Here is a 243,580-nt window from a genome sequence, read left to right as displayed (position 1 = left end):
CAAAACTCTCTGTCTTGTAAATACAAAGTCCTTTTTGTTTTCAAATGGCTTCAGAATCTTCCAGGAAGTGCAACTACCACAAAAAATGAGGAAAGCTCGTATCATGTTTTGTTCAAAACTTGGCCAAAGGTTGTCCACCATGTGAAAAAAATCACATTGCACATGGCTGTTGGTAATTGGACACCAGTCCACATGCTTTCAATGTGTTAGAACTGTCTATAGTATAGGTGTAAACATCTGGTTACCTCCTTGGGTTCTGGGGTGCTGGCTCCATACATCTGCATAATGAAATGCATATTGTAAGTTTAGTATGTTCTTATTTCTTCTTTTTATTACATTTAGGGCAATCAAGGGTTGTTTTTCTTGCTGCTGTTGCTGTTGTTGTTGTTTCTGAGACAGGGTCTCACTCTCTCACCCAGGCTGGAGTGCAGTGGCACAGTCTTGACTCACTGGAGCCTCAACTTCCCAGGCTCAGGTGATTCTCCTACCTCAGCCTCCCAAGTAGCTGGGGCTGCAGATATGTACTACCACACCCAGCTTTTATATATATATATTACATCTCTACTAAAAATACAAAAATTAGCTAGGTGTGGTGGCTCATGTCTGTAATGCCAGCAGTTTGGGAGGCCAAAGCGGGTGAATTACTTGAGGTCAGGAGTTCAAGACCAGCCTGGCCAACATGGTAAAACCCCATCTCTACTAAAAATACATATATATATATATATATATATATATATATATATATATTTTTTTTTTTTTTTTTTTTTTTAGGTAGAGATGGGGTTTCACCATGTTGCTCAGACTAGTCTCAAACTCCTGGGCTCAAACAATCTGCCCACCTTGGCCTCCCAAAGTAGGATTTTCTTCAATCATGTTAAATCATGTGCCAGCGGGTTATACTATCTATGACTATCTATGAACTTCATTTCAGGAGAACAGAGAGAACTTTCCCAGAACTGACCTTCAAGCCAGCACATGCCCTGGGATGGTCATGCCAGTGGTTTAAACCCCAAAACACTAAATTATGGATTATTTATCCATTCATATCACTGCCATGAACCCCCTGACTATTAGTATCCTCCTAGCTCTCCCTGGGGATCCCCTGGGCTGCCCTCTGGCCCAGCAGTCCAGGGGTTAAACTGGGTATAGTGGGAGGTAAGGGGGACCCATATCCCGGATGTTGGATGGACCAATGACTTTGCCAAGCAGTAAATATTTTGTGTATCAGCCCTACGTGTTACAAAATATTTGCTATGAACAACGGTGGCATGTAAAGACCTGTCTACATTAGCCAGCTGTGGTGGCTTATGCCTGTAATCCCAGAGCTTTGGAAGACCAAGGCTGGAGAATTGCATGAGCCCAGGAGGTGGAGGCCACCCCGGGTAATATGTTGAGACCCTGTCTCTACAAAAAAATTTTAGGCCGGGCGCAGTGGCTCATGCCTGTAATCCCAGCACTTTGGGAGGCTGAGGCAGGCAGATCACTTGAGGTCAGGAGTTTGAGACCAGCCCGGTCAACATGGTGAAACCACGTCTCTACTAAAAATACAAAAATTAGCCAGGTGCGGTGGCTCACACCTGTAATCCCAGCACTTTGGGAGGCCAAGGCAGGTGGATTACTTGAGGTCAGGAGTTCAAGACCAGCCTGGCCAACATGGTGAAACCCTATCCCTACTAAAAATACAAAAATTAGCTGGGCGTGATGGTGGGCGCCTGTAATCCCAGCTACTCAGGAAGCTGAGGCAGGAGAATCGCTTGAACCTGAGAGGCAGAGGTTGCAGTGAGCCGAGATTGCACCACTGCACTCCAACCTGGATGACAGAGCAAGACTGTCTCAAAAATAAAATAAAATAAATGAAAAATAAAAAACCTGTCTACAAATGCACCTTTATGCACAATAGCCCCAACCTGGAAACCATCAGATGTAAATCAACAAGTGGGTGGATAAGCAAACTGTGGTACACCCAGACAACATAATACTCCTTAGCAAGTTTTTCAAAAATGGAAAGAACTGGGCCGGCCCTTGTGACTCACGCCTGTAATCCCAGCACTTTGGGAGGTCGAGGCGGGCAGATCACCTGAGGTCAGGAGTTCGAGACCAGCCTGACCAACATGGAGAAACCCCATCTCTACTAAAAACACCAAATTAGCTGGGCCTGGTGGCACATGCCTGTAATCCCAACCACTTGGGAGGCTAAGGCAGGACAATCGCTTAAACCCCGGAGGCGGAGGTTGTGGTGAGCCGAGATTGTGCCATTGCACTCCAGCCTGGGCAACAAGAGTGAAACTCCATCTCCAAAAAAAAAAAAAAAGGCTGGGCGCAGGCACAGTGGCTCAAGCCTGTAATCCCAGCACTTTGGGAGGCCAAGACGGGCGGATCACGAGGTCAGGAGATCAAGACCATCCTGGCTAACCTGGTGAAACCCCGTCTCTACTAAAAAATACAAAAAACCCCGTCTCTAAAAAAAAATAAAAGATACGGAGAAACCCCATCTCAAATCACTAATAAAAAAAAAAAGGCCGGGCGAGGTGGCGGGCGCCTGTAGTCCCAGCTACTTGGGAGGCTGAGGCAGGAGAATGGCGTAAACCCAGGAGGCAGAGCTTGCAGTGAGCCGAGATCCGGCCACTGCACTCCAGCCTGGGCGACAGAGCGAGACTCCCTCTCAAAAAAAAAAAAACCAAAAACTACTGCCATGTGCAAAAATGAATAAATCCCAAAAGCATTATGTCATGTAAAAAAAGTCAGATGCAAGAAGCTACATAGTATATGATTCCACCAATGTAAAATTCTAGAAGAGGTAAAACTAATTCATAGTGACCAAAAGCAGATCAGGGGTTACCTGGGCCTGGAGCTGGAGAGAGGGGCAGACTGCAAAGAAGCATGAGGAAATTTGAGGATAAGAATATCATGTATCTTGATTATGGGAGTGGTTTTTCTTTTTTTCTTTTTTTTTTTTTTGAGATGGCGTCTCGCTCTGTCGCCCGGGCTGGAGTGCAGTGGCGCGATCTCGGCTCACTGCAAGCTTCGCCTCCCGGGTTTACGCCATTCTCCTGCCTCAGCCTCCCAAGTAGCTGGGACTACAGGCGCCCGCCACCTCGCCCGGCTAGTTTTTTTTTGTATTTTTTAGTAGAGACGGGGTTTCACCGTGTTAGCCAGGATGGTCTTGATCTCCTGACCTCGTGATCCGCCCGTCTCGGCCTCCCAAAGTGCTGGGATTATAGGCTTGAGCCACCGCGCCCGGCCGGGAGTGGTTTTTCACAGTACATTCATCTGTCAAAACTCATTTAACTGTATTTTATTTATTTATTTATATATTTTTGTTTATTTATTTTTTTGAGACACGGTCTCTAGTGTTGCCCAGGCTGGTCTCAAACTCCTGGGCTCAAGCGATCCTTCTGCCTCGGCCTCTCAAAGTGCTGGAATTACAGGCATGAGCCTGACCTAATTGACCTTAATGGGTGCAATTTATAATATGAAAAAAAAATTTTTTTTTTTTTTTGAGACGGAGTCTTGCTCTGTTGCCCAGGCTGGAGTGCAGTGGCGCAATCTCGGTTCACTGCAAGCTCTACCTTCCGGGTTCATGCCATTCTCCTGCCTCAGCCTCCCAAGTAGCTGGGACTACAGGCGCCCACCACCACACCCGGCTAATTTTTTTGTATTTTTAGTAGAGACGGGGTTTCACCATGTTAGCCAGGATGGTCTCAATCTCCTGACCTCATGATCTGCCTGCCTTGGCCTCCCAAAATGCTGGGATTACAGACATGAGCCACGACGCCCAGCCGAAAAGTTTTTTTTTGAGCCAGCCTTGCTCTGTTGCCCAGGCTGGAGTGCAGTAGTGCCATCTTGGTTCACCGCAACCCCTGCCTGCTGGATTCAAGTGATTCTCATCAGCCACCTGAGTAACTGGGATTACAGGCGTGCACAATCGCACCTGGTTACTATTTGTATTTTTAGTGGAGATGGAGTTTCACCGTGTTAGCCAGGCTGGTCTTGAACTCCTGGCCTCAAATTAGCTGCCTTGGCTTCCCAAAGTGCTAGGATTACAGGTGTGAGCTACCTTGCCTGGCCTATTGTATGTAAATTATACCTCAATTTATGTAAATTATACCTCAATAAGGTTGACCTCAAAAAGAGCAGATGGGGGCAGAATCCAACATGCCTAAGAACACTGACCTTTCTCTAAGACAAAACTGAGTCACTGCCCTCTGCCTTTCTGTCCCCATACTGCCACTCTGAGCCTAGAACCCAGGACCAACCCCAATCCAGGGCCAGCCTGGGTGGGTGGGGCGATGGAGAAAGGGAGAGAAAGGTGGGAGCTGGGAACTGGGACTCAGGGAGTGGCCATCAAAGTGCTTTTTCTCCTGCTTTTACGTAACCCGCACCAGCAGCCTGTGGGTGAGGCATAACAGAGCCATTGTCACCAGCGGGTGAGACCTGGCAATGCTCACCCAAGGTCACATAGTTACCAGGCAGCAGAGTCGGGACTGAACCAGCCTCTTCCACCATTCCACCAGTGTTTATTGAGTACTTGCTGTGCTCGTGCACCGGACCCTAAGCTAGGCTCTGAGCATACAGCAGTGAACAATTCAAAGACAGGCAGGAAACAATAAACATCATAAAGCAGTGAGTTCTACAGCCTGTTGGGAGGGGACTATTGCTATTTAAAAAAGAGAACAGGGCAGGGTACGGTGGTTCACACCAGTAATCCCAGCACTTTGGGAGACATAGGTGGGAGGATCCCTTCAGCCCAGGAGTTCAAAACCAGCCTGAACAGCATGCAGACACTGTGTCACTACAAAAAAAATAAATAAATAAGAAAAAAAAAAATAGCTGGGCATGGGAGCATGGGTCTATAGTCCCAGCTACTTAGGAGGCTGAGGTAGGAGGATCACTTGAGCCTGGAAGGTGAAAGCTGAAATGAGCTGTGATTATAAAACTGCATTCCAGCCTGGGCAACAGAGTAAGACCCTGTCTTAAAAAAATGTTTTTTTTTTGAGACAGGGTCTCTCTCTGTCACCCAGGCTGATATAATGCAGTCCCAGCTACTCGGGAGGCTGAGGCAGGAAAATGGCATGAACCCGGGAGGCAGAGCTTGCAATGAGCCAAGATCACGCCATTGCAGTCCAGCCTGGGTGATAGAGCGAGACTCCGTCTCAAAAAAAAAAAAAAAAGGGTAGAACAGGGTATGGGTTGGGTGGGTGAGGGTGGGGGCAGGAAGCAGGGGTGGTAGAATTAAATAAAGTGGTCAGAGAAGGCTCACTGAGGTGACATTGCGGCTAAGTCAAGAGGGAGGTATGGAAAGAGCCAAGTGGAAATCTAGGGGCAGAGCAGCCAGGAGAGGAACAGCCTGTGCAAAGGCCCTGAGGCACCAGCAGGCCTGGCATGTTCAAGGAATGGCAGAGGCTGGAGTGAAAGAGAGAGGAGGAGAGTGGGAAGAGGTGAGGTCGGTGAAGTAAGGCACATCCTACAGAGGCTATGGGGAGCATCTTGGATTTTTCTCTGGGTTCTGAGCTGCCGAGGGCCACGAGTGCCATGATGGAAACAGGCGCCCTCTGGAGGCCATATGGGGAACAGACGGAAGAGGCTGGGGCTCAGGAGTCCCGCGTGAAGGCAATTGCAATACTTCAGGTGGGAGATGATGGCAGCTGGCCAGGGTGGTACCCAGTGTGGAAGGTGTAGAGGGGCCAGATTTGGGGTTTGAGGGCAGAGAAACTGAGATTTCTGGTAGCTTGAATGTGGGGTATGACGGGCAGAAGGAGGGCATAGCAGGGGAAGGAAATAAAGTGGCTTGTCCTGTACGTGACTGGAGCCCAGCTCCTTGCACCAACCCAGGCTCCTGCACCCCTCAGCAGGCCTGGGGCTCCCCAACGCCAGGCCAGAGCCAACCCCATGGAACCCAAAGTGCCCAAGCTCTCCAGTGAATGAGGCTCTTAATGTATCACCGCCCATCAGGCCTGGCCTGGCATCCGGGTTTCTCCACCTGCAGAGTGCAGGGGCCTCATTGGTAGGTTCCAGATTCCAAGTTCCAGTACTTGGAGGAGGTGGCAGAGGACGGCCCCCACCCCACCGTTTTCATCTTTCACCCAAGATTTGCACAGATTTCATTTTAATGACAGTCCGTTGTCTGTTTGTTTTGAGATAGAGTCTCACTCTGTTGCTCAGGCTGGAGCGTGGTGGCAAGATCTCAGCTCACTGCAACCTCCGCCTCCTGGGCTCAAGCGATTCTCCCACCTCAGGCTCCTGAGTAGCTAGAACTACAAATGCCCAGATAATTTTTTACATTTTTAGTAGAGATGGGGTTCCACTATGTTAGCCAAGCTGGTCTCAAACTACTAACCTGAGATGATCCACCTGCCTCGGCCTCCCAACGTGCTGGGATTACAGGCATGAGCCACCGCATCCGGACACCCAGCCACTGGTTTTAAAAAATGTTTGACACTGGGCACAGTGGCTCACACCTGTAATCCCAACACTTTGGGAGGCTGAGGTGGGCGGATCACCTGAGGTCAGGAGTTGGAGACCATCCTGGCCAACATGGTGAAACCCCATCTCTACTAAAAAAAATACAAAAATTAGCTGGATTTGGTGGCGGGCGCCTGTAGTCCCAGCTCTTCAGGAGGCTGAGGCAGGAGAATCGCTTGAACCCGGGAGGTGGAGGTTGCAGTGAGCCGAGGTTGCACCATTGCACTCCAGCCTGGGGGACGAGAGCAAGATTTCATCTCAAAAACAAAACAAAACTAAACTAAACTAAACAAAAAACAGTAGCTGGGTGCAGTGGCTCATGCCTGTAATCCCAGCACTTTGGCCTGGGAGTTCCAGACCAGCCTGGGCAACATAGTGAGATCCCTTGTTTACAAAACAAAACAAAAAACCTTTTCTAATTAAAAATAGCTGGGTATGGCCAGGCACAGTGGTGGCTCACTCCTGTAATCCCAGCACTTTGGGAGGCTGAGGCAAATCACCTGAGGTCAGGATTTTGGGACCAGCCTGGCCAACATAATGAAACCCAGTTTCTACAAAAAATTAGCCAGGCCTGGTGGCAGGTGCCAGTGTGGGGAAAAGAAAGAGAGATCAGATTGTTACTGTGTCTATGGAGAAAAGCAAGATACAAGAAACTCCATTTTGATCTGTACTAACAAAAAAATGTTTCTGCTTTGAGATGCTGTTAACCTGTACCTTTAGCCCCAACCCTGCGCTCACAGAAACATGTGCTGTAATGAATCAAAGTTTAATGGATTTAGGGCTGTGCAGGATGTGGCTTGTTAACAATATGTTTGCAGGCAGTATGCTTGGTAAAAGTCATCGCCATTCTCCGTTCTCGATTAACCAGGAACACCATGCACTGTGGAAAGCCGCAGGGACCTCTGCCCAAGAAAGCCTGGGTATTGTCCAAGGTTTCCCCGCACTGAGACAGCCTGAGATACAGCCTCGTTGGAAAGGAAAGACCTTACCATCCCCCAGCCCGACACCCCTAAAGGGTCTGTGCGGAGGAGGAGGAGTGAAAGAGGGAGGCCTCTTTGCAGTTGAGATGAGAGGAAGGCTTCGGTCTCTTGCTCCTCCCTGGGAATGGAATGTCGGTCTCTTGCTCCTCCCTGGGAATGGAATGTCTCGATGTAAAGCCAACCATTCCCATTCGTTCTATTCTGAGATAGGAGAAAACCGCCCTGTGGCTGGAGGTGAGACACGCTGGCAGCAATACTGCTCTGTTGCTCTTTGCTACACTGAGATGTTTGTGTAAAGTGAAACGTAAATCTAGCCTACGTGCACATCCGGGCACAGCACCTTTCCTTGAACTTATTCATGATACAGATTCCTTTGCTCGAATGTTTCCCTGCTGACCTTCTCCCCACCTGTTGCCCTGCTACACTCCCCTCTCTAAGATAGTACAAATAATGATCAATAAATACTGAGGGAACTCAGAGGCTGGCGCCGGTGCGGGTCCTCCGTATGCTGAGTGCCAGTCCCTGGGCCCACTGTTCTTTCTCTATATTTTGTCTCGGTGTCTTATTTCTTTTCTCAGTCTCTCATCCCACCTGATGAGAAATACCCACAGGTGTGGAGGGGCTGGTCCCCTTCATGCCTGTAATCCCAGCTACCCAGGAGGCTGAGGCAGGAGGATTGCTTGAACCTGGGAGGCAGAGATTGCAGTGAGGTGAGATCATGCCACTGCACTCCAATCGGGCGACAGAGTAAGATTCTGTCTTAAAAAAAAAAAAAAAATAGCTGGGCATGGTGGTGCACGCCTGTGGTCCTAGCTACTTAGGAGGCTGAGGTGGGAGGGTCGATTGAGCTCAGGAGTCGGAGGCTACAGTGAGATAAAATCACACCACTACATTCCAGCCTGCAAGACACAGCAAAGTCCCAAATCTTTAAAAAAAAAAAAAAAAAAAAAATTAAAAACAGTTTGAGCTGGGCGCAGCTGAGCCGGGTGCAGATTACAAATTCACGCTTGTAATCCCAGCACTTTGGGAGGCTGAGGCGGGTGAATCGCCTGAGGTCAGGAGTTCAAGGCCAGGCTGACCAACATAGTGAAACCCCATCTCTACTAAAAATACAAAAAATTAGCCCGGCATGGTGGCACACACCTGTAATCCCAGCTACTTGGGAGGCTGAGACAGGAGAATTTCTTGAACTTGGGAGGTGGAGGTTGCAGTGAGCTGAGATCATGCCATTGCACTCCAGCCTGGGCAATAGAGCAAGACTCTGTCACACACACACACACACACAAATTAGAATAGAAAAAAAATAAGTAACGTTTGGTAAAGCTTGTTTCATGAACATATTTTTCTATATACACATAGGTTGTTTATGAAATACTATGTAGGTAGGTTTATAGCTCCATAAATAGGCATCCCTCAGACTATAAAACTAATCTATTCCCAAAAAAGTATTATATAGAAAATTTGGGGATACACCATTATTTATTTATTTATTATTATTTTTTTGAGACGAAGTTTCGCTCCTGTTGCCCAGGCTGGAGTACAATGGCACAACCTCTGCCTCCCGGATTCAAGCGATTCTCATGCCTCAGCCTACCAAGTAGCTGGGATTACAGGTGCATGCCACTAACCCAGCCAATTTTTGTATTTTTAGTAGAAACAGAGTTTCACCATGTTGGCCAGGCTCGAACTCGTGACTTCAGGTGATCCATCCACTTCGCCTCCCAGAGTGCTGGGATTACAGGCATGAGCCACCTGCCCAGCTTTTATTTATTTATTTATTTATTTGAGATGAAGTCTTGCTCTGTTGCCAGGCTGGAGTGCAGTGGCGTGATATCGGCTCACTGCAACCTCTGCTTCCCAGGTTCAATTGATTCTGCTGCCTCCACCTCCCGAGTAGCTGGGACTACAGGCGCCTGCCACCATGCCCAGGTAATTTTTGTATTTTTACATCCATGTTGGCCAGGGTGGTCTCCATCTCTTGACCTTGTGATCCGCCCACCTCAGCCTCCCAAAGTGCTGGGATTACAGGCGTGAGCCACTGCACCCGGCCTTGGCTTTTATTTTAAGCAGAGAAAGTAATGCACTCCCAGCTTCATCCAAAAACGCTAAAAAATTTCCCAGAATATCAATAAAAGACTCTTTAAACACCTATATAACAACCCACCATGGTTTATGGCATAGTAGAAAGCATTTAAAATACCAATTACCTAATTATTCAACACTTAAACTCATGAATGATTATGTGTGTGTACAATACAAAACTATTCTGCACAGAATCAGATGTAAATTATATTTTCCTTCCACAGGAAGGAAACAAACTAAACAAACAAGCAAAAAGATACTAAAGATACCATCTCTAATTGGACCCAGGTCAGTAGTGCCTCCAGGCACCTGGCCAAAGTCAACACAGGGGGTTTGGAAGAGGCAGATAATATCAACGATGGCTAACAAATTCAATGCACAAAACAGAATCCTGTTAGAACAGGTGAGAAGTAGGGCCGGGTGCAGTGGCTCATGACTGTAATCCTAGCACTTTGGGAAGCCGAAGTGGGAGGATCACTTGAGTCCAGGAGTATGAGACCAGTCTGGGCAACATAGTGAGACCCCATCTCTACAAATGAAAATTAGCAGTCAGGCGTGGTGGCTCATGCCTGTAATCCCAGCACTTGGGGAGGCCAAGGCAGGCAGATCACCTGAGGTCGGGAGTTTGAGGCCAGCCTGACCAACATGGAGAAATCCTGTCTCTACTAAAAATACAAAATTAGCCGGGTATGGTGGCGCATGCCTGTAATCCCAGTTACCCAGGAGGCTGAGGCAGGAGAATCACTTGAACCCGGGAGGCAGAGGTTGCAGTGAGCCGAGATCATGCCATTGCACTCCAGCCTGGGCAACAAGAGCAAAACTCTGTCTCAAAATAACAATAATAATAATAATAATAATTAGCTGGGTGTGGTGGTGTGCACCTGTAGTTCCAGCCACTCAGGATGCTGAGGCAGGAGAACTGCTTGAGCCCAGGAAGTCGAGGTTGCAGTAAGCCATGATAGCACCACTGCACTCAGCTTGAGAAACAGAGACCCTGTCTCAAAAGAACAGGTGAGATACAATAGCAGCCTAGTCCTTTTTTTTGGGGGGGGGGGGGGGGGGGAGGGTGAGACAGAGTCTTGCTCTGTTGCCCAGGCTGGAGTGCAGTGGTGCGATTTCCAGTCACTGAAACCTCTGCCTCCTGGGTTCAAGAGATTCTCTTGCCTCAGCCTCCCGAGTAGCTACGATTACAGGTGCCTGCCACCACACCCAGCTAATTTTTGTATTTTCAGTAGAGAGGAGGTTTCACCATGTTGGTCAGGCTGGTCTCGAACCCCTGACCTCAGGTGAGTCACCCACCTCAGTCTCCCAAAGTGCTAGGATTACAGGTGTGAGCCACTGCGCCCAGCCAGCATAGTCCATATTCTGAACTTACACAGGATGTAAAACAGTTGCAAAGTGGGTTTTTATCCAAATAGCTATTTTGGGGTTTCAAGGAAATAAAATAATTACTGGGACAATTTGGATAGTGAGAGTTGGGATATGAAGGGATGCTGCATTCCTATGTAGGTGGTCACAAAGGAAAAAAAAATTGTTACCATAAGTTGTGTAGATTTTTGTTGTTGTTGCTTTTGAGACAGAGTCTTGCTCTGTTGCCCAGGTTTGAGTGCACTGGCGCAATCTTGGCTCACTGCAACCTCCACCTCTTGGGTTCAAGCAATTCTCCTTGGGCAGATTCTTTTAAGAGACAGAGTCTCGATCTGTTGCCCAGGCTGGAGTGCAGTCACATAATCATAGCTCACTGCAGCCTTGAATCCTTGGGCTCAAGTGATCCTCTCGCCTCAGCCTCTTGAGTAGTGGAAACTCCGGGCACGTACCACCACACCCAGATTGTAGAAAAAATTTAACTGGAATGCACATAGGGCAAAATGCACATGATTTTTGTACAGGTTCATTAACTTTTCCAAATGCATACATCTGTGGAATCATCACCCAAATCAAGGTGAGACATTTGCTTTATCATAGAAGGTTCTTTTGTGCTCCCTTCTGATCAATACGCTTTTTTTTTTTTTTGAGACAGGGTTTTACGCCTTCGCTCAGGCTTGGGTGCAGAGGCATGATCATGGTCCACTGCAGCCTCAATCTCATTGGCTCAATCAATCCTCCCGCCTCAGACTCCTGATTAGCTGGGACTACAAGAGCACCACCATGCCCAGCTAATTTTTGTATTTTTTGTAGAGACAGGGGTTTCATCATGTTGCCCAGGCTAGTCTCAATCTGCCTGCTTCAAGCAGACTCAAGCAATCTGCCCACCTCGATCTCCCAAAGTGCTGGGATTACAGGCATGAAACCACCGTGCCTGGCTCCACATGCATTCCCATAGGTCACCACTGTTCTGATTTCCCACCATAGACCAGTTGAGCATGTTCTAGCCCTCCTCTAAATGGAACTATACAGTATTTACCGTCTCTGGTTTCTTTCTCTCAATAAATTATCTGAAATGCATTTCTGTTGCAGTGTAGGTCGATATCACTGTTATTTATTGCTGAGTAATCTTCCATTATGGTACATATGAATGTACCAGTGTATTGTACCAATGTAAATGGATTTGTTCCCAAATTTTTGCAACAATGGGTATAGCAGCTAAACATTTGTGGACACATTTTTGTATAAAAAAGTTTTCATTTCTCTTGGGAGAAATGCAACTCCTAAGCTGCATGGTAAATATATATATATATATATATATATATACACACACACACACACACACACACACACACACACACACATACACACTTTTTTTTTTTTTTTTTTTTTTTTTTTTTTTTGAGACGGAGTCTCACGCTGTCGCCCAGGCTGGAGTGCAGTGGCCAGATCTCAGCTCACTGCAAGCTCCGCCTCCCGGGTTCATGCCATTCTCCGGCCTCAGCCTCCCGAGTAGCTGGGACTACAGGCGCTGCCACCTCGCCCGGCTATTTTTTGTATTTCTTAGTAGAGACGGGGTTTCACCGTGTTAGCCAGGATGGTCTCGATCTCCTGACCTCGTGATCCGCCCATCTCGGCCTCCCAAAGTGCTGGGATTACAGGCTTGAGCCACCGCGCCCGGCCCACACTTTTTTTTTTTGAGACAGAGTTTTGCTTTTGTCACCCAGACTGGAGTGCAATGGTGTGATCTTGGCTCACTACAATATTCTGCCTCCCAGGTTCAAGCAATTCTCCTGCGTCAGCCTCCCAAGTAGCTGGGACTACAGGCATGCACCACCACGCCCGGCTAATTTTTGTATTTTCAGTGGAGACGGGGGTTTCACCATGTTGGCCAGGCTAGTCTCGAACTCCTGACCTCAGGTGATCCATCCACCTCGGCCTCCAAAGTGCTGGGATTACAGGCATGAGCCACTGTGCCCAGCCTGTATTTTTTAACTTTATTAAGAAACTGCCCAGTTATTTTCCAAAACAACTCAGCCATCTACCAAGGGAGCACCAACCAAGAGATGAGGAGTCCTGTTGCTCCCCATCCTCCCTTGGTCTTGTGTTCAGCCATTCTAGTATGTATAGTGGTGTCTCACTGTGGTTTCCCGTGGTGTTTAAGAGACAGGGTCTGGCTGGGTGTGGTGGCTCATGCCTGTAATCTCAGCACTTTAGGAGGCCAAGGAGGGGGCATCACTTGAGGCCAGGAGTTGGAGACCAGCCTGGCCAACGTGGTGAAACCCGTCTCTACTAAAAATACAAAAATTAGCAAGGCATGGTGGTGGGTGCCTGTAGTCCCAGCTACTTGGGAGGCTGAGGCAGGAGAATCGCTTGAACCTGGGAGGTGGAGGTTGCAGTAAGCCAAGATCGTGCCACTGCACTGCACTCCAGCCCAGACAACAGAGCCAGACTTTGTTTCAAAAAAAAAAAAAAAAAAGCAACAGGGTGTCCCTCTGTTTGTTGCCCAGGCTGGAGTGCAGTGGCATGATCATCGGTCACTGCATCCTTGAACTCCTGGGCTCAAGGGATCCGCCCCACCACAGCCTTCTGAGTAGCTGGGACTACAGGTGCACCACTGCACCTGCCTAATTTTTTGTTGTTGTTTTTGAGGTGGCAGTTTTGTTCTTTCGCCCAGGCTGGAGTGCAGTGGTGCGATCTCGGCTCACAGCAACCTCTGCCTCCCAGGTTCAAGCAATTCTCCTGCCTCAGCCTCCTGAGTAGCTGGGATTACAGGCACCCGCCACCACGCCCGGCTAATTTTTGTATTTTTAGTAGAGATGGGGTTTCACCATGTTGGCCAGGCTGATCTTGAACTCCTGACCTCGTGATTCGCCCACCTCAGCCTCCCAAAGTGCTGAGATTACAGGTGTGAGCCACTGTGCTCGGCCTTAATTTTTATATATTTTTTTGTAGAGACGACGTCTCACTATGTTGCCCAGGCTTGTCTTGAACTCCTAGCCTGGAGCGATCTCAAAGTGCTGGGATTAGAGGTGTGAGCCCCCACGCCCAGCCCAGTGGTGTTTGATGAGCAGATACTGTCATTGTAGTGGCTGGTGCTTTAAGTCAAATTCTCAACAACACCTGATTAAATAGTTGACACTCAATTTTATTGCTAAAAAAGTGTCCTCTGGAGTGACAGCAGGTATTTGCCCTCAGCCTCTCCCCAGAGTCCCTGGGAGTATTTCTATTATTGTGGAGGGAATAGGGGATCTGGGGACATGGTGGGACGTACTGTGGAGACAGGAGGTCACAGAACACATATACACACGTGCACACACACATATTCCCCCCAACAACTACAGCCGCCAAAATAACCAGCATGGTGTTGAAACATCCCCCCAATGGGGCTAGAATTCCCCATGGTGACCTGTGACCTGCTCCCTGACACAGGTAAGGCCAGGCAGGTCATGGTGGGTAGGCAGCAGGACATTATTTCCCCATCTTGCTGTTTTCTAGCCTTGAGTTGGGGACATGAGTGAGAATTGGGGGTTTTGAGGAGTAACCCTCATGAACACATGTACTCCAGCAGCCAGGCACCCCAGATCTCCTGTCCAGGAGGGGGCTGGGGCCCCTGGCTCCCCAGAGTGTGCAGGCAGACCCCCAGAGCCCTAGTTCATTCATCTATCCATTCCTCATAATCCAGTGTCCAATGAGCACCTCCAGCAGGGCAGGGAAGGTCCCCTCCTGGGGTTTACATGACTGATTCCTTCTCAGAGGCGACCGTGGCATCCCCCGCAGGCCCCCGATAGTGTCTGAGGAGGGGGTTCCCTTCCTCAGTGGGGGCTGGCAGCGGATCCAGGGGCAGCTCACTCTTCACTTGTATCAACTCGGGCTCTGTGCTTCTCACCTCCGTACGGTCCACGTAATTTTGGAGGAGTCCTGCCCCCAGAGCGTCACCTTCTACATTGAGGACGGTACAGGACCGGTCACTAAAGGGGTAGAAATGACAGCAAAGTAAGTGGGATGGGAGAGGGTGACAGGGAAGGAAAGGGCCAAGGCTTAAGCCTCCTGCCTCTCTCCCCTTGGAATCTAAAAAGTAAAAATTAAGAGTTGGGCCGGGCGCGGTGGCTCAAGCCTGTAATCCCAGCACTTTGGGAGGCCGAGACGGGCGGATCACGAGGTCAGGAAATCGAGACCATCCTGGCTAACACGGTGAAACCCCGTCTCTATTAAGAAATACAAAAAACTAGCCGGGCGAGGTGGTGGGCGCCTGTAGTCCCAGCTACTCGGGAGGCTGAGGCCGGAGAATGGCGTGAACCCGGGAGGCGGAGCTTGCAGTGAGCTGAGATCTGGCCACTGCACTCCAGCCTGGGTGACAGAGCGAGACTCCGTCTCAGTCAACTACAAAAAAAAAAAAATTAAGAGTTGGAGTCAGCCTGGGCAATAGAGTAAGATCCCATCTCCATATAGATAGAAAAAAAAAAAAAATTAGCCAGGGATGGTACTGCACACCTATAGTACCAGCTACTCAGCAGGCTGAGGCAGGAGGATTGCTTGAGCCTGGGAGGTAGAGGAAAAAAATTGGTCAGGCATGGTAGTGCATACCTATAGTCCCAGCTACTCAGGAGGATCACTTGAGCCTGGGAGGTGGAGGCTGCAGTGATTACAACCATGATCACATCACTACACTCCAGCCTGGGCGACAGAGTGAGACTGTGTCTCAAAAAAAATTAAAGTATAATTCACCTACCATAAAATTAACCTTTTAAAAGTATACATCTTGGTATTTTTTGGTATATTCAGACTTGTGTAACCATTGCCAATAATTAATTCCAGAATTTTTTTTTGAGACACGATCTCACTCTGTTGCCCAGACAGGAGTGCAGTGGCACAATCTTGGCTCACTGCAACCTGCACCTGCTGGGTTCAAACGATTCTCCTGCCTTAGCCTCCTGAGTAGCTGAGATCACAGGCATATGCCACCATACCGGCTAATTTTTTTGTATTTTTAGTGGAGACGGGGTTTCACCATGTTTGTTGGGCTGGTCTCCAACTCCTAACCTCAAATGATCCACCTGCCTGGGCCTCCCAAAATGTTGAGATTACAGGCGTGAGCCGCCGTGCCTGGCTGCTTTCCAGTCTTTATACTCTTAATAGCTTAATCGTGATAGCAAATAATTATGTAGCAATTACTGCTTACTGGGGGCTGCTCTAAGGCAGGTGTGTCTATTATCTAATCCTTAGGGAGAGACTGTTCTTCTCCCCATTTTACAGATGGAGAAACTGAGACACAGGGAGATTAAGCACTTCCCGAGGGCATAACAGCGAATGTTGGAGCTGGGATGTGACCCTGAGCAGTCTGGCCGAAGAGTCTGCTGTATTCACCACACAGATGCCCTACTTTTCTGATGTTCCTCTTAGAGCTGCAAAGATGCCATTCCTTGCCCTCAGGAATGCTCACGTTTCCCCCCCTTTTCTCCAGAATTCCTTCCTTCTTCTCCTCGTCTTCTGTCCAGAGGCTCTAAGGACTCTCACTCACTCATCCTCTTTTCCCGGCCCCTGCCCCAGTCTCTAGACCCACACTCACACTAGCCAGTCCACAGCCAGGATCAAGGAGATATGGTCGACCGGGAGGTTGACTGCTTCGAGGATGATGGCCAGAGTGAGGACACCTCCAGCAGGGATGCCCGCCGCCCCCACGCTGGACGCTGTGGCCGTGACCCTGAGGGAGAAGGTAGGAGGTTAGGCAGACGCCTCTGTTATGGGAGAAGATGAAGGTCAACTGGGGTCCGGGGGTCCCATCCATAGCCCCCTGACACTCACAGGATGGTGATGATCTTTACGAAGTCCAAGGACTGCTCGCTGAGCTGTGCAATGAACACTGCAGCCACGCACTGGAAGAGCGCGGCACCGTCCATGTTGACGGTGGCACCGATGGGCAGGATGAAACGGCTGATGTGCTTGGCCACGCCATTATTCTCCTCCACGCACTTCATCATCAGCGGCAGCGTGGCGGAACTACAAGGGATGGGGGAGCTGAGTTAGGTCAACCTGCTGACGGGGCTCCGCCCACCCTCCAGGTCCGGCCCAGGCGACTCCCCGAGTACCCCATCCCAACCAGCCAAAGCCCCACTCACCCCACCTAGTGGATCCCCACTAAAGCCTGCCTAAGCAAAGCCCTGTCACCCAATCAGCCAAAGGCTGCTCACCCTCCAGGTCTGACCCGCACCACCAACCCAGCTGAAGCCCCGCCCACCCAGAGCCCACCCACACCACTTGCCCAGCCAAAGCCCCGCCCACCAGATCCTGCCCATACCACCTGTCCAGCCGAAGTCCCGCCCACCTCCCCAGCCTGTCCCTTGGTCCAAGGCCCTCCCATCTAATCTAGATCCCCTTCTCTCCTACCATGTCCAGACTCCACCCCCAGCCCTCACCTGCTATATCTAAGCTCTTTTCCCACAAGCAGGCAGCACTAGGGAACTCAATACCAGGATTACAAAATCTACGAGTCCTGGAACCTCTGGGAGAGTATAGACTACTACCTCCCCAAATACCCACACAATTCACACCTAAATTCTAATGTTTGGGTCCTGCTGACTCTCACCAATAATACACTAATAATTACTATTATCTTGGAAGGGGACAGGGCTAGCAGGGACAAATGAAATGCCCAGGAGAGAGGGTGGAAGGAGTTCTGAGGTTGAATCAGAGCAGAATTTAAGAGCCCCCCAGGGGCTGGGCATGGCGGCTGTAATCCCAGCACTTTTGGAGGCCGAAGTGAGTGAATCACTTGAGGCCAGGAGTTTGAGACCAGCCTGGCCAACATGGTGAAACCCCGTCTCTACTAAAAACACAAAAATTAGCTGGGTGTGATGGTGGATACTTGTAGTCCCAGCTACTCGGGAGGCTAAGGCAGAGAATCACTTGAACCCAGGAGGCAGAGGTTGCAGTGAGCCGGGATCACACCACTACACGCCAGCCTGGGCAACAGAGCGAGACACCATCATTTAAAAAAAAAAAAAATAGAGTGCCCCCAGTGCCATGGGGAGGCAGTATAAGAAAGGGGGGAATAAATCTCTAAGGCAATCGTTTCCTATTTTTTTAAGGGTGGGGACAAATCCAGGACCTTATGAGGATCTCCTAAAGTATGGCCCCTGTACCCAGATCCAATGTCCCCGGCACAGAAAATTTCATCCACTCCATGCCGCTTAGCTTAAACATCTCACCCTAGCCCACCCCAAAGCCGTACCTGGAGGAGGTCCCAAAGGCAGTGGCCAGCGGTGTCACGATGCCCCACAGAAAGCGGTAGGGGTTTTTGCGGGTGAAGAGGAAGTAGATGAGGGGCAGTACCAGGAGCCCGTGGATGGCATGGCCCAGCAGGCAGCACAGAATGTACTTGCCAAGGCGGGCAAAGAGTAAACCCACGTCCTCCATCTCCACGATCTTGCCGGCCACCAGGAACATGATGCCCACAGGGGCGTACCTGATCGGTAACACAGGCGACAGCTTGTTGCCTCTTCCACGGGCCCAGTGGCCAGGCGAGAGGCTCAGCACCCTGCCCATATCTTCCTGCCTTCTCCTGAGGTCAGGAGAAGCCCCAGCAATGTGTGCTTCAGCGTGGGCACCACTCCCAGGCCTGGGCCCTGAAGCTCCCGTGCCAACCTCACACTCTCTTTTCCCCTCAAAGGTAGAGCAGCCCGGAAATAAAAGTCTCTGTGCAGGCTGGGCACGGTGGCTCATGCCTGTAATCCCAGCACTTTGGGAGGCTGAGGCGGGCGGATCACCTGAGGTCGGGAGTTCAAGATTAGCCTGACCAACGTGGAGAAACCCCGTCTCTGCTAAAAATACATAATTAGCCAGGCATGGTGGCATGTGCCTGTAAGCCCAACTACTCGGGAGGCTGAGGCAGGAGAATTGCTTGAACAGGGGAGACGGAGGTTGCTGTGAGCCGAGATTGCACCATTGCACTCCAGCCTGGGCAACAAGAGTGAAACTCCGTCTCAAAAAAAAAAAAAAAAAAAAGTCTCAGTGCTTCCATCAGCACATGAAGCAGTCACCAGATTTGGACTTCACATGTGAGCCACAAAGAAATGTCCATCAGTGTGTGCCATTCACACTTCTGGGTTGCTTTGCTATGGCAGCTAGCATGACTTGAACCAATACGCTCTCCGCAGATGATGAAAGATAAAGAGGACGGGCACAGTGGCTCATGCCTATAATCCCAGCACTTTAGAAGGCCAAAGCAGGAGGATTACTTGAGGCTAGGAGTTCTCGAGACCAGCTTGGGCAACACAGTGAGACCCAGTCTCTACAAAAAATAAAAATAGGCCAGGCACGGTGGCTCATGCCTGTAATCCCAGGATGTAGGGAAGGCGGAGGCAGACAGATCGCTTGAGCCCAGGAGTTCAAGACCAGCCTGGGCAACATGTCTGTCTCTCTTTTTTTTAAATTTTATTTTCTGCCAATATGTATTTTTTTTAATTTTCATTTCTTTTTTTTTTTTTTTTTTTTTTTGAGACGGAATCTCGCTCTGTCGCCCAGGATGGAGTGCCGTGGCCAGATCTTAGCTCACTGCAAGCTCTGCCTCCTGGGTTCACGTCATTCTCCTGCCTCAGCCTCCCGAGTAGCTGGGACTACAGGCGCCCGCCACCTCGCCCGGCTAGTTTTTTGTATTTTTTAGTAGAGACGGGGTTTCACCGTGTTAGCCAGGATGGTCTCGATCTCCTGACCTCGTGATCCGCCCGCCTCGGCCTCCCAAAGTGCTGGAATTACAGGCTTGAGCCACCGCGCCCGGCTTAAATTTTATTTTCTGCCAATATCTTGATCTTGGAAAAACCCAGTTTCTTTTTTTTTTTAAAAAAAAAAACAGAGACTTGCTCTGTCACCCAATGCAGTGGCGTGATCTCGGTTCACTATACCCTCCACCTCCCAGGTTCAAGCAATTCTCCTGCCTCAGCCTCCCAAGTAGCTGGGATTGCAGGCGCGTGCCATCATGCCCAGCTAATTTTTTGTATTTTTAGTAGGGACAGGATTTTATCATGTTAGCCAGGATGGTCTCGATCTCCCGACCTGGTGATCTGCCTGCCTTGGCCTCCCAAAGTGCTGGGATTATAGGCGTGAACCACTGAGCCGGCCACCCAGTTTCTTTAAAAAAAAAAAAAAAAAAATTAGCTAGGCTTTGTAGCTGGGGTCTGTAGTCCCAGCTACGTAGGAGGCTGAGGTGGGAGGATCACCTGAACCCAGGAGGTCAGGGCTACAGTGAGCTGTGATCATGCCACACTGCACTCCAGCCTAGGTGACAGAGCGAGATCCTAGCTCAAAAAACATTTTTTAAAATTACTATTATTATTATTATTTAGACAGAGTCTTGCTCTGTTGCCCAGGCTGGAGTGTAGTGGTGCAATCTTGGCTCACCGCAAGCTTTGCCTCCCAGTTTCAAGCGATTTTCATCCATCAGCCTCCCGGGTAGTAGCTAGGATTAAAGGTGTACACCACCATTCCCAGCTAATATTTATATTTTTTTGTAGAGAAGAGTTTTCGCCATGTTGGCCAGGCTGGTCTCTAACTCCTGGCCTCAAGCAATCCTCCCACCTCAGCTTCCCAAAATGCTGGGATTACAGGTGTGAGGTGCCACAACCAGCCAAAAAACACATTTTTAAAATAAAAATTTGAAGGCCAGGAGCCGTGGCTCATGCCTGTAATCCCAGCACTTTGGGAGGCCGGGGAGGGTAGATCGCTTGAGGTCAGGAGTTTGACACCAGCCTGGCCAACATGGCAAAACCCTGTCTCTACTAAAAATACAAAAATTAGCTGGGCATGGTAGTGTGTTCCTGTGGTCCCAGCTGCTCAGGAGGCTGAGGCAGGAGAATCACCTGACCATGGGAGGCAGACGTTGCAGTGAGCTGAGACTGTGCCACTGCACCTTCAGCCTGGGCGACAGAGCAAGACTCCGTCTCTAAATAAATAAATAAAATAAAATACAAATTGTAGAAAGGCCATGGCCCGGGTCTTAATAACAACTCCCAGGTATGAAGCATTTTTGATGTGCTGTGCCCTTGAACATGATATTGAATCTTCCCAACACCCACCAGAGGGAGGTTCTATGAGTCAGATTACAGATTGCACAACACCCAACAGATTCCTCACAGGAATGCTGGGAGGATGCAGTGAGATGCCAGTTGAAAGGAGCTAAAGCTGCCAGGCGCGGTGGCTCATGCCTGTAATCCCAGCACTTTGGGAGGCCAAGGCGGGCAGATCACAAGGTCAGGAGATTGAGACTCACGGTGAAACCCCGTCTCTACTAAAAATACAAAAAATTAGCCGGGCGAGGTGGTGGGCGCCTGTAGTCCCAGCTACTTGGGGGGCTGAGGTAGGAGAATGGCGTGAACCTGGGAGGCGGAGCTTGCAGTGAGCCAAGATTGCGCCACAGGACTCCAGTCTGGGGGACAGAGCGAGACTCCGTCTCAAAGAAAAAAAAAGAAAGAAAGAAAGGAGCTAAAGCTTTTTACAGACAATAAGCGATCTATAAACTTCAGGTGGGGTTATTATCACCCTCCCCTGCCGTGAAGATCCCAGGGATGGCTCCAAGCCAAGAGGACTCCCAAGGCTGGGCATGGTGGCTCACGCCTATAATCCCAGCACTTTGGGAGGCCGAGGTGGGCAGATCACCTGAGGTCGGGAGTTCGAGACCAGCCTGACCAACATGGAGAAACCTGTCTCTACTAAAAATACAAAATTAGCCGGGCATGGTGGCGCATACCTGTAATCCCAGCTACTCGGGAGGCTGAGGCAGGAGAATCGCTTGAACCTACTAGGCACAGTTTGCAATGAGCCCAGATCGCGTCACTGCACTCCAGCCTGGGCAACAAAAGCGAAACTCCGTCTCAAAAAAAAAAAAAAAAAAGCCTCCCAACATCACTTCCCTAGATTACTCAATCATGGATCGCCCATCAATCATCGCTGACTAGTTACTTCCCCAGCTCCTTCTTGTAAGTCACAGAAGAAAGGCATATTTTCCCAGCCACTTGAGCAGAGAGGGGAGGCTAGATACCCAAGTTCTGGCCAGTGGGAAGTGTCCGGAAGTTATACAAGCAAAATGCCCAATAAATATTAGCTATTAGGATTTACTGTAGGCACGCAATAAGCCAGGCACTGTCCTAAGACCTTCCGTGTACCATATTAACTTTCTTTTTTTTTTTCTTCTTGAGACAGAGTTTCCCTCTGTCGCCCAGGCAGTGGCACGATCTCCACTTACTGCAACCTCCGCCTCCCAGGCTTAAGTGATTCTTGTACCTCAGGCCCCCGAGTAACTGGGATTACAGGCGCATGTCCCCACGCCTGGCTAATTTTTTTGTATTTTTAGTAGAGACGGGGTTTCACCATGTTGTCCAGGCTGGTTTTGAACTCCTGATCTCAAGTGATCCACCCACCTCGGCCTCCCAAAGTGCCGTTCCCATTTTATAGATGAGGAAACTGAAACAGAGGGAAAATCACTTGCCTAAAATCACATAGCCAGGGCATGGTCAATGCTGGATTTAAATGCAGGCCATCTGGCTCCAACGAGTGACAGAGGGTGCCTCACCCCACACAGAATGCCCCACACCTGCCTCTGGCAGCAGACCCACCCTCCAACCCCACCCACTCCAGCCTCCTCTCCCACCACCTACCACATGATCCAGGAGACCAGAACCATGGTGGCCTCATTGAAGGAGTTGAAGAAGCGGATAAGCAGCTCCCCCTCAGGCCCCAGCTTCCGCAGTGCCACACCAAAGACAATGGCAAACACTACTAAGCCCAGGATGTTCATGCCCTCCACCTCCTGCCCCACGGGCACCTGTAGGCAAGGAACAGATCGGGGTGGAAGGGACACTCAGTCTACCTGCACAGTCACTGAGGGCCAGTCCTAGGCACCACTGCGACCCAGCAGAGACATGGCAGCCCTCGGACCCCTTCCTCCCAAGGCTTCCAGTCCAGGTCCAGGGGAAATATATTAGTCGTCAGGGATGGCCCAGAGTAGGTGGGGCTGGAATAAGGGAGCCCAGGGGAGTGTGGGAACCGAGAGAAGGCAGTGCCAGCTTGGGGAGTAGGGGGCAGTCAGGGGGGACTTCCTGGAGGAAGGGGCATCTGAGCTGAGACCTGGAGGACAGGAGGAGTGAACCAGGTAAAGAAGGGTGGTAAAAGGATCTAGAGAGAGGAAGCAGAATGTGCAACAGCCTAGAAGTGAGTACAACTTGGGCATTCAAAGAAGAGCCATAATCTACTGTAGCTAGAGTAGAATGACCTGCGCAGGGTCACTAGCTGAGGCTGGGCAGCCAGGCGGGCTGGCAGGGGTTTGACCTCACAGGGACCCCTTGGTCATAGACTGTAGCAAGGAGACTGGACTTTCTCCTGAGGGCACTGGAGCACATGGCAGGGCTCTGGGTACTGCAGAGATAGGGTCACATTTGTGTTTTGAAAAGATCCTCTGGCCGAACGTGGTGGCTCACACCTGTAATCACAACACTTTGGGAGGCTGAGGTGGGTGGATCACTTGAGGTGGGGAGTTCGAGAAACCACCCTATCCAACATGGAGAAATCCCATCTCTACTAAAAATACAAAATTAGCCAGACGTGGTGGCACACGCCTGTCAGCTACTCAGGAGGCTGAGGCAGGAGAATCACTTGAACCCAGGAGGTGGAGGTTGCAGTGAGCAGAGATCGTGCCATTGCATTCCAGCCTGGACAACAAGTACAAAATTCCGTCTTAAAAAAAAAAAAGAAGGCCGGGCGCGGTGGCTCAAGCCTGTAATCCCAGCACTTTGGGAGGCCGAGGCGGGTGGATCACGAGGTCAGGAGATCGAGACCATCCGGGCTAACATGGTGAAACCCCGTCTCTACTAAAAATACAAAAAAAACTAGCCGGGCGTGGTGGCGGGCGCCTGTAGTCCCAGCTACTCGGAGGCTGAGGCAGGAGAATGGCGTGAACCTGGGAGGCGGAGCTTGCAGTGAGCCGAGATCGCGCCACTGCACTCCAGCCTGGGTGACACAGCGCGAGACTCCGTCTCAAAAAAAGAAAAAGAAAAGATTCTCAGGGCCAGGAGCAGTGCCTCACGCCTGTAATCCCAGCACTTTGCGAGGCCAAGGTGAGCAGATCACTTGAGCCCAATAGTTCAAGACCAGCCTGGGCAACATGGCAAAACTCAGTCTCTATAAAAGATACAAAAATTAGGCCGGGCGCGGTGGCTCAAGCCTGTAATCCCAGCACTTTGGGAGGCCGAGACGGGCGGATCACAAGGTCAGGAGATCGAGACCATCCTGGCTAACATGGTGAAACCCCGTCTCTACTAAACACATAAAAAAAAAAAAAAAAAAAAATTAGCCGGATGTGGTGGCAGGCGCCTGTAGTCCCAGCTACTCGGGAGGCTGAGGCAGAAGAATGGCGTGAACCCGGGAGGTGGAGCTTCCAATGAGCTGAGATCCGGCCACGGCACTCCAGCCTGGGCGACAGAGCGAGACTCCGTCTCAAAAAAAAAAAAAAAAAAAAAAAAAAAGATACAAAAATTAGCTGGGTGTGTTATAGTCCCAGCTACTGGGAAGGTTGAGGTGGGAAGGATCACTTGAGCCCAGGAGATCGAGACTGCAGTGAGCTGTGCTCGTGCCACCGTACTCCAGCCTGAATGATGGACAGAGATCCTGTTTCAGAAAAACAACAACAATAACAGCAACAACAAAAACCTCTGGCTGCTTGCCAGGTTGAGCAGGTTGAGGGTGGATGGAACAGGGCAGGGAGGGGGCAGCATGGAATGGGGTTGGGGGGTGAGGGATAAAGGGAGAAAGGAAGAGCCTGGACCAGGAATGGAAGACCAGCCTGGGGCAGGAAAAGAGGGGACAAAGTAGAGACCTATCCAGAAGGCAGAAAAGACAGAAACTGGGGAAGGAGAGCAGAATGTCAATCAAATTCCACAGTAAAGACCGAGGCAGAAATAAAACCAAAACATTACAGCAATGAGCAAAGAGGTAGAGCCCCCACTGCCTCCCACTGCTCTCACCTTCACCCTGGTTCCAGTGATATTCCTCTCTTCATAGGAGGTAGAGTACTGTAGGTGGGGTTGGGAAGAGTCAGTGTCCATTGTCACCAGGGCCCCCCAACCCCATGCCAAGTTAACAATGCTCAAAGCCTGCCCTTCCATATCCTTTCAATGTGATCTCATTTCGTCTGCTGGCAACCCCACTGAGGCAGGATGATCAATACCCCCATTTTCCAGAGGTGAAAAACTGAGGCTCAGGGAGGTAAACACATTCGCCCAGAGTCACACAGCTAGAATTAAAACTCACAGGAGGCTCTGAGCCTGTGTTCTCATTGCACATGCATTTTTCCAGGCACTCACCAAAATCAGGTAGCAAGGGCTCCCCCTGGCTGGCATCCCTCCCTGTCCACCCCCCACCCCTCAGGACACCCCTGAGGACTCACTGAGCGAAAGGCTGCGGACACCAGGTTGGAAGGGAAGATATTTCTGCAGAGACAGAGACACAGAGGGTTATTAGATACCATAGGGGGAGGGCAGCATTGTCTGAGAGGCTGGGTTGGCGTTTTAAGGCAGTGAGTGGAAGCTTTGGGGCCCCATCTGCACCCAAACGCAGTCCCTACTCATGCCTCAGCCCGGCAGGTTTGGAACTAGACTTGCACCCCTTTGCAGGATGTGGGGAGTCAGCCTCCTTCAGCCCCAAGAGGCTGGCGTGCTAGCCCTGAGACATTGTGCGTTCAGGGTGAGGAATGCTGGTCTCCCACGGCAGGCCGGGGGAGGTAGGGAAGTAGGGAGGTAGGGAGGTAGGGAGGTCGCCCCGGGCCTCAGCTCCACCCCATGCAGCAAACTTAATACCCCGGACGGCTTGCATCATCCACTTCCTCCTGGAGGGCCGGCCAGCGCCTCTGAGAGCATGGGGGAGGATCTGGGTGTGTTGGGAGGCGGTGGCAGGAAGGGAGACAAGGGACGGCTTCATATCTCATGAATATGCATCTGTGTTTACAAGGCTACTCTTACTCTTGTTTGACAGTGTCTGCCTTGAGATGAAAACAGTAGCTAAGGCCAAGGCGCTTGCCTGGAATCCCAGCACTTTTGGGAGGCCAAGGCAGGCAGATCGCTTGAGCCAGGAGTTGAAGACCAGCCTGGGCAACATGACGAAATCGTGTCTCTACAAAAAATACAAAAATTAGCCAGGCGTGGTGGCGTGTGCCTGTAGTTCTAGCTACTCTGGAGGCTGAGGTGGGAGGATCACTTGAGCCCGAGGAGGTTGAGGCTGCAGTGAGCCAAGATCACGCCACTTCGTTCCTGCCTGGGACAGAGTGAGACTCCCAAAAAATATATATAGCAGCTAAGCCATCTACAGCACCTACTGTGTGGCAGGCGAGCATTTTGGCCTGTGCTTTACACAAATTAACCCATTTCATCCTTATGACAGCCTTAGGAATAAGCACTATTACCCCATTTTATAGAAAAGGAAGCTGAGGCCCAAAAGGGTAAAGAAAATTGCCCAGCTGGGAAATGGCAGAGCTGGGATCTGAACCCAGCCAGCTGGCTTCATAGCCCCAACCACTCCACATGCTCCCTCTCACCAATGACCGGTGTACAGCCAATGCCATATGTCCATATACAATCTGTCAAATGTTATCAGTTTGGGTGCGGGTTAAGACTCAGCAGTATGGGACAATGCCCACGGATGGCCAGCCACGCGTCATGATAGAGTAAAATAACATCATGGTAGAGTAATGAATTTGGCCGGGTGTGGTGGCTCACGCCATTAATTCCAGCCCTTTGGGAGGCTGAGGTGGGCAGATTATTTGATGTCAGGGGTTCAAGACCAGCCTGGCCAACATGGTGAAACCCCATCTCTACTAAAAACACAAACATTATCCAGGCGTGATGGCGCACCCCTTTAATCCCAGCTACTCGGAAGGCTGAGGTATGAGAATCACTTGAACCCAGGAGGTGGAGGTTGCAATGAGCCAAGATCGTGCCACTGCACTCCAGCCTGAGTGATAGAGACTGTCTCAAAAAAAAAAAAAAAAAAGCATGAGTTTATTGGTGTGTGACCACAGAGGTGTGTATGTGAGTGTGTATTGTGTGCTCTTGAGCCTGTGTTTAGATGTTGGCGTGGCTGGCAGCATCACTGAACAGCTGTGCTACAGGGCTGTGTATGACCCAGTGGGCGTGTGTATGAGTGCTGGTATCTGGCCATGGGTTTTTGTCGAGATGTTACAGCCTCAGCTGAGTGTCTGTGTGCCTGTGTCCAGCTGTGTGTCATTTGGTTGTAAGCCTGTGTGGCCGGCCAAGTGTGAGCCACAGCTGTGTTTAACACGCAGGGGAGGCCTGTGCTCATAAACAGCCTTGGAGTGGGTGTGTCTACCTGAAGGTAGGCCTGTATCACCCAGGCCCGGAGGCTGGGGCAGGACCCAGCTAATCTCCCCCGGCCAGAAGGTGCTCCCAGGCTGCAACTTGGGACACCAAGCCTGTCCCAGTCTCCCATCTCAGCCTGCACTGACACCCCAAAAGCTGGGGAAACCCTGTTCCATGACTCATCACTTCCTCCCCTCAACTTCCAGGAAGTCCCCAACCTGGAGACACTGAATCAGCAAGCCCTAAAGGCAAGGGCATCGGGGCCTCTGCCCCCGCCCTCCTCAAAGTCGGGCAGGCCATTCTTGGGGGTGCGGGGCAGAGGCCAGGAGAAGGAAAAGAATCTGCTCCCTTTTCTAACTGGTCCTCTTCTGGGCTGCCTGCTAGGGGGTGGCCCAGACAGAGGAGGAAACGGGAGGGAAAGGCAGGGGAGGCAGGGCTGAACTAAAAGATAAAGGGGAAGCGGCCAGGCCCCAGCTGAAATGGGTGGGAAGCGGAGCCCGAAAACAGAACCTGGTTATATCGGAGCGACACGTGGTGTGGGGGTGCCCCAGGGCTGGGAAGAGGGCCTGGTGGGAGTTACTCAGATCAGATCCTCCAGGAGCTCCTTACCCAGGGATCCCAAACTCTCCCACCCTGGCCCCAAATTATATCTAGAAGCCCCATCTTGGGGCCCTTGACGACGCAAAGATTCCCTCCCCGAAATTTCCTCCTGGGGTCCCCTCCCCTCACAGTATCTTTCTCCCCTAGGCAGACCCTCCTGTGTCTCCCCACATCACTTTCTTCTCCCTCTAAGACCCCACTTATGTACCCAGGCCCCCAAATTTAGAAACCCCCTTCCCCAGGACACGAGACTTGCACTCCCGAGGGCTGGAGCTCGCCGCAATACCCTGTCGAGTTTTCCTAAGACTCTAGAGGGAAGTCTCGGCTCTAGCTGCCCCAAAGCCCCGTCTTGCCCACGTGGCCACTCCCGCCATCCCTAACACTCTTCCCCACCTCCCAAGGGAGCAGGGTCTGACCTCGCAAGATCCAGGAACGAATCGAGCACCTCCTTGTTGGGGGCATTTTCGGCACTGCCAGCGGCTCCCACCGAGGCGTTGATGGCGGCGGAGGCGGCGCCCGGCTGCAGCGCCAGGGCCAAGGCCACTCCGAGCGCCGACGCCAGCAGCGTAGTGACCAGGAAAAACAGCAGCGCCCAGGCGCCCAGGCGGCCGAGCGCGCCGGGGTCCAGGCTGGCGGCGCCGCCGATCAAGCTGCACACCACCAGCGGCAAGATGATCATCCGCAGCAGGCGCAGCAGCAGCTCGCCCGGGAAGACGAAGGCGCTCAAGCGCTCCGGGCCCAACGCCAGCGCACCTCCGGCCCCCGATACCCCCAGCCCCAGCGCCACGCCGACCACCACGGCCACCACCGTCAGCAGCACAAGCAGGTTGGCTCGAAGGCAGCGTCGCACCCGGTCCCGGGAACCGCAGCAGCCGCCTGCTGCGGTGCCTTGGTCCTCGATGGAGGCCAGCGCCAGACCCCCGTTGGCGGTGGGCTCCGCCGCTGCGAGCCCCTTGGAGTCTCCACGAGGAGGATCGGCCACCATGATGGGACGCACCGCGGTTTCTTAGCGCCTGGAAGCTGGCTGGGAGCGCTTGGGCTCCTTCCCAGGACCCGACGTTCCTAGGACTGAGTTGAGTAACAGCACCTGGAGACTGGAACTTTGGAGGGCTCCTTAGACTTGTGAGTTCACAGCACTGAAGTTCCTTGACTCTTGGAAGCTGGAGTGTTTAAATTTCCCAGGCTGGGCGCTGGGGCTTCTCTGCTCTGCCCCGTGTGCCAGATGCTCGAAAACTGGGAGTTCAGAGCGCCTGGGTTCCTTGGCTCTAGGAGCTGGGAATACGAGAGTTTCTCTGGGTGGGGCGTGGGGCCCTTGGCTCCAGGAGGTTGAGTGCGCCCAGATGGCGGAGGTCTGCAGGAGGCTAGGTTCTGGTGGCGCAGATCCGGGACGCCTGGATCCGGGAGGCTGGGACCCCGGGTGCCTGGGTCTTGGACACGGAGGGCTGGGGCGCCAGAATCTGGGGCCGGGAAGCGGAGCTCCGGGACCAGGGGACCCAGGCTCTTAGGTCTAGGAGGGTGGGATGCGGGCGCCTGTGTACGGAAGGCGGTGGTCTGATGCCCAGGAGTAGCGGTTACCAGCCCAGAGAAAATCTCCGCGCGTGCCGCGTAGCTCTGAGCCGGTTTAGCGGAAGCTGCCAGGAGTAAGTGTAGCGGGGCGGGGTTTGAGAAGGCGGGGACCGACCCGTGGGCGCCGATTGGCTGCAGAGCGTTCGGAGCCTGGGCGAGTAGGGGTGGGGCTGATACCCGAGATGGGCCAGGTCGCCCATAGAAGGCCGAATAATAATACCCATCTCCAGGGGCGGGGCCCGGAGAGGACGGGGCGGGGCCAGGACGGGGCGGGGCCTTGGGAGGGTGCTGTTTCCCGCCAAAGGAATTGGGTTGTGGGTTGGAGCTCTTAAACCACAGGGGTTCGTTCCCTGGTGCGAGGGTCGCTAGAAAGCTCAGGTGGTCCTCGGATGATTCATTTGCAAATCAACTCAGCTTTGGAACTCCTCGGCCCTGAGTTTGGTTTTTAGTTGCCTTTGAGAACTTTAATTCCTCGAATATAAAGTGCAGGTGATAAAAGCTTTTGTCTCATATGATTACTGTAAGATTTAAATAAAATTGATGTATTTATTTAGGGAGCCGTGGCTCACGCCTGTAATCCCACCACTTTGGGAGGTGAAGCGGGCGGATTATTTGAGGTCAGGAGGTCGAGACCAGCCCAGCCAACATGGTGAAACCCCGTCTCTACTAAAAATACAAAAATTACCCGGTGTGGTGGCACGTGCCTGTAATCCTAGCTACTGGAAGCCTGAGGCAGGAGAATCGCTTGAATCCCAGAGGCAGAGAAAGTCATTCGCCTTGAGGCCACACTTAGAGAGGATGCCACTTGCATGTCCACGTCCCAAGCCTCTAACCGCACCCACTCTGCTGCCTCCTCCCCAAATTCTCTGTTAGTGGCCGTTTGGGAGGTTAACAATGAATCATGATTCCTTACTCCATCTGACAGTGTTGAAATCCTCATTCTTTTCCCATCTCTAGCCTGTTCTGTGACATTTCAGGCTTTCACACTTGCTCAAAGATTGTAGTGGTAATGCCAGAAGCTTCCTGAGGCTGTGAGGCCGCAGGTAATTTACAACCTCTGTGAGACTCAGTCCTCGTATGTGTAAATGGGAATAATAATAAGTCATACCACCTTGAGTGTTGCAAGGGTTCAAATGAGATAGCATGGCCGGGCACAGTGGCTCACGCCTGTAATCCCACCACTTTGGGAGGTGAAGCAGGCAGATCACTTGAAGTCAGGAGTTCAAGACCAGCCTGGCCAACATGGCGAAACCCTGTTCCTACTGAAAATACAAAACCTAGGTGGGTGTGGCAGCACATGCCTATAATCCCAGCTACTCAGGAAGCTGAGGCAGAAGAATTGCTTGAACCCAGGAGACAGAGGTTGTGGAGAGCCGAGATCTCACCACTGCACTCCAGCCTGAGTAACAGAGCGAGACTCCATCTCAAAAAAAAAAAAAAAGTTATTTCTTTGTGCTTTAAAAATTTTTGTTCTTTCTCTCTTCTTTTGTTTCTAACAAAAATGTCTTTCAGAAGAAAGTCAAATACTACTACTACGATTGCTGTTATTGTTATTATTATTGAAGAACAAGCTGGATGCAGTGGCATGCACCTGTAGTCCCAGGTACTTGGGAGGCTAAAGCAGGAGGATGCCTTGAGACCAGGAGTTCAAGGCTGCAGTGAGCTATGCTCGTGCCCAAGATTAGCCACTGGACTCCGTCTGGGGCAACATAGTGAGAACTTGTCTTTAAAAACATGAAAATAGGCCAGACATGGCGGCTCACGCCTGTAATCCCAGCACTTTGAGAGGCCAAAATGGGCAGATCACAAGGTCAGGAGATGGAGACCATCCTGGCCAATATGGTGAAACCCCGTCTCTACCAAAAATACAAAAATTAGTTGGGCATGGTGGCGGGCGGCTGTAGTCCCAGCTACTTGGGAGGCTCAGGCAGGAGAATCGCTTGAACCTGGGAGTCAGAGGTTGCAGTGAGCCCAGATCGCACCACTGCACTCCAGCCTGGGCAACAGAGCGAGACTATGTATCAAAAACAAAAACAAAAACAAAAAAACAAAAAATTCCTTGGTTGCTAGAGTGGAGAGACAAGACAATAAACCTGGGCTTGGCCAGGTGCAGTGGCTCATGTCTGTAATCCCAGCAATTTGGGAGGCCGAGGCGGGCAGATCACTTGAGGTCAGGAGTTCAAAACCAGCCTGGCCAACATGGTAAAAGCCATCTCTACTAAAAATACTAAAATTAGCCGGGTGTGGTGGTGCATGCCTGTAATCCCAGATACTCGGGAGGCTGAGGCGGGAGAATCACTTGAACCTGGGAGGCAGAAGTTGCAGTGAGCTGAGATCACATCATTGCACTCCAGCCTGGGCAACAGAGCTAGACTCTGTATCACAAACAAACAAACAAAAAACCCCACAAAATTCCTTGGCTGCTAGAGCTTGCATTCTAGTGCTGAGAGACAAGACAATAAACTTGGGCTGTCAGCTGGAACTAAGTGTTGGGAGACAGCAAAAGCATCCTGTGAGTGACAGAGTGGACAGTACAGCCACTGGAAGGAAGGGACATCTGCACTGAGATCTGAAAGATAAGAAGGAGCCCAGGACACAATGTGGAAACATTCAAAGGAGGCGTGCAAAGCCCTGAGGCAACAGACAGAGAGGCTGCCTTCTCTGTTAGCTGTGCTCGCAGACACGGTTTTATCCCCACCAATCCAGGAGACCAGCTCACACTCCCATTTTCCTGATTTGGAAGCAGATAAGGGTAATGAGGTTTGCTGTGGTCCAAACCCCAGGCCTAAGCAAGAAATCTGAACTCAGATGTTTCTGATCCTGGTCTCCATCTCCTATCAGACACCATGGCTACTCCTGCACTCGGCTCTCTCCAACTAGACATTTCCTTCAAGGGGCAGTCATTTATTCTGAGCCTAGTGTTGGGCCCTGTGACGGGTGATACCAGGGACCCAGCGGCGACCAAGACAGTTCTGGCCCCGTTCTGCTGGGACTCAAAGTTCAGTGGGGAAGACAGATAGTGATGATACAGAGTGGGCAGGGCTGGGATGGGGAAGCTCGGAAGGGATGCTTGACCAGGCTTGGGGGACAGGGAGAGCTTCCTGGAGGAGGAGGCATCGGAGCTGGGATATGAAGGAGTTGGACCAATCCCAGGGAAAGAATATTCCAAACAAAGAGAATAGCACATGCAAAATCCCAGACTTCTGGCCGGGCGTGGTGGCTCATGCCTGTAATCCCAACACTTTGGGAGACTAAGGCAGGTGGATCGCTGGAGACCAGGAATTCCAGACCAGCCTGGCCAACATGGCAAAACCCTGTCTCTTCTAAAAAAAAAAAAAAAAAAAAAAATCCCAGACTTCAGAAGAGTCTGGAATATTTCAAAGCACAGATCGAACTGGGCCACCCCTACTCTCTGAACAGCCCCAGTGGCTTCTCTCAGGATAAAATCCAGTCTTCAGTTGGGCATTTGTCCACTTGGTGATTCATTTCTTCAGTCATTCAACAAACCACATCCACAGAACAGAAGGTTGAGAGACATCAAATAGAAGGAGACGGATGCTCGTGAGCCGACATGGGATCGTTGTGTTGACTCATCTGACGAATATTTATCAAACACTGAGAAAAACAGTTGAGGAGCCGGGCACAGTGGCTCACTCCTGGAATCCCAGCACTTTGGAAGGCTGAAGTGGGTGGATCTCTCAAGGCCAGGAATTCGAAACCAGCCTGGTCAACATGGTGAAACCTCATCTCAACTAAAAATACAAAAATTAGTGGGGCATGGTGGTACATACCGGTAATCCCAGCTACTTGAATGGCTGAGACAGGAGAATTGCTTGAACCTAAGAGGCAGAGGTTGCAGTGAACCAAGATCGCGCCACTGCACTCCAGCCTGGGCGACAAAGCATAAAAAGAAAAAAAGACAAAGAAAAACAGATGAGAAAAACATGAGCAAAACAGATGAAAATCCCTTCTCTGCTGGCACTGATATTCTAGCAGGGGGACACGGTCAATAAATACTAAACATAATATACAAGTAGGCTAAGTGGGTTATCTGGCTTGTAACTTATTGTCACAAAGCAGAAAGTGCTGTGGAGGGAAATATATGTGTATGTATGCATGCATTAGGAAAAGTGAGGAGTTAGATGAAAGAAAGATAAATTGCAATAATAAATCAGGCTGAGCTCAGTGGCTCACAATTGTAATTCGAACACTTTTGGAGGCCAAGACAGGAGGATCACTTGAGCTCTGGAGTTTGAGATTATAGTGAGCTGTGATCGTGCCACTGCCACACTCCAGCCTAGGGAACAGAGTGAGATCTTTTATCTAAAACAATAAAAATTAGGTGGTCACAAAAGTATAGAGGGAGGCCAGGCACAGTGGCGCACACACCTGTAATCCCAGCACTCTGGGAGGCTGAGACAGGAGGATTGCTTAAGCTCAAGAGTTCGAGGCTAGGCGCAGTGGCTCATGCCTGTAATCCCAGCACTTTGGGAAGCCAAAGTGGGTGGATCATTTGAGGTTAGGAGTTCGAGACCAGCCCAGTCAACATGGTGAAACCCCACCTCCACTAAAAACACAAAAATTAGTTGGGTGTGGTGGAGGGCACCTGTAATCCCAGCTACTCGGGAGGCTGAGGCAGGAGAATCGCTTGAACCCGGAGGACGGAGGTTGCAGTGAGCCGATATCGCACCACTACACCCCAGCCTGGATGACAGAGTGAGACTCCATCTCAAAAAAAACAAACAAAAAAAAAGTTCGAGACCAGCCTGGGCAACATTTCGAAAGCTCATCTCTACAAAAGAATACAAAATTAACCAGGCATGCTGACACACGTCTGTGGTCCTGGCTACTTAGGAGGATGAGGTGGGAAGATCACTTGAGACTGGAAAGTTGAGGCTGCAGTGAGCAGAGATCGCACCACTGCACTCTAGCCTGGGCGACAGAGGGACATCCTGTCTCCAAAAAAAAAAAAAAAAAAAATAGAGAGAGGGAAAGCAAGGTGCAAGAAAGTGTGTAGAATGGGGAAAAGCAAATGAGCATATAATAGCATCTGTTTTATTTGTTAATCTTTTTAATTTTTATTTTTTATTTTATTGTATTTATCGTATTTATTTATTTATTTATTTATTTATTTATTTTTGAGACACGGTCTTGCCCTGTCACCCAGGCTGGAGTACAATGGTGTGATCTCAGCTCACTGCAACCTCTGCCTCCTGGGTTCAAGTGATTCTCCTGCCTCAGCCTCCCGCATAGGTGGAACTACAGGCGTGCACCACCACATCCGGCTAATTTTTGTATTTTTAGTAGAGACGGGCTTTCACTATGTTGGCCAGGATGGTCTCGATCTCCTGACCTTGTGATCTGCCCAACTTGGCCTCCCAAAGTGCTGGGATTACAGGCGCGAGCCACCGCACCCGGCACATTTTTTATTTCTATTTATTTATTTTTTTGAAACTGAGTCTCGCTCTGTCTCCCAGGCTGGAGTGTAATGGCACGATCTCACCTCACTGCAACCTCCACTTCCTGGGTTCAAGTGATTTTTCCTGCCTCAGCCTCAAGAGTAGCTGGGATTACAGGCACCCGCCACCATGCCCAGCTAATTTTTTTGTATTTTTAGTAGAGATGGGGTTTCATCATGTTGGTCAGGCTGGTCACAAACTCCTAACCTCAGGTGATCCACCCGCCTCAGCCTCCCAAGTGCTGGGATTACAGGTGTGAGCCACCGCGCCCAGCCAGCAGCATCTCTTTTAAATGCATTGACTATTCAAGAATTTGCAGAAACTGCTAAAAAGGATTTGCTTTCAGGAAGGAAAGCTGTGACTTTCTGGTTCGGTGCCAGGACCCTGAAATCTGTCATCTTGAACTTGTATCTCACTTAGCAGCTGAATGGTTTGGGCAAGTCATTCAACTCTCCCGTCTCAGTTTGCTGGGCTGTACAGTGGGGATCACTGTAGCTTCTGCCTTGGAGATCATGGAGGGGTGAGCAGAGTTCACGTGTATGAAGTGCTTTGGTTGGTGCCCGACAAATCACAACCCCATGGTATTTTAAGTTATGATGACCGTTTGCAGATAAAGATTATAAAGAAAGGAAAAGAAATATTTATTCTAGGCTGGGTGCGGTAGCTCACACCTGTAATCCCACCACTTTGGGAGGTCAAGGCAGGTGCATAGTTTAAGTCCAGGAGTTTGAGACCAGCATGGGCAATATGACAAAACCCTGTCTCTACCCACCAGAATATAAAAACTAGCCAGGCGTGGTGACACAGCCCTGTAGTCCCAGCTATTCTGGAGCCTGAAGTGAGAAGATCGCCTGAGCCTAGGAGGTGGAGGTTGCGGTGAGCTGAGATCGTGCCACTGCACTCCAGCCTGGGAGACAGAGTCAGACCCCATCTCCAAAAAAATAAAAGAGAACGGATCTCTTCCAGTGCTTACCCCGGAGCACAGATTCACAAGCTGGGAGCTTTTCCCCTGAGGACCCAGGGACCACTGGGTAAAGGGAGGCCTGAGAGGCCCCTGAGGGCCCCAGCAGCTGGTGACGTGGCTGGGGTGTGGAAGCTCTGGCAGCCCTCCAGGTCATCAGTACCCTGGGGTTTGGAGAAGTGGCCCAGGCCAGTTGGGCAACTTGAGCACAGGCCAGGCTCAGCCTAGTCACTGACCACCCACTCTAGGGCTAGAGGTGCCAGACAGGGGGAAGCTGGAGGGAGGAGGCTCCAGGACTCAGGAGACCCCAGAATCCTAGACCCTTCAGGGAATGTGGGGTGGGTCCAAGCCAAGAGGGCAGGGTTTGAGGGTTTGGACGATGTTGTCTGGAGCGCCTCACCCCCTGCCCTCCCCTTCTTAGAGAGGAAAATATACCAGCTGGTGTCAGTGGGCTTTGCTCCCACTAAGCCAAACCTCCTACCCAGATTCCGATTTCATCATTGGAAAAAAAAAAAAAAAAAAAAGACCTGGGGCTCCAGGAAGGGGGTGAGAGAGGCCAGGAGGAGGCTGGATGGAGCAGTGGGGAATCTGGACCCCACAGAGCAGAGAGGCCCTTTCTGGCCTCAGTTTACCACCTAGGAAATGGCTTTGGGTCTTGTCTTGTATTGTCTTGTCTTTTTTCTCTTTTCTTTTCTTTTTCCCTTCCCTTCCCTTCCCTTCCCCTCCCTCTCCCTCCCCCTCCCTCCCCCTCCCTCTCCCTCCCCTCCCCTCCCCTCCCTTCCTTGAAACAGAGCTTTGCTCTCTTGCCCAGCCAGGAGTTCAGTGGTGCAATCATAGCTCATTGCAGCCTCAAACTCCTGGGTTCTGGCTATCCTCCTGCTTCAGCCTCCTGAGTAGCTAGGACTATAGGCACACGCAACCATGCCTGGCTAATTTCTTAAATTTTTTTGTAGACCTGGGATTTTGTTATGTTGCACAGGCTTGTCTGGAATGCCTGGCCTCAATAGATCCTCCCACCCTGAACTCCCGAAATGCTGGAATTACAGGAGTGAGCCTCCGCACCTGGCAAGGTGCTGTTTTGAATGGTATGCCCCTGGGAAGCCTGGTGTTGAATAACTCCACACCTTCAGCCTCATCCTCAAAAAAACAGGACCTGGGTAAAGTCCTCCCAGAGCTGAAGAGCCCCGGCATTTTGGGGGCGGGAGGGGGAGGGCAAAGGGGCTCCAGTGAGGAACCCACCTGAGGCTCCAGTGAGGCCTAGGCCCATGAAACCGAGGAGGCCAATCCCGTCCTGATAGAGACAAGGCAACCAAGTCTCCAAGTCCCACAGCCAATGAATGGAACAGCCCCCGTCCTGATAGAGACAAGGCAACCAAGTCTCCAAGTCCCACAGCCAATGAATGGAACAGCCAGGGGAGAAGCCAGGACCTGGGAAGGCTTTATGCTTCCAACCACCAAAGCCCTGCGGTGGGGCCCTCACACGGCCTGAGAAAATCAGCAACACACATTCCACACAACTGCTTTTTTCCAAGGGCCAATTTATGGTGATGATTATTATTTTGAGATGGATTCTCACTCTGTCACCCAGGCTGGAGTGCAGTGGCGCAATCTCGGCTCACTGCAACCTCTGCCTCCCAGGTTCAAGCAATTCTTGTGTCTCAGCCTCCCAAGTAACTGGGATTACAGGCATACACCAATCATGCCTGGCTAGTTTTTGTGTATATATGTGTGTGTGTGTGTATATATATATATTTTTTAATATGGAATGCTTCATGAATTTGCGTGTCATCCTTGTGCAGGGGTCATGCTACTCTTCTCTGTGTCATTCCAATTTTAGTATATGTGCTGCCGAAGTGCGCACGATTTTTGTATTTTTTGTAGAGATAGGGTCTCTCCATGTTGGCCAAGCTGGTCTCAAGCTCCTGACCTCAAATGGTCCACCCGCCTCAGCCTCCCAAAGTGCTGGGATTGCAGGTATGAGCCACCGCCCCCGGCCCAAGTGCCAATTAAAAAACAAAAAACTTTACTATTATTTTTATTTAAGGAACAAGGTCTCACTCTGTCGCCCAGACTGGAGTGTGGTGGTGAGATCATAGCTCACTGCAGCCTCTAACTCCTGAGCTCTAGTCATCCTCCCATCTCAGCGTCCTGAGTAGCTGGGAGTACAGGTGTGCACCACCAATACATATAGATAGATGATAGGTAGGTAGATAGATGGATAGATAGATAGATAGATAGATAGATAGATAGGTAGATAGATAGATAAATAGATTTGTTTGTTTGTGATGGAGTCTTGCTCTGTCACCCAGGCTGGAGTGCAGTGGTGCCATCTCGGCTCACGGCAACCTCCACTTCCCAGGTTCAAGCGATTCTCCTGCCTCAGCCTCTTGAGCAGCTGGGACTACAGGCACATGCCACCACACCCGGCTAATTTTTGTATTTTTAGTAGAGACAGGGCTTCACCAGAAAAAAAAAAAAACTTCTTTTTTTTTTTTTTTTCTTTTTTGAGACGGAGTCTCTCTCTGTCGCCCAGGCTGGAGTGCAGTGGCACGATCTCAGCTCACTGCAAGCTCCACCTCCTGGGTTCACACCATTCTCCTGCCTCAGCCTCCCAAGTAGCTGGGACTACAGGCGCCCGCCACCATGCTTGGCTACTTTTTTGCCTTTTTAGTAGAGACGGGGTTTCACCGTGTTAGCCAGGGTGGTCTTGATCTCCTGACCTCGTGATCCGCCCGCCTCAGTTTCTCAAAGTGCTGGGACTAGAGGTGTGAGCCATAGCGCCCGGACAAAACTTATTTGCTTTATATTTTCGCTTTCCCCTGGACCTGCCAGCCTGATTCCTTTTCCCTAATTAGGAGTCCACAACTAATGCTTATTGAACATTTACTATAGCCCAGAGGTACAGCTTCTCAGCAAACCAATGGGTCCTATTAGTATCCTCATTTTATAGCTGAGTAAACAGAGGTACAGACAAGTGGTGTGACTTGGCCAAGGTCTCACAGCTTAATTGATAGAGCCACATATTTTGCTTTCTCTTTTTTATTATTATTTAAAATTTTTATTTTATTTTATTTTTTTAGAGACAAGATCTTGTTCTGCCGCCCAGGCTGGGATGAAGTGGCATGATCACAGTTCACTGCAACCTTGAACTCCTGGGCTCAAGCAATTCTCCCGCCTCGGCCTCCTGAGTAGCTGTAATCCCAGCACTTTGGGAGGCTAAAGAGGGTGGATTGCTTGAGCCCAGCATTTTGAGAACAGCCGGGGCAACATGACGAAACCCCATCTCTACAAAAAATATAGTAACTGTATACCAGCTACTCGGGAGGCTGAGCCTGGGAGGTCAATGCTGTAGTGAGCTGTGATCGCAACACTATACTTCAGCCTAGGTGCAGGAGTGAGACCCTGTCTCAAAACACACACACACACACACACACACACAGCCTGACAGAGGCATGCACTATTGAAGGTGCTAACATGGAAGAGAACAACAGTGAAAGGCCAGGCGCTGGGCCTCATGGTAGCACTCAAACTCCGGGAGCCAGCCATGCCTGAAGCCAGCCCATCGATTCCTGATGTCGCTGAAGAGTTACAATCAGGTTTTCAGCCACTCGAAACAGAAAGAGACCAAACTTACCCAGGGGAGGGACGAATGGATTCAGCCTGCTGATATGGCAGTGGGAAGTAGGGTTCATGGAAAGGGGAAAGGTGGGACCGTGCAAGAGTGAGTAGGAACACGACCCATTCCAGGGGACAGACAGCCGATCATCGGGGTGGCTGTCATGCAAAATTTATAAGGGGTCATGGTGAGGTCATGGTGCCACCTTTCAGTTGCAAGAGAAAGGGAGAAGCCGTGACTATTGTGAAAGAAAAATAGAATCTCAGGACCCCAAATTCACTAGGCCAAAGGGAAAGTTAAGCTGGGAAACTGAGGCATCAGTCCTGTCTTCCTTTTGTTCCCAGATTGCTGTAATTTTCCAACCCCGTATCATAGCTTAATTAATTAATTATTTTTTTTTTTGAGACAGAGTCTTGCTCTGTTGCCCAGGCTAGAGTGCAGTGGCACGATCTTGGCTCACTGCAACCTCCGCCTCTCGGATTCAAGCGATTCTCCTGCCTCAGCCTCCCAAGTAGCTGGGACTACAGGCACGTGCCACCACACCCCGCTAATTTTTTGTATTTTTAGTAGAGACGGAGTTTCACTGTGTTAGCCACGATGGTCTCAATCTCCTGACCTTGTAATTCACCCACCTCGGCCTCCCAAAGTGCTAAGATTACAGGCGTGAGCCACCACGCCTGCCCATTTAAAAATTTAATTTACTTTATTATTTTTTTTAGATGGAGTCTCATTCTGTTGCCCAGGCTGGAGTACAGTGGTGAGATCTCAGCTCACCACAATCTCCACCTCCTGAGTTCATGAGATTCTTGAGCCTCAGCCTCCCTAGTAGCTGAGATTACAGGTGCCTGCCACCACACCCAGTTAATTTTTATATTTTTAGTAGAGATGGGATTTCGCCATGTTGGTCAGGCTGTTCTTGAACTCCTGACCTCAGGTGATCCACCCGCCTCTGCCTCCCAAAGTGCTGGGATTACAGGTGTGAGCCACCGCGCCCAGCCAACACCGGATTATATCATGAAGGGAGAATCCAAAGGCTTCACGAAGGATCGGTGAGGACCACTGAAGGGTCTAAGCAGCAGAGTGACACAATCAAGTTTGTGTTGTTAGAAGCTTCTGCACTCTGACACATTTGCTGGTGGGTGTGGAAGTTGGTACAGCCTCCCTGGAAAGTCATTAGGCAAAAGGCCTTAATCTTAGATCCTCCCACACCCTTTGACACAGCAGTTCTTCTCTGAGGGATTTATTCCACGGCTATTGTCTTGCATGCGAAAAATCACCACAGCCCTGCTTGCAGTAGCAAAAGACTAGAAGCAAACTAAGTACATATCAGGAAGAAACTAGCAAAATATGTTATGGCCCATTCATGTTATGGAACACTAGGCAGCTGTAGAAAAGAGTGAGCCACATCTACAGGCATCGTACTGGCATGCCAGTAAATATTTGACCAGGCCGGGCATGATGTACTTGCAGCATTTTGGGGGGCCGAGGTGGGAGGATGGCTTGAGCCCAGGAGTTTGAGACCAGCCTGGGCAACATAGCAAGACTCCTGTCTCTACAAAAAATACAAAAATTTGGCTGGGTGTGGTGGCTCACGCCTGTCATCCCAACACTTTGGGAGGCCGAGGTGGGCAGATCACCTGAGGCCAGGAGTTCAAGACCAGCCTGGCCAATGTGGCAAAACGCTGTCTCTAGTAAAAATATAAAACTTAGCCAGGTGTGGTGGTACGTGCCTGTAATCTGAGCTGTTTGGGAGGCTGCAGCATGAAAATCGCTTGCATCCAAGAGGTGAAGGTTGCAGTGAGCCGAGATCACACCATTGCACTTCAACCTGGGTGACAGAGCTAGACTCTGTCTCAAAGAAAATACAAAAATTAGCTGGGTGTGGTGGCACATGCCTATAGTCTCAGCTACTCAGGAGGCTGAAGTGAGAGGATCGCTTGAGCCCAGGAGGTCAAGGTTGCAGTAAACTCTGATTGCACCACTGCACTCCAGCCTGAGTAACAGAGCAAAACCATCCATATATATATATGATATACATATAATATATATAGCTTGTAATATACACTATAATATATATATTATATTATATGTAATAACTACTATATTATATATAATATATTATATATAATACTACCTATATATATATAATATATTATATATACTCATAATACCTATAATATATATAGCTTCTGTATATATAATATACAATATATAACATATATTATATATAATATACCTATAATATATATAACATATTATATATAATATAATATATAACATATTATATATAATATACCTATAATATATACATATTATATTATATAATATACCTATAATATATAAAATATATTATATATAATATACCTATAATATATAAAATATATTATATATAATATACCTATAATATATAAAATATATATTTTATATATATCATATATAATTTTTGAGAGGTGGAGTCTTGCTCTGTTGCCCAGGCTCTACATTGCCCAGGCAGTGCAGTGGCACAATCACCGACTCACTTTGTGGCTCTGCACCTCCGGGTTCCACTTGGATTCTCCTGCCTCAGCCTCCTGAGTAGCCGGGACCAGTGCATACCCTTCCCGGCTAATTTTTGTATTTTTAGTAGAGATGGGGTTTCACCATGTTAGCCAGGATGGTCTCAATCTCCTGACCTTGTGATCTGCCCACTTTGGCCTCCCGAAGGGCTGAGATTACAGGCATGAGCCACTGAGCCCAGCCAATTTACTCTTAAGGAAAAAGGTGCATCAGCCTAGGCAATATAATGCGATACTGTCTGCAAAAAAAAATTTTTTTTTTTCTTGAGACAGAGTCTCATTCTGTCTCCAGGCTGGAGTGCAGTGGTGCAATGTTGGCTCACTGAAACCTCCGCCTGCTCGGTTCAAGCTATTCTTCTGCCTCAACCTCCGGAGTAGCTGGGATTACAGGCATGCACCACCACGCCCAGCTAATTTTTGTATTTTTTTTTTTAGTAGAAATGGGGTTTCACCAAGTTGGCCAGCATGGTCTCGATCTCTTGACCTTGTGATCCGCCCACCTCTGCCTCCCAAAGTGCTGGGATTACAGGCGTGAGCCACCGCACCGGCAAAAGTTTTTAATAAATTATCCAGGTGTCATGGACTTTAGCCTCAAGTGCATGGCCGCTGCCATTGACTGTGTGGGCCAGACCATGGAGCATATGCGCTCAAGCGTGGAGCACATTCACCCTGCCATTGAACGCATGGGCCTGAACATAGAGCATATGGTGCTTGCAGGCATGGAGGCTGGCTTGGGGCACATGGGCCCCATGACGGATCACATGGTCACTGGCCTAGAGCACATGGGCGCCAAGAGCCTCGCGTGCATGGGTCTGGCCATGGGTGGTAGTGGCAATGCCAGCTTTGACTGTGCCATCAATATGGAGTGTAACAACTTTGGAAGCTTTGCAGGTTCCTTTGGCAGAGCAGGAGACCATGCTCCTGGGAGTGGCCAGGAAGGCATACCAGATATTTGTAAGAAATCTCCCATTCAGTTTTACATGGAAGATGCTGAAGGACAAATTCAACGAGTGTGGCCACGTGCTTCACACTGACATCAAAATGGAGAACCGGAAGTCCAAGGGGTGCAGTGTGGTTAAGTTCGGATAGCCAGAGGTGGCTGAGAGAGTCCGCCAGATGATGAACGGCATGAAGCTGAGTGGCCAAGATTGATGTTCGAATAAATAGAAATGCTTAAGCAGTTGCCTTTTTAAAACATCAATACCAGACCTCTGAATTTGTATTGTTTTTTTTTTTTGAGACAGGATTTCGCTCTTGTTGCCCAGGCTGGACTGCAATGGTGCAATCTCAGCGCTCCGCAACCTCCGCCTCCCGGGTTCAAGCGCTACTCCTGCCTCAGCCTCCTGAGTAGCTGGGATTACAGGTATGCTACCATGCCTGGCTAATTTTGTATTTTTAGTAGAGACAGAGTTTCTCCGTGTTGGTCAGGCTGGTCTTGAACTCCTGACCTCAGGTGATCCGCCCGCCTCGGTCTCCCAAAATGCTGGGATTACAGGAATGAGCCACTGCACCCGGCCCTCTTGCTAACCATTTTATTTTTTCCTTCTTTTTGTTCAGACACGGTCTCACTCTGTTGCCCAGGCTGGAGTATAGTGGTGCAATCTCAGCTTATTGCAACCTCTGCCTCCTAGGTTCAAGCAATTCTTGTGCCTCAGCCTCCCAAGTAGCTGGGACCACAGGCATGTGCCCCCACACCTGGCTAATTTTTGCATTTTTAGTAGAGATGGGGTTTCACCATGTTGACCAAGCTGGTCTCAAACTCCCACATTTCAGTGAATCCACCACCTGGCCTCCCAAGTGCTGGATTACAGGCGTGAGCACACACCAGCTTTTTTTTTTTTTTTTTGGAAACAGGAGTCTTTGCTCTGCAATGGCCCAGGCCTGGAGTGCAGTGGTAGCGATCTCAATTCACTGCAAGCTCTGCCTCTCCCGGGTTCACGCATGCATTCTCCTGCCTGTCCAGTAGCTGGGACTGAAACCCATACACCACACACCGGCTAATTTTTTGTATTTTTAGTAGAGACGGGGGTTTCACCGTGTTAGCCAGGATGATCTTGATCTCCTGACCTTGTGATCCGCTCACCTCGGCCTCCCAAAGTGCTGGAATTACAGGTATGAGCCACCACACCTGGCCTTTCTTTTTCCTTTTTTTTTTTTTATGAGACGGAGTCTCGCTCTGTAGCCCAGGATCGAGTGCAGTGGTGCGATGTAGGATGTAGGCTCACTGCAAGCTCCGCCTCCCAGGTTCATGCCCTTCTCCTGCTTCAGCCTCCAGAGTAGCTGGGACTACAGGTGCCTGCCACCACGCCCAGTCAATTTTTTTTTTTTTTGTATTTTTAGTAGAGACAGAGTTTCACTGTGTTAACCAGGATGGTCTCGATCTCCTTACCTTGTGATCTGCCTGCCTCAGCCTCCCAAAGTGTTGGAATTATAGGCATGAGCCACCATGCCTGGCAGCATTTTTTTTTTAATTTAGCATTTTAATTTTTTTTTTTTTTTGAGACTCTGTTGCCAGGCTGGAGTGCAGTGGCACGATCTCGGCTCACTGCAACCTCCAACTCCCTGGTTCAAGTGATTTTCCTGCCTCAGCCTCCCATGTAGCTGGGTTTATAGACACATGTCACCACATCCAGCTCATTTTTTTTTTATTTTTTATTTTTTTATTTTTAGTAGAGACGGGGTTTCACCATGTTGGCCAGGATGGTCTTGAACTCCTGGCTTCATGATCCACCCGCTTCAGCCTCCCAAAGTGCTGGGATTACAGGTGTGAGCCACCACACCTGGCCAATCATTTTATTATTTATTTATTTATTTATTTTTGAGACAGTCTCACTCTGTTGCCTAGGCTGGAGTGCAGTGGTGCAATCTCAACTCACTGCAAACTCCATCTCTTGGGTTCAAGCAATTCTCCTGACTCAGCCTCCCAAGTAGCTGTACTATAGGCACCCACCGCCGCACCGGGCTAATTTTTTTGTATTTTTAGTTTCACCATGTTGGTCAGGCTGGTCTCAAACTCCTGACATCAGATGATCCACCCACCTCGGCCTCTCAAAGTGCTAGGATTACAGGTGTGAGCCACCACAGCGGACCACTTGTTAACCATTTTAATTTGTTGGCTGGATATATAAATATGTTCAAAAAGCTTGAACCCAGGGAGGCAGAGGTTGCAGTGAGCCAGAGGTGGTGCCATTGTGCTCCAGCTGGGCGACAAGAGCGAAACTCCATCTCAAAAAAAAAAAAAAGTTAAAAAAAAATCAGTTGCTCTTCAGGCTAATTTAATTACTTGTTTAATGACTGGGGTTCCATCTGACTGTTTGCATTGAGATTGCACTGTGTGCAATTTTTTTTTTTTGTAGTTATGGCGTCTTCTTGATATTGAATATGATTTTGATAATAAATACTGGTTCCTAAAAAAAAAAAATTAGCCAGGTGTGCTGGGGCACACCTATAGTCCTAGCTACTTAGGAGGCTGAGATGGGAGGATGGCTTGAGCCCAGGAGTTGGAGGAAGCAGGTGAGCCCGAATTGTGCCACTGCACCGCCGCCTGGGTGACAGAGAGAAAGAGAGAGAGAGAGACAGACAGACAGACAGAGATAGAGAGACCCTGTCTCAAATATAAATAAATGAGGTTGGGCAAGGTGGCTCACACCTGTAATCCCAGCACTTTAGCAGAGAACCCCGTCTCTACTAAAAATACAAAAATTAGCTGCACGTGGTTGTGTGAGCCTGTAGTCCCAGCTACATGGGAGGCTGAGGCAGAAGAATTGCTTGAACCCGGGAGGCAGAGGTTGCAGTGAGCTGAGATCGCCCCACTGCACTCCAGCATGAGTGACAGAGCAAGACTCCGTCTCAAAAAAAAAAAAAAAAAAATTTAGCCGGGCGTTGTGGCACGCACCTGTAATCCCAGCTACTTGGGAGGCTGAGGCAGGAGAATCGCTTGAACCCGGGAGGTGGAGGTTGCAGGGAGCCGAGATCGTGCCATTGCACTCCAGCCTGACTGACAAGAGCGAAACTCTGTCTCAAATAAACAAGTAAATAAAATAAATGAAAGTTGCAGACACATGTGAATGGCCTGGGCAGCATTTCTCCACCTGTGCTTGCATTTGGTAGACAGTCTGGGACTCTCTGCCGGAGAAAACACGAGAAACCGGCCCCTCTGCTGGTTCCCCACCTGGCCTGGCTCTCCTATTCTCCACCCTGCACGCTCATGCCTGGAAACCTGCTTCTCCTCTGAGCGTCCCTCATGGCAGCCCGGCCCACGTGGCATTTGATCTGCCCACTTCAGAGCCTCCACCTCCGGCCTACAGCCCATCAGAGGCAGCTGGAGCCGGGCATCCTCCCCACGTGGGCCTTTGAGGATGGGATGAAGGAAGCTGAGCGGAGGTCCTGGTGCCTCCCAGGAGGGGCCTGGAGGGGAGGGAACAGGGGAGAGGAGAAGGTTTTTCCACTGTGTCCCCTCCTGTGACTGTAGAAATGAGCCTTGTGACTTCAATTACCTATGAATTTTTTTTGAAGTGTTCTATAAAAAGTGCCTGCCTCGGGCTACCGTGGGGGGCAGGGAAGGAGCAGGGTGAGTCCAGGCATGAGGAGGCCTGGGCGGTGACCCGGGAGTGGGGACGGCCGAGGCTGCCAAGCAGTCACGGCCTGTTCCAGAAGGCTCCGTGGTGGAACGCTGTGCAGAAAGTCCTTAGAAGGCTCTGGACGGGGAGGCCTGTCCCTCAGCACCCTCCTCTGAAAGCCAACTTGAGGGTTTCCCAGAGAGGCATCTCCTCCACCACTGCTGCCCCTACCCAAAAAGATCCCCAAATGTCCGGTGCAGAAAAACTCTCCATCTTTCCTTCATGCTAGGTCTGTGAGTGTGGGAGCTGACTCACATCTGGCCCTCCACCTCCACCCTTCTCCTCTCTCCTCCCCTCTTCCTCCTCTCTCACTTCTGTCCTCTCTCTTCCTCTCCCTCCTCTCCATCCTCCCCTCTTATCCTTCCTCCTCGCTCCAACCCCTCCTCCTCCCACTGCCTCTCCTGCCCTCCCTCCTTCCAGCGATACACAACCTCCTCCAGGCCCCCAAACACCAACCCTCTCTCTGCTCCATACCTTTGCCCATGCTGTTCCCTGATAGATTTCATTTGAATTTCTCTGATGATTTGTGACGTTGAGCATCTTTTCGTGTGCATTGTGGGTCATTTGTATGTCTTTGCAGAAATGTCTATTCAAGTCCTTTGCTCATTTCTGAATTGGGGTGCCTGAAACTCTCTGCGCCCCCCCCGCCCCCTGCCTCTTCACCAAACCCTGTTTTCTTCTGGAGATCTTGGATCCTTCCTTCATCTAACAAATATTTGCCAGATGTCAACTCTGCGTCAGGCACCCTGCCAGGGATTGGGGAACATAGGGTGAGGAGAGGCTACATTGCAGCAGAGAAGGCAGGAAATAAAGGAGTCAACAGAGACTGCAAACAAGGGAATGTTTTCTCTTCTTCTTTTTTCTTTTTCTACAGCGTTCATGGGCTTGCTTTAAAAGCTTCCTTGCTTATTTATTATTCATTTATTTATTTTTGAGACAGGATCTCATTCTGTCGCCCAGGCTGGAGTGCAGTGGCGTGATATGCACCCACTGCCACCTCTGCCTCTAATTCTTTTTTTTTTTTTCTTTTTTGAGATGGAGTCTTGCCCTGTCGACCAGGCTGGAGTGCAGTGGCCGGATCTCGGCTCACTGCAAGATCCGCCTCCCGGGTTTATGCCATTCTCCTGCCTCAGCCTCCTGAGTAGCTGGGACTACAGGCGCCCGCCACCTCACCCGGCTAGTATTTGTGTATTTTTTAGTAGAGGCGGGGTTTCACCATGTTAGCCAGGATGGTCTCGATCTCGGCCTCGTGATCCGCCCGTCTCGACTCCCAAAGTGCTGGGATTACAGGCTTGAGCCACCGCCCGGCCAAATTCTTTAAAAAATTTTTTTTAATTTAAAAATTTTTGACCGAATTCGAGGGCTCGTCTCAATCCAGCAGAAGAGCAAGGCAGGTGGATCACTTGGGGTTGGGAGTTTGAGACTAGTCTGGCCAACATGGTGAAACCCCATCTCTACTAAAATACAAAATTAGCCGAGGCATGGTAGCACGCCTGTAATCCCTAGCTACTTGGGAGGCTGAGGCAGGAGAAATCGCGAACCCTAGAGGCAAAGGTTGCGAGTATGAACCAAGATCAACGCCATTGCACTTTCCAGCCTGGAGCAGAGTGAAACTCTGTCTCAAAAAGTAAAATAAAACCCTATTTCATTTTACTTTTTTTTTTTTTTTGAGGCGGAGTCACCAAGCTCTATCGCTTTGAGAGCTGGAGTGCAGTGGCGGATCTCAGCTCTGCAAGCTCCGTACCTCGGAGTTCACATATTCTCAGCCTCAGCCTCGAGTAGCTGGGACTACAGGCATGCGCCACCTGCGCCCGGCTAGTTTTGTATTTCTTAGTAGAAACTGACATTTTACTTTTATATTTTATTGTATGCATTTATGTATGTGTGTATGTGCGTATCGATTTAGTTTTTGAGATGGAGTCGCTCACAGTAAGCCCAGGCGGGATTGCAGTGGCGTCTTGGCTCACTGCAAACTCTGCCTCCAGTTTCACACCATTCTCCTGCCTCAGCCTCTGAGCAGCTGGGACCAGGTGCCCGCCTGCAGCCAGCTAATTTTTTGTATTTTTAGTACAGATGCGGTTTCACCGTGTTAGCCAGGATGGTCTTGATCTCCTGATCTCGTGATCCGCCCACCTCGGCCTCCCAAAGTGTTGAGATTACAGGTGTGAGTCACTGCGCACGGCCATATTTATTTATGAGACAGAGTCTTACTCTGTTACCCAGGCTGGAGTGCAGTGGTGTGATCTCAGCTCACTGCAACCTCTGCCTCCCGGGTTCAAGCGATTCTCCTGCCTCAGCCTCCTGAGTAGCTTGGATTACAGGCGTGTGCCACCACACCCAGTTTTTTTTTTGTATTTTTAGTAGAGATGGGGTTTCACCATGTTGGCCAGGCTGGTCTGGAACTCCTGATCTTGGGTGGTCCGCCTGTCTCGGCCTCCCAATACAGGCATGAGCCACAGTGCCTGGCCCACTTTTATATTTTTTAATTTAAATCTAATAGAGACAGGGGTTTCCTTATGCTGTCTATGCTGGTTTCAAACTCTTGGCCTTAAGTGATCCACCTGTCTTGGCCTCCCAAAGTGCTGGGATTACAGGTGTCAGCCATGGCACCTGGTCTCCATCTGATTCCTGAACACTTCAGTTCATTCTCATGTCGGATTCATTGCACTTGCTGTTTCTTCTGCCAGCTTCTCTCTTCTCAGTCCCTCACCAGGGAGGTTCCTTGTCCTCCTTCAGATTGCGGATGAATTCTTCTTGCAGCACTGAGCTCTTTTAAAAAAATTTCTTGGCCAGGTACTGTGGCTCAGGCCTGTAATCCCAACATGTTGGGAGGCCGAGATGGGCGGATCACGAGGTCAGGAGTTCGAGACCAACGTGGCCAACATGGTGAAACCCCATCTCTACTAAAAATGCAAAAACTAGCTGGGTGTGGTGGTCGCGTGCCTGTAATCCCAGCTTTTCGGGAGGCTGAGGCAGGAGAATCGCTTGAATCCGGGAGGCAGAGGTTGCAGTGAGCCGAGATTGCACCACTGCACTCCAGCCTGGGCAACAGAACAAGACTCCATCTCAAAAAGAAAAAAAAAAATTTTTCTTGGCCAGGTGCAGTGGCTCAAGCCCATAATCTCAGCACTGTGGGAGGCTGAAGCAGGAGGATCACTTGAGCCCAGGAGTTTAAGATCAGTCTGGGCAACCTACTGAGACCTCATCTCTACAAAAAAATCAAAAAATTAACTAGGCATGGTGGCGGGCGCCTGTAATCCCAACTACTCGGGAGGCTGAGGCAAAAGAATTGCTTGAACCCAGGAGGTGGAGGTTGTAGTGAACCGAGATCATGCCACTACACTGCAGCCTGGGCGACAGAGTGAGATTCCATCTCAAAATAAATGAATAAATAAATAAATAAGAATGAAAAGAATTAGAAGGAACAGTGTGGCTGGATTCAAGGGATTGCAGGGAAGTGTCATCAGATGTTGCTGAAGAGGTAGGTCAAGATGGGCATCATAGACTCTGTGAAGAACTTAAGAACCTCCTCTTCCAGGAAGCCCTTCTTGGCTGCGTCAGCTAGGTTTTCTCATCCCAGCCCTGTGCCCACTAGGTTGTTGCTCTTGGGGCACTGGCCTATCTGCTCCACTGGCCTGTAAGCCCTGTGAGGGCCAGGCCAGTCACCACTATGTCCTCAGCATCACCTAACACAGGCCTGAGCACACAGGAGGTGATCAGTAAATGCCCAGGTCATTCTGGCACTGCCAGCTAACCCCAAGAAGCATCCCTTGCTCTGCCTCCCCGCCACCCACCCCTATTCCTGGGCGTAGCACCAGGGATTCCTGAGTTCCCCGTTTGGCCACTCATGTTGGTTTCAGCCTAGCCTCTTTCATCCCATCCTCAAAGGCCCATGTGGGGAGGAGGCCTGGCTCCAGCTGCCTCTGATGGGCTGCAGGCCGGAGGTGAAGGCTCTGAAGTGGGCAGATCAAACGCCATGTGGATCGGGCCATCGTCGGGGCGGCTGAGAGGAGACGCAGGTTCCCAGGCATGAGTGTGCAGTCTGGAGAACAGGAGAACCAGGCCAGGTGGGGACCAGCAAAGGGGCCCATATGTTCACCCGTCTTATAAACACAAATTCCAATTGTTGATTCATTACGGCCAGGTGCAGAGTAAATTTTTTGTTTTGTTTTGTTTTGTTTTTGTTTTTTTTTGAGACAGGGTCTCACTCTGTCACCCAGGTTGGAGTGCTGTGGTGACATCATGGCTCACTACAGGCGTGTGCTACCATGCCTGGTTTATTATTTTTAAAAATGTTTTGTAGGCTGGGCACGGTGGCTCACACCTGTAATCCCAGCACTTTGGGATGCCGAGGCGTATGGATCACCTGAGGTCAGGAGTTCAAGACCAGCATGGCCAACATGGTGAAACCCGTGTCTACTAAAAATACAATAATTAGCCTGGTGTGGTGGCGGGCACCTGGAGTCTCAGCTACTCAGGAGGCTGAGGCAGAAGAATTGCTTTTACCCAGGAGGCGGAGGCTGCAGTGAGCCAAGATCGCGCCACTGCACTCCAGCCTGGGTGACATCACAAGACTCTGTCTCAAAAAAGAAAAAAATGTTTTGTAGAAACAGGATCTCACTATGTCACCCAGGCTGGAGTGGAGGCACAGTTGTAGCTCAATCCAGCCTCGAACTGCTGGGCTCAAGTGATCCTCCCACTTCAGCCTCAGAGTGCTGAGATTATAGGAATGAGCCACCACGCCCAGCTAAAAGTCAATTCTTTTGATAGAAAGGTCAGAAGAGCAGGGAAGCTCAAACAGCAGGTTCACGTGCTGATGGGAATGATCTGGATTTCTAGATGCTAGAAGAGAAGCAAGAGGGGAAAGTGGCTGGATTGTTGTTGCTGAGTAGGCAAGAGGGGAACCATCCCCAGGCTCAAGAGGAGGAGAGGTCTTGAGAAAGAGTGTAAGGTGGCCAGGCGCAGGGGCTCACACCTGTAATCCCAGCACTTTGGGAGGCCGAGATGGGCGGATCACGAGGTCAGGAGATCGAGACCATCCTGGCTAACACGGTGAAACCCCGTCTCTACTAAAAAAAAATGCAAAATAGCCAGGCATGGTGGCGGGCGCCTGTAATCCCAGCAACTCAGGAGGCTGAGGCAGGAGAATTGCTTGAACCTGGAAGGCAGAGGTTGCAGTGAGTGGAGATCGTGCCATTGCACTTTAGCCTGGGTTACAAGAGTGAGACTCCCTCTCAAGAAAAAGAAAAGGAAGGAAGGAAGGGAGGGAGGGAGGGAGGGAGGGAGGGTATAAGGCCTTCTGAGAGGCTGAGGCGGGCGGATCACTTGAGGCCAGGAGTTTGAGACTAGCCTGGCCATCATGGCGAAACCCCCTCTCAACTAAAAATACAAAAGTTAGCTGCTTGTAGTGGTGCGTCCCTGTAGTCCCAGCTACTCTGAGACACGAGAATCACTTGAACCCAGGAGGCAGAGGTTGCTGTGAGTAGAGATCACACCACTCCACTCCAGCCTGGGTGACAGAAAAAAAAAAAAAGAGAGTATAAGTCTAGGCACAGTGGCTCATGCCTCCAATCCCAGCATTTTGGGAGGCGGAGGCTTTCAAATCACTTGAGGCCAGGTGTTTGAGACAAGCCTGGCCAACATAGTGAGACCTCATGTCCACTTAAAAAAATATACAAAAAATTAGCTGGACGTGGTGTCACACACCTGTAATCCCAGCTACTTGGGAGACCAAGGCATGAGAATCACTTGAAACAGGGAGGCGGAGTTTGCAGTGAGTTGAGATCGCACTGTTGTACCCCAACCTGGGTGACAGACTGAGACTCTTTCTCAAAAAAAAAAAAAAAAAAAGAAAGAAAGAAAGAGTATAGTTCAGCCGGGCACAGTGGCTCACGCCTGTAATCCCAGCATTTTGAGAGGCTGAAGTGGGAGGATGCCTTGAGCCCAGGAGTTTGAGACCAGCCTGGGAAACATGGCAAATCCCCGTGATATGATTTGGGTGTGTGTCCTAACCCAAATCTCATGTAGAATTGCAATACTCAGCCGGGCGTGGTGGCTCACACTTGTAATCCCAGCACTTTGGGAGGCCAAGGCAGGAGGATCGTTGGAGACCAGGAGTTGGAGACCAGCCTGGGCAACATATGAAGAGTCTCTACAAAAAATTTTTAAAAATTAGCCGGGCATGGTGGCACACACCTGTAGTCTCAGCTACTCGAGAGGCTGAGACAGGAGAACTGCTTGAACCCAGGAGGCTGAGGTTGCAGTGAGCCATGATCAGGCCACAGCACTCCAGCCTGCACCACAGAGCCAGATCCTGTAGGAAAAAAAAAAAAAAAAAAAAGGAAACCTCCAGAACAGTAAGGTAATAAATAAATCTGTCTCCTATGGAGCCACTAAGTATATGGTCATTTGTTACAGGAGCAATAAGAAACCAATACCCTTGGCCGGGCGCGGTGGCTCACCCTTGTAATCCCAGCACTTTGGGAGGCCGAGGCAGGCGGATCATCTGAGGTCAGGAGTTCGAGACCAGCCTGGCCAACACGGAGAAACCCCATCTCTACTCAAATACAAAAAAAATTAGCCGATTTTAGTGGCGGGTGCCTGTAACTCCAGATTCGAGAGGCTGAGGCAGGAGACTCATTTGAACCCAGGAGGCAGAGGTTGCAGTGAGCCGAGATCACACCACTGCACTCCACCCTGGGGGACAAGAGCAAGACTTTGTCTCAAAAAAAAGAAACAAAAAACAAAACCCAGTCACAGTGTGCATGGAATAGAGGAAGAGCGGGTGGAAGATGAGGTCAGACAGGGAACAGGGAGCTTGTAAGTTGTGGTAAAGACGTCTTTTAGTGAGTGTGGCAGGAGCCGCAGGAGGCATTTGAGGAAGGGAGTGACATCACGTCACTTCCGTCAAAGGATTCTGCTGCCATATGGGGACCTTTCTGTTGGGGACAAGGCCAGAAGCAGCGAGGAGGTGACTGTAATTGTCTAGGTGAGAGAGATCGTGGCTAGAGTAGCTGTGGGGGGTCAGACTTTCTTTTTGTTTTTGTTGGGGTGCAGTCTCACTGTGTCTTGCCCAGGCTGGAGTGTAATGGTGCGATCACGACTCACTGCAGCCTCCGTCTCCTGGGTTCAAGTGATTCTCCTATCTCAGCCTCCCGAGTAGCTGGGATTACAGGCGTGTGCCACCATACCCGGCCAATTTTGTATTTTTTAGTAGAGACAGGGTTTCACCATGTCGGCCAGGCTGATGTTGAACTCCTGACCTCAGATGATCCACCTGTCTTGCCTTGGCCTCCTAAAGTACTGGGATTACAGGTGAGAGCCATGGCGCCTGGCCTTTGGGGCTCCGACTTTGGGTGCATTTTGAAGGTCAACAGGATTTCCCACTGGATGGGATGTGGGGTGTGAAAGCAGAGAGGAGTCATGAGCCCTTTCTAAGTTTCCAGACGGCATGCTTGAACAGACGATGGTTTCTCTGCCGCTCAAGGAAATTAGGCTACTCACGGCCCTAAGGGTGTAACTGTACACATGAAGTGTACTACTGTGCTATGTTAATTAAAGCGGATGTTGTCAGCCAAGTGGGAGACATCCTGGGGGAGGAAAGGTCGGGCTGACCCTGGTTAACTTCAGGCAGGTGTCAGGCATGCAGCCAATGTCATCTTCCGCCTCTCGTTCTCCCTCTGGGCTGGGCCTGCCTCTTCCTTCCCCAGCTGGCAAATAAATCATCTCTCCCATTTCCGCCTCGAATTCATTCTCACTCAGGTTTAATGAGGCATCCCACACCCTCCTGCCAGGCGTGTCTTCACCCAGGTCGCTGATAACTACAAATAGGTTATATTTCAACTCTTTTGAGTATGCTGAGGTAGAGATCCAATTTCCTGCTGCATGTGCAGAACAGAAAGACTGTCTCACAAACAAAAAGAAAAACCAAAACAAGTATTTTAGGCCGGGCGCAGTGGCTCACACCTGTCATTCCAGCACTTTGGGAGGCTGAGGCAGGAGGCCGAGCTGGAGCTCAGTAGTTCAGACCAGCCTCAGAAACATAGGGAGACCCCTGTCTCTGCTAAAAATTTTAAAAATCAGCCTAGCGTGGTGGCACACGCTGTAGTCCCAGCTACTAGTGAGACTGAGGCAGGGGTGATGGCAGTGGCTGCTGTCATTATGCCGGCTGCAGCAGGGAGGTGCGGCTGGGGCTACACACTCCATGGAACCGGTGGAAGCTCTGCCCCTTCTGAGCTGTGGCGGGAGTTCCCCAGGTGCCACTGTAGCTGCCCAAACCGCCACTGTGGATTGACTGTGCTCTTGCGGGGGCCAGGAGTAGACAGGGTCTGCCCTCCCGGGTGCAGCTGCAGCGGGCCACCCATGGCTGCCAACCTGGGCCTCCTGCTCCACAGAGTGGGCAGGAGCCAGAGACAAGTGGGAGCCCCGCCCCTTCCCATTGGCAAGGCAGGAGCTCCCCGATGCAGTTCTGGCCGCCCTCCGAGGCTCAGGACCTGGGCCTCTCTGTAGCCTACACTCTCAGGGGCCGGGAAGGCTCCCCCAATCTCTGTAGGCTCCCGGGTGTCTGCTCTTGCTGCCTGGCCTCTCTTCTCTCCCAGCACCAGCTCTGATCTGGGATCGGGGTTGGGGTCCAGTCCTGGGGCCATGAATGGCAGCGGGAGGCAGACAGATTCTTGGGCGGAAGTTGGGGGTAGGGGTCCCCTGGTAAGGCCCCACCTTCTTGCCAGGGATGGCCTGAAGGTTGGGGGCCAGGCTGCCAATCCCACAGACAAGAGTGGGGACTTGTGCCTCCTCGGGGCCCACCCATGGCGGCCCATGGACCAACCAGCACGTACTTCCTCCTCTCTGAGGTCCATAAAAGCCCCGGGCTCCACCAGAGCAGGGCAGAGGGCAGAGGACAGAGGGCAGAGGACAGAGGGCAGAGGGCAGAGGACAGAGGGCAGAGGACAGAGGACAGAGGGACAACGGGATGATCAGCTGCACAGAGGAGCTACATTCTCTGCTGAGAGCTTCAGAGACCTGCAGAGACGCCTAAATGACCTGCCTGCGGAGAGGAGCCACCCTCTCCAGGGACTCATCTCTGCTGAGAGCTGAACACTCGATGGGGTGACCTGCCTACTGAGAGGAGCTACCCACCATCGGTCTCCTCTGAGCTGTTCTAAGACTAAATAAAGCTCCTCTTCGCCTTCTTCACCCTTTACTTGTCTGCATACCTCATTCTTCCTGGACGCAGGACAAGAACTTGGGGAAAGGCACTGCAGCCACAGAGGTTTATGGGAAGAAAATCTACACCCCAAAGATCCCGTAACAGGAGGATCACTTGAGCCCGGGAGGCGGAGGCTACAGTGAGCTGAGATTGCACCACTGCACTCCATCCTGAGTGAGAGCAAGGCCCCATCTCAAAACAAAACAAAACAAAACAAAACAAAATAGCCCAAATATTTTATAATAAAAAATACTTATGACTGGCCACAGTGGCTCACACTTGTAATCCCAGCACTTTGGGAGGCCAAAGTGGGCAGATCACTTGAAGTCAGGAGTTCAAGACCAGCCTGACCAACATGGTGAAACCCTGTCTCTACTAAAAATACAAAAATTAGCTGGGTGTAGTGGTGTGTGCCTGTAATGCCAGCTACTGAGGAGGCTGAAGCATGAGAATCGCTTGAACTCAGGAGGCGGAGGTTGCAGTGAGCCAAGATCACACCATTGCACTCCAACCTGGGCAAGTGAAGCTGTGTCTCAAAAAAAAAAAAAAAAATCGTGACCAGCCTGGCCAACATGGTGAAACCTCATTTCTACTAAAAATAACAAAAACTTAGCCCAGCGTGGTGCTGTGCACCTGTAATCCCAGCTACTTGGGAGGGTGAGGCGAGAGAATCACTTGAACCAGGAGGCGGAGGTTGCAGTGAGCCAAGATTGTGCCACTGCACTCCAGCTTGGACAACAAAGTGAGACTCTGTCTCCAAAAATAAATAAATAAATAAATAAATAAATAAATAAATAAAATAAAATTTATTGAGCCTTGCTCCATCGCCCAGGCAGGAGTGCAGTGGTGTAATCACAGCTCACTGTAGCCTCTATCTCCTGGCCTCCAGTGATCCTCCTGCCTCAGCCTCCCAAGTAGCTGCACCTAGCCCTCTGCGTTTTTTTTTTTCTGTTAATGTGCTTATCTAATCTTTATTCTATTATTTTTCTTAATCCCCAATGGGATAGTATGCTTTGTCTAACCTTATGTAAATGCCATGCTTTCCTCTTTGCTAAGGCTGAATAATGAGCTGGATTTCTGGTTGGGCAAGCCTCTCTCATGTTTGTCTTCAAAATTATTTTGCCTTTTCTCAGAGCTTCGTTTTCCTACATATATTAGTTTTCAAGGACTGCTATAAACAAGTACCACACTGGATTGATTAAACAACAGAAGCTTATTGTCTCACAGTTCTGGAGGCTAGACGTCCAAAACAAGGTGTCGGTAGGGTTTGTTCCTTCTGGGGCTGTGAGGGAGAATCTGTTCCTGGCTGCTTCTTTGGCTTGTAGCCACCTTCTCCCTGTGTCTCTTCACTTTGTCTTCTCTCTGTCCATGCCTGTCTGTGTCCAGATTTCTCCTACATTTTTATTTTGAGATGGGATCTCACTCTGTCACCCAGGCTGGAGTTCAGTGGTGTGATCTCGGCTCACTGCAACCTCTGCCTCCCAGGCTCAAGTGATTCTCCTGCCTCAGCCTCCTGAGTAGCTGGGATTACAGGCGCACGCCACCATGCCTGGCTAATTTTTGTATTTTTAGTAGAGGTGGGTGTCACCATATTGGCCAGGCTGGTCTCTAACTCCCGACCTCAGGTGATCTGCCCGCCTTGGCCTCCCAAAGTGCTGGGATTGCAGGTGTGAACCACCATGCCCAGCCTAACATATCTTTTTTTTTTAAGTGGGACACAATTCAACACATAACATTACGTAAACTTGGAAATCAGCTTAAATGTAGAAAGACTTTTCGTGAGGGGAAGGGGTAGATATTGATCAGAATTGCCTAAAATAGATAAATCTCCTGAAGTCAGGAGTTTGAGACCAGGCTGGCCAACATGGCAAAACCCCGTCTCTACTAAAAATACAAAAATTAGCTGGGTATGGTGGCACACACCTGTAATCATAGCTACTCGGGTGGCTGAGGCAGGAGAATCACTTGAACGCAGGAGGCGGAGGTTATAGTGAGCGGAGATCTCGCTACTGTACTCCACACTGGGTAACAGAATAAGATTTCATCTCAAAAAAACAAAAAAGAAAAGAAAAAAGATAAATCTCAGTCCATTTCCTGAAATTATTTCCTGCTTCTTTTTCTGTTTTTTTAATTATTATTTTTAAAAAAATTGTAGAGACTGGATCTTGGTGTGTTGCCAGGCTAGTCTTGACCTCCTGGCTGGGACTACAGGCACTTTGTCCTCAAAGTTCCCTCCCCTCACCGGGCGCGGTGGCTCACGCCTGTAATCCCTCCTGCTTTGGTCTCCAAAAGTGCTGGAATTACAGGCATGAGCCTCCGTGCCCAGTGTTTTTCTTACCTTTTAGAGACAGATCTCTCTTAAACATCTGTGCCCCTTAAAGTAAATGGGGGTCAGGCGTGGTGGCTGACATCTGTAATCCCAGGATTTTGGGAGGCCAAGGCAGGTGGATCACTTGAGACCAGCAGTTGTCACATAGGTATATGTGTGCCATGGTGGTTTGCTGCACCTATTGACCTGTCCTCAAAGTTCCCTCTCCTCGCTGGGCGCGGTGGCTCACGCCTGCAATCCCAGCACTTTGGGAGGCCGAGGCGGACGGATCACGAGGTCAGGAGATCGAGACCATCCTGGCTGGCAGGAACAGGCCGATCTCTACTAAAATACTAAAAATTTAGCACAGAGGGGTGGTGTAGTCCCAGCAGCTACTCGGGAAAGGCTAGAGACAGGAGAGGATGGCAGACAGGAAGTGAGGGCTGCAGAGTGACAGGATAGATTGCTGCCACTCCAGCCTGGTGACGGAAGACTCCAAGATCTCAAAAAGGCCGGTAGCAGCGGTGGCTCCAGCCTGTAATCCCTATGCACTGGGAGGCTGAGGCAGGGTGGATCAAGGGTCAGAGGTCCAGAGACCATCCTGGCTAACTTCTGGGGTGAAACCCGTCTCTACTAAAAAATACAAAAAAAACTAGCAGGAGACAGGAATTTGGTGACAGCCTATAGTCCCAGCCTGGGAGGCTAGAGGCAGGAGAATGGTAGACCCAGGGCCCGAGGCTTGCAGTGAGCTGGGAATCATTACACTCCAGCCTGAAATGACAGAGCCAGACTCAAATCTCAAAAAAAAAAAAAAAAAAAAAGTTCCCTACCCTCACCCAATTCTTTATTTTTATTTATTTTGGGAATGAGATTACGCTCTGTCTCCAGGCTGGAGTGCAAAATAATCCATTCTGCTTTCACTCACAGCCACTACCTCCAACTCTTGAGCTCAAATGATCCTCCCACCTCAGCCTGTGGCTGGGAGACCCTGGCTAGAGCCACGTGTGGCTAATTTAATTATTTTATTTATTTATTTATTTCAGAGAGACAGGGCCTTGCTATTTAACTCATGCTGGTCTCAAAACCACCAGCTCAAATGATCCTCCTGCCTCCCAGCCTCCCAAAGCTGGGATTAGGCGTGAACCACTATGCCCAGCCCAGAACATGTTTATCACCCAAAATGAAACTCCACAAACGTGGCGAGCGTTTCCTGCTCTCCCCTCTTCCCCTACGGCGCCGGCAACCCAGTAATCTACTGTCTGTCTCTGTGCAGTTCATCATAGATGGAATCCTATGCTAGATGGCAGCCTCTTGTGTCCTGGTTTCTTTTACTTTCAGAGCATCCGTCTTCCAGTTTACTCATGTTGTAGCATGTGTCAGTAGCAGGGTTGCTTTATTTTTTTTTTTTAGAGACAGTCTCGGCTCCATGGCCAGGCAGGCCCGGCAGCTGCGAAGCTCCCGCCTCCAGGCCCCACCATTCTCCTGCCTCAGCCCCACTCAGCTCTTCAGGACTACGAAATGTCCATCCACCAACTAGACCCACCAGGCACCCCAGTGAGGCGGGGAGAAACTCACCCGTGTTAGCCAGGATAGTCTCGTCTCTGACCTTGTGTTGTCTCCCGGCCTCCCAAAGTGCTGAGATGTCAAACGAGCTGATGCTCCAGCTTTTGGGATGGGGTCTCTGTATCACCAGGCTGGAGTGCAGTGGCGCGTCTCAGCTCCTGCACAGCCCTCTACCTCCCGAGGTTCCTTGATTCTCCTGCCTCAATCCTCCTGTGGCTGGGACCCTGGCGTGTGTGCCCTGCCTTGACTAATTTTGTATTTTTTTTTTTTTTGGGGCGGTCCACAAGCTGTGTCGCCAGGCTGGAGTGCAGTGGTGGGAATCACAGAAGCTCACCTGCAAGCTCCGCCTCCTGGGTTCACGCTATTCTCCGCCTGGCTCCCGAGTGGCTGGGACTAGAGCCCGCCACCTCGCCCGGCCCCTATTTGTTGCACCCCCAGTAGAGGCGGGGTTTCACCATGTTAGCCAGGATGGTCGATCTCCTGACCTCGTGATCCCACCCGCCTGGCTCCCAAAGTGCGCGGATTACGGGAAAAAGCGGGCACAGCGCCCGGTTGTTTTTGTATTTTTAGTAGAGATGCGGTTTCACCATATTGTCCAGGCTGGCCCCGAACTCCTGACCTCATGATCCGCCTGACCTGGCCTCCCAAGGTGCTGGGATTACAGATGTGAGCCCTACATCGCGCGGCTGCGTTCTGTAGCACTGGCTTTTTCTCTTGACGTAAAATTCCAGACGCAGAGTACAGTTTCCATGCAGTGAGACACACAAACGCGCTGCTGTGAATCCCCCATTTCGCACATGGGAACAGACCTTGTACCCATTTTCAGGCAATTAAATACCGGGACTTCCCGCGGGACACTGAGTGTCCAGGCCACGGGGTTTGTGCTTCAGTGGCTGTGACCACCCACACCCCCGGGTATCCAGGAAGGTGCCCGATGCCCTGGTGGCCAGCTCTGGGCATTAATAGCTTCCTCCCCATTTCCAGCAGTTTCCTTCAGTTACTGAGTGGAGAGTTACTGAGTCAGAGGCTGGGGAGTTGAGGTTCCTTGGCAGATGGCTTTCATTTTTACCTCTCCCTACTGCCCTGTCATCCACACAGTCCCAACACACACACACACACACACACACACACACACAGAGACCTGTTTTCTTATCTACTAAACCTCTCTTTTTATTTAATATGGGAGGGAGAAGAACAGTAGAAATAGCTCCTTAAAGCCCCGTTCTACAGGATGTAGTGGGGAAGAGGGAAGCGCTGACATTAGTCTCTCCCTTCATCCATTTATTTTATAAACTGCCTGCTCTGTTTTTATAAACATTTTGTCCTGGATAAACCTTCCCAAAGGCCATAATATACAATGAAGAAAGGCTAACAGAAAGCAAAACACTAAACCCTTCTTCCTGAAAAAAGATACCACATACAAAGTCAAAAGACAAAAGCAGCCTTGGGGGAATGTTTGTGACATGTAAGACAGACTGTGGATCCACAATAAATAAAGAGCTACTACAAGTAAACAAGAAAATGACAAACAGCACAGGAGGAAAATGGTCAAAAGGTTTGTACCAACACAGAAGAGGAATATGAATGGCCAGTTTTGAAAATGGTCAGAAGGTTTGTACCAACACAGAAGAGGAATATGAATGGCTAGTAATGTTCAACCTCATTGGTAACCAGGCACAATAAAATAAAAATAGTGAGATCACACAGTAGCAAAGCTACACGGAAACAGGGGAGCTCCTCCTATGCTACCGGAGAGTAAAAATCAGCACAGCCCGTTTGGAGAGCGATTGGGTTGAACCTATCAAATGACCTGTTACAGAACATGTACCCTTCAGCCCAGAGATTCATTTCCAGGTACTTAGCCTCCACAGGTATGTGAAAACACGCGTGGACAAAGACATTCTTTCAGCTTCATTAGGAGGAGCCGCACAGGCCTGGTTAAGTAACATATGGTGCACCCACATAATGAGATTCCACACAGACTATACACAGAATCACCTCCAAGATGCACTGATAGCAAGCTGCAGAACCACGTACGGTGTGATCCTAAGACATCAGAAAAACCAGTTCTATCCTCACAAGTACGTGCATGAAATTTATTTATGTATTTATTGATTTATTTTCCGATGTGGAGCTTCGCTCTGTCGCCTAGGCTGGAGTGCAATAGTGCAATCTTGGCTCACTGCAACCTCCGCCTCCAGGGTTCAAGCAATTCTCCTGCCTCAGCCTCCCAAGTAGCTGGGATTACAGGCATGCGCCACCACATCGGTTAATTTTTTATATGTAGTAGAGACGGGGTTTCACATGTTGGCCAGGCTGGTCTCGAACTCCTGACTTTAGGTGATCCACGCACCTCAGCCTCCCAAAGTGCGGGGATTACAGATGCGAGCCACTGTGCCCGCCCTTATTTCTTTATTTTGAGATAGGGTTTGCTCTGTTGACCAAGCTGGAGTGCAGTAGCTCGATCTTGGCTCACTGTAGCCTCAATGCCTTGGGCTCAAGCAATCCTCCCATCTCAGCCTCCCAAGTAGCTCGGATCATAAGCATGATACCTACCACGTCCAGGTAATTTTTTTTTTTTTTGGTGGAGATAGGGGGGGGTCTCACTGTGTTGCTCAAGCTGGACTCGAACTCCTGGCCTCAAGCAATCCTCCTGCCCTGGCCTCCCAAAGTGCTGGGATTACAGGTATGAGCAACCGCACCCGGCCAGGTTTATTCCTTTTCAATGTTGAGGAGTGCTCCGTTGTCTGGATGGGAAAGAGTTTGTTTTTCTATTCATTTTTGAAGAATGTTTGGGTTGTTTCCAGTTTTTGCTGAATAAAGCCACTGTAAACATTTGTGTGCATTTTGGTTGTTTTTCTGTTTACATCTACAAGGTAAATGTCATTCATTCATTTGTTTTGTAACATCTTTGTTGAGATATATTTACATTCCATTCAATTCACTTATTTGGAATGTATACTTTGGGCCAGCGCGGTGGCTCACGCCTCTAATCCCAGCACTTTGGGAGGCTGCGGCTGGCGGATCACAAGGTCAAGAGATCGAGACCATCCTGGCCAACAAGATGAAACCCTGTCTCTACTAAAAATACAAAAATTAGCTGGGCGTGGTGGTGTGCGCCTGTAGTCCCAGCTACTTGGGAGGCTGAGGCAGGAGAATCCCTTGAACTCGGGAGGTGGAGGTTGAAGTGAGCCTAGATTGCGTCACTGCACTCCAGCCTAGTGACAGAGTGAGACTCCGTCAAAAAAAAAAAAAAAAGTATACTTCTTTCAACTGCTTGGGAGTTGAAAAATAAATTAAATAAATAAATAAAGCATATACTTCAATGATTTTTAACATATCCACAGAGTTGTGCAACCACCACCACAGTCAATATCACATTTTCATCACTCAAAAAGAAACCCAAGGGCAGGCGCAGTGGCTCACACCTGTAATCCCAGCACTGGGCGAGGCTGAGGCGGGAGGATCACCTGAGGTCAGGAGTTCGAGACCAGCCTGCCAATATGGTGAAACCCTGCCTCCTACTAAAAAATACAAACAAAGGCCCAAATGGTGGCGGGCGCCAGCCCAGCCCCGCCGGGAGGCTGAGGCTGGAGAATGGCCTGAACCCGGGAGGCGGAGCTGTAGGGACCCAGAACAGTGAGGACTCTGTTTGGAAGGAAGGAAGGAAGGAGGGAGGGGAGGGAGGAAGGAAGGGAAGGAGGGAAGGGAAGGAAGGAGGAGTGGAGGAGGGAGGAGAGAGGAAGGAAGGGAAGGGAAGGAAGGAAGGAAGAAAGGGAAGGGAAGGAAGGAGGGGAGAGAGAGAGAAGGAAAGGAGAGGAAAGAAATCAGACAGGGTCTGAAGCAGTGGTGCAGGGGTATAGGTGGCCAGTGAAAGCCCTATTATTTGTGGGTAATGAATTTTAGAAATACCAGGGGAATAATGGCCAGAAGGCCACTTCTGGCACTTGGTCGGTGGGTCAAAAGTCCAGCCACTCCTGGGGCAGCCTCACAATGAGGGATTGTCCTGGCGCAAATGCCAGCAGTGCTGTTGCCTAGAAACACAAGTCACGAAGCCCAGTGCCTACATTTCCAACAACCACCAGGGAGAGCGGATAAAAATGAGGGTTCTGGAGCTGCCCGCCTGGCTTCAAAACCGGCTCAAAACAAACCTGGCTTGGTCACTGACTAGCTACAGACCTTGGTCAAGTCTTTTTTTTTTTGAGATGGAGTCTTGCTCTGTTGCCCAGGCTGGAATGCAGTCACTGCAACCTTCACCTCCCAGGTTCAAGTGATTCTCCTGCCTCAGCCTCCCAAGTAGCTGGGTCTACAAGTGCATGCCACCACGCCCAGCTAATTTTTGTGTGTTTTTTTTTGAGACGGAGTCCCACTCTGTCGTCCTGGCTGGAGTGCAGTAGCGCAACTTCAGCTCACTGCAAGCTCTGCCTCCGGGTTCACACCATTCTCCTGCCTCAGCCTCCCGAGTAGCTGGGACTACAGGTGCCTGCCACCACGACCGGCTAATTTTTTGTATTTTTAGTAGAGATAGAGTTTCACCGTGGTCTCTCTCCCCTGACCTCATGATCTGCCTGCCTCGGCCTCCCGAAGTGCTGGGATTACAGGCGTGAGCCACAGTGCCCAGCCTAATTTTTATATTTTTAGTAGAGACAGGATTTCACCATGTTGGCCAGGATGATCTCAATCTCCTGACCTCGTGATTCGCCCGCCTCGGCCTCCCAAAGTGTTGGGATTACAGATGTGAGCCACAGCGCCCGGCCCAATTTTTGTATTTTTAGTAGAGACAGGGTTTCACCATGTTGGCCAGGATGGTCTCGATCTCCTGACCTCGTGATCCACCCGCCTCAGCCTCCCAAAGTGCTGGGATTACAGGCGTGAGCCACAGCGCCAGGCCTGGTCATCTTTTAATGTTCTTGGGCTTGATGATCTCACTTGGAAAATGGAGATAATAACAGTCCTGTCCTTGGCTGGATGGGATGGCTCATGCTTGTAATCCCAACACTTTGGGAGGCCAAGGCAGGAAGATCGCTTGAGCCAGGAGTTCCAGACTAGCCTGGGCAACAGGGAGAGCCCTCGTCTCAGGACGAGGCAGGCTGATCACCTGAGGTCAGGAGTTTGAGACCAGCCTGGCCAACATGGTGAAACCTTATCTCTACTAAAAATACAAAAAATTATCTGGGCATGGTGGCACACGCCTGTAATCTCAGCTACTTGGGAGGCTGAGGCGGGAGAATCACTTGAAACTGGGAGGCAGAGGTTACAGTGAGCCAAGCTAGCGCCGTTGCACTCCAGCCTGGGCAAAAAGAGTGAAACTCCGTCTCAAAAAAGAAAAATTAACCAGGCGTGGTGGTACACATCTGTAGTCCCAGCTACTTGGGAGGCTGAGGTGGGAGGATCAACTGCGCCCAGGAGGTCAAAGTTGTAGTGACCCACGGTCCTGCCACTGCACTCCAGCCTGAGCAATAGAGTGAGACCATGTCTCAAAAAAAAAAAAAAAAAAAGTCCCATGCTCATCATCTAGTGAGCTTTAAGGTAAGACACGTCAATTATTAGAAGAATGCCTGGGAGAGGGTGAGTGCCATTCAGCACTAGCTGAGGATTGTTATTTTAGTCACAAGTGCCTGGAATCTAAACCTATCACCCCTTCCAGCCTGGGGGCCCTTGGTGGGCAGGAGCAGGTCTGAAGAGCACCCGGGTGTCTCACCTTGCTCAGCACAATGAGGGGTGTTTGTTGACTGACTGACTGATGGACTGAAGGCAGGGCATCCTGGGTATCTGGTTCCCAGGGGAGACAGGCAAGGGCTCCAAGACGGCAAGGCCAGGCAGGACCACAGGTTTATTGGGGGCTCCACGCACACACGCTCATGGCATCACACGACAGCAGCACGGTTACTCGGGACACACACAGTGGCCTCTGCCCACAGCCAGGGCCCAGAGGCAGTGGGGTGCAGTCTCCTCCCTTGCGGCCCAGACCCAGCTGGGTCCCTTCCTCCTGGGCGGCTGAGGGAGGGACTGCTGGGTTGGCGACGGGCCTGGAAAGGGGAAGCGAGCAGGTGAGTCCAGGAGGGGCCGGGGCCGGGGCCGGGGTGGGGCTCGTCTGCCCTCACTCCAGGGACTGTAGCATCAGCAGCTGTTTCAGCACCTTCGTCTGGCTGGTCTCTCGGATTTCGCCGGCCAGGAACATCTCGTCCACGACCGTGTAAACCTGTGTGAGGGGAGACCCTGGGGTGAGAGGAGGCCCTCTGGGATGCTGGCCCGGACCCTGGAAGCTGGGGCTCTGATGCCCCTCGAGCTGGGACACAGACCTCAGCAGAGGCTCTGGGTGGCTAGTGCACCACGGGTCCCCCTCTGTCCCCCTCTGTCCCCCTCCTCCGGGTCCTTCAGCCTCCTCTTCACCAGGAGCCTACCTTGTAGAAATTGAACACCAGGTCCAGTTCACAGACATTGTGGAAATATTCATTTAAGACCTGGGAGAGGAAGGCAGAGATGGTAAGAGATGGGCAGGGAGAGAGCCACACATGCACAGGGATGAGAACAAGGTCATCAGAAAGAGACAGCGAAAAAAAGAGACCAAGGGGGAGGCAGGGGAGAGAGAGAGACAGTGATAGGGAGAGAGGCAAGGACACACACAGAGAGAAACAAAAGCCAAGATCGATGCAAAGAGATGGTAAAAGGTCAGGTGCGGTGGCTCACACCTGTAATCCTAGCACTTTGGGAGGCTAAGGCAGAAGGATCACTTGAGGTTAGGAGTACAAGAGCAGCCTGGTCAACATGGTGAAACCCCATCTCTACTAAAAATACAAAAATTAGCTGGGTATAGTGGCACGCGACTGTAATCCCAGCTACTTAGGAGGCTGAGGCAGGAGAATCACTTTAACCTGGGAGGTGGAGGCTACAATGAGTTAAGATTGCACCACTGCCCTCCAGCCTGGGTGACAGAGCAAGACTCCGTCTCAAAAAAAAAAGAAAGAAAAGAAATGGAGAGAGTCCCAGCCACCGCAGAGGGGAGGACTCAGGAGGGACCAGGGCGGGTTCCCAATCCTCGGGGGTCACTCCAGGACTGCCCGCCTGCCTCCCCACCTCACCTCCCCCTCCTGCCATACCTCCACGAAGTTGTGAATGGCCTCCAGGTAAGCCAGGTTGTTGTCATTGACGTCCACACAGATGCAGAAGTAGAGGCCAGCATAGCGGCGGTAGATGATCTTAAAGTTCCGGAACTGCAGAACAGAGAGGCTGTCAGCAACGCAGCTTGCCGGGACCCAACGTGCCAGATATGGTGGGGCCAAAACATTCAGTCCTTCACTCCACACGTGGTCCCAAGGCCCAGCTCTGCGCCTGGCCCTGTGCTGGGGTCACAGCAGTGACCGAGACAGCCCTAACCCTGCTCGTGGTACAGTGGGGGCAGGCATCCCCAGAGTGGACAGGACTGGGCTGTGAGAACCCAAAGAGGGGGCCTAACTCCCTCTGATCCTGGGGAGTCAGGGGGGGCTTCCTGGAGGAGCAGGTATCGGAGCTGAGACCTGGAGGATAGGCAGGAATGTTCCAAGCAGATAGCAAAAGCCCAGGGCTGGGCGGGAGCCTGACATGTTCAACAGCATCCATGCAACCTTGCCACTCCTTTCTGTGACTTCCTGCTACCTCTGGAGACAGTCACGTTCCTTAGCCTGGAATTAATTAACTCAATTATTTAACAAATACTTCCTGAGCAGCTACTCTATGCCAGGCCTGTGATAGGCAGTGCGGGGAGGAGGGTCACCACTGTCACCAAGACGATCCTGGGTCCTTGTCCTGCCCTCACTGAAATGTGATATATATGGTTAGCATAGTAACACAGATACACACCGTGAACAAATATGCCAGGATCAGGGACACGGATTCTAATTTTATGCATGTGTTAAGTAGATAGAGACAGATACATATATATGCATACTGGGTTGCAAAGTACAATGTCTTTGGCCAAAACCTGAAAATCCCAGTTCAGTTCTATATGTTCTCAATGTGAGGTCCATTACCAAAAAAAAAAAAAAAAATCTCAGCACTCCAGGAGGCCAAGCGAGAGGATCACTTGAGCCCAGGAGTTTCAGGCCAGCTTGGGCGACATGGTGAAACCCCATCTATACAAAAATATAAAAAGTAGCTGGGTATGGTGGCCTGTACCTGTGGTCCCAGCTACTCGGGAGGCTGAGGTGGGAGGATGACCTGAGCCTGGGAGGTCAAGGCTGCTGTGAGCCATGTTCACATCACTGCGATCCAGCCTGGGAGGCAGATACCCTGTCTCAAAAAACTCACAAAAACAGCAGCTGTAGGTCTGGGGTGTGTGTGTGGCGCCACCTGCTGGCAGCTATGAGTGCCAGCATCAGTCCTCGGCTTTTTTTTTGAGTCTTGCTCCGACGCCAGGCTGGAGTGCAGTGGTGGGATCTCGGCACACTGCAATCTCCGCCTCCTGGGTTCAAGCGATTCTCCTACCTCAGTCTCCTAAGTAGCTGGGATTACAGGTGTGCCACCACACCCAGCTAATAGCTTTTTACTCATTTTTTCAGCTCAATCTCTTGTTCATTGCTATATTCCAAGCATGTTTACAGGGATTTTTTGGTTTTTTTTGAGACGGAGTCTCACTCTGTTGCCCAAACCGGAGTGCAGTGGCACGATCTCAGCCCACTGCAACCTCCGCCTCCCAGGTTCAAGTGATTCTCCGATCTCAGCCTCCTGAGTAGCTAGGAATACAGGTGTGCACCACCATGCCTGGCTAATTTTTGTATTTTCAGTAGAGATGAGGTTTCACCATGTTGGCCAGACTGGTCTCCAACTCCTGACCTCAGATGATCCACATGCCTCTGCCTCCCAAAGGGCTGGGATTACAGGCATGAGCCACTGCGCCTGGCCTGAGTCTGTTCTTCTGGTGTGATTACAGAAAGGCCTACATATAACCCACAGGTAAATGACCTGACACTGATCAGCAGTGCTCCTCTCTTCTTGCAATCCAGCTTTTCTGACTCTCACCCTCCTCCGCCTCCAGCTACTGCTCCATCTTTCCAGCCTCCCCTTCCTGTTTTAAATTTCGAGGCTTCTCAGGGATCTGCTGCAGACCCCCGTATCTCCTCCAGCTATATTCTCTCACAGAAGCACATTCTCTCATCCTGCAGGCTGGGGCAGGTGTCCCCTCTGAACACCCCACGTCACTGCCCCACCCCTGCCCTGCCCCGCCCCAGCCTGACCACTGCCAGTCGTCACTGTATGGGGATGGGTCTGTCTCCCCATTGGACTGTGAGGGAAGCTGGAGCTGTCACACTGTGTCCTCCGTGCCGCCCTGCAAAGGGCTGACACAGGATAATGGCCCCCAAAGACGTCCACATCCTAATCCCAGTCCCTGTGAATATGGGACCTTATATGGCAAAAGGGACTCTGCAGTCCCTTAACTTATGATGAAGTTAAGAAGCATGAGATGGGGCGATAATCCCAGATGGTTCAGGCAGGAGCAATGTCATCACAGGGCTGCTAATAAGGGAAAGTGAGAGGCGGGACAGTGCGAGTGAGAGAGAGATTGGAAGATGGCCAGGTGCCCGGCCTCACGCCTATCATCCCAGCACTTTTGGAGGCCAAGGCTTGAGCTCAGGAGTTCAAGGGCAGTCTAGGCAACATATCAGGACCCCATCTCCACAAAACATACAAAAAATTAGTTGGGCGTGGTGGAAGGTACCTGTAGTCCCAGCTACTCAGGAGTCTGAGGTGGGAGGATCCCTTGAGCCTGGGAGGCGGAGGCGGCAGTGAGCTTTGATTGCACCACTGCACTCCAGCCTGGGATACAGAGTGAGACTCTGTCTCAAATAATAATAATAATAACAAGAGGGATAGCCCGCATCTTCCAGCTGCCTACTCCTCCCTTTGATCTTCACTCACAAGTCCCCTCCAGGAAGCCCTCCAGACCCCCAGGCTGGGTCAGGTGCCCTCCCCCAACCAGGCTCCTGGATCCCAGCCCAGGCCACTCTGGTTGTCACTGTCTACGGACACGCTTGTGTTCCCTCCTGGGCTGTGAGTCCCAAGAAGGCAGCACAAGGCTGTCTCAGTGGCCGCTGTGAACCCAGTACTGGGCTGATCACGAGGAGGCATGCAGAAACATTGGGTGAACACATGCACAAAGGAACAGTGGAATGAATGGGCAGGCCTGGATCCTGGAGGCACGGAGGAACTCAAGAGCTGAGCGTCAGCCTCCTCTGTCACATTCTCATCTGCCCAGCCCGCCTTTCTGGCTGCTCCTGTATCACTGGGCCTCACTGACCCTTCCTGGGCCCCAGCCCTCAGCACAGGACCGGCCACTACCCCAGCAGCAAGGCGCCCACACAGCCAGAGCACCCGACACCCAGTTCCTCTCCCCCTTCCCACCTGCTGCTCTTGTGAGAACACCAGTGACCTCCTCCTGGAGAGGCAGATCCAACCCTTTCCCCCTCCGGGCTTCTGGGACACCCAGTCTCTTGGTTCTCCTCTCCCTCCTCGTCTCCCTGACTGCAGATGTGGCCCTCTGGTGCTCTCCTCAGTCTATCCTCACTTCCCTGGTGAGTTCCTTGGCCTCGGTGTCCCTCTTCGTGCAGAAATGCTGTTTCCATATCCTACTCAGCTCTCTCCAAGAACCCTGACTCGTCACTTCTTCCTGGACATCTCTGCTGGGATGTGGACGATACTCGGGGCCTGACCCCCAACACCTCCCTCCTGATCTTCACCTCCACCTGCCCTTCCCATCTGCCCATCTCAGATAATGACAGCTCCATCCTACCCAGGGGCTCAAGTGGGAAACCTAACTGTCGCCCTGGCTCTGCCTTCTCTCACATTCCATGTCCGGGTTCTTGGCCATTCAGCTGGGTCCACCTCCAAAACGCTCCTGGCCACCCCGACGGCTTCCATGCTGGTCCAGTCACCAGCATCCCCCACCTGGACGACTGTAGCCACCTCTCTCCGAGCAGTCTCCTGCTCTGCTCTTGCCCTATAGGGCAGCCTCAAGTTGGCCCATGGCCCTGCTCTGCTCAAAAACCTCCGTGGTTCAAGACCAGCCTGGACAACATAGCAAGACTGCATCTCTACAAAAAATTTAAAAATTAGCCAGGCATGGTTGCTCATGGTTGCAATCCTAGCACTTTGGAAAGCCACAGTGGGCGGACTGCTTGAGCTCAGGAGTTCGAGACCAGCCTGGGCAACATGGAGAAACCCCGTCTTTACCAAAAGTATAAAAACTAGCAGGGCGTTGGTGGCACATGCCAATGGTCCCAGCTACTCAGGAGGCTGAGGTGGGAGAATTGCTTGAGCCCGAGAGGCGGAGGTTGCAGTGAGCTGAGATCGCGCCACTGCACTCCAGCCTAGGTGACAGAGTGAGAACCCATCTCAAAAGAAAAAAAAAAATTTAAAATTAGATGGGCATGGAGGTGCATGCCTGTAGTCCCAGCCACTTGGAAAGCTGAGGCAGGAGGCTTGCTTGAGCCTGGGAGGGTAGAGTGAGCTGTAATTGTACCACTGTACTCCAGCCTGGGAGACAGAGCAAGATCGTGTCACTAAAAAACACCAAAAAACAAAATCAACCTTTCTACGGCTCCCATCTGACTCAGAGTAAGAGCCCAAGTCTTCCCTGCAACCCTGCACCAACAGATTACCCTGTTATCTTCTCTCTTTCATCTCTTCCCCTTCCTCGCTGGCATTCCTGCTATCCCTGGAACGCCCTAAGCATTCTCCTGCCTCGGGGACTTTGTACTTGCTGTTCCCTTGGCTTGAAATGTTCCTCTCAGACGCTGGTTCCTTCCTCCCTCTTAAGTCCTTCAGGTCTTGGCCCAGTGTCACCTTTTCAGCAATGCCATCCTGACCAAACCATTGAAATCTGCACCCGGGCTGGGCGCAGTGGCTCATGCCTGTAATCCCAGCACTTTGGGAGGCCGAGGCAGGCAGGTCACTTGAGCTCAAGAGTTTGAGACCAGCCTGGGCAACATGGTGAGACCCTGTTGCTACCAAAAATACCAATATTAGCTGGGCTTGGTAGAGCACAAGCCTGTAGTCCCAGCTACTCAAGAGGCTGAGGTGGGAGGACGGCTTAAACCCAGGAAGTTAAGGCCGCTGTGAGCCATGTTCGTGCCACTGCACTGCCGCCTGGGTGATAGAATGAGTTCCTGTTTCAAAAAAATTTTTTTTAAAGAGGGCTGGGCGCAGTGGCTCACACCTGTAATCCCAGCACTTTGGGAGGCCAAGGTGGGTGGATCACTTGAGATCAGGAGTTCAAGACCTGCCTGGCCAACATGGTGAAACTCCATCTCTACTAAAAATACAAAAATTAGCAGGGCGTGGTGGCGAGCACCTGTAATCCCAGCTACTAGGGAGGCTGAGGCAGAGAATAGCTTGAACCCTAGAGGAGATTGCAGTGAGCCAAGATTGCCTCCATTGCACTCTCCAGCCTGGGTGACTGAGACAGACTCCGTCTCAAAAAAAAAAAAAAGGCCAGGCACAGTGGCTCATGCCTGTAATCCCGGCACTTTGGGAGGCCGAGGAGGGTGGATCACGAGGTCAGGAATTCGAGACCAGCCTGGCCAATATGGTGAAACCCCGTCTCTACTAAAAATACAAAATTAGCCGGGTGTGATGGCGTGCACCTGTAATTCCAGCTACTTGGAAGTAGGCAGAAGAATTGCTTGAACCTGGGAGGTGGAGGTTGCAGTGAGCTGAGATCACACCACTGTATTCCAGCCTGGACAACAGTGTGAGACTCTGTCTCAAAAAAAAATTAATTAATTAATAAATAAAATAACATGAAATAAAAAATAAAGATGAGGTCTTGCTACATTGCCCAGGCTGGTCTTGAACACCTGGGCTCAAGCGATCCTCCCACCTCAGCTTCCCAAAGTGCTGGAATTACAGGCATGAGCCACTGCACCTGGCCTATTCTCTCTACTTTTCTGTGTTTGAACATTCTATAGGAAGTCTGAAAAAAAGGCACCAGCAAAAAAAAAAAATTATTTGGCACAAAAAAAAAAATTCTTTTTTAATCTTAGGTAAAAAAAATTAATAATAATAGTGCAAAACAAAAAGGCAAAATATTAATACTGATTAAATTTGGGTAGTAGGTATATGAATCTCCAATACACTTTTCTTTCATTGTACTAATCTATATGTTTATGATTTTTCACAATGAAGAGTACAAAGGAAGGGAAGAAGCAAGCAAGCTCAAAGCAGGTTGAGTGAATGAATATAGGATGGATAGAGGGTCCAAGGGGTTCTTGCAACTAGAGGCTGGGCAGGGAGTGGGGAAGTAGGGCATGAGGAAGCAGCGGGGTGCAGGAGGCATGAAACAGGCATCACCTCCACAAAGTTGGTGTGTTTGGCGTCTCGGACGGTGACCACGGCGTGCACCTCCTCAATCAGCTTCTGTTTCTCATCATCATCAAACTGCATGTACCACTTGGCCAGGCGCGTCTTGCCTGCCCGGTTCTGGATGAGGATAAAGCGGATCTGGGGAGAGCAGGAGGAGAAGGAGGAAGTGAGAGAGGCAGGGAGGGCAGGTGGGCGCTGCCCAACGACCCCACCCGTCCACCCGGAGGAGAGATAGGGCTCAGGGCCTCCCTGCTGCCTGACTTCCAGGAGTCTCGGCTGCTCCCCAGACCCAAGCCAGGCCAGCCTGGCCACATGCTCCATCCCTGGTCCCTCCAGCACCCCTGTGAAGTGACTTCCCTTCCACAAGTCAACTCTGGAGTCAGCTCCAGGGCCCCGAGTCCCAGGCTCCACCACCTCTTGTCTCTCTCCCTCTTTTTTTTTGTAGAGATGGAGTCTTGCTATGTTGCCCTGGCTGGTCTCAAACTCCTGGGCTCAAGCAATTCTCCCACGTCAGCCTCCCAAAGTGCTAGGATTACAGGCATGAGCCACCGTGCCCAGCCTTGTCTGCCTCTCTAGGCCTCAGTTTCCTCACCAGCAAAACAAGTCTCCCAAGAAGATTCATCTCGCCAGGGTGGTTTTTCATTATTGTTTTTTGTTATTTTTAAATGTTTAGTGTTTCGTTCTGTCAGCCAGGCTGGAGTGCAATGGTGCAATCTTGGCTCACTGTAACCTCCACCTCCTGGGTTGAAGCAATTCTCCTGCCTCAGTGTCCTGAGTAGCTGGGATTACCGGCACCTGCCACCACACCTGGCTAATTTTTGTATTTTTGGTAGAGACGGGGTTTCACCATGTTGGCCAGGCTAGTCTCGAACTCCTGACCTCAGGTGATCCACCCGCCTCTGCCTCCCGAAGTGTGGGGTTATAGGCATGGGCCACCATGCCCAGCCAACCAGGGTTTTTTTAAAGGTTAAAAAAAAGTTTATAAACTTAGTCCAGTGGCTAGGAGGTGGTAGATACTCAAATGTTTGAGGTTCAGACTCCTTTGGGCTAAGTCTCAGCTCTGCCACTTCTTTTTTCCTCTTTGCTTACTAACTTTTTATAAAATTGAAATGTAATTCACACATTATAAAATCCATCCACTTAAAATGTAGACAGTTAAAATGGGTTTTGGTATATTCTCTTAGTATATATTCACAGTTGTGTAAAAATCACCACTATCTTTTTTTTTTTTTTTTTTTTTTGAGACAGAGTCTCACTGTCGCCCAGGCTGGAGTGCAGTGGTGTGATCCTGCCTCACTGCAACCTCCACCTCCTGGGTTCAGGCGACTCTCCTGCCTCAGCCTCCCAAGTAGCTGGGACTGCAGGTGCCCACCACCACGCCCAGCTAATTTTTTGCATTTTCAGTAGAGACGGGGTTTCACCACGTTGTCCAGGCTGGTCTTGAACTCCTGGCTTCAAGTGATCCACCACCTCAGCTTCCCAAAGTGCTGGGTCAGGTGTGAGCCACCGCACCCCACCTAATATTACCACTATCTAATTTATTATCTAATTCCAGAACATTTTCATCATCTCCCCCGAAAACCTCCCCACCCATCAGCAGTCACTGTCCGTCCCCCCAGCGCCTGGCAGCCACGAGTCTCCTTTTGTCTCTGTGGATGTGTCTGTTCTGGACATTGCATGTGAGTGGAATCGTGCACTCTGTGGCTTTCGTGTCTGGCTTCCTTCACTCAGCGTGACGTTTTCCAGGCTCATCTGTGGGGTGGCAAATGGCAGAGCTGCGTTCCTTTCCATGACTGAGTGTTCCTCTGTTGGATGGATAAGGCCGCACTTCGGACATCTGGGTTGTTTCTGCTTTGGGGCTATTATGAATAATATTGCTATGAACTTTCGTGTGTGAGTGTTTGTGTGGATGTATCATTTCTCTTGGGTATCTACCTAGGCGTGAGATTGCTGGGTCATAGGCTAACGCTATGTTTAACTTTCTCAGGAATTGCTAAACTGTTTTCCAAAGCGTCTGTCACTTTCATGACTTGACTTTGGTGCCACTTTGGTGCCTGACTTTACTGTGAGGAGTAGAGGATATTCCTGGCTGGCCACGGTGGCTCACGCCTGTAATCCCAGCACTTTGGGAGGCCGAGGCGGGCAGATTACTTGAGGTCAGGAGTTCGAGACCAGCCTGGCCAACATGGAGAAACCCATCTGTACTAAAAATACAAAAATTAGCCAGGTGTGATGCGGGGGGGTGGCTGCAATCCCAGCTACTCAGGAGGCTGAGGCATGAGAATCGCTTGAAACCAGGAGGCAGAGGTTGCAGTAAGCTGAGATTGCGCCATTGCACTCCAGCCTGGGCGACAGAGCGAGACGCTGTCTCAAAAAAACAAAAACGTAGAAGTGTAGTACAGTGACTGGTACGTACTAAATGTTATATAAGTACCAGCTCTTAACAGCATTATATTTTCCATTATGTGATTTTCAGAAAATCATGGCCCAAGCTTAATCCGCTAGAAGCTCTGGGTCCACTTCTGTCTGAGACAGGCATGCTTATGCCCATTTTATAGATGAGGAAACTGAGATTCAAGGAAAAGAAGTCTCACAGCCAGAAAGCAGAGGTGGGAGTCCAAAGGCTTTGCTCTGAACCCTCTGACCCCAACTTGTGGTAGCCTTCTGTCTTAGGAAAGAGAGCCCTCTAGTCCTGTCTTTTTCTTTCTTTCTTTTTTTTTTTTTTTGAGACAGAGTCTCACTCTGTCGCCTAGGCTAGAGTGCAATGGCACTGTCTCAGCTCACTGCAACCTCAGCCTCCCAGGTTCAAGCGATTCTCCTGCCTCAGCCTCCTAAGTACCTGGGATTACAGGCGCATGCCACCATGCCCGGCTAATTTTTGTATTTTTAGTAGAGATGGGGTTTCACTATGTTGGTCAGGCTGGTCTCGAACTCCTGACTTTGTGATCTGCCCACCTCAGCCTCCTAAAATGCTGGGATTACAGGCATGAGCCACTGTGCCCGGCCTTTTCTCTTTTCTTTCTTTCTTTTTTTTTTTTTGAGACAGAGTCTCACTCTGTTGCCTAGGCAGTGGCACAGTCTTGGCTCACTGCAGCCTCTGCCTCCCGGGTTCAAGCGATCCTCCTGCCTCAGCCTCCCAAGTAGCTGGGATTACAGGCGTCCACTACCATGCCTGGCTAATTTTTGTATTTCTAGTAGAGACGGAGGTCTCACCATGTTGACCAGGCTGGTCTCAAACTCTTGACCTCATGTGACCAGCCTGCCTCAGCCTCCCAAAGTGCTGGGATTACAGGCATGAGTCACTGCCCCAGCCTGAGAGTCTTCTCTTAGGAAACAGTCCACTCTCTTTCCTAAGCCTCATTCTCCACACACTCTATCCTCCCTCCCCCAACCAACCAAACTGGACTGCAACAGGATGTTACACTCTCCTTCCAAGAACTCCTTCTGCTGAGCCAGGGAAAACCACTTCCTAGCAGGGGAGGGGTCCCGGGCAGGAAGGGATGTTGGGGGACCTACACCAGGCAGCCACAGCCTGGGAGCCAAGCCCGAGACATATGCACAGAGTTAGGAGAACTAGAAGCAAACCCACAGAGTTGACAAAACGCTCTGCCTCTTGCTCCCAAATTCCCTTGTATACCTCTCCCTGTTTTCTTCCCAATCGGAATCTCAAGTCCCCTCCGTCCTGAATCCCTGCATCCTCACGCCTCTGCCGTCCCTCCTAGATGCCCCCCAACCTTCCCTGTCTCCAATCCCCCTTATCTGGAGTTGTTCCCTTTTGACCTCCACTTTCTCGGTCTTAGTTCCCCTCCTTGGGGCCTCAATGGGCTTTTTATTGGTGACATCCCTTGTCCCACTCCCAGGTTTTCTCCCTTCTTCAAAAGGTCACATTTTGCCTCCAAGGACCCTGTTCCTGGAGGAGACTCCGCCCCGACTCTGACACCCTTTCCCATTCGTTTTCTTTCCCAACTTCCAGCCCGAGGAACCCTTTCCTAGATCCAAAGCCCCAACCTGGGGGATAGGGGCACTCCTAAATCCAATGTTCAGTCTTTGCCCCAACAAAGATTCCTCCCCAGATCTCACACTTTCAAGCCTACTCCCCACCCCACAAGATCTCTCTTTTTGGAAAGACCTATTCAATTGCTATTCAATTGCTCCCCATTCATTCCGAGTGTCTATCTTACCTCCAGGCCCTCTCTCCTTTTACAGAGCTCTCCCAGACGCTTAAGTCTCATTCCCTACAGTTGCCTCCTTTTGGTTTCCTGTGCCAGGTCTCTTCTCCTTGAGATGATCCCTCTCTCATAGGCAGTCTCCTGCCCCTGTTTCAACATCCCCTCTCCACCTGCAATCAGATCCTTGTCTCTAGAGACTCCACCCACCAAGAAAACCTCCCTCCCCTTTTCCAAGGTCTCGCGTTCTTGTCCCAGCGCTCCCGCCACACTTCCAGAGCGCCTTCCTCTTTGGGACGCCCCCTCCCCACCTCCAATGCCTTCTCGCTACCCCCAAGATTGTGTCTCACGAGTTTCCTCCCGTTTCAAAGCTTCCAACTATCTACAATGTCTCCCACCTGCACGGCCCTTTCCCCTTGGAACACCACCCCAATGCCCGTCGCCGCGAGACCCCTGGTAACCCCCGCGCGCAGAATCACCGCCCTGTGCCCTCCTTCCCGGCCCTGGCCCCAATCCCCGGAGCCCGCGCCCGACCCAGACCATCCGCAGCAGAGAAGGGGCTTGTCAGCGCCCGATCGAGCCTCGGCTATTTACGCGTGGACCCCCCTCCGCCAGTCCCAGGCGTAGCGAGCCCCCGTTACCATGGCGACCCCCTTCCGGACCCCAGCGGCCCCGGTCCCGCGGCGACTGGGCAGCTCCGGCTCAGGGTGCAGTTGTAGGGCCCAGAGCTAGAGCGGACTTCCGGTAGAAAAACCCGCCTTCCCTCTCGCGCACAGACCCCTGGGAGTTGTAGTTTCACCAATGGGGCCAGCCTGGGTGAAGATGGGTGAAGAGTCACAGCCAGTCCTTTTCCTACCAAACGAGTCAGATTCCAAGTGCATGCTGGGATTTGTGGACAAACATCTTTACAGAGGACTACAGTTCCCAAGATGCTGAAGAACCAGCGGTGCAGGCGTTGCATTCAGGGAAATGTAGTTCTCTTAGGCACCCCCCCCCCCCCCCGCCCCAACCCCAGAGAGAAGGGCATGCTGGGAATAGTAGTTTTAGATTTTGAAAAACTGTCCTGGGGAGCTAGAAAATGTCTTTCCATTCCTCATTCAGTGATTTCTTCAATTTTTTTTTTAAATAGAGACGGGTCTAGATATATTGCCTAGGTTGATCTCGAACTCAGTTCAAGCGACCCTCAGCCTCCCAAATCACCAAGATTACAGGCATGAGCCACCACCACACCAAGCCAGTGCTTTGCTTAAAACATGTTGCATGTGTCTCTCGGGAGACAACAGTTTAAGAGCATGCATTTGAACCGGCCGGGCGCGGTGGCTCACCCCTGTAATCCCAGCAGTTTGGGAGTCCGAGGCGGGCGGATCACTTGGTCGGGAGTTCGAGAGACCAACCTGACCAGCATGGTGAAACCCCCATCTCTATTAAAAATACAAAAAATTAGCCGGGCATGGTGGTGCGCACCTACAATCCCAGCTACTCAGGAGGCTGAGGCAGGAGAATCACTTGAATTCAGGAGGCAGAGGTTGCAGTGAGCCCAGATCTCACCACTGCACCCCAGCTTGGGCAATAAAGACTCCAAAAAAAAAAAAAAAAAAATCTCTAGGTTGGCCGGGGTGTGGTGGCTCACGCCTGTAATCTCAGCACTTTGAGAGGCTAAGGTGGGTGGATCACCTGAGGTCAGGAGTTCGAGACCAGTGTGGCCAAAATGGTGAAACCCTGTTTCCACTAAAAATACAAAAATTAGCTGGGTGTGATGGAAGGTGCCTGTAATCCCAGCTACTCAGGAAACTGAGGCAGGAGAATTGCTTGAACCCGGGAGGCAAAGGTTGCAGTGAGCCAAGATCATACCATTACACTCTAGCTGGAGTGACAAGAGCAAAACTCTGTCAAAAAAAAAAAAAGCAAAAACTCCAGGTCAGCAGTTAGTTTAGTTTTTTTGGTGTGTTTTGCTTTTGTCTTTGTTTTTTTCCTGAAAGAGGGTCTCCCTTGGTCACCCAGGCTGTAGTACAGCGGCATGATCTCAGCTCACTGCAGCCTCAACCTGCTGGGCCCAAGCGATCCCCCGGCTTCAGCCTCCCGAGTTGCTGAGACTACATACACATGCCGTCACACCTGGCTATTTTTTGGTACCTTTTGTAGAGACAGGTTCTTGCTATGTTGCCTAGGCTGCTCTTGAACTCCTGAGTTCAAGCGATCCTTCCTCTTCCACCTCTCAAAGTATTGAGATTACAGGCATGAGTCACCATGCCCAACCTAGTTTGGTTTTTTAAAATGGCCTTTATTACATTTTAAAAATTATTTCATTTGTCCTATGAGTATGTAGTGTATGTTTGTCTAGATCTCTCATTAGGTAGTGAGTTGTTGAGGGCAGGGACCCTGTCTGATAAACTGTATCTTCATTACCTAGAACATGATGACAGATGGTAAGCAGTCAATAAAGTTATTACTATTAGTACTGAGGGGAGATTGGCCCTAATAAGAACAAAGCAGGCCAGGCGTGGTGGCTCACTCCAGTAATCCCAGCACTTTGGGAGGCCAAGACGGGCAGATAACCTGAGGTCAGGAGTTCGAGACCAGCCTGTCCAACATGGCGAAACAGCATCTCTACTAAAAATACAAAAATTGGCCAGGCTTGGTAGCACATGCCTGTAGTACCAGCTACTCGGGAGGCTGAGGCAAGAGAAGTGCTTGAACCCTGGAGGTGGAGGTTGTGGTGAGCCGAGATTTTGCCACTGCACTCCAGCCTGGGGGACAGAGAGAGACTCTGTTTCAAAAAAAAAAAAAAAAATTAATTAAATAAATAAAATAGAGTGTATTATGGAATTATGTAAATTTAAGGTATAGTACTGGCAGAATTACCAACACATTGTTGTTGAATATTACAGGGGCAAAAAGAGGCCAGAGATCATTTCTGTCTTATGTACTTTTTTGTCTCCAACAGGGTTGATACTAGGATGACATAAGCAAAGTGTCCAGCTTGCAAAATTTTAAAAGGACCTCACTCTTACATGCCAATTCCTCTCTTACACAGGACTGAGAACATGTGCCTCATTCAATTTTGTGCCCTCGCCTCCCCTTAGTCCCAGTCCTGATCTCCAGTGCTCAACTTCATACTTGGCACAAGTCTGGTGTTCAATAAACATTTGTTGAATGAATGAATGCATTTGCAGCAAGAAAACAGACACAGCCCCCACCCTCACAGCATTCACAGTATAACAGGAAAAATGGACTTAAATGACATAACACAAATAAATGTTAAGGCCAGGCGCAGTGGTCATCCCTGTAATCCCAGCACTTTGGGAGGCTGAGGTGGGTGGATCACCTGAGGTTGGGAGTTCAAGAGCAGTCTGGCCAACATGGTGAAACCCCATCTCTACTAAAAGTACAAAAATTAGCTGGGCATGGTAGCTTGTGACTGTACTCCCAGCTACTTGGGAGGCTGAGGCACGAGAATCACTTGAACCCGGGAGGTAGAAGTTGTTGTGAGCTGAGAGTGTGCCACTTCACTCCAGCCTGGGCAACAGAGTGAAATTCTGTCTCAAAAGAAAATAAAAAAAGGCCGGGCACGGTGGCTCATGCCTGTAATCCCAGCACTTTTGGAGGCCAAGGTGGTCAAATCACCAAAGGTCAGGAGTTTAAGACCAGCCTGGCCAACATGATGAAACCCTGTCTCTACTAAAAATACTTTTTAAAAAATTAGCCGGGTATGGTGGCAGGTGCCTGTAATTCCAGCTACTCGGGAGACTGAGGCAGGAGAATCACTTGAACCCAGGAGGCGGAGGTTGCAGTGAACCGAGATCATGCCATCGCTCTCCAGTCGGGGGCGACAAGAGCAAGACTTTGTCTCCAAAAAATTAAAAAAATAAATAAATAAATAAAAGAAGGCCAGGGGCGGTGGCTCACACCCATAATCCCAGCACTTTGAAAGGCAGAGACGGGTGGATCACCTGAGGTGAGGAGTTCGAGACCAGCTTGATCAATATGGTAAAACTCCATCTCTACTAAAAATACAAAAATTAGCCAGGCATAGTGGTGTGCAACTGTAGTCCCAGCTACTAGGAAGGCAGAACAGGAGAACTGCTTGAACCCAGGAGGCAGAGGTTGCAGTGAGCCAAGACCGCACCATGGCACTCCAGCCTGGGCTATGAAGCGAGACTCCATCTAAAAAAAAAAAAAAAAAAGAGAGATATTAGCCAGTGCTACAGTCACGAGAACACTATCTTTTTTTTCTTTTTTTCTGTTCTGAGACAGTGTCTTGCACTATAAGCCATACTGGCATGCAGTGGTGCAATCACAGCTCACTGCAGCTTCAACCTCCAGGGCTTAAACAATCCTCCCACCTCAGCCTTCTGAGTAGTGGGAACTACAGGCACGCACCACCATGCCCAGCTAATTTTTAAATTTTTTGGAAAGAAGTCTTGCTACATTTTCCAGGCTGGCATGTAAACGCTTGACTGGAGCTGAAGCACCTGTGTTCCAGGTGGCTCGCTCCTGCGGTTGGTAAACGAATGCTGGCTATTGGCCAGAGGTCTCAGTTGCTCTCCACGTGGATCTGTCCACAAGGACATATGAATGTCCTCACATGGCAGCTGTTTTCCCAAAGAATGAGTGATCTAAGAAAGAGCATGGTGGAAGCTGCTATGTCTTTTATGACCTTGCCTCAGATCTTTTATGACACTGTCATTTCCACAACGTTCTATTGGTACCTAATCAGCCCTGTCCAATGCAGGAGGCAATGCAAATACCAGGTGAGACTCACTGGGGTCCATCGTGGAGGCTGGCTGCCACAGCTGCTCATAATGGGTAGCTAGCCAAGTTGAAGAGTTAGTGACAGCTTCCTAGACAGGGTGACATTTGAGCTGAGATCACAAGGACGAGTGGAGCCGGGCATGGTGGTGCATGCCTGTAATCCCAGCTACTCAGGAGGCAGGAGAATCACTTGAACCTGGGAGATGGAGGTTGCAGTGAGCCAAGATCGTGCCACTGCACTCCAGCCTGGGCAACGGAGTAAGACTCTGTCTCGGAAAAAAAACCCAAAAAAAAAAAAAAAAAAAAACAAGCGCAGCGGCTCATGCCTCTAATCCCAGCACTTTGAGAGGCCAAGGTGGGCGGATCACTTGAGGTCAGGAGTTTGACACCAGCCTGGACAACATGGTGAAAGCCCATCTCTACTAAAAATACAAAAATTAGCTGGGCGTGGTGGTGTGCGCCTGTAATCCCAGTTACTTGGGAGGCTGAGGCAGGAGAATCGCTTGAACCTAGGAAGCAGAGGTTGCCGACAGCCGAGATGGCGCCACTGCACTCCAGCCTCTGTGACAGAGTAAGCTTCCTTTTCAAAAAAAAAAAAAAAAGGAGTGGAAATTAACCAAGCAAGGATTACGGATTAGTGTCCAGGATGGGGCAGAGTGCTGGACAGAAGAACACAGGTAGGGAGAAGATCAAAACAACTTTGTCTCTACCCTGAGGAGTCTCATGGCTTGAGTGGTTTCGAGTCTGTTTGGGGCTACGTGGCACAGACATAGAAAAGATAAGTCCTGAAAGAACAATTATTTATTTATTTATTTTGCTAGACAGGGTCTGGAACTCCTCCTGGCCTCAAGTGATCCTCCTCCGTTAGCCTCCTAATGTGCTGGAATTACAGTGGCGAGTCAGCGCGCCCGGCCTCAACTTTAAACGTTTATTAAAATAGAGAGGTTGTGGCGGGGCGTGGTGGCTCACGCCCGTCATCCTAGCACTTTGGGAGGCCGGGGCAGGTGGATTGCCTGAGCTCAAGAGTTTGAGACCACCCTAGGCAATATGACAAAACCCCGTCTCTAATAAACATACAAAAAATCAGCCAGGCGTGGTGGCGCGCGCCTGTAGTCCCAGCTGTTTGGGAGGCTGAGGCACGAGAATCGCTTGAATCCGGGAGGCAGAGGTTGCAGTGAGCGGAGATCACACTACTGCACTACAGTCTGGGTGACAGAGAGAGACTGTCTCAAGAAAAAAACAAAAACAAAAAACAGAGAGGTTGGCTGGTCGCGGTGGCTCACTCCTGTAATCCCAGCACTTTGGGAGGCCGAGGTGAGCGGATTACTTCAGTCCAGGAGTTCGAGACCAGCCGGGGCAACATGGCGAGGCCCTGTCTCTACAAAAAATATAAAAATTAGCCGGGTGCACTGGCACACGCCTATAGTCCCAGATACTGTGCAGGCTGAGGTGGGAGGATCCCTTCAGCCGGGAAGGAGGAGCTTGCAGTAAGCTGTGATTGCAGCACTGCGCTCCAGCCTGGGCGACGGAGCTTGTCTCACATTTTTTTTTTTTAAATATAGATGTTTATTATGCATTCATGCAGTAGATATTTAGTGCGTATCTACTAAGCAAGGGGCCCAGGCACTGCGATTCCGCGGTGAATCCGAGCATCCCCGCCTCCTGTTCCTGCCTCGTGATTGGCTGCTCTTGAACCAATGGCTGAAGAGTCCACCGCTCCGCCAGCCCCGCGGCGTTCTCCGGCTGCAGCTCCCCCGGTTCGGTTTGCAGGCGGCGCTGTGGACCCACTGACTCCTCCGTCACACGCAGACCTGGTCCCCACCCTCTCTGTTTCTTCAGACTCTCAGAAATGAAGACAGTGTATACCCCAGCGTCCCACCCTCTTTACAAAATCCTTTTGTGCATTTTTCTGCCTGTGCAGGTTTCCAATGCAGGTCCGGAATCCCACGCCCGCCTCTTATCAACCAACCCCGACGGCTCTCCCGTTGATGTGACCTCCAGACATTCGGGCCCCTAGGGCGATGCTTGGGAAATCTTGACAGCTACCCAAGCCGGCAGTCGGCACTTCTCTGTGTCGGTTAATTGTTTACTCGTTTGTTTATTTATCCTGGAGTGGAGGCTAGCCGGGTGCGCGGAGGCGGCTGCCCCCAGGGAAGCCCGCTTCCTGTGGTTGACTTGCTCAACTACCGTCCGCCCTCTTGCGCACTGGAAAAAATTGCAGAGCTGGGAATGCACCCCTTGATGGTTCCGTTCATGCAGTAAAACAATGCCTGGGCCCCTGCCTTGTGCCTGGATCCGTGCTAGAGATGTCTACGATGACTGAGACAGCCCTGGCCCTGCCCTCAGGGGCCTCGCAGTCCGATGGGAAAGACCTATCACCAGATATGGACCACCCAAGGTGGCCAGGGCTTGGCCGGGAGACCTAAAGGGACTGTGGGAGCCTGGAAGAAGCAGCTGACCCAGCCTGTGGCATCAGAGAAGGCCTCCTGGAAGAGGGGACATCTGAGCTAGCATCTCAAAGAAGGCTAGAAGGACAACGACTTTGTCTCTGGCTACCATGTCCCCAGTGCCTACCACCCCCTTGTTTAGCATTGGATTCTTTTTTTTTTTTTTTTTGAGACGGAGTCTCCTCCTTTCATCCAGGCTGGAGTGCAGTGGTGCGATCTTGGCTCTTCCGGGTTCAAGTGATTCTCCTGCTTCAGCCTTCCAAGTAGTTGGGATTACAGGCGTGCACCACTATGCCTGGATGATTTTTGTATTTTTTTGTAGAGACAGGGTTTCGCCATGTTGTCCAGGCTGGTTTCAAACTCCTGGTCTCAAGCAATCCACCCACCTCAGCCTTCCAAAGTGCTGGGATTACAGGCCTGAGCTACTGCGCCTGGCTGACTCGTTCATTTTTATTTATTAACAAGTTTTAATTGTGGGCCATTTGCCAGACTTTGGAACTAGCCAGAGTCCCCTGCCATCAGAGGGCTCACACACAAAATGGTGATATCAACACAGAACTTCATTTAATCTTTTTAGAGACAGGGTCTGGCCCTGTGGCCCAGGCTGGAGTGCAGTGGCACAATCATAGCTCACTGAAGGCTTGAACTCCTGGACTCAAGTGATCTTTCTTCCTCAGTCTCCCAAAGTGCTGGGATCCAACACAGAACTGCAAACCCTGAACCCTGAAGAAATGTTATGTGTAGTAACGTGACCCAGCTGTCTGGGTTTATATCTCAAACCTGCTACTTACTAGCTGTGTAACCTTTCTGTACCTTATAACTTACTCATAAGGTTGTGAGGATTCAGTGAGTTAATGGGTCTAAAGTGCTTTTAAACTGCTGCCTGGCATGTCCAGGTATGGTGGCTCATGCCTGTAAACTCAGCGTTTTGGGAGGCTGAGGCAGGAGGCTTGCTTGAGGTCAGGAGTTTGAGACCACCCTGGGCAACACAGCAAGATTCCATCTCCACCAAAAGATAAAAAAAAACTGACCAAGTGTCATGGTGAGGTCATGTAGTTCCAGTTGCTCAGGAGGATTGCTTGAGTCCAGGAAGTTGAGGCTGCAGTGAGCCCTGATTGTTCCACTGCACTCCAGCCTGGGCAACAGAGCAAGACCCTGTCTCAAAAAAAAAAAAAAATCCACAAAAAAAACAAATAAAAAGAATGTTGACTAGCCTGGCCAACATAGTGAAACCCCATCTCTATTAAAAATACAAAAATTTGCCAGGTGTGGTGGCAGGCAACTGTAGTCCTAGCTACTTGGGAGGCTGAGGCAGGAGAATCGCTTGAACCTGTGAGGTGCAGGTTGCAGTGAGCCGAGACCACGGCATTGCACTCCAGCCTGGATGCCAGAGTGAGACTCCATCTCAAAAAAAAAAAAAAAAAAAAAAAGTTGTGGCCAGGCTTTGGGAGGCTGAGATGGGTGACAGCTTGAGGCCAGGAGTTCCAGACCAGCCTCGTCCGAACAGGTGAAACCCTGTCTCTACTAAAAATACAAAAATTAGCCAGGTGTGGCGCCTGTAGTCCCAGCTACTCAGGAGGCTGAGGTAGAAGAATCGGTTGAACCCGGGAGGTGGAGGTTGTAGTGAGCTGAGATTGCACCACTGCACTCCAGCCTGGGTAACAGAACAAGACTCTGTCTTGAAGAAAAAAAAAAAAAAATGAGTGGGGCATGGCGGCACAAGCTTGTAATCCCAGCTGTAATCCCAGACTCTGTCTCAAAATAAAAAATTTTTAAAAGACTGTTGCTTGGTACAAAGTACTCATTTTTATTATTAAAGAACGAGGTATTAGGCCAAATCTGGGAGACTACCCTGAGAAGGTGACTTCAAGCTGAGAGTCGAAGGGTAAATCAGAGCTGATGGGTTCCCAAGGGGTTTGGGGGATCCAGCGTGAGCCCAACTGTCCTTGTTCTCCAGGTGCCGCCAGTTCACAAATTTAAGATTGAAAAGACCTGGAACACTGCATAGGTGTTAAAGACATTAATTTGAAGTACGGGTATCAGGAATTCACTGCCCCCCACCTTGTCTTTCCTGTGTCTCCTCAAGTAATATCAAAAGTCCCTTACACACCACGGTTTATAATGACAGCCCATGCACTCGATTTGGCAGCCCCACAGTGCTTAAAGAAAAGTTGTTGCTGTTGTTTCAAGCCACTAACATCTAAAAATCAGATTGAATGCATTAAAAGTACTTTTTTTTTTTTTTTTTTTTGAGACGGAGTCTCCCTCTGTTGCCCAGGCTGGAGTCCAGTGCGATCTCGGCTCACTGCAACCTCTCCTTCCCGAGTTCAAGCCATTCTCCTGTCTCAGCCTCCCGAGTAGCTGGGATTACAGGCGCCCGCCACGACGCCCACCTAATTTTTGTATTTTTAGTAGAGACAGGGTTTCATGTTGGCCAGGCTGGTCTCGACCTCCTGACCTCAAGTGATCCGCCCGCCTCGGCCTCCCAAAGTACTGGGATTACAGGCGTGAGCCACCATGTCCGGCCCTAAAAGTGCTACATTTAAAAAAAAAAAAAAAAAGGAAAATCCTTTAATATAAAAAGCTTTATTAATGGAATAAACAAGCCCATGTAATTTTATTTATCAACGCTTACAGAGCGCTTACTATATGCAAGGCCTGATTTCCAGAGCTTTACAAAATATAATCTATTTAATTTTCACAGCAGCCCTACGAGAGAGGTATGATTATCATCCCATTTTATAGATGAAGAGACTTATGGCAGAAATGCCAAATGTAATAGGAAATAGCCTTTCTTCATGCATTCCACAAATATTGGCTCGGCGCCCGGGAAGCTCATCTTCCACGATCTGTACTTCCGGAGGAGTCCCAGAGGAACACCTCCTCAGTTCAGAGGAGTCAAGGGTTACAGCGGTGCCCTCTCCCATCACTACTCTTTTCCTTTCAGGCTCCCTAATTGACATTTGATTTGTAGTCATTTGCACAATGCTAAGTGACAGGCTTGGGCTGCACACAGTACTAGGCCGTCTTCCCTCTCCTGGGGATCAGGCGATCACAGAACTAAAAACAAGTTGCAAGGACGCGCGCGTTGGCTGCGGATTTTCTTCACAGCCAGGAGAAAGAGCACGCGCTCTCCATCCCCGCCTCTTCTTCCGGGACGACGAATTGCGAAGCTCGGATTGGGCTGAGGCGGGCCACGCCTCCTCATATCCTCCAATCAACTCCCTCTCTGGTGGGCTCCCTCCTTCTCAGCCCCGCCCCACCGCCCCACGTTACGTCGCTCCTTCTGGCCTCCTCCGTTATCCCGGGGGCTGCGGCTCGCGCGGCAAACCCACCTCCCGTTGCTTCCCATTGGCTGCTCAGGTCCCGCGCGAGCGGGATCGCGCCCTTCGCCCCCCACCCCCAAAACCGGGCCATGCCTCTCTCCTTCGGCTTTCTCCAGAAGCCAGCGCGAGGTGGCAGATCGGCTGCTTGAGGCGCGCGCGGAGACGCGCGCTCCTCCTGCGGGCCACTCCCTCTGCCCTGCGCCAACAGCTGCGCCGGCTGGCAGCCCCCCGCGCACGCGCGCTCCCCCACCCCGCTCCCTCTGCTCGTTTGCAGCTCGCCTAGAGCTCAGTCACGACGGCGGCCGCCGCAGTAGCTGCATTTTTGGGGGCGCACGCGCACTGCACCGTCCGCGGCGGTTCCTAACCTCAGGCAGCGGCGGTGGCAGTGAGACCCTCGGGTGCGCACGCGCTCTGACCTCTCCCCACTGCCTCGCTGGTTGTCCCTTCGCGGCGCGCGCCCAGGGGCCGTTATCCCCCTGCAACGGTCCACGCGCCGCGCACGCGCAGTAGCGAGGGGGCGCGCGCGCGGGAGCGGCCGTCGCAGGAAGGAGGTGCAGCCGCTGCCGCCATTGCGAGTGAGGGAGGGAGGGAGGGAGTGAGCGAGGCTGGTCCGCCCTCCCCCTGGTTCCCGCCCCTCCCCCCTTCCCCTCCCCGCCCCCGCCCCGAGGGAGAGCCGCGGCGCGGCGGCAGGAGGAGGTGGAGGAGGCGGAGGAGGGAACCCGCGAGGGAGGGTCCGCCCGGCCCCCCGCCGCCCGAGCCGCCGCCGCCGCCGCCGCCTCAGCCGCCGCTGGACTAGGAGCAGGGGAACATGGCGCCGGGGCCCCCGTCGTTGCTGCCGGGATCCTGGAGGCCGGGGCCGCGCTGAGGGCGCCCAGCTGGTGAGTGCGCGAGCTCACGGGCCCCGGGCGGCGAGGCCGGGCGCCGCCCCGCTGAGGGGTCCAGGGGGAGGCGGGGACGGCGGGGCCCGGAGCCCGCGAACAATGGAGGAGCTGGAGGGGGAGGGGAGGAGCGGCCCCCCAGCTCCCCGGGCCCCGCCGTCCCCGTCGCTTCGCGCGTCGGCCCGGCCCGTGGGGCCTTTCTGCCCTTTGGACCTACCCCTGCCCGCCGCAGCCCTGCTGTCCCCGCCGCCGCCCCCACCCCCGATCAGTTGGGATCTCGGTGTCTGCCTCAGAGCCTCCCCGACTTCAGCCATCCGGCTCCCAATTCTGCGACCCCCTTCCCTCTTCCACCCCTCCATAATGCCCTTCGCTCTTCCCGGGCTCTGCAGTGCTTCTGGGACCCACCTTTTTCTCATTGACCATTTTGCATCCCTTAATTGTGGCTCCCACTTTTGAGATCCGTGACCCTTCTGCCTCTTCTCGATTCTGCTCTCACCACCCTTCAGATCTGTCCTCGGCCGCTTCTTTGACCTACCTGCTGTGCTATTATTCTTGTCTCAGAATATGTTGCACCCTGGGAGCTGTCCCTTTAGGACCTGCGGTTCCAAACCCTTGGAGATCCATCTGAGACCCCTGTTCAACCAGGCACTGCTGCCCCAGGTCTTCCCCTTGGACTTAATCCGGTTCCCTCGTGGGCCCTACTATCTGCATTTCTGTCTGCCCTCTCACAGAGCCTGCTGCACCCCGGGATGCCCCTCGGCTGGCCTTCTGACCCTTCCGTGCCCCAGTTCATTCCCCTGATCCCCTCGGACTTGGCTGCACCGTGCTTGCCTCTTCCCCTTCTCAGCTCTTGTTACCGTTTGCCATTCAGACCCTTTCCTCTCTTCCATACCTTTCTGCCTCTCAGCTCTGCCCCTTGCCCGACCTCAGATCTTGCTGCGCTCCCCTCACCTGCTTGCTTCTGACTCTTGCCTTCCCGGGAAGCAGCCTCCTCCCGCTTCTCTGACTCTGCAGGTCTCCCATTTCTGCTGTTCACTCAACTGATCTCTCCCTAACTCAGACTGCCTTCAGTTTCAGCCCCAGTGTTCTCTTGGAGGTTTCCTGTTTCCCCCACCTCCTTTTTGGCACTTCTCTGAGCTACTGCATGCATTTGCTACTCCTTTCTTTGGCCTGTCTCTCCTTCAGTTCTCTGCCTAAAAACTGCTTCCTGTCCCCTTTGCTCCAACTCCTCTGCTCCCCGTTTTAGCCCTTAGACATGCCCTTTAACGTCACTATACCTCTGATACCTCCCGGGCTGGTCACCCATCCCCTTCCCGTTGTGCATCTCACAGACCTGCCCCTAGATCCATTTTGTACCTGCACTTTCTCCTCGTTTTTTTCAATTCTGCCCCATCCTCTATTTAGTGTTTCCCTCCCCAGCTCGGCTGCTTCGGAGCTGTCCACTTGCCCGCATGTTTTTAGACCGGTTTTTAACTTCTGTATTGCCGTCCGCGCTTGGAGCGGTCCTTTAACACTGGGGTTCTTGTCACTGTGTCCCCTCTCTGTTCCCTCCCGAGTCTTAAGTTTTCCACATGACATTCTCTTCCCTCCACGATTTTGATTCAGCCTTCACCCTTCACTCTGCTTTATTTGCCCACCCTCCACTGCCCTGCCTCTTGTCTTCTTTTGGAGTTCTCACTCCCTCCAATTGTGACATTAAGATGTCTTCTTAATCATTCTTTCCTATGTATCCCCCCCACCTTCCTCTTGGAGCTGCCTCAGTGCTGTGATAGATTCTCACTCCCCTTACTCACCTTTGATATCCCTCTCCCAATTCTGTTCATCTTGGACTTGTTTCCTTCCTCACCTTTTTTTTTTTTTCCCCCTTCCCCTTGTATCTTGGCAGGCTCCTTCTCTTCCCATTTAGTTCCTATCAGACCTGCTCATCGCAGCTCACCACCCGTGGCCCACCCATTCCCCACTGAGCACTTCCCCTTTCAGGCATGTCTTTCTCTGTTTTCCATCCCTCTGCTGCAGAGGCAAAGGGGCTGGATTGGGCCTTAGGCTCTCAGGCTCTGAGACTGCAGATTCTCTCTCTGCACCCTAACCCTGAGGGTTCTATCCCCAGGGATCCTGAGAGATCTGGGTAAATAGGTGGGAGTTGGTTGATTGTTACTGCTCTGTGGAGTCTGGGAGTGTCTCCCCCATTTCTCCCACTTCCACTAGGTTAGTAGTGTGGAGGGAGGTAGATCTCTTTCCGTTGCCCCATTTTCTTTTCTCTGCTGTTTGCTCTCCCCCTTCCGATCTCTGGGCTCTGCAGCTTTGTGTCCTTTGGAAAAGGGGATTGCAGCTGCTCACAGATCTTTATTCTCTTTCTCACTTTCCCTCTTTCCTTCTCTGAGCGGTTGCATACAGTACCCTGTCTCCTATTCTACCTCTAAGCCAGCACCCCTAGGAGTGTGCTTTTTTTTCCCCCAGCTGACAAGTCATTTTGTTTTACCTCTAGCTGGGGAAATGCCAGTTCTCAGATTCTCCCGATCCCACTGGGGGTTATAGCCACACTTGGACCTAGGGAAGCTACAGTCTTGCCTTCCCTAATGGCCTCTGGTTTGCAGTGTGACCTTGGGGGAGGGGATGGGGAAGGTGGGCTTATTATTTCTTTTTCGCCTCTGCTCCAGGGAAGGCTCCAGCTTCCTGGTCTTCAAAATGGTGAGGGCTTGGGTTTGGAAAGCACTTTGCGGTTGTTTGTTGAAAGAGAGAGTGCCAAGTGTCACTCAGATTTCTGCCCTCTGGTATTGCAGGCTCTCCCTGCCACAGGAGCTGAGTGCCTCTGGGCAGATCCATGCTAGATTCTGGGGCTCATTGGTGTACAAGGGGTGTGTGGGTGGGCACTGACATTCCTTAAGCTTTTTGAGTGACCTGATTTGGTAGAGTTAGAAAAGGGTGCCAGGAACTGGTGGATGTGATTGGATTTTTAGTCTTATTATCTGAGAAATGCGTCTTAGCTACCATTCCTGAGCGATTTTCTTTAATGACTATATGGTTGGGCGGCGGGGCGGATTTAGGAAGTTCATTCAGGGGTAAAGGTGGTTTTTACAGAAAATCTATCCAACCATTTTCCTTCCTTAACTTGGGAAAGGGGATCTTTTGCATGTTCTAGGTTTATTTATTTTATTTCTTAAGTAAATCAAAAGCCTGATTTTTTTTTCCCTGCTGTGGCCTAGGGCAATTGTATATTAAAGTAGCCATCCAACTGTGAAGGAGCATTTACTGGAAGGATTTTCTTAACTGAGCTATGATCAAACTTTGTTTATTTTAGTACTTATTTAGAAATAATTCTGTGTGGACATATTTGAAATAAAAAACATTCACTGTCATCTACAGAGTTGGACCATTCACTCATCAAATATTAGGGCATTTGTATATGAGACAGTGAAGAGGGCTGATAGTAGATCTGTATGGCTCCTTGAACTTTTTAAAATTTTTTGACAGAATCTGGTAATTTTAATGATCTATGTATGGCATGGGTTTTCACCATTATTGACTTAAAGATTTTTTGATTCATTTCTGTTGGTGAATTTTTAGCCTTGTATATCATGATTAATTTCCTGAATTTATGTTAGAGTTTGTGTTACCCATGTTAGTATCAATGGTTGTTTTGTTTTTTATTCTTAATATAGAAGTGACAGATAATTAAGAATAAAAACAACTGTGTATGCAGTACTGCTTAAATGTGTGTCCCAGAGTTTTAATACCATTGGCAGCATAAAAAGGTCCTGCATGCCAAAAGCCTAAGTTTACATAATAGGGAGAGAGGAAACACAGAATAAAGAGCTGATTTTTCCACCTACACTGCTAACTGATGTTCTTAAAGACTGTCAGATTTCTCTGAGGCCAGCAGAGGCCCCAACTCCAGCATTGACATTTGCTTTCATGATGGAATTGGGTGCTACAGAAATGTGAGGTGGTAGCCTTGGCCTTCTGGCACAGTTAATATGCCATTTGGAGTCGGGGGGCTGGAGCAGGAGATGGCGGTAGGCAACTGCTTTCGACGTAGTAACATGTTTTCAAGGGCTCTTGCCCTGCCTAGGAAATCTTTGTAAAGACTTTTAAAAACTAATCTGATCAAAGTTCCTCGTTTAAGTCATCATCTTGTTTTCAACTAACCTTTCTTTGGCCATCCCCCCCGCCTTTTACCTGCCCCCCATTTTCCTTGGCATGGTGAAGGTTGACGCATTTAGGACGGTGACAAATCAGAAAATACTCATTCTTCTTGATCCAGAAGAGAAGAAGTTGAAAGAAGTTGTCGGTGTGCAGATTCATGGGCAGATCCATGGACCTTGATGGTGACTTTTGGCAAAGGACACAGCCTGGGAGGGGTGGGGGCTGCACAGGTGACAGTAAACCATAGCCTGATAAATGTTTGGTGAGTCTGCATGTGAGGAAGTGAGGCATCAGGTCAATATAGTTGGAGATTGAAAAGGTTGGAGTGGCTGTTGGTCTCCATCTAGTCTGGTCTGCTTCCCATCTTTGGTCCACTGTGGTCTCCTGAGAGATGTTAGGCTGCTTGCAGGGTCTTCCTGTGATCTGCTATAACTATTGTCAGTCACCACCTGGCAGTCTAAACAATGTCTTGATTTACACAGTCATTGTGACTTTTTTTTTTTTTTTTTTTTGAGACGGAGTTTCACTCTTGTTGCCCAGGCTGGAGTGCAGTGGCGCAATCTCAGCTCCCCACAACCTCCGCCTCCTGGGTTCAAGCGATTCTCCTGCCTCAGCTTCTGAAGTAGCTGGGATTACAAGCATGCGCCACCACGCCAGGTTAATTTTTGTATTTTTAGTAGAGATGGGGTTTCATCATGTTGGCCAGGCTGGTCTTGAACTCCTGACTTCAAGTGATACACCTGCCTCGCCCTCCCAAAGTGCTGGGATTACAGGCATGAGCCACCACGCCTGACCTGTTTTTCCCTTTTTTAAAAAAATCTTCTGTTATTCATCACAGCACTATCCATGATGTCCAGTTGGTAAGATTTCTTTTTCACGATCTATAAAATGGCTAAAATTGAGATTCTTTGCATGAAGAGAGAAGGTGACTAGCAGAAATACCTCCTTTGACGCCTTGCGTTCATTGGAACTCAGTGTGAAAGTCAGTGCCTGGTCTAGCCTCCTCATTTACAGATGGAGGAATGGAAGGCTGGCATAACGCATTGTGACAGGCTTCCTGCCACAGCAGAAAAGTATGGACTTATATAACGGCGGGGACCTGCCTTCTGATCTAGGCCTTGTCCTAATTAGTTGGGACCTTGAACAAATTGCTTTACCTCTCTGGGCTTCATCTTCCTAGTCTGAAGCCTGGTGTGCTGTCCAGGTCTGATTGTAGATTCTTGTTGTCCTGGGTCACGTACCAAGTTAGAGCTGGGGCTTAGGACTAAGCTCCTGTTGCTGCTCTTTGATTCCTCCCTCACCTGCCAATCCCCAACTGCCTGTCATCAAGTCCTATAACCTGGAGTTTGTGTAGGGGGCTCTTTCCCTGGGAGACGCAGTAAAATGAGCTGGATTACCCTTGTATACTTTTTCAGATATAAAATAAACACTGCCTGTTTTTCAACCGTTCACATGGAAATTACTTTATAATTTAGGGGGATGGGATTATCCAGATTATATTAGCTACATAACTGAAACCATATATCTCTTTTAAAAACAATATGGAATTTTTCAAGCTGAGTCATTGTTGACCTAGGCTCTCAAACAGCAATGGTCTGAATAGCACTTGTATTCCTGGCATTAAGAAATGCAAACAAATAATTGATGTTCATCTTCCCGAAAGTTTCTTTCTATTTAACTTTTGATCCAATGCTTTATCAGGCTTCATCTATGAAGAATTCTTGAAGATAACTTTTGGCACCTGTCAATCTAATTTTCATTTATTTGCTTCTCTGATATTGAGAAATGCCATTAAGTTGATATATTAGCAGCCAGATACTTTCAGCCATGAAGTATCATTACAGGAAAGTAATATTTATTTTAGTTGAAAATAGCCAGACTTGCCTATCTCTCTCATTTTCCTTTATTGAAACAAACATTTTCTTTTTATGCACTTTGCAGCAGTTGTGACTGTTGTATTATAGATCTGTAGGTATTTCCTGCCCCTTTTGCTCTCCTAATATCTCTGCATTCTTACTTGGATGATGTCCTCGTCCTGGCCACTGTAGTAAATTGGTAATTGAATTTGAACAATTGAGAGGCAACTTCCTATGATGTAAAGAATGTTGAAGAAACCTGGATTCTAGCCCTAGCCCTGCCATTTACTAGCCGTGTAACTAGCCAAATCATTTTCAATTCTGTGGACTACAGTTCCTTCATTTGAAAAATGAGGGGATTATACTAGTTAGTTCCCATTCTGCCTTATGTTGTGGCTAATAATAGATTGTCATCTCTCTCTAGATAGATAGTAAACTCCTGAGGATGAGGAGCCTCTTACATTATCTTTGATTTCCCACCACACCTAGCAGAATACTTTGTACTTGGTAGGCCCCCATTGCATCCATGTTGATAGAAGATAAAACAGGTGCTAGAGTCTTTTTTTTTTTTTTAGATGTTTATACCATCTGTAATGGCCATTTGCAGACTTTAAATGCTTAGAGGGCCTGCTGTCCTGGTCAGCTTTTTTTTTTTTTTTTTTTTTTTTTTTTTTTTTTTTGAGACGGACTCTTGCTCTATCGCCCAGTCTGGAGTGCAGTGGCGAGATCTCGGCTCACTGCAACCTCCGCCTCCTGAATTCCAGCTATTCTCATTCCTCAACCTCCCGAGTGGCTGGGATTACAGGCGCACGCCAACGATGCCCATCTAATTTTTATATTTTTAGTAGAGACGGGGTTTTGCCACGTTGGCCAGCCTGGTCTCGAACTCCTGACCTCAGGTGAGCCACCGGCCTTGGCATCCCAAAGTGCTGGGATGACAGACGTGAGCCACCGCGCCTGGCCCTGGCCCAGGATACTTTAATCTGCATACTTGCTGTATTATAAATTTCTTGATCATGGTGACACAGTTAATAAGTAGTAAGGCAGTGTTAAGAATCCAGATCTGTCTGATTTCAAAATTTGTGTTTATTTTATTAGGCTACGTTGCCTCTCTGGGCGTATAATAATTAGCATAGTTCATCACCTTAAGGAATTTATAGTCAGTTGTAAACAACCATATAGGGTGAAGAGAAGTAAATGTTGAATAGACTATTCTGATTAGTATCTGGCTTCTTGGGACATAATCCTGTATTAATGGTCTTGAAGACTTTCATATTCAGAGATTTGAGCACACAGTAGGTTCTGTATCACAGCATTTTGAAAAGAGTCTACACCACAAGTACCAGCTTGCCTTTTTAGCCAGCATATTTGGAAAAGTTGAGCATTTTATTTCTGACCTGGATTCAAACACAGGTGTAACAAAACTATAAGTAAACTAGTCTAACAGGAAGAAGGTAGAGATGTTTGGTCATGTAATAACTCCTTAAATCTACATTTTTTTCAGCAAGTAGAAAAGTATTTGGGTAGCTACAAATTGAGATATTTTCTTTAGGTAGGCAACTAAAAATATATGCATAGAATATATGCAACTACAATTTGTCAATTTACAATTAAAAATAAAAAAAGAAACATACAGATAGAAATACATCTTTCCTCTTGAGTTATTTATGTGGAGCTCACTATGATACTCTTTTTTTTTTTTTTTTTTCTCGCGACGTAGTCTTCCTCTGTCACTCAGGCTGGAGCACAGTGGTGCAATCTCAGCTCACTGCAACCTTCACCTCCCAGGTTCAAGTGATTCTCCTGCTTCAGCGTCCCGAGTAGCTGGGATTACAGGCGCTCACCACCATGCCTGGCTAGTTTTTTGTATTTTTAGTAGAGATGGGGTTTCACCATGTTGGCCAGGCGGGTCTTAAACTCCTGACCTCAGGTGATCCTTATGCTTCGGCCTCCCAAAGTGCTGGGATTACAGGCCTGAGCCTCCCCATAGGGCCATAATACTTTATTTAGTAACTTTTTGCATTTAAGAAAATGTTAGTCTAAAAGTATGCTGGTTAGTTACAGCTAATAGTCTCCTGAGGTGTATATATATAGTTGGCCAGGCGTGGTGGCTCACGCCTATAATCCCAGCACTTTGGGAGGCCAAGGTGGGCAGATCACCTAAACACCTAGCCCCCAGAGGTAAAGGCTGCAATGAGCCATGATCGCGCCACTCCAGTCCTGCCTGGGTGATGAAGTGAGACTTTGTCTCAAAAAAAAAAAAATTATATGTGTGTGTGTGTGTGTGTATGTGTGTGTATATGTATTTGCATTGTGTGTTTGTGTATGTATATAGTTGCATTGTACTTTTTCCTCATTTTCATTTAAAAGAAAGGTCAAAACTGTGGCTTTATCTTTTGCAGCCTGCACTACTTAGGAATGAGACAAAGGAAAATGATTACCATTAATTGCCATGGGCAATTAAAAAGAGTTCTTTGTTCAGTAACAAATTGATTGTGTACAAATGAAAGTCAGCACTGCGTTAATACAAGATTATTAGATTCTTGAAATCTGCATCTTCTGGTAGAGTAGCTTTCACTTCAAGGGAATTATTTCACTGGGAATAGCTTACCTAAATGATTGGTGATAAAACGTATCACTAGATCTTTATTTTTCAGAAATGCCTATTAACGTTGTAGGTAGAGGCTGGTGGATATGCTGCTTTTATAGTAACCTTTTTAATGGCCTGAAATCACTGTGTATGTTTTTTAATGCTGCCAGCGTATAAGAAATTTCTTCCTCTGATTGCTCAGTCATTTGAGGAATGTAGATAAAGCCTTTGATAAATGAGGAAAAAGAGAAGACTCCTGACTGCTGTGGAGTGGGTCTTGGCTGTTGGCATGTACCTAGTAGTAGCCACTCAATAACCACAAAGGCTTAAAAAATGGCAGCCTTAGCTAAAGTTGTTATGATTTGATGTTATATATATACAAAGTGTATATATTTTCTTGTGTACAAGTCCCCTTTTAAGTTTTTTTCTTAAAAAATTAAAGTATAATCTACATGTAGAAAAGTAAATAAATCTTAAGTGTCCATTTCTGAATTTTTTGCATGTTGTACAAGCCCCTTTTTCCTATGATGGGGCATGATTCCCTTTTCTACATAGTTCTTACTGAGCTGGAAATTATTTGAGAGTCTAGTCTATATAAGGCACTTCAATTATTACTTTAATATACAAATGTGAACATGTAGGATGTTTCTAACTTTACCTATCTGGGCAGGGTCAAATACCTGATAAAGAATGGGATAACGGTGATTTCATTGTATAAATTATCACAAGTGTGAAAGCATTCCTTTAACAGATCTTTTCTACTCGTGTTGTAATTCCAGATTATTTTGGTCTCTGTTTGCAGAAATTAAAAGAAAAGAGATAGTGGTCGATGCTGATGAGAGTGAAATGGAACTGATATTGAAATTACTATCAGGCCTGCAAACTAGTGTGAACTTTCAGGAAAGTAGTTTAGCAATGTTTTATTTGTTTGTTTTTTGAGATGGAGTCTTGCTGTGTCACCCAGGCTAGAGTGCAGTGGCATGATCTCGGCTCACTGCGAGCTCTGCCTCCCGGGTTCAAGCAGTTCTCCTGCCTCAGCCTCCCCATTAACTGGGATTACAAGCGCGTGCCACCATGCCTGGCTAATTTTTTTTTTTTTTTTTTTTTTTTTTTTTGAGGCGGAGTCTCGCTCTGTCGCCCAGGCTGGAGTGCAGTGGCGCGATCTCGGCTCACTGCAAGCTCCGCCTCCCGGGTTTACGCCATTCTCCTGCCTCAGCCTCCCGAGTAGCTGGGACTACAGGCGCCGCCACCACGCCCGGCTAATTTTTTGTATTTTTAGTAGAGACGGGGTTTCACCGTGTTAGCCAGGATGGTCTCGATCTCCTGACCTCGTGATCCGCCTGTCTCGGCCTCCCAAAGTGCTGGGATTACAGGCTTGAGCCACCGCGCCCGGCCCCCTGGCTAATTTTTGTACTTTTAGTAGAGATGGGGTTTTGCCATGTTGGCCAGGCTGGTTTTGAACTCCTGACCTCATGTGATCTACCTGCCTCGGCCTCCCCAAGTGCTGGGATTACAGGCGTGAGCCACCGCACTCGGCCTGTTTTTCTTGTTGTTGTTTGTTTGTTTGTTTTTTCCAAGAGAGAGTTTTGCTCTGTTGCTCAGGCTGGAGTGCAGTGGCGTAATCTTGGCTCACTGCAACCTCCGCCTCCCGGGTTCAAGGGATTCTCTTGCCTCAGCCTCCCAAGTAGCTGGGATTACAGGCACCCACCACCATGCCTAGCTAATTTTTGTGATATATTTATATGTGTGTGTGTATATATATATATTTTGTTGTTGTTGTTGTTTTGAGTAGGTACGAGGTTTCACCATGTTGGCCAGGGTGTTCTCGAATTCCTGACCTCAAGTGATCTGCCCACCTCGGCCTCCCAGAGTGCTGGGATAACAGGTGTGAGCTACCATGCCCATCCAGCAATGTTTTAAGAAACATACAATCCTTGATCTACTTATAAGAATCTATAGGGCCAGGTGCGGTGGCTCATGCCTGTAATCCCAGCACTTGAGGAGGCCTAAGCGGGCAGATCTCTTGAGGTCAGGAGTTCGAGACCAGCCTGGCCAATATGGTGAAACCCCATCTCTACTGAAAATACAAAAAATTAGCCGGGCATGGTGGCGGGTGCCTGTAATCCCAGCTATTCGGGAGGCTGAGGTAGGAGAATCGCTTGAACCCGGAAGACAGAGGTTGCGTTGAGTGGAGATTACGCCATTGCACTCTAGCGTGGGTGACAGAGTGAGACTCTGTCTCACAGAAAAAAAAAAAAAGAATCTATAGGGACCGAGAAATAGAGATGTGAATCAAGATTGTATACAAAAGAAATGTTAACTATGTTAACTATATGGATGTTTATAAATTAACAAAAAAAAATCTAAATGTTTTAACCTTAGGGGAATGGTTTGCTTTATGGAAAGGTTATGGAGTCATTAAAAAAAGTATGTTTTTGAGAATATTTGACATGGGAAAGTGCACACAAAATAAAATTAAATGTGGGAAAAAATAGGATATAGAACTATAAACAGCATGAGTCCAGTTATTTTAAAATATATATACGAAAAAGTGGAAGAAATATGCTGAAGTATTACTAGTTAACTCTGTGTTGTAGGATTATGGGTGATTAAAACTTTTTTTTGAATTTTCCCAAGCTTTCCACAATGATTTTACTATTTCTGATTCAGGGAAAACAAGATTAAACAAGTTTTTTTTTTTTGTAGTGTGGTTGTCTTGTGTTTGGCTTTTCTTATAAACATATGAAGGAAAAATTGAGCCAAAAAGCAGTAAATTAGCCATGGTAAGATCTGTTGGACTCTAGTATCTTCGAAGGTAAGACATTCACCCTTTCTTAGAGAATAATCAAATTAATTACTAATAATATTACCAAATAATAACAGTGACCTGTTTATTACATACCAGAAGACTACGAAACGTTATCTTATATTCTCCTCACAATAACCCTCTGGGGTAGGTGGTATTCTCACCTTCTAGATGAGGAACCGAGGTTCCAGAGAGGGGACTTGCCCAAGGCCACATGGCTAGTAGGTCCCCAAAGCAGTCTGGCCCAGAGTCTCTGCTCCCTACTGCCTTCTCTGGCCGACTTTACAGTTTCCAGAATGCTTTTTTTACACACTTTCCAGAAAGTCTGGAAAGGACTTTACACTTTCCAGAATGGTTTCGCCCAGTGTGATCTCAGCCCGGAGATGAAGATAATTCAAATCTACTCCATGGTGGATAGAGCTGAACCCTTGGTTATCTTTAAACAAGGTTCTCTTCTAATCCCCGAAGTGTGCTTGTTTTAAGAGAAAGGAGCAGGGCCGGGCGCAATGGCTCACGCCTATAATCCCGGCACTTTGGGAGGCCAAGGTGGGCGGATCACGAGGTCAGGAGATCAAGACCATCCTCGATGGATAATACGATGAAACCCCCTCTCTACTAAAAGTATTTTCGTGAAAATATGAAAAAATTGGCTGGGCATGGTGGCAGGCGCCTTTAGTCCCAGCTACTCGGGAGGCTGAGGCAGGAGAATGGCGTGAACCCGGGAGGCGGAGCTTGCAGTGAGCGGAGATCGCCACTGCACTCCAGCCTGGGTGACAGAGCGAGACTCCGTCTCAAAAAAAAGCAGGCTGGGCACGGTGGCTCACACCTGTAATCCTGGCACTTTGGGGGGCCGAGGTGGGCGGATCATTTGAGGAGTTCAAAACTGCCCTAGCCAACATGGTGAAACCCCATCTCTACTAAAAATACAAAAAAAAATTTAGCCAGGCTTGGTGGCGGGCACCTGTAATCCTGCTACTTGGGAGGCTGAGGCAGGAGAATTGCTTGAACCCAGGAGGTGGAGGTTGCAGTGAGCTGAGATCGTGCCACTGCACTCCAGCCTGGCTGACAGAGTGAGACTCCATCTCAAAAAAAAAAAAAAAAAAAAGCCATTGGTCAAAGTCGGAAATGGCTATAAAATTAGTTATGTGTTCCCTTTTATGCGCCAAAAACATTTTAATAGGCTGGCGTGCAATGGCACAATCTTGGCTCATTGTAACCTCCACCTCCCGGGTACACGTGATTCTCTGGCCTCAGCCTCCTGAGTAGCTGGGATTACAGGCATGCACCACCACGCTGGGATGATTTTGTATTTTTAGTAGAGACAGAGTTTTTCCATGTTCGTGAGGCTGGTCTCAAACTCCTGACCTCAGGTGATCCGCCCGCTTCAGCCTCCCAAGTGCTGGGATTACAGGCGTGAGCCACCTTGCCCGGCTAAGCTAAGCTATTAAAATTTTTTTTCCCAGAGTCCTATTTTGAAGTCCTGTCTTTAATTAATTTTATTTAAATAATTTAGCAAAAGTATTAAGCAGAAGAGGGAACAAACTAGTTCTTTGTAGTTCAGAGGATAGAGGTAGAGGTATGGGTATCTACAAGGTTTACAGTGCACAAAACATGCCTCCTCCTCTCTCGGAGAATTTATATGCCGTTTATAAAACAAAAGCAATTCTTCCCTTACAGGTAACACAAGGAACACCCTGTTTCTTTAGCAGAATGTAAAAAATTTAGAAGGCCAGTGGCCTGATTATTTTTCCTTGATCTTATCTTGAAGAATTATGTGTGACTAAGCATTTCAATGCAAGAATGCATTGACTAGGAAGACCGATTTCATCTTATTATGAGAAAGAACTTTTTTTTTTTTTTTTTTTTGAGACGGAGTCTCGCTCTGTCACCCAGGCTGGAGTGCAGTGGCTGGATCTCAGCTCACTGCAAGCTCCGCCTGCCGGGTTTTATGCCATTCTCCTGCCTCAGCCTCCCGAGTAGCTGGGACTACAGGCGCCCGCCACCTCGCCCGGCTAGTTTTTTGTATTTTTTTTTTTAGTAGAGACGGGGTTTCACCATGTTAGCCAGGATTGTCTCGATCTCCTGACCTCGTGATCTGCCCGTCTCGGCCTCCCAAAGTGCTGAGATTACAGGCTTGAGGCACCGCGCCCGGCCGAGAAAGAACTTTTAAAGAAAGTGATCCAAGCTCACGTTTTATGTTTTGTCTTTTTTTTTTTGAGTCAGAGTCTTGCTCTGTTGCCCAGGCTGGAGTGCAATGATGCGATCTTTGGCTTACTGCAACCTCCGCCTCCTGGGTTCCAGCAATTCTCCTGCCTCAGCCTCCTGAGTAGCTGGGATTATAGGCGCATGCCACCACACCTGGCCAATTTTTGCATTTTTAGTAGAGATGGGGTTTCACCATGTTGGTCAGGCTGGTCTCGAACTCCTGACCTCTTGATCCGCCTGCCTGGGCCTCCCAAAGTGCTGGAATTCCAGGCATGAGCCACCGCGCCCGGTCTCGTTTTGTCTTAAATAAACAATAATTTTAAAGTTTACCCCATTTGGTTTTATTGTCGTTTTTATTTAACAAGACGTCTACACATATATCTATTAAATGTTTATTTACTGATCATTCTTTCTGTTGTTGGGGAGAGTAACAGATCTTCAAGGAGGTTGGTGTTCAGGCATCAGGAAGAAATTGCAAAATAAAGCATTTTGGATGCTCTGTGAGATTTTTGTCTTTTGTTCCTCCATTTGTTCTGTGACATTACCTAGAACATGACCTGACAGGTCAGTAGGAGCTCAGTCTTCGTTGAATAAAGGTATGAGTTTCTGAATGAGAGAACCCTGGAATAGATGAAGTTTGTCGCCTTTCAGTCTTCAGATTCTTGTGATTCCTCAAGCCAGGTAGAGGAAAGAAACTTACCTATTGTTAGTTTTCATTTGCATCTTACCAACTTTGTGACTTAGGACAAGTCATTTATTCTTATTCTGAGTTCTCTTGTCTATAAAATGGGCTTAAATACCTATTTTGCTTGCCACGGTCTTTTTATTTTTATTTTTTGAGAACTAAATGCCAAGAGTAAACATAACGCTGAAGTTGGTAACCTTTGATTTTGCTGGAAGAATGAAAGAGAGCAATTAGGTAATTAAAATGTTCAGGTAAGTGAGCATGTGAGAGTGCTGCAAAGACGGCATAATGAAATTTTGGATCAGTGGAGCAGCACATGCTATTGATTTATTATCTCTTGGTCTTTGTACAACTTGTAATTTGCCCCCAGGTAGCAGATAGTTTGAAGGTCTTATCAGAAAGTGTCTCATACACCTAAATGTTAACACCAGGTCATAGGCCAAATAGCAGTTGTCCACATTTGTTGAGGCCTCCGTTACTCTTTTTCTCATCATGACACATGGCTTAGGTTTGAGTCCCAGTCCCACCTCTTACCTGCTCTGCACCCTCCGACAAGGCCCCTTAAACTCTTGGTACCTTAGGCACGTCGTCTATTAAAAAGGAGAATATGGTAGTGCTTACTCATAGGGTAACTGTGCTAGTTAATATGCTTACTATATGTCATTATTAGTGCTGCCCTACCTGGACCTGGCTTTTTTTTTTTTTTTTTAATTTTTTTTTTTGAGACAGGATCTCACCCATGCTCCATGGAGTACAGTGGCATTATCACACCTTACTGCAGCCTTACCTCACAGGCTCAATCATCTTGCTTCAGCCTCTGAGTAGCTGGGACAACAGGTGTATGCATGCCACCAAGCCCAGCTAATTTTTTTTAAATTTGTTGTTGTTGTTGTTGTTTTCTTTTGAGATGGAGTCTCACTCTGTTGCCCAGGCTGGAGTATAGTGGCGCAATCTTGGCTCACTGCAACCTCTGCCTCCCGGTTTAAGTGATTCTCCTGCCTCAGCCTCCCATGTAGCTGGGACTACAGGCACCCACCACCACACCTGGCTAATGTTTGTATTTTTGCTAGAGACGGAGTTTCACCATATTGGCCAGGTTGGTCTGGAACTCCTGACCATGATTCTCCCGCCTCAGCCTCCCAGAGTGCTAGGATTACAGGCGTGAGCCTCCGTGCCCAGCCTAAATGTTTTTATTTTTCACAGAGGCATGGACTTGCTGTGTTGCCCAGGCTGGTCTTGAACTCTAGACTCAAGCCTCCCTTTTCAGCCTCCCAAAGTGCTGGGATTACAGGTGTGAGCACTTGGCCGGACTTGGCTTTAAGAGACCAGCTAAAGAATATAGTGGTAGGAAAATAAATATAGACATAACTCAGAGATAGTGTGGGATTAGGTCCAGACTACTGCAATAAAGCATATATGGCAATAAAGCCAGTCACATATTTTTTGGTTTCCCAGTGCATATAAAAGTTATATTTTGGTCAAGCGCAGTGGCTCATGCCTGTAATCCCAGCACTTTGGGAGGCTGAAGTAAGTGGATCACCTGAGGTCGGGAGTTTGAGACCAGCCTGACCAACATGGAGGAACTCCATTTCTAGTAAACATACAAAATTAGCCAGGCGTGGTGGCGTACGCCTGTAATCCCAGCCACTCAGGAGGCTGAGGCAGGAGAATCACTTGAAACCAGGAGGCAGAGGTTGCGGTGAGCCAAGATCATGCCATTGCACTCCAGCCTGGGCAACGAGCAAAAAACTGTCTCAAAAAAAAAAAAGTTATGTTTTGGCCAGGTGCGGTGGGTCATGCCCGTAATCCCAGCACTTTGGGAGGTGGAGGTGAGTTGATAACCTAAGGTCAGGAGTTCGAGACCAGCCTGGCCAAAGTGTTGAAACCCCGCCTCTACTAAAAATACAAAAATTAGCCAGGCATAGTGGTGGGCACCTGTAATCCCAGCTACTTGGGAGCCTGAGGCAGGAGAATTGCTTGAACCTGGGGGGCGGAGGTTGCAGTGAGCCGTGATCGTGCCATTGCGCTCCAGCCTGGACGACAAGAGCAAGACTGTCTCAAAAAGTAATAAAAAAAATTAAGAAATAAAAGTTATCTTTACGCCATACTGTAGTCTAAGTGTGCAGTAACATTATGTCTTTAAAAAGGTATATAAATTTTAAAATACCTTTTTTAAAAATTTAAATATTTTATCAATTAATTTTTTTGTGTTGGGGGCGGACAGAGTTTCGCTCTTGTTGCCCAGGCTGGAGGTTAGTGGCGTGATCTCAGCTCATTGCAACCTCTGCCTCTCGGGTTCAGGCAATTCTCCTGCCTCAGCCTCCCAAGTAGCTGGGATTACAGGCGCCTGCCACCATGCCTGGCTAATTTTTTGAATTTTTAGTAAAGATGGAGTTTCATCATGTTGGCCAAGCTGGTCTTGAATTCCTGACCTCAGGTGATCTACCCGCCTTGGCCTCCCAAAGTGCTGGGATTACAGGCGTGAGCCACCGTTCCCGGCTTAAATTTTTTTATTTTTTATGGTTTTTTTTTTTTTTGAGACAGAGTCTTCTTTTGTTATCCAGGCTAGAGAGTGCAGTGGTGCTCACTGCAGCCTCCACTTCCCAGATTTAAGCAATTCTCTCAGCATCCTGAGTAGCTGGAACTACAAATGCGCACCACCACACCTGGCTAAATTTTTTGTAGTTTTAGTAAAAACGGGGTTTCTGCACATTGACCAGGCTGGTCTCAACTCCTGGCCTCAAGTGATCCACCCATCTCGGCTTCCCAAAGTGCTGGGATTACAGGTATCAGCCATCACGCCTGGCCTAATATTTATTTTATTTTTTTGAGACAGACTCTCACTCTGTCACCCAGTTTGACATGCAGTGGTGCAGTCTTAGCTCACTGCAACATCTGCCTCTCGGGTTCAAGCAATTCTTGTGCCTCAGCCTCTGGAGTAGCTGGGTCTAGAGATGCGCACACCACCATGCTTGGCTAATGTTTGTATTTTTCGTAGACATGGGGTTTCGCCATGTTGGCCAGGGTGATCTCAAACTCCTAGCCTCAAGTGATCTGACCACCTCGGCCTCCCCAAGTGCTGGGTTGATAGGCAGGAGCCACGGTGCCCAGCTCCCCCAACTTCTTTTCTTTGTTGTTGTTGTTGTTTTTGAGATATCTCATTCTGTTGCCCAGCCTGGAGTGCAGTGGTGTGGTCACAGCTCACTGCAGCCTCAACCTCCTGGGCTCAAGTGATTCCTTGGCCTCAGCCTCCTGTAAAAATACGTTATTGCTTAAAAAATGCTAGTGATCATCTGAGCCTTTGGTGAGTCATAACCTTTTTGCTAGTGGAGGGTCCTGCCTTGATGCTGATGGCTTCTGACTCATCAGGGTGGTGGTTACTGAAGGTTGGGCTGGCTGTGGCAGTTTGTTAAAATAAGGCAACAGTGAAGTTTGCCACATTCATTGAGTCTTCCTTTCATGAAAGATTTCTTTGATAGCATTTTATCCACAGTAGATATTCTTTCAAAATTAGAGTCAATCTTCTGAAACCCTGCTGCTACTTTATCAGCTAAGCTATGTAATACTCTGAATCCTTGGTGTCATTTTTACAGTGTTCACAGCATCCTCACCAGGAGTAGATTCCATCTTAAAAAAATGCTGGGCGGGCCAGGCATGGTGGTTCATGTCAGTAATCCCAGCTCTTTGGAAGACTGAGGTGACCTCATCTGAGGTCAGGAGTTGGAGACCAGCCTGGCCAACATGGAGAAACCCTGTCTCTACTAAAAATACAAAAATGGCCAGGTGCGGTGGCTCACACCTGTAATCCCAGCACTTTGGGAGGCCAAGACAGGCTGATCACGAGTTAAGGAGATAGAGACCTTCCTGGCTAACATGGTGAAACCCTGTCTCTACTAAAAATACAAAAATTAGCCAGGTGTGATGGCACGTACCTGTAATCCCAGGTACTCAGGAGGCTGAGGCAGAAGAATCAGTTGAACCCAGGAGGAAGAGGTTGCAGTGAGCCGAGATCATGCCACTGCACTCCAGCCAGGACAACAGAGTGAGACTCCATCTCAAAATAAATACATAAATAAAAATACAAAAATTAGCCATGCATGGTGGTGAGCACCTGTAGTCCCAGCTACTCAGGAGGCTGAGGCAGGAGAATCGCTTGAACCCAGGAGGCGGAGGTTGCAATAAGCTGAGATTGCACTATTGCACTTCAGCCTGGGTGGCCAAACTAGACTCTGTCTCAAAAATCATCATCATCATCATCATCATCATCATCATCGCTGGGCGTAGTGGCCAACCCCCAGCACTTTGGGAGGCCAAGGCGGACGAATCACTTGAGGCCAGGAGTTAGGGACCAGCCTGACCAACATGGTAAAACTCCATCTCTACTAATATGCAAATTAGCCAGGCACGGTGGTATATGCCTGTAATCCCAGCTACTTGGGAGGCTGAGGCATGAGAATTGCTTGAAACCTGGAGGCGGAGGTTGCAGTGAGCTGAGATTGCGCCACTTCACTCCAGTCTGGGCGATGGGGCAAGACACTGTCTCAAAAAAAAAAAAAAGAAAAATTTACTTTCTTTGCTCACCAATAAGAAGCAATTTCTGGCTGGGCGTGTGGCTCACACCTGTAATCCCAGCGCTTTGGGAGGCTGAGGCGGGCGGATCACCTGAGGTCAGGAGTTTGAGACCAGCATGGCTAACATGGAAACCCCCTGTCTACTAAAAATACAAAATTAGCCAAGCATGGTGGTGCACGCCTGTAATCCCAGCTACTCGGGAGGCTGAAGCAGGAGAATCACTTGAACCCAGGAGGCAGAAGTTGCAGTGAACTGAGATCGCGCCATTGTACTCCAGCCTGGGCAACAAGAGTGAAACTCCATCTCAAAAAAAAGTAATTTCTCCTCTATTCAGATTTTATTATGAGATTGCAACAATTCTGTCACATCTTCAAACTCCATTTCTAATTGTAGTTGACTTTCTACCACATCTGTGGTGACTTCATTCAATGAAGTCTTGAACTTCTCAAAGCTGTCTGTGAGGGTTAGAATCAACTTCTTCCCAATTCCTGTTCATGTTGATATTGTGACCTCTCTCATGACTCACGAATCTTCTTTTTATTTTTATATTTTTTTAAGAGATGAGGTCTTGCTCTGTCACCCAGGGTGGAATGCAGTGGTGTGATCATAGCTTACTGCAACTTTGAACTTCTGGGCTCAAGGGATCCTGTCTCAGCCTACCGAGTACCTGAGACTACAGGCATATGCTGCCATGCTGGACTAATTTTTTTTTTTTTTTTTTTTTAAAGATGGGGTCTTGCTACATTGCCTGGGTTGGTCTTGAACTCCTGGCCTGAAGGAATCCTCCTGCCTCAGCCTCTCAAATGGATGTTCCTTTTTTTTTTTTTTGAGATGGAGTCTCACTCTGTCACTTGGGCTGGAGTGCAGTGGCGCGATCTCAGCTCACCACAATCTCTGCCTCCCGGGTCCAAGCAGTTCTCTGGCCTCAGCCTCCCAAGTAGCTGGGATTACAGGTGCATGCCACCATGCCCGGCTAATTTTTGTATTTTGAGTGGTGATGGGGTTTCACCATGTTGGCCAGGGCTGGTCTTGAACTCCTGACCTCGTGATCCACCCACCCTGGCCTCCCAAAGTGCTGGGGTTACAGGCATGAGCCACTGTGCCTGGCTCAAGTGGATGTTCTTAATGGGATCATGGGATCTAGAATGTGAATCCTTTTCAGAAGGTGGACTTTACCCAGATCCATCAAAGGAATGACTATGGCAGTGTTGCCTTATGAAATGTGTTTCTTAGGTAATAAGACTTTGAGGTCTGAATTACTCCTGGATCCATGGGCTGCAGAAAGGATGTTGTGTTAGCAGGCAAGAAAACAACATTAGTCTTGTACATCTCCATCAGAGCTTTTGGATGACTGGGTGCCTTGTCAATGAGCAGTAATATTTTGAGAAGAATCTTTTTTTGCAAGCAGTAGGTCTCAATGGTGGGCTTAAAATATTCAGTAAACTGTGCTGTAAACAGATGTACTGTCATCCAAGCCTCGTTCCATTTATAGAGCACAGGTAGAATACAGTTAGCATGATTCCTAAGGCCTGTAGGATTTTCCGAATAGTAAATAAGCATTGACTTCAATTTTAAAAGTTACTAGCTACATTTGTCCCTAACAAGGGTCAGCCTGTCCTTTGAAGCTTTGAAGCCAGCCATTGACTTCCCTCTAGCTCTAGAAGTCCTAGATGGCATCTTTTTCCAACATAAGGCTGTTTTGTCTACAGTAGCCACCTTCATCAAGGTGAGCTAGGTCTTCTAGATGACTTGCTGCAGCTTCTCCATCAGCACTTGCTGCTTCATCTTGCACATTTATGTTATGGAGGTGGCTACTTTCCTTAAACCTTGTTAACCAGTCTGCCAGCTTCCAACTTCTCTTCTGCAGCTTCCTCATCTCTCAACCCTATTGGATTGAAGAGAGTTAGGACCTTGCTCTGGATTAGGTGTTGGTTTAAGGGAATGTTGTGGCTGGTTTGATCTTCTGTCTAGACCACTCAAACAAACTTCATTTTTTTTTCCTGTTTTTTTTTTTTTTTTTTTTTTGAGACAAGGTTTCACTGTGTCACCCAGGCTGGAATGCAGTGGCATTATTATGGCTCACTGCAGCCTCAACCTCCCAGCCTCAAGCAGTCCTCCCACCTCAACCCCCCAGGTTGCTGGGATTGCAGGCATGTGGCACCATCCCTGGCTAATTTTTATTTTATTTTTTGTAGAGGCAGTATCGGCCTATGTTGACCACACTGGTCTTGAATACCTGGCCTCAAGCAGTTGTCCCGCCTTGGCCTCCCAAAGCACTAGGTTTACAGGCATGAGCCACTACACCCTGTCAAACTTTCTCCGTATCAGCAATAGGCTGTTTCACTTTATTTTATTTATTTATTTTTAAATTTTACTTTTAAGTTCTGGGATACATCTGCAGAATGTGCAGATTTGTTACATAGGTATACATGTGCCATGGTGGTTTGCTGCACCTATCAACCTGTCATCTAGGTTTTAAGCCCCACGTGCATTAGGTATTTGTCCTAATGCTCTCCCTTTCCTTGCTCCCCACTTCCCGACAGGCCTGATGTTCCCCTCCCTGTGTCCATGTGTTCTTATTGTTCAACTCCCACTTATGAGTGAGAACATGCAGTGTTTGGTTTTCTGTTGCTGTGTTAGTTTGCTGAATGATGGCTTCCAGCTCCATCCATGTCCCTGCAAAGGACATGAACTCATTCTTTTTTATGGCTGCAGGCTGTTTCACTTTCTTATTACTCATGTGTTCACTAGAGTAGCACTTTTAACTTCTTTTTTTTTTTGAGACGGAATCTGGCTCTGTTGCCCAGGCTGGAGTGCAGTGGCCGGATCTCAGCTCACTGCAAGCTCCGCCTCCCGGGTTTATGCCGTTCTCCTGCCTCAGCCTCCAGAGTAGCTGGGACTACAGGCGCCCGCCACCTCGCCCGGCTAGTTTTTTTTTTTTTTTTGTATTTTTTAGTAGAGACGGGGTTTCACCGTGTTAGCCAGGATGGTCTCGATCTCCTGACCTTGTGATCTGCCTGCCTCGGCCTCCCAAAGTGCTGGGACTACAGGCTTGAGCCACCGCGCCCGGCCAGCACTTTTAATTTCTTTCAAGAACTTTACCTTTGCATTGACAACATGGCTGTTTGGTACAAGAGGCCCAGCTTTCAGCCCCTCTTGGCTTTTGACATGTCTTCCTCACTAGGCTCAATCATTTCTAGCTTTTGATTGAAAGCGAGGGACATGTGACTCCTCCTTTCACTTGAGCACTTAGAGGCCATTGTGGGATTATTAATTGGCCTAATTTCTTTTTTTTTTTAAAGAGTCTCACTCTGTTGCCCAGGCTGGAGTACAGTGGCACGGTCTTGGCTCACTGCAACCTCCGCCTCCCAGGTTCAAGTGATCTTCCTGCCTTAGCCCCACTAGTAGCTGAGATTACAGGCATGCGCCACCATGCCCGGCTAATTTTTTTTTTTTTTTTTTTTAGTAGAGACAGAGTTTCACCGTGTTGGCCAGGCTGGTCTCGAACTCCTGACCTCAGGTGATCCACCCGCCCTTGGCCTCCCAAAGTGCTGGGATTACAGGCATGAGCCACCATGGCCGGGCAATTGGCCTAATTTCAACATGCTTGTGTCTCAGAGAACAGAGACAGAGATGAGGAGCAGTTAGAACACATGCAACATTTTTTCAACTCGCCGTCTTATATTGGTGCAGTTTATGGTGCCCCAAATCAATTGCAATATTAACAGCAAACATCACTACTCACAGATGACCATAACAGAATAATAATGGAAAAGTTTGAAATATTGCAAGAATTACCAAAATGTGACATCGAGACAGTAAGTGAGCATATGCTATGGAAAAATGGTGCTGATAGACTTGCTCAAGGCAGGGTTGCCAATGACCTTCAATTAAAAACACACACACACACACACACACACAGTATCTGAAGCGCAGTAAAAGGAATGGCAATAAAACGTCTTATGCTGGTCAGATGCGTTGGCTAGCACTTTGGGAGGCCATGGTGGGTGGATTGCCTAAGCTCAGGAGTTCGAGACCAGCCTGGGCAATATGGTGAAACCCCATCTCTACTAAAATACAAAAAATTAGGCATGGTGGCGCATGCCTGTAATCTTACCTACTTGGGAGGCTGAGGCGGGAAAATCTCTTAAACCTGAGAGACACAGGTTGCAGTGAGCCGAGATTGCGCCAGTGCACTCCAGCCGGGGTGACAGAGTGAGACTCCATCTCAAAAAAACATAGTATGCCTATACGAGTTTACTAGTTTTTAGTTTTGCCAAGGAGAGCATTTAAAAAAGAAAAATTATTCCCACCATTATTTCATAAAAAGTAGGATCTAGGCTGGGCATGGTAGCTCACACCTGTAATCCCAACACTTTTGAAAGCCGAGTCAGGAGGATTGCTTGAGCCCAGGAGTTGGAGGCTGCAGTAAGCAATGATTGTGCCAGCTACATTCCAGCCTGGGCAACAACAACAACAACAACAAAGGATCTAACTTCAGAATAAAAGATATCCCTTCCCGAGGAAACTAGCTGCCTTATAGGGACATATGTAGGTATATGCTTATAATTCTCATTTTAAAGATAAGCTGAGGAAAACTGCCACAGGCATTTATTCTGTTATGGTCATCTGTGAGTAGTGATGTTTGCTGTTAATATTGCAATTGATTTAGGGCACCATAAACTGCACCAATATAAGACGGCGAGTTGAAAACATGATGTATGTGTTCTAACTGCTCCTCATCTCTGCCACAGGCCAGCTATTTAACTTTTTGGGGCCTTAGTTTTCTCATCTATAAAATAATGATAATATCTTTTTTTTTTTTCTTTTGAGATAGGGTCTCTTGCCCAGACTGGAGTGCAGTGGCATGCTCACAGCTCACTGCAGTCTCAACCTCCCGGACTCAGATGATCCATCTCAGTGTCCCTTGTAGCTAGGACTACAGGCATGTGCCTCCATGTCTGGCTAACTTTTGTATTTTTTTTGTAGAGATGGAGTTTTGCCACGTTGCCCCAGCTGGTCTTGAACTCCTGGGCTCAAGCAATCCCCCCGCCTAGGCCTCCCAAAGTACTAAGATTACAGGTTTAAGGGCTAGAGTGCAGTGGCATGATCAGGGCTTGCTACAGCCTCGACTTTCTGGGCTCACATGATCCTCCTGCCTCAGCTGAGACTACAGGTGCGCACCCACTGTGCCTGGCTACTTTTTAAAATTTTTAGTAGAGATGAGATCTTGCTATGTTGCCCAGGCCGCTCTCAAACTCCTGGCCTCAAGTGATCCTCCTGCCTTGACCTCCCAACATGTTGGGATTATACGCTTGAGCCACTGTGCCTAGCCCATGGGTCTATATCTAAATCCTAAAGCTTGCAGAAGTTCTTTCAGTTGTCCTCATGGCTTTGGACATTATCAATAATAATTCATAGGACATGATTGGAAGATGTTTCAGCTTAGGTTGGATTGGACTTTTCAAAAGCGCCCCTTCTTATAGTCAGCACAACATCTCATTCCCCTGTGAGCTCACCCTTAGGGAAATCATTTTACTTTTGGACAAGTGAGACTAGATCCTCAGAGATAGTTTGTGACTCTTGCAATAATAATAGCAAATATTTCCTTAATCTTTTCTATATGCCAGGCACTGTTTTAGGTAGTTTACGTGTATTAACTCAGGGAATCCACATAATGATCCAATGAAGTAGGTGCTATCCTTGTACCCATTACTCAGAATAGGAAACTAAGGCCATACATGCTAGGTGAGGTAAACGAAGGATTCAGATGAAGCAAAATAATAAACTACCTCCCACTTAGAAAGTACTAGTCTGGGTTTGTGTGCTCTCTCTTCTCCTCACCTCCCTCTTCTCTCTCTGGCCCTACTTGTTTTTATTAATGTGGGGTTAATGCCTGTGATTTCACATACTAACCTTGATCATTGGGAAATGTTTCTCTCACTGGAAGGTATTTGGATGGGCATAGTACATTCTTTGGTTTGTCCTCTTGATCTCTAGTTTAGCTTACTTGTTAAAGATTTCCAGAATGATCTAGCAGTTATTTCCAGTTCTATTTTCCCCTCCACCTTTTTAGTGAGGTCCTAATTGGATTTTTTTAATCTTAAGTTTTTAAATTTTTACCTTTTTAGAGATGAGTTATCGCTGTGTTGCCCAGGCTGGGCTCTAACTCCCAGGCTCAAGCAATGCTCCCACCTCAGGCTCCTGAGTTACTGCTGAGGTGGCTACTGCACCCAGCTGTAAATAGATTTTTATAATGTGATTTTTTCATTTTAGGGTATTTTTATCTAAGCTTATCTTAAAGTACAATCAAAGCCTGTCACCCATTTCATTTCTCTAATGCCTCCTTCTGACTTCAGGGAAGAGCCTTGGAGATTGGGTATTGCATGATGCTGTAGGGAGGCCAGTGGTGTATGTTGTTGTCCTCCATCCTGGAGTACTTGCCTTAATGCTGCTCATTTCAAATGCCTCCTCTCTGTTTCCAAGGTTGAATTAGCATCAGGTCTTCTTTTACATCAGCCTCGTCTAATAGAACTTTCTGCGTTGTTCATTGTGGTAACCACCAGTCACGTGTTGCTACTTGAAATGTAGCTAGTGGGGCTGAGAAACTAAATTTAAAATTTTTATTTAATTATTTATTAGTTTAACTTTAAATGGCTGAAGTAGTGCAGATATAAACTATGCTCCCTAAGGGAGGTTATTTTTTTTCTTTTCTTTTTTTCCTACTTCTAACTCTGACATAGGGCTGTGCTCTTTATATATTTGTTGAATGCTTTCACTAGCTGAAATACAAGGAAAGTTAAAGTATTCCTTAAAGTCTTCCTCCCAGGGATAACCATTGTTAGTAGTTGTATTTTTTAATTGTAGAATAAATTGCCAGTTTGTATTAGCATTACAGTGATTTCTGCACAGGATTCACCCTTGATTCTAGAAATCGGGCTTTACTCAAGGTTGTTGTAGATTTGGGAGTTTTAGGAGATGGAGGAGGCTTAGAACGTAGGTTATAAATATAACAGAAAGAAGTATGACTAATACTGGTAAAGTGTCTTTATAATGATTGTTGCGATACGATTGAATTTCTATCCTAATGCTTAAAGAGTCCTTAGTGAAAATGTGGGAAAGGGGATGAATCACTGTTTTCTTCCTTCCCAAATCCCAGATGATTTTGCTAGAATTTTAAGGATGGATTGAGCATTCAGGTGATTTTGTCTTGACTTTTTCTTGGGGTGGTTGGGATCTTTAAAGAGAGAGAGATTAAAGAGGACTTACTACTAGCAAAACTGAAAAAGCAGAAACATGTCTGCTTGGTACCTTCTATTCGGTACTGAAAGGATATATTTACCTTCTCAGTGAGTTGGTGAAGTTGGGGGATGGGCAAGCATACATGGAAACTGATGAAAATGATAAAACCGTGGTGCTCTGAAGTAAAGAAAGGGATTTTTAAAAACCTCTGAATTTAAGTGGAATATGGGATCTTGGATTGGATCCTGGTACAGAAAAGGCAATAAATGGAAAAACTGGTAAAATTTAAAAGTCTGTAGTTTAGTTTTTTGTGCTAATTTCTTAGTTTTGACAAATACATCATGGTTATGTGAACATTAGGGGAAGCTGGGTGAAGGGTATGTGAGGACTCTGTAACATCTGCAACTTTTCTGTATATCTAAAATTATTCCAAAGTAAGAAGTTAAAATAGAAGCTGTGACTAGCAAGAGCTTCCAAGGGCTGTGGCTTCACCAAGGGAGCATGTTTATAAGTAGGGCTTTTCTCTAAGGGCCTCTAGAAGTTCTGCCTATCTGCCTACTTCCCACTTTCAACTCAGTGCTCTAACCATGTGGAATGACTAGCTCTTCCCAAAATCCATGCTTCTGGGCCATTTCATACACTTCTCATCAGAGGTATTCTCCTGCTAGCCCCTGCCCAACCGAACCAAAAGCAAAATACGTAAAGATCACCTAAAAAACAAAAACTGCAGCTTGACTAATTCCTTTTCATTTTTTAGGTCTCTGACTTAGATTTTTTTTTTTCCAGGAAGCCTTCCCTGACCCACAGAAGTCAGCCCCTTGCCTGAGTTTGCCTGCTGAGTGGACCCCCATTGTGGTGGTACTTAGTACTTTGCCTTCTTTTTTTTTTTTTTTTTGAGACAGAGTCTCGTTCTGTCACCCAGGCTGGAGTGCAGTGGTGCCATCTCGGCTCACTGCAAGCTCCGCCTCCTGGGTTCATGCCATTCTCCTGCCTCAGCCTCCTAAGTAGCTGGGACTGCAGGAACCCACCACCACAGCCGGCTAAGTTTTTTGTATTTTTAGTAGAGACAGGGTTTCACTGTGTTAGCCAGGATGGTCTTGATATCCTGACCTTGTGGTCTGCCTGCCTCGGCCTCCCAAAGTACTGGGATTACAGTTGTGAGCCATCACGCCCGGCCTAGTACTTGCCTTCTAATGGTCTGTTTTCTTGACTCTATCTCCACCAATATCTTAAGTTCCTTGAAGGCAGGGGCTATGCTTTTCATCATTGTATCTCTAAACATGTAACTCAGGAAACTAGGCATTGATGTTGTTCAGGAAATGTTTATTGAAAAATATCTCTGGGAGGCCGAGGTGGGAAGATTGCCTGAGGCCAGGAGTTCGAGATCAACTTGGGCAACATAATGAGACTCCATCTCTAGAAAATTTAAAAAATTATCTGGGCATGGTGGCGCACACCTGTAGTTGCAGCTACTCAGGAGGTGGAGGTGGGAGGATCGACTGAGCCTGGAAGGTCGAAGCTGCAGTGAGCTATGATCGTGCCATTTCACTCCAGTCTGGGTGACAGAGCAAGACTCTGTCTCCAATCAATCAATTATATATATATATATGTATTTCATACACACACACCCCACAACAAGAAGGAAGGCTGCTGCTCACACCTTCTTAGGCTCCACTGGCAGCAGCTTCCCTCATGCCCTTGGATAATGGTGGCTGTGGTTTGCTCTGTACCAGCATATATGCTGTAGATGGCCAAATCCCTGTCAGAGAGACAAACTCAGCACCATAAAGATGAGAAAGCACGTTTTGTAAGGCTTATTCTTCTATTTCAAGGTCCCAGGGGTCCAATTTAGGAAAAAGTTTTGTTTTTTAAAATCTGCTTAGTTATGTAGCATTATCTTTTCCTGGACTATGTGAATTTACAGCTCATTTTACCATAAAAGATAATGTGTAGGTTGTTTAAAACCTGTTCTTTGGCCGGGCGTGGTGGCTCATGCCTATAATCCCAGCACTTTGGGAGGCCCAGGCGGGTGGATCACTAGGCCAGGAGATCGCGACCATCCTGGCTAACAGAGTGAAACCCCGTCTCTACTAAAAATACAAAAAAAAAAAAAAAAAATTAGCCAGGAGTGGTGGTACGTGCCTGTAGTAGCAGCTACTCAGGAGGCTGAGGCAGGAGAATCACTTGAACCCAGGAGGTGGATGTTGCAGTAAGCCAAGATCATGCCACCGCCCTCCAGCCTGGGCGACAGAGCAAGACTCCGTCTCAAAAAAAAAAAAAAAAACAAACCCTGTTCTTAGGCTGAACATGGTGGCTCATGCCTTTAAGCCCTGCACTTTGGGAGGCTGAGTCGGGTGGATCACCCAAGGTCAGGGGTTCGAGACCAGCCTGGCCAACAGGATGAAACCCTACTAAAAATACAAAAAATTAGCCAGACATGGCCGGGTGTGGTGGCTCACACCTGTAATCCCAGCACTTTGGGAGGCCGAGGTGGGCAGATCACAAGGTCAATAAATAGATTGAGACCATCCTGGTGGACATGGTGAAACCCTGTCTCTACCAAAAATACAAAAGTTAGCTGGGTGTGGTAGCATGTGCCTGTAATCCCAGCTACTCGGGAGGCTGAGGCAGGAGAATTGCTTGAACCCAGGAGGCGGAGTTTGCAGTGAGCCAAGATTGAGCCACTGCACTACAGCCTGGAGACAGAACAAGACTCCATCTCAAAAAAAAAAAAAAAAAAAAATTGGCCATCCGTGGTGGCAGATGCCTGTAATCCCAGCTACTCAGGAGGCTGAGGCAGGAGAATTGCTTGAACCTGGGACCCATTGGAGGTTGCAGTGAGCCGAGATTGCACCACTGCACTCTAGCGTGGGTGACGAGCGAAACTCCATCTCAAAAAAAACCCCAAAAAACTGTTCTTTAGTAAACCAGTCAACAGCGATTAATTATCTAAAATGTGCACCTCCCTAGGTGGAATACATAGCACTATCAGACATGGCTCCTGCTTTTGAATTTCTTACTTTCTAGTAGGGGAAAATAGAATATCCTCACCCCATTCTGTGGCTTAACCACATGAATCAGGAAACGAGTAGAGGCCATTGTGGTAGGTGGTGAAACATTACAAGTACTAAAGCCATTGCTTCAGCTTCCTTTAACAGTGTGACCGCTGAAAAACTAAATGGTTAGTGTTTTGGGTTGCCTGTAGTCAGACATGGCTAGAGGTGCAGATTCTAAGCAAAGGTTATAGGAACTTGAAGTTCTGTAGTCCCTTAAGGGGTTGGGTCAGGGGTGTCTGTGATGCTTTCAGAATGAGTATATGCTGAATTTTTAGTTCTGTTTATTTTCTGCAGAGAGAGAATTCGTAGATTTCATCAAATTCTCAAAGGAATCCATGACCCAAAAAAGACTAGAACCACTGGCTTAGAGTAACACTGAGCCCCATGGCCTCATTTTGTCTCCGTTTTTCTTTACTGTTTTAGATTGAGACCTGCTTTTTATTTTTCCCTGATACTTATTTGGAGGGGTCCTTGGTGCAAAGAATTCTCTTGTTGAACATCTAAGGGAGGAGTGTGCACGCTTTCTTTTTTGGAAGCTTGGTATTATGGCTCTTAAATCTTCATCTCTTTTGTCATTGTTTAGTAAAAATGTCTTTCTATTTGAAATAATAATTACTGTATTTCTACGTGCAAGTATTCATTCATTTGTCATATATTTATATGCTGAGGCCCATGCTGGGCAGTGGTCATAGAGATGAAATTACTGGATCCTGGCCCTTAGAGGCTTTTAGTGATACACACGTAAGTGCTCAGAAATTGTAGCTGTTAGTCTCATGGGAACAGCTATCATATGGTGTCATGGCCAAAGTCATGGAGGATATACAGGGTAGAACAGGAACACAGGAGAGGTTATTTAGACTATGTTTCACTGAAATTTCACTGTTGATTTATCTCATTACCTCATTGATGTGTTGCAAACAAAAAGAGGGTGTAACAGATCAGGTGTTTAGGGCCTTTGCCAAACTGGAGACAGTGACTGAGGCTGTAGCTGTGACACATGTATTCAAATGGAACTCACTTAAAAACTACTGACTCCATTCCTCTACTTTTCTGTCGACAATAGTATATGGTTCTCTTTGCCCTTAGTGACTCAGGAGGTATTTATTGGATGCCCAGAGGGTGTGTAATACTGGACTGGACCCTTGGACTGGACTGTTTACTTACTAGAAGAGCAGATGGAAATGATTGGGTTGTGGCTCTTTGTCAATATTCTTTGCTGTCTCCCAGTAATCAGTATGGTAATAAGGTTCCCTCTGGTGGGAGGTAGGATAGTTGGGCTTTGGAAGTCAAAATACCAGAGTTCCAAACCCAGCTCTGCCACTTTCCATCTGGGTAGCCTTGGCCAGGTCAGTTGATACCTCTAAGCCTTGGTTTTCTGATATACAAAATGGGGATATAACTATTACCTGCCCTCCAGGACTTCTGCCACATAGTAGAGCCCAATAAATGGAAGCTGTATTGTTACTAGCAGGTGAGGATTATAAACCGTGGAGGAATTCTCTCATTTTATTTATTCATTGAGGATAATTATTACGTTGTGCAGAAGAAGGAGTATTCTTCTTATGTGAATGGGGGATTTGGGTATTCCTAGTTAGAAACAGGCTCAATCTCTCATTTTTGGCCACTTTTCTTAGGCTTTTTGCTAGGGCAAGGTTTTTTTGTTTTGTTTTGTTTTGTTTTGTTTTAGATGGAGTCTCTTTCTCTCACCAGGCTGGAGTGCAGTGGTGCAGTGGTGCGATCTTGGCTCACTGCAACCTCCACCTCCTGGGTTCAAGCAATTCTCCTTCCTCAGCCTCCCAAGTAGCTGGGACTACAGGCTAGCACTGCCACGCCCAGCTAATTTTTGTATTTTTAGTAGAGATGGGGTTTCACCATGTTGGCCAGGATGGTCTCAATCTCTTGACCTCATGATTTGCCTGCCTTAGCCTCTCAAAGTGCTGGGATTACAGGCATGAGCCACCGTGCCTGGCCAGGGCAAAGGTTCCTAATCCAGGGTTCCTGAATTTTTTGTATAAGTGCATTCTATTTTCTGGGCGAAAGTGTTCAAGTTTTTATCAGATTGTCAAAGGGATTCTTAACTGCCAAAAGATTAAGAATTGGTTAATTGGCCAGGCATGGTGGCTCACGCCTTAATCCCAGCACTTTGGGAGGCCGAGGCAGGCAGATTGCTTGAGCTCAGGAGTTCGACACCAGCCTGGGCCACGTGATGAAATCCTGTCTCTACCAAAAATACAAAAATTAGCCAGGTGTTGGCTGGGCACAGTGACTCACACCTGTAATCCCAGTACTTCGGGAACCCGAGCCAGGCAGATCACTTAGGTCAGGAGTTCAAGACCAGCCTGGCCAACATAGTGAAACCCTGTCTCTACTTAAAAAAAAAAAAAAGAAAGAAAGAAAAATTAGCCAGGCATGGTGGTGCGCCTGTAATTCAAGCTACTTGGGAGACAGGCAGGAGAATTAACTTGAACCCTGGAGGCAGAGGTTGCAGTGAGCCGAGATCACACCACTGCACTCTAGCCTAGGCGACAGAGTGAGACTTTGTCTCAAAAAAAAAAAAAAAAAAAAAAGCCAGGTGTGCTGGTACACACCTATAGTCCTAGCTACTTGGGAGGTTGAGGTGGGAGGATCGCTGGAGGGAAGTCTAGGCTGTAGTGAGCCGTGATCGTGCCATTGTACTCCAGCCTGGGTAACAGAGTGAAACCCTGTCTCAAAAAAGAAAATGGTTAATTGACCTGTTGGGTCGGTATGCAGCCACAGTTGGTTCCTTTGATTCTGAAATTGTCCATTATAATAAGATATTACCGAGAGTACTTTTACAGGGTGAATTGTCCATTATAATAAGATATTACCGAGAGTACTTTTACAGGGAGAATATTCAGAAGTTTTTGTTGGCTGCTTTTTTTTTTTTTTTTGCCAGGAGGAGGTGGGACATGTATAAAGGAAAGTGGTATCGGGAGGAAGTAAGAAACCACCTAAATAATTGTTAGCTTCTTGTCCTCATAGTTCTTTCCATAGGATGATCCCAAGTTGGGGCTTCTCTGCAGTGCACCTTGCAATCAGGCCGGACCGCTTGCTTTTTCCTGAACACTGTGTTCAGGCTTTGTCTGTTTGTGAGGTCCCTCTGCGTAGAGTGTCTCTTCTCCCAACATTTGTAAGTCCAGTTCTCCGTGCATCAGAGCTTCCTGGTGTTGCCTTTTAGAGTTCTCATCGGCTTATAACTCCCTCGAGAGCACTGATTCTCATCTTCGGATCCTCCACAGTCATGGTCCTTTGCACATGGTAGGTGCTAAATAAAGGGTTGTGGAACTAAATGAAGGTGATACATATGAAGGAAACAAATACCTGTGTAAGGGAGAAGGATATAAGTTAAAATTATCAGATGCCAGTGAATTCTGGGGGGGGCAGCTTGGGAAACCCTTAGAGTTTCAGTGACAACCTGAGTAGGGGGAAGAGCCTGCCCTGAATTAGGAAGCAGGAGTATGGGGAACAGGTAGCCAGCTATAAGGTCTTGGCCAGGTCATATCACTTCTGAACTGGAGTTAACACCTTCAAAAACTGTTCAGGTTGGACTTTTTGAACATATAATAGAGGTGATGTTGATGAGCATCTACCATATATCAGGTACTACTCTAGGTCCTGGGAATATAGTGGATAGCGACGAGACAAGACCCCCGTCTTCTTTTCTAGTGGGAAGCATTGGGTGGGAAGTTAGTCCTTTCTAGCCTTAAAATGCAGTGATTCTGTCATCTGAAGAATGGGCACCAACTTCTGCTTGGGATCATTTTGAGGATCAAATGAGAAAGCACTTTAAAGATTATAAAACACACTTGTTTATTATGAATACTTCTCTCCCGCCTTGGTTTTGCCCCCCTTGGTTTTGACTTAGGTTTTTTATTTTTATTTTTATTTATTTTTATTTTTTTATTCTTTGAGACGGAATCTGCTCTGTGGCCCAGGCTAGAGTGCAGTGGCGCAATCTCAGCTCACTGCAAGCTCGGCTTCCCGGGTTCATGCCATTCTTCTGCCTCAGCCTCCAAGTAGCTGGGACTACAGGCGCCCGCCACCGCGCCCGGCTAATATTTTGTATTTTTTAGTAGAGACGGGGTTTCACCGTGTTAGCCAGGATGGTCTTGATCTCCTGACCTCGTGATCCGCCCGCCTCGGCCTCCCAAAGTGCTGGGATTACAGGCGTGAGCCACCGCGCCCGGCCGACTTAGGTTCTTTAAAAGTTTAAAATTGAATAGAAGCTTTTTGGCCGGGCGCGGTGGCTCAAGCCTGTAATCCCAGCACTTTGGGAGGCCGAGGCGGGCGGATCACGAGGTCAGGAGATCGAGACCATCCTGGCTAACATGGTGAAACCCCGTCTCTACTAAAAATACAAAAAACTAGCCGGGCGTGGTGGCGGGCGCCTGTAGTCCCAGCTACTCGGAGGCTGAGGCAGGAGAATGGCCTGAACCTGGGAGGCGGAGCTTGCAGTGAGCCGAGATCGCGCCACTGCACTCCAGCCTGGGTGACACAGTGCGAGACTCCGTCTCAAAAAAAAAAAAAAAAAAAAAAAAAAAGAATAGAAGCTTTTTGTACGAATAGGAGTATGAACTAATGATCCCAGGGTTTAGGTAGATTTGGGGACATAAATCTTTCAATAAGTGATCCCTTAGCTAGATTGGGATGTAGGTTTGTAATATCTTCACCAGTGAAAAATATATTTGGCAGGGGGCATCCATTTATTTATGGATATTTTGGATATTTTGTTTCTGCCTTAACATAAGTTCTTTCATTCGTTTTCTTCCTTCCTTCCTTCCTTCCTTCCAAGATTTCAGACTGTGTCTGCCTTTATTCTTAAATACAACTTCATATTGGTGAAGGCTGCTTGTCAGGGAAAAACCAAACTTCTCTACTGATTTGGTGTTTTTTTTGTTTTGTTTTGTTTTGTTTTTTTCCTGTAAACTCAGGGTGCAGTTGTTCTTGAAGTGGCTCCATTTTGTGATTCGGCTGAGTATTGTTAAGCACCACTCTCTGCCTCGTCCTTAGAATTATCTCCAGTATCCTCAAAACAAAGAGCAAATGATGCAATTAGGATGCAATCCCTTGCCTGTGGATTTCAAGGAAAATTATTTTCAACACTACTTGGAAGCTCATGGACAAAGTCGAGCTTTCTTTAGGTCTGGTGAACTTATAAAAAATAACTTGATAAAGTGAGATTCTTACCTTGAGGTTAGTTTTTGAGAGTGGATCAATGATGTGAAATTTCTAAGATATTCTAGATTTATAAATAAAATATCACTTTGTGACTCATTCCTTGGAGCAGTTTTTATTTTTTCCTTTGAAACTTTAGATGTAATTGACTTTGGTTTACGCTGTATCCTGGTTTTTTGTTTTTTGTTTTTGTTTTTTTTTTTTTGGAGACGGAGTCGCTCTGTCGCCTAGGCTGGAGTGCAGTGGCATGATCTCTGCTCACTATAACCTCCGCCTCCTGGGTTCAAGGGATTCTCCTGCCTCAGCCTCTGGAGTAGCTGGGACTACAGGCATGCGCCACCACACCCAGCTAATTTTTGTATTTTTAGTGGAGATGGGGTTTCACCATGTTGACCAGGCTGGTCTAAAACTCCTGACCTCAGGTGATCCACCTGCCTCGGCCTCAGAAAGTGCTGGGATTACAGGAGCAAGCCACCATGCCTGGCCATACTTTTAGTGAAAGGAAAGCCATGTATCTTTTTCTGCTGTCTCCTGTGTCATGTCTTACTCTGCCATTTTGTAATGGTCCTTGAGATTGAGATGATAGAGATAGATTTTCTAGATTTTCACCTACTCACTGATTTTTACTACCGGCATTTTAATTCCTTTAAGTCTGAGACTGATTTTCTTCCCATAGTATTTAACTTACCATCATTCTTATAGGTGGGCCAGACCCTTCAGATTTATGTGAATACTGCTAGTTGGAAGGAAAGGTACTTTTCCTGAAGCCTTGAAAGAGTATTTCCAGAATAGTGAACTTCATATTTTTTTGGTGACTTTTTTTAAAAGGTATACTTTCTGTGTAAATAGAAATGGATTTTTGCAATTGGATGAGGGGAAAAAAAGAGCTGAAATTTAAGGGCAAAATCTTACAGCATCTTATCCCTTCTATGGTTTGGGAAATTAAGAAAAGTGCAAGTTGGTGTTTTCTCACAATTTAATGCTCAGGCAAGTAAAATTATGTTCTTAATAGCAAGTTTCTGAAGTTGAAAGGTGACCATTTCCCATCAATTAGAAATGATCTTTATGGTTAACTCTGGCAGAAATTCTGTTTCTTCTGTGAGGCTTGAGTGATATCAGTAGTCCCATTGAGGAGACAGCATATTGAATCCTCTGACTTTGGGCAAATAATTTAGTCTCCAGGTCCCAATGCCCTTGTCTGTGGAATGAAGAGAATACTTACCATTCCTGGGTGGGTTTAAAAATCTGTGAGGAAAGCCAGGTGCAGTGGCTCACGCCTGTAATCCCAGCACTTTGGGAGGCCGAGGCGGGCGGATCTTCTGAGGTCAAGAGTTTGAGACCAGCCTGGCCAACGTGGTGAAACCCCATCTCTTCTAAAAATACAGAATTGACCGGGCGTAGTGGCACATGCCTGTAGTCCCAGCTACTCAGGAGGCTGAGGCAGGAGAATCACTTAAACCTAGGAAGCAGAGGTTGCAGTAAGCCAAGATCACACCACCGCACTCCATCCTCGGTGACAAGAATGAAACTTTGTCTCAACAAAAAGCTATGAGGAAGCCCCACACGGTGGCTCACACCTGTAATCCCAAGCACTTTGGGAGGCCAAGGTGGGAGGATCACTTGAGCCCAGGAGTTCGAGACCAGTCTAGGCAACATGGTGAAACCCTGTTTCTACAAAAAATTAGCCAGGTGTGATGGTGCATGCCTGTAGTCCCAGCTGAGGTGGATCACCTGAGCCCGGGAGGTCGAGGCTGCAGTGAGTGGTGATTGCGCCACTGCACCTGAACTCCAGCCTGGGCAACAGCAAGTCCCTGTCTCAAATAAAAGCTGATAAGGCAAGTTTTCTAATAGTACTTTGAGCAGCTTAAGGTACATATACAAAATATTGTGGGGAATATATTGTGAAGCTTTGCATCTAGGTACATAAGAGACTGTTTCCCTCACAGTGGAGAGCTTTGGTAAAAGAGCAAGTAGATTAGAGCAGTAGTAGCTTCTGTTTTCTCCAGAAAGCTCACGCTGTGCAGCAGCTCTTTTTGTCCATTCTGGCTTTGCAGCAGTGCAGTATTGGGGTTAAGCCACGTGTGTGGGCCTCAGAGGCAGGCGGCTGGGGCCGTACTAAGCTGGGTGATCTTGAACGAGTCTCTTGACCTCTGCGAGCCTGTTTTCTCATCTGTAAAATGGGGATTATAATAGTAACTGCTCTGTTGGGTTACTGTGAGAAGTGCTTAATGTGGGTTGTAGGGCTTGATTTCCTATGGTAAGGTTTTTAGAAGTAATAACCCGCTAAAAATGTTCAAGCATTCATTTATCTACTGGGCATGTTGTCTTTTTTTTTTTTTTTCTTTTGAGACAGCGTCTTGCTCTGTTACTATTAGAAAACTTGCCTTATCAGCTTTTATTTGAGACAGGGACTTGCTGTTGCCCAGGCTGGAGTTCAGGTGCAGTCTGGAATGCATTGGTGCGATCTCAGCTCACTGCAACCTCCACCTCCCAGGCTCAAGTGATCCTCCCACCTCAGCCTCCCAAGTAGCTGGGACTACAGGCGCACACCACCACGCCTGGCTAATTTTGTGTGTGTGGTTTTTTTTTGTTTTTTTTTTTTTTGGCAGAGATAGGGTTTTGCAATGTTGCCAGCCTGGTCTTGAACTCCTAAACTAAAAAAATCCATCCACTTCAGCCTCCCAAAGTGCTGGGATTACAGGCATGAGCTATTGCGCCCAGCCTTCAGCGTGTTGTCAAAGGAAGTATGAAAATGACAACCGCTGATGGCCCATTTTCGTCAGTCATCCTGGAAATCAGCAAGAGTCAAGCTGCTTTGTGCGCTTATTGGGGTGCACTTATTTTCTCCAAGGTATCCATTTCTTGAGGCATTTTTTTGTTAATGGAAAGCTGGGTTAGCAAATGCAGTGATGAAGGGCCATAAGTATAGTTTTAGTAGTTGTTAACCCTTGAAGGTAGTGGGTTTATTTTGTCTTTTTTTTTTTTTTTTTTTTTACGACCTCCAACATTTTATCCTTATCTTGGCTTAATATAATACCTGAAAATGAATTTTAGTTAGGACTTAGAGATTTGTCTAAGCAATCTCCAACTGATTGAAAACTCAGAGTTTCAAGAGCCAGGGGATTTGAATGTGTTCCAGATTAACCTGGTTCTTCATCTTTCCAAGAAAGGTAAACTGTGTTCTAGGCAGTTTTTGTAATGGGATTTTCAGGCTAGATCTTTAACCAAAAAAAAAAAAAAAAAAAAAGAGGCCCTACAGAAACCTAGAAACAGCCTTTACAGGGTCAGGGGAAGCTTTGACAAGGAAGAGGCAAAAATCTCTGCCCCATGTGCCAGCTGAACTTCTTCCACCTTCCCTCACCAGTGGCTACATTTCAGGGCTGAAAGGGCTTTGGAATCCTTTGCTGAGTGCTTTGAATGAGATTTGTTTTCAAGTTGCTTTTTAGAATTAGAGTGACCATTTACATGGCTTTAATTCCCAATCTGTGAATTCCAAAGCCTTATACCAGTCACCAGGCAGATACATGACCTAAGAAGTGCCTACTTTGGGAGGCTGAGGTGAGCGGATCTCGAAGTCAGGAGATCAAGACCATCCTGGCGAACATGGTGAAACCCTGTCTCTACTAAAAATACAAAAATGAGCTGGGCGTGGTGGGACATGCCTGTAATCCCAGTTACTTGGGAGGCTGAGCCAGGAGAATCGCTTGAACCCTGGAAGCGGAGGTTACAGTGAGCTGAGATTGCGCCACTGCACTTCAGCCTGGCTACAATGCGAGACTCTGTCTCAAAAAAAAAAAAAAGGAAGGGCCCTCTGTATATAAAGTTCTGAAGAAACATAAAGGAAGGATTTTCCCAATTCCGCAGAAACTTGATTTAGTCAAAAAAAGTACTTACTGACTTTCTTTAAAAATGAAAAAGAAAAACAACTGAATACACAGCCAACTAGCATCTTCATTTTCAGAACTCAAAAATTAATTGGAATATACCTAGGGAGAAATTTTCTGGGATTTCATTTTGTGGGATATTTTTTAAAATTGCTAGTCCTCATTCCTTTGTCATTTTATATTTCATTTTCCATCTTAGTTAATATTGCTGTTTTTATTTCCTCATTCTCTGTTGTTGTATCAGTTATTGTACAATCAGGAAAGTAGAAACCACTCTAGATAGTTCCAGCAGGAAGGGATTTAAATGCAAGGGATTTATTACAAAGATGTTGGAAAGGCTTAGGCGGAGCAAAAGGGAGAAGAGGGTTGTTATCCAGAGATGAGAAAACTGCCTGTGGGCTAGAACCCAGGAGCCTACATGCACAGATGAGCTGCTGCTGCTGCTATTGGAGGTGTATTGCTGCAGTTCACCAGGAACCCAGAAGCCAGCACTGCGCTGATGTGCTGGAACCTGGGGTGTGTGTAGTTGCCTGCGTTCTTCCATAGTCGTTCACTGCTCCTGCTGCTGCTGCCGCTGCCGCCGCCGCCGCCGCCGCCGCCGCCGCCGCCGCCGCCGCCGCTGCCACCGCCGCTGCCACCGCCGCTGCTCCCCAAGACAGAGCAGCAACAGGAAAAAAGTGGCGTTATCCTTCCACTTGCCAACCAGTCTCCAGCCTTTGAAAACCTAACTGTGGAAGCCAGCTAGCAAAAGGAATCTGGGAAATGTAGTGTGCAGGCTTTCAGTTCTGCTGATACAGAAGAGAATGTAGAAGGGCATATGTGACCAAATGAATGCTGTAGTTGCTTGGGTGATACATTTCTCATAACAGAAATGGGCAGAGAAGGCATTATTTTACACTGATAACATTCAGAGAGGTGGAGAAGAGGCACAGTGGCATTCCAGATAAGGGGATAGCCAGAGTGGTGGTGTGGAGGCAGGAATGCTCACGGCATGTTCAGAGAATAACTTAGCTGGACCATGGAGTTCTTTTTGAAGGATAGCTAGAAATGAAGGTGGAAAAGAAGGTTGGGGTCAAATTGAACTGGGATTGTGGTAGTAAAAAGTGTCTTACGATTAACCCAGGTCGGGTGTGGTGGCTCATGCCTGTAATCTCGGCACTTTGCGAGGCTGAGGCTGGCAATCACTTGAGACTAGGAGTTTCAGACCAGCCTGGCCAACATGGTGAAACCTTGTCTCTACAAAAAAACCCAAAAATTGGCCGGGCGTGGTAGCACACCCACACATCTAGTCCCAGCTACTCAAGTAACTGCAGCGGGAGGATCGCTTGAGCCTGGGAGGTTGAGGCTGTGGTGAGCCATAATCTCGCCACTGCATTCCAGCCTGGGTGACAGAGTGAGACCCTGTCCAAAAAAAAAAAAAAAAAAGATTAACCCATAGCAGTTTACACAGTGATTTGACCTGGGACAGACCAATGAGGAAACTCTTATGATAGCTCAAGCTTTAACGGCTTGAGGACTATGATAAAAACCTGTACATTCAAGACAAAGTTGTCTTGAATGAACTGTTTCTGTCTTAAGAACTGAGGCTATGGTAGTGGAGTTAGAGATAAACAGTTCATTCAAGATGCTTTTAACTAATGTACCTGTCAATGGCTTGGGGCAAGTAATTGGAATAAATAATGAATCCTGATTTTCTGTTGATTTTTCTATATAAATTGAGTTTGTCGATTACCTTATGCTCTTGAAAAGGCCATAGTTCTCTACTTTTTATGCTTTTACCTCTCTGGGATAATGCCTTGATAAGTTAGACTCATCATGGTATTGTTAGGATCTTCCTTGAAGTGGCATTAAATTCACTTTGATCGTAAACTTTATTTGTAAATTTGTTGTTTTTTTTTTGTTTGTTTGTTTGTTTTTTTGTTTTGAGATGGAGTCTCACTCTGTCACCCAGGTTGGAGTGCAGTGGTGCAATCTCGGCTCACTGCAGCCTCCGCCTCCCAGGTTTAAGTGATTCTCTGCCTCAGCCTCCCAAGTAGCTGGAATTACAGGCATGCGCCACCATACCTGGATAATTTTTGTATTTTTAGTAGAGACGGAGTTTTGCCCTGTTGGCCAGGCTGGTCTTGAACTCCTGGCCTCAAGTGATCCACCCACCTTGGCTTCCCAAAGTGTTGGGATTACAGGCGTGAGCCACCATGCCTGGCCTTTATTAGCAGATTTGAAACCTGTGCAACAAGTTCTGCAGGGCCTTGATAACTGAGGTAACACTTAAATTACTTGTGGACAGCTTTTTGTTTTTTTCTTTAGACACTAATTCGTTAATTGCATTTAGCAGGTATTTGTTGAGCCAGCAGTGTGTGTGGTGCTGAGGTCCCATGAGGAGCAGAATAGATAAGACATTAAGTCCCCATTTTTTTGGAGTTAACAATATAATGAGAAACAAATTAAAACAAAAAAAAGAAAAAATTCCTCGGCCTTAGGGCCCTTGCAGTTGCTGTTCAGCTGCCTGGAACACTGTCCCCCAGATGCACAGATTCTTAACTCCCTTGCCTCCCTCATGGCTGCTCCCACACCTCCTGCTCGATGGGACCTACTCTGGCCATCTCTTTCAGCTCCGTGCATACTCCTCTACCATGTGCCAGGGCTTTCACCCTGCTTTACCTTTTCCCCATTCTATTTCTCTCCTAACCTAAGTTTGCTTTGTAATTGTCTGTTTCCCTCTGCTAGAATGTAAGTTCCATGAGGCAGGCATCTTTGTCTCTTTTGTTCATTGCTGTATCCCCATGCCTAGTACAGTGCCTGGCACAGCAGTAGGTGCTTGCTCAGTAATTTTTGTTGAATGATTGAATGGGCGAATGAGAATAAATAAATGAGGGCATCCAGGGAACCCAAGGAAGGCTACAGTGGCTAGTGAGAAAAAGGCAGAATGGTGGAGATGAGATCACATAGGGAGTAAGAATTTGAGGGTTTAATATAAGAGCAGGCCAGGCATGGTGGCTCACCCCTGTAATCCCAGCACTTTGGGAGGCCGAGACAGGTGGATCACTTGAGGTCAGGAGTTCGAGACCAGCCTGGCCAATGTGGTGACACCTCATCTCTACTAAAAATACAAAAATTAGCTGGGCATGGTGACGCACGCCTGTAGTTTCAGCTACTTGGGAGGGTGGGGCAGGAGAATCACTTGAACCCGGGAGGCGGAGGTTGCAGTGAGCCGAGATCGCACCATTGCACTCCAGCCTGGGTGACAGAGCTTAGACTCTGTCTTACACAAAAAAATGATCAAATATGTTTTTTAAAAGATAACCTGCTGCTTTAGGAGACCGAGAGTATACATGGGAAGAAACACATGAGGCTGTGGGGATCCAGGCGATCTAGATTCACTGGCAGCCGATATGTTGGCTTTCTCAGCTGTTGAATTTGAGTGCCCATTCCAAGGGTAGGGATTGATCGTTATCATTCTGATTATAATTGCATGCACTTAGGTTATCATTAGCCCCTAGAGACTTACCTGTCTCCTTGAAGAACGTCATTGTCCAGTGATCCTGCTGACAGATGAGAGCTGTCAAGATAGCTTGGCTATGAGATGCCATTTAACTAGTTTTTTTTTTTTTTTGAGACGGAGTCTCGCTCTGTCGCCCAGGCTGGAGTGCAGTGGCCAGATCTCAGCTCACTGCAAGCTCCGCCTCCCGGGTTCCCGCCATTCTCCTGCCTCAGCCTCCCGAGTAGCTGGGACCACAGGCGCCGCCACCTCGCCCGGCTAATTTTTTGTGTTTTTAGTAGAGACGGGGTTTCGCCGTGTTAGCCAGGATGGTCTCGATCTCCTGACCTTGTGATCCGCCTGTCTCGGCCTCCCAAAGTGCTGGGATTACAGGCTTGAGCCACCGCGCCCGGCCCATTTAACTAGTTTTTATCTGTGTATGCTTTCCGTCCCCCTGCGAGATTTAATGACCTAGCTAGGAGAGAGTCTAGGCTTCCTGGCTCCTCTCCAAGTGTTCTACCACTAAAATGTTAATATTACCTTTCTCAGAATTCTTCTGAATCACTTGCTGGCACTGTAAGTGGCTTTTTAAACTTTGATTTTGCCATTTTTGAGTCTGTTTGTACTAGGATTTTTTGCAGGAGGAATTTGAACTGATTTGATTACTTAAAGAAGACCTTTTCACTTGCCTTTGCTTTTTAAAGTTGAGTAGCCTGTGTTAGGTGGGAATGTTTCTGCCACCTGACATGTTAGTTGGCAAAGTAGTAGAGGCAGCCTTTAATAAAAGTCACTCTGGAAGAATATTAGTTGGGTACTTAGCATTCTTGGCATTCTTATGGAATGATACAGGTTTATGGCCTTTTTATTAACTTCTTAAAATCAAATGATCTTTAATTAGAAGCGATCATATATAAAACTTTGTGACTCCAGACAACACTGGCCTTACTGTATTCCACTATGGAGTGGGGTTTGTGCCTGTAGGAATGCAGGTTTGGGTTAGGGGAGCGGAGAAAGGGGTGAGAAGGCCATATTGAACACACTGTAGCCCGGTCTGTGCCATCTGCTCCCGGCAGCCTTACCAGTATGGAATGTGGACATACAGCTTTTGAGCCCAGCTGTACCTCACTTGGCTTTTAGCTCTCATGATTCAACTGGCTGAGCTTAGCTTTTTGTTATAGTCAGTAAGGAAAATGGAGTCGAGCAGCCTGTTTCTTGAACTCAGGTAGTCATGAGGCTTGACAAGCCATGACATATATTTTAATCACCACGGCCCCCTCTAATGTTTTAAATAAGACAGTAGAGGAATATTTACATTCAAGGAGCAACACGTTATCACAAAACTCCCCCCAACACACACAGCGAGAAAAATCCCACCTTATTCTATTGTATATGATTCTTCACTGGGCAAAAAGGACTCTTTATCTGAATGCAATCCATGATGTCCTCAGTGAAGAAGACTAAAGGGTTGGTGTGTATGATATCACATTTTGGTATGAACAAATTATATATGTTTCTGTGCCCACACCTGTACCCTTGAGGAGCGGTAATAGCCAGAAGGGATCATGGTGTTAGAGATGGCAAAGCTAAGGCTCTGACAGGCTGTCTTAAGTTAAAGCCTTGACAGTGGGTTTTCTGAGCAGAAAGCAGAAATCACAGATGGATTCAGGGGCCGGGGAGTGGTCTGCGGCATTAGGGAGATACATGCAATAGTGAAGGAACTGGGTTGAGACACCTACTCATCCCCAAACCCTCTCTTCATTCTGCACACAGTAATCACATTAGCTACGGTACAAGTTTCCCATAGATTTTAACATAGTAGATGTCATGGGAGTCAGAGTCGGTCTGCTGACAAGGTTTTTATAATGGTGATGTGCTTTCCTATTCCATTCTTGCTGGTGTGAGTTAGAAATCCACAGTAGCTATTTGTTGTGCGTTGATTTTAAGATGATTCAAAAGAAAGTAGCTGCTCTGTGCTCTTCCCAGTGCCATTCAGAGCCAGGGAGTGGGAGGTGAGGCCACGGAGGGAACCACTCAGTGGGTTTATCTTGGGCATTCTGTGCATATGTAACTGAGAAAGGTATGTTGTTACCTAACGTATGCTTTTGATAATTTGGACCAAGAGACATAGTGTTCTGAATAGCAGCCAAATATATGAGGTCAAGGTGACTTCCTCTAGCAATTAGGACAGCTGTCATGGAAGAGTAGGCCAGACCTGTTTTCCTTCTTAAGTCCGAGGGCTAAACCAGTGATAGGAGATGACTCATTGATCTTCCTGATATTATTACTGGCCAAACACTTTCTAAGGAATGATGATTGATAAGGAAGAACAAACTACTATTCTGGTCTCTTATCTAAAGGAAAATCATGAAGCTAGCACTTTGTAGAAAATGCACTTATTCAGTTCCTTGTATGATCACAAATGTTTTCTTAGTTACTTTTGGGCTCCCCAACAGGATATGTTACTTATAGTTTGAAATTCGTCTTTTTTTTTTTTTTTTTCCTGAAATGTATCTTGAAGTGTTGAGTAGTGGCTAGGTGCCATATAGAACATATAAGCAGAATTTTATAGAAGTATACATTTAGTGAGGGGTGGAGATTATTGCTGTAATAAATGGGACTGGCAGGATGTCATTTTTTTTTGTCCCCTTTCTAGTCACTTTGACTCTAGGGCCTTGATTAACGTGACCATCTCTGCAGAGTGTGGAGAGACAGCACTGGGATGGGGGTGGGAAGTGGGCGCGAAGCCCTTCTTAGCACATAGACAGCTCTGACAGCAGCTTCTGGGACTGCCCTCCCCTCTCCCCTTCAGCTTCCGCATCTGTGACGTGAGGGAGCTGGCTGCCAGCGTTCCCAACTTGGCCTGCCTTCCAGCGGCTTTCATTCAGAGACAGCAGATCATGTTCATCTGGAAGTCTTCCTAGTTGTTCATCTCAAGAAGAATCTTAGGAATTTTTTTCAAATCAGCCAGTTTTCCTCAGATTTTGCTGCTTCTTTATCTGCCCTGTTCCCTTGGCTGACTCCCCTGTCAGCGAGACACAGGGTCATTGGTTTAAGTATGGGAAGGAAATTACGGCCTTGAGCACAGGCAGAAAGCATCTGGCTCCCAGGCGCTTCCTGTGAGCCACCGCAAAATTACAAAGACTGGGCCTGACAAGGCTTTTCAAAGGAGCATCTCACACCACCACTGTGTCAGCATTTCCATGATTCCATCGTAAAGCAGTTGTTTTTCCTAGTGCTTATTATGACCAGGTTGGAGTTGGCCTTTACATGGGAAGTGTTTATCCAGTGGATGAGAGTGAAATAGCAGGACAGAGGTGGCGGGGGAGAGGGCACAGATCGCTCTCAGAATTCCCTTCTCCAGTCCGGTCCTGACCAAGCCATTCTTGCTCAGAAGCCTGTGGTTCCTCAGAGGATGAAGTCCAGACTGTCTTTAGCGTGTCAGGGCCCTCCACAGACTTGCCCCCAGCATCTCCTGCCATATGTGCCTATGCTCCGCGTTCCTGTTCTCTAGCCAGGGCAGTGGGGGGAGTGGAGGGACAAGAGCTGGGGGTGGTGTCAGGAGACCTGGGTTCTGAACTGGGGTTCGTGTCTATCTAGCTGAGTTATTTCCTTTCTCTCTGTCTCAGTTACTAATCTGGATGGGCTTACCAAATGAGAGGAGGAGAAGAAAAGGTTTAGGGGACAGATTACAAGCCTCTTGTCTCCTGGCCTAGCTTGGAAATTAGAACACCAAATGTCTGAGCATTAAATGGTTTTTTGAACCATGAAGTTTTTTTAACTTCTTTTTTAGGAGAAAAAAAAAAAAAAAAAACAACTGTAGATCTGGCATGGTGGCTCATGCCTGTAATCTGAGCACTTTGGGAGGCTGAGGTGGGTGGATCAGGAGATCGAGGCCAGCCTGGCCAAGATGGTGAAACCTCATCTCTACTAAAAGTAGAACTTAAAACTTCTTTTTTTTTTTTTTTTGAGTTGGAGTCTCGCTGTGTCACCCACCCAGGCTGGAGTGCAGTGGTGCGATCTCGGCTCACTGCCACCTCTGCCACCCAGGTTCAAGAGATTCTCCTGCCTCAGCCTCCCGAGTAGCTGGGACTACAGGTGCCTGCCACTGCGCCCGGCTAATTTTTGTATTTTTCACCACCGCACCTGAGACGGAGTCTTACTCTGTCGCCCAGGCTGGAGTGCAGTGGCGCGATCTCGGCTTGCTGCAACCTCCGCCTCCCAGGTTCAGATGATTCTGGTACCTCAGCCTGCTGAGTAGCTAGGACTACAGGTACATGCCACCATGCCTGGCTAATTTCTTTGTATTTTTAGTAGAGACAGTGTTTCACCATTTTGGCCAGGCTGTTCTCGAACCCCTAACCTCACATGATCCGCCCACCTCAGCCTCCCAAAGTGCTGGGAGTACAGGCGTGAGCCACTGTGCCCAACTAATTTTGTATTTTTAGTAGAGATGGGGTTTCACCATCTTGGCCAGGCTGGTCTTGAACTCCTGACCTTGTGATTCACCTGCCTCAACCTCCCAAAGTGCTGGGATTATAGGCGTGAGCCACTGTGCCCATCCACATTTTTTTTTTTTTTAACATGGGACACAAACATACAAAACAGATCAAAAGCTAGGTAAGGTGGCTCACACCTGTAACTCCAGCACTTTGGGAGGCCAAGGTGGGAGGATTGCTTGAGCCTAGGAGTTCTGTACCAGCCTGGGCTACATAGTGAGATCCTGTCTTTACAAAAAATAAAAATTAAAAAAATTAGGTGGGCATGGTGGCCCAGCTACTCGGGAGGCTTGGTGAGAGGATTGCTTGAGCCCAGGAGATCAAGGCTACAGTTAGCCATGATTGTGTCACTCTACTCCAGCCTGGGTGATGGAGTGAGACCCTGTCTCATAAAAATAAACAGAAACACGGCCGGGCGCGGTGGCTCACGCCTGTAATCCCAGCACTTTGGGAGGCCGAGATGGGCGGATCACGAGGTCAGGAGATCGAGACCATCCTGGCTAACACGGTGAAACCCCGTCTCTACTAAAAATACAAAAATTAGCCGGACGCGGTGGTGGGCGCCTGTAGTCCCAGCCATACGGGAGGCTGAGGCAGGAGAATGGCATGAACCCGGGAGGCGGAGCTTGCAGTGAGTGGAGATTGCACCACCGCACTCCAGCCTGGGCGACAGAGTGAGACTCTGTCTCAAAAAAACAAAACAAAACAAAACAAAAATAAACAGAAACAGATCAAATTGGACTTGCTTTCTTGAGGGTGAAAGGTCTGACATGCTACCTGTTGAGCCTTAAAATGTGCCAGTTCTATCCAGGGTTCCCCAGGGCACTGCTTCTCTGTATTTTTTCTATCTTGCTATGCAGCCAGGATTAGAGTCACCTGTTTGACATGACCCCAGGCAGGGGCCTAGTGTAGAAGCGGGAGAGTGTATAGAAAAGTGTATAAAGTATGTACGGTGTGAACAACTATAAAGTGAATACCAATATAACCACTACCCAAGTCCAGAAATAGAACAGAAGCTCCACTTTGTAGTTAGTATTTTCCTTGGTTCCATTCATTCTGTTTCTTAGCTTCTTAGCCTTGGCTTCAGTACAGATGCATTAGCTAAAATAAAAGCCAATGGTCCTTTTTCTGTCCTGTCTCCTTAGTCTCAAAGCAGGAATCCAAAATGCTGCTTTCAAATACAGATGATAAATATTTGAATAAGAAATAATATTTTGGCTGGGTGCAGTGGGTCACACCTGCAATCCCAGCACTTTGGGAGGCTGAGGTGGATGGATTGCATGAGCCCAGGAGTTCGAGACCAGCCTGGGCACCATGGTAACACCCCATCTCTACAAAAAACAGAGAAGTTAGCCAGGCATGATGGCACACACCTGTAGTCCCAGCTACTCTGGAGGCTGAGGTGAGAGGATCACCCGATCCTGGGGAGATTGAGGCTGCAGTGAGCTGTGATTACACCACACTGTGCTCCAGCCTGGGTGACAGAGTGAGACTCTGTCTAAAAAGAAGAATATTATTTCTTAATAAAAAATATTAAGAATAAGAAATATTTTATAATAATTTTTTTTTTTTTTTGAGACAGAGTCTCACTCTGTTGCCCAGGCTGGAGTACAGTGGCGCGATCTCGGCTCACTGCAAGCTCCGCCTCCCGGGTTCATGCCATTTTTCTGCCTCAGCCATTTTTCTGCCTCAGTCCTCAGTAGCTGGGACTACAGGCGCCCGCCACCATGCCCAGCTAAATTTTTGTATGTTTAGTAGAGACAGGGTTTCACCGTGTTAGCCAGGATGGTCTCGATCTCCTGACCTCATGATCCGCCCACCTCGGCCTCCCAAAGTGCTGGGATTACAGGTGTGAGCCACCGCACGTGGCCCAAATTTTTGTTTTTGTTTTTTTTTGAGACGGAGTCTCGCTCTGTCACCCGGGCTGGAGTGCAGTGGTCAGATCTCAGCTCACTGCAAGCTCCGCCTCCCAGGTTTACGCCATTCTCCTTCCTCAGCCTCCCAAGTAGCTGGGACTACAGGCGCCCACCACCTCGCCCGGCTAGTTTCTTTTTGTATTTTTTAGTGGAGACGGGGTTTCACCGTGTTAGCCAGGATGGTCTCGATCTCCTGACCTCGTGATCTGCCCATCTCGGCCTCCCAAAGGGCTGGGATTACAGGCTTGAGCCACCGCGCCCGGCCTCCAAATTTTTGTTAATAGTGCCCACATGTAACGTTTTCATTCAAAAAAATCCATTTAATTTTAAACCTATTAACTCATATTCATCTCTAGAAGGTAGGAACAAACAGCCTCAATTTAGCGGATTTTCAAATATGATGAGTATCTTTAATTGACCCTAGGGCACAAGTATGTGCTGATTCCAGGACCCTCTTCATGTTCTGCCTTGTAACTGTTCATTTTTTCATTTCTCTCATACCTCTGTTTTTAACTTCATTTGAAATAAGGCGAGCATGTAAGTAAATTTTAAGTAAATTTGGAGGCCAGAAAATGGAAAGATGATATTTATTTTGCTAATGTGAATCTGTAGTTCTTTAATCTCTAAATCCAAATTGTTCCCTACTAGAATTTGCTGGATTTAGATGTTGGTTCCATTCATTCTGTTCCTTTCTTTTTCTTTTTTTTTTTTTTTTTTTTTTTGAGAGGGAGTCTCCCTCTGTCGCCCAGGCTGGAGTGCAGTGGCGTGATCTCAGCTCACTGCAAGCTCCGCCTCCCAGGTTCACACCATTCTCCTGGCTCAGCCTCCCGAGTAGCTGGGACTACAGGCCCCCACCGCCTTGCCAGGCTAATTTTTGTATTTTTAGTAGAGATGGCGTTTCACCATGTTAGCCAGGATGGTCCTGATCTCCTGACCTCGTGACCCACCCGCCTTGGCCTCCCAAAGTGCTGGGATTACAGGCGTGAGCCACCGCGCCTGGCCCTTTTTTCTTAGCTTCTTAGCTTGGTCTTAGCTTCACTACAGGTGCATTAGGTAAAATAAAAGCCAACCGTCCTTTTTAAAAGAAGGGTATACATGTGGTATAACTTTTATTACTTGTGATAACCTGTTTTAGGACTGGCAGTTTACAGAATAATGCAAATGAATAGTGAAGAATAATTAGAAATAATGGGCTGAAATCCTCATGTCATCCTAACATGCCATCAGGGAATATCAAGGCTTACTGTTGGACTTGAAAATAAGCTGACCCAGGCCGGGCGCGGTGGCTCAAGCCTGTAATCCCAGCACTTTGGGAGGCGGCGGGTGGATCATGAGTCAGGAGATCGAGGACTATCCCTGGCTAACATCAGTGAAACCCGTCTCTACTAAAATACAAAAAACAACGGTATTAATTGGCGAAGCGCCTGTAGTCAGCTACTGAAGAGCGAAGCGGAAAATAAGCATGAGCTGAGGCGGAGCTGAGCAGATCAACGCCACTACTCAACCTAAATACAGCGAGACTCCGTCTCAAGAAAGAAGCGACCCATTTTCCCAATGGACAGAAATGCCTGTTTCTTCAGCACTGTCCTTTGTTGGTGTAGAACACATTTGGCTGGGCCACTTGGCCCTCCACTCTTCTTGCATCAGGGACATTTATATAGAGAATGTTCTTTCAAAAAGAACTTTTTTCCTAGTGAGTTTAAAACAATTAATAGATTAGAACTGCTTAGAAGCAACTGCTGGAATAATTTTATAGGTTTTACTTACCATTTCAAAAATCAGTGTAAAATTGGTCTTAATGCCAGGAAATTTCAAAGGTGAGACTCGGCTGTGTTTTTGTATTTTGACTTGGTAAGAATCTCGGCTCACTGTGGTAATAGTAATTATGCTGTGATACCTAGGCTTATTGGAGTGCCTCCAATTTCGAATTTGCCTTGGTTTTGTATTCGCTTTGACGTAGAATATTTTTGCAGCTTATCGGAATCCTGGTTTTTGTTGTTGTTTTTCTTAATATAAACTCAGAAATTATGCTAAATCAGTGAGAAAGACTTCTTAGCTTTGATTTTGTCTTTGTTTATATTTGCTTTATACTTTGATCAGATAGCTTAATTAGAATTCCGTATTTACCTGGTAGAAAGCTGCTGAGGATAAAGCTTAAGGAAGTACTTTGGCTAAAAGCGGCTCCCTTTATTCATCAGGGGAATTGGATTTCATCCTGTGGATAACATAGCTTAGAAATTCTGTTTCTTTGGGACCAGCCTGTAGAGTTCTGCAAGCCTGGAAGGGTGAGAACTGTGGCAGGGGAAAAATGGGCTACTTGCTGTATTTAGTATGGGCTGGCTAGGACGGTAAGGTAGCAACATAGTTCTGTTTTTCTACCCTGGAATCCGAAGAACCTTTAAGCAGGGATTGCATGAAGGTGGGGAGGACAAATCAAGAGGGGCGGGGGAGACATTTGCAAAAAGTATAAATGGAATGTCAGAAAATCTTTCATAGCTACTCTTTAAAAATTAACTTTAGGGCCAAGAGTGGTGTGGCTGACGCCTGTAATCCCAACACTTTGGGAGGCTGAGGTGGGAGGATCGCTTGATCTCAGAAGTTCAAGACCAGCCTGGGTAACATAGTGAGACCCCGTCTCTACAAAAAAATTTAAAAAATTAGCCGGCCGTGGTGGCATGCACTTGTAGTCCCAGCTACTCGGGAGGTTGAGGTGGCAGAATCGCCTGAGCCCTGGAGGTTGAGACTTCAGTGAGCTGTGATTGCACCACCACACTCCAGCCTAGGGAACAGAGTGAGACCATATTTAAAAAACAAAAACAAAAAAACTTTAGGCCAGATTATTTTCAAAACAGGCATGTGAGTTACTAGCCCTTGAAAGTCTACTGATCCCTTTGTGGTTTCCTTCGGTCTTCTGGAGTGTGCTGCACATTGAATTTATAGAGGGTATAGTGAGAGCTGAATGCACGTAATCAATATCCAAGAATCTGTTGCATGAGACCACGTGTTTCAAGCCCAGATAGGCAAACACTTAAATCAGTCTTTCTAAAGATCCACATGACCCATTTTAGAGATTGCCTGTACCCAGAGCCCTAGGGATATAGTGAGATTCCGTGGCTAAGAGGAAATCTTCCTCTCACATTGGGTAGGGGTAAGTATAAGTGTATGCAGCCTATGCTAGTGGGAACAACCACCCCACCAACACTGTTCTGGGCAAATGTCACTTTCTTTTTTCCCTTTGCAAATCCTGGTTTTGCATACCATCCCCACAATGTTATTATTTTATGTGTTTTAGAAGTAGGTCCTGTGTTGCCCAGGCTAGAGTGAAGTGGCTTTTCATAGATGTGATAATGGTGCACTGCAGCCTTGAACTCCTGGGCTCAGGTGATCTTCCCACCTGAACCCCCTAAGTAGCTGGGACTACAGGTATGAGCCACCACCCAGCTCAATGTTGTTATTTTAATTTGCATTGGACTGAAAGGTAGACATATAATTGCTATATTCAAATGGAGTTTTCGTTTAGGTAAGATGATTAACTCCTTAGACTGTGTTAATTTGTTGGGTGAGTAGTTGAGGTAGCAGTGTACCAACAATAAATAACTCAATGGGGTAAAAGATTATTATTACTATTTTGAGATGGTATCTAACTCTGTCACCCTGTCACCCAGGCTACAGTGCAGTGATGTGATTATAGATCACTGTAACCTCAAACTTCTGGGCTCAAGCAAGCCTCCTGCCTCACTCTTCCAAGTAACTGGGATCACAGGCACATGCCACCATGCCTGGTTAATTTTTTGTTTTCTTTTTTTCTTTTTTCTTTTTCTTTTTTTTTTTTTGAGACAGAGTCTCACTCTGCTGCGCAGGCTGAAGTGCAGTAGTGCAATCTTGGCTCACTGCAACCTCTACCTCCCAGGTTCAAGCCATCCTCCCACCTCAGCCTCCTGAGTAGCTAGGATTACATGCATGCACCACCTCACCCAGCTAATTTTGTTTGTTTGTTTAGTAGAAATGGGGTTTCACCATGTTGGCCAGGCTGGTCTCAGACTCCTGACCTCAAGTGATCCACCCACTTTGGCCTCCCAAAGTGCTGGGATTACAGGCGTGAGCCACCACACCTGGCCAATTTTTAAATTTTTTTTTTTTTTTTTTTTCAGACGGAGTCTCGCTCTGTCGCCCAGGCTGGAGTGCAGTGGCCGGATCTCGGCTCACTGCCAGCTCCGCCTCCCAGGTTCACGCCATTCTCCTGCCTCAGCCTCCCGAGTAGCTGGGACTACAGGCGCCCGCCACCTCGCCCGGCTAGTTTTTTGTATTTTTTTAGTAGAGACGGGGTTTCACCGTGTCAGCCAGGATGGTCTCGATCTCCTGACCTCGTGATCCGCCCGTCTCGGCCTCCCAACGTGCTGGGATTACAGGCTTGAGCCACCGCGCCCGGCCCAATTTTTAAAATTTTTGAGACAGGGTTGTACTCTGTTGCCCAGGCTGGAGTGCAGTGGTGCAGTCTCAGCTCACTGCAACCTCCGCCTGCTGGGCTCAAGTGATCCTCCCACTTCAACCTCCCCAATAGCTGGGACCACAGGTGTGCATCACCACACCCAGCTAATTTTTTGTATTTTTTTGTAGAGAAAGGGTTTTGCCATGTTGCCCAGGCTGGTCTTGAACTCCTGAGCTCATGTGATCCACCCACCTCAGCCTCCCAAAGTGTAGGGATTACAGGTGTGAGCCACTGTGCCCTGCCTAAATTTTTTGTAGAGAAGGGTTCTCACTGGTCTTGAACTCCTGGGCTCAAGGAGTCCTCCCACTTTGGCCTTCCAAAGTGCTGGGATTACAGGTGCGAGCCACTGCGCCCCGCTCGATTATTTTCATATTTGATTCTCAGAGTAAACATACAGCTTGTTGGTAATCTGAGCCCCAACTGCCCATCTCATCTTCTGTCTCCCATTCTTGGGAACCCTTTTTCAGTCAATCTGTCCCAAAACCCGTTTAGTGCTTTCCCATTTTAGTCACTATTATTCGTGCCTTTTATGTCACCTCTCCAAACTCTGCCAGTCTTTTAAGAACCAATTCAAATTTTACTTCTGCCTGATGCCTTTCTCACTTACTCCAGATTGAATGATTTTTCTTTCTCTGGATCCCAGGAAATGGTCTGTATCATTTGTTGTCTTATGGTTTGGCTATTTTTTTAAGTGTAAATATTGTGTCTCAAGTAAATTATAAGATCCTTGTCAGCAAAGACAGTACCCGTTCCTTTTTGTTTCATCACATTGTCTTTGCTATGTGAGTATGCATTTGATTTGGGTGATGGACAGTTCAGTCCTTAATTTCAAAGATTAGGGTAATACAAAAATGATTAACATTCTGAAATATGCAGGAAGGAGGGAATTTAGCTGCTGTATAACTAGATCAAATGGGGATGTTTCTCTTTTACTCAGCTTTAGAGATTCTGTTGTCCTTGTTGAGTTTGATGGAATCCTTCTGTAAGATACTCTTCATGTGGTAAACAGATGAGTAGAATAAGGGTATTGCTTCAGATTCTGACAAATCATACATAGAAAATGAAAATGCCCTCTATATCTCACTCAGATTCAAAAAGATTATAATTCCCTTTTACACCTAAATGCCCTAACACATCATTTTTGCATATTACTAATTAAGGTTCTCTCTAAATTCATCTGGATTTTACAGATGAATGAATTGGATGAATAAGGACCTTGGACTCCACTTCCAACTTTTCTTCTCTAATTTATCTTTATTCAAAAGGAAAAACAAACAAAAACCCTAAAGAAGTTTACTTTAACATTTATTAATATGAAAATGGAAGCATTGGGTTTTAAGAAAATGTTTCGCTTAAATTCAGTGGCTTAATAAGCCAGAGAATAGTATTCCCTTCTCTTTTTTTTTTTTGAGATGGAATTTCACTCGTGTTGCCCAGGCTGGAGCTCAGTGGCACGATCTCGGCTCACTGCAATCTCCGCTTCTAGGGTTCAAGCGATTCTCCTGTCTCAGCCTCCCAAGTAGCTAGGATTACTGGCGCCCACAACCATACCTGGCTAATTTTTGTATTTTCAGTAGAGACGGAGTTTTACCATGTTGACCAGGCTGGTCTCGAACTCCTGACCTCAGGTGATCCACCTGCCTTGGCCTCCCAAAGTGCTGGGATTACAGGCATGAGCCGCCACGCCCAGCCAGTGTTGTCTTCTTTTATTTATTTATTTATTTATTTATTTTTCGAGACAGAGTCTCACTCTGTTGCTCAGGCTAGAGTGCAGTGGCACAATCTCGGCTCACTGCAAGCTCCGCCTCCCGGGTTCACGCCATTCTCCTGCCTCAGCCTCCCGAGTAGCTGGGACTACAGGCTCCCGCCACCACATCTGGCTAATTTTTTGTATTTTTTTTAGTAGAGACAGGGTTTCATCGTGTTGGCCAGGATGGTCTCAATCTCCTGACCTCATGATCTGCCTGCTTGGACTCCTAAAGTGCTGGGATTACAGGTGTGAGCCACCGCGCCTGGCCGTGTTCTCTTCTTGTTGAAACTTTTATATCCCATCTTTCCTGGCCTATTTGGTAAGTATTAATACATTCCTCTGGAAAACTTCCATGCCTACCTGACATGGAAAGTGCTTCCTACATAGATACAGTTCTTGTTCCACCTCTCCCAACCCACAACTGAGTCTTTTCAAGTATCTACCAAATGCAAACATTTTAACCAGCTGGTAATGGGAATTCATAGGTTTGAAGATGTAGAAATGTAAGATGTTGAGAAATACGAGGTTTTTGGAGGTTTAGAGAATGCTTTTTTGCTTTCCGTTACGATGTATATTTCCGTTTCTTTCCGCTATTGAGATTAAGGAAAATTGTGATAACAAGTATTTTACTTTCTTTGCTTGTAGTTCTGTATGAAATTATTTCCTTATACTGTTATTAGTTGGTGGTGTTCTGTATGTGATTATTTGAAACTCAATGTGTTTCAAAAGTTGTTGAATATTCTCAGGTGGAGATGGTAATTTTGATTATGGATAATGGTGGAAGATTTGTGTCTTAGGCAGCATTCTAGATTACGGAGCACACAAATGTCTACTTCGGGGAGAGAGGGATGAGGTTGCTGGGTTGGAAGGGTGATACACACACTTCCAGGCATATGCCGATAGAGCTGTTGACAGTATGAACTTTCCCAGTCATAGTAAATCTGGGATCACGATGGCATTTCCAGGTCCTACAAAAATGTGTGCTATCTTGGAAATGTTACCACTTCTTGCCCTGGGTGTTTCATAGAGGTGTTAAAAAAGAAAACACCCTCCTTCTACCTTTCAGTTGAGGCACTCTGGTGGGGAGCTTATGTCTTGATTAAACAAATCACAAACCACTCTAGATGCTTGGTGACAGTTTGAAGAAGGCACATAGATATTTGCATTATGTTTTATTACAGCATGTATTTGTGACTGAGAAACCAAAATACTTCTGAAGTATTTTCCTCTCTGAAGTAGTTGACTCATGGCATAAAATGGGAAACTATGAAGTCCTGTGTTTCTATTTTTCTAATGTAAATCTCTCTATAAAGCTCAAAGATAAAAGTAGTTACCATTTTTAAAGGATCCTTTTTTTCCCCTCTGTTTTAACTCTTCCATTTAAAAAGGATTAGCATTGGAAAATTATTAGAATGGACATTCAGATTCTGTTGTGTATCTTAGTTGCCCGCTGAGAACACTGGCTCCCATCAGATTTAAACTCTAAATTAGACATTGTGAAGTCTTGGATATGCCCTGTCTCCTACTTTCTCTTTCTTTGTGGCCTTCAGATCATTAAATTTAGTGACTCAGCTAATTTTTTTTTACCCACCTCTTAGAAAAGTTGAATGTATTTGTGACCAAGCACTTAAAGTTATTTCCTTTAAATTGAGTGTTTGAGACGTTTTTAGATTTATAACAGTCTTTGTTTACTGTGTAATTCAGTCCAATTGAGGAACTAGTAAAACTGCATTATCCAGACATCAAAGCTAAGAAGAGTATACTTACACCAATAAACTTATTAGGTTTCTAACAAGTGGAAGGTTACCAGGTGTCCCAAAATTAACCACTTCCATGCCAGCTGATTTTCATTTTTTGTAGCTATTTTAATGATCAGCAGCATTCTGGATTTAAAAATGTCAGTCGTGACTGGGCACAGTGGCTCATGCCTATGATCCCAGCACTTTGGGAGGCTGAGGTGAGAGGGTTGCTTGAGGCCAGGAGTTTGAGACCAGCCTGGGCAACATAGCAAGACCCCATTTCTAAATAATAACAATAATAATAATAATAAAAAATTAGCCAGGCATGATGGCTTGCACTTGTAGTCCTAGCTACTTGAGATGCTGAAGTGGGAGGATCACTTGAGCCCAGGAGGTGGAGGCTGTAGTGAGCTATGATTACACCACTGCACTCCAGCATGGGTGACAGAGCAAGAATCCATCTCATAAAATAAAATAATCAGTTCTACATTATTCAGAGTTGAGTGTTGCTTTCTTTAGCAGCCTTCAAATAACTGAAAGTATGCCATTAAAAAGTATAACCCAAGGTGTTGAATGGATAATACATTTTAGTTCATTTCAAAATAGAGCCAGTATCTTTATTTCTTGAGGTTTGAGAGCAGGCTGGTGTTTTGTTTTGTTTCGTTTTTCCTTCAGATTTCTGTGAAGGGATAGACGTCAGACCCACTTTACAGAGAACAATTGAGTCACAGACAAGGAATGACTTGCCAGTTGCATGCAGCACTTTAAGTAGGACAGATGCTACCAAGTTGCATTTCAAGATTGGTGACCTTAAGACCTGACAGACCCTGGGGTCAGGAATTGATAGAGAAGGACTCTGTTAGATGAGGACCCATGACTTCCTTAACCCTTCATCAGCACTCCTGTCTGAGGCTCTGTTAAACCTAAGTGTCTTCATGGATTGAAACAAAATTATATGTGCATATTACAGAGTAATTGATTTTTGTACAGATATTTCCTGTTAGGTATTTCAGAGGATGTGTGTAAACATGCTTTAGATAATGCATAAGCATCTTGTAATTTTGTTTATGTAAGCAATTGCCTAGAAAAGTAGAGGATGGGGAAGATTTGTTTTTCTTTCCCATGGATACCCTGCTTGTTCCTGCTGAATTCTAGAACATGGCATCTTTAGGAACATGCCATTATCTGGAGACAATTGCCTACAGTCATAGAGATTTTTCTTTTTAAAATGGTCAGTTTTTGCATACTACATCTAGTCACATTACATAGAGGGTTTGGCTTTCTGGGATATCAGAAGGAAGCTGTGGATATTTGGAAAAGGGCTGTGACCTTTTGAGGTTATCATCACAGGGGACAATTGCACTCTCCCATTCATTGCTCCCTGGTATCAGTCAGAATAATGCGTGGTGGTCTGACTTCCAGTGGCATTTCTTATGCGATAGGCGCACAAAAACGTATTGAAGTCATGGCAAGGCTAGGTTTCTACAGACATAAATGAGATTCAGAAGAAAATTGCTCTGTTCATTTCAGATTCTCCTCTTTGTGATTGTCTTGGGAGACTGTTCATTTGGCTGTAGGTTCAGTGCTTGCACAGTCATATTGGAGTGTCTAAGTAAACTGCAGTGCAGCATCAACTGTCAGAGCTGGAAAGTTGGTAAAGACTGTAAGCCATAACAGTTTGTTACTTAAGCTGTTAAAACTTTAGGTCCTTTAAGGTGCAATTTTTTTGGCCACATTCTGTGGTCCCCTATAGCCTTCAGGAAGGAATCCAAACTCTTAAAGTGGTTTGTTCCAGTCCCTGATTCCTTGCTAATGCATCTTACCCATTCTTTCCCCCGACACACTTTGTTCCAGCTGGTTCTCCCAACTGGCTGTGCTTTTTTTCAGGGAGGGAAGGGTCTGTGCACACTGTCCTGTCTTAAATGCACTTCATACTTCAGGTCTCACCTGAGATGGAACTTCCTACAGAAAGGCTTTTCCGAATCTAAAAGGCGGGCTTGGGGACCATTTAATATGCTGAATCGTCATTCAGTTATTGATTCTTTCAGTAAATATTTGTGTCAAACACTGTATAGGCTGATGACACAGAATAGAACTAGACAGGGGACAGGCCTCACAGAGCTTGCGTTCTTGTCAGGGAAACCATCTCGTATTTACACACTTAATTTTATTTGGAACTGATTGAAAACATAAAAATAGCACAAAGGAATATCCTATATGTTTTACCCAGATTCATCTTTTTTTTTTCCAGATTCATGTGTTGTTAACAATTTACCACCCCATTTGTATTCTTACTCTCTCTTTATACATAATTTTTGGAGTGGGATCAGTTACATGTATTATGGTGCTTTCCTCCAAAATACTAAGGTGTAAACTTCCTAAAAGTGGAGGTATTTTCACATGATAGATTTTATAGATTTACATTGATAAAATATTTCATTTGGGAGGGTTTTTATCCTTCCTGCATTTCTTTTTTTTTTTTTTTTCAATCTTTTTTTTTACTGTGTTAAAATATATAAAACATAAAGCTTGCATTTTTAACTATACAGTTCAGCGGTATTAAATACTTTAATGTTATGCAACTATTTCTGTAACTCTTTCCATCTCGTAAAGCTGAAACTCTGTACCCATTAAGCAGTAACTTTTCATTCCCACTTTCCCCAGCCCCTGACAACCACTGTTCTACTTTCTGTCTCTATGAGTTTGACTACTCTTAAGTACTGCATATAAGTGGAATCATATAGTATTTGTCTTTTCGTGACTGGCTTATTTCACTTAGCACAGTGTCCTCAAGATTCAGCCATGTTGTCAGAATTTCCTTCCCTTTAAAGACTGAATAGGCCAGGCGTGAAGGCTCACACCTGTAATCCCAGAACTTTAGGAGGCCAAGGCAGGCAGATCGCCTGAGTTTAGGAGTTTGAGACCAGCCCAGGCAACATGATGAAACCTCGTCTCTACTAAAAATACAAAAGTTAGCTGGGCATGGTGGCACATGCCTGTAATCCCAGCTACTCAGGAGGCTGAGGAAGGAGAATTGCTTGAACCCGGGAGGCGGAGGTTGCATTGTGCCAAGATCGCACCACTGCACTCCAGCCTGGGCTACAGAGCAGGACTTTGTCTCAAAAAATAAAATAAAAATAAAGGTTGAATAATATTATATTGTATGTATATATCACATTTTCTTATCCGTCCATGAGTAGGTGGATACTTTGGGTTGCTTCTGTGTTTTGTTGTTGTTGTTGTTGTTGTTTTGAGACAGAGTCTCATTCTGTTGCCCAGACTAGAGTGCGGTAATGCGATCTCAGCTCACCGCAACCACCGCCTCCCAGGTTCAAGCGATTCTCCTGCCTCAGCCTCCCAAGTAACTGGGATTACCGTTACATGTCACCACACCCGGCTAATTTTTGTATTTTTAGTACAGATGGCGTTTCACCATGTTGCCCAGGCTGGTCTCGAACTCCTGACCTCAGGTGATCTGCCCACCTCGGCCTCCCAAAGTTCTGGGATTACAGGTGTGAGCTACCGTGCCCAGCGGAGGTTCCTGTTTTTTGCAATGGGTTTATAATTCATTACCATACTTAATATTTTGGTGCTCAAATTGTCCCAGACTTGGCCAGTGGGAACCCCTTCAGGCTGGCTTCTGTGTCCTTGTGAGATGCTCCATCGTTTTTTTTCTTGCATAAAAAGATGTTCCAGGCTCATCTTGTCCCTATCCTGCCCTAACCCTGGAATCAGCCCTTTTTCCAGGGAGCCCTCACACCCTTGTTTTAGCACTTAGCACACTGCTTACTTATGTTTTCCTCCATTGGACTAGATTGTACCTCTCTGAGGACACATAGATGTGAGTCTTATTTGCTCTTGTATCTTCACCCAGCACAAGGCCTGACACATGAGATGTTTACTAAATATTTGTTGAATAAAAAATTTTTACTGTAGTTAATTGATTAAAATTTGGTTCTAAAATTATGATGCTGATGGGTTTTCTCTTTTTTTCCCCATCTAGGAAGAAATGTTGGCTATTTGGCGATGAGAGGTGGTGAACAGTGACCATACTGGTATACAACACTATGGGACCTGGCATTTTTGCTGCATGTCCAGCCCACCCCCATTAATAATGTAGGAAGCCATCTGATCCATTGGAAACACTAATCTGATCTTGGAAGTGGCTGATCGTGGCAGGATGTGTCGACGATGATGATGGCAAGAAAGCAAGATGTCCGAATTCCCACCTACAACATCAGTGTGGTGGGATTATCTGGGACCGAGAAGGAAAAGGGCCAGTGTGGGATTGGAAAGTCTTGTTTGTGCAACCGCTTCGTGCGCCCGAGTGCTGACGAGTTTCACTTGGACCATACCTCCGTCCTCAGCACCAGTGACTTTGGAGGGCGAGTGGTCAATAATGACCACTTTCTCTACTGGGGAGAAGTTAGCCGCTCCCTGGAGGATTGTGTGGAATGTAAAATGCACATTGTGGAGCAGACTGAATTTATTGATGATCAGACTTTTCAACCTCATCGAAGCACGGCCCTGCAGCCCTATATCAAGAGAGCTGCTGCAACCAAGCTTGCATCAGCTGAAAAACTCATGTACTTTTGCACTGACCAGCTGGGGCTGGAGCAGGACTTTGAGCAGAAACAAATGCCAGATGGAAAGCTGCTGGTTGATGGTTTTCTTCTTGGTATCGATGTTAGCAGGGGCATGAACAGGAACTTTGATGACCAGCTCAAGTTTGTCTCTAATCTCTACAATCAGCTTGCAAAAACAAAAAAGCCCATAGTGGTGGTCCTGACTAAGTGTGACGAAGGTGTTGAGCGGTACATTAGAGATGCACATACTTTTGCCTTAAGCAAAAAGAACCTCCAGGTTGTGGAGACCTCAGCGAGATCCAATGTAAACGTGGACTTGGCTTTCAGCACCTTAGTGCAACTCATTGATAAAAGTCGGGGAAAGACAAAAATCATTCCTTATTTTGAAGCTCTCAAGCAGCAGAGTCAGCAGATAGCTACAGCGAAAGACAAGTATGAGTGGCTGGTGAGTCGCATTGTGAAAAACCACAATGAGAACTGGCTGAGTGTCAGCCGAAAGATGCAGGCATCTCCAGAATACCAGGACTATGTCTACCTGGAAGGGACTCAGAAAGCCAAGAAGCTGTTTCTACAGCACATCCACCGCCTCAAGCATGAGCATATCGAGCGTAGGAGAAAGCTATACCTGGCAGCCCTGCCATTAGCTTTTGAAGCTCTTATACCTAATCTAGATGAAATAGACCACCTAAGCTGCATAAAAGCCAAAAAGCTCTTAGAAACCAAGTCAGAATTCTTGAAGTGGTTTGTTGTGCTTGAAGAAACACCATGGGATGCCACCAACCACATTGACAACATGGAAAACGAACGGATTCCCTTTGATTTAATGGATACTGTCCCTGCAGAGCAGCTGTACGAGGCCCACTTAGAGAAGCTGAGGAATGAGAGGAAAAGAGTTGAGATGCGAAGGGCGTTTAAAGAAAACCTGGAGACCTCTCCTTTCATAACTCCCGGAAAGCCTTGGGAAGAGGCCCGTAGTTTTATTATGAATGAAGATTTCTACCAGTGGCTGGAAGAATCTGTATACATGGATATTTACGGCAAACACCAAAAGCAAATTATAGATAAAGCAAAGGAAGAATTTCAGGAGTTGCTTTTAGAATATTCAGAATTGTTTTATGAACTGGAGCTGGATGCTAAGCCCAGCAAGGAGAAGATGGGTGTTATTCAGGATGTTCTGGGAGAGGAACAGCGATTTAAAGCATTACAAAAGCTCCAAGCAGAGCGTGATGCCCTTATTCTGAAACACATTCATTTTGTGTACCACCCAACAAAGGAGACATGCCCCAGCTGCCCAACTTGTGTGGACGCTAAGATTGAGCACTTGATTAGTTCTCGGTTTATCCGGCCGTCTGACCGGAATCAGAAAAATTCACTCTCTGACCCTAACATTGATAGAATCAACTTGGTTATATTGGGCAAAGACGGCCTTGCCCGAGAGTTGGCCAATGAGATTCGAGCTCTTTGTACAAATGATGACAAGTATGTGATAGATGGTAAAATGTATGAGCTTTCCCTGAGGCCAATAGAGGGGAATGTCAGGCTTCCTGTGAACTCTTTCCAGACACCAACATTTCAGCCCCACGGCTGTCTTTGCCTTTACAATTCAAAGGAATCGCTATCCTATGTAGTGGAAAGTATAGAGAAGAGTAGAGAGTCCACGCTTGGCCGGCGGGATAATCATTTAGTCCATCTCCCCCTTACATTAATTTTGGTTAACAAGAGAGGAGACACCAGTGGAGAGACTCTGCATAGCTTAATACAGCAAGGTCAGCAAATTGCTAGCAAACTTCAGTGTGTCTTTCTCGACCCTGCTTCTGCTGGCATTGGTTACGGACGCAACATTAATGAAAAGCAAATCAGTCAAGTTTTGAAGGGACTCCTGGACTCTAAGCGTAACTTAAACCTGGTCAGTTCTACTGCTAGCATCAAAGATTTGGCTGATGTTGATCTGCGAATTGTTATGTGTCTGATGTGTGGAGATCCTTTTAGTGCAGATGACATACTTTTTCCTGTCCTTCAGTCCCAAACCTGTAAATCTTCCCATTGTGGAAGCAACAATTCTGTTTTACTTGAACTACCAATCGGACTGCACAAGAAGCGGATTGAACTGTCCATTCTTTCATACCATTCCTCCTTTAGCATCAGAAAGAGCCGGTTGGTTCATGGGTACATTGTTTTTTATTCAGCCAAACGTAAGGCCTCTTTGGCTATGTTACGTGCCTTTCTTTGTGAAGTGCAGGATATTATCCCTATTCAGCTCGTAGCACTCACTGATGGCGCTGTAGATGTCCTGGACAATGACTTAAGTCGGGAACAGCTGACTGAGGGGGAGGAGATTGCTCAAGAAATTGACGGAAGGTTCACAAGCATCCCCTGTAGCCAACCCCAGCATAAACTTGAGATCTTTCACCCGTTTTTTAAAGATGTGGTGGAAAAAAAGAACATAATCGAGGCTACTCATATGTACGATAATGCTGCCGAGGCCTGTAGCACCACCGAAGAGGTGTTTAACTCCCCCCGGGCAGGATCACCGCTCTGCAACTCAAACCTGCAGGATTCAGAAGAAGATATCGAGCCATCTTACAGCCTGTTTCGAGAAGACACATCACTGCCTTCTCTGTCCAAAGACCATTCTAAACTCTCTATGGAACTGGAGGGAAATGATGGGCTGTCTTTCATTATGAGCAATTTTGAGAGTAAACTGAACAACAAAGTACCTCCACCAGTCAAACCAAAGCCTCCTGTCCATTTTGAAATTACAAAGGGGGATTTATCTTATTTAGACCAAGGCCATAGGGATGGACAGAGGAAGTCTGTGTCTTCTAGCCCCTGGCTGCCTCAGGATGGGTTTGATCCTTCTGACTATGCTGAACCCATGGATGCTGTGGTGAAGCCAAGGAATGAAGAAGAAAACATATACTCCGTGCCCCATGACAGCACCCAAGGCAAAATCATCACCATTCGGAATATCAACAAAGCCCAGTCCAACGGCAGCGGGAATGGTTCTGACAGTGAAATGGACACCAGCTCTCTAGAGCGAGGGCGCAAGGTTTCCATCGTGAGCAAGCCAGTGCTGTACAGGACGAGATGCACCCGGCTGGGGCGATTTGCTAGTTACCGAACCAGCTTCAGCGTGGGGAGTGATGATGAGCTGGGGCCCATCCGGAAGAAAGAGGAGGATCAGGCATCCCAGGGTTATAAAGGGGACAATGCCGTCATTCCATACGAAACAGACGAAGACCCACGGAGGAGGAATATTCTTCGCAGCCTAAGGAGGAACACTAAGGTAAGACACCAGTTTAGGATTAGTCATAGTGTTTTGTACAGTGTCTTGGTGAGGGTTGATAGATGATGATTTTTCAAGGACAACCTATTCTGGTAAAAAAAACTGCCCTCTGTGTGTGTTTGACTTAGCATAAAAAGCAGTGCCTCAATTAACTACTACTACTATTGGCAGCTCTCAAGTAGTTAGGACTTTGGATAGATAGTCTGAGTTGTTGTTGCCTAAAACAATAGTTAATTAATTAGCAAAATGAGGAGATAATGCAGAACTTGTCAGCGCCTTGACAAGTGGCCAAGCACAGTGACAATACACTTGCTCTCTGCTCTCCCTTCACTAAAACACCGGAACTCAAAACTGCTTGCCGCAATCTGTCACTGCTAAACAACATTTCATCCGCACATCTCTTAAATGACCCTTTCCTCCCTTGCTGATTTGTAAAGGTTGCTGCATTTGAGTGAAAAATTGGATGATGATTTGCACACACACGTCAGTGACGAGTCTTTGAGTATATAAATGAAAAAAGAGAATCTTGCCACTGAGAGTTATAAACCTGTCCTGTATTTGTTAAATTGGAATACCATCCGGCTCTATTATTTTATCTTCAGGGGAGTTGCTGCTGCTATCAGTTAGAAACTCAGATTTTATTTAGGGATCACAAATAGGGCAGTGAGGGAAAAGAAAAAGTTAACTGTATACGTTATAAACATTGAGCCTACTCGTCATATGTAGAGGCAGGATCAAATGAAGTCTCTCTCTCTCTTTTTTTTTTTTTTTGGAGGGGGGGATGGAGTCTCGCTTAGTCACCCAGACTGGAGTGCAGTGGTGTGATCTCCGCTCACTGCAAGCTCCACCTTCTGGGTTCACGCCATTCTCCTGCCTCAGCCTCCTGAGTAGCTGGGATTACAGGCGCCCACCACCATGTCCAGCTAATTTTTTTATTTTATTTTATTTTTTAGTAGAGACAGGGTTTCACCGTGTTAGCCAGGATGGTCTCCATCTCCTGACCTCATGATCCTCCCGCCTTGGCCTCCCAAAGTGCTGGGACTACAGGCATGAGCCACTGCGCCTGGCTGCAGATGGTCTCTTATCCTGCTAGAATTGTAGTTTGTAGTCTGCAGGGCAGAGAGCTGTAAGCAGTACTTTGTCCCCTTCGGTTTAGGCTTTGAGAAAGAAAAAGCGTTTCTCAACTTTTTTTTTTTTTTCCATTTGGAGTAGGGAGAAATACTTTTCCTCCCCACCCCCAAATGCCAAGGCTGATTTAGAAATACTGAAATAAGACTCTATAGGCCAGACGCAGCACGGTGGCTCACGCCTGTAATCCCAGCACTTTTGGAGGCCAAGGCAGGTGGATCTCTTGAGGTCAGGAGTGAGACCAGCCTGGCCAACGTGGTGAAACCCTGTACTAAAAAAGTACAAAAATTAGCCGGGCATGGTGGCAGGCACTTGTAGTCCCAGCTACTCAGGAGGCTGAGGCAGGAGAATCGTGTGAACCTAGGAGGCAGAGGTTGCAGTGAGCCAAGATCATGCGACTGTATTCCAGCCTGGGCAACAGAGGGAGACTCTGTCTCAAAAAAAAAAAAAAAGAGAAAGAAAAAAGAAAAAACAATAAAAGAAAAAAGAAAAAACAATATGTGTGTGTGTGTGTGTATATATATATATATATATATATATACACTCTTTATTTTTTCAGAAAAAGACATTTTGGTGAGATACCACAACAGAACTGTGTTATATAATAATCCTTGACCAGCAGATTATGATATATAGAAGGATTTCTTCATGTTAAAGCTTTCGCTACTCTCCCTCCCATGAAAGAACAGAGAACAGAATTACTTGTCCAAAAGTATTGCAGGGACCTTTGGAAAGAAAGATTGCCAGAAACTTTTATTATTACAAATCCTACCAAATCAGAAGGTTCTAGAATCCAGGCTGTCTTGAGAGCTGACAATCCTGACAACTCTTTGTAAAATATAATACAGAGGCCAGTTTGGCAGCCCTGCGGGCCCCGAGAGATGGGGGAACAGGGTGCCATCACCCTCCCAAGGAAATTGCATCCCCTTTGTGCTACATCACATAGTAGAGAGTGTTCCTGCATTACTGCTGTCCAGGAGCTTCCAGAGTTTTCTCACCTGTGCTGTGTGAGAAAGGGCAGAGTGGTTCGGTTCCCCTCCCCACCTGTGCTGACCATTAATAAATGCCATAGGCATCCTCCTGTTTGATTTTCCTTTGCCTGGCTTTTCTACGTGGAGTCCTTCATCTGCCTCCAGTGTTTTCTCCTCCAAAGGTTGGTAGGAGGCCAACCTGTGGAAAGCATTGCTTAGTTAGGAAGCCAGAAAACAGCCTGACTTGCCTCCAGTATTTTCCGAGAGCTCACCTATTTAATGATACTGGAATCCAAACATTTTGAACATTTCTTCTCTTCCTCCTCCTCTCCCAATGAAGACTGTTGCCAGAACAGCTTAAAAATGCTGACAGTCTTCTAATTTGTGGGGGTGTTTGCACACCTGGAAATTAGGAAGGTGGCATAATAGCATACTGAATTATAACTATGTTCTGACTTCTACCTACATTTTTAATATTTACTGAAAATGATGCTTTAAAAACACATTCCCATGCAAGCCAGGCTTTAAAGAACACATACTGTAGTGGAGGCTGAGCAGAAAACAACTGGTCACAGTGCGCCTCTGAGATAGCTGTGTTCATGCTGGTAATGAGCACTTCCTAACCTGAGACTTCCTTCCCCGGGTTGTTGGGTCAGCGTGCAAGAAGTGGACAGCTTCCGGTCTATCTTTAGCTATGTGGGCCACACCTCTTCAAGTCAAATAAAAATGATACTTCTGGCCCAAGAGCAATAGCGTGCCAGAAGTCAGTTATGGAGTATCCTTTGGAAAGAGTGACTAGAAGGTGAAATTTTCTTTTCCTGCCTTGGAAAATGGTGCTTCGAAATGAGGGTAGTTGCTTTATCGTCCCAGTGCAGAGATGAGCAAATCCTTTGCCGCTAGACCAAACCTCCTATTAAAATTGCTGCAGTTCAGAACATAGACTGGCACTTGTTTTACTGGAAAAGCAAGATACCGTCAGGGCAGAGAAGGCCAAAACAACCCCTATGTGGGGGATTTGGCCTTTGATTTTTATTGGCATGACAAAGCAATACAATATTTATTTGAAGGGAGGGGGCAGCCAGGCACTAGGATTTCAGTTGGTAATGGAAAATACACTCAGTACCTCCTGTGTGCCAGGCACCATGGGGAAATGGCACAGACCCTTCTTGCCCAGACCTTAGTACCCAGTTGAGGCAGCAAGACCTACACAGTCACTGAAAATAGGTGGCCTGCCCAGGGAAGGCTGTGTGTAGACATGTCGGGATAGTTATGTTAGAGTAGGGTGTAGTGATTAGGAGCTAAAGCTCTGGGAATCTGGGCTACAGTCAACTCCAGCTCCTTCACTTCCTTACTTGGACTTTGAGCACGTGAGTCACCTCTCCACATTCTTTTTTTTTTTTTTTGAGACGGAGTCTCGCTCTGTAGCCCGGGCTGGAGTGCAGTGGCCGGATCTCAGCAGCTCACTGCAAGCTCCGCCTCCCAGGTTTACACCATTCTCCTGCCTCAGCCTCCCGAGTAGCTGGGACTACAGGCGCCCGCCACCTCGCCTGGCTAGTTTTTTGTATTTTTTTAGTAGGGACGGGGTTTCACGGTGTTCGCCAGGATGGTCTCGATCTCCTGACCTCGTGATCCGCCCGTCTCGGCCTCCCAAAGTGCTGGGATTACAGGCTTGAGCCACCGCGCCCGGCCCTCTCCACATTCTTTTTGCAAAAGAGGGAGCACCTTCCTGATCAGGTTGTGAGAAATGAACGCTGGGCGTAGTGCATGCTGGATAAATGTCAGCTGTCTTCATTTAACTAGACCCCAGAGAATGAGTGGAACTAAAGCAGTCATGTGAGGTAAGGAAGGACTTGAAGGTAGAAATATGCATATTGTATTCCGAGAAAGGAGAAAACTTGTCTGGTCTAGCTGAGGGCTTGAGGGACCAACATTATCCATCCCCTCTTGTGGAAGTTTTAACTCCATGAATTACTGAGCTGCTTTCTTGGTACTTACCCTAGCAACCGCCCTAACAACAACAACAAAAAAGCTATGCTCTGGGTACCAATGTGATACAGAAAAAAATCACTCAGTGCCCTTGGCTGATTTGCTAGATTAGGTCTTTACTGTAAAACTGCAGTTGGAGTGAGGGAATCGCTTTCATTTCTCCTCATGAAAGTGCAGACTGTAAAGCTGACTCTCATTCTGGGTGCTTTTCCCAGCTGAACAATTTAGCAACCCACCCTCATAGTGGGAGCCTTCCGCACTCAGCTGAATGAAATTGAAAATCTACGATTGCACTTCAGTAGGGTCCATGAATAGTGGCTTTGTCTGTAAAGAGTTGTTGTTGCACATGGTCTCTGTCTCCCAGTGCCATGCGTTTGCAAAGACGAGATCAGGATCGGCAGGGTCTTATTTTAAAGCCAAAAAACAGGCTGGGGAGCCTTGTTCCACAAAGTACGCCTTTTGGTCATGCTGAAATGGCTGCATTTGGTGTGTTTGACCGTGGATTTAAAGAGAAGACATTATTGGCTATTTACCCTTCTATCTGATGTGTTCTTATTTTGGTGCTTAAAAAAAAAAAAAAGACAAAACAGAATGATAAAGAAAATCTTTCACTCACTGCAGCAACCACATGACAAGACAACCTATTGAAAAGCTAACCAATTCAATCATGCATTGTTTGGTCTATAAGGCACCAAGTAACCAGTTTGACAGTTTGTGTCCTCCCCTGGTGAATTGGCTTATTTCATTGGATTCAGTGAATTGGCTGGTTGTTGTGGCTTTGTGTGGACACAGCTCTCATTTTGTGAGGCCTAGAATGGAGTTAAAGTTTCTAGTGTGAATAAAAACCAGCTGGGGAATTGGACTGCTTGCTCCCCTGGGAGGGATGTTGCATTTTGACAGACAAGCTGAATGCGATGAAGTATGAGCTCTTTGTAACCTACCTAGGAAAGACTCCCAGTGTGTGCTTCAGGAATGGTTAGTCCTACTCAATGAGCTTTGAGACCAAATACACACCTTGGTTTTAAAAATGGGGTGGGCACACTGACTTGACCTTGGATTTTCTGTTTCCTGAAAAAATTTTGTCTTTTAAACGAGGTACTTTTTTCTCCAGAGCACAAGTTCAGTCATTCTTTTAGGAAGGAGACATGCAATTCGGTGCGTGGGCATTTAGTGAGCACTTGTTTTATGCCCAACATTGTGCTGAGTGTCCTAGGTGTGGCAGTGATGTTAATCCAGCTTACAGTCTTGGGGATGTTGGGTTTTAAACATGTACTTGCATGCGTTTTGAATATTACCAAAGGGAAGGTACGGGATACTAAGGAATTGTGTAACAAGGAAGTTTAACCTAAACTGCGGTGTCAGGAAAGCTCCCCAAGGAAATGATATTTAAGGCTGAGACTTTTGAAGCGTGAGGCAGACAAAGTCAGTGAGGATGGAAGCTTCGTGGAGCTGAAAGAACTTGATGTGTTCAAAGAGTTGAAAGAAGCTTAGCGTGGCTGTTCTGGAGAGCTGAGGGGGACCCAGGCCAAACGATAGAGGGCTGTGGCTACCACGTGAAGAGTTTTGTGTTTTTGTGCATTTATTGAATACCTGCTGTGTGTCAGGTACGTATCAGGCATTTTCACATGAATTTTTTATTTATTCCTCCTCCCAGTCTTAATGAGGTGATGTTTTTCCTCCTTGATTTTGAGGTGAGGTAACTAAGGCTCAGAGAGGTTAAACCTTGCCCAAGTAAATGTAGCCACTGAGTGGAAGAGCTGAGATTCTGAACCCTGGTGTTCTGACTTCCACTTCCTGTGATTTTCATCATCCAGTCTGCAGAAAAGTTGCTAATATTCAACAGTCAGGTGCCTATATTTAGACCACTCAATCAGTCCAGTTGATTTGTTCATTCCAACAAAAGATCTTTGATTATCTGAAAAAATCCATTTCTCCTCACTGCCCCCCAGAACAGCACAGTGCTGTTTGTTTCTAGCTTCAAAGCCTAGTTGAGTAGAGGACAAAAAAGGCATGGAGACATTGAAATAGCAACTGGAACTTTGAGAAGTTGTTTCTCACTGGTGTCACTCGATTCTCAGTTTATTTTAAGCCTGAAGAACTTCTGTAGTGTGTTTTTGGTGATAAAAATAGACTATCTTTAACTATCTGCCTTAGCTTACAGCACACCTGTTCTTAAAAAAAAAAAAAAAATGACGATAGGCAACCCAAATCTCTTTTTAAAAGAACTGGGAATTGTGTTGATGCCTCACTGAGCCAACTTGGTCTCCTCCACCACCTGGTGATACTGAAATACCTTTGTAGGGACTCAAATTATTCCAGCTCTAGTTGGGAATCACCTTTGCTTATAAGGCAAAGGCCTTCCAAATGGATTTTTACAGCATTTGAGGCAAGCGATAAAAACTGACTCATAGCACTGAAAAGTCCAAATTCAGTGTGTGTTGAACTTCAGGCAGGTGTTCATGAAAATGTACCTGGAACTAGTGGGCCCTCCTCACTGGCTCCCAATCACACTGGCCATGAGCTGTCTTCTCAGGGGTGGACCCACGGTTGCCAGACTTTATGCCTTTATAGAGCAAAAAGCTATGGTCTGGGCTGGGTGCAGTGGGTCACACCTGTAATCCCAGCACTTTGGGAGGCTGAGGCAGGCACATCACTTGAGGTCAGGAGTTCGAGACCAGCCTGGCCAACATGGCAAAACCCTGTCTCTACAAAAAAATACAAAAATTAGCCAGGTGTGGTGGCGGATGCCTATGATCCCAGCTACTCAGGAGGCTGAGGCAGGAGAATCAAGTGAACCCAGGAGGCGGAGGTTGCAGTGAGCCGGGATCATGCCACTGCACTCCAGCCTGGGCAATAGAGGGAGACTGTCTCAAAAAAAAAAAAAAAAGGCTATGGTTTGGATTTAGTTAGCTCCTGCAATAGGATGACATGCCTCCATTTCTTTTCCCATTATTTAAGAGGATTAGGGATGGCAGGAAGGCCAGGACTTTGTGGTCCTTCCTGTTCATCCCTAAATAAAGATGCTCCACGATGGTGAGTGACTGAGTCATAGTATTAACTGCCAGCTTGAAGGAGACCATATCTAAGCATTTTTGCTTTAATAATAGATTTTATCAGCAAGAATACATCTGCCTTCAGGTTTTCTTTTAAACTTGGGCGTGGAATTTTTCAGAGCCAGAAGGGGGAGCACCGGTTAACCAAGAATACATTTGGAGCATAAACAAATAACTTAATTGAAAAGGTCCTTTTGGAACTCTTTTGGAAATAGAAGAGAATAATTGCCAATCAGAAAGGCATGATGTTGAATATTGAATGCAAGAAAGTGGTTTAGGGAACAGCTGTAGTAATGCCACTTACGGAATCTTTCCGATTTTCTAAGACTCTACTGGTTACAGTTAGTCCACAGTGTGCCACCATACAACTTGGCAAGCCATGAGTGTGACCCTCTGGGGCTCTGTGTATTGATTTCACTCTCATCCTTATTCAGATGGCACTGTCCCTGTTCCAGACTGCATTCCGTATATGGTGTTACCCTGTTACTCTTTTTTTTTTAACATAAAACATTAATGCCGGGTGCAGTGGCTCACACCTGTAATCCCAGCACTTTGGGAGGTCGAGGTGGGCAGATCACCTGAGGTTGGGAGTTCGAGACCAGCCTGACAAACATGGAGAAACACCATCTCTACTGAAAGTACAAAATTAGCCAGGCTTGGTGGCACATGCCTGTAATCCCAGCTACTCAGGAGGCTGAGGCAGAAGAATCACTTGAACCTGGGAGGTGGAGTTTACAGTGAACTGAGACCGCACCATTGCACTCCAGCCTGGGCAACAAGAGCGAAACTCTGTCTCCAAAAAAAAAAAAAATTTTTTTTAAAGTTTGGGTCTCACTATGTTCCGGGCTGGTCTCAAAATTCTTGGCCTTAAGCAGTCCTCCCACCTGGGCTTCCCAAAGTGTTGGGATTACAGGCATGAGTCACTGTACCTGGCTGGTGTTAACTGTTTTTAAAAAAGGCCAGACGTGGTGGCTCACACCTGTAATCCCAATACTTTGGGAGGCCGAGTTTGGCAGATTGCTTGAGCCCAGGTGTTTGAAACTAGCTTGGGCAACATGGGAAAACCCTGTCTCTACAAAAAATTATCTGGGTGTAGTGGCACACGCCTGTAGTCCCAGCTAGTTGGGAGGCTGAGGTGGGAGATTCACCTGAGCCCAGCGAGGTCGAGGCTGCAGTAAGCCGTGATTACACCACTGCGCTCCAGCCTGGGCAACACAGTGACACGCTGTCTCAAAAAACCCACCAGAAAACCCAATACTGATGCCTGGTTCCCCACCACCCCACCCTGCTTCCACTCCAATTAAATCAAAATCTCTAGGACTGTTGTCTAGGCACTTAAAAAAAAAAGACCAAAGAAAGGCAGTGAATCCAACAGGCTGGGTTCTGTTTTGTATTTCCTTTAATAGATATGTTACCAGGCATTTAAAAGGTTTAAAAGGCTATACTCGATAGTACAACTCTAGTGACCATATTTTCTGACTCTAAAATCTAGATAAGTAACTTTACATATATAAGGTTGTTTATGGAGACCAAAAGAGAATATTTGAAGTTGACAGTGTAGGGTCAGTAAGTAGCCCTCCCTGCTGTTCCCACAGAAGATAGAATGTTCTTACCTTTTTCCATTGTCACATAGCTGGTACTTGCTCCTGTGGTACCTAGATCAGCTTTGTTTATTGTGGATATGTCTTCTGTTACCAAATAGATAGAAGTTCATTGAGGGCGGGAGACGACTTTGGTCCTAGTATTAGCTCTGCTGCTAGTTTGTTATGTGGCCTTGAGTAATTCATAAATTCATTAAAAAAAAAAAAAAAAGACTCTTGCCTTCTAGGAACTTAGCCCAGTAGAATATTTGTTGTATGTGTACATAAATAACCATACCTTATTCAGTGCCTACAGAAGGAATTAGGACTTCATCTGGCAGTTTTTAAAAGGCTTGTGATATAGTACTGCCAAAGTATGAACAAGGCCTTCTAAGCCTCACCTCCTCACACGCTAGTGTGGCAGCACGGTGTAAGGAGAAAAGAGAATCTGTACCATAGAGATAGTTCGCGTCTCAGCTAAATTTGAGAAAATAGAAAGGAACATTGGCCCAGTACATTATTGGAAACTGTTTTTGTTCAGCAAATATATTGAGTGCCCACTGCACGTCAGGCCCTGGAACCCAACCATCTTCCCAGCTGATAGAAGGCCCTTCTTCTGGCTCTTACCTATCCCTTGGCTTCCATTCTACTCTTTTTCTTGCCCCAGTGGACTTGGACAGGGTCTGTGGACTGAGCTTACAGCCGAGTGGGGAGCAGAGGCAGTGACAGATGCAGCTTCCTGCTCTGCCACAGTCGGGAGTTTCCTCTTTATGCCCTTGTGTCTGAAAAGCTGAGAGACCAGAGGTAGTTTCCAGGCACCATTTCTCCCCAGTGCACCACAGGCATAAACTATTATTTATAAACTTTGCTGTGGTTAGTATCAAGACCAAAAATCAGGTGTGTTTTTAAGCAAACTATGAGGTACAAAGCAATGGACTATGTTGTTCATTTTTTTAATCGATCTAAAAGGCCAAGGTTAAAGTGTTTCAGGCTGGCCCAGTCCTTTGTGTATGGCAGTGGCATTTCATCTTGGAGGAGATAGATCATGCAGGGGAAAGAGCATGGAACTTTGACGTTCAAAGATCACAGCACACTAAGTGCTGGCTCTGAATCTCCATGAGTCTCTGTTTTCTCAACTGTAAAATGGGTCTAAATGACCCTTACCTTGCAGAGTGGTCGTGAGGTTTTGAATAAGTATGCAGAGCAACTACCACCATGCCCAGCCACTCCTAAGGAATCTCTCTTCCATTTTGACCCAGGTGGACTCTAAACTTAGAGGTGGCCGGTCATGGCGGCTCACACCTATAATCCCAGCACTTTGGGAGGCCGAGGCAGGTGGATCACTGGAAGTCAGGAGTTCAAGAACAGCCTGGCCAACATGGTGAAACCCCGTCTTTACTAAAAATACAAAAACTTGCTGGGCATGGTGGCTCACGCCTGTAATCGCAGCTACTCAGGAGGCTGAGGCAGGAGAATGGCTTGTTCTGGGGAGGCGGAGGTTGCAGTGAACCACGACTGCACTCCAACTTGGGCAACAGAGTGAGACTCCATTTCAATAAAAAGTAATAAATAAATAAATAAACTTAGAGGCACACACGTGGAGATTGTTCTCAGGGATTGACTTTCTCTGGCCAGATGCTTTTTTCAGTTCGGCCTGCTAATAGGTAAGTGTCTCCAAGAAGGTGGATGTTAGGTATTGTCACTTTCTCCTTTTCAAGGACCTGCTGCTGAAAGTGCACCCAATAACTCCCTAAAGAGTGACACACGTCTGACTGGGGTCATGAGATATCTGGCAGACCGCTCAGGAGAATGCCACTTCCATCAGAAATATGTCCAGTAACCCTTCAGATGCCTGAAGTGTTGGTTCTGTCAGCAATCTGGCCCAGCTCTTGGCATGCACCCCAAACTCTGATTTTCTTACTAGGAAGGTTTAGAATTCGTTTTGCAAGAGTTCCAATTTTGTGACACCCTAGAGAGCCTTCAGTTATCTCAAGGAGGCATTTTGAAATTCTGTAAACCAGAGTTTAAGTCTTAAAAAAGAGGGAGTGAGATTGAATCCACGTCACTCAGCAAGGAGGTGGGGTGATGCTACTGCAAAAGCTTACCCTCCACATCCACTGTTGTAAATGGAAGGATTGAACTAAATCTTGGACTCTTTGAGGTGAAAGAGATAGGAGCAGTTGTCTCAGTTAGCCTTCCGTCTCTCTTATCACTCCCAACATGACCCTTTGGAGCCGTACAAAAGAAGCCTGCTCCATAGTCAATAGGTAGCTCTATAGCTATTCGAAAATAGCTATCAGAGTGCCCCATTCTTCTCTTTGCCGACTTAAAGTTCCCTGGTATTTTGTATGAGTGGATCTTTATTACCTTTAGAAACCTTTGGAAGTCCTCCAGATAATCAGTGATCAATGTGCCTCCCTTTTTTTTTTTTTTTTTTTTTTTGGAGACAGGGTCTTCTGCTGTCACCCAGGCTGGAGTGCAGTGGTGCAACTTTGACTCACTGCAGCCTCCACCTCAGCTCAAGCCATCCTCCCACTGAAGCCTCTCAAGTTGCTGGGACTACAGGCGTGTGTCACCACACCCAGATAATTTTTTAAATATTTTTTGTAGAGATGGGGTTTCACCATGTTGACCAGACTGGTCTCAAACTCAGGCCTCAAGTGATCCGCCCGCCTCAGCCTCCCAAAGTGCTAGAATTACAGGCATGAGCCACTGAGCCCAGCTAGTGTGCTTTTTGTTTTGTTTTGTTTTTTGAGACGAGTCTCGCTCTGTTGCCCAGGCTGGAGTGCAGTGGCACGATCTCGGCTCACTGCAAGCTCCACCTCCGGGGTTCACACCATTCTCCTGCCTCAGCCTCCCGAGTAGCTGGGACTACAGGCGCCCGCCACCACGCCAGGCTAATTTTTTTTTTTTTTTTTTTTTGTAGAGACGGGGTTTCACTGTGTTAGCCAGGATAGTCTCGATTTCCTGACCTCGTGAACCGCCCGCCTCGGCCTCCCAAAGTGCTGGGATTACAGATGTGAGCCACCATGCGTGGCTGCTAGTGTGCTTTTATTCACTTAGTCATCCATTTATTTATTCCCTCCATCCCAATAATTTTCACTAGATTATAAGCCGTGGTCGTTAAAAGCACAGGTTTTGCAGTCATGCAGACCTGACTTTGTCAAGTTACTGACTTTTTCTAGGAGCTGGCCTCTATAAAATGGAGTTTTTAACACCCACACCCACAAATCTTTTGTGACTCTGGAGTGCTTATAAAGAATTTATGCTGGCTGGGTGCAGTGGCTCATGCCTGTAATCCCAGCACTTTGGGAGTCCAAAGCAGGAGGGTCCCTTGAGCCCAGGAAGCCATGGTTGTAGGGAGCTATGACTGTGCCACTTTACCCCAGCCTGGATGGGCAGATTGCTTGAGCTCAGGAGTTCAAGACCAGCCTGGGCAACATGGTGAAGCCCCATCTCTATCAAAAATACAAAAACAATTAGCTGGGCATGGTAGTGCACGCCTATAGTCCCAGCTACCTGGGAAGCTGAGATGGGAGGATCGCCTGAGCCCAGGAGGTCAAGGCTGTAGTGAGCTGAGCAAGACCCTATCTAAAAAAGAACTTATGCTAGGTTCTGGTACACAGAAAGTACTCAGTTGATGAAGGCTAAATGTCCTGGGTAAGTTAGATTGTTAGAACACACCGGCATCATCTTGTTCCTAGTATTAAGAGGGTGGGGGAATATAAGATTGAAATTTGTTGTCTGTTTCCTAGAACCATGGTTAGAAGGAGGCTTTAAAGTGATTAGGAATAGCTTCCTTGCAGCTTCCATTTTTATTCCTTCACAGAGGTTTATTTGGAAGCCTTGGTTTTATTGAACAGTGCTGTTAGTTTTGACAGGCATATTCTGTAGGATTTGAAATTGTTAAAAACTTGAACGATAGAAATGGATGAATGTGATTTAAGTACAGATGCTCTTTGGTTATTCAGATTGTATAGCTAACCTTTTAAACTCTAAATATAAAAACTTTTCGACTTTTAACATGTTAAACTTTAAAAAAATATGAAATATTTTAAGGGGAGAGAGCATTGTTTGAATCATTGTTATCTGGTTGCAACAACGTGTGAAATAGAAGCACTCAGCCCCTCTTCCCCACCCCGCCCCCCACCCCAAGACGGAGTCTTGCTCTGTCGCCCAGGCTGGAGTGCAATGGCACAATCTCAGTTCACTGCAACCCCTACCTCCTGGGTTCAAGTGATTCTCCTGCCTCAGCCTCCTGCGTAGCTGGGATTACAGGCACTTGCCATCATGCCCGGCTAATTTTTGTGTTTTTGTAGAGACAGGGTTTCACCATGTTGGCCAGGCTGCTCTCGAACTCCTGATCTCAGGTGATCCACCCACCTCATCCTCCCAAAGTGCTGGGATTACAGGCGTGAGCCACCATGCCCGGCCAGCCCTCTTATTTATGTATTATTTTGAGACAGGGTCTCACTTTGTCACCAAGGCTGGAGTGCAGTGGCACGATCTCAGCTCACTACAGCCTTGACCTCCTGGGCTCAGGCGATCCTCCCATCTCAGCTTCCCAGGTAGCTGGGACTATAGGCATGCACTACCATGCCCAGCTAATTGTTTTTGTATTTTTGATAGAGATGGGGCTTCACCATGTTGCCCAGGCTGGTCTTGAACTCCTGAGCTCAAGCAATCTGCCCACCTCAGCCTCCCATAGTGCTAGGATTACAGGCATTAGCCACCATGCCCAGCCTTAAATTCTTTATGTTATACTTCATATAAGTAAAAGATGCTAGACAGACAGTATAGACTGGCTAAATTATTTCTTGTAAATGTATATCATATATCATTAATTGACTTTTCCTTACTTCTTTGGTAAAAAAAAGTCTGAAATCAGAGCCTGTTTGCTTCAGTCTATAAGGGGAGCAAGCAGCAGCCATTCCCCCCAACCTAGGAGGCTATGCCACCACTTTGTGAGAGGTGGGTATCTCACAGTGAGTGGGGACAGGCTTTATGGAGTGCATGGTTCTTCCCTAGGACCCCAGAATCCATTCACATTATAGCAGTCTCCATACTGAGTCAAGGAGCAGGCTGAATGAAGATTGGATTCTCATTGCCTTTGGTTTGTCATTTGAAGTAATCTCACCCAGCAGCCCAGAAATGGAATGGACTTGCTCTTTCCTTGTGTACATTATATTCTGCTCTATTCTTTTTTATTTTTTTCTTGCTACTTGTTTGCACAGGAAGTTCTCAGAGAATCTCAGACTAAACAGGAAGTGATTTTTTTCCTATATAGAGGGGTACTAGTAGTAACGAAGACGGGCAGGAGAAGGAGAGGGAATAGGTGACCTGTGGCCTGGCAGCTTGTTGTTTCCTTCCGTGGATTTTATGTAAAATCCCTAAATAATTTAGTTTTATGGGCTGTGCACATTTCTGAGTAAATCTGCTTTTCTAAATTGGTTTCATCAACTGGAAAATGAAACTGAATTGCTGGAGATACACCTGGGTCTAATTTACCGTGATCCTATTTGGTTACTTTTCTCTTTTTAGTAGATATTTTAACAAAAGGCCAAAATTTCAAGTGTATTTCTTTGGCTTTAGGAAATTTATCATTTGTTTAGAGTAATTTTTTCTCCATTTAAGGTTCAAAAGAAAAAGATTGAATACTTTTGAAGCAGAGTATCTCAGTATTAATCATGTTAATGAGTATAGGCTTTGGAGACAAATCTTCCTGAATTTGAATCCAAGCAGTTACTTAGTTGTGTCATTTAGGCATGTGAGTCATTTTTTCCTTGGTAAGATGGAGTGTCATCAGGTTTAAAAGAAATAATATTTGGCAGGCTGGGCAACATAGTGAGACCCCCATCTCTACAGAAAATTTAAAAATTAGCCTGGGTACATGCCTGTGGTCCCAGCTTTGGGATGCTGAGGTAGGAAGATCGCTTGAGCTCAGGAGGTCCAGGCTGCAGTGAGCTGTGATTGTGCCACTGCACTCCAGCCACAGCAACACAGGGAGACCCTGTCTCAAAATTATAATAATAATAATAATAATATTTGGAACTTACTCTGTGCATAGTAAGTTCTCAAGTGGTTGCTGTTGCTGCTGCTGCTGCTAGTACTTCTTGAAGAAGGTGACTGGGGAAAAAATAGACAAAAAAAATACTTTGTCTTGTTTGATTAGTTGACTTTACCTTTTCCTAATATGGATGCAACTGAGAATTGACCCCAAGCTAATGTATCAAGGGACGTTCTCATGTGGGGCTATCAGCCCTAGCAGAATGCCTGCTGTCTTTTCTAGAAAGAGGAAATTATCTGTTTTCCATTTCATTTTTTTTTAAACGATTTTAGCTATCTTTGAGTACGTAACATCTATTATCGTTGTAGGGTGTTTGGAAAACTTCCTGTTTACTCCAGAGCATCCCTGGTAGAGGATGTAGATAATTATCGTATTGTTATTTTATTACATAAACATGGCCTGCTTCTTATAAACATCTTTGTTCTAATAATGTGGTCTCATACTCAAGGTGTGACTCTTTTTGGCATCTTATGTGGTATTCAGAGGCCAGAAGATAGAAAATTAAAATTAATGAAATGAGCCAAGCGAGTCTTTTTAATCCTTCTTGAAATTATTTTATTTTATTTTATTTTATGTTATTTATTTTTTGAGATGGAGTCTTACTCTGTCGCCCAGGCTGGAATACAGTGGCGCAATCTCGGCTTACCACAGTCTCCACCTCCTGGGTTCATGCTGTTCTCCTGCCTCAGCCTCCAGAGTAGCTGGGACCACAGGCGCCCGCCACCACGCCTGGTTAATTTTTGTATTTTTAGTAGAGATAAGTTTCAGCATGTTGGCCAGGCTGGTCTTGAACTCCTGACCTCAGATGATCCACCGGCCTCGGCCTCCCAATGTGCTGGGATTACAGGCGTGAGCCACCGCATCCAGCCACTTCTTGACATCTTTCTAGCAGTTTTTATACCACTGCTTCCCCTTTAGAAGCCTTACTGAAGGTTAAGTTACATGTTGATACTCACTTTGTTTTTGTGCTTCCTTTTCTCTTTCCTGGACAGAAACCAAAGCCCAAACCCCGGCCATCCATCACAAAGGCAACCTGGGAGAGTAACTATTTTGGGGTGCCTTTAACAACTGTCGTGACTCCAGAGAAGCCGATCCCCATTTTTATTGAAAGATGTATTGAGTACATTGAAGCCACAGGTAAGAGTATTACCTCATAGCAGTTTATAGCTTTCACTGTCTACAGAATGCTTACTGGAGGGCCAAGCCATCTGGAGATTCTGGAATCAGTTGTTGTTGAGTGTGAGATGCTCTTGGAGAAGGAGCTGAGCAGTCCCGACAGCTGTCAGATGTGTGGATTCTCCATTTGTGTGCAGTTTTGAGGCTGTCGTTGGGCATTTATTAGGGCTTGGCCTACGAGGAGCCATTCTATGCTCAAGGTGGCAGCTGTGACTGCTTGGGCACTTTCTCTGTGCTCCCTCACCCACCAGAGCGTCAACACTCTGTCAGTTGCCTGCCCGCCTGTGTTCCCTGCAGGTCTGTGAGCTCCTTGAGGGTTTTGCTATCGTGTCCTCAGTACTATAGTGGATACATAATACTTTTGGTTTAGTAAAATGAATACAGCCCTTAGCATTCATCGGGTGCCTGAGACTCATGTATTGACAGGATTTTTTTCTGAGATAAGAAAATGATTAGGATGTTTGGGATATCATCTGGTTATGCAGCTCCTCTGACAACTTGATGCTATCGCAAAGGTAGACTATCTTGGAAAATTTTTTTGCATTGTTCTTGAAATAACTAAGTTTTACTTGTGTTGAAACCATTTGCTTTATTCATTTGAGTTCTCATGTGTTCCTTTGACCTTCCAGTTTCACTAAGGTGGGTTCTTGAACATTAGGAGTTGGGCTCAGGAACACAGGCTTAAACTGATTTGAAACTGAGGTAGGGATTACAGCCTTCCTATCTGTTCTTTCTAACTCTGATGTTATCTACAGGGGTATTAAGTATTGTGTGGTGCGGACAGCCTACTAGGCTCTGCTGGTAATTTCAGCAGCATCGTGTGAAGCTGAGTGACAGTGTTCATATTTATTTATGATGTTGTAAATCAGGCAAGATAGCTTTATTTATTATTTTATTTTTATTTTTATTTTTTATTTTTTGAAACAGAGTCTCACTGTGTTACCCGGGCTGGAGTGCAGCGACACAATCTCAGCTTACTGCAACCTCCGCCTCCCGGGTTCAAGCAATTCTCCTGCCTCAGCCTCCTGAGTAGCTGGGATTACAGGCGCCCACCGTGACGCCCAGCTAATTTTTGTATTTTTAGTGGAGACAAGTTTTCGCCATGTTGGCCAGGCTGTTCTTGAACTCCTGACCTCATGATCCGCCCCCGCTCAGCCTGGCAAAGTGCTGGGATTACAGGTGTGAGCCACTGCTCCTGGCCTGAAGAAAGCTTTTAAGTTGAAGCCCACCAAAGACTTTGTAGTTATTTCCTAGGTTTTCTCTGTGGCACCCCAAGGTTGAATCTCAATAATAAGCACTTTGCATAATCATTACAGATCTATAGCTTTGTTTAGTCCATTCTGTACCCAAAGCAGTTTCTCAGTGTCCATCTTTTTTTTTTTTTTCCTGCTGTAGACACAGGGGTCTCACTTATTACCCAGGCTAGTCTCACAATCCTAGCTTCAAGTGATCCTCCTACCTTGATCTCCTAAAGTTCTGAGATTACAGGCATGAGCTACCATGCCTGGGCTTCAGTGTCCATCTTTTTTGACACTCATTTTATATTAATTTCTTCCTTTATCTGTCTCTATAAAATGTTTGAAAGTTACAGGTGTGATATGCACCTTTACATTTATTTATTTATTTACTTATTTAGTTTTTTTAGACGGAGTCTCACTCTGTCACCCAGGCTGGAGTACAGTGGCATGATCTCAACTCACTGCAACCTCTGCCTCCCAGGTTCAAGCAATCCTCCCGCCTCAGCCTCCTGAGTAGCTAGGATTACAGGCATGCACCACCACACCTGGCTAATTTTTTTTGTGTTTTTAGTAGAGATGGAGTTTCACCATGTTGGTCAGGCTGGTCTCAAACTCCTGACCTCAAGTGATCCACCCGCCTTGGCCTCCCAAAGCGCTGTGATTACAGGTGTGAGTCATCGTGCCCACCCTGCACCTTTATTTTTAAATACTTCAATGGGTATTTCCCAAAAACATTCTCTTATAGAACCACTGTGCATTTATCAAAATTAGGAAATCAACATTGATCTAGTACTCATCTGTCTGTAATCTAATCTATAGCCTTTCTCATTTCATCAGTTTTCCCACTAACTTCCTTTGTAGCAACAGACAAAACACTGTTTTGGTCCAGGACCTTATCCGGGACCATATGTTATATTTAGTGATCAAATCTGGCCAGGCACAGTGGCTCACAACTGTAGTCCCAGCACTTTGGGAGGCTGATGCAGGCAGACCGCGAGGTCAAGAGGTTGAGATCATCCGGGCCAACATGGTGAAACCCCGTCTCTACTAAAAATACAAAAACTTAGGCCAGAGGTGGGTGGATCACCTGAGGTCGGGAATTCCATACCAGCCTGACCAACATGGAGAAACCCAGTCTCTACTAAAAATACAAAATTAGCCAGGCTTGGTGGTGCATGCCTGTAATCCTAGCTACTCGGGAGGCTGAAGCAGGAGAATTGCTTGAACCCAGGAGGTGGAGGTTGCGGTGAGCCAAGATTGCACCATTGCACTCCAGCCTGGGCAACAAGAGCGAAGCTCCATCTCAAAAAAAAAAAAAAAAAAAAAAAAAAAAATTAGCTGGGCATGGTGGCACACACCTGTAGTCCCAGCTACTCGGGAAGCTGAGGCAGGAGGATTGGTTGAACCCAGGAGGCAGTGGTTACAGTGAGCCGAGATCGCGCCAGTGTACTCTAGCCTGGCAACAGAGCTAGACTCCATCTCAAAAACAAAAACACAAAAAACAAAAATACCAATCAGTTCTTTTGTAGGGCGTTCCTCAGCTTGGCTTTGTTTTCCTTTTTTTTTTTTTTTGTATTTTTTGTGTTTTTTGGTAGAGATGGTCTCAGACTCCTGAGCTCAAGCCATCCACACGCCTCGGCCTCCCAAAGTGCTGGGATTACAGGCGTGAGCCACTGTGCCCAGCCTTGGCTTTGTTTTCATTTTTTTTGGATATTTCATCATGATCAGGTTCTGGGTTTGCACTTCTGGCAGACATCACAGGGCAGCAGTGCCTTTGCTCTGTCCCCTCCACTTCATCTCTGCTGCCCACCATCACTCACCTTCTCAGTCCAGTCTATGGATATGACGATTAATCTGCTGAAAACCCATCCTTGCTTCTTTGTTGCCTACCAGATGCAGGCCACAATCATAATCCTCCTTCCCAGACTCAGGAACAGCAGGACTGTTACTATGCCATCGTCCCCTGCCCTCCTTCTCACCCTCCTTTTTTTTCCCTCTCCCCCTCCCTTCTTTCACCCGTTTCTTTCAGTTTTATCCTGCTTCAAGTATTAATTTTAAAATTATTCTACGAGAATGCAAACAATTTATCAGAAGGATGTGAACCAAGCAGAATTTCTTAGTATTTCTCTGCCTTAGGGCATTCCCCTTGTGTGGTTTAAAATTTGTCCCCCACTTCTCTTTGCCTCTGGAACTTATCCTTATTCTTCAAGAGGCTCCTACTCCTAATAGCACTTTGAATTTAACCTCCCTGGTAGTTCTTCTCAGCCAAATTTCACCTTCCTGAAAATGGGATTCTCTGTTCTCCTTGTCTCCCTAGAGCCTGATATAGCATATACATTAATTGATTATTGTAAATTAGCCGGGCATGGTGGCACGCATCTGTGGTCCCAGCTACCCTGGAGGCTGAGGTGGGAGAATTGCTTGAGACCAAGAGTTCAAAGCTGCAAGTGAGCTGTGATCGCGCCACTGCACTCCAGCCTGGGCAACAGAGCAAGACCCTGTCTCTTAAAAAACAAAAGAGAGAGAGAAAGAGACAGGGTCTCGCTCTGTTGCCCAGGCTAGAGTGCAGTGGTGCAGTCATAGCTCACTTGCAGTCTCACCTTTCTGGCCTCAAGCCTCTTGAGTAACTGGGACTACAGGCATATGCCACCATGCCCAGCTAATTTTTGTATTTTTTGTAGAGACAAAGTCTCACAGTGTTGCCCAGGCAGGTTTCAAATGCCTAGCCTTAAACCATCTTCCCACCTTGGCCTCCCAAAGTGCTGGGATTATAAGCATGAACCACTGCACCCAGCCAGAGACCCTGTCTCTTTCAAAAAAAAAAAAAAAAAGATTGATTGAATGAGTGGTTTTCAATCTGGAATACCTTAATTCCATTTTTGTCTTTCTTCTTCAAGAAAAAAATAACCGGCCGGGCGTGGTGGCTCAAGCCTGTAATCCCAGCACTTTGGGAGGCCGAGACGGGTGGATCACGAGGTCAGGAGATCAAGACCATCCTGGCGAACACGGTGAAACCCCGTCTCTACTAAAAAATACAAAAAACTAGCCGGGCGAGATGGCGGGCGCCTGTAGTCCCAGCTACTCGGGAGGCTGAGGCAGGAGAATCAGTGGAACCGGGGCCGGAGCTTGCAGTGAGCGCTGAGTCGGCACTGCACTCCAGCCTGGAAGTGAGCCAGAGACTCCGTCTCAAAAAAAAAAAAAAAGAAAAAAATAACCATATATTTCCCCTTGTTGGCGTGGTTGGCCTTTTTTTTTGAGCAGATCTCTGTCACCAAATAAGTCTGTCAGCCTGTCCTCACTGCAAGCTCCCTCAGATTGAGGCGACTCTCACCTCAGCTCCGCTTCGGGACTACAGCGCCACCCTGCCAGCCAGCTAATTGTATTTTCGAGGCAGAGGCGGGGTTTCACCATGTTCGCCAGGATGGTCTCGATCTCCTGACCTCGTGATCCGCCCGCCTCGGCCTCCCAAAGTGCTGGGATTACAGGCGTGAGCCACTGCGCCCGGCCTAGTTTGTATTTTTATGAAATTTCAGAAGAAAAATTAAACCTGGTGTCTGTGAGCTTAGTGTGCATTGGAGGGGAGTCTTTGTGTACCCTTATTTCCTAAGAAAACTTTTTTCTCCCCTTTATAAAATTAAAGCACATTCATTGTAGAAATTGGACAAATGGCAAGAACTGTGAAGAGGAACTCAAAAGATTCGTGATCTGCTACTTAGTGAAAACCACCATTAATGGTTTGAGATGTTTCTTGTAGTCTTATTTCTCTGCATATGCACATATATTTATTTTTACATAATTCAGAGTATGAGGTAAGCTAGTGTTCAACTTTTTTTTAACATAGCCCTTTTAAATGAGGCAGAAGAGGCTGGGTGCAGTGGCTCACACCTGTAATCCCAGCACTTTGGGAGTCCAAGGTGGGCGCTCACTTGAGGTCAGTGGTTCCAGACCAGCCTGACCAACATGGCAAAACCCCATCCATCTCTACTAAAAATATAAAAATTAGCTGGGCTTGGTGGTACATACCTGTGATCCCAGCTACTCGGGAGACTGAGGTGGGGTAATTACTTGAACCTACAAGGTGGAGGTTGCAGTGAGCCAAGATCGCACCACTGCACTCCAGCCTGGGCGACAAAGTAAGACTCTGTCTCCAAATAAATAAATTAATTAATTGATAAAGTGTGCATGAATGCCAGGCATAGTGGTGTGCACTTGTGATCCCAGCTGTTTGAGAGGCTGAGGCAGGAGGGTCGTTTGAGCCCAGGAGTTCCAAGGTTGCACTGAGCTCTGATCGTACCACTGCAGTCCAACCTGGGCAACACAGCAAGAGCCTGTCTCAAAACAAAAAAAAAAGAAAGAAAAAGAAAAAATTACCATTAATTCAGTAGTATCATTTCACATATAATTCATTTTTAAATGTATTCATTTAACTTAAAACTATATGTTATAGCTGAGATTTTTGTACTAGGATTCAATTAGTAGTCACACTGCACTTGGCTTTGCCCCTTCAGGCCCTTGCAGTCCAGAACAGTCCTCTCTGGTTTGTTTTAATAATGTGATTTTTTTTTAAGAGACAGAGTCTCACTCTGTCACTGAGGCTGGAGTACAATGGCACAATCATAGCTCACGGCAGCCTCTAACTCCTAGGCTCAAGTGATCGTTCCTCCTTTTCTTCCTGAGTGCTACAGGCATGTGCCACCACACTCAGCCAATGATGACCTTTTTTGAAAAGCCTAGTCAGTTGTCTTGCAGAATGTCCTCCTCATGTAATGTGCCCTTCGGACCTCTTCACCATCCTCGGCTCCCTTCCAGGACCACCTGTGACCATGTCAGAGTGTGGCCTCTGGCTGAGCAGGGGGTTGAGCACCCTGCATGTGGTGGATGCGGGACTGCTGCCTCCGTCTCCGGACAAGGCACACGTATGAATTGGGCTTACGGGCTCCATTGGGTTGTACTGAATAATTGAATGAATTGTGGGCTAGTGTTTTCTGCAACTCTGACTGACAGACAGTGGGCTTGCACGTTCCTTAGGGAAAGCTGGTGCTGCCACCTGCCCTCTCACCCCATCTCCCTCTCTTGCTCGTGGTGGGAATGGCCATATGACCACACAGTTTTCATGTGCTATTCCAGGCAGGGGCTCCTAGCTGATTAGAGATAACATTCCCAATGAAACTTGTTTACCAGGCCTGGTCAAAGCAGTCCAAAGTCAGAAGTTATTGTGTCCCTGTTTTTGTGTCCATTTCATGTACCTTGGCACTTTAAGGCTTGTCCTGGAAAATAAAACATTGCATCGTCATCACTTGTGAAGGCAGGGCTTGGGAGTTTGCACTGCTAAGATGAGGATAGGAAAGAAATTTATGCTGCAGGGCCTTTGCTGCTGCCCACTCACCTGTCTGCACAGCCAGGGCATGGCCAGTGGAAGTGGAGAAGACGAGCGAGACCACAACCTTGCCGTGGAGAGGTGATAAATCGGGACTTGAACTATCCCATCACTCTAAAAATGTTTTTTATCTGATTACAAAAGTAATATATGGCCAGGCATGATGGCTCACGCCTGTAATCCCAGCACTTTGGGACGGCAAGGCAGGAGTAGCATTCCAGCCCATGAGTTTAAGACCAACCCCAGCAACATGGTGAAACCCTGTCTCTACCAAAAATACAAAAATTAGCCATACATGATGGTCTGTGCCTGTAGTCCCAGCTACTCAGAGGCTGAGGTAGGAGGATCGCTCGAGCCTAGAAGGCTGAGGTTACTGTAAGCTGAGATCATGCCACTGCACTCCAGCATGGGCAACAGAGTAAGACCCTGTCTCAAAAAAAAAAAAAAAAAAAAAAAAAAAGGACTATACATATACTTGCTTACTGTAAAACAAATTAATCATTATAGATATGTATGACAGAAAGTGAAAATCCTTTACAATCCCAGTCTCCAGGAGTCATCTCATTAATGTATGGATTATGCTTCCTGCTAATGCTAGTCCCCCAAAACATTGAAAAGTCTGAGTATGAGATCATCTCTGTGCTGTTCTGCAGCTCGTTGTTTGTTTTAGCTGAACATGATATCTTGGGCGTCACTTCTGAATTCCACCTCCAAGCCAATTGCATTTTGGTTTTTGATGTGGGGAGAGGATGCAAGAGCTATTATGAGAGGAGGGTGTCTGGAAGTGTGGGAAGAGAAGCCTTGTTTGCAGAGGTGGCATGTGGCAGGTTCCTGTGACTGGCATCTCCCAGCCCCTTAGTTTGTGAGTAAAGTGCCAACTCCTTCTAAACACAGATCACAAGAAAAAGGATCATCACTTTCTTACCTCAGTTTACTGCTCCTGATGTTTACGAGCAGGGGAGCAGGGCGCTGTGTTGAGACTCCTCCCCCATATTTTCCCTTCTTAGGTTAGCTTCTAACATTGTGAGGGAAATTGGTTCTAATTTGCGCCTGTCTTCTTTCCTGAGCTTTCTGACCAGTTCATTTACCCTTGTTCATATTTCTGAAAATCAGAACACAGTCAAAAAATGACCAGAGAGTAGAACAGCTTTCAGATTGATCTGCAGATGCTTTTAGCCCAGCCCAGGGACATCCTCTGTGCTTGCTGTGCTAATAGGATATTAGACTTTCACTCTCTCAGCTCCGGTTACATGGAAAGGCTGGATGAGGGCATGTCACTGCCACAGCTGCTCTGGGACCACCACTGAGAGTGGGAAGGAGGCGGGGGTTGGCGGGGAGCTTAGGAGTCAGACTAACTTTCTATTTCTAGCTTGAATGCTTTTTTCCTCCAGTTTTCATCTTTGTGGAAAATTGGTTGAAGCAATGGAGTCACTGCTTCCTTCTGCAGCAGTGTGGCTCCTAATGACAGAGAACATTGGCCAAGCTCATCTGAGCTCTCCGATGCACAGCAGGAAGTAGAATTATTCAATTCAGTGTACCTCTCTGGAATGGGGCGAGAGGTTACTTTTAGAGCCGGCTCACAATCCTCCTGAGAATAATTTCTCAGGGTAAAGTACACTCTTTATAGCTCATGGTGGTCACAAGACTGAGGTTTTAAATCCTGGGTCTTGGGGCCAAATTTGAGTCAAGCCTTCCTAGGATTCAAGAAATCTGACAGCAGAGGAACCCCCGAAACAGCTTCCAAGTGTCTGTCAGCCTGCCTACCTGGGACGGTCTCAGCGTTCTGGAGACAGAATCTTAGTGCCCCACTCGCTTTGGCTCTGCTGCGTGTGTTCCCGGTCCCCCAGCCTCTCCTCAGCCTCACTTGCTATTTAACTAAAAATAGCATTCTCTACGCATGCTTTCGTTGAATAATGTGTGAGGCCAGACTTCGTTCCCTGATTCTGTGATTTTTAACCTCTGCTTTTGGCAGTGCAAGAGGGGGCAGGGCAACAGTGAGGAAATTATTTCCTTGGCCCCAGTCGTTTCTTAATTGGTTTGCTTACTGAGATGACCAACCTCCACACCTCCAACAAGTGCTGTAGGGGAAATTGTGCCCAGGGAGAAGCAGTTTCATTGGGGCAGAAGGCACCCATCTTCTCTCTTGAATTATGGTGTATTCAAACTATTCTATAAAAATAACTGCCAGGCCACAGTTTTGTTAGTGCAGATGACTTTCAGTTAGTCCCTCTGGAATGAAAAGCTGCCTGAAGTCAAGGAGGACCTGGCAGGCGTTGAAAGTAATAATGCTCAAGGTGGTTTGCCCTTGCATTCCCTCACCCCGCTTTCTGTTCCATACACGTTTCTTGAGCATTGATATGGCCTAGGCCTGGCTCTGGGCACTCCGTCATATATGATCCCATAAGAGATGGCGTTTTGCTCTAAGAACATGGGTGTGGTAGGCCCTTGGGAGGAGCCACGGTACATCTCAGTCTTTGTCACTGTGGGGAGGACCTCAATGTCAGTAAAGTTCAGGGTTAGTCTGGCTGGAAAAAAGGTGGCAGCATTGATATTCCCTTCCCTGCATAAAACCTTGAGAGGAGTCCTGCATAAAATCCTGTGACAGAACCCAGGCTCTGCCTCTCAGGGCAGCACCTGCCTGTCATAGTATTTTAGCTGAAGTTCACGTTTATTTTCTTTTTCTTGTTTTTTACTTTTTTTCAGAAACGGGGTTACCCTGTCACCCAGGCTGCAGTGCAGTGGTGCAATCACAGCTCACTGCAGCCTTGAACTCCTGGATTCAAGTGATCCTCCCGCCTCAGCTTCCCAAGTAGCTGGGACTACAGACGCATGCCACCATGCCTGGCTTGGGTTTTTTTTTTTTTTTTGAGATGGGGTCTTGCTGTGTTGCCCAGGCTGGTCTCTAACTCCTGACCTCAAGCGATCCTCCCTTCTCAGCCTCTCTAGTCTCTGAGATTGCAAGCATGAGCTGCTAAGCCCAGCTTCACATTTATTTTCAAAAGCTCTTTGCTGGAGGGCTTGCACAGCCCCACCTTGGGGTATCACTGCCTGCATTTAGGAGACTATAATGTAAATGGTGCCTTCTTTATTTGCCTTCCAGGGGCACTTCCTTGATGGACACATAATCAGGTCAACTTTGACCTCTCGTCCCTGGTTGAGCGGGGAAATCCCAGAGAGAGGATCACGTGGTTGTAGGAAGACAAACTTCCAGATAACTCTTTAATAGCATTAAGCTTAATTCACTTACCATGTTTTTTGTGGGGGTGGATGGCAGATTTTGTTCATTAAACGAGTATTTATTGACTGTTTATATTAATTAAGCACCTACTGTATGCTGGGCACTGTTTTTTTTGTTTTTTTTTTTTTGAGACAGAGTCTCGCTCTGTCACCCAGGCTGGAGCGCAGTGGCGCGATCTGGGCTCACGGCAAGCTCCGCCTCCCGGGTTCCCGCCATTCTCCTGCCTCAGTCTCCCGAGTAGCTGGGAATACAGGTGCCCGCCATCTCGCCCGGCTAGTTTTTTTGTATTTTTCAGTAGAGACGGGGTTTCACCGTGTTAGCCAGGATGGTCTCGATCTCTTGACCTCGTGATCCGCCCGTCTCGGCCTCCCAAAGTGCTGGGATTACAGGCTTGAGCCACCGCGCCCGGCCAGGGCACTGTTTTTAACTCAGGTTGCCCCCATGTCTCTGGGAGTGGGGGAGGTAGATATAATCACACGAATGCATAATTCATCAGACAAGGAACACTACTGGATTTTAAAATTATTGGGGAATAAAATAACACACAGGACCTAGTGTTGGTGAGGATATGGAGCAATTAGAATCCTCACACTGCCGAAGGGAGTGTAAAAGGGCAGTCACTTTGGAAGACTCTTTGGCAGTTTATTAAAAAGTTAAACAGATCCTTTTATAGTTCATAAGTGTGACGATGGGTTGTATAGGGAAAAACTCCAACCCCATTTTTCCTCCACCCTCACACCACAACTATCACCAACATAGAAGACTTCTGTGACCAAATGTGTGGGGTGCTTTCCCCACATCCCCAGACACCAGCTGCAAGTGCAGGCCTCTGGAACTTCTGAGTGACCAGCTTCAAGTTGGGGTTCCCATGACCCCCTCTTTGGGTTCAATTAATTTCTGGAGCAGTTCACAGAACTTAGGGAAACACTTGCTTATGTTTACTGGTTTATTATGAAGAATATTACATGGGATACAGATGAAGAGACGTGGGTAGGGCGAGGTACAGGGGAAGGTCGTGGAGCTTCCATGCCCTCCCTGGGCATGCCACCCTCCAGGAGCCTCCAGTGTTCAGTTATCTGGAAGCTCTCTGAACCCTGTCCTCTTGGGTTTTATGGAAGCTTTATGACATCAGCATGCCTTCCCCCAGGGTATAGGGTGGGACCCTCTCAGGGGAGGGTCTTAAGACTCATAGTTGGAAAAGTGGGGTACGATTAGAGTCCTGCCTTGTGGCAGGTGAAAGGAGGACAGGAGAGAGATTGTGTTTCCCGATACCTGCCCTTGGGGCCTAACACACCCAGCATTATAACAAAAGACTGTAACAAGGGCTGTGGGAGTTAGGAACCAGGAACTGTAGACAAAAACCTGTGTATCATAATATCACATTGGGTTTTCATGCTCATGTGTGAAAAGTGCCTCTTTCAAACCTTGTTCTGGCACATTATCTTACATGAAAGGAGAAAAAGCTAAACATACACTTACCATCCCACTTCTAGGTATTTGCCCAAGATAAATGAAAACATAGTTCACACTAAGACTTGTACTCAGCTGTTTCTAGCAGCTTTGTTCATGACAGTCCCAAACTAGAAGCCACCCAAATGTCCACCGGCAGGAGAATAGACCAGTAGGTCCATCCATCCGACGGAATACTTCTCATTCATTAAAGGGAATAAGTACACTGTGTGTAACAACAGTGGGATCTCAAAATTATGCTGCTGAGAGTCATGGAAGCCAGACACACAAGACCATGAACTGCGGTTCCCTTTCTAGAAAACTCTGGAAAATGCACACTAACCTACTAATGTGAAGCCAACCAGTGGTGGCCTGGAAGCTGGGATGGCAAGAAGAATCGATTGCAAAGAAACAATAGAAAACTTTTGGGGGTGGTGGAAGTATTCCATATTTTAATTGTGATAATTTCACTCATGTATTACATATTACAAAATTATCGGGCCGGGCGCAGTGGCTTACGCCTGTAATCCCAGCACTTTGGGAGGCCAAGGCGGGCGGATCACAAGGTCAGGAGATCGAGACCATCCTGGCCAACAAGGTGAAACCCCGTCTCTACCAAAAATACAAAAAATTAGCCAGGAGTGGTGGCAGACACCTGTAGTCCCAGCTACTCAGGAGACTGAGGCAGGAGAATGGCGTGAACCCGGGAGACGGAGCGTGCAGTGAGCCGAGATGGTGCCACTGCACTCCAGCCTGGGCGACAGGGCAAAACTCCGTTTCAAAAAAAAAAAAATTATCAGATGGTATACTTTAAATGGATACAGTTTACTGTATATAAATTATATCTCAATAAAGTTGATTTTTAAAAACTTAAAAAAAAAAGTAATTGGGGAACAGTTTCGAAGAAACTTGCTGTTTATATAATTTCAAAATATTATCCAGCACATTAACTATTAGTTACAAAGGGGGCACCTTTATAATGCAAAGATCTGGGTATTACCACCTTACCAAAGTAGTTACACTCAGTATCTCTACCGGGTCAACCCGACATTGTGTTGTGCCTCCTGGCCAAAAATATCTCACCCAAATTTTATCAGGAAGAAGCAATCAGACAAATCTAGAATATGATACATTTATAAAACAAGTGGCCTGAGCACTTTGGGAGGCCAAGACGGGCGGATCACGAGGTCAGGAGATTGAGACCATCCTGGCTAACCCGGTGAAACGCTGTCTCTACTAAAAAATACAAAAAAAATACTAGCCGGGCGAGGTGGTGGGCGTCTGTAGTCCCAGCTGCTCGGGAGGCTGAGGCAGGAGAATGGTGTAAACCCGGGAGGCGGAGTTTGCAGTGAGCTGAGATCCAGCCACTGCACTCCAGCCTGGGCAACAGAGCGAGACTCCGTCTCAAAAAAAAAAAGTGGCCTGAGCTCAACAAAAAAGGATCATGAAAAAGAAGAGTTGGGGGGTCTAATGTGACTTCTCCATTTGTACTGTGAACTCATTTTCCACCAGCCTAGTGAGATGTTAAACCCATGAAATTTGGAGTCACAGCTGACACCCCGCCTTTGCCATGCAGGAATAGCTGGCCAGCCATAGGCAAGACAACTAAACTGTCTCAGCCTCATTTTTCTGTTCCTTCAAATTGGGAATGAAAATAACAACTCTTTCAAAGGGAGTTTTCGACAATTAAGTCTTGTTTGTAATGTTCTTGGAGTAGTGCCTGGCACGTAGTGATCACTCGGTCAATGTTAGCAATTATTTTGGTAGCTCCCGTCACTGTCTTGCAGTGGTGTGGAAATCCCAATGGGACATTTCCCCAAAACGGTAGTGGATGAGACTGGGCAGTGTCTGTAGGCAGTTTTTAAAACTTCTCCTTGAAGTATAACACACACTAAGAAAAGAACACCCATCTGGGCACTGGTTGCACAGGTCAGGAAACATAAGACGGCTACCCCCCAAAGCCCCCTCATCATTTCATCCCTCAACAAGGATAACCAGTATCCTGGCATCCGATGGTATGGAATACTTTTGCCTGCTTTTGTATTTTAAAAATGGAATCATACCAAATGCACATTTTTGTACCTGGCTTCTTTCACTTAACGTTATGTTTATGAGATTCAGCTACACGATTAAATCCATAAATTCATCCATGGTTGTGTGTGATTGTAGATGATTCATTCTCATTGCTGTGTAGACTTTTCTCATGTGAATATTCCACAATTTATTTCTTTCTTCCACTCTTCCTGGACATTTGGGTACTTTCCAGTTTGGGGGCAGTTAGGAATAGTGCTGCTGTGAACATTCCTGTACATGAATTTTGGTGTACATATGTGTGCACTTACATTGGTGTGTATACCTAGAAGGGAGGCAGTTTTGAATAATTCAGTTTAGCATGTTGGACACAATGATTTAAATGATGTCTCCAAGGATGTATCAGTCCCTGAAGGGGTAATAATCTCCGAGGCTGATGGCAGAGGCAGTCAGGGGATCTCTCTGTGTTACTGAGCTTGTGATGGTGCGTTTTTGTGTCTTCGGGGCTGAAGGAGTGATTCTGGCAGGATGAGTGTGGTTTCCCCAAAGCTGTCACCACATTCTTGCCCCAGCTGGATCGTTGCCATCTACCGAGTCCTGGCTGGCCCTCCATTACCTCGCTGTGGCTCTCTCTGTGGTTTTGCGTTGAGACTGTGGTTCACACACATCTTGAAGACCCCATGGTTTTTACCTGCTGGCCATCGTAGGACAGTGCTCTCTGATGAAATGCTGGCCATTTGTGGCACAGATAAGTAGGTGTCAGCAAGAACACCTAGCAGTGAGATAAGTCTTCACCAAGACTCCAAAATGAAAGGTTCAGCCTTGTGGGCAGTTTGTGAGGAGAGGAAAGGGAGCTAGTCAAGAAGTGAGGCTCTTATCCCAGTCCGTTTACAGGGTGAACATGGAGCCCTGCAGCTGTGGACAAGTTTGTCTTCATCATTTGCAGGTCAGAGGTTACCCTCAGCTCCTCAGCTGCAAATGGAAGCCCTCTATCAAATGGCCTTTGCCAGAATACTTAGGCTGTGACCTTCCCCCTGATGCAGTTCATTTGCCTGGGTAAATGAGTAGAGTGCTTTCTGCGTGGCAGATTTAAATTTCACCACTAATTGATGCTAGCGTCTTCAGGGGAAAATGCTTGCCATTAGATCAGAGACCTTTGGGAGACAGCCTCAACAAATACATCCAGGACAGGGGGCGGGGATGGGGAAAGTACAGAATGCAACTGTACCGAAAGGAACTGTGGGATGTGCCAAGAGAAACCAACTGAGGACTTTTGAGGTGTGCCCTTGGGGAGTGTGCATGTGCATGTTTGTGCCATGTGTGTTTTGATGGCCTTTTTTTTTTTCTTGCTAGTATATAGTATGTACAGGACAAACTTGAAGCCAAACTGCCTGGAATCAAATCCCAGCCCTGCTGCTTATGAGCAAATATTTAACTTCTCCATTGTTAGTTTCCTTGACTATAAAATGGGGATAATGATGGTACTTTGAGTCATGAGATGATTCAGTATGTTAAAGACCTCATAACAGTACCTGGCAGGTTGTAAGTAGTCAATTAGCTGCTGCTGCTGTTGGTGTTATTATTGAAATGATCTAAGATGCTGTTGGTGTTATTATTGAAATGATCTAAGATGCATCTTCTAGGCGGGCCCCTGTGCTGGCTATCCCCTTCACTTGCAGAGTCCCTAATGCAGAGGCTCCTGGTCTTCAAGACCCAGTATGGGTGTCTCCCCAGGGAGAGTAGCCCACATGACTTGCTCTCCCTTCTGCATTCCTAAGGTCATAGCAGGGCAGGTCAGAGCATGGACTTTGGAATTAGTACGATTGGTTTAAAATCCCAACTGGAAGGGGATGGGGGATTAAGAGAGGATGCTTAAATGGATGTAAAAATACAGTTAGAAGGAATAAGTTCTAGTATTTGATAGCCCAGTAGGATGACTATAGTTAACAATAATTTATTGTATATTTCAACATAGCTACAAGATGTGAAATGTTGCCAACACAAAGAAAGGATATATATTTGAGGTAATGGATAGCCTAATCAGCCTGATTTGATCATTACACATTGTATCCTTGTATCAAAATATCACATGTATCCTGTAAATATATATAATTATGTATCCATTTTTAAAAATACATTTTTAGAATAGAATATTAAAACTATGAATACTCAAAGTTCTGAATGATTGTGTCATTTATTACATTAATTGTGCGGTTCAATTTAAATTTATGATCCTCCAAATAAATTGTCAAAATGATTTGGAAGGAACTATTATTTATCTTATGAAAAGTAAGCCCCAGAAATAAAAAAGTTCCTGCAAAATAATCTGCAGTTGTGTTTATATTACATGAATTATTCGCTGTTTCTCCAAAAGAGCATGTAAGTCAGTAATTCTCAGATATGCAAAATATTTCCACATGCTTAACAATAAAACTATCCAAAATGAAACAAACAAAAATCCCAGCTCTGCCACTTACCTTGGTTAAACTCTTTCACATCGCTGAGCCTCTGTTCTCCCTCTGCAAAATGCAGCTAATGATAATGCCCACCTTATTAGGACTATGAGGACTGTTTTTGTTTTGTTGTGTTGTGTTTTGTTTTGTTTTGTTTGAGACAGGGTCTCCCTCTTTCGCACAGGTTGGAGTGCAGTGATGCAATCTCAGCTCGCGGCATGCAGCCTCGACCTCCTGGGTCTCAGATGATCCTCCTAACTCAGCCTCCAGAGTAGCGGGGACCACAAGTGCACGCCACCATGCCCAGCTAGTTTTTGTATTTTTTGTAGAGATGGGGGTTTGCCATGTTGCCCAGGCTGGTCTTGAACTCCTGGCCTTGAGTGATCTGCCCACTTTGAGTGATCCCAAAGTGCTGGGATTACAGGCAGGAGTCACCATACCTGGCCCTACATCACTCTTTAAGGGGTCCTTTGTGCATTTATTTCTCTGCCTGGCTCCAGAGAGCCAGAGGACTGTGAAGACACTGTCCTTTTTTCGCCTATTCAGCAAGTATATATTGAGCACCTTATACCATGTGCCATGCACTATTTAAGATGCTGGTGATACAGCATAGGACAAAACAGACAAAATCCTCACCCTCATGTGGCGTACATTATAACCCGGGAGGAGACAGATAATAATAAGTAAAATGTAAAGAACCTTAGTGATTAGTGCTCTTGAAGGAAAAAATGAAGCAGGAAAGGTGGAGTATGAAATGTCTGGAGTGAGTGTTAACATTTTAGATAAGGAGGGCTGGGGAAGAGTGACTTTTGAGAAGGTCCTAGAGGAAATGGGGGAGGGAGCCATGCCATTTCCTGGGGAAGAACCTTTCAGACAGCGAGAATAGCAAGTGCAAACATCCAGAGGCCAGGACATTCCTGGGAAAGAGCTTGGTTTTTACTCTGAGTGAGGTAAAAACTCAGAGTTTTTAGGCCGTTGTTTAATAAAATAGCTGGCTGCTTTGTGGAGAACAGTCCTTGCCCTTGAGGACTTGTGTGTTCTTGTTCTAGCTGCCTTTCTGCAAATCTTTCTCTATTCTGCTATTCCTTTCTCTGGATGTATACCCAGTCCCCCATATTGCCGGCATGGGTTCAACCAAACCCTTCCTTCAGACTTGAAAGGGTAGAGTAGCACACTCCAGCGTGGGGGCAGCCCAGGTTGGAGCCCAGCTGGGAGAATTCAGCACTGTAAGCAGACAGGTCACTTCCCATCCAACCCTGTCTTTCCAAGCCCGTCTTCCTTCACACTGGACTCCTTATCACCTTCACACGGTGTTGTGCCTCTGCGTCGTTGTTAATCACTGTTCCTACTGCCTAAAATGTTGTTTTGTCTCCCATCTAACACATTCCCATCCTTTCCAAAGACTTCACACTCTAGACATGCCTTGATTATAGTACCTGTCCCCTTGTGTTAGGGATACTGTTTCTGTCTGTCACTCCTTAGAAGAAGAGACAGGAGGGAGCTTGCTCTCCTCCCTCTGCCATGTGAGGACACAAGAAGGCGGCTGTCTGTATGTAAGCCAGCAGGAGGGCTCTACCAGAAACCAAATAGTCTGGCCCCTCGATCTTGGACTTCTCAGCCCTCGGAACTGCGACAAAAAGAGAGCTATTGTTGAAGCCACCCAGTCTGTGGTATTTTGTTATGGCAGCCTGAGCAGCTAAGACAGATGGCAAGGTGACCGACTTAGGCATCAGAACACCTGAGAGCCTTAAGGCAGGGGCCCCTTCTTTCCTGATTCATGTGTCCCCATGGGACCTGGCTCCCCAGAGTCCTCCGTCAGGGATCTTTGTGTCCACATGACCAGAACAGAGCAATTGGGTCAGTAGAAATGGGAATTGAGGCAACTGAAAGTCAGAAGGGCTGAGACAGGTGGACGAAGACGTGGACAAATGCCACTTGAGAGCCATGGTCTGAAGAGATGAGCTCACGCCTTTGTGTAGTGCCCGGCTCCCAGGTGGTTTACTGTTTGAAATGTAAGCTGACTGGGTATCAGACAACTGAATCCTACTTTTCCAAACAAAGATGGTGCGAGGCCTTGTGATTTCACCCCAGTTTGCGTTCTTTCACTCTTGGCTGGCATCCTTTGGCTATTTAAATTCATAGCCTCCCAACAGTTTTAAAAAAACAAACAAACTCACACAATTTATCTTTTCATGTAAGCTGCAATTTGGTTGAAACAAGATCTTTCTGGTACATAGTCCAAAGCTCCTGATAACTGAAACTACAATCAGTGTTTCTCTTCTGTGATCTGTTTTTTGTTTTAAAAGCCACAACAGAAAACCTTTTCTTCTGTTATGACTGTCAGGAGCCATCGTTTGGGCTTAATCAATAATGAGGTGTTTCACTTCCTGGGGTTGGGCTCTCTGTGGAGAGCACTTACTTCTCCGTAACCCATGAAGCCAGTGAAGGACCCTGAATCTGGGTAAATTCAAAATTCTTTTGAGCCTTGGATAGTCTTAGGCATAGTTCTGGCAGGGTCTGACTTGAAAAAGTAGGTTGTGTATTTATTATTGTCGTTTCAATATCACTAATACTAGATGAAGAAGAAGGCAAAAGACCCAGCCTGAGCAGAACTCAATGCAACAGTCCTTGATTCTAAGCCACCCCTGTCCATGTGATACAACTCCTGGCGGTGGGGGGGATAGTGGGGCGTTTTAGTAAGTATAGGTATTAATGATAAGTTTGTCTAGTTTGGAAAACTTTTGAATGGGCAGAGGTGAACATAATCAGATGGCAAGGATGTGGTAGTAACTGTTTGAATAACAATAATGATGAGGATAGCTAACACTGATAAGCGTTATTTCATGTCACCCTGTCCATGACAGACAGAGCCTGAGAGGAGTCGCCATTGCCCCCATGCAGCCAGCCTTTCAGCAGCCTTCTTGGCAGCAGTTATGTCAGACCAACAGTATCTTCCTAATCTTAGCCTCACAAAATTCATTTATGTTTCTGTATACCTTATACACATAGCATGAAGGTAATTTCACACAGTGTGTTTTGTTTTGTTTTGTTTTGTGACAGGGTCTCTTTCCGTCACCCGGGCTGGAGTGCAGTATTTCATACTTCCTGTATTTGTGGCAGGAAGCTTTATGCTTTATCATCAGAGTGATCTTTGAAGGGAAAGACTTACTCAGCATTTAAATAACACAAGCTAGATTACTGGGCAACCCTTTAAACCATTTAAGAAAAAAATGATTTCCTTTTTAAAAAATGGTAATTGCTGTATGATTCTCATATTTTTCCTCTTGAAAGTTTTTTTTAGGTAAAAATGAGCCTTCATGCTACACCCACATATGCCCATCATTTAGCAAGACAGGGTCAATGCAGGTCATGCATCCCTAATCCGAAATCCAAAATGCCCCAGATCTGAACATTTTTGAGCACCAACATGATTCCCCACCTGACCCCATGTGGCAGGTCACAGTCAAAATTTGTTTCATGCACACAATTACTTAAAACATTGTACGAGGCCAGGCACAGTGGCTCATGCCTATAATCCCAACACTTAGAGAGATTAATGCAGGCACTTGAGCCCAGGAGTTTGAGACCAGCCTGGGCAAGATGGAGAAACCCCATCTCTACTACAATTACAAAAATTAGGTGTGATGGCGTGCACCTGTAGTCCCAGCTACTTGGGAGGCTAAGGTGAGAGAATCACTTGAGCCTGGGAGGCAGAGGCGGCAGTAAGCTGAGATTGCACCACTGCACTGCAGCCTGGGTGATAGAGCAAGACCCTGTCTCAAAACAAAAAAGGAACTTTATGAAATTACCTTCCATGCTGTGTGTATAAGGTGTGTAAGAGGTATATGTGCAACATAAGTAAATGTTATGTTTAGGTTTGGGTCCCATCCCCAAGATATCTTTTTTTTTTTTTTTTTTTTTGGAGAGGGAATCTCACTCTGTCACCCAGGCTGGAGTGCAATGGCACAGTCTCAGCTCACTACAGCCTCCGCCTCCCAGGTTCAAGCGATTCTCCTGCCTCGGCCTCCCAAAGTGCTGGGATTACAGGCGTGAGCCACCACACCCAGCCTCATCCTCAAGATATCTCATTACGTATATGCAAATATTCCAAATTCGGAAACACTTCTGGTCCCAAGCATTTTGGTTGAGGGCTGCTCAGACTGTAATACATCAGTGTGGTTAAGAGCAGCCATATGGAGTCAGTCTCTTTGGATGCCAGGCCTAGCTCTGCTACCCAGTAACTGTGTGATCTGGGGCAAGTGACTTACGCTGTCTAAGCTTCAGTTTCCTCATCTGTTAAACAGGCATGATGATGATAAACAGTATTTTATGTGTGCATGTATCTTCCTAAGTTTAACCAATGGTTTCTAAACATTTGGGGCATATGTATAGCTCTCATCTTACAATTACAAATTATCATTAGCTATTCTTAAAGCAGACTTTCTTTTTCTTTCTTTTTTCTTTTTTTTTTTTTTTTTTTGAGATAGAGTCTTGCTCTGTTGCCCAGGGTGGAGCGCACTGGCACAATCTCGGCTCACTGCAACCTCCGCCTCTCGGGTTCAAGGGATCCTGGGATCCTCCTGCCTCAGCCTCCCAAGTAGCTGGGATTACAGGCGCCCACCACCACTCCCAGCTAATTTTTTGTATTTTTAGTAAAGATGGGGTTTCACCATGTTAGCCAGGATGGTCTCAATCTGCTGACCTCGTGATCTGCCCACCTCGGCCTCCCAAAGTGCTGGGATTACAGGCATGAGCCACCGCGCCCGGCCAAAGCAGATTTTCTAACACTGCTATTCAAATGGTACCATCCTTCGTTGTTGTTTTTTTTTTTTTTTTTTTTGAGACGGAGTCTCGCTCTGTCGCCCGGGCTGGAGTGCAGTGGCACGATCTCGGCTCACTGCAAGCTCCGCCTCCCAGGTTCACGCCATTCTCCTGCCTCAGCCTCCCGAGCAGCTGGGACTACAGGTGCCCGCCAGCACGCCCAGCTGATTTTTTTTGTATTTTAGTAGAGACGGGGTTTCACCGTGTTAGCCAGGATGGTCTTGATCTCCTGACCTCGTGATCCACCCGTCTCAGCCTCCCAAAGTGCTGGGATTACAGGCATGAGCCACCACGCCTGGCCCGTCGTTTTTAAAAAGTGTGATTTAAACTGTTAAGTGGGGCTGGGCACAGTGACCATCCCAGTACTTCTGGAGGTCGAGGCAGGAGGATCACTCAAAAATAAATAAATAACTAAACTGTTAAATGTGTGGCTTAGATGATTTGTTCATCTAAATAGGATGAATAAATTTGTGAGGTTGGGCATAGTAACCATTTTGGTACAGTGGCAAGGTGATTGATGCTGGCATCAGAACACACCTGACTGTTAGTTCAGGATCTGTGCTTCTCACATTCATGCAATGAGGATGTTTAATGAACCTCTCCAGCAGGCCAGAAGATAATGCATAGGGCATGGTCTCTGCTATTAGGAGTTAGGAAATGAAAATGGGAGAATAGGTATAGAAGGAGGGAGATTTTTTTTTTTTTTTTTTTTTTTTTGAGACGGAGTCTGGCTCTGTTGCCCAGGCTGGAGTGCAGTGGCCGGATCTCAGCTCACTGCAAGCCCCACCTCCCGGGTTCACGCCATTCTCCTGCCTCAGCCTCCCGAGTAGCTGGGACTACAGGCGCCCGCCACCTCACCCGGCTAATTTTTTTTTTTTGTATTTTTAGTAGAGACGGGGTTTCACCATGTTAGCCAGGATGGTCTCGATCTCCTGACCTCGTGATCCGCCCGTCTCGGCCTCCCAAAGTGCTGGGATTACAGGCTTGAGCCACCGCGCCCGGCCAGGAGGGAGATTTTTTATGTTCAAAATACAATGAGAACCCTGAGGAGGGAGCTAGAGTGCAGTGGTGCGATCATAGCTCACTGCAGCCCAAAACACATGGGTTTAAGCGATCCTCCTGCCTCAGCCTCCTGAGTAGCTGGGACTACAGGCCCAACCCACCATGCCTGGCCACCATCTTAATCATTTTTAAGCGCATGGTTTAGTGTGTGCCAGATCCTTTTAAAATTAGTTCTCTTTGAAGGTTCTTTCCTAGTCTTAACAAATTTGTAGAATACTATGGGAGGAGGGCCTAGCTTAGCAACAATGTTCCTTAAATATTTTCTATGTGGATGACACTGCGAGGCTTTTTCCTCAGACATCTGGAACTGGCCGTTGGAGAGCTGCTCCAGGCAGTTGCTCTCTGTTGCTCCATCTCATTGATAGACCGCTTCCTGCACCTTGGACCTGTGTGTATGATCCTGCACACCAGATGGGATCTGAGGAAGGCTCAGTCAGGAGTCCCTGAACCAGTTGCCACTGTTTGAAACAATGGTTTTGCACCCTGGTAGTGAAGCGTTTGCTTTTGAGAACTGCAATTGCATGCCTTCTCTGACATCTGTAACAACAGGCATTCTCTTTCATCACTTTCCCACGCCCTCATTTGACCTTTACAGCATTGGCCGTTTTTGTTTTGTTTTGTTTTGTTTTGTTTTGTTTTGAGACGGAGTCTCGCTCTGTCGCCCAGGCTGGAGTGCAGTGGCCGGATCTCAGCTCACTGCAAGCTCCGCCTCCCGGGTTCTCTCCATTCTCCTGCCTCAGCCTCCCGAGTAGCTGGGACTACAGGCGCCTGCCACCTCTCCCGGCTAGTTTTTTGTACTTTTTAGTAGAGACGGGGTTTCACCGTGTTAGCCAGGATGGTCTCGATCTCCTGACTTCGTGATCCGCCCGTCTTGGCCTCCCAAAGTGCTGGGATTACAGGCTTGAGCCACCGCGCCCGGCCGATTTGGCCGTTTTTACTCACATATTGGGGATTGAGGTCACAGATGTCTCCAGTTTTGTCAAATAGGTGATATTTCTGTTTCTCATTCTCCTGGTTGCTTTTGTGTGATTCTCCAGAGGAAAAGGAGTAAAATCTTTATTCTTACATCTGCTATTTTTAAACAAAGTACAGTTGTTTGAGTAAAATAAATTTAGCATTCTGGAAAATCTCCTTTTTTAAAAAATTTTATTTATTTGAGACAGGGTCTTACTCCATCGCCCAGGCTGGAGTGCAGTGGCACAATCTCACGGCTCACTGCAACCTTGACTTCCTGGGCTCGGGTGATTCTCCCAGGTAGGGGCTACAGGCATGTACCACCACACCTGGCTACTTTTTTGTATTTTTTGTAGAGATGGGGTTTTGCCATGTTGCCAAGCTAGTCTTGAACTCCTGTGCTCAAGTGATTCGGCCTCCCAAAGTGCTGGGATTACAGGTGTGAGCCACCGCACCTAGCCAAAAATCTCCTTTTTAATTTATTTTATGATATTTATTTATTTATTTATTTTTGAGACAAGAGTTTTACTCTTGTCACCCAGGCTGGAGTGCAATGACATGATCTCGGCTCACTGCAACCTCTGCCTACTGAGTTCAAGCAATTCTTCTTCTTCAGCCTCCCTAGTAGCTGGGATTACCGGTGCCTGCCACCATACCTGGCTAATTTTTGTATTTTTAGTAGAGATGGGGTTTCACCATGTTGGCCAGGCTGGTCTCGAACTCCTGACCTCAGGTGATCCACCCACTTCGGCCTCCCAAAGTGCTGGGATTACAGGCATGAGCCACCGCTCCCGGCCAGCTATATAATGATTTATTTAATCAGTCTCCTATTAAAAGACATCGTCTCAGTCTTTTGTTAATATAGATAATACTGCATTGGCTATCTATACATGTGTAGACACATGTATACACACACATACGTGTGCATGCAAGTACATCTATAGGACAGATACCTCAGAATGGAATAGGCAGATGGAAGGATATGTACATTTTATATTTTAAATAATATTGCCAAAATGCTCTCCAATATAGCACCTCCATCAGCTGTGTATTAGGGTAGTGGTAAAATGGAAATGTGTTAGAATTGCAGCTGCTTTACAGTCATCCAGTCCGCCTCTCTACAACATGGGTGAATCTCATGGATGCGTTGAATAAAAGAAGCCAGAAATGAAGGAATGCATATTGTATATTTTATTTCTATAAAACAGAAAACCAGAAAACCTACCTGTGCTATTAGAAATCAGGATAGTGGCCGGGTATGGTGGCTCATGCCTGTAATCCCAGCACTTTAGGAGGCCGAGACAGGTGGATCACCTGAGGTCAGGAGTTCGAGACCAGCCTGGCTAATGTGGTGAAACCCCGTCTCTACTAAAAACACAAAAATTAGCCGGGCGTGGTGGTGCACACCTGTAGACCTAACTACTCAGGAGGCTGAGTCAGGAGAGTCGCTTGAATTGGGGAGGCAGAAGTTGCAGTGAGCCGAGATTATGCCACTGCACTCCAAACTGGGTGACAGAGTGAGACCCTGCCTCATAAAAGAAAGACAGAGAGAGAGAGAGAGAGAGAAGAGAAGAAGGAAGGAAGGAACGAACGAGGGAGGGAAGGAGGGAGGGAAGGAAGGAAGGAAGGAGAGAAAGAGAAAGAAAGAAAGAGAAAGAAATCGGCATTGTGGATTTGGGGAGGGAGAAGAGGCTGGCAGAGGGCGCGAAAGGCTTCTGGAATGCTGGGATGTTCTGTATCTTGATCTGTGGGTGCTGTTTACACAGGTGTGGTCATTGTGTGAAAATCCATCACTGTATACTTCTCTGTAAACTTCTGAATGTGTATTATCTTTCAATAAAAGTTTGTTTTTTTAAAAAAGCCTCTAGTCCTAACTCTTTCATTTTAAAGATAAGAACCCAGGAGTTGAAGGGATTCCCCCCTGTCTTGCTATATGAGCAGCTTAGGGTTTCTGAGAGCCTGTGCAAGAAGCCAGTGTCCTGACCTGCCTTGCCAAGACTGGCTAGTGATGGTGTTGGCACTTGGAAAGGCTGTGAATATGTGACAGTGTCTCTTACCTTGAGGCCTTGAAGAATAATGGAGAGTCTCAGAGCCAGCTCATGTGTCAAATGGAATTTCTGGTTTTATAGCTTACGCTCTTGTGTTTAGGACAGAAATTCTAGCATAAGGCCTCACACCCAGGCAGTAGACAAGGGTGGGGAAGGTTCTGATGGGGAAAGGTTTGCTTCTCCGTTACTCTGGCCAACCTCTCATTCTTTTGTTTTTGTTTTTGAGATGGAGTCTCACTCTGTCGCCCAGGCTGGAGTGCAGTGGTGCAATCTTGGCTCATTGCAACCGCCACCTCCCAGGTTCAAGTGATTCTCCTGCCTCAGTTTCCCGAGTAGATGGGATTACAGGCACACACCACCACACCCAGCTAATTTTTGTATTTTTAGTAGAGATGAGGTTTTACCATGTTGGCCAGGCTGATCTGACCTCAGGTGATCCACCTGCACTCGGCCAAGGTGCTGGGATCGCAGGCATGAGCCACTGCGCCCGGCCTCAACCTCTCATTCTTAATCCTTCTTCTCACTGCATCCTCATCTTTTCCGTTTTGCTGCTGCTTCCTAATCCTTTTCAGGCTAGCCCTTTTCAAAAAATTGTATCTTTTTTAGTAAAATTATTTGCTCAGAATGAAAAGAAAGCAGATTTCTGTTTCATTCTTCCTGGGCCTGCTTTGGGAGGGTGGTGAGTGGTGAATTCCAATGAATTGTTTGCGTGGCGTGCTACCCTGATGCGAGATTCTCAGCATCCAGGATTCCTTTACTTTTCTGTGGGGGTTCTATCTGGAAACCTTGTGTGACTCAGAGCATAGTATGATTTTGAGCACTTCCTGTGGTCAAAAACTGTTGCCTTTAATTGGAAATTACGCTGTGTTGTGAGTGCTTGCTGGCACGCACACACTGTTGGCTGCTTGTTCTGGTAGCGCATCTGTGTGGGGTGCCTTAAAAATGGGCACTCTCTCAACTGAAAATTCCCATGTGGGACCTTAGTCCAAGCCCCTTCTCACCTTCATCACTTTCTTCTCTTTTGCTTCCCTTCCTCTGTGCCTTCACTCCTCCACACTGGCCTCAGCAAATCCCATCTATTTTCTAAGCCCCATCTGAAAGTGTGCCTCTTCTCTGATGACCATCCTTGTTGGAGTTGACCTTGCCCTCCCTCCGGTGGAAATCCGTGCCAGTTGTCTGTGTCATCTGTTTAGCAGTCATCTGGTCCTAACTTTTAGCTTATCTTTTATTATATCTAAGTGTGATCTAACGTTTCACCTTTATCTTTTCTTCCTATCACTTCATAAGAGGACAGGACAGTGCTGTTAATTTTTGTATCCCCCATGGGACTTAATCGGTGTCCTCCATGTAGTATGCTTTAATAATGGTTTATTGCTATGATACTGCTTTACAAATGCCAGCAGATGCCATGCTGTATCATCAGAGATGAGATTATTTTATTTATTCATTTTTAATTTTTTTATTTTTTGAGATGGAGTCTTGCTCTATCACCCAGGCTGGAATGCAGTGGTGTGATCTTGGCTCACTGCAAGCTCTGCCTCCTGGGTTCAAGAGATTCTCCTACCTCAGCCTCCCGAGTAGCTGGGATTATAGGCGAGTGCTACTACCCTGGCTAATTTTTGTATTTTTAGTAGAGACGGGGTTTCACCATGTTGGCCAAGCTGGTCTTGAACTCCTAACCTCAGGTGATCTACCTGCCTCAGCCTCCCAAAGTGCTGGGATTACAGGCATGAGCCACCGTGTCTAGACAAGATTATTATAAATTAAAATTTCAATTTGTAATTTATTTTGTGAACCTGAGCAGGTGACTTTTTTCTCTTTCTTTTTTTTTTTTTTTTTTTTTTTTTTTTTTTTTGAGACAGGATCTTGCTCTATCACCCACACTGGAGTGCTGCAGTGGTGTGATCATGGCTCACTGCAACCTTGACCTCTTGGGCTCAAGTGATCCTCCCAAATAGCTGGGACCACAGGCATGCACCACCAAGCTCGGCAACTTTTTAAAATATGTTTTGTAGAGATGGGGTCTCACCATGTTGCCCAGGCTGGTCTTGAACTGAGCTGAAGGGATCCTCCCACATCAGCCTCCTAAAGTGCTGGGATTACAGGTGTGAGGTAGTATGTGCAGCCAGTGGCATCATTCTTTAAGTTCCTTTACACCATAGGCCAGTGCCCCATTGAAAAACTGACAAAAATAATTCTCAACTTTTAACTGGTTTCAGCTGACCCTCTGAATGTGGGATAGTATTTGCTTGACAGGGAAGTTTCAGGTCGGGAGAAGGGCTGATGTGGCTCATTGGAGCTTATGGAAGGGGGTTTTACCAGGGTAATGTGAGTATGTGAATCCTTTGATAAAAAAGAAATGGGCACAAGCCAACATGGACCCAGAGGGAGAACAAAAGTCTTAAAAACTTGCAGAAATGAACAGTCCTGGTAGGTCTTTGGTAACCTGTCCAAATACAGAGCATGGATCTAAAGTGATTTCTTTCCCTTCATATGTTTATTCAGTTAGCATAGTACTACCTTTTGATAGCATTCCCCTATATTTTGTGACAATTACTTTATCAAATATTCAGTTCTTAAAATTGAGTCTTTTAGGCCAGGCATGGTGGCTCACACCTGTAATCCCAGCACTTTGGGAGGCCGAGGCAGGCGGATCACCTGAGGTCAGGAGTTCAAGACCAGTCTGGGCCAACATGGTGAAACCCTGTCTGTACTAAAAATACAAAAATTAGCCAGGCGTGGTGGCAGGTACCTGTAATCCCAGCTACTCAGGAGGCTGAGGCAGGAGAGTCACTTGAACCCAGGTGGCGGAGGTTGCAGTGAGCCAAGATCATGTCATTGCACTCCAGCCTGGGGGACAAAAGCAAGACTTCATCCCAAAAAAAAAATTTTTTTTGAGTGTTTTCTAAGATTTCTCTTGTTTTACTGATTTTACTTTCTTATTTCTATACCAAAATCATGTTTTCTAAATTTTTACTCTCAAAAGTGCTTTAATAGCTGGTAAAATTCAACTTTTTCTCTGGGGTTTTTTCTTGGGTTTTTTGTTTGTTTGTTTTGAGACAGGGTCTCACTAGGCTAGTGTGTCATCTAGGCTAGCGTGCAGTGGCACAGTCATGGCTTACTGCAGCCTCAATCTCCCAGGCTCAAGTAATCCTCCCACCTCAGCCTCCCAGGTAGCTGGAACTTCAGGTGCACACCACCACACTCAGCTAATTCTTGTATTTTTTGTAGAGATAGGGTTTCACCATGTTGCCCAGGCTGGTCTCCAACTCCTGCGCTCAAGTGACTCTCCTGCCTCAGCCTCCCAAAGTGCTGGGATTATAGGCATGAACCGCCACACCTGGCCTGAATTAATCTTTTCAACTCCATATTTCATTCCCATAATTGCTGTCTTTGCCAGAATATTCTTTAGCCTCACAGTGTTTAGTTTTTACAATCCTAAAAGGATAATTGAACTCCTGTTATATGCCAGTTCCATTAGGTGCTGGAGGCTAGAAGATGAATAAGATAGTTCATATTGCCCCCTAGAAGGACTCTTAGTCTTCTCTGGTCAAGACCAAGTCAGTAAAGGACGTATTAGTTGGAAACCCTCCATCTCACCACCCTCAGTACTAGCTTCACTTGTACATCCAGCAGCCCCTGGGGTCTACTTTGCAACCTTCCAGTTTGCCATATGTGATATTTTCTATTGGATCTTTTAAAGATATTTTTGGTATTTTTTTCTTTGCAAAATATTTATATGATTTTTGGTATTATTTTGTTTAGTGCATTTTAACCATTCCATTGAGATTTTTATTTTATTTTATTTATGTATAAAATGCAATTGAGGCCAGGTGCAGTGACTCATGCCCGTAATCCCAATACTTTGGGAAGCTGAAGCGGGAGGATTGCTTGAACCCAGGAATTCAAGACCAGCCCCAGCAACATATCGAGACTCTATCTTTTTGTATCTATCGAGACAAAAAATTAGAAAATTGGCCGGTGCAGTGGCTCACGCCTGTAATCCCAGCACTTTGGGAGGCCGAGGCGGGCGGATCACGAGGTCAGGAGATCGAGACCATCCTGGCTAACACGGTGAAACCCCGTCTCTACTAAAAATACAAAAATATTAGCCGGGCGTGGTGGCAGGTGCCTGTAGTCCCAGCTACTCAGGAGGCTGAGGCAGGAGAATGGCATACCTGGGAGGCAGAGGTTGCAGTAAGCCGAGATTGTGCCACTGCAGTCCAGCCTGAGCGACAGATCAAGACTCCATCTAAAAAAAAAAGAAAAAAAAAAAAAATTTGGGGGGGGCGGTGGGGCGGACCCGTAGTCCCGGCTAATTGGGAGACTGAGGCAGGAGAATCACTTGAGCATGGGAGGTTGAAGCCGTGGTGAGCCATGATTGCACCATTACACGCCAGCCTGAGTGACAAAGCAAGACTCTGTCCCCACCCCCCCCAAAAAAATGCAATTGAACATCTTTGTAATGTGTGATCCTTCATTTCAAAGTCATGACACCTCTCTGCTTTTTTTCCTCTTCTCTTTGTTTCATGTGTAGTCATTACAGTTGTTTGTCTTACTTTCTAGGGTTGATGGGATGGGGTGAGTGTAATAAAATAGTCTATAATATTTCTGGCCTATCAAGTACAAGGCATTTTTGAAGCCAAAAAGATCCTGAGGAAGCCTAAATCCAGCCCCCGTTGGAGAGATGACTACACACATCAAAGAGAAAATACCTCTCCACAGTCAGCTTGCCGGGTGCCCATGAGGGTTAGTGCTGCAGAAGTCAGGGAGCTTGCTTGCTTGAAGTCTGGGATGGAGGCTTGGCCTAAAAGATACACTGGATTCTCTAACAGGATGGGAGGAATATTCTAGGTGTGGAAAGTCGACTGAATGAGAGTCAGGTGTAGAGGTGAGAGGCCGTGCTGACCACATAGCCATATTGCCCTGAAATCCTTTGAACATCAGCCTCCAGCAATTGGACATGGCCCCGGCTTTTCAGATTTTTTTTTTTTTCTCAGACCCCTAGAATTGTAAGGAAGTGCTTCTGCATGGGGTGGGCCACCAGAACTCTGGATCCTTCAGCCTTAAGGTTCAGTTTAAGATTTCGTTTGGAAGAAGGATTTTCTCACTCCTGAGAAAGCTTGTCAGCCCTCTCTGTTACCATTTGTGGGAAGGTAGGGTTTGAAGGTTTTCATCCCAGAGAATCTGCTGACCTGTGTCAACAGCATGTCCTCCATGGGGAGGGGTCTCTCCTTTGTTACCTTCCCACACCAGTCAACCTCATCAGTCAGTCCCATTGTTTTTACCACCTAAGTGTGTTTTCAGCCTGGCCCCTGCCCCTGTGTTTAGTCTCTCACCCTCTTCTTGGTTTACTGTCATAGCCTCTTTGTAATTGGCCTTCCTGCTTCTGGTCTCATGTCCTTGCAGTCCCTTATGCACAGTGCTGCAAATATCTTTCCAAAATAAATGGGATCACTTCGCCTTCACCTGCTTAAAACTCATCACTGGTTCTGCATCACTCCAGGATGAAGTTTCACCCTATTAGTTACCAGCAGGATGTGGTCCCTGTCCACTGTCTAACCCTGCCTCTTGCCATTTCCTTCATTTGCTCTAAACTTCAACCCACAGATTAAAACTATGCACAGTTCCTTAAGCTGCCATTATATTTCTCGTCTGCACCACCTTTCCTTGCCATTCCATTTTGAGAGTCCCTCCCAGAGTCCTTCTCTGACCTGCTCTGTGAGCCAGGGCTCCCTGCCGTATCTGTCATGCCTAGAGTCCTCCTCTGACCTGCTCTGTGAGCCAGGGCTCCCCGCCATGTCTGTCACGCCCTGTGCTTTCCCAGTGAACACGTAGCACACTGTACTCCAATTGTCTTCCTTCCTCAATAGATCCTAAGTTCCTTGAGGGAAGGGACCGGGTCGTCTTCATTGTCTCCTCCAAGCCAAGCATACAGGGCTCTAGTAAATGATGATGAATGACTGAATGGCATAGAAACACCCCAGAGACCTCTCCCCTCAATAGCTTCATTCAGTGGTGGAAATGTGGAATTGTATACATAGAAAGGGAGGAGGAAGAAGATTCATATAACACTAAGGTCTTGAGCAAGGTGGCAGCATGTGGGCAGGAGCAAATGCCCAGTGTTTAGTGTGTGGGCACAGCATGTGTGTTGCTGATAGGGCGTGCGTGTGAAACGTTTAGGTGGGATATCTAAATAAATGGGCTTGGACAGAAGGAGCTGTGGGTCAGCAGAGCAGGAGGGAAGAAAGCGAGGGAATCCGCCGACAAGGCTAATGGGAAGCCTGCTGTTCCTGGGCTGGAGGCCAGCCACAAAGATTCACACACATCCTTCCTGAGTTTGGGGAAATATCTGTAGGTCACTTCAGAATTTGGGTTCAAAATAATATGGAGGCCGCATTATTCGTAATAGCCCGAAAATGGTAAGAACCCAAATTCCCACTGAAGAGTGAATGGATAACGAGATATAATATATTCATACAGTAGAATATTATTCAGCCGTAAAAAAGAACAAAGTAGTGACATGCTACAGATGGATGAACCTTCAAAACATTACACTGAGTGAGGTAAACTAGTCACACAAAATCACATGGCCCATGATCTCATTTACACAGAATTATCTAGAATAGGCTAATCTATAAAGATAGAAAGTAGATTAGTGGGCCAGATGCAATGGCTCATGCCTGTAATCCCAGCACTTTGAGAGGCCAAAGCAGGCAGATCATCTCAGGTCAGGAGTTCAAGACGATCCTGGCCAACATGGTGAAATTTCATCTCTACTAAAAATACAAAAATTAGCCAGGCATGGTGGTGCACGCCTGTAATCCCAGCTACTCAGGAGACTGAGGCAGAAGAATCACTTGAACCAGGGAGGCAGAGGTTGCAGTGTGCCGAGATTGCACCACTGCACTCCAGCCTGGGCCATACAGCAGGACTGTCTCAAAAAGAAAAAAAAAAGAAAAAAGTAGATGAGTGGTTGCCAGGGGCTGCGAGAAGGGAGGAATTTGGAGTGACTGCTCATGGTTACAGTTTTTTGGTATTGATGACATTGCTTTAAAATTGTGGTGATACTTGTGCAACTCTGCATGTGCTAACAGCCATCAAATTGAATACTCTCAGTGGCTGAATAGTATGTGAATTATATCTCAATAAAACTGTTGTAAAATAATAATCATAATAAATGGAGGATAGGTGGATAGATGTTTTACTCCAGGTTTGCTACTTGAAATTTTTCATTGAGTCTGCAGTGGCCTGTGTTCTTTTTGAAGTGGCTCCTTAGAGAAGAGACCTGCTCTGACAAAGGTTCCTCACTGCCTGGTGGTTTCTCCTGTCTGGCTCATGCACTCTAGGACTGCTTGAGGCACTGCTCCACTCTCAGGAGCAACCAGGGGATGGGGAGACAGCACTAGTGTCTTCGGTGAACGTCTGCATCCAGGCCGTGTGAGCTGCGACACACACACCCTTAGAGAACACTTGCGTCCTGCAGAGGTCTAGGGGCAGAGGGTTGGACCAGTCCTGCCCTCAATAACTACCGGGCAACTTGTTCTTTGTGGGGTGTCATCAGCTCAGAGAAGCAACACGTCTTTCCAGGTTCTCTGAAGGAGATCTACTCATGCCATTGTTGGCTGTCTGCTACAAGTGTTACTGGGCTGCATTCGGGGACTTTGGTTTTCTATCCACCCTCTGTATTTTCCTAGGAATGCTTCTGTGAATACTCCCCTCCCACCTTCAAGGCAAGTGAGGCAGCAGCACCGGGAGAGCCAGGAGGACCCCTGCACACACCCCTACTGCCACCACGTTGCCTTGACTCAGCCACCTGGCTTCTCTGTTTCCCCTACTGAACTGTGAGGAATGGGGGCAAAAACTGTCTGTTCTTTCCATTACCTGTGACCTGGAGTAGGCACTCGGGTATCTATTGAAGGAATTAGTGGATTTTTCTTTCCACGGATTGAATTAGATTGAGACAAAGAAAGTCATGGGGTGCAGGGTGAATTATTGGGGCTTGATCACTTCAAGAACTCATCTTGGCTTAAGTCTGTCAACATTTTTCTTTTTCCTTACTCAGCCCTAAGCTATTTCCGTTGGTAATATATTGCACACAAGCTGTGTTTCACTTCTTAATGCTATGGGATATTGCTGCTACAAGGGCCATCCTTGGTGTTTGCAGAAATATTTGTGATTTGAAGAACCCAGTGCAGTGTAGAGCAGGTAACGTGGGGGAGAGCAAACTCACACCCCTGCAGTCTCTAACTTGAAAGACTGTGCAAGCAGGCATGTTCCTTACACAGGAGTGCTTAATCTAAGGTCTGTGGATAGGCTATGGAAGTCTGAACCCCTCAACATTACTGCGGAAATTTCGTGTGTGTGCACACACCCAAGTGTACACGTGCACTGTGGATGGTGCAGAGTCTATACCCTTCAGGTGATCAGAGTGAGGGGCATCTCCTCCCCTGAAGAAGTTAGAGATCTCTGTCCATTCACAGCATTTGTGGAAACTACACCACTGATCCAGAGCAAGCCGGGATGATGATGCAGCCTCCTTCTCAAGGGATTCATGATCCAGCAAGATTTCACCCTAAACCATTTAGAGCCTACACAAGGTGGCCAGGGAGGGCTGGGAGGTGGAGTTGTTGGAACTTAAAGGATGAGTTGAAGTGGAATGATTGAGCCTAGATCAAATCATTTTCCCTTCACAACTCTCCGTGACAGGAGACCGCATATCTTCCCTATGAGTCCATGGGCCCCAAAGTGATTATAACTGACCTCTAGCTTGACTGTGCCCATCCCCTGCCATTGGATCCTCTCCAAAACAGTCATTGTCACGTATACTCACACAACACACAGGGACAGTAGCAACCAACAAACTGTTTCCATTTGTTAAGAGTGGTAGAACCTGGCTTCATTTCCAGTGTCTCACCTCCATGGTATGAATTAAAAATAGACAAACTTGACCAGGCGCGGTGGCTCACGTCTGTAATCCCAGCACTTTGGGAGGCCGAGGCAGGCAGATCACAAGGTCAGGAGTTCAAGACCAGCCTGGCCAATATGGTGAAACCCCATCTCTACTAAAAATACAAAAATTAGCCGGGCGTGGTGGCGGGCGCCTGTAGTCCCAGCTACTCGGGAGGCGGAGGCAGGAGAATCACTTAAACCCAGGAGGCACAGTTTGCAGTGAACTGAGATCATGCCACTATACTCCAGCCTGGGCAACAGAGCCAGACTCCATCTCACAAAAAAAAAAAAAAATAGACAAATTTCTGTGGGGTGTCAGGGTGTAATGACTCCCTCGGTTTTTGGTTTTCTGGTTTTGGTTTTGGTTTTGGTTTTTTCTTTTCAGACGAAGTCTCGCTCTGTCACTCAGGCTGGAGTGCAATGGTACAATCTCAGCTCACTGCAACCTCCACCTCCCAGGTTCAAGCAATTCTACCTCAGCCTCCTGAGCAGCTGGGATTACAGGTGCACACCACCACACCCGGCTAATTTTTGTATTTTTAGTAGAAACGGGGTTTCACCAAGTTGATCAGGCTGGTCTCAAACTCCTGACCTTGTGATCTACCTGCCTCGGCCTCCCAAAGTGCTGGGATTACAGACGTGAGCCACTCCACCGGGCCAACTCCCTGAGTTTTATCCTTCCCTACAGAGAGGTGGCCTCACATACATCCATCTCACTTAACGTTTTTATGTGATTGCAAAAATAACTCCCAATGTTAAGAACACTTTGATGGGGGTGCACAGTTCTTCAGAAAATATCAGCCAAGTTTTTCCTGGAACTGCCGTCCAAAAAAACCCACCAAACGTGTAAATGGAAAATGGCTAATAAGTGCTGTTTGTTTGTTTGTTTATTTGTTTGTTTTTTGAGACAGAGTCTTGCTCTGTCACCCAGGCTGGAGTGCAGTGGCGCAATCTCAGCTCACTGCAACCTCTGCTTCCCGGGTTCAAGCAATTCCCCACCTCAGCCTCCTGAGTAGCTGGGACTACAGGCATGCACCACCACACCAGGCTACTTTTTGTATTTTTGTAGTAGAGAGAGGATTTCGCCATGTTGGCCAGGCTGGTCTCAAAATCCTGACCTCAGGTGATCTACCCACCTCAGCCTCCCAAAGTGCTGGGATTACAGGTGTGAGCCCCTGCCCCCGGCCAGCTAAGTAATAAGTAATGTGCATATATTTTCAGCTTTATAACTGAGAGCAAATTGCCATGTTGTCCTGATGGGACACAGCAGGACAAAAGGCCAACTATTTCTTGAGCTGATTTCCTACAGCTGTTGGTGAACTCCCAGATTGCTTAATCTAACTGGGAAGTGCTGTTTCTTTAGACTTAGCGTGCGGCGCACAGCCTTTTGTGAGAGGTACCAAAGCAGTGTCTGCGGGCAGCATGACAGGTGTGGCCCTGAGCAAGTTCTTTCACTCCTGAGTCTCCGTGTCCTTGACTGAAAAATAAAGACAAAAGTAGCTTCCTTGCAAAGTACTTGTGCATATTAAAGGAGATAATATGTACCAAGTGCCAGGCTGGAGCTCACATTGCCAGACCCTGTGCTAAGTGTTTCCATGAGTCTCATTTAAGCCTCATAGCAACCATATTAGATAGCTGTGAGTTCCAATTTTCTCATAAGAAAAATGGGATTCAGGTGGGGCGCGGTGGCTCATGCCTGTAATCCCAGGATTTCGGGAGCCCGAGGTGGGCAGACCATGAGGTCAGGAGATTGAGACCATCCTGGCTAACATGGTGAAACCCCATCTCTGCTAAAAAATACAAAAAATTAGCCGGGCATTGTGGCAGGCACCTGTAATCCCAGCTACTCCAGAGGCTGAGGCAGGAGAATGGCGTGAACCCGGGAGGCAGAGCTTGCAGTGAGCCAAGATTGCGCCACTGCACTCCAGCCTGGGCAACAGAGCAAGACTCCGTCTCAAAAAAAGAAAGAAAGAAAAGTGGGATTGAGAAGGATGAAGACAGGATCTGGGATTCAAACCCAGAGCCATTGCCTCCTGGCCACACTGCCTTCCTTTACTGGAGTGACTTGAAAAGACAGATCAGGTGGAGTCCTGGCTACTCACAGAGAAATGGAAACAGGCAGATAGTATTCAACCGTGTTCCCCTGCACTGAAGATTTACTTTCAAACCTCTCTTAACTACCTGATTTTTTTCCTTCCTGACAAATGTGTACATTTTCTTTTCTTTTTAAAAAAAATTGAGATAGGTCAGGTGCAGTGGCTCACACATGTAATCCCAACACTTCAGGAAGCAGGCACATCACCTGAGGGTCAGGAGTTCAAGACCAGCCTGGCCAACTTGGTGAAACCCTGTCTCTTTTAAAAATACAAAAATTAGTCAGGTGTGGTGGCATGCACCTGTAATCCCACTACTCGGGAGGCTGAGGCAGGAGAATCCGCTTGAACCTGGGAGGCAGAGGTTGCAGTGAGCTGAGATCGCGCCTCTGCACTCCAGCCTGGGCGACAGAGCAAGACTTCGTCTCAAAAATAAATAAATAAATAAATAAATAAAATTAAAAATTGGCCAGGCATGGTGGCTCACGCCTGTAATCCCAGCACTTTGGGAGGCCAAGGTGGCTGGATCACGAGGTCAGGAGATCGAGACCATCCTGACTAACATGGTGAAACCCTGTCTCTACTAAAAATACAAAAAAATTAGCTGGTTATTGTGGTGGGCGCCTGTAGTTCCAGCTACTCGGAAGGCTGAGGCAGGAGAATGGCGTGAACCCAGGAGGCGGAGCTTGCAGTAAGCGGAGATCGCGCCGCTGCACTCAGGCCTGGGCGACAGAGCGAGACTCCATCTCAAAAAAAAAAAAAAAAAATTGAGGGCCAGGCATGGTGGCTCATGCCTGTAATCCCAGCGCTTTGGGAGGCCAATGCGGGCAGATCACAAGGTTAGGAGTTTGAGACCAGCCTGGCCAATATGGTGAAACCCCACCTCTACTAAACCCCGTCTCTACTAAAAATACAAAAATTAATGGGGCATGGTGGCGGGCGCCTGTAGTCCCAGCTACTCAGGAGGCAGGAGAATCTCTTGAACCCAGGAGGCGGAGGTTGCAGTGAGCCGAAATCGCACCACTGCACTCCAGTCTGGGTGACACAGCAAGACTCCATCTCAAAAAAAAAAAAATTTTTTTTGAGACAGAATCTTGCTCTGTTGCCCAGGCTAGAGTGTAGTAGCACAATCACAGCTTACCTCACAACAACTTCAACCTCCCAGGCTCAAGCAATCCTCCCACCTCAGCTTCCCAAGTAGTTGGGACTACAGGTGTGCGTCACCACACCCAGCTAAGTGTATCTTTTCTAACACCACTTTTTCAGTTTTCTAACATCACTGAGTGTCTGTCCAGCAATTCATTTAATTCTGACACTAACTCCCAAAGTTAGCATTAGACTCCATAAGTTCAAGGGCTCAGTCCCACAAGACTGCCCTTACTTCAGGTGCCAGTTGCAAGTACTGGGTGACTCACCAGAAGTAAGCTTATCCACACTTCTGTCCGGCTTGCCTTCAAAATCAGGCATTACCCCATTCCTCCCTGGGTTCCATAATTTGCTAGGATGGCTCACAGAATTCAAGAAAACACTTTACATACATTTGCTGATTTATTATAAAGGGTATAACTCAGGAACAACCAAATGGAAGAGATGCAAGGGACAGGATCTATGCAAGGGCAGCAGTGCACCGGGAGCTTCTGTGCCCTCTCTGGACATGCACCCTCCCATCACCTCAACGTGTTCACAAACACAGAAGCTCTGCAGACCCTGTCACTGAGGGTGTTTATGGCGTTTCTGTGATGTCTGCGTGACTGATTAACTCATTGGCCACTGGTGATTGAGCTCAATCGCCAGCCCCTCTCCCCTCATCCCCAGAGGTCTGGGGTGGGGCTGACAGTTCCAACCCTCTAATAAAGGTTTGGTCTTTCTGGAGACCAGCCCCATATCCTGCACTATCTAGAGGCCCACAAGAGTAACCTCATTATTATCGTGAAACTCAGGTTTGGTTGGAAGGAGCTTGTTTGTTTTGAGATGGAGTCTCACACTGTCACCCAGGCTGGAGTGCAATGGCACGATCTCGGCTCACTCCAACCTCTGCCTCCTGGGTTCACACAGTACTCCTGCCTCAGCCTCCTGAGTAGCTGGGATTACAGGCGCACACTACCACACCCGGCTAATTTTTTGTATTTTTAGTAGAGACAGGGTTTCACTATCTTGGCCAGACTGGTCTCGAACTCCTGACCTCATGATTGACCTCGTGATCGGCCTGCCTTGGCCTCCCAAAGTGCTGAGATTACAGGCATGAGCCACCGTGCCTGGCTGGAAGGGGCTTGTTAATGAGTAACAAAAGATACTTCTATCACTCAGGAAATTCCAAGAGTTTGGGAAACTCTTTGCTAAGAGCCAGGGACAAAAACCAAATATATATTTCTTCTACTACTACACTGCCCCATCCCTCCCCCAGAGTTCCTAAATTTAAGACCTTGCTGGTGGGCTTCCTGCACCCTTCCGAGGGTGTGCAGGAGAGGAGGCTACCAGCCTCTATATCTGGAAGGAGCACCAGGAAGGGCCCAGCCTGGGGCTGGGAGCTCAGGGGCCAGTGTGCCGCGGCAGCACCGTGAGAATCCTGGGCCTGTGTGGGGCTTGTTCTTCACAGTGCACCCCATACATGGTTTATTAGCTAATCTCCCATGAGCCAGAGGACAGTATTAATCTCAAAGTAACACTAATCCCTTTTTACAAGAGGAAACAGAAATCCCCGAGTCCTCTGGCAGAGGCCGTTCACAGCCCATCAGAATGGAAAAGGCCCACGTTCCAGCCCTTTTCCTGTCTTCTCTGCTTTAGGTTGATGAAGCTGTGAGTTTTATAGCATTGGACTGAGCAGATTCAGAATTTTACCAAATGCCTTCCCACTTGGAAAACAGCCACCCTACAAAAAACCTCCGTGTTTCCCTCCACATTCATCATAGCCACCACTTCCTAGAGCTATCATGAAGGAGAGTTGGCGGGACGAGAGCTGTTAAATTCAGTTAGTTATTTCCCTGCAGTCAGAGAGCCTAGATCTCTGTAATTCTGTCTTTCAGAGAAGGCAGCTAATTTCAGTATAGATACTCCCATCTATCACTGTAACAGTTTAATAGGTACGGTTACAGCTTGAATACACCAACAGGCTTTATGTGAGTAATTGCCGTTATTTGCACCGCTTTGAATTGATGATAAAGTGCTAAAATATGAAGTATACGGTTTCATATGCTGTGATTTTTATGGGGGTTCTCTGTTACTTCATCTCTCTCCCTCCCCCTGTAATTCTAGGTTTACTAATGTATTGCTTTCCCACAGTCCAAATAGTTTTAAAACAAAGCTTTCTCCTTTTTTTTTTTTTTTTTTTTTTGCTACAATTCCTCAACACCCTCCCGTTCTTCTGCTTGCTTGTAAGTTAAGCACAAGTCACTTGCATTCCAGAAATTCTCCATTGCCATAAAGGCAGGCAGTCAGCTCGCCAGCTCTTGCCTGTTCCAGATAAGCAGGGTTCATTTAGCTTGTGACTCGGCATTGCTAGCGGATTTCCTCAGGCCCCAGTGCCCTGATCAGAACAGTGTGCCCTGGCACACCGCCTGGAGAGCCCAGCAGCCAAAGAGAAGTAGAGCTTGTTTCACAAAGTAACCCTGCCCTTCCATCCAAGACAGAAATAGTCTGGGTGGCGGCCCGAGGCCCCGAGATAGTTCCAGCGGGCTGCTTTGCCTGGCTGTCCCGGCTGCACTTGCCTTCTCCGTGGTGGGGAGCTCGGGCAGACAGGTTGCTCTGCCTGAGCGTGCCAAGCAGGCCCACGGCTTGTCCTGCTATATTTGCCAAGGCAATACAAACAGGACGGTACAAAGGGACAGCAGGCTATCCTGTGAGAGTGGTCACAAGGAGCAGTACCCACTCTCAGCTGCAGGACCTGCTCGGGCCCTTGGTGGAACTGGCCTGACTGTGCCTTTGAATTATCACCTGGGGGCTCCGGTGGCCCTTGCTCTTGCTCTTGCTCTTGCTCTGTGTCTGTGTCTGTCTGTTCATCTCACTCACACGCACACCTTCTGTGCTGCCTTGCCCATGAGGTTTCACACCCAGCAAATCCCCACACCTCTATAACCCCTGTCAGTTTCCCTGACCTCTGCTTTTTTCCTGTTCATTTAACCAAAGCCAGTGAAGCACAGATGAACTAACCTCTTCTCCGTGTTACAGTCGCTGTAAAAACGTCTAAGACCCGCATAAGGTCAGTCTGGGAAGGCTGAGCCCTGATAAAAGGCGACAGAGCAGCCCATTAGCAAGAATGTGACCAGCTTCTGCGGGGGCGTGGCCCTGTGGGGACTCCCAGCCACAGCCAAACCATGGCTCTGTCCTGTAAAAGTTAACAGCCAAGTCTGGAGGCAAGACTTAACAGCAGCACATGACTGGCTGTAGTGAAGTAATGAGCCCACTATGTTCCTAGTGAAGTCACTGGGAAGAAGGGGAGGAAGAAGGCTTCTTGGGGAATGTAGAACCTCAATACATCTGGAAAGGAAAGTAGGAGTCGGATGCTCCAGCGGCTTAGGGAGCAGCTCCTCCATGCTGGCCCCTTAAGGCACAAGCCCCTTGAGGACAAACACTTCAGTCACCTTCCTCCCTCTCTTCAACTGGAGAAATGCTGCTCTTTTCTTCCTCCTTCCCTCCTTTCCGAAGACAGCTACTGAATGCCTTCCCTGGTACTAGTTACTGCACCAAGCCCAATACACAGGTGGGTAATGAGAGAACTCTGCCTGCTCTGGTGAACTCGGGGATCTACTGGGGGACCAGCATTAAGCAGCTAATCACACAGCTATCCAGCGACTTTTACATGCTGCCCAGGGCTATCAAGGAAGAGCATGGAGGCAGTGCTTTGTGGTGATTGATCAAACATGGGCTCTGGAATCGGACTGCCCGGGTGTGAATCCCAGCCCTGCCATCTGTTTGCCGTGTGGCTCAGTTTGTTCAGTTATAAAATGGGAAGAAGAATGGTAGAATACAACTCACAGAGCTGGTGTGAGGACTGGGTGAGACAGTGCATGTAAAATGTTTACGGCTGGCCCTGGCCCAGAGCACCAGCACTGCGTAAATATAAGCAATTGTTGGGATCCTATAATAGGAACTTAATTTAGTGTAGGAGTCAGGGGAGACCTCGGACGGAGTGTTGTTTAGTCACAGAACAGAGGTAAAAGTGGAAGGAACAACCTGTAGGGAGACCCTGCAAGGTCATCAAGGAGGAGGGTGGCGGGCTTGAGCCTGGTGACGGGAACTCCTGAGGCCACATGTTGAAAAGTGTGTGTTGTACCCTAGATTTGTATCCTAGATTACACGGACTGGGATCAGCCTTCTTGCCTGAGGCTTACAGGCTTCTGACTCTGAAAAGTATTCTTTCTTAGGGAAGAGAGGCCAGGAAAGGGACACTGGGCTGTGATCGGTGACATCTTTGCCTCCTTTCATGGGTCACTGGGAATCAGGAACCTGAGGGAAGTTAGCCTCTGCCCTCTTTAATGCTTGGGAGGAACCTGCTTGTGACCCCAAGGGGCTTTTCTACTTGGGCCTATGGGTGTTGTGTGTGTGTGTGGTGGGGTGTGTGTGTGTGGTGGGGTGTGTGTGTGTGTGGTGGGGGGTTTGTGTGGTGGGGGTTTGGTGGGATGTGTGTGTGTGGTGTGGTGGGGAGGGTGTGTGTGTGGTGGGGTGTGTGTGTGGTGGGGTTTGTGTGGTGGGATGTGTGTGTGTAGTGGGGGGTGTGTATGTGGTGTGTGTATGGTAGTGGGGAAATAGTACACCTGTACTGTGCTCGCAGTCTGTTTCTTTGTTGGTGGCTCTTTAGCCTGTAATATCCCTCACAGTGGTGGCACCAGCTCTCCTCAGAGTCACACTGCCATCACCCCTGTGCCACTGGGCCTGTGTGGGCATGCCAGCAAAGTCACACTTCAGAGCACGAAGACATCTCACGTTCTTGGCAGGAGGGCTCTCCCAGCTGCTCCTGGCTTTGAATGTTCACTCCCATTTTGCAGAGCGCAGTCAACTCACCTCGATTATGGACCACACTCTTCCTCCAGAATGGGCAGGGTGCCAGCTCTAGGCTGGCCTCAAGTTCTTCGCTGGCGTGGTTTTTTAAGCCCAACTGTTAGGATATGCGTTTTCTTGAAAGTCAGGGAAAAGAACAGAGCCCCCTGTCGGGCTCAGAGCAGGTCCAGAAGCCCTACTTGAAGGTTCATGGCAGCAAATGCATGGGCAGCTTCTGAAGGATCAGCCAGATGCTGGAGCCATCTGATCCCCCAGACCTGGTGCAATGTTACACCTCCTCCCTCCTCCTCAGCCCTGAGATTTATGACACGGCCGTGTGCACATCGCTGGCATCGGGAACGTATAAAGCCACAGTGCCTGCTTGTGGCACTCACACCCAGTCAAGTCATCCTAATAGAGCGTTAGTGGCCTTCTGTCATGGGGGGAAAGTCTGGCACAGGCAGAAGCAGGTCTTGACTGACAGGGGAATTACCCAGGAAGACAGCTAACAAAGGGGCAGGGGAGGGGCAGAGGATCCAAGTGTTGAAGAAAGAGAGCAGCCAGAAAACCACCCAGTCACCTCCCAAGCAGGAAAGCAGCAGGGGGAGCTGCCGGGACTCGTGTGGTTTCAATAGTAGAACTTCTGCGGAGAGGCACAGCGAGGAAATTTCTATGGAGAGGAGGCCGTCATTCTTGTGCCAGACATCCTTGCCCTCCAGTTCACAGAAGAGAAAATTGAGGGCCTAGCACGATGGCTCACGCCTGTAATCCCAGCACTTTGGGAGGCTAAGGTGGGCAGATCACAAGGTCAGGAGTTCCAGACCAGCCTGGCCAATATGGTGAAACCCTGTCTCTACTAAAAATACAAAAATTAGCTAGGCGTGGTGGCAGGCGCCTGTAATACCAGCTACTCAGGAGGCTGAGGCAGGAGAATCTCTTGAACCCGGGAGGCAGAGGTTGCAGTGAACCGAGATTGTGCCACTACACTCCAGCCTGGGCAACAGAGCAAGACTCCGTCTCAAAAAAAAAAAAAAAAAAAGGAAGAGAAAATTGAATAGAGTGTGGATAAAGAGGCGAGTTCATCTGACTAGATAGACAAGGGAGAAATGGAAAATCTTTGTAAGCCATCACGAATCTGGCATTTATGGGATGTGTACGTATCATATTTAAAGGAGAAGGGAACAGGGAGCTAGCATTGGCGGTAATAGCATAACATTTAAACATGCCATCAGCTGAGACAATTGAGTTAGCCAGTTCAAATCACAGCACCACCACTTACCCAGTTCCATGGCCTTGGGCAAATGGCTTAGCCTCTCTGAGCCTCCATTTGCTGTTTGCAGATTGGTAGTAAAAATAATATTTACCGCAAAGAATCATTGGAAGGATTCACTCTGTATTTCTAGTAAAGAGCTTAGAATGGTACATGGCATATAGTAAATTCTCAGTCGGAAGTTAACTATTATTGTCGTTACTATTATGATTATTTCAGTATGCCATCCATTTGTGGTACTACTTGTTTTCGTTTGCGTAATTTCTTTTAATATTCACAGCATCTTGCCTGAGCTCGGTGGCTCACGCCTATAATCCCAGCACTTTGGGAGGCCAAGGCGGGCAAATCACTTGAGGTCAGGAGTTCAAGACGAGCCTGACCAACATGGTGAAACCTCGTCTCTACTAAAAATACAAAAATTAGCTGGGCGTGGTGGTGGGCGCCTATAATCCCAGCTACTTGGGAGGCTGAAACAGGAGAATCGCTGGAACCTGGAACTGTGGAGGTTGCAGTGAGCCGAGATCGCACATTGCACTCTAGTCTGGGAGACAAGAGTGAAACTTGTCGTCTCCAAAATAATAATAATATTTACAGCATCTTGACAGACTCATTAATGATGTCATTACCCCATTTTTGGATGAGGATTCCAAGCCCCTGAGAGGAGAGGTGATTTACTCTCAGGTACCCAACCTAGCTATAAGACACAAGCAGGATCAGAACCGAGGTCACTTTGGTGTCAAAGCTGTGCATGTTTTAAAATGTTTTTCTACAAATTGTCTTGTTTTGACCAAGCTCTCAGAATAGGTCATGCCTACAGGCAGGTGCCATTGTTGAGGCTTGTTAAGAGTATAGAGAAAAAAAGAATACTGGCAGCCATTGTGCAGTGGACTGTGCATAGACGCTCTCATTTATTCCATTGTATAGTCAGATGAGCCGAGGTCGGGGCAGGAATCGAACCCATGTCTCCCTGACAGCAGAACTCAGGTGCGCATCCACTTGTTGACAACCAGCTTTCCACTTAGATCATTAGGATAATAGCTACTCTCTCAGGCTAAGTGCTAAGATCTCATTAAATACATACCACCAGGGGATGAGGTGAGAACTGTTTATCTTTGTTATACATAGAAGGAAATGGAGACATAGTTGCTTTGATTTTGACCTAAACACTCTCCTGCCCCCTCACCCTTTCATCTTCCATTGAGGTGAGATTGGGGGAGTGTGGCAGTGTGGTCCTCAGAAGACACACTACAGATACACTGTTAGCACTGAATGAAAAAGAAAGGCTTCATACCTTTCCACAGAGGTGGGTCCTCTTCAAGACCATTTGAACTGGATGCTCTGGAGTTTCCTTCTCTCCCTGAGTGCTCAGCACCCCTCCAGCCTTGCAGTTTAGCCTGCCTTAGACTTAGTCTTGCATGTGTAAAAAAAGGGAATAGTTTATTAAATGTTTCCAGCCTCCAGAAAAGTCCGCAAAAGCTGTTAGTTAAGGCCTGTCTGGCATGGGGTGTTTTAGAGTACTAGCAGTGCCAATTAAATTTTTTTAAAGGACTAAGTGCTGAGTTTTTATATCTAAATATAGAAAGTAAAAAATAAGCGAGTCTGAGTTCGTCTTGGAGGAAGTATTGATGTGTAGCTAGAAAGGAAACTTTGGAGGAACTGAGTCCTGGTGTGAAGGAGCAGAAGCAAAGCCTGACGCTTGCCGACAGCACTGCTGCTAAGAAGGGCCTGCCTGGGGTCCAGGATCAAAACCTGTTTGGATATTTCAGAAAATCAGGATACCAGGAAAGGAGGTGATTTTCCCTCTTGATTTCCAAGCTCTGAGGGGCATCTCTCCATTTTCTTAGTGTCCATCCTGCCACAGGCACCTCTCAGGAGCAGGGCCAGCCACCACAGCTCTGACAGGGCAGTCGAAGACTGAAATACCAGTTCCTAGTTCATGGGGAAGTCCCCACCAGCTCGCATCGGAGGACCGTCTAGTCTTCCTATGTCACCAGAGTATTTTTTGGTGTTTTGTTTTGTTTTGTTTTGAAATAGGGTCTCATTCTGTCTCCCAAATTGAGGTGCAGTGGTATGGTCATGGCTCACTGCAGCCTCGACCTCCCGGGCTCAAACGATCCACCCACCTCAGCCTCCCAAGTAGCTGAGACTACAGGCATGCCACCATGCCTGGCTAATTTTTTATTTCTTGTAGAAATGGAGTCTCACTATTTTGCCCAGGTTGGTCTTCAGCTCCTGGGCTCAAGCAATCCTCCCGCCTTGGCCTCCCAAAGTGCTGGGTTTACAGGCGTGAACCACCACCCGTGGCCTGCCAAAGTACTTTTGTGGAAGACCAAGACTGAAAACTTTGTAAAGGAGCTGGGTGTGATGGCTCACGCCTGTAATCCCAGCATTTTGGGAGGCGAAGGCGGGCAGATCACTTGAGGTCAAGAGTTTGAGACCAGCCTGGCCAACATGGCGAAATCCTATCTCTACTAAAAATACAAAACTTGGCCAGGTGCAGTGGCAGGCACCTGTAATCCCAGCTAGTTTGGTGGCTGAGACACAAGAATTGCTTGAACCTAGGAGGGGGAGGTTGCCAAGATCGTGCGACAACACTCCAGCCTGGGTAACAGAGCATGTGTGACTCCATCTAAAAAAAAAAAAAAAAAAAGGCTGGGTGTGGTGGCTTAGGCCAGGCACGGTTCCTCATGCCTGTAATCCCAGCACTTTGGGAGGCCGAGGTGGGCAGATCAGGTGGTCAAGAGATTGGGACCAGCCAGGCGCGGTGGCTCACACCTGTAATCCCAATATTTCGGGAGGCCGAGGCAGGTGGATCACCTGAGGTCAGGAGTTCGAAACCAGCCTGGCCAACATGTTGTATCTCTACTAAAAATACAAAATGAGCCAGACATGGTGGCGCACACCTGTAATTCCAGCTACTCGGGAGGCTGAGGCAGGAGAATCACTTGAATCCGGGAGGCGGAGGTTGTGGTGAGCCGAGATCGTGTCGTACTCTAGCCTGGGGAATAAGAGCAAAACTCCGTCTCAAAAAAAAAAGAAAAGAGAGAGAGAGAGACAGATTGAGACCATCCTGGCCAACATGGTGAAACCGTGTCTCTACTAAAAATACAAAAAGTAACTGGGCTTGGTGGCATGTGCCTGTAGTCCCAGCTACTCAGGAGGCTGAGGCAGGAGATTCACTTAAACCTGGGAGGCGGAGCTTACAGTGAGCCGAAATCACACCACTGCACTCCAACCTGGAGACAGAGCAAGACTCTATCTCAAAAAAGAATAAAACCGAAACTTTGTAAAGGAATTTATCTACCTATGGATGCTTGGTAAATATTTGTTGAAAGAATAATAAGGTCTCTGCTTTTCTCAGCTATTTTAAAAATGTTTTATGAAAGTCATACATGGCCATCCATGGTTAAAAGATTAAGGCTGGGAGGAGTGGCCCACGCTTGTAATCCCAGCCTGTAATCCCAGCACTTTGGGAGGCCGAGGCGAGTGGATCACCTGAGGTCAGGAATTTGAGACCAGCCTGGCCAACATGGTGAAACCCCATCTCTTCTAAAAATACAAAAATTAGCTGGGTGTGGTGGTGGGTGCCTGTAATCCCAGCTACTCGGGAGACTGAGGCATGAGAATCGGTTGAACCCAAGAGGCCGAGGTTGCAGTGAGCCGAGATCGAGTCACTGAACTACAACCTGGGCAACAGAGTGAGACTTTGTCTCAAAAAAAAAAAAAAAAAAAAAAAGATTATGCCTAAGGGCTTGTTTACGTACAAAAAGCAGCAGTTTTCATGCTTTTTGGAAGTGCTTTGTTCCTAAAGTAGGTGGTATCTATTTTGCCTGGTGTATTACCCCTGATTTTATTGAATCATAGAATTCAAGAGTTCTGATTAAGGCTTCTCTGGAGCCTTAGAGCTCTGACACATCTTCTAGAATGACAGTTCTCCAAGTATGGTTCCCTGGCCAGCAGCAGCAGCATCACCTGGGAATGCATTAGAAATGCAGATTTTGAGGCCAGGCACAGTGGCCCACACCCAGCATCCCAGCATTTTGGGAGGCAATGGCAAGAGAATCGCTGGAGCCCAGGAATTTGGGACCAACCTGGGTAACAAAGTGAGACCCCCATCTCTACAAAAAAAATTAGCCAGGTGTGGTGGCACACACCTGTAGTCCCAGCTACTCAGGAGGCTGAGGTGAGAGGATCGCTTGAGCCCAGGAGGTTGATGATACAGTGAGCTGAGATGGTGCTATTGCACTCCAGCCTGAGTGACAGAGTAAGACCTTGTGTACAAAAAAAAAAAAAAAAAAAAAAAAATTCTTGGGCTCCTCTCCAAACTGACTGAATCCAAAACTCTGTGGCTGGGGCCCCCGCACCTGCACTGTAACAGGCCCTCCAGGTGACTCTGCTGCATGCTCACTCTTGAGAAATAGTGATATCAAGCATCATAGAAGAAGAACTCAGGTACTAAAATCTCACAGGATTCAAATTCCATCTGTGCGACTCACTCACTCTCTACATGTTCCTTTACCTCCTAGCCTCAACGTTCCTGTCTGTAGAATGGGATAATAATCACCAGTCTAAGTTGGGCGCGGTGGCTCAGCCTGTAATCCCAGCACTTTGGGAGGCCGAGGCGGGTGGATCACGAGGTCAGGAGATCAAGACCATCCTGGCTAACACGGTGAAACCCCGTCTCTATGAAAAATATAAAAAAATTAGCCAGGTGTGGTGGCAGGCACCTGTAGTCCCAGCTACTCAGGAGGCTGAGGCAGGAGAATGGCATGAACTCGGGAGGTGGAGCTTGCAGTGAGCCGAGATGGTGCCACTGCACTCCAGCCTGGGCGACAGAGCAAGACTCCATCTCAAAAAAATAATAATAATAAAATAATAATAATAATAATAATCACCAGTCTGGGGGAGTTATTGTGAGAACTGCTATGAAAAGGCACGAAAGCACTTAGCATCGTGTGCCTCGTACAGAGTAAGCATTTGATAAATGGCTTATCATTTTTGTTATTAGCTAGCTTCCTAGACCAGGTATTCATCTTTTTAAACAGTACCCCAATCAGATGGTTGCCTGGTGAGAGGAGATTCAAAAATTCTCATCTATTCCAATGAATGACAGCTATGGCTGTTAATAGTTATATATTGAGAGAATATTTGCCATTCTGTAATTTCCATTCTTGATTATAACTCTGTTCCCTAGAACCATTGGAACAAGACTTTTCTACGTGGCCTTGTTCAAGTATTTGAAGATAGTGATCTTGGCTGTTCTGAGCTTTTTCTTGTTCTATTTCCAAAGATTAACTTAAACATAGAAGATAATTGCAGCCAGTAGGGAGGGCTTTTAAAAAAGAAAGAGAGAAACAGAAAAGGTCTGCAGCCAAGGCTATGCTTTGGTGACGTGGGTCTTTGGAGATTTCTGGTAGGTAAGGATGCCTGTAAGTTTAAGGTTAAGGCTTTCTCAGATGGACTTGGGAGCCTGCAGTAGACATGGTGGGTGGAGGTCACTGTTGGTAAGAATTCTGCCTTCTGCCGCTGGCAGGTGTGGGCCAGAGTCACCCCTAGAGTGTTTCCATGTAGGAACACTCGGGTGTTCCAGACACAAATGCCTTAATATCCAGCATCTTTGCCAGGGGGTCTGCTCCAAGACCCCAGCCCTTTTCCTGCTGTGGTCTCAGGCCTTTGGCAAGCTGCCCGTGCTCTTTCCAGCATCCTATTTCTCACCTGGGTTGCCAGCTCCCTGCAGCCTTGGTGGTGTTTGCAGCCTGCTCTCAGTTTTTTTTAATCTTTCTTTAATTGATGTCTAATTAGTAGTTATGAGAAATTGCGCTAGCCAAGCAAATGCTACCTTTCCTAAATTATGCCATGGTATTGTGTACAACAGCAGCAAGGTTGCTATTTTAAAATGGGATTGCATAAAATAAACATGTGCCCAGATGACAGGAAGTACTAAGTTGATGATTAATTGATGCTCTGGTGCGGCCTCGTGCTTTCCAGTGCTTCCATTTTTGTGATGATCCATCTAGTGAGGTTTCAGCAGGTCCACACCACTGATAATTGCCAGATCGCTAATTTGCAGTTCGTCTCCTGCCCTCTGATGCCGGAGCCGGTGGCCATTAGGAGGCAATGCAGAGCAGTCCTCAGTCTCGCTGAAGGTCAGGCTCACCAGAAGGTGATGTGCGGCCTTTGGCTGGCCGGGTCTTCTGCAGCTCGGAGACTGCCTCTACACACTGAGACTCAGGAACGGTGACATTGCTGCATTATTCCAGGCTCTTGAGACTGGTGCTATTTGTCCTATCATTTTCTTTGTATTGTGGAGGGCTGATACTCAGGGAAAGGGAAAACAACTTAGATTTAGTTTTATTTGTTTTTTTCAAATTAGGAGATGAAGACTTGAGCCTGCTGACACATACCCAAGGCTTGCCCAGATGTGAAATAGGTAGAAGTTTAAGTATGTCTTGAGAGCAGTTGAGAAAAGAGTCCGTGGAAAAATTACTAACTAGGGCTGGTGAGCAGCGTCTCAACAGCACAGGGGGTAGGGGTGTGCCATCTCAAAAGCTGCCCGGGTGCTTAGGCCAGAGGACTTCACCCAAATGTGGTGTTGCTTCTGGGGAAGGGGGGTGCTGCTGTCTGGACCGCAGCCTGGTGGATTAATAGGAAGCAGCAGAAGCTTGAGCCAGGTGTCTTCTGGAACAGTAAGGAGGCAGGACGGTGGCAGAGGCCCCGGACTCAGACCACTCTGCCTCTCAGCAGCTGTGATCTGGGGCAAGGACTTCACCTTTCTGAACCTTAGTTTTCTCATGTGTATTCTCTACCCACCCAATAACTCCTCCCATGAGGTGTGGGAGATTAAATGGCATCATCATTTATTTAATAAACAAGCGAATGGTGGATGGGGACAAAGCACCTAGCTCAGTGCACAGCGTGTGACCACTCTGGAAAGTGCCAGCACTTCTCCCAAGTGAGTACAGCAGTGGCAGCTCCTTTGTAACTAGGCATTGCATGGTAGGATGTCCCTGGGGTTGGTCCATTAACCTCCTTTTCTCTCGGGGGAAGGGCCTTGGTGCAATTAACAGCTTTTAAGCCAGGGAATTGATACCTCTTGTTCCAGTGTTCTTGAAGTCTCAAGAAGTCTGGGACCCCAGAAAACAGGCAGGCCAGTTGCTTTTATTTTGCCTGATGGCTGTCTCTCCAGAGGTAACAGTGACAATGACAACCAACACATGGCTCTCTGGAGCCTGACTGACTCCAGGGCTCGGTGCTCTCCACTGTCCACACTTGTTTCTGGTGTCCGGTGGCAGCACCCATGGTGTTTCCTCTGTGCGCCTTCAGCAAGACAGAGTCGCTCAAAGCCAGTCTTCAGAAGGGACCCAGGGTTGCTTTAGCCATGAGGCCCCATGTCAGTTTTCACAGTGACTTCACCATCCTTTAGACAAAGTCCTTGAGATCTTGATGGCTCCCAGTGGACTTCTTTCCCGGGACAGGGCGAATGGAGGCAGTAGACAGCTTGGAATCCACTCTGAGCTGAACAGCGCTGCTCTGCCCAGGGTAGGATGGGGAGGGAGTGGGCGTCCATCCTTCCCTTGATATTTTATTCTAACTTACTTGTTTAACTGACTTTTACTACTTTTTTTCTTATATCACACTATACACCAAATAAGTTCCAGAATGATCACAGAATGAAATGATTCTTCAAACTGATAAAAAGAACGAGAAGGAAAAAACAATAGCTGATACAGGAATGGGAAAAACCTATTCTAAGCATAAAAACAAAGGAAGACATCATAAAGAAAATGGTCTTAAAAACCTAAAATTTTTGAATTATATACTTCAACAAATTCAATAAAATTAGAAGACAAATAACAAAAAGGAAAAATGTAAACATATATAACGTTGATATAATTACTTAATATTCATAGACTTTCTCAAGTTCAAAATAAGAATCACTCCAATAGGAAAATTAACAAGAACATGAATAGGATATTCACAAAGTAAGAAATACCTATATCTAGTAATCTGTTAAGCTTTTACTAGTTGTCAAAAAAACATACTTGTGAGTTAATTTTCTTTTTTTTTTTTTTTTTTTTTTTTTTGAGGCGGAGTTTCACTCTTGTTGCCCAGGCTGGCATACAATGTGCAATGGCACAATCTCGGCTCACCACAACCTCCACCTCCTGGGTTCAAGCAATTCTCCTGCCTCAGCCTCCCGAGAAGCTGGGATTACAGGCATGCGCCACCACACCCTGCTAATTTTGTATTTTTAGTAGAGACAGGGTTTCTCCATGTTGGTTAGGCTAGTCTTGAACTCCTGACCTCAGGCGATCCACCCACCTTGACCTCCCAAAGTGCTGGGATTACAGGTGTGAGCCACCATACCCAGCACGAGTTAATTTTCTAACAGTAAAAACTTGGAAAACCCTGTATCACTTTTTTTTTCTTTTCTTTTCTTTTTTTTTTTTTCAAGACACAGTCCCACCTGTTACCCAGGCTGGAGTGCAGTGATGTGATCTCAGCCCACTGCAACCTCCGCTTCCCAGGTTCAAGCAATTCTCCTACCTCAGCCTCCCGAGTAGCTGAGATTACAGATGTGCACCACCACTCCCAGCTAATTTTTGTTGTTGTTGTTTTTGTTTTTGTTTTTCCTGAGACGGAGATTCACTCAGTTGCCCAGGCTGGAGTGCAGTGGCGCGATCTTGGCTCACTGCAAGCGCCTTCTCCCGGGTTCACGCCATTCTCCTGCCTCATCCTTCCAAGTAGCTGGGACTACAGGCGCCCGCCACCTCGCCCGGCTAATTTTTTGTATTTTTAGTAGAGACGGGGTTTCACCATGTTAGCCAGGATGGTCTCGATCTCCTGACCTCATGTTCTGCCCACCTCAGCCTCCCAAAGTGCTGGGATTTACAGGCGTGAGCCACCGCGCCTGGCCTGCTAATTTTGTATTTTTAGTAGAGACAGGGTTTCACTATGTTGGCCACACTGGCCTTGAACTCCTGACCTTAAGTGATCCTCCTGCCTCAGCTTCCCAAAGTGCTGGGATTACAGGCATGAGCCACAGCACCCAGCCAACCCTGTATGATTAACAGCACGACTATTCTTACAGTGGTCATATACTTTGGTGTCTTTAAAATCATGTAAAAGAATAAGAACTTGAAGTGATTAGAATAAGTTCACAACACACTTTGTTTTTTTGTTTGTTTTGTTTGGTGTTCGTTTGTTTTGTTTTGTTTTGTTTGAAACGGAGTCTCGCTCTGTCGCCCAGGCTGGAGTGCAGTGGCGCAATCTCTGCTCACTGCAAGCTCCACCTCCTGGGTTCACACCATTTTCCTGCCTCAGCCTTCTGAGTAGCGGGGACTACAGGCACCCACCACCACGCCCAGCTAATTTTTTGTATTTTCAGTAGAGACAGGGTTTCACCATGTTAGCCAGGATGGTCTTGATCTCCTGACCTCATGATCTGTCCACCTCGGCCTCCCAAAGTGCTGGGATTACAGACGTGAGCCACTGCGCCTGGCCACAACACACTTTGCAAGTGAAAATGATGGTTTAAAATATATATTACCTCTATTTTTTAAATGAAAATTAAAAACTCAAGAGTATACATCAAAATATGAACAGAAGTTATCTTTAACTGCTGTGCTTCTACAGTCTTTCCATTTTTACCAAAGAACAAATACTTTAAAATTTTTAAGTGAAAAAGAAAATGGAGAGCGATGAGTTGAAGCATCTAGAAAAATCAAACAAGAGCGTGCTGAGGCCTGCTCCTCTCTTGTGGTGGGCACCTCATGGACTTTCCCTGGCTTTCTCCTTCTGTCTTCGAGCCCAGCCCTCCTCATTCTCTGCTCTCCAGTTCCTACTCCTAAGACCCTGCCTGTTTCTCCTCAGGACTGAGCACGGAAGGCATCTACCGGGTCAGCGGGAACAAGTCAGAGATGGAGAGTCTGCAGAGACAGTTTGATCAAGGTAAGGCGCAGCCTGGCCAGGCGTCCGAGGCCAGAGCTGGTCATGGCAAACACAACTGCCTTGGTGAACTGTCTGTGGGGCCTCGGAGCACTCCTGCCAGCACAGACCCAAAGTCACCAGGTGCTGAAACTGAGAAACAGACCATGTATGGCCGCAGTGGGGAGGAGTGGACTGGGTCCTGTCAGTGAACCCTCCCTGCCAAAGCTGGGTTATGTAGGCCACTCCCCACACTGCCACTCACAGATGCTCTTCCAGGTCACCCAGGCACACGCCTCCCTCACCACACTGAAGAGTTTTGCCTGTTTGGCCATGCAGAGCTAGTTGCAGGCACATGATATACAAGTCGGGTTGAGATGTGATCCTGTTTTGCCAGGGCCTCAGATCTATCCTCCTCACAGTCCCAGCACCAGAGAAAGCGAGGGACCATCGTGTGAGGAGCTGAGCCCTTGGGACACAGACCCAAGTTACATAGTTCTTGGCAGGGACTCTCTTCTCCTAAGCCGAGCCAGCTTCAAGAGGCCTAAAGTCAGGCAACCAAACTCTACCTCTTGGAATTGACCACACGGTGGGATGAGAAGCTACGTCCCCCAGTGCCAGCAGCAAAAGCACTGGAGCAGGGCACATTCCCATCTGTCAGCAGCCAGGGCAGGAGGCACCACCCAGAGCAGACACCACACCCACTCCCCAGGTGGGCAGCCCTTGCACCTTGCAGCACCGCAGTTGGGCTCAGCTGGCCGCAGCGGGCAGAGAGCACCACACGAGAGGGAGACGCCTGCTAATCTGTGGGTTAGGAGACACGAGGCCAAAGTGAGGGGAGAACCCCCGGTGTGGGATGCGTTTGTATATATGGGAGATCCTGTACCAGCTTACCTCCCCCACAATGGAACGTGGTGCTGTCCATCCATGGAGATTTCTTCGTTATCAGGAATCCACTGAAGTATGTATGCAACAAGAAGGAAAGTAAGAGATGGGTCAGTGGTGTGGTGGCTGGGAAGGGCCAGAGAGAGAATAAATGAGCCTATTTGCCCTCCCACCATAGGGGACAAGGATGGAGGCGGCAGTCACAGTGGTTGCTAACATCTCTGTGACCTACCTGGAAAGTGAGCCACCCTTAAGGAAAGCCGCCTCCTTCTTCTGTGATGGGAAAGGAGTATGGAAGAGGTAACGGCATATCAAAGCCAGATGAGGGCAAGCTCCCGGCACTGAAAACCAGCATCCCTGCCCTGATGCTGGTGGAGGAGGCAGTTCAGCAGTCTCGGAAAGAGGTGCTGGGGCCAACCCATGCCTGAACCTCAGAACTCGAGTTAGCACTCCCACAAGTCTCACCCCTCCAATCCGTGTGAGTCCTGAGGCCGTCCCTGGCTCCTTAAGGTTTCTCTAGCCTCTCCCGAGCCCCGAGTTGTCCTGATGCTTCTGCCTGGCTTGGAATGGTTTGGCCTCACTCTCCTGACTTCCTTTCAGACCATAACCTGGACCTGGCAGAGAAAGACTTTACGGTGAATACCGTGGCCGGTGCCATGAAGAGCTTTTTCTCAGAACTGCCTGACCCCCTGGTCCCGTACAACATGCAGATCGACTTGGTGGAGGCACACAGTGAGTACCGGCAGCCCAGTGTTGGGTGGATTGAGGGAGAAAGGGCTCAGCACTGGAAGAATAGGTCCTGCCCTCAGAATGGACGCTGGCTCTTAGAGCTGATGTTTGAAGGACAGCAGGCAAGGGAATTAACCAGATGACAACAATGGGACTTGCAAATCGGGCTTTTGCCCTTGTAGACCTTAGGTGCTTGTCTAGGGGTGGTACCAAGAGAGTTGCAGGTTTCCCTCATACTCTCATTAGTTAAGAGCATGATTTCGGTGTCAGTCTTGGCTCCTTTGCTTGCGGCCAACTTAACCTTCTCTGCCCCTTAGTGTCCTGCTGTTGTTACCATCCCTACTCCTGCAGATGAAATTCGGTTCGGAAAGGCCTAGAAGTGAGGCTGTGAACAGCCTATTTAATAGTAGTTCTTATTTTCCTTTCCCCTCTTCTTACCTGTCTTCTCCCACCTCTCATGTAATGAGGTTAACGTGCGTCTAGGGTCCTACAGCCTCTTAGGAAGCCGGCCTCTGGAGGGAAAGAGACAACTCCAGTGGCCAAGTGATCATTTGATGCTGTAGCAAATGAGCGCCTCTGGTTTTAGTGGTATCCTGTGTGCCGTGCCACCTTGCCTCATCAGCTGTTCCTGCCCCAGCCTGCCTCTCTCTAGAGGTGTTTGTCCAGATGGGCGAGCCTTCTCACTGGCCAGCCTCTCCCTGGACTTGGTGTAGTACCACAGAGGATGCCTGGCCTCTCAGAGCGTCCCACCATGTGGCCCTCACTACCTTTTAAGTCATCAGCAGCCTTCCTGCTTTGTGCCTCTGGCAGGCCAAGACCCAGCAGCAGCCCTTGCCGTGCAGCTGCAGAAGGGAGTGTCTCTGCCAGCTGCCCAGAGATGACAGCCACCCCGTGATCCAGCGACCAGAGGGTGGGGAAGAGGAAAGGAGATGTGTTCCTCAGGGGCAGGACATTGGTCTCATCGCGCCACTGCCCAACTCTAAAGAGGGAGCTTTAAACAAGCCTCATATACTCACAAGGCTGATGTGTAGGCAGAAATTTGAGGGAGGTGATGGATCAGCGTGACCCCGAGTCCTGGGTCACTGACTCTAAGTAGCATCTAAGGGAGACAGGTGTGGAGGAAGCCCACCCCTGAACTGTCAGAGCCTCAATAGTGACAGGGCTGCGGGACCTCCAAGGTCACCCTTCCAGGGTCTGCACTTCCTGTGGTGTCTGTTTTCACAGTCTGGATACCACTTTCACCTTATTCTGTCCACACTCTCTTAGCTGACTGGAATTGTTCACAGCGCCTGACCTAGCTAAGCCCACAGGGATGGGGCAGGAGAGCACGGTACTCCTGGGACGGTCATAGAGTAGCCTGCCTTCTGAAGACGGGAGTCAGGGTTTCTCCAGAGCAGTTATTGCCGGCTTCTCCCCTGATCCTGCTGTTGGAAGATAGAGGCTTTCCCAGCAGTCACTTCTCCAGGAGGCTCCAGGCAGGCACAGATGTGAAGTCGCATGGGAAATCTCTATTCTGGAGCCAGCTTTCTTTCCACGGAAGCTTGTCTCACAGTGGAAGTTAGGAAAAGAGGAAGGCATGGACTGACACCCAGTTTGCTGGAAGCCGGGAATTCCTGTCTGCATTTGTCTTGACTTGGCGCCATCTAGAGGTGCGTGGTATCCTGCCACCCGGCAGAACCCCATTGTTTCTGCGGGAGCTGCTGACACAGCATCTTTTTGTGTAGGGTTGGGGGGACCGGCAGGAACGGGAGGTGCTATTGATAGGGAATCAGCTGCCCTTCCCACAGCAGCTTCCACTGCTCAGGAGGTGGCTTCTTGCGGCCGCTACTGCAGCAGCCTGGGAAAGGGTGGAGGTTTCCCACTTCCTCTTCCCATTGTGTGTTTCCTGTCCCCCACAGTACTCAGCGGGGGCTCCGTTGTCTTGAACCTGACTGAAGGGGGTGGGAGAGGAGAAGATCTTGCTGACAATGGCACCTCTCTGGGCCAGAGAAGTTGACTGAAAAGCTAGGCTGTGGATGTTGCAGGGCCAGGTTCAACTGAGCCACAGATACCAGGCAGTGTAAAAGTTAGTAGTGTTAAGGGATATTATGGAAAAAATATGATCATGCCCCAAAGTAGCTCTTCCCAGACTGGCTGGGGTTTCCATGGCTACATCAACTTGACCAGCTCTTTCTACTTAATCCCTGAGAGCAATTGTGTCTCTATATGTTCAGGCCTTGGAACCAGTTTCAAATCCCATCACAACAAGTATCAAGGTCATTAGCAAATGGTTTTGTTAGCTCCAGAATTTCACAGTATTGAACACTGCTGAAAATGTACCCGCAAAATAGAGACGTTTGTGATTATTTGCCAGTTATTTTCCTACCACACTCAAGGTGATGCGTGGGAAATTCAGAAATGAACAGCAGCAGCAACCGCACCGCCCATGGCCTGGGTGCCTGCCTAGGCTTGGCCCTGCTCTCCACGAGGCATTTGATTCCCACTGCTGATCTTCCTTTGAGGAAGATGGTATTATAATACATCTCCATTTTGCAGAGGAGGAAACAGCTTCTCAGAGGTGATACAGCCTGCCCAGGGTCACACCACTAGGGAGCGACAAGCTGGGGCTTGAGTCCCTGCCTCCATGGGTGCAAGTGAAGTTCTCTGAAGACAGAGCAAAGCTGAGCTTGAAGTGCACAAACCCCAGCGGGGAAGGCGCGAGGAAGAGGGCTTCACAGGGGAGATGGGCCAGGGTTTCAGGAGGCAGAGGAAGAGGCTTGCGCTACCTGTCTTGTCTCCTCCCTGTAGCCCACCCCCGCCTTCAGGAGTCACTCTTGCCTGGTGTCTCCCCTGTCTCTGGTGACTCCCTCCTCCCTGCCTATCTTGAGTCGACTCCATCTAGCCGGTGTCCACAGGCCCTGTCCTATGGCTTTTGTGCTGGAAGGGGTGCTAGAGCTGGCTCCATCTCAAGCCAGAGGGTCTGGACCAAAGGACCTGTGGCTCCAGGGTCCCCATTAACTCCCTGTAATAGCTCGTAAAATTCAGTCTTTTTAATTTAAGGAGAGACCAGTCGTTTTTGTCAGATTGTTGAAGGGGATGTGTGACCCGAACATGGTTCAGGATGCTGGCTCATTGTCTCGGCCTTTCCTTTTGACAGATGAGACCGTTGGGGCTAGAGATAACAGTGCAGCCTAGGTTACCAGGAGGCGGCCCTGCTGCTCTCTGGGCTCTTGTTCACCAGCTGCCTTGGGACGTTGCTGGTTCTGGGATCCTGCCTTCCTTTGATCTGTCCAGATAGCTGCCTGAGGGCACGGGGGTGCTCCTCACACCCACGCACGGGGTCATTAATTTCACAGATAGCCAGGCCCTGTGTGGACAGAGACAGATGGCAGTGGGCACACACATATGCGGCCCCCAGCTCAGTCTGGTGGGACAGGACATTCAACAGGTGATTGCAAAGCCATGTCTCCAGGGGAAGGACAGCCTGGATTCCCCATCCTGGGCCCTGTAGAGTGAAGTCTTGACCTTGGAGTTGTTTACCACCTGGGACGGGGAGAGTGGACGCCGGACGAGCCTCCGTGATCACTGAAGGACTGTGACCCTGAGCTGGGCTTTCCCTTTCCTGGCGATGCAGGCGTGCAGATGGTCAGCGGCGGCCAGCAGGGACTTTCCTCCAGGCACTGAGCTGGCAGCAGCAGACCCAAGCCTAGAGCTTGGTTGGCAGCCTGGGTGCCAGTGATGGCAGTGGCGCAGCACAGCCAGGGCAGGAGTGTTCTTTGGGAACAGGGTCTCTGCTGCCAATTTGTTTGACCTTGGACCAGTATTCTGGCTTTGTGAGTCCTGGTGTGTCTGTGCTGTAAGAGGTATGGGAAGCTATTCAGTAAGGTCCCTGTGCCCTCTGGCTGTCCCCTCCCCTTCCTCCTGAGTTCTTGGGGTCTCTATTTTATTAAATTGCTGGGTCTGTGTCCAGGCTGTCTTGGTTCAACTGGCCCAAAAATTCGTCCCCTGGACGTTTCTTGCTGTCTCAGGCAACTAGCCCCTAAGTTCAAAAGTATGATGTCCCATCAAGAGGTGCAGCTCCCAGCCCACACCCCCTGAGCAAGAGCAGAGCCACTTGGAGCCGAGCCAAGCGAAGGGGTGAGCGTAGTGTAGAGGCTGGGGTCTCCTCCATAGGCCACCATCTCTCCCGGCCCACACCCCTGGACTCCTGTCTACCACTGACCAACACTGGAGCAGGATGGGTTCTTGTTGTTGTTAGAAAAAACTAAGTGTCTTGACTCCCAAAGGGTAGGCTGAGGGAGTAAAGGATGTGAGGATCGGGCCCTCCACAGTCTGGGTCCTGAGGGGACTCTGAAGGGGTTGGAGGTCAAACCAAAAGTCTGGACGAGTGGACCTGAGAGTCCACAAATCAGCACTCGCCAGGTGTGGGGAGAAGCCACCCTGGGCACCTGTACCATGGTGGGTCCGGGTTGCAGCAGCTCACCCAGGGCTGGGTGCCCTGACGGCCCTGTCCCAGCAGGGACCCCAGGGAGCCTATTGCCCCTGCTGTTTCTTTGGCCAGTGTAGACACCTGGCCGGGCAGGCCGGCCCACCTGTTGAAGCTGCGGGTCCCTGTAGAGCAAGGTTCCACTGAAGATGGTGAATGGCTCCCCTGAGTGTGCCGCTGCCCTGTGACCAGGTCCACACAGACTGTGGCCCCAGCCTGCAGCAGCACCATGGGGCAGAAGGTGTCCGGGGTGCACGGGCTGGGCTGGCTCTTGGCCACCAGCTTGTTCCCAGGCCTCTGGCTTGGAGCTGCCAGAGTCTGTACTTGACCACACCCAGGCCCAGGTTGGAGCCGGACAGCGCAGTCAGCACCGTGCTCAGCAAGTAGCAGCCAGCCAGAGGCGCCTGAACTCACCAGGGATGAGGATGGTGGTCACGAGGGGAGACTGGGGCTGGGCCAGGAAGGCCTCGAGGAGCCAGCCCAAAGCTCCTGGACTAGAGAGGGACCCTCTGGGTCCTTTCCCCTCTTTCCACTAGACCGTAAGCGACAGGGAATTTGGTTTTTGTTCCCTACTGCATCCCCAGTGTATAAAATAGTACCCAGGCAGGAGCAGGCCCCCGTAAACACCTGCTTCTCCCACACACTGAGGATAAACAAATGACCCAAGCAAGAGGGGCCTCCCAAATCCGAGAATAAAATAATTCTCATTGTCTGGCGAGGCAAGAATGGGGTGCTGTCACCGACAGCCTCACCCATCCCCATGTACTCAGCCTAGTCCCTCTCATGCTCACCTGCCTCTGGGTCAGAGTCGCCGCCTCCCTCGCTGAGGACTGTTGAGGGACCTGTGCCTGGTTCCGACCAAGGCAGCTGAAAATGCCACACAGGGCACAGACACTGCTGGTGCCCCCCCAGTCCTGGGTCAGGGGAGAGTGGGTATAGGAAAAACGTATGAAGCCGGGTGCGGTGGCTCATACCTGTAATCCCAGCACTTTGGGAGGGCAAAGCGGGCGGATCTGGAGGTCAGGAGTTCGAGACCAGCCTGACCAACATGGTGAAACCTCATCTCTACTAAAAATACAAAAATTAGCTGGACCTGTAATCCCAGCTACTCAGGAGGCTGAGGCAAGAGAATTGCTTAAACCTGGGAGGGGTTCTCTACTAAAAATACAAAAATTCACCATGCCTGTAATTCCAGCTACTCAGGAGGCTGAGGCAGGAGAATCGCTTGAACCTGGGAGGTGGAGGTTGCAGTGAGCCGAGATCGCGCCACTGCACTCCAGCTGGGCAATCAGCGAGACTTCATCTCAAAAAAAAAAAAAAAAAAAAGTGTCCTAGCTGGTGAAGCCAGCACCCTGGAGGGCGCCCCATCCCCTTTCCTGTCAGAGGATTATTGCAGTCAGAGAGGACTCTGCTGCCTGCAGGGAGGCGAGGACCCAGAGCAGATGGGCTGAGCTGGGAACAGGCCTAGGTCCCATCCACCTGCGATATCACCAGCCTTGTGACCTTCTCTTGGCCTCTGGAGTGGGTTTCTCAGCCACCATATGGGTAACACCCAGCCCCACCTTCCACTCAGGTCTGTGGTCAGGGCCACGCGAAGAGCACTGTGAAGCTGTCCTGCCAGCACTCGGGCAGCACCCAAACCTAAGCAGCTGCTGGTGCCTTTGCCATGTGAAGAGGCTGCAGCCGGAGCCTAGAGGGGTGAGGCAAGCTTTGCTTAAGGAAAGAGGTGAATGGGGCTGAGTCAAAGGATGTTGACAAGGTCAGCCTTGCTTTTAGTGTGGCCCAGACTTGAGCAGAAGGGCCTCTCGCCCTCCTTGACTTCTGCCCAGCGAGCTCCTAGTGCTGCTCCGTACTCAGGAGCACCTGGACCAGGCAGCCAGTGGGGAGGGGAGCAGGCCAGGAGACTGGCCACCCACTCCTCACTAGGCATTCAGCTGAGGTGCATATGCAGAAGGAGGCTGGGATTTTAGGGGGCAGCCCCTAATTTTTTTTTTTTCTTTTTGAGATGGAGTCTTGCTCTGTCACCCAGGCTGGAGCACAGTGACACAATCTCAGCTCACTGCAACCTCCACCTCCCAAGTTCAAGCAATCCTTCTGCCTCAGCCTCCCAAATAGCTGGGATTATAGGCACACGCCACCACACCTGGCTAATTTTTGTATTTTTGGTAGAGATGGGGTTTTGCCGTGTTGTCCAGGCTGGTCTCAAACCCCTGACTTCAAGTGATCCACCCACCTCAGCCTCCCAAAGTGCTGGGATTACAGGCGTGAGCCACCACACCCACCCGGCCCCTAAATTATTATCAAAGCAGGCTCTGTAACTCCCACCCCTGCCCCTCTCCACCCCCCAAGGAAGAAACAAAACCACCCTCATTGCTGCTTATCAGATAGGAAGGAGAGCAGGCGTCCCTGGCAGACCTAGGCTTTGCCAGCCCCGTTTCCTGCCTCCAGCCAGAGGATGGGATGAGACCCAGCTCTTACGTAAAGGTGCTACCACTCGTTGCCTAATTAAGACAAACACAGCTGTGTTTGGGTCGTGCAGTCACCTGCGGTGAGACCTGTGTCCTCCTGTGCCAAGCTAGCAGCTGGAAGGGGGCATGACGCTTTTATGAAGTGAAGCTTCGCGCCACACACATGCTGCTTGTGTTTTCTAATACAGTCTTCTGTCCTCCCTACAGCAGTTTACTTTTTTTATGTAGATATTGTATTGTAACATGACAATGAACTGTTTGAAGACTCAAGGTCGTGGAAAAGAGTGTGCCCATGGCTGGGTGCGGTGGCTCACGCCTGTAATCCCAGCATTTTGGGAGGCCAAGGCAGGTAGATCACCTGAGGTCAGGAGTTCCAGACCAGCCTGGACAACATGAGGAAACCCCGTCTCTAGTAAAAATATAAAAATTAGCCAGGCGTGGTGGCAGGCACCTGTAGTCCCAGCTACTTGGGAGGCTGAGGCAGGAGAATTGCTTGAACCCAGAAGGTGGAGGTTGCAGTGAGCTGAGATCGCGCCACTGCACTCCAGCCTGGGGCACAGAGCAAGACTCCATCTCAAAAAAGAAAAAAAGAAAAAGAAAAGAATGTGCCCTTGAGGTGGAACCCTTAAAATAAACCTTGGATTCAGAGAAATGAAGCTACTCATAGCCCAATAACTAGCTCCCAGGACTTTTTTAGTCATTTCTGATAGACATATGTTACCAAGACACTGCTCTCATGAAGTTACACTCTCAAGGCCACAGATTTGCCTGGTTTCATTCATCCTCATTAGGCTGCCCGGGAGAGCTCCTGGAGCTCTGTCCCTTCCAGCCCTGCAGCCTCCCTCCCCCTGGCCCCTGCAAGTAGACTGGCTCTCAGGTGCCCTTATTTTGTGTCCAGCTGTGAACTCTGAATTTAACTGCCGGGTGTCACCGAATAAAGGAGGCACTGTCCACAGCCCCTTTTACAGACGAGGAGACTGACCCTACGGTGTCACTTGCCCAAGGTGACACAGTTGGCGCGAGAGGCTGGATTTGTACCCAGGGCCATCTGAGTCAGGATCTGGACTCCAGACCACCACAGGACCTTCCTCCCTGCTCAGCGTTCCCGCCCTTGGGATTCTGTCTGCTCTTCCAAGTCTCACTCTCCCCAGGGTCCTTGTGCAACTCCCCCAACTCTGACCCTCCGGGCACATCGCCTGCTGCAAAGGTGACTAGGAAGCCATGGGTTTCCTAAAGAATACCTGGTTCAGGGCCGGGCACAGTGGCTCACACCTGTAATACCAGCACTTTGGGAGGCCAAGGTGGGTGGATCACGAGGTCAGGAGATCGAGACCATCCTGGCTAACACAGTGAAACCCCATCTCTACTAAAAATACAAAAAATTAGCCAGGTGTGGTGGTGAGCGCCTGTAGTCCCAGCTACTCGGGAGGCTGAGGCAGGAGAATGGCGTGAACTCAGGAGGTGGAGCTTGCAGTGAGCCGAGATGGCGCCACTGCACTCCACCCTGGGTGACAGAGCGAGACTCCGTCTCAAAAAGAAAAAGAATACCTGGTTCAGGGAGTCCGCACCCCTCCCGGATTCATCAGCAGAATGGTACACATGTGTCTCCGGGGCAGACGATCCGGCACCGTCGTCTATCTCAAAGGAGCCTGAACCCCCAAGCCCATTAGCAACCGTCGGCGTTATAATAGACCCCCTCTTCACCAACCCCACCCACAGCCACCAATTGTGAGATAGCTGCCGTCTCCTTCGTGAGACCCTCCCGTGGTTCTTCTGTGCCCTGGAGTCCAAGAAGGAAATATGGGGACGTCTTTCCCTGCACAGAGAAATCTGTCTCAGCCAGCTGGGCTCCAGGTGGGCTCTAGGACATGTGTGCCTCACCAGCCCGGGATGCCCTTCCCAGCCAAGGTGGGCCACACCCACTCAGGGATGGCAAGCCCAGTGGCCACGGCTCCAGCCCCACAGCGAGTCCCAGCCCTGCAACTTCTAACCTCAGATACCTCATCCTCAAAATGAGGTGACAAGTTCCTGCCTCACACGATTGCAGGGACTCATGGAACTGGGCCTGGCGCGGGTTACGAGCTGCATTCCAGGCAGTTGTTTTCCCTCCCCTAGGACATTGGGATTCCGTGATAGGCAAAGTGTGGGCATTAGGGGGAAAGGGGGTGCATAGTTCCTTTGGTGAAGTGCGTAAGAATTCCCCCACTGTTTCCATCAGCCCCTCCAATGGGGATGTGCGGAGGGTCCCTGTGTCTCTAGGGAAAGGACAGAGCCTTGGTCTCATGACCGACTCCCTCCCTCAAAGGTCTGTTGGCGTGGGTGGGTGGCAGCGGCTGCCTGTCTCCATCTGGTCAGGAAGCAAGCAGGCTTTCTGCGTAGGGATGCCTGTCTCCAGGGGCAACCGGATGAGCAAAGAATGGTGTTCTTTATGGCGTAGTCTCTCCAGATCGTTCTGTCTCGGGTGGTGGGGCCAGGAAGCCCCAGGCACACAGTGCCGCCCTTCAGTGGGGGCCTGGGACACAGAGGTGGGCCAGGCCCCTGGGCCAGTGCCACTGCCAGGTGTGCCAGCCTTGGGCACAGGCTTTGGGGGAAAGAGTGGAGTTAGTGTCATCCAAAAGCCCTGGGCTGCCCTCAGAGAAGGCCCATCACAGAGCACGCCCTGGGGTGGCCACCAGCCTCGGCCATGAAAGGCAAGGCTTTGGTTTTCTCTCTCCTCAGAAATCAACGACCGGGAGCAGAAGTTGCATGCCCTTAAGGAGGTATTAAAGAAATTTCCAAAGGAAAACCACGAAGTCTTCAAGTATGTCATCTCTCACTTAAACAAGTAAGTCGCAGGGCCTTCTGGTTGGTTTTTCCTCCGGAAAATTGACAGCCAGGGTCAGTGCGTCGCAGAACAAGGCCGCCAGTAGCAGCCTCAGGCCCTGGCCTGGAAGGGGCGCTGGCCGGCCTCCCGTGGTGCCCACTGGGCTCAGCGCCTGGAGCCTCTGCCTCTCGCCCATCCTAAGGCCTCCCTCCTGCTCCTATCTGAGGGCGGCCACATGGCCCCAAACCTGCCCAACACCAGACAGTGCACTTAGCTCTGTCGGGCATGGGGCCTCTTGTAGGCCTGCGCCCCAAAGCTGGCAGAGAGAGAAGATCTTCTGGTTGGTGCTGATGTTCCAGAAATCTTCTCCTGAATCCAAAACATCTCAGAGCCCCTGAAAGTCCTCTCTCAGCATTCACATTCCCAGCTGGGGAGAACCGGGGCATCGCACCTCGAGAGGTGTGCTGCAGGAGAGAGCCAGCCTCCAGCATGGAGCGCAGGCTGCAGGCAGGAGGCCATGTGGCTCTTCCCTGAACTTCCGTGTGTGTGGAGGAGGGCTGCTGGCCAAGTGGCATCTGATGGCACTCTGGTTTAGGACGCTCAGCCTCCCTCCCTCATCACAGCTGGAGCACCGCCACTGCTTTGGCTGCAGAGCTAGTCCCTGAGGTGGTCAGTCCACCCCCAGGGGTTTTCAGGGCTCCGGGCAGCCTCTCCAAGGTTGGCCATGTGGAGGCGCTGGGCTGGAGGGGAGAGGACACTGAGGGCGCAGCCTCCCGGGCAGGGCAGGGCAGGGCAGGGCACAGAGAGCTGCGCGTGGCCTTTTCTGCTCCGCCTGAGGGTGTGCAGGCGGGGCTCAGCCTGCGTGCTGAAGACCATGAGCGCCCGGGGCCAGGCAGGGCCCTGCACAGTTCTGACCATTGAGTTTGGTGTCGCCCGCAGGGTCAGCCACAACAACAAGGTGAATCTCATGACCAGCGAGAACCTCTCCATCTGCTTCTGGCCCACCTTGATGAGACCTGATTTCAGCACCATGGACGCCCTCACAGCCACGCGCACCTACCAGACAATCATTGAACTCTTCATTCAACAGTGCCCCTTCTTCTTCTACAATCGGCCCATCACCGAGCCCCCTGGTGCCAGGCCCAGCTCCCCCTCCGCCGTGGCTTCCACCGTCCCCTTCCTCACTTCCACGCCTGTCACAAGTCAGCCGTCGCCCCCACAGTCGCCTCCTCCCACCCCCCAGTCCCCAATGCAGCCACTGCTTCCCTCCCAGCTTCAAGCCGAACACACGCTGTGACCCACCAAGACCTGGGGCGACAGGAGAACCGGTCCTCTCTCTGACGGGGTGGCATTTGGCCTTGAACAAAACCAAGTCCACTGGGGGCAGAGGCAGGGGCAAGTGGCCCTCTCCATCATGTTCTCAAGACCTCAGTGGGAGCACCAGCCAATGGTACCATCCGCCAGGCTGCCAGGTGCCCTGTGCCCGGCACTGCAGACCTGAGCTGGCTGCAGGCAGCAGCCATGGGGCCCTGTCCTTTGACTTGGACCCCTTCGAGGACTGAACTAGGCAGGCAGCAGCCCCAGTGCCCTCCCTCTGTTCTCTGGACCACCACCCCACCTGGCTGCGCACACCAGCCTCCAGGTGCCTCCCTCTGCTTGTACAGGGCCCGTGGTTGGGACAGTGCCCAGGCCTTTGCCGGGGAGGAGGAGGCTCTGAGATTCATGGCGGGGCTGGCAACCCCCGAAGAGAACACTTCCCGCTGGTCTGTGTCTTCCCACCTTCCATCTGCACACACCCGCAAGGTAAGGGTGCAGCCCGGCTGGTGGCTCCTTGGGAACGTGTAGGCCACGGCTCTGCCACCACTAGGTACCTGCTGAGGGCGCTGGCCCTGCAGATCAGAACAACGGAGGATAGCTTTGTGCCTGGACCCAGAGAGTGCAGGACTTCCCCCTTCATCCCCGCCGTCCCACTCCACAGGCTTCCCGAAACATTCCCTGGCAAACAAAGGAACACTAGGAGAAAAAATGGAAAAACCCTTCCAATAATTAAAAAGGAAAAAAACACGGAAAGAAAACTACAGACCTCAAGATTTCACTCTGTGCCCACCTCTGCCGGGAGGGAGGGAGGCACACAGGTGGAATTGACCCTCGTCTTTGTGGCAGCAAAACCAGGATGCCTGGAGCTGTGGCCTGAGAGCCTCCTGGGGTCCCACTCACCCACTTAGGTCTAGTCGCCAGATTCCCCGTTTTCCCAAGAAGAGGGTTTGAGCCCTTGGTGGAGAGAGCCCGGGAGATGGCAGAGCAGGCTGGAACCTGGGCTGCCCCAGAACACAGTCCATTACGATAGAAACACTACTTGAGCGTACGTGTGGGGTGTGTGTGTGTGCACGTGTGAGTGTGTGTGTGGGCACTTGGTGGGGAGTTGGGGACTGCTGGAAGGTGCCAGGTGCACTTGGGGTTGGGGTTGGTGTGTTGGGTGTTGAAGTGGAATCGTTTCATCCCAGCCATGGAGGCCACCAGCAGGAGTGTTCGTGGGGATGTGGGCGGGGTGGGGCACTTTGAAGGAATGGCGGTCTGCTGGTGCCCTCGAAGGGGCATCCTTCCTGGTCCTTGCCGGCCCAGAGGCGCCGTGCCTGCCTCACCCACCACCACCCTAGCCCAGCCTTTCCACTGCTCCAGGAAAAGCTCTTCTCCTGCCCACCTCTGCCCTCCAGCACTGCAAACTTGCATGGCTGGGCCGTGGCCTCTGCAGCCAGGAAGACTGGGCACCCCCCCAGGCAAGAGCTAGTGGGGTGCAGAGGGCCCCACACCAGACAGCCCTTGGGGCTCGTTGCACTTTAAGAAATAGGATCTGTGGTATATTCCAGGGGGCCTGATGGACACCTCCTGGGCGTCTGCAGCTGCCCCGCCCATGCCCACCTGCAGTGGTTGGAGACAGGAGTGGCCCTTCGTCTCCCAGGCTCCCTCTGGGGACGGCTGGCTCACTGTCTCCAGTTCACAATGGCCAACGAAGGTGCTTGGAAACACTCACGTACCCTTGCAAGTTTTAATAGGAGAAAAACCCAGGGTCCAGGCGTGTTTTCTGTGAATGTTGGATGATGAATTTTTGTCTTTTCTGGCGGAGGTGTGCCTGGCCCTGTAGGCCCAGGGTTGACTGGAAGGTGACATCTGTGTTTCGTTTTAGCTGAGGTTGGCAGATAGGTTCCCAAACTCCCCCAGTCCTGGGCCCCAGCAGATGAGGAAACGGCCGCATTGACTCACCCCGGCGCCTTTTCAAGGTCTTGCTCACCTGGTCAGCACCTCACGGAATTGGGAGTGGAGGGAAAGCATGGTAGTGGCCTGGGCCATCCCTGTATGAACGCAGGCAAAAGCAGCCCAGTCCCCCTCACTGCTTGAGCTAACACTGCCACCTGTTTTGTGAGCACGAAAGCCACGGCCCAAGCCACCTGGCCCCTGATTCCACAGATGTGTGTGCGGCCAGTGACTTCCCCGGAGTGTGGAGGGGGCGGTGAGGAGGAGCACCTGGGCTTTCTACCCCTCCCCTCACAGAAGTACCTGAAACTAGGCCTGGGGCACCCCCAACGCAGCGCCCCGTCAGCCAAGGTGGGCAGGCGGGGACTGTGGCAGCTCATGTCCGAAGGGAGCCCCCATGCACAGGAAGCCCCGGGGTTCTTCTTGTTTCCCCCACTAACTCTTCAGCCTCTCGTCTGCTGCTTCGGGCTGAGGGACTAGAGGACATCTCAGTCGTTTGAGCGGCATGGCCAGTCGTGGCAGGCCAGGCTTCAGCATCCGGTCAGGGCAGCGTGCAGACTGAATAGGCCCTTGTGTGGGAGCATCCCTGGGGATTGTTGGAACCGTGCTGTCCCCACCCCTGCTTTCATCGGGGCTCTTAGTTCTGGAAGGTGCTTGCACAGAGGGTGCTCATGGGACCCGCATGCAGCTCTCAGCACTGGGCGGGTGGGCGTTGGCTTGTCCAGAATAGGGACGTGGGGCAGCCACTGCCACCCAGCGAGAGTGCAGACACCGTGTGGGAAAACAGCAGCCCTTGGTGCAAAGCCAGAGACTGATCCTGGCTCTGACGGCTGAGGAGGGAGGACCCGAGGCTGGGTGGCGTGGCTTGTGAATCCACTTAGAATTCTTGGCTTGTGTCGCACACTGGGTGTCACGGCACACATTTACTCTGCATTGTCCCTGTCTCTCCTGTCGCCTAGCATTTGGGGAGGAAGAGGGAGAGAGCTTCAGGGTGTCTGTCTCCTTGCTCTCCTGCCTCTACCGCCTTGGTTTTGCTTCCTGCTGGAGGCGCGGCACCTGCTGCGACCCAGATTCTTCTGCAGGATATGTCTGTCTTTGTCACGGTGGACAGAGGGTGACATCATAGGAGCAGCTCGCTGGCCAGAAGGGGATGGGGCATCCCTGTGCCTCAGTCAGCTTCTGCTGCTCTTAGGGAAGGGAGGCCTGGGTCAAGCCAGCATCCCTTTGGTTAAGACCCCCGCAGGCCACCAGGCATTCTAGACATACACACAACTCCACAGCAGGCCAGCTGCAGCGTCTTGTCATCAAGAGTCACCTCAGCTGCGCTCCCCTCCTGTCCTTTCCTATGAGAAGCCACTGCTTTGGGGGCGCCGGCTAGAAAAATTAGGGTGAGGTGGCCAGGAGGGCCCCTGCCGCGCGGGGGCCTGGGTCCTGTTGAGGCGCTGATTTCCCGAAGGCAGCGCAGGGATCCAGGGAAGCTGCGGCAGGGAGCGGCCCCGGCTCCGTGGCTCTGAGGTGTAACGGGGGTGGGCGCCCTCCCTCGGAGCACGTGGTCTTGTGTCCAGGTCAGAGAGTGGCCCAGGAAGCGGGCAGTTTCTGTCGCGGGTCCGGTGGGGGCGCGGCCGCGGTGCGGTAGGTGCAGCGTGGCCAATGCACGGCGCGCGGGGGGCAGAGCGGGGGGGCAGAGCAGGAGGCGATCGGTGACCTCGGGCACTGCTGGCCTGGGCTGGCCTCCTCCAGCCCTCCCGTGGCGGAGCCGGCAGTGATGCTACACTTCACTGTAGTCACGACAGGGCCTAAGTTATTGTTTGCATAAAAAGAATCATGTTCCCTGTGTACATTTAAGAAAAAAAAAAAAACGGAAATGTCAGAATTGTATGGAAATAAAACTTGTTTGAAAATTTGGAATAGTGCTGCTGCCAGCTTATTTTTCTGGTACTTGTATTTTCACATGTTAAATGATCTTTATATATGTTGAATTAACAAATATTTTGAGTTTCTGAGAAAAACAAAACATATTAATGGTATTGAAATGTGTTAGTAGTCTGGCTGTATGCCCAAAATTCTGTTTTGCAGCAAAAGTGAAGACTTGTATGTAAAGAAAGTATAACAATTATTTCTTTGTATTTTAGGGGCTTTAACCGGAACATCCTTTAGCTGGTGTTAGGAATGTTTGCTTAATTTCCAGACTTTTTTTTAAAAACACATCGTGGGTTTTTTGAGGCTCCAACCTAATTAGTGCATGGTCAGCCCTCAATGAAGGCTGAGGCATCTCTGACTGAGGTGTTTTTGTTTGGTTTTGTTTTTTAAAATCATGTATTTGCTACAAAGTATTGTACTTGTCTCAATGGGAATGGTGTAAAAAACTGAAAAGGCCTTATGTGATCTGTATCATAGTTAATAAATCAATCTTGTAAAAAACCAAACCTGAGAGAAGTGAAGGGGGGCCTCCTCCTTACCGGGCCAGTGCAGCGCACACCTGGGTCTCCCCGGGCGCCTAAGCCAAGGATGGGAAGCAGGAGGCTCCTGCAGGGGGGCCTTTGCCAGCACGAGCTTCCGCTCCCAGCTCTCACCTGCTTTCCTCTCCAGCGCAGCTTCCCAGAAGGCCGCGTCATTCCTGTGGTCTCTCAGCATCACCTAAAGTGGCCCCCACGAACCCCCATGGCCACAGGAGCTGCAGGCAGGCATGGGCAGGGGATGCCAGAGGTGCCGCTCCTGACCTTCCTTCCCACTCCCCTCCTGCCTGAGGCCATGCGGGCGGTACTGGGAGTCAGATGCCTGGATTCACTTCCTGGCTGGGGGTGGAAGTGCCTGGGGAGTTCCAGGGGCAGGATCATGAGCAGGCTTGTGTCCAGGAGGTGGCCGACTTCAGACCCTTCTCAAGGGAGGGGTCAGGGCTGAAGTTCTGAGAGGGGAGAGCCAAAGGTCACACTCACTCCCTGGTGCTGGCCCTGGGGTCAGAGACACAGGCTCTACGCCAGAGTTAGCCACTGTCACCACCGTCACCCAGGACAGCACCTCCAGGGACGGAGATGGGCGGCTTCCTAAAGAAGCCTTGCCACCAAAAACACCTCCTCTCCGCTCACCCCCTAAAAAGCTCTTGTTAGGATTATCTCCCTCTTTCCAGTCTCCCAGGCTTGTTTGCTCTATCCTTGGCCCCCTCCTTACCCCTTACTGCTTCTAAGATCCCAAATGTCACTTGAGTTTGACTCTGCTCTTTCCTCTGCCTCCATTCTAGCCTAGACCCAAATTCAAGCTCACTAGACTCTAATAGACACTCTCACACCCTGAATGGCCTCCCTGCCCTCAATCTCCACAGCAGAAGGGTGAACTACTCAGCATGCAAGACGCATCCTTCCCTGCCTGTGCCCATAGCAGACATGGCTAGCTGATCACCGCACTCTGCCATACCACTCTCCAGGTAGCCACTACCAATCAATAGGGGCTGGCACCAGAGATGACCGCTGTTTGCCACAGGCTCAGCCAGGCAGGCAAACAAACGGAAGTGCCTACTGACCATAGCCCAGGCTCCTTGACATCTATGCAGAACCCCACGCTCTGGATCCATCCTGCTCTTCTCTCCCACTCCTTTAACCCAACTCCCCAACATCAGTCAAAATAGTCTTTTTTTTTTTTTTTTTAGACGGAGTTTTGCTCTTGTTGCACAGGCTAGAGTGCAGTGGCTCAATCTAGTCTCACCACAACCTCCGCCTCCCCAGTTCAAGGGATTTTCCTGCCTCAGCCTCCTGAGTAGTTGGGATTACAGCCGCTCGCCACCACACCTGGCTAATTTTGTATTTTTCATAGAGACGGGGTTTCTCCATGTTGGCGAGGTTGGTCTCGAACTCCTGGCCTCAGGTGATCTGTCCACCTCGGCCTCCCAAAGTGCTGGGATTAGAGGCGTGAGCCACCTCGCCTGGCTGAGTCTCATTCTTTGAGTGCAGCTGGCTGCTTTCTGCTTCCAGATCTTTGCTTTGAGCACTTCCCTCTGCCTGAAATTCCTTCCATCCACCCTTCCCCAAATCTCCAGCCTGCCCATCAGATCCTACCCTGTTCTTCAAAGCCAGTCTTTCTCCAGAAACGTCCCTGACCCTCTCTACTCACGGATTCACCCAGCATCTGGGATTTACCTGCTGGGGGTTTATGTCACTCCCCGTGAGTGTGCCAGGGTTTCTCCTTTGTCATTGTTGTTGTTGTTGTTGTTTAATTAAATCTCTACATCCTCCTGGTGTGCAGTTGGTACTCAATATGTGCTGACAGAAACCTGTCTTCTCTAGTTTTTTTTTGTTTTTTTTTTTTTTCCTTAGTCTGTTGTGCAGGCTGGAATGCAGTGGCACAAACATGGCTCACTGCAGCCTTGAACTTGTAGGCTGACGCAATCCTCCCACCTCAGCCTCCAAGTAGCTGGGACTACAGAGGCACATGTTACCACACCTGGCTTTTTTTTTTTTTTTTTTTTTAGAGATGAGATCTCGCTCTATTGCTCAGGCTGGTCTCGAGCTCCTGGGTTCAAGTGATCCTCCTGCCACGGCCTCCCAAAGCACTGAGATGACAGGCGTGAGCCACCCTGCCCGGCCTCTTCCCTTCTTTGGGGAAAGGCTGAGCCATCTTGGGGCCCTGCTCTGTGCTGAGCTGGGTTGAGGGAGAGACCAGAACCAGGACAGGCAGTGGGCTCTGCGTGCTGAGTAGCCAAGGAGTGTCTTTTGTTTTTTTTTTTTTAAACGGAGTCTCACTCTCGCCCAGGCTGGAGTGCAGTGGTGCGATCTCGGCTCACTGCAACCTCTGCCTCCCAGATTCAAGTGTTTCTCCTGCCTCAGCCTCCTGAGTAGCTGGGATTACAGGCGCCACCACCAGGCCCAGCTAATTTTTGTATTTTTAGTAGAAATGGGGTTTCACCATGTTAGCCAGAATGGTCTTGATTTCTTGACCTCACGATCCACCCGCCTTGGCCTTCCAAAGTGTTGGGATTACAGGCGTGAGCCAGTGCACCTGGCCTTTTTTTTTTTTTTTTAGACGAAGTCCCGCTCTGTCGCCCAGGCTGGAGTGCAGTAGCATGAGCTCACTGCAGCCTCCACCTCCCGGGTTCAAGCAATCCTCCCACCTCAGCCTCCCAAAGCACTGGGAGGGCAGGCGTGAGCCCCTGTGCTCAGCCTTCTCTGGCTCTTGATCATCAAGCTTTGTGTGCTTTCTATACATGAGCCTCTCAGCCACCAGCACCCAAGTTGAGAGCTTTGGGGGGCAGCTTTGTGGTTCCCAGATAGGCCACCCCAGGAGGCCCAACAAGATGCCTTACGCATGGTAAGCCTTCAGTTGGTTTTTCGAACACAGTGGTCTCAACCTTGCCCTTGACTTGCCCCATCTACAAACCAACCTCTCCCACGTGACTCCAGCCCAGACCTCTGCTCCAAGCAAAACATGATATCCACCTGTCTATGACACTCTACTTGGGGACTCCACTGTGACACACCCACAGCCAAACTCCAGACCCCTACTCCAAACAGGTCCATTCCCCAGGATCCCCCCTCCAGCCAGAGAGAGACCCTGGGGGCCTCCTTGGGGTGTCTGTCTCCCTTCGAGTCAACCAGGTGCACCTCCCAGTTCCATTTTGCCTTCCAGTGCACTCCCCTTCCTGCTCCCTGCACCCCATCCCTGTCTGATCTTACCAAGACATCTGCCCTCCATGCTCACCCACTCCCATCTCCATGAGGGCAGATCAGATCTCACATCTAGCCATGCCTCTCCTCCCGTAACATCCTCCAGGGGTCTCCAGTGCCCTTAGAGGAAGCCCGAACTCTTCCATAGGGTCCCACCCCGCACCCCGCCCACCTCCCAGGAGCCTTTCCTTGCACTCTCGTCCAGACACCCCAACTCCCCCAGGGCCTGCCCACCTCGGGCCCTTTGCAGTATCGTGCCCTCCTCCTCCAACACTGTCCTCCCTTGAGGCCACCCCACCTTGCTAACTTTCTCCTTGTCCTTCAGATTTCAGCTCCTCAGACTCCATAGGGAAAGCCCTCCCTGACTCCGCCAACCAAGATGGGTCTCTTTGCTTTCGGACAAGATCAGGTGGATTCAGGGTGTATGGCCATAGACTCTCTTTGCTTTCAAAGGAAAAAAAAAATAGGTTCTTTCAGAGTACTTTCTGAGCTGGGCATGGTGGCTCATACTTGTGATCCTAGCGCTGTGGGAGGCCAAGAGAGGAGAATCGCCTGAGCCCAGGAATTCAAGAACAGCCTGTTCAACAAAGTGAGACCTTGTCTCTACAAAACATTATTTTAAAAATTAGCAGCTGGGGCTAATTTCAAAGTAATCGCAGCACTTTGAGAGCCCAGCACTTTGAGGCTAGGAGTTCAAGACCAGCCTGAGCAACATGAAGAAACCCCCATCTCTACTAAAAATACAAAATTAGCTGGGCGTGGTGGCGCATGCCTGTACTCCCAGCTACTCAGGAGGCTGAGGTGGGAGGATCGCTTGAACTCAAGAAGTTCAAGGTTTCAGTGAGCCAAGATCGCACCACTGCACTCCAGCCTGGGCAACAGAGTCAGACTCTGTCTAAAAAAAAAAAATGTACTTTTCAGCCGGGCATGGTGGCTCACGCCTATAATCCCAGCACTTTGGGAGCCTGAGACGGGCGGATCACGAGGTCAGGAGATCAAGACCATCCTAACACGGTGAAACCCCGTCTCTACTAAAAACACAAAAAATTAGCCGGGCGTGGCGGCGGGCGCCTGTAGTCCCAGCTACTCGGGAGGCTGAGGCAAGAGAATGGCCTGAATCCAGGAGGTGGAGCTTGCAGAGAGCTGAGATCACGCCACTGCACTCCAGCCTGGGCGACAGAGCGAGACTCCATCTCAAAAAAAAAAAAAAGAAAAAGTACTTTTCTCAGTGTGTTATTCATTCAGGCTGGGGGACAAAATCATTACAAAAACTCCCTGCCGGAGCTGACATCCTAGTGGAAGGAACACAGTAAACAAACGAATGTGGCCATTATTCAGGCAGGACCGAGGAGTTAACGAGGATTCAGTTGTTGGGAGCACTTGCCTCGGGTGCACAAGTTAATGGGACACAAAAAAGACGTCAGTCATCAACATAAAAATATTTTAGCCAATGTTTTCAAAAAGCAAAGTTGCTGTGAGCCTAAAACTGCTCTTAAAATATATATATATATATATATATATATATCAGCCACGCGTGGTGGCTCACATCTGTAATCCCAGCATTTTGAGAGGCCGAGGCAGGCAGATCACGAGGTCAAGACATCGGGACCATCTTGGCCAACATGGTGAAACCCTGTCTCTACTAAAAATACAAAAATTAGCTGGGCGCGGTGGCAGGGACCTGTAGTCCCAGCTACTCGGGAAGCTAAGGCAGGAGAATTACTTGAACCCAGGAGGCGGAGGTTGCAGTGAGCCAAGATCACACCATTGCACTCCAGACTGATGACAGAGCAAGACTCTGTCTCAAATAAAAAAAAAAGAAAGAAAAAAAATTGTCTTGGTTAGGTGCAGTGGCTCAGGCCTGTAATCCCAGCACTTTGGAGGTCAAGATGGGAGGATCAC

General features: G+C 48.1%; 3 protein-coding genes, 1 non-coding gene and 1 pseudogene across 5 annotated transcripts; 2 read left to right on the top strand and 3 right to left on the bottom strand.

The window, feature by feature from the left end:
* Positions 1–14,016: 14,016 nt before the first annotated feature.
* SLC1A5 (solute carrier family 1 member 5) lies at positions 14,017–29,474 on the bottom strand. Its single transcript, XM_031659126.1, has 8 exons — positions 28,261–29,474; positions 25,321–25,363; positions 24,899–24,946; positions 22,538–22,704; positions 18,121–18,354; positions 16,695–16,889; positions 16,459–16,593; positions 14,017–14,860 (listed from the first exon to the last, which is right to left on the bottom strand). The coding sequence occupies exons 1-8, from the start codon at positions 28,827–28,829 to the stop codon at positions 14,623–14,625; spliced, it is 1,629 nt and encodes a 542-aa protein (XP_031514986.1). The 5' UTR covers positions 28,830–29,474; the 3' UTR covers positions 14,017–14,622.
* An 8,110-nt stretch (positions 29,475–37,584) lies between these two features.
* LOC116271760 lies at positions 37,585–37,691 on the bottom strand. Its single transcript, XR_004180514.1, has one exon. It is a non-coding gene; the product is annotated as a U6 spliceosomal RNA (small nuclear RNA).
* A 4,802-nt stretch (positions 37,692–42,493) lies between these two features.
* LOC110741869 lies at positions 42,494–43,258 on the top strand (annotated as a pseudogene).
* Positions 43,259–65,510: 22,252 nt separating this feature from the next.
* On the bottom strand, positions 65,511–78,065 carry AP2S1 (adaptor related protein complex 2 subunit sigma 1). Of its 2 annotated transcripts, XM_003915769.4 has the most exons (6): positions 77,738–77,819; positions 77,213–77,370; positions 73,020–73,169; positions 66,797–66,910; positions 66,101–66,160; positions 65,511–65,898 (listed from the first exon to the last, which is right to left on the bottom strand). In XM_003915769.4, exons 2-6 carry the CDS (start codon positions 77,261–77,263, stop codon positions 65,797–65,799), a joined length of 477 nt encoding a protein of 158 aa, XP_003915818.1. In that variant the 5' UTR covers positions 77,264–77,370; positions 77,738–77,819; the 3' UTR covers positions 65,511–65,796. The 2 variants fall into 2 exon arrangements, with proteins under 2 accessions (XP_003915818.1, XP_003915817.1); XM_003915768.2 differs by lacking the exons at positions 77,213–77,370; positions 77,738–77,819 and adding an exon at positions 77,839–78,065.
* Positions 78,066–88,508: 10,443 nt separating this feature from the next.
* Positions 88,509–238,450, top strand: ARHGAP35 (Rho GTPase activating protein 35). Its single transcript, XM_031659125.1, has 7 exons — positions 88,509–88,600; positions 148,707–152,575; positions 168,353–168,497; positions 221,369–221,446; positions 222,908–223,039; positions 232,688–232,793; positions 233,712–238,450. The coding sequence occupies exons 2-7, from the start codon at positions 148,895–148,897 to the stop codon at positions 234,067–234,069; spliced, it is 4,500 nt and encodes a 1,499-aa protein (XP_031514985.1). The 5' UTR covers positions 88,509–88,600; positions 148,707–148,894; the 3' UTR covers positions 234,070–238,450.
* Positions 238,451–243,580: the final 5,130 nt, after the last annotated feature.

This window comes from Papio anubis, chromosome 20, assembly GCF_008728515.1.
Source record: "Papio anubis isolate 15944 chromosome 20, Panubis1.0, whole genome shotgun sequence".
Taxonomy (NCBI): Eukaryota; Metazoa; Chordata; class Mammalia; order Primates; family Cercopithecidae; genus Papio; species Papio anubis.
Note: the sequence above shows the minus strand (reverse complement) of the source record. Positions and strands in the feature narration are given on the sequence as shown.

Bases quoted from the DNA above. Each gene is read 5' to 3' on its own strand.
- SLC1A5 (XM_031659126.1), bottom strand. From the start codon at position 28,829: ATGGTGGCCGATCCTCCTCGTGGAGACTCCAAGGGGCTCGCAGCGGCG. The intron at 16,594-16,694 runs GTGAGTGTCAGG...CTTCTCCCTCAG, and splicing joins GTAAAGATCATCACCATCCT to GGTCACGGCCACAGCGTCCA. The intron at 14,861-16,458 runs GTGAGTGTGGGT...CTACCCCTTTAG, and splicing joins CTGGCTGTGGACTGGCTAGT to TGACCGGTCCTGTACCGTCC.
- AP2S1 (XM_003915769.4), bottom strand. From the start codon at position 77,263: ATGAGACTTAAGCGTCTGGGAGAGCTCTGTAAAAGGAGAGAGGGCCTG. The intron at 73,170-77,212 runs GTAAGATAGACA...TGCTCTCCCCAG, and splicing joins AAAGGAGAGAGGGCCTGGAG to ATCCGCTTTATCCTCATCCA. The intron at 66,911-73,019 runs GTGATGCCTGTT...TCTGTTCTGCAG, and splicing joins AACACACCAACTTTGTGGAG to TTCCGGAACTTTAAGATCAT.
- ARHGAP35 (XM_031659125.1), top strand. From the start codon at position 148,895: ATGATGATGGCAAGAAAGCAAGATGTCCGAATTCCCACCTACAACATC. The intron at 223,040-232,687 runs GTGAGTACCGGC...CTCTCTCCTCAG, and splicing joins CGACTTGGTGGAGGCACACA to AAATCAACGACCGGGAGCAG. The intron at 232,794-233,711 runs GTAAGTCGCAGG...TGTCGCCCGCAG, and splicing joins GTCATCTCTCACTTAAACAA to GGTCAGCCACAACAACAAGG.